Below are 287,060 nucleotides of genomic sequence, written 5' to 3'. Positions count from 1 at the left end.
CCCGTGAGTCACCTCAGGGCCTGGGCAGTTTACTTTATAGATTAGTCAACAGAAACAAACACAAATCCCTAGACATTAAAAAGCCTTTTTGGAAAAATAATTTTTAACTCCCTCCCCAAAAAAATCTGGCCACTAATTATAATTTTCTGAAGATTTTAAAAAAGTAATATTTAATTGTGGTTTCTATAAACATGAAGATAAATTGCTACATGTAAATATTGGTTCTCAACAGTTACTAATGCCCCACTGGGGGCTGTTTTTATTTTACTGAGACAGAGAAACTAAGTTGTAAAAGATTTTCTTTGTCCCTTTCGCTCATCATGGAGAGATTTGAAAAGTTTTCTTGCATTCCCCACTAAATGCTTTCTAGCTGATGACTTTTGACAGCATTATTAAGGAAATTGAAGGGGAAGATTGATTTCCAAGATGATGCATTGTAAAGTCATGAGAAATAAAACTGAAGCTTTTATTCCAGAAAGGAAAAGGCAGTAAATGCAAGGAAGACACTAAGACAGACACTGTACCACCCACCAGTTCCCCTTTTAAAGCTTCCAAGCTGACTGGAAGTCAGAGCCATAATGAGAAAATTTTAAGAGTGCTGGGGTTTGGGTTTGGATGAGCCACACAATGTGTGTGAGATCCCTGAGGCTGATCCAGACTGTGGGAGCTCCTTGGATCCAGCCCTGGGCTGCAGGATTTACAAGGGCATGCTGAGGTATCACATATTTACAGCTTCTCACTGGGGTAAAAAATGCCCTGAGAGCATCATCTCTTCCAATATTGCCCTGTTACAGCTGTGGAATATCAGTTAAGGAATGGAGGAATGAGAAAATGGAAGGAGAAGAGCCCTGACCAAACCTTCCCCAAAGCAAAGCAGCAGTGTGGGGTTGTGCAGCCGCAGTAACACCTCACAGAGCTTGACCCCCAGTGTCAAAGAAAGAAAAAGTCACTAAAAAGGGCAAATCATGATCCAAGGGTGTCACCAGGATCTGAACAGATCTCAGTTGTGTTGTTACAGCTGAAATGCCACTGCCAATGCTCTGACTACTCTGACCAGCCCCTGGAGGAAAGTGTTTCTGTACCACACAGGTACCTGAGATGCCAGGTACCCCCTGAGCATCCCCTGCTCTGTGTGAGACCACACTCTGAGCCAGCCTGAGGAACTGCCCTCACCTCAAAACAACCAAATAAACCCATCCCAATTTATGAGAAACCCCCACTGTTTTGTTTTTTCAGTGCCAAGTCAGTTCCCTGTTCGTGGCCTCAAACTACCACCAAACTGAACCAGAACCAGCAGCCAAGGCACAGGGACCTGGAGGAGAATCCCTGTGAGGGAGAAGCACCTGGGGGCTTTAGATGGGGACATTTGTGAAACCCAAATCTTCTTGAGCAGGGAAATTTGGACCCTTTGAGAGAGACACCCCACCAGGGCAGGGAGGTGCTCACCCACAGAAACCCCTCCACGGAGCCCTGACATTGTTCCCTCATATTCCATGAAGCAGGTCAAGGAAAGGGATTTTGTTGTTTCAAACTGGTGACATTTTGTGTTTGGCTCTCCCACAAAGGCCTCAGCTTTGCTGCCTTGTTTGCCTGGCCCAGAGAAGCCAAAGCACTTGGTGGGACAGAGAAACGAGCACAGGGAGGCAAAGCCCAGGGCTGGAGCTGACAGGGAACCTCCTGTTGCTCCATTCCAGGCACAGCCAGAGCCCCGAGCTGCCCTGCCCCTTCCACCAGCCCCTGGTGTGCTGAGTGCTCTCCAGACAGACACGGGGAGATGTTGTTCCCACCCAAAACAGTTTCCAGCTCCAGCTGGGCAGAACACACCCCACGTATCCAGCTCTGTGAGCTGCACTCACAGACATGTCCCAATAACAGAGCCCAGAACTGCTCCCCAGTCACTCATCCCAGGCCAGTCCTCATGGTTTCCATAGGCATGGGGGAGAGGTGGGTGTCTTGCTTGCTTTCACAACAGCACTGCACACTGATGTGCAATAAATAAAGATGAAATGGAAATAATCCAACCCATTCCTCTTTGAGCACAGTTCAAGGAAAATATTGCAGCTAGAGACCATAAGCAGACCCAATAAATTTGTTCACCTCCCACCCCATTCCCCTTTTGTTATTAGGGTGTGACTAAGGCTTTGCAGCATCAACTTTAGGTCTTAATTAGAGATTCTTGCTGTGAGCTCGAGGGATATTTTAAAATCACATTAAAAATATCATAGGGAGTTGCAGCAGGCACTCAGACAAAATGCAAACCTGGGGATTGGGATGGCTGAAACACTCATGGTCATGGTCCCAGGGTTTCCCTTTACCTTAAACCATGGATTCCTTGGGTGGTGTTGATATTGTACTGAGAGAAGGCAGAGGGGGCTTCTTATACTGCATCCAGCTGTCCTCAAATATTTATATCCAGAGGACAGCTTGACTTTCTTGAGTCAAAACTGGAGAAAGTGGGGCAGTATTAGAAGGAAGAACTTATTGCCTGGGCTGCTGCTTAAGACATCATTGTCTGACTGTGCTTTCTGCCCTGCACTCGCTTCAGACGACTGAACTTGACCTATCCACCCATCATAAATTAAATTCTTTGATCTCATCTGTAACAACACAGAGCCCTAATAACAATAGATCAAACCCTGGCAGGGACAATATGCTTATTCTTTACCAACTAAATTTTAATTAATAAACAGGGCAGGGGAAGAATCCACCTTTGCAGAACAAAAAGGGAAAGAAAAAGCATTTTGTACTTGAAAGAAAATGCTGATAAAGAGCAGAGACATCTTTCAGAGCTCTACATCCTTGTTCTGTTAATCTGAAAAACCACATCATCCCCAAACCATTAAACCCAGGATGAATTTCACATTATAAGAAATGGCCATGAAAGCAAACATCAAAAGGGGCTGGGGAGGAGGAAGCAGATCAGGTGGGAGAGCAGTGGCACCATGCCTTTTATCCCATCCTGATGCTGATCCACCTGCAGTGTGTTTGGGCTGCCTGGTGCCCGTGCCTGGGGCAGGGGAGGCTGTGGCTGAGCCAGGGCTGAGCTCCCAGGGCTGTTCAGTGTTTGCAGCACAAACAGCTCCCACTGTTCCTTCTCTGTTTGCACAGGTGGATTTATTATCCCTGGGATCATCCTGGGCTCCCCTTTACACCAAATAACTTGGGTTGGTGATGTCCAGGTGAGCTTGTGTGCCCTCAGCAGCCTGGCTCCTTCCAGGCAGCCATAAATACTTAATCCAAGTGTTCCTGTCAGCAGTGGCACTTGCTGAGGCAGGGATTTTCTGTGGCTGTGCATCTCAGGTCACTTTATACCAAAGTAGAAGCAAATCCTAAGTAAATCTTCTTTTGCTGAAGCACCCACAATGTTCCCTGTCTGTCTGGAGCCTCACAGCAGGGTGCAGCAACCCTTGGTGGGATGGTACATGGACTCTCACCTCATCCCAGCCCATGGCACTCACAAAAACAGCAGGTATTTTGAGGAGGTGCTGAAAGTGTCACAAGGGAAAAGAACATGGAGTGATCAGGCTCATTTCCTTGGGAAAGCAGGCAAAGCCCCCAGCATGGCTGGTTAAACCTGCCTGGCACAGGAAGAAGACAAGCCCAAGCCAACTCACCCCATCTCTGAGGTGTTACCACATCCCAGCCAAAAATATCCAGACCACTCACCAGAACCAAGCCCACGATGAGGGACACTTCACCAAACCTCCCTGAGCATCAAACTCCTTGAGTTTAACCTCTCCCACTGCCCCTTGTGCCTCTGGGACTTGGAAACACCACAACACCCCTGGGTTCTCCAACAGGTTTGATTTGACACCAAATTCCTGCTGAGCCAAGGTACTGGGATTTTATTGACTCTACGTGTCTGGTTGTAAACAGCTACTACCTTAAAAAAAACCCAAGCAACCCAATTTTAATCAATAATTCAACTTTAAAAGGAAACTTCCAGACAGTGAATAAATAAGCCAACTACAGACCCACAGACCCTTTTTTTCCAGCTGGTTGTCAGCATTTTTAAGCTATTTTACTAATTGGTTGTACCAAAACTCCCCACGATTTGTTTACCACTGAAATGCAGCCCCTCTGCAGTGCAAGGCTGTGGGAAAGGGAAAGAATAATCTGGGTTTCAGCTCAAATCATGGGATGAGTTTCATGTAGGAATAATCTTAATAAGCAAAGTGGAATTCAGGGTGGGCACTGGGGCAAACACTGGGGCATTTATCAAATGCCAAGTGACCCTTAATGACTGAGGGCAGGTGAGCTGGCCCTGTTTTCATGTCCAAGACAGAGGGTGTGATACCCTACAGGTCCTCCCTCTGTTACATCTGATGTGGGAACCAATGCCCAGCCAGGCCCAGGTACAGTTCTTAAATCCAAAACATATAATTTTTTTTCCATGTTTCAATGCCCACTCTGGAATAGATATTTCATTTTTACACCACAGATCATGCACAAACCAAAACCAAATTTCTTTCAGAGGAGAAGCAGAACTGAGAAAATGACCATGATGTTTCTTTAGGTGATTTTTTAGTTGCTTCCTTAGGCATTAAAAAATAAACAAATACAGTAAAGTTTTCCCACTGGAGTCTCCATGAGCACTTAGAATGAAACTCCAAATCCCCAATCCACCCCAAATCAAGTGAAGGAATAAAAATTTGTGTGGCACAAGCACATACAGATAAGTTTTGAGACACAGAAAGCACAAACCTCTGTCAGAACAGGAGTAACCCAAAAATAAAGAAACAAAATAAACAAACAAAAATATACAAGGAAAAAGCCCAGAGCATGGGCAGGACCCAACCTTTGGTTCAATCACAACTGGAAGGATAAAAAGGAGGAATCCATGGATTTTCAGACCAGGGTCACAACTCACATCCATCAATTATGGAGTTGGGCAGTTTGAGAAGCAGCTGGAGACATCTGGAAGGAGGGGGACACATTCTCCTGCCATTGTCACCACTGCTGGTGCCCAGGCCGTGTGGCCCAAGCCCATTTTGTCCCTCAGTGCAGTGACAGATGGCCCTGCCACCAGCCCTGCTCACTGCCTCGGCAGACAGTGCCTCTTTCTTGTGTGTGGTCTGAGCTGGGTCGTGCCACCAGCCAGAGCCCTCAGCTCCATTTCCAGTTCACATCACTCTAATGGGCCCTCAGCTGGCCTGAGAAATTCCCAAACATCTCTTTCTGCAAACAAGGAGTTGGGTTTCCTTTGTCTTGCAATCAGGGGAGACAAATTCTCCCCTTAACCACAGTTTAATTTATTCCTTTTGGTTGTTGTTGCCTCCACCTAGTGCAGCTGTCTAGACTGGGGTGGTGGTGGTTTGCTTTCTTATTTTCCCCCTCTTTAGTTGGGAATTTTTGGAAGCTGCCTTTGCTTCCTTCTGAAACAAGTTTATTTTTAGTGTCACTTTTTCCATTGGCAAGATGCTGTGGCTGAGGGAGCTGCTCTTGGAGGAGCTGAGCTGCCTCCAGTGTGAAAATGAAAAAATCCTGCCTGGTTGGAGGGCAGGAGCAGGAGGAACAGCCAAGGTGACATGGAGATGGTCCAAGAGGGTTCAATGGGAAGAGCACACCCATCCCCTTCCAACCCAAATCTGCTTAACCAAGGAGGGCTATGGCACCTCCTGACATCCTCTTGGACTGATCTCCTCCTTGGATGGAGCTCCATGTGCTGGATGCCAACAGGACTCACCTGCCCAAGCCATGGCACTCCCAGCTCTTCTCCTGTTGGCTTCCAAGAACAAGCAAACATTCCTCAAGGAGCCACCTGAGAGCTTTAAATCAGGGGTGACCTTGCCACAGGAACCTTCCACCAGCCCTAAACAGCTCCCAGGTAGTTTCTCAGGAAAGGGGATCACAGACACAGGAGGTTTTTTGGGTTTTGCTCGGCTGTTTCCTACCCTGCAGACTCCTGGCTGCCTTCAAGCTGTGCTGACTTTCAGATCTGTATTTATTCTGCTTTTCCTCAGAATTCCATACTCCTCCGATTTTCCCATGATTTTGCTGGTGGGTGTTTTCAGAAAGCTGGGAAAGGGATGGCAGTGTTCAGCCTTGGTCTCCTCCTCACCTGCAGAGTTTAATCCCACTGCAGTGGGATCATCTCCTTAATTACCATTAGTTTACTACCTTGCAAAGAGGAAGGGTGTAAAAATCCAATTTTTTTTTTAAAGGAAGATGTGGACTTGAAATAATTGGATAAAAATAAGACTGGACTCTTATTTTTCCAGTGCCAATTTTCAGTATTCACAGTGCCCATTCCAAAGATTTCGTGACACCAGCCCAGATTCACTGAGCTCAACACTTCCCAAAAACAGCAAGACCAAGAGGGCAGAAGGAATGAAAGTAATATATTTTAAGGCAAACCCTGCAGGCTTTTAGGGTGGGAATGAAGAGGTGGGGGAGGGCATTAAAACACACACACACAAAACCCCAGAATTAAGCAAGCGAGACCATTCCAGTTGAGCTGTTTCAGCCATTGTCTTACAACAACTTTAAACCCAATTGCTTCTTTTTAATGAGGTATTTTCTTCCTCTTAACCACCCAAATCTAATCCATGATGTTAGTCCAACTCAGAGAACTTAAAATCAGAACATTGGGGCCTTTCTTAATCCTCTTAACTTGCCAAAGGTTTTCTGATCACACACCTCTTCCTTCCTACTTAGGACTGTTTTTTTTCCACCACCCTTTGTCTTCTGCTTACAGCTGTGAAAAATTAGAATCCAGGCAGTAAAATCTCTACATAACAAATGAGCATTTAGACATGGCTTGCATGTTTCATAGAAGGAAACCAGGCATGTTTTCTTAATTATTTCATCAAATCATATCTTACCTGGGCTCAGATGCTCAGCATTTCTTGAAGGACATTCTTTAATCCAGAGTCTTTCATTGTAATGAATAATTGTCTTGAGAAGATAAACCCTGGCTCATGCTGTGGTCACTTAGCACCTTTCACAGGATGTGGTAGGTCAATAAAGCTGGGACTGGATCTCATGTGAAATCTGGGAATCTTCCTCCTACATCTCTTCCAGTCCTCCTGAATCCCAGTGTCTCAGGAGAGGATGCAGGGTTTGATCATTGCTGTGGTCTGGTCATCCCATGGTGATGTCAGGACTTCTCAGATGAAGAAGCTGGAAAAGCTGTGATCCAGCATTGATGGATTTCAGGGCTCATAACCAGAGTTGTATAAATACACCTGACATCTACCATCCCCTCAAACCTGGATCTTCCCTGATCATGGCTAAACTGGCACAGGAGGCTGGCACTGTTGGGGTCTGAAGGACACCCTGTTATGAAGGCCAGGGAGCCCCTCTGCAGTGAAAATTGCACATCAGGAGGAACTAGTCACCCTCCATGAAGCTGAATGACCAGTGAGGGCAGCAGGTGCCCTCAGTGATATTCCAAGCCCAGCCACTTCCAGATTTCCTTTCAAGCCAGAGATGTGCTGGAGCTGCTGGCTGAGCTCCTGGGGCCATTCCCTGCTGCTGGACTGCACTGAGCTCACCAGGCACGGCTGATCAGCCTTTCCCATCACATCAGGGACACATGGCAGGAGCTGCTCTTGAGATGAAGGGCCTGAGAGGGAGCTGGAAGGTGCTGAGCAATGCAGGAGCCATGAGTAATCAATTGTCCAAGGGACAGTCCCCAGCATGTCCCAGCCCAAATTAGATTTCACAACAAAAACAAGCGGAGACTTCCTTCCTGCCCCTCTCTGCATCTGAGAGAGATGGCTTTTACTGAGTGGGCCACTGAGCTAGGAGCCAAGCAAAGGGCTTGAACCAGAACACGACCTGGCACCTATCCCAAGTTCCTTTTGAGTTTGGTTTAACATTCCCCACCCATCATTTCTCATGTGCATGTGCCACATCACTTCCTGGTTCTGATTTGCCTGCTATTTGCCCCACGGGTAGGGTGTTACCCATCGAGACTCAAAAACCAGCAAGTAACCCCTCCTCCCCCTCCTCATAAACCCCACACCCATCTCTGAGGGATCCAAGCATCCCCAGCAGGAAGGAGTCCAAGAATTCTTTATGCACATAAGAATGTCCCCTTGCCACATCATAATCCTGCTTGCTACCAGTGCCACACACTGATGGTCCAGGTCAAACTCCAGATGTTAATAAACCCCAATAACAACTGCTCAGAGAAAATGGGGATAATTGGTCTCATACCTGCTATTAGGAGAAAAAAAAAAAAAAACCCAACAAAATACATGACAAAAAAAAAGTGCTATAAAAAATGCATCTTGGTTGCTTTTAACATTCTTTTCTAAAAGCTAATTTTAGCTCTATGGCTGGAGCTTAAAGGCAGCTGCACATCTGGTGTGATCTGCCAACCTCCATGGGTCTGGCCCACAGCACTCCTGTCCTCCTGTGCTGAAAGTAAAGCCTTGGCATGCAAAACCACAAAACACAGAGGGTTAATTAATGGGGGATCCAAGATGTTTCCCTGTGCTCTCTCAGCTTTGGACAGACTTGGATGTCAATGGCCTTGCTGCAGTCAGGTGCTGACTGTAAAACAACTCCTTCTGTTGCTGTTGCCTGGGTTGCTGGGTTATAAAAGCATTAATACTTGGCTTGTTGTCACAGTTTTGGTTTTTTTTCACTGTCTTTGCTACTGCTGTGAGCTTCACAAATGTGCTATACTTGGAAGAATTCATGAGCAACAGGCAGAAGATGTGGTCTGGGATGATCACAGTGCTATCTGTAGGTGCATTTCTGGGCCTTTGGATCCCCATCATTACCATATATGCCCTGCTAAAACAGTTTCCAGGCAGATGTTTATATTTTGCCATTGGGTTGGCTGGGGTTCTGAGAGGATCAGATATGGTCAAATTCTGCTGCTGGTGCAGATAATGCAAATCCCCAAAAGATAAACGAGGTGAACTGTCTGCATGGAGTCACAGGAATTACAGGCCAAGGAAGAGTTTCCCAATTAATCAGGAATCAGAGTTGTGTGGACTAAACTCCACTCTGACCTGAGAAGCTGACATTATTGATCAGTGTTATTTCCCAGGGTATTCCAGTCCTTGCTCCCTTCCATCCACAAGTGCTTCATGTTGCTGGTTTGCAGGAATGTGTTGCCTGTCAGACTTGCTGCTTCCTCACACACACTGCATTAACACACAGCACCAGTGTCTGCTGGCTGCAGAACACAGGTTAACTGCTCCTGGGTGGAAATCATCACATTGAATACCTGAAACACAGCATCCACTTCTCTCCAGCTCCTGACTTCCACAGTGTGCAGAACAATTCTGTCCAGGGGGAGTTTTCTGTGCAGTGGGAATTTCACTGGGCACTTGAAGGTGCAGTGAGCAGGTCACAGCTTTGCTGATCTTTCTCCATGTATCCATAAAATGATCTAAAATCGCCACCAGCCTTTTTTGGAGATATTTTTTGAACCTCTTCAGGATGGATAATGGGCTCTGGAGAAGTGCTCCTGCAAGTTGTTTATCTGTGTCAGTCCAGGGAGGGCAGCTGAGACTGCATTTGTGAAGCTTCACACACACCCTGGCCTCTGAGCAACATCTCATCCAGGCCTTCTCTACCTGCCACCACCTCATTTGGCTTATATCCCTCGTGGATATGGAGATATACATGTCACATGGATATTCACAATAAGCACTCAGTGGGCCAAGGCTGCCCTGCTCTGACACTTTGGCCTGATTTCCCCTACAACAAAAAACATCCCTAGGAGTCTACCTTGTGCTCTCCAATCCATTCTGATAAACTTTCCCATTATGTTCTGGGTTTCAACACACAAAGCTGTGAGTAGCAGTTATGTACAGGGAGGAAATTTATGAAATGTTAAAAACTTTACAAGGAGAGCACATCTTTCAAAAAAAGAAAATAAAGTCAGGAGCACAAACTGAGTTGTGCCAGAATCTGTTTGCTTCATGCAGAAACATGGGCTCTGCAGGGCTTTGTGCTGGTGAGAAAGGAACACTTGGAGATGAGGATGGTGCTCATCCCCTGTGCACATACTCCAGGCACCGGGACTTCCTATATTTCCTATTTTAATTTAGTGTGTGTTCATGGCCTGTTTAGGTGAAACAGGCTCACCCTAAAGAGGACAGTGAGATGCTGGCCCAGGCAATAACTTCATTTAGAAGGAGAAAGTAAGCAGCAGGAGAAGAGGCGAGCGGATGTGTGAAATCCCAAATCCAGCAGTGTTACCCCAGCATTCTTCAGGAATTGCAGTGGTCTGTATAATGTGGGTAGCTTGGAGCAGTTATGCAGTAAATATTTTTCCCCAAGTACTTTTCATGCTCGAGTTTTAGGTTTTGAGAGGGATTTTTTTATTTAAAAAAATTTTTTTTTTGAAGGAAGATCAATGACTTAATGAAAAAAGTCTGAGATGCAAGAGCGAGGCTATCGCTTCAAGAGTGCTTCCAGATTTACATAAATAACATTCCTGCTGCATAAACATCTTGGCAAAGGCAGAGCATCTAACCCCCCTCCTACTCTATTGGCCTCCACTAAATTCTGCAGAATATTAAAACCCCTTGATGGTAACGTGTTCTCGGCCAGAAACAAATCATTAGTTTGGATGAGGGCATCAAACTGCATCTGCTCTGTTCCCTGAAGTTCCAAGTGCAAGAGATTTAGGAGGGAGGGGAGAGGATTTCTTTGATAGAAGGATTTAGAAAAATGGCAATTGATAGAATTTTTAAGCAGATACAGAGATGAGGGGACACGTCTTTCCCAGAGACACATGGGAATGGTCTGGTGTAATTAAACCTGGGGATGGGCTCAAGCTGTGCAGTTTGGAGGTGGATCTGAATGCTCAGGAGCTTTTGTTCTGCCCACTACATGTGGCTGAGATGGTCCATTGATCAATTCAGAGTCAGGAAGGGGTAAATCCAGGCTCATCTCTAAGTGAAAAGAAGGGGGTAGAAAATGGAAGAGGGGAGCTGTGAAATCCTGCAGGGGACTGACTCTACCTGGGTGGAGGAGCTGCAGTGAGGGAGGGTCTCTCCATGCAGGGCCATCCCATGGGCCTGGATTTTGCCCTCATTGCCAAAACTCCCTGGAGAAGGCAGAGAAAAGGGATGGTGCAGATAAAACCATTTTTTAATCCACCTTTGAGTTTTCTTACAATGAATTATTTTGGCATCAGTTCTACACAGCCAAAAAAGCACCACAAAGCCAAAGCTACTCAAAGCAGCTCCTACCCACCAGAGCAGCAAGAGATTGATTCCACCAGAGGAACTCTCTGTTACTGGCAACATTATTGAAAATTAGGGAGAGTTGAAAGTCCTTTTTCTCTTTTCAGTCCAGTCTGTCTCTCATGCTTCCTCCCTCCAGAAAGAACCAGCTTTCTGCCTCCTCAGAGGGTCACCTTTAAGCCCACAAGAACATCCTGTGTGGATCTGCAGGGACAAATGATTTCTTGAAATACACTGGTCTTAATCAGACCTAATCTCTCATGACAGGGCAGAGCAGCCTGGACATCCATTAGATTTAGCCCAGCTACTCCAAGCAGTGCTGTTATGTCAAAATTATGCAACCTAGGCTTTGATAGGCTTTGGGGATTTTCTCTGTGGTTCGTTATGAGCCCATTGGTGCCCCTCACATTTCAATGACCACAATATGAACATTAAATGTATTTCCTTTCCCACAGCTGGATGCTGTCCCATCTGTTCTGAGACAGCCAAAGTGTCAAGTAAGCCAGGCAAGGCAGACAATTTTTCATGCAAATCTGTTGACTTTAGGATTTTTAAATATATGTCTTTTTAATAACCCACAGATTATCTCACCAAAAAAAAAAAAAAAAAAAAAAAAAAAAAAGAAGAGTAATTTGCAAGAGTTCCTCCAGCAGTCCTTGGCATTGTTAGCCAACATTGCAATGCACATATATTATCCTCAGAAGAAAACCTGGCAAAGGGACAGAGAGAAATGCCATGTCCAGTCACTCTGATGGCTTAGCCTGGGATGCTGTATCTGACAGTGCTCAGCCTGGATGCTCCAGAGGGATGCACAGAGCCCCCTCAACAACTGCACCCTCCAGCCACTCTCCAGCTGTGCAGCACAGGTGGAAAGGGAAAAAACAGATTTAAAGCACAGCACCAGCCCCAGGCAGGGGATCAGGATTTGTCACAGACTTGGCCTCCTTCCCTGGCACCTTCAGTGTCCCTGTGTCCCCTGGAGCAGGGTGGGCAGACCTGACACCTCCTCCTCCAGCCCTGCATGGCTGGGAAGCAGCAGCAGCACCCACAGAGTCAGGTCTCAGACAGATTTGCACAAAGCCAAGGAAATAACCTGCTGAATCAACCCATGTCAGAAGTGACCAGCTCAGTGTAAGCACAGAGCTCACAAGTGATTTAATTAATCCAAAATCAGCCAATGTCTCAGTGCAGGAACAGCCTCTGCTCAGCACACACTGACTCAGTGCTCATCTGAGCTCTTGGAGCAAGGCAGGGATGTGAACAAATGAAGTGATTTGTGCCCATGAAACACCCCACCAGTGACACAGGACAGCCTTTCTCACCTCTGGTTTTCAAACCACCTTTTACATCCCTTTTGCTTTTTAATGAGGTGCTTCACAATAAAACAGACTGGAGGAAGCAGCTGGCAAATCATCCTGTGATGAAAGCCAAGGATGTTAGTTGCCTTCCTGCCTTACTTCATATGACAAATTTGCAACCAGACCCCCACCTGGCAGGAGAGGATACCCAGAGGAGTAACTTCCAGCCTCTGGATTTCGTGCCTTTTTCCAAGAAAATCCTGCTCTGGTGGGCACCCAGAGCACACCTGGTCTTACCTGGGTCTGGGGAAGGACCAAACTGAGAAGAAACAGGACAACAGGAGAAACAAAACCTACTCCACATCTACACATACCTCTCATTCTTTCAAAACTTAGGTGGATCTTTGACTTACCAAGGTACAGGTCATTTCTCTATATTTAAGGTCTGATTTCCCAGGGTCCAGAATAACTCTGGGAACCTCACACAGCCAGGAGAGCAGGACACCACTGGAGTAACAGGAGGAAAAGGGAACTTGCTGCATTGAAGACCTCTAACTCTTCTAGCAGTTTCTGCTGGGGCAGCTCTGCAATTACAGAGAAGGTGTTTGTCATTTTAGCACCAAAATCACCATGGAAGAGGCAGTCATGGGCTCTGTGTGGAGCCACAAAGCATCTTGCAGACCCAAAAAAGCAGCCCATTGCCTTTTCCCAACACACATTTTACCTGGGAATGGAGAAACCCCAGGTCTCTGGATAACTTGGGAACTTTGCCACTTCCTCCAACTCCCTCCTTTACAAAAAAAAAAATTAAAAAAATCCAGCTTGTTTTCTGCAACTCTGCTTTAAAGAGCTGAGTTCCTAAACCCAGAGAGCATGATGCAGAACAGCTGACTTTATGTAAGGCTGTTATTAGAAACAGCCATTGCTGAGCTGGGATTTCATGGGATGCACCTCGTTGGGAGCCTGGGCAGATGCACCACGAGCGTGGGTCCATGCACAGAGCCTGGCTAAGAGTGAGCACTTTGCTGCCTTTCAGTGCCTGGGGCAGATCCTGACTCAGAGATTCCTCCACGTTGTTTTCCATGGGAGGAAGCAGGAGTTATTTTGCACAGGGTCTGAGCAGATGAGATGCCAGCTTCTTGCTGGTAAATACCACTTCCAACCTCACTCGCAGGCTCCAACAGATGTTTCTGCTTTTCAGAGTAATGGAAATTTTATGGACCATTTTCTCCTCCTTCTCCTGTTCCCTGGGATGGAGCAGCACATCCAAAATGCCCTGGGAAACACAGTGGTCTCCTCCTGAGACTCACTTCAGAGCAGTGTCTCCAGCAGATCAGGGAGAATCCAACCACTCAGTTGGACTAAAAATTTGCCAGCTAAAACCCAACAGTCTATGGGTTGGGTTCCTCTGGAGAACCAGACAGCATTTGCCACCAGGCAGCTGCTCAAAGGCTCCACTCTCCAACAGCTTTCACTGGAGAAGCTCAGAATCCCCCTGAAGGATGAGCTGCTGGCTCCCAAGCTGGATAGAGAGCCCAGGGGCATGAACAAAAGTGGGTTAAAAAGATTTGGGAACTGTGATATTATTTTTACATCCTTCTGTTGGTCATCATTCATTACAGCTGGAGAAACTGAGGCAGGTGAAGTCATTCACTGAGTGATTCCACGTGTACAAGGTACCAGTGTGCTCATCACAAGACAGCACTTCCCCAAAACCACAGAGTGCTGGGACAGACAGAGGCAAAGCCTTTGCCAGTGCAGACAGTGTGGGATAACAGGGTCTGATGTGCATCCTGAGAATCCACATTTCCCTTGCCTCCCTCTCGTGTCCCTGGGCTCAGCCAAGTGTGTGAGAACCCCAGCGTCCCCCCAGATTGCTCAAATAAACTCTGTGTTGCAATGCTCCTTAAGCAAAAACCAAAAAAGAAACTTGGGGAATCCCATTGACTCACAGCTGTATTAATTATTATTTTTTTTCAAGGTCCCAGGACTTAGTGAATGAGAATATTATCCCGTGGGGATTGAGAACACAATGGAAACAGGAAACTTTTAAAAAGCATTTCTGTGGAGATATTATCTCAGTGCTGTAGGACACAGGATTTACTTAATTGCAGCCAAGGAAGTTTTAGATTACGCTCTGCAATGTCTGCACGAACGTCTCAGCTATCACAGGGAAGGCTCCTTGCATGGCTGTTTCCTTTAAGATGTGTGCCTTACCCTGAACACGTTCACTGGAGGGGATTTGGTGATAATGCAAGAGGGTTTGGAGCACTTCAAAGCCTTAAATGAGATTCAGGGCATCCCAGCCCATGATAAAGAATATGAAATTGCTTTTCTAGCAGATGACATCCTGCTTTCTCTCAGTGAAACACAAGCCTCTATTCAATGCCTTGGAGAAGTTTGAGAGGTTAACAATCCTGTTTTGGGTTCTTTTTGTGTGCATAAATATGACCAAGACAGAGGCAATGCCTCCAGGCACCTCCCCAGCAAAATCCCTCTTAATTTTCCATGCCAATAGTCCCTAGAAGGATTCAAATCCATAAGAAGCCAAATCTCTCTTCACTTAAATAAACTTATAACAGTAAGTCTGCAACCCTTTTATGTGACACACATCATGATTTTCAGAGATGGTCTAACTCCCCATTATCTATGCTTGATTAGGTCCACTTAATGAAAATGGCCATCCTCTTGAGCACTTCATTTTCTGCAGGGGCTCTCAGTACTCGAGCCTTTAACAGCACTTGAACCTAATCCCACACCCCATCCCTCAAAAAAAACCACCAAAAACCACCCACAAAAAACTCAAAAAGCCAAACCAAAAAAGAGGAGAAAACTAAGTAGAACACTCAGCAGTTTTATACAGCCTCAGGTGGGATGAATTTCACCCTGAGCAGCACCTAAGAATCCAAGTTGCTCATACTGTAGGAATGCTGGGAACTGATTCCTTGCAAGTTTGTGTCCTGTGTCCCCAGTTTTCATTCCTTACCTTCCATATTCCTGCTCCTGCTGCCCTGGAGTTCTCAGACCTCGTGGCTGGGTCACTGCAGTTTCCTGAGGGCTGTGGGTGAACCATCTCCAGCATTCCTAAGCTGGTGGGCATGTGAAGGTCCAGGCACTAGTCTGGGATAACTCAAACTCTTCTGACCTTGTCTGTGATGGAAACACCACCTTTGGGTCCCCTTTGTTCACTCACCAATTCTACTGAAATCTGCTGAGGATCCAGATTGGAACCTAACCCTTCTCACATTGTTGGACTTGGTTTGGTGGGTCCAAATATCTTGAGAGAACAGATGGATAGAAAGAAACCCATTTGATATTGGGTTTATTTTAACAGAAAACTCAGATTATCTCCTCAGTCCTGCACTGGGTCTGTCATGTGCTGTTTTTTACTCCAGCCATGTGGCTCCAGGGACATCAGGTCCACAGGGTCATTCTGCAGGTGTCCTGGCAAATGGACAATATGGAAATAATAACCAGGTCTCTCCATGCCAGGGGCTTCTCCAGCAGACTAGGGAGACATCAGCATCTCCAGCAGATCTGTGCTGAAAGCTGTTCAAAGGAATCAGCAAAATCCCTTGTCAATTTGCCACAATGGAAGACCTGATCCCAGCACTGAAAGATTCCAACTCCAGCCTTCAGAAACAAGACACATTATTAATGAAACAACACCAAATTAAGCAACCCAGCTTCCTTGGATTTCTGATAATTTAGGAAGAATGCCAGGTGATCCAAACAGCAATGAGATGATGGGTTCAACAGCCTGAGCTCTGTGCACACAGAGGTGTGCAGTAAAACATTCCAGATGCATTCCATATACAATGGGCATAAACTCCCCAAATCTCCAAGGCAATCACTCCACACATCTAGACAGAGCAACAGTTTAGAATTCAACTAAAAACCCCCAAAACTTTAGTTGTACATGAGAAAAGGAAGAGATGCTTGTGTTTGCTTTGTTTTGGAGCAGAAAGCAGAGCACTTGTAGGCAGTGAGTGTTCCTGGATCCATTATTCCATCTGTTCCTCCAGATTTCCCTGCAACTGCTCCTCCTCTTTCCCAGGAACAATAAAACCCATGAGCTGCAGGCCAAGTGGCGAGTGTCCCACGATCTGCTCCAGCTACTGAGCTTGAAGCTACTGAGAGGTTTTGACAGCCACTATGAAATAATGCAACCCAATTAATTCCTTGTGCTGGCTTTCAAGGTATCAAAAGAAGAGCCATCTTTCAAGTAACACCAAGATGAGTAAAAAACTATTAATTTTTAATCCTAATTAATTCTTTCCTGATGCCGGGACAGCAAGATGAGGTATTTGCACAGCTTCTTCTGTGCCTTTGAATGCACCCTTACACCACAGTGAGACTTTGATTGTGCCATGGAGACCTTAAAGTCTGGCCAGGGTTATCTCTCTTTAGTTGCCCAAGAAGATCCTTTCAAGGAACTGGATCTTTGAGCTTCATTCCAAAATGTGGCACCTCCAGACCCCTAGTACCTGTGGTTCTGCTACTGAACAGCCATTCAAATAAATGAGAGCAGCCAGAAAAGAGAGTTTTTCTATGGCACAGCCCAGAGGTTGTCAGGTGCTGAAGATCACTTCCATCAGCACCACAGCTGGAGCCCCTTGCTCATTTTAAGCTTGTCCAAATGCTGCCTCCTGCCACCTCCTGGCCTCACATCCTCCCTCCCTCCAGCCAGCAGCAGCCCTGGCACAGTCAGACCTGGAAAACCAAGCCTAGCACCAGCCCCTCCATGACTTCACAGATTTTGGTGCTGTCATAAGTGCATGAGTGGCAACCCACAGCTGGGATGAAGAGGGGATGTGAAACCTTTCTCTTGGCAGCATCTCTGTTTCCTCCTGGACTGCTCACAAAACACCACCTGAGGGACTGAAGTCAGCATCTGTTTTCTGCAAACTCAACCTTCTGCAAAGTTATGCAAACAAGAAAAGACTTTGAGTGGGGATGTAACAAACAAGTTCATTTTTCCAAGCCTCAAAATAAACAACATTTTGCTTCTTTTTCTTCATGTTCCAAACCAAGATTCAAAGAGATCCTCTTTCATCCATCCTTGTTGCTAATGTGAGGAGATATGTCCAATGGGAAAGCACATGCAGCTTTTTAAGAATATTGTGCTTTTTAAATTTTATTTTTAAACTAAATAAGAGATTCCTGAGCATTTCTATGGTGATCTGGGCTTCCATCAACATTCCCAGCAGCTTTAGACTAGAAAGAAGACATAAAGCTATTCCCCTTCTCCACTGAACATTGCCCTAAAGCTACCTGCTTAGTTAAACCAATTCTGACAATTCCAGTGGATAAAAATCTTTTTCAGTTTCTGCACCAACATATGTTTGTTCAAGTTTGTCTTAATACCAAAAGACTTTCTAGAATACCAATCACAGAGAGATCTCCACACTTGAGTCCACAACACCACATCTATTATTAACATAAGCATCATTTAGACCTGCAATCAGAAATGGCAACAAAAAAGTGTCATGGTAGTTGTTCATCTGCAAATCATATGTATTTCTCCAAAATAAACGAAGCATACCCTGCTCTCTCTCCCTTTCAGCCTCCTGTCACAACCCCACAACCAACCTCAAGCAGAACAAGCCATAATGCAGAACAAAAACAAAATAAAATTGAAACCTGATAAGGCCACATTCTCAGGGAGAAGCCATGTGTGAGATATTTTTGCTTAATTATTTCAAGCAATGTATGGCCCCTTGGCTGTCACCAAGGCTGGCCTGTCAGGGTAATATCATGAGGAGCTATTGTGCAGAGAATCACTACATACTTCAGGTCTTTGAGACCCTGCTAATCAGCTCATGTTTCATATTATTTTACCAAATTTACACTAAAATAGAGCCCTTCCTGGTTTGCATCATCTTCTCCTCTTGTAGGTGTTAGAGGGAAGGCTGGGAGCAGAGATGTGACTCTTTGCCAGTCTGCATGCACAGACATGGCTGCTGCCACTGGCTCAGAAGCAGGTTTTCAGTCTCAGCAGCCCCACAGAAGTGCAGTGTAAAGTCAGGTTGCAGATGAACAGTGCCTGTTGATGGTGGCTAAAGCAATAACTCAGCAGGAGGGCATTCCAGCGCCCGGGCTCCAGCCGGTCACGCCTCGGTGCCTCGTGGATCTGGCTGAGAAGACAGGTGCTTTCAGCCCTAAATTATACAGGATATTGAAAAAGCACCCACTGATGATACTAGAAAGGGAGCTGTTTACTTTCCAAATAGTTCCCCTTTGAGCTGAGCTGGGGTTTAATATCTGGAGGGAATAATGACATGATTTTTCCTCCGTTACACAGAGGAGTACATAGTACACATTGTTAAGGAACCTGCTGGGTGATGTAACTCTGCTTCCATGAGAGCTCCAGCACTGCAGAAGGCAAAGGAAAGTCTGACTCAAACAGCACAACACCTTGCTGGCTAGGAAGTTTCCAAATAACTTTATAAGTGCACTAGCAATAAAAAAAAAAAAAAAAAAAAATCCTAACCCCAAGACAGAACTCATTAATGAGGTTTGATATTTCTAATTAAATAAATGAGAAAGGTGAGGATAGGGATGGTGTCCTGAGTGCTGCAATACAGGAACAAATCACTTAATAGAAAATAAAGAGAAGCTGCAGAGGGTCACAGAAATCCTACAAGAGAGAACTGAGGAACTTCAGGCAAGCACAGAAATCTGGCAGTGCTTTGAGATGGAGAAATAGAACAGCAGAATGGAGCTTCAGATGGCACCAAGAGCCATCCTAAGGGAAGGGAAAAGAAACCCAGAGCAGCACTCACTGCAAGGGCTCATTTCAGACAGTCCATTCTGGGGAGGAAAGTGCTGGCAAAGGGAAGCAGAGAATCTGCAGTGTTTACAAACACCATGTGCAGAGGTAGAGCTTGTAATGGGAGCAGAGCAGAACATCCCCTGGAGAAAGGATGGGGGTGGGAAATGAGGAAATTTGGAAACTTAACTTCCCGGAATAATGATTTTTAAATCTCTTAACAAGGCACAGATCATGACTTGTAAAAGGTGAACATAAAGGGAATATGAACAGCAGACTCATTCCTCCTGTGAAGTGCCATGGCAGTGACACAGCAGCTGCCCCGGGAGCTGCACACACTGGAAAACAAAGCCAAACACAGCTGCCCTGGGTAAAAATTGCATCCTGTGTTGTATTTTCAAACCAAACATTTAAAGAGGCCGCTGGTTTTGGAAGTACTTAGTTTCCTTTGCAACACAGTAGCAATACCAGCATTCCCAACTGATACAAACAAGAAATTAGCATCACAGAGTGGTTTGGGTTCAAAGGGTCCTCAAAACCCATCTCACTCCACCCCCTGCCATGGGCAGGGACACTTCCACTACCCCAGGCTGACCCAAGCCTTGTCCAACCTGACCTCAGACACTTCCAGAGGTGGGGCAGCCACAACTTCTCTGGGCAACCTAAAACTAAAGGTAATAAATGGATCTTGTAGTTAACCAAAGAACAGAAGAATGTCTCAGGTAACAAGTCTAAAGCTCAGCAGCAAGGGTAACCAAATCCAAGTTTCAGCAGCTGATTCTGCTCTGCCTGTGTCAGAGCATCCCTCCTGCAGGCACAGGCAAGACCCCACAAGCTCATATGCAAAGGGAATATCCTTCATTATTTTCCAGCTACTGAAAAATTCAAGATGTGCAATACCCAGTCTGTTTCCTTTCCAATATAAAGTCTAAAATTCTTCTGTGTTGAAGTGTCCAGCTACTGGTCTTACTCTTACTAGTAGGAGTTGGAATGGGGTTATGATGATTACTTTTTTCTGGAGACTTCTTCATCCCTCAAGTTGTGACTTTCGAACTACTTAAATCCCATAAATATTCCCATTAAAATGTTTATCCAAGACAAAGATTAATAAGTTGTTTCTTCACTTTGTTTTTAGGGCTTCTCTTACACAGACTCTTGTCTACCACTGTTCTATCAGCTCAAGTGGTCATCCAGAGGGGACTGGACATCCAGGCACTTACATTCCAAGCTTCACTCCTTGTTCCATGTACACGTCCTTGTCTTGTTTACGTCTCAAAAGATGAATTTCTACCCCAATGTACATTTAGTTTGTTTATGGGAAGCTGCTTCTGTCTGCATTTCCTCATAGAAGTTTAGAAGAGGTCCTGCTGTAGCTGCTGACCTGTGAGGGGTTTGAGATGAAATGAGCAAACCCATTAAACTTCAACTGAGTGGAACCAAAACACCCCACTGGAACAGCAGCAACAGTCCTTGAAGGAACAGATGGAGCCCCTGGAGTGCAGAAAATATCTCAACCTTGCAACTCCAGGGGCTGACTGCATCTGATGGAAAGAAAAACTAAAAAAAACACAGTCAGGTATATTTGTCACCAAATAGTCCTGTTTCTGCCCCTTTCCCTGAGAACTGAGCCACTCATTTCTGGCTGAAAACCCTCCTTTATCCCTGTTTCCCTCCATCTGCTTGTTCAGAGGCTGAAGTCTCTGCTCCACTCTGATTGCTCTTAATTTGTCAGCCCATTCCTTTAGAATTGGTGTGTTCTTACCAAACTGTGGGAAAAGCTCAAGCCTTGGCATTCCCCATCCTCAGTCAGTGAGGATGAGACAACTGAGGATGGTCCATATTCATAACTGGCTTACAAAAGTGAATACAAAAGAAATCATTTTACCAACAGTGCAAAATCCTTCAGGGCATTCAAAACTGGGACTGTGGAGTGTTGCAAGAAGAGGCTGCAAGGGCAGTGGTGGAGTCCCCATCCCTGGAGGGCTCTAAAAGATGTGTGGATGTGGCACTTGGGGAAATGGGTTAGTGGTGGCCTTGGCAATGCTGGGTCAATGGGTGAACTCGATGACCTCAAAGGCATTTTCCAACCTAAATTCTTGTGTGATTCTATGAAAATGACACTGTGAATTTCATCAGCCCTTGAACCATGATGGTAACACAAGGTAACTCACACAAAACCCACAGCTCACCCATGCTCTGAGCATGGCACCCAGCTCTGGAATTGCCCTTCCCTACATCTCAGGAATTTGGAATAGAACAGGAAGAGTGATAAAAACAGGCTGTATGCACAGAAAAATGTACATGAATGATAACTGGAGGTAAAGCATGAAGAAGACAAATTGAATGAAAAAGCTGAAAGGACAATTATTCCTTTTTCATTACATCAACAAATTAGGGTAAAACTAATGAAATAATCAGTCAGAAAAGGAAAGTGTGAAACTGATTGTCTGTAATGTTTCAGATCCCAGATCCTGAGGGATTTGCAAAGAGCAGAGGAAGCAATGGCAGATGCTGCAGGGAGGGCTGTGGGATGGAGATGCAACAAACCAGCAGCAGCCACCAGGAGGGATCAGATATGCTGATGCATGCCCTCATCTTAAATTCCTCTAAGCAGCTACTGTCAAAGTGAGATGTCTGTCATGATTGAAAAGCATAAGCTAAGAAAGAGCACAGCGTGTCCACGTTCCCTGTGCTTGATCCCAACCCACTGCAGGTGGTGCTTGGGACTCCCACAGCCACCCCCTCCTCCTTTCCAATGGGAAAACAAACAAACTACTGTCATTTTCTCCAGGTTCTGGGGAGATCCAGTCTCTGTGCTGTCCTGCTCAACACAAAAGGCTTTGCTGCCTCTTCTAGACCTGCTTTTGTGTATTGCCAATTTAAAAGATCAAGGAGCACTGGCATGACAGGGCTTTTTCACCAGTATTTTGCTACTTGCATGCATTTGCACTGCCTGAAACCTGCACAGACTAACTCACACAATACATCTTCTTTTGTTCCTTTCAATAATGTGTAGGAATTCAAAACAACTCTGTTGTAAAAACTATTAGCCCCATAATCAGGTGGTCTGGGTCTTGGCTTTCTACTTAATAGTATTTCAGAAAGCAACATAGACATTTCCAAAGGTGTTCTCCTGGAATTTAAGTGCTGTGTACAGAACTCTGCATATTTATATTTTCAGTGTATGATTCCAGGTCTTGTTTCCTACCTGCCACTTTTCTAGGGCAACAGAAGCATTATTTACCTTGACTTACCTCAAGGCTTTGGCCACAGCTCCTTACTCCTCCTCAGAGTGCTGCTCTGCTCCACCTCCATTCCTGCCTCCACCTTGTGTAACAAGAACATCATGTCATTTAATATTTCTGGATTCAAGAAGAAGAAAACCACATTTCCTAAGATCCCACATGACAACACAGCTAATTTAGTGATAATGAAGATGACGCACAGGAGGTTGGAGGGGGCCAGGAGGTTCCATCTGCCAGGCAACTGCTCAGACTGACAAAGAGCTGCTGGTTTGAGATGAAGCTTTGAACACTTTAGAAGGATACACTTTAGTCACACCTGCAGAACCCAAAAAATTCCATAGAAAACGAGAAGCAGAGCGTGTTGCACATAGCTGCCATCCCCAGCCAAGCTGGGATCTCGTTACCAAACACTCCAGGAATTCTCCTGTGGGCAGCTCCTCATCCTTTGGGACTGATTTCCTTTGACATTCAGAAGACACTCAGTATGGATCACAGGGCTTCACTTTCACAAAAGTAATAATTTCCCAAAACCCATAATATGGCTTGTACTCAGTCCCAACCATCTCTCTGCCCTCCCTGACCCCCATCCACCCACACTCCATGTCTCCTCCTAGGAGACAGCCTGGAAACACCAAGTCGAAACAGTCAATAAATATCAAGATAATTAGACACTCACAACAGAGATAATTAGACACTGTTGACCAACTGATCTTACAAGAATGAGAAAGGACAAGCTCCCATTTGCCAGACATGCTGAGCAGAGAGTGCTGTGAGTGTGACACACATCACAGGGTGGGTGGGAGCATTTTTTGTCTTTTAAAGAGCCTCCCAAACACAATTACCTGTGAGCAGCCCAGACAGGCAGGTCCTGTCTTAACATTCCAGCACCTGGATTTCAGCAGCTGGATGAGGCATGTACTGCCCTGGCTTATATTTATGGTTCTGAAATCTGTTACAAAGGTTTGTTTACATCGACATTGTGCGTTCTTTTTGTCTCTGTAATTAATTCTAACTTTTTTCTTGGTTTCTTTAGCAGAGGAACTCAAACCAGCTTGCCCTTCTGGGAGGACCTTCAGTAAGAGTGATCCAGGGGTGTCTGCTCATCAGCATCCTTATCCCTGTGCTGGAGCAGTTCCTGCAGCCTCCCACCCCAAGGTACCAAACCTTGTGCTGCATCTTCCTTATATTCATCACCAAAGAAATAAATGTACAAATTCCTTGTCCAGTGTTTGCTTCATTTTAAGTTTGGAATCAAACAACTGGCGAGTAAAATCCCTCCTGGTCTTGAGCTGTCTGCAATATCCAGTGAGATTCTTTTCACCTTCTAGCATTGATACTCTAAGATCTCTGTTCTTGTGTTACAACTGGACATAAACATCAAATCCGCACAAGATAACTGAAATTAGTAACCAGAAAAAATCTTCCACACTGTTCAAAATGCAAGAATTGCCTTTTCCAAAATCTCAGTCTTCCAAACCATGGAAGCTCTCTGCTGTTCCCTAATCTTCATCTCCCTCATGGAATTTTTGGGTGTTCCAGTACTTCCAATTCAGGAGTATTCCTAAAGAGTGGAAAAAAAAAAATCTTATTTACAGCTCTCCACTCTCAAATGGAAAAGGTTAAATGACTTACATTTTTCTCACATCTTGGCCATCTCTCTCAACTTCCCTCTCTCTCCTTGCCTGTGATTCTCACTGGCCTACAGAAGAGTTACCAGAAATCCTCATCTTGACTCATATCTTGCTGTTACTCATCCTTAATCACATTACACCTAGACTACTGAAATATCTGCTGAAAATATTCCAGGAATGCTCCAGCTCACTTAAGCACTCGGGGTCTGGAATAATTTGGCCAGAAATGTCTCATTTTCCAGGAAATGGATGATGTCATCCCATTATCTGTCAGCTGCACTGCACTGCCCATCATCCTGGCCCTCACAGCTCTCTGCTGATTTACTCTCCCATCCGCCCACTTCGCTCCAACAGATGCAAGAAGTTACAACAGTTCGGATCAAATTCTGCCATTTTCAAGTATTCTGCTGAAGCCATCAAAATGTACCCCTGTAGATTATCTTTGTTTTCCCTGGAGCAGAGGAAGAGTGAGAACTGACCTCCTTTGGGACTCTGGAAAGGTTGTGGTCTCCCCAGTCTCTTTGATTGATCGATGCATCCAAGAAGTTTGTGTCAAGAAGGGCTTTGCTAAGGTACAATGAACTCACTTCTGAAAATCCAGATGTGAGAAAGGCAAGAACATGGGAACAGACCAGCAACAGCAGGAAATTGGGTCCTAACTCCTTATCTCACAAGGTTATGGTTTTTTTGGGAATAACTAAGTGACTAGAGTTTACTCACTGAATTCAGGACAACTAAACCACAATATTACTCACAAGGAAGCCAGATGTTCTGGGCTTTCCTTACCTAGTAATAGCAGCAGCATCTGGATTCTTGCAAATATACAAAATGACAGGGGATAGTGGGGAAGCTTGGATTTTTTTTTTTTAATTTGTAGGGTTCTTTCTCTACAGTAGTGTGTATGTCGAAAGAAACAGATATCCTTTAATTAGGACAAGAAAGCTTTACATGCTCAGGCAACAGAAAAGATCCTGAACTATGGTTTTAGCAAAGATTAAATTAAAATACAGCAAATATCACCAGAGAAGTAAGAACAAAAGGAAGCATCACCAGACAACCACACTAGGTCAGTGGGGCTGTTGCACCAACCCTAGTGCTGTCCTTGCAGAGAGCCTACACAGGACAGAAGGAAAATCTTAGGAAAGCCCCAGGGAAGAACCAGAATGGGATAATTCATTTAAAAAACATACAGAGCAAGCACACAATGATCAAGTGCAGTGAGTTCCATCAGTCATTGCTGCAGTCCCTGACAGCCAAGCACACAGGGAACCAGCTCCAACACACGTGGCAATGGGATTACAAGAGTGCTTCCTAAAAATCCTGTTGAAGACAACTGCACAACAACTATCAATAAACACAGCATCACCATATTTCCAACTACACCTAAGGTTTGCATTAGGACAAGCTACCCAGCAGCTGTTCTTCAGGACAGCTTTCCTAAGTAATTATTTCTGGGTGTATTGTAGACCTCAGGTTTTTTTGTTTCACCCTTTTGGACCAAATTCCTTATTTATCCTCCTACTGTCCACAGCTTTTCTGGAAAGCTCTCCTGCCACTTGAAGCCAGCTGGTGTGACTGTGAGCAAAACACAATGACTCCTATTCTGGATCAGCTTTTACAGTCCCACCCTGAAGGTCTTTCTCCTTTATCTCCAACTCTTCCTTACTTCTTTTCAACATCTGGGTAGCTCTCCGGAGGCTCCAGAAATAAGCACACACTATACATCCTGTTCCCCCCCCCTCAAGACATATTGTAATGAATACAGAAAACACATGCTCCAGGATAATTTGTTATCTCATGCAGAGCCATTAGCATGAGCTTCCTTCCCTGGATGGAGTCAAGTCAAGCTCAGAGACAAGTTTTCCAGGTTGCACATGCCACATGTCTCCTTGTTCCTTCCTTCCCTCTCCTCCCACTAGGGACTATCCTTCCTGCTTATCAAGCCCCAGGAAAAAGAGCCAAACTCAGGAGGTCTCCTGAGATACTGATCTGCCTGTCCTGTAATGCAAAGCAGCTTATTAGAGTCATTGGAAAGACTCAAAAGCCATATAAAATCAACACAGATTTCACTCATTCCCAGCAGCACAACAGCACCTTGCAATTCCTGGTAATAAAAAGATAACTGCACTGGTGGGATGGAGTTTGGAAGTGCTCCAGCTTGTCTCAGCTGAGGAACAGAGGGATTTCTCAGGGCTCTCATTGCTTACACCAGACACTGCAGGCACAGGGGATGGGGGAGAAGGATGGAAATCACCTACTCTGAAAACCTCAGGGATAACTTTACAAACAGACTCATACACTGTACACAACGAAACTGAGCTCTGACACACTGGTCAACAGGCTTCCTGTCCTCTTTTTTTGCCAGAAGCTACAAAAACTGCTAATCTCTCCCAGTTCCAGCTCGAGGGGCTGCTGGCTGTCTTGTGCAGGCAGAACAGGCTCAATGCTTTCAGCTCTTGAGGTCAACAGATCAAGCCAGTGGCCAATACAGGCGACAACAAAAATTTCCAAAGCTGGACCATTCTTTTTGTGAGTTGGTTTTATTCCCAGCACAGGAAAATCCTTCCTAATACAGGGAAGCTCCTAGCAAAACCATAGTGGCTGGTAACAATTTGCTTCTTTCCTCTCTCAGACCCAAGTCCAAAGCCCACCAGTGGTGTTGGGAAACCCCACTGACTTCTCCAGGCTTCGGCACGAAGCCTCAGCACAAAGAGCTGATGGGGATGAAGTTCTGGAAGCATGGAGGTGGCTAACAGATCCCAGAACATGACAAAGCACTTGGAGCATTTGCATACAAATGCTCTTTGCTTGTTTATTGCTTCATCTGCTGCTTGTAAGTCTTTCTAACACACCCTCTAATTCTGTTATTACAAAAAAGAGTGCATGCAAATAACTGCCTGAAGTGAACTCAAGCAGAGAACAATCCATTAACCACTGTGCTTATATTCAAAAAAGTGTTAGAAACCCTCAACAAGGAACGGTGGTTTGAGGGGAAAACCCTCAGTATTCAGGCAACTGCTGCAAACACACAGCCCTGAGTTACACGAGCTGGAAGGCAGAATTCAAAATGCAAATGTTCATATTAAAACAAACTGCTAATTAAGAGCAGGCTGCATTATAGAGATTATGCATCTTTAAAGACTTCACCAGACGTGCACATTTCCAGCACACACCAGGAAGGTACAGTCCCAGGCTGAGCCCGTTCCCTTCTTGTCCTTCCTGGCCCTAAAACGGCCATTACACATCTCGGATGTTTAGTCTGGAGAGCTCGGGGTCAGCTTTCCTGGGGAGCCATGAGAAAGGGGCAGCCATGGCAGGGCCAAGTGACACGGTGCCCTGTCCCCTGCCCGGGCGAGGGCCCCGGTGGCGGCTGCCAGCAGCGACCCAGCGCCGGTTCCCAGGCCTCCGACGGGCTCTGAGGGCTACTCAGCAAAAACAGCTCCCTCAAAAAATACCACGAGTGACCCTGTCTGAGGATTATCTGCAAAATCTCCCCTGCCTCTTGTATTTTTAATGAAATTAAAGTATTTTTAATAGTAGAAATGTCAGGGTTTGGGCCAGATAAACAAGTTACAGAGAGCGAGTGCTGAGTTTCATGGATGCAGACTGGCATAAAATTAGGAAAAAAGTGCAGAAGTCACTTGTCAGATTTTAACTCTGGAGAAATAAACTCAAATGTTGATGTAAGGAAAAAGTATTTCTCAAGGCATAGCCTCATATAATTTCCATTATTTGCCTTCTTATTGCCACCTGTTATTTTGAGAACTGTTTAAATAAAAGAGACACAGAACCAGATCTATCATACATTATATTTTTTTCTCTAAATATGTTCTAAAAATGGCATTTAAAAACATACAGTTAATTCAGTGTAGAGAACTTACTGACATAACTTGACAGCCTGAATTCCAAGAGTTTTCTCCAAACTGCAGAGATCGCCCTGCTGTTGAACATTGGGTCCAACACCTCCATACTCATGCCCAGAAACAGGTGGACATCTTTTAAAGACACTTTAAGTTGGTCTTTAGAACTTGTGTTTCAAGACAATCAATCCAAAAGGAAAAAATGAAGATCTGCCACATTTTTCTGACTTGTATTAACTGGAAAGAACTGTTGGTATCAGTGACAGTTGAGCAGAATGAATTATAGAGAGTAAAGGTTGAAAAACTGAATTCAGAACAATAGCAAATCTGATGGCAACTCAAACGTTAACTTTTGACAAGGACAACCAGAGTTTCTTTTGGCATGAAGAGCCCATTGATGCAATGGCAGTTTATTCAAGCAGATGCACCTATTCTACATCCATAATGTAGCGATAAACTGCTGCTCTTGTTTTCAGCACCCTGCACATCATGCTGAGAACAGAGAATGACCATTTTGCTCCTGAAACACACATACAGGACTGAGAACAGGCATGTTTTCATGTCTGTATCTTCTGGAGACTTCTGTTTCAAAGAAAAGAAGTCTTTCTTCTGAATGCATATGATCATCATTGAACACACTGCCAAAACTGAAGGCTGAATACAAATTCTTACTTAGAAGAACATTAGGAATTTTGTAAAGGCACAGGGAAATAAGTCATTGCATTCAGCCACTTCCTTCACTCACCTCCAAACGGAAAAAATAGTAGATTTGTGCTGGCTTTTTTTTTGAGATTAGCTAACAGTAATTTTTCCTTGTATGGTAGAGATTTCTACTATTATGGCTATTGAAGACTTGGATCCCACAGCAAACCCCCAAGAATGAGTAATGGTCTCATTTTCCATCTGCAATACTGAGCAAGAGCCAAGGGCAACCCACTGACACCGAAGGACTTGGACCATGAGTTTCGGTTTTGCCTCCTGCTCTTGTCAAAGGCCACTGCTGAAAGCCTCCTAACAGGACTTCATAAAAGCGGCTTTTCAAGGTTCCATAGAAATTCAAATGAACTTATTTCCTTTGTCATGGATTTCTGAGTCATCTTTTCCAAGGGAGGGGAGAGGAAATATAATCAAAAAAGGGAATTATTCCTATTTTACAAGACGGAGCAGATCTACACTAGTCATCCTTTATCTTGTCATCTTCCTGACCACAGTATTGTGAAAAGCCCACAAGCAGAAATGGCAACAAACATCAATGAAATACTGTGCTCTTTATATCATTAAGTCCTGCCATGAGGAGGAAGGGAACCCATGGCATCTTTCAACCCTGCCTTTGTTACTCACACCACGCCTTCTGGAAGGCACAGTACAAAAATGTCATGCAAAACCAAGCCATTCCTGGTAGCTTAGCAAGAAGCATTCATTACATGGCAGAAAACTTGCATTTCAGTGCATCCTTGTTGACTGAGCAGACAAAATCTGAAAAAAACTGTCCCAAGGCCAGAGCTGTCCTGTGGTGGGGGCATGAGGCAGTCCTGCTCCCCTTTCCCAGCAACTTCTTCACTGGGATACACCATAACTGCCAAGAACTGAAAGTTGGAAGCATGGGGAGATGGGTGGAACTGGGGGAAGGTTGTACGTAGCCCTGGGTTCTACCAACATGCCAAAATGTGGTCACACCAGAGGGCGAAGCCACAACCTCCAAAATGTGCTGGTGCCCCTCTGCAACAGGTGGTGAAGCTGCTCTGCACTGAAACAGGGGTTATGGTCACAGCTTTTGAACTCTTCCCTTTAAGAACCATTTTATGGGAAACTGTGTTTATGGGAGCTGGCTATCATTACACCACATCTTGGAAAAGCACAGTGCTTTCTAGTGAAAGCTTAAGCAAATACCTAAACCCCCAAACCCCCCCTTTTTTCCAGTAACAGAAAGGAAGACCCATTTAAATTTCTAGTCTGAACATTTCCTTCACTTTCCATCTAAAAGAAGGAGCATTTAGATACAAGGGTGTCAAGTGGTATGAATCATCTTTAAAGCATTCAGTTTAATTAGACAAGGATAAGGAGGTTTAAACAAAGTCACTGAAATCTAATTCTCTGTATGAACTCCTATCATACAGCAGATGAGTGAAACCAGTAAAAGTGAAAAAGCAAGGGTTTAGCTGAGCTTATTTGTTACAGCCACTACTCTTGAACAAAGTGGTTTTTATGGCCATGAACCTCTGTGGGAGCAGAAGTCAAGGTCCCAGTGACAATCCATCATTTTGGGAAGAACCCTACAGTAACCTCACATCTGTGCGTGGCAGGAAAAAGAGGCAGCTGTGAGCAGCTACTCTGAGAATAAATCCTGCTCAAAAGCCATGACATATCCATGCTGGGGTATGTTCTGGTAAGGCAGATGAGTCAAGGGAACTTCACAGAGCATCAGCTCATCTCCTGCCCTCGGAACAGATGCCACCACCCCGACAGGGACAGACAGCTGTGGAGCCAGACTTCATTCTTCATTTACACACAAAAAGAAAAGCCCCAAAGTTTCTTAATAGTACACAAAACAGGCAGTCAAGGTTTCAATTCCAAGTAGATTTTTTTTTTTTAATGCAGAATAGTTGACTTTGCTGATTCTGTAATAGATTTGGGAAAAGGCGATGGGAGAGGACATGGATGAGGACAGGAAACTTCTAAAGAGACATGAGGCTTCAAGCTGTTCATTTTTCTCTGCATGGACAGAAAAATACAGCACCTAATTGCTACCTCAATTCAGTATCAGTCCAGATTTGTTTCAACAAGAGGGTTCCCTCCAGCACCAGCTCTGAGTATGACTCTAATGCAAGGAAGAATTTAACGCAATAAGAGCAACCACCAAGGTTTCTGCCAACAGGGGCACTTCTGCTTGGAGCATTCAATGGCCTCTTGACCCTGAAGATAAGGGGAGAAAAGAACCCAAACAAATACCCCAACTCAAAGCCCACACATTTCTTGCGTTCCTCTCTGGGTAACCAAGTGGCACTGCTTCTTTGTTACTTCACAACCAAAAGAATCCTCCAGAGAAGGGTCTACAGTGTCTTATCAGAATCAGACCAGTCTCAGGGAGGACCTGGTGGGTCTGTATCACTAAAGAGTGTGGCATAAGAGGTGACAGCAGCAAAACCAGTGTGGGGAGCAAGGGAATCTCCAAGTCTGATTTGAAAGAGGAAATCTGAATAGGAATCATTTACTTCCCCCATGACTATACAAGAAAATGATATCATCAGCAAGATGAAAGACTGTACAGAGAGACAGCAACATTCATTACTGCCCAGCTGAAATCAGGACTCAACCTGGAAACAAAAGCTTCAGCTCCTCTGCGGTTGGGTAATTAAACACAGAAGGGGCTGGAGAGAAAAGGTTTTTCATTCACCTCATACAGACCTTAAAGGTGCATTCAAACTTCTTTCCTGAAGCTGAACTTTCATCCAGCTACCAGGATAAAGTATTTGGGCTCAAGTAGGTGGAAGTCTGAACTTCCATCACCCACTGAAGAAACAGGACTTGTCCACATGGAGATCCAACACTCCTGTAATACTTTGAGCTGTTAAGAGTTAGGGTCATTTCAGTTTTGGAGGTTTAGAGCAACATTTTTGTCTGTCCAGCAGCCTCACCCGCAGCAGAAAGGTCTGGGGAGGTGAATTGTGGCACTTGTGCCAGAGGAAAGAGCTATTCCAGCTCACTGGTGAGGTACAGCTCTGACTGAGCCACGGGCAAAGACTCTTTGTAGTGCAACACACAAAGTATTACACAGTCCAGATGTAGCTCTTAACAATGACAACCAAATTCTCACTGGAGGGATAGTTTTGCATGGCATAATTCACTACAAGTGAAAACTATGCGAGCCAAGAGAAAGATATAATCTAATTATTTCTGGTTTCTCAGGGCTGAAGGTGAGAGGGAAATTTAAAAGCAAACAAAGCTGCATTGCTCAATATGGAATGCTGCAATATAAAGAAGTGAAAATTAAGGCCCTGCACAAAACATGTCAATTTTCGATAGATATGGCACTAACATATACTAATATTTCTGACAAGCCAAGAATGTCAGATTTCTAAGCACAATATGAATCACATTAGAATTAAGAACAGCTGAGCCTGCACAACAGATTATACAAGTATTTATGAAGCACAGGAAATACTCAAAGCCAGCAAGTTCAGCTGTATACCAATATAACTAATAACTGTTATGCTCCATGTATCTGGTAAAAAGCCACTTTATTGACAAGATAACTACAAATTAACAAAATACTGGATAAAATATTGAACATTTGGGCAAAATATAGGGGCCATTAAAAATGCCCTTTAAAAGGAATCTGCTCTCATTAAAAGTTTTTCTCTTATCAAGACTGAAGGAAGATCAATGAATCATGAAAGCAATTCAAGTTGAGCAAAGTTCTTGTTTGCTCAAAATGGTAGATTTCAAAAATTCTGGCAAAATGGCTTGAGGAAAAAAATAATCAGTGTAACCAAGCTCGGGAAGAAGAAAACACAAACCACAGGATTCAATTTGAGGCAAGGATGATCTGAAGCTATTTATCAGATAAGATTGAAACTGCCCCTCTCTGGACACCTTTCAAAGAACTCTTATATGGAATCATTAAAGTGTTTTCTACTATTGGCTGAAAACAACTGATGAGGTTCCTAAAACAGCCCCTTAATTTAATTTACTTGGACAAGAACAAATTAAAAGCAGAGTTACAGGATATAGGACTAATGCAGATATGTCACTGTAACATTTTTGGTGCCCTTAATCAGTTTGATTCATTAAAATACTAACTGGTTGTGATGTGAAAGAACTTTGCTAAGTGTTAGAGTCTTAAAAAAACATAAGATAAATCAGTGATCTGGAATGAAACACTGGAATGGAAGTCAATGAAAATGCAGGGTAAGATATTTTGGTTTTATGAAAAAAAGTATTGACTCTTCAGCCAAGAAAGCAAAGTCCTAAGGAATATCATAAAAACTGACATCACAAATGATTTTTTCACTTTGACACCTTTCAATCCACCTGTTGGATGGTCTTTGGAGCAAGGAAAGTCTCATTCCCCATCCTCCTCAGTGAGGTGTGGAACCCAAGTTGTGAAGAGGGAAAGTCTTTGATACCAAAGACAAGAGCTGGAAGGAGGTGGGTGCCCACAGAATCACAGACTGGGTTGGGTTGGGTTGGGAGGTTGAGAGTTCATCTCATTCCATCCCCTGCAGGGGCAGGGACTCCTTCCATCACCCCAGGCTGCTCCCAGCCCCATCCAGCCTGGCTTGGAGCACCTCCAGGACGTGGCACCCAAACACAAACACACCAGAGCTCAAGGGAGGGTGCTCAGGGAACCAGAAGAGGCCTGGGTTAATTTTCTCAGGTGGATTACAGATAAGTAGGGACAAAAAAGCCCCATGAGCTTCAGCCATTTGTTCAAGAGAGCAGGAGACATCAGGACTGGACTCCATCCAGTTGGGAACCTGCTTTGAATGACCTTCTGGGGTCAGTCTTGGAAATTGTGTAACAGTTTTGTTATTTTCTCTCTCTGTGGCACAGTTTTAACAAACCTGTAACCACAGCACTAAAAGGTGGGAATGTGAGTACAAATCCCCATCCTTAATTGCTCTGCCTGGTTCAGAGTGGGAACTTTTAATTCAAGCCTTCCACTCATCAGGAGGGTGCCTGAACCAGCAGAAAAGTGATTTTTTTCTGGCTCACTAACCATTAAATAACTCACACAAAGTTGAAAAGGAACAGACTCAAATACTCACACAGATTATTTTATATTAAGGACGTTCAAACTTCTAAGCCCAACAACCCACATACCAAACATTTCTGTAAGATCAAAAGGCACATTTTCTGCTCTCTCCCTCACACAATCCCACACACATCTAAACTTCACCCTCTTACCAAACATCCTGGGCACTTTATTTTCAGACTGACTGCTCTCTAAAAATCATTTGGTTTTGCCTCCTAGCAGCTATATTAAAAGCCATTATGAGAGGAGCAATATCCAAGAGAGCCAGGAGATGGATCTCAAGTTGGGCTGCTCGAGACAGACACAGCTTGGAAGACATTTTCAGTAACCCACATCCTGCACTTGGGTTCTCTGAGGTTTGAAAATCAAGCATTAGATGAAGCTGAGTCTAAATTTCTACTACTCCATGCAAATGCTGTAGTCAAGTAGGAACAGATGAGAACCTAAAAATGCCACTTGTATTGGCCTGTAGGTGGACAAGACATGGACAATAACATATTCCAGCATCATCTTTAATCTTATCATGGACAAGGGCAGATCTGACAGTTCCAGACTCAGAGCATCCAGAGATGCTATTCAAACTCACCACCTGGTACTGTGAATGCAGACTGCAAGCAGTCACACTCTCAGCAAAGAATGTAAGAATCTGCTGTTATGCTAATATATATAAAATTTAATCTCTAATGGCTTAAAAATTAATTATTTAAAATAAAATGAGTTTACATTTCATTGTAGATCTACTTCAATCTGCTGTTTGTCAATATATGGAATGGAACATTAAACTCAAATTTCTCACCAGCTCAGGACTAGATATCAGAGTTTAAGTAACTCTAGTAAAACAGGCAATGTTTTCAGGGGAAAAATAAAATTGTTGGCTGGTTGCTTATAAAGTTGGCTTGAACTCCAGAATCCCTCCTAGTGCTCCTTCACAAAGTGTTTCACAAAAACCTTCCAAAAATACTCTCCTCATTAGGCCATAAAAAAAGGAGCAGGACTGCAAGCTGACCATTCAAAGCAATTATTTGCTCTTTCACAGCAGATTACATGTTGAGTAACCACCACCTTCAGTGAAGTTACAATGGTCCAAGTCAGAAATTAGGACAATTTAGTAGAACACATCCATTAACTTCCAGTTACTCGACACAGAACAGATTATCTATTTGGAGTCTACTAAGACTGAAAATAAACTCTATTTTTGCAAGTCAGAATAGAAGAATTACAGCAAATTTTGTGGTCTTTAAGAAATAGATGATTTTGTGGTAGATCAGTTACTTACAGACCTACATTTTCTCCTAAAAGTATTTACTCTTGTATAACCTATTGCCCATAAGCTTCTTTTAATTCATCTTTCTCACTCCTTTTAGGACTATTTAATGGATGCTGCGGGGTCTATAAAAACATAAAGGCAAAAGTGAGGGAAATACTGACCCTGCAGCACCCATCACTCTCAAACCCACTTGTTTTAATTGTACACAACTCTACCACATGAGAAACCTGCAAGTCTGAAGAAGGCTCAGAAATGCTTCCAGACCCTTTACAAGCACCTCTGGAGATGGCCAAACATCCTTCTTGCAAACATGACAACATTCAGAACTTACCTGGGACCTCACAAACAGCAGCCAGCAGCACCAGAGAGCCCAGATGTGGAGGAAACAGCTGGAGCTCTGACTTCTTCACTAGACAGCTGGAGACATCCCAATAAAAGTCAGCAGAGCTTTCGAGCCCAGTGTTTTGCTGTTCCAGCTGCACGTTGTGGTTCCCTGGGGAATGCACTGGCTGAAGAACTCCTGGTAGCATGGTTTCATAAAGCAGTGCACATACCTGCTTTGTTTCTTATTGCCCTGGGATTCAATCACATGCTGAGCTTTACTTTGGCTAATAAGTCAAGGAGAAGAATCCTACAGCAGAGATTCAGTGTGCCAGTGATGAAGGAAAAAGCAAACTTTAGTCTATTACAATTTCCAGAACAGGATAAAACCTTGAGGTAGTGGTAGCCCCAACCAAAGCAGAGGGGAAAGACTTGAGCAAAGAGAATTTAAATGCTTCACTCCAGTCTGTCTGGGAAAAGACACAGCAGAGCCTGTTGTGTGCTCTGATAATTTTTCTTTCAAAGGTTCTAATTTTTTGTTATTCACTATGGTAAAAAAAACCCCATGTTTTGCCATATAAAATAAGTACACTTCTCTATCACCCACTCCTACCAATATATATAAAGATTGTATATTCTAAACACATCATTTGTCAACAGCTTGTAAATCAGGTTTTTCCAAGTAGTAACATTAGCCATTAATTGTTTTAAACTTCACAAGTGAACACTCATACAGGAAATATGATACATAAACAGGAACAAAGTCTTTAGCACAGCATTCAGCACAGCCCAGCCAAAGCCTGGCCAGTCTGCTAGAAACCATCAGCAGCAGCTCTAAACACAACTGCTGGTTGAACAGTGAATGTTCTCCCAGTGATGTTTGTGAAGTTTGCTACTGAGCAATGGAAACAGCATTTTTTCCCCCCTACTACCCTTTAGCAGTAATGTCTTGAAATCTAGTCTCCTTCCTCTCCAAATTTTTAGAGTCCAAAACCTTACTGCAACTTTTGGTTGTACGTTTTTCTCATGACTGAACACAAACGTTTCAGTTTCTATTTGTGTGTCAGGAATATTCATATCCACCCCCCTTTTTTATCAGTAGTAAATAGAGCCTAAAATGCAGCCTCTGTTTGGTCATTTTTGTACCTTGGTCAGTGCATGAGCTTGAGGAGAAAAGGTGAACCTGTCAGAAAAGCCTGAAGTGGCAGCGCTGGTATCTGAGCAGGGAAAACCCAACCACTCACACTTGAGGAGCAGTTTGTTCCCCCTTCCAAGGCCCAGCTCTAGGGTGAGTTTTGTTTTACTGGGAGGGCGGGCAGGCCCTGGCACAGGTATCCAGAGAAGCTGTGGCTGCCCCTGGATCCCTGGAAGTGTCCAAGGCCAGGCTGGACAGGGCTTGGAGCACCTGGGACAGGGGAAGGTGTCCCTGACCATGGCAGGGGTGGGACTGGATGAGCTTTAAGGTCCCTTCCATCCCAAAATATTCTATGAGGGTTTTGTCCATATTTACTGGTAAAAAAAATCACATTACAACTCATGAGACATCTGAACTCCCATTTGTGGGGGCATTTTGAGTCCCAAATGCATTACAGAAGCATGTACCCCAGAGAAGGGAACAGGAGCAGAAGAGACAGACAAACATGAAGAGAAAATGTGTAAAGTGGTATTATGTTATTAAAACATTACATTAGAAATAAACAGAACATAAACCAAAAATAGGTTTTAACCAGGTTTAACTTTTTTCTTTTTCTTTTTTTTTTCCTTTTTTTTTTTTTAAATTCAAATTGACCCAAAGCAAAAACTTACATTGCAAAGGAAGAACAAAATACATGATGGTATTGGTAACACAGCATTGCATGGAAGCTGCACTTGTGGACAGGTTTTTTCCTCCAAACCAGCCCATCCTTGTAAAGATGCCATATCTTTTCTTTTGCCTCTGGGTATTTATCTGAAGAGTTTGTCCAGATGTGTTCTCCTATGATTGCCAACCAGAGCCAGAAAAACGAATTTTCCACGCTATCCCAAGGAAGCCAGAGTTATTCCAAGCATGAGTGATAGTGAATTTAAAAAAAAAAAAAAAAAAAAAAAAAAGAGAAGAAAGAAAACAAACCCAAAACAAAACAAACCCACTCAACCCACTCGAGCTTTTCAAACTAACAAGTATTGTCTATAATGTAAATAGTTTAGAAATATGGTAATTAAATAATCTAAAAAACACTCTTACTCTGCTGTACATTTATAAACATAAATATTTACAAAAACTTTCTGCTTTGTTTTAAAGGATGAGGTTTGCAGTTTGTTAATGATCAGAGTCTTTTACTCATATTGATTCTTTGGTGTGTTTGCCAATTTTTTAAGGTTTATTAAAAGTGTTCAACCGTGAATTTTAAGGTAACGGAACGAGGCTACATCACAAGTCTCTATTATGCACTTCTCCTTCCACATTCTAGTCCAAATGAAAAACAAAAGTCAGTTTGTTCTTCAAAGTATTTGTGCACAATATTGAAAAAAATAAAAAAAAAAAGACCAAATTCCCCCTTATTGAAATTTGGGTAGGATTATCAATGAATAATCCCACTTTATCTGCACTTGAGCACATGGATAACCAGAGATAGTCACAGGACTATCAGTAGGTTCAGACCCACATGTGCTGTGGTGCTTTGCAAGAATTAAGGTGAGAAACCAGCTACAAGAGATGGCTTAGCATTGCAAAAAAGGGTGAGGGCTTCCCTCCACCCTGGGGAGAGGAGAGGATGAAAATTAATTTAAAAGAAAGGCTTTTTACTGGCCTGAAACATATGTGTGTTCCCTTTTAGATGTCAGTTACTTAAAAGAAATAACCAAAAAACAAACCTCAAACAATAAATAATGGAATTACACATTTCTTCATTAAATAGCATTCTTGTTACCAACAAAGTCTTTCATAATTTTCTTCAGTCACAGCAACAGACAGAACAAATAATTTGCCTTAATATAGATTGCAACTAAAATATACTCTAGATTACCTTAGAAAATATTACTGTAAAAATCCATTGGGGAAGGACATTGGTTTAGACCAACTTACAAGTGTAGTGAACAATACTAAGTCTGTTCTGTTTGTTGTTTTTTTAAAGAAAACAGTTTTAAACTCCTGATTTCATGTCAGAAAACGGAAGATTTGAGTTAAAACCTGCCAGTTTGCCCTGTCTCAGCACTGGAGAGCTCAAAGATTGGAATGGCTGATCTTCCCTCCACAGAGGCCAAGAGGTTTGAGCCATGCACTCCAGCTCACAGCTCTTCCCTGCTCCACAGATACAACCAGGAGGAAGCACCACAAGCTCTACAAGCCAGTGCAGGGTGTTAGGCTGGACTTGCTCACTCACACAGCAGAGATGTGAACTCCTGGTCACTGCTCCAGCAGCTGGGCTTGAACCAGTACAAGCTGGAGATAAAAAGGTTCGACAGCCCATTGCCAACCCTGGGAGCCATGAATCTCCAAAATCCCTCATTGTCTGCAGACCTGATGCAATGCCAGCCACAATAGGGACAGCTAATCCTCCTTCCTTGCCATGGTTCCATGCATCCATTAGCAGTGATAAGGTTCATTCTCAGGGAGCTGCAGTCCAGGGTTATCAAATATTAAAAGGAACTAGCAGAGTTAAATAATATGAGTTTACCTGCCTTACCTTGCTTTTCCTATTTTTAACATTAAGTATTTTGAAAGTGACAGTGTGAAACTAAAAGCCATCATCATTCCTTTCATCTCCCACTTCGGTTGGTGCAATTGCTACAAAAGCACTCCTACTATCAGAGGGGCTCTTCTGGAGCCAGACAGATGCCAAAATAAAAGCAGAGAACACTGGCAAGAACCTTATGCTGAGTCTGTAATGCCTTGAAAATAAAGAGGGAAACAACTGCACATTTTGGCCCAATCTTTTGATCAAGAAATTAATTTTTTCCTACGATCAGAAACAAAACTCTGCAACAGATCTTTTAATACCTGGTTTGAAAGACACATTCAGTAGCCAGATTTCAGCACTCCTCTCAGTTTCTGCTTTCAGATTAATTGCAAAATTTGAACTCTCAATGTCAGTGGGGCTTGTCTTCTTAGTTAATAACTTATGTGCACTTCCCACTCTCTAACCTGAAACAAACTGAATTTCAGAGCAGTCAAAACAATCCCCACCCCCAACACTGCTTTTAAAACCAAAAGGTTTGGCCAATTTACCCTTTTTTTTTTTTTGGACACAATTTGGCTGAGAACCCGTAGATAAAATCTCAACTGAAAGTGAAATAAAGCAGGTTATACATTCATGAAATTCAGGGAGTAATAATGAACAGGAACTGCTGCATCATTTCTGTAATGTCATACCAACACTACAGTGAGGCAGCTGCTCCTGCTCTCACAAATAATGCACTGAGCCTAAATGAGGAATAGTGGGGGAATCACACATCAAGGGAAAATACATCAGAGAGATTATTGCACAGGAGGCACTGCATGAGCAACAGAATACATTGGCTTCAAAAAAATCTAAATTTGTTTCCCCTTAAGTTAATGTAAAAAATACAGAGGCCATGCCTCTCTGTAGTGTACTGTCACTGGTAAAAACAGACTTACAAACAGCCCATTCAACAGGGAATGTTGGGAAAGAGGGCCTGAATTCTCTGGGCATCCCAACTGCAGTAATTAGGAAAAGAAAAATGCCAAAAAACCAAAAAACAAGCCAATGTATAGACCCATATACCCTCAAATTGAGCAGGGTAACTGCATTTTTTTCCTCAATTTCCAAATTATATTCATACAGTACCCAAGGACATGTCAATTATCCCCTCTTCCCTCTGTCCTGCAAAAACACACACATGGCAGAGACAGAGGTCCCAACAAACAGGGTTCTGGAGGTCTATCTGTATCCTTTTGCAGGACTGGTGCCTTGATTTCCAGACTTTTATGTTCTTGCATCATTGCTCAGCATGCCAACTCAAACCAAGCACTTCCCTCGAGGGGCTGCCTTCCATCTCCACAGCAAGTCTGCACACATAATGTGAAAACAAACAGAAAACCAACAGCAATTTTTAAAATGCAATATTGTATAGAAAGCTTGGACCTTGTAAACTTGGACCAAGAAACCAAAAATTAAGACCTTCTAGCATGTGGTATAAAAAACCCAAGGAAGTGTATACCTGCCTTCTGACTTCACAGAAAAATCAGAATTTGCATAGGATATACTTTGTGCAAGGCAACAAGCCTCTTCAGTATCTGGAATAGAACTAAACTTGCTCACAGTTCCTCTCTTCATGGATATCAGATATCATCAAATTTGTGTTTTAAGTAGTCTTTCATGACCTTGGCAATGGGTAGTTCATCAAGCAGTTTGAGGTTTTGAAGGCCTATACACTGTCGGATTTTAATTCGGCATAGATCTTGCAAGTTTCTGGGCTGTCCTGAAAAGACAAAAGGAACACATAAAAGTAAAATGATCACATTTTAAATGTATTTTAAGACATCATTTACTCTGCAAAATGACAGGGGCTTGCTGTTTCCTAAGAGGGAGAGGGAAAATTACAAGAGAAGCACAAGTTAATACCTTTTTAATGAACTCAATGAAATCAAGGGATGAATCCTAAAAACATTTTTATGTGCACATAATTGTACTGATGCCAGTGTAAAGTGATTTCACCCATGTGAGGATTCCCACCAGGTGGCAACATATGCTTATGCATTATAGAACAGCAGAACTCCTCCATTTAACTTTTTGTGGATTTTTTTTTCTATCCTTGGGGGGAAAACCCCTCAGTCTTGCTTTTCTTTCAAACAATGAGATAGAAACTTCTAAGTTCAGCTGTAACAGGACTAGGAGGTATCCTTAGAGAGTGAGGATTTATAAAAGTTATTTCAGGATAGCTGTGGCAGAGTTAAAGATTGGGGTTTTCTTTGCCTTCTCATGAAAAGATAAAGCCTTCAGGCTTTAGATGCAGCCAAATCCTCATCCAACAGAAAGAGATGAAAATGTGAATTAACCACTGTCCACAGAGGAAAAGCTTTACTGATGTCACACTGTCCTAGGCTGTCCTTTCTCCCAAATTCGCCCTAAACCAGGACAAATACAAACTTCAGCATTCCTGTCCAGAATTTTCCAAATTAATCAATTCTCTTTCAAGCTCATTCTTACCAGAAAACTACTCAAAATCAAACACCTTGAGAAAAGTTGAGGTTTGGTCCCTCTATCCAAAATAATCTCAAAAAATTTAATCAAGTCTTGTATCTGAATGCACCCAGCAATGGATCCCAAGGAAGAAAGAAAGAGAAAAAGAGCAGAACAGACATTGAGAAATCCTGCCCCAATAAACCCTTCTACCTTTCAGCACTGCTGCCTTTGGGCCTTCCTAGCCCAGAGATTGCACACAGATCTATGTCTTTAATAGCTGTGAATAGCTTGCCCTTTGTAAATCTGTCTAGTGTTTTTTGAACCCATTCATACTTTCAGTATCCAAAACATCCTGTGGCAACAAATTTCACAATATAATTAGGCGTTGGCTGGAAAACTGCAAAGTAATTTTATTTATTTTAGATCTGCTTCCTGATGGCTTTGTTGCATGCCTGCCATTCTTTGAGTTACAAGGAAAATAATGAATAATTGTTCCCACGCCAGTCATGGTTTTACATACCTTTATATAAACCTCCATCCTCCACTCCTGCTTGGTACCTCTTCCCAAAGCTGAAAACTGCAGCTAACACCCCCACCATGGGAACCACTCCAAACCTCTGAACAATATGCCTGCCTTTGTGCTTTTTCCTCATTCTGCTACAGCTTCTTTGGAGTTATTCCAGTAACACATCAAAGCTGTGCTAATCAATATTTTGATCATCAACTTAACTGTGTAAGCCTCTTTTTCTTAATTTTTTTTCCCTTCAAGCCAAGACTTGGTTATGGGACCTGATGAATGTAAAATTCAAAGTACTCAGCACCTTGAACAATGTAGGTGCTTCTGTTGGTATCTATAGAAATGGGCTGACAGACAGGTAGGGATTTTTAGACACTGGGATTTATCTTAAGCACTAAAATTATCCAGGGCAAGCCAGCAGAAGTAATGCATGAAAATAGTCTCAGTCTGCTTTTAAAGAAATTAGGTTTGAAATTTAAAAAACGTGAAAATTTTGAGTTTCCTTTATGTAAGTTGAAAATACTTTTATTATACTTATCACCACCTAAATGTCAATTTATTTTTAGTTAAATCCTTCATCCATTACTTAGAACACAGACCAATGGTTACTTTATCCACCAGTGGTTTCTTCTTGGCAAATTTTTTTCCACCTGAGGGAAAGAATTTAGGCAACTCAGACAACAGCAGAATGCTCAAACTTCAGGGAAAGGAAAGTTATTTTGGTAAGAAACCAAGCAATCTTAATGGTGATAAAGAAATAGTTCTGACGCTTTAAAACAGGGTTCAGAAAGCAAAAGTTCACTGCAAACAGCAGCATTAGAAATGATAAAGGACTAGAGGACTTTGTGTATTTTCTGTAGCAGAGTACACAATAAATCAGCTATGAGACACTGATTTCTGGTTTCAGAAATAAATGCCTTTTAATTAACATCCTACGTGGGTTTTGAGAACATAAAAGAACAGACAACTTAAAATACCCAGAAGAAATTGGTCATCAGTTAATTCAAAAAGACCTGATTATCAAATGTATGACATTTTCCCCTGATAAGCCTAAAAAATATTTCCTGGGAATGTGTTAACAATGGACATTTCCAGTGTTAAGCACCAGTTGCTACATCTAGTGGCTGCTGGTGTCTTAGGTCACGCCTTGCAAATTCCAGGGTTATTAATGCATTTGTGATTTATTAGAAACGGTGTCTGGAACACTTACTCATTCTTGGTTGCATCTGAATGAAAAAGAAAAAAAAAATAAAGGATTACAGCCCGATGTCAGTGAACCTTAGTTTGGCAAATGAAAAATGTTATTAGTAACTTGGCAAAGTAAGACAAGTTAAATGATGAATTAAGTTCTCTTTAAAAACGATTAGGAAGTTGCAACTTTGGTTATATCCTGCAGCACAAGTTTGGGAAGTTATTTAGGCAAATAAGCTGGAAAGGAAGAGAATTAAAAGAGAAAGAAACAAAAATCCCCACAAACATGAAAGCTACGATTGGCCTAATTACCACTATCATGCAAAACAGGCACATAAAACTACTGATCACCTTAAAAACATCCAGCACATCCCTGAAGGGCCACCTTGCTGCTGTTATTCTGGATTTGCTCATGTGTTCACCAAATCATTGCATGCTGCAATTTATTTTGCAAGCTTTAAAGCAGTAATTAATTAAATTAGAAGTATTAATTGCAGGAGAAAGAAACACAGTTCATCTTTTCCCTTTTAGAGCTTGTACTCTGTGCTGGAAGGGAAAGCAGAAATCCCCAAACCTGACAGAAAAGCTTCTTCCAAACAGAAAAATGTAAGGCATGACCTTAAAACATCAAAAGGAATTGTTTTTTGGTTTTTTTTCCTAATCTAGACGCAGCAGACTTCAGTACGTATAAAATTTAAGCCTTTTCCTAAATCAGTTCTTCAGCTGCTAACAAAGTTTCTGAGCTTTCTCCCACTTCAATAAAATTCTTTTACTCGAATAATGAAATGGGCCTTTTAAATTATTATTAAAATATCAGCTTTTGCTGGTAAAGCAAAGGGAAAAAAACATGTTTTAACAGCAACAAATTATAACAATTAATCTAAACTTCCATTCAAAACTCAATTCCTTTCCTTTTGCAGTTTCAAGATTTTTCTGGTATGGTATCTGAGAGTTTGCTGTTGTATCCCACAGGCAGACAAAATTTCCATTTAGGATTTTCTACCTGGCCAAAGAATTGTGTCACTGTAAAAACTGCTCTGCATTTATACCTGTGCCTTCCCTCTGCAGACAGTGCTCCCCAAGAAATAAAACACTAACTCACCCAGTAAGTCTATATTTAAGGACTATCAAGGCATATTTGTGATGCCTCTGACAACTCTCTTTTTTGAGGACTTTAATCCAGTACTACAAAGCTGGAAAAAGAGGAATCCCTACCCATTTCCTCCACTGCAGATGGAGAGCAAAAAAATTCATGTAAAAATACAATGCAACAATCATGAATTGACCTTTGTGTTACCCAAGAGAAAACTCGGGAATAACTGAAATTAATACATTGTAGGCTGCAAGAAGATCCTCTCTGATGTATTGTTCTAACTACTAAAAGAAAAATACTTTTAAAGCAAACAATCAGTGCCATTGGTTTCAAGTGGATAGGCTGATTCTGAAGAAATTAAAAAATGAAAAATAACATCAGTGACATACTTCAGAAGCCGCCCACAGTTTTCTCTACAATATTAATGCATCTCTCTAAAAAACCTTAGAGTGGTATTTCTCAAACTGAGCCTCTGCCCCTCCTGGGAATTCTGAAAGGCTGAAAACAGTAGCGAGTAACCATTTGGTAATTTCTTTTTAGCTACAAAGGGAACTTAAAAATAAAAATCTTCTGAAACATTTTACAAAATAGGTTGAAACCAGGCTGATGTATGCTGGCAACAGCTCAGCTCCTCTAGAATATCAGGAAAAGTATTTATTTCTGCAGCAAGCCCTTACACCCATCCCTTATTTCACAACGGTGAGGGAATGCAGCTACTGGCAGCAATTGAACTGAGTTCTGAATTTGTTGGCTTTTTTGAAGGGGGGAAATGAAAAAGATAATTTAAGTTATCAACTGGAAACTCACACCCAGAAAACACACCGGGGAGGATGCAGAAAAATGGGATCACAGGGAAAGGCTGGGATCACCTAGGGAGTGACAGAGGCTGAGCCAAGGGGAACTCGGCTGCTCAGTGCAGTAGGTGTAAAGTTAAGGAAATGCACTGCTTGTACTCTGTATAAAACAACTGCAGAAGAACTGGAGATTATTGCAATAATTGCCAGCATTCAAAACACCAGAAAAAGCTAACATCAAAAATCTATAGGTCTAAAATATTAATATCAGACAGGCAGGGATGAGTGTAGAACTCAGAGTGTGCATTGAGAGCGTGAACAAATTCCTCCAGCTCCACAGGACATGGAGAGCTTTTTAACTGGGTATCATACAAGCTATTTTAAAAGTTCTAATTTAATTTTGTGTTCAGTACATCTCTGCTAGAATGTCTGAGCCTGACATATGTTTTCATTGGTCTCTGAAAAATAATTCCCCACAATGAGTTTTAGATGTCTATTAAATTTCAGTCTATCTGGCACAGAAATTCTGTACTATTTTGGACTGAAAAATCCTATATGAAAAAGCAAATATCAGTAAGGCTCAATGTTATACTTAACAGGTGTATTTGGCAATGACATTAAGATTTGAATATCCTTGCAAAGGTATATTTTTTTTAAAAATTGTGATATCTCTGTAAATTCAGTCCCACTGAAATTGCTATGGAAATGCAGCTAAGAATTTCAACACCATAATGTTTATCTATTTTTAGGAGACAGTAAGTAAAGTGCTCTGAAAATCAAGACAGGCTTAAGATGCATTGTTTTGCTAGTTGAAAATTATTTTTGCAGAGTAGAGCATAGGTGTACAAATGGCTGTACCTTAAGTGCCACATACAGAAATAGCCTTCAGTATTTTTTTATGAAGGCCTCTTAAAAAATTCCTCCAAAGTAAATAACTTATATGCCTACACAATATGATTCAACTACTTAATATAGTCAACTGTAGAGCAGAAAATTAAAAAATAATCCCCTTATCCCAGTTCCCTGTGTAACTGGATGACAAAGCAGACCTCAATCATCACTGCAAGATTTCCAGCAGCACCCAAGGAAACAAGTAAAAGCTGAGATTCCAGTAAAGATCTGCTGTTATTACAAACACAAAAACACCATTTCCTTTGCAATTATCCATTAAATAAAATAAGTAGAAATCTACTTAATTCACTATGACACGTCTGTATTTATAAAAGTTAAAACTATGCAGAGAGAAAGTTTTAAAAATCTTCTTCCAATTAAAAAATAAAATTCTAGTGAAAAGTTATCTTGATTTAGCCAAGGGATAGAGACAAAGGATGTACAGGATTAAGGATTTCCTTAACAGAACTTCTGTCTCAGTTATTCTGTATATTTACAGCGCTGTATAAATTTAAGCACAAAATTACACTCTCCAGCCAAAGCCAAAGAACTGCCCTTTGAAAAATCAGAAAAGGAATGCAGCTGAAACATTTGCAGTTAAATTCACTGGGTGATCTTTAGATGCTGCTCCAGAACTGAACTGGGTTCTTTGGTACCTGTTTCCACACCAGCCACATCACACTGCTCTGGCCAGACCATTTCCTGAGCTCTGCCTCGACACAGACCAGCAGCTCCTCACAGCCTCTCCTGCTCCTGAGCTGAACACAAATTCAATTAAAGGGGGGCTATGGGGAGGGGGAAGTTTCCAGGCTTTTGTAAAATTCCCTTATTTAAAGATCCTAATTGAAATTCCTAATATCTTGAGGTTTATTTAAGCCCTTACATATTTTTCTAACACTTGCATTTTTTCTACCTCCCACATTCATTTTCTAAGTTCTAATATTCTCAAATCCCATTCAATTTCAAAATAAATAATTTCATCCAGGACTGTGATTGCACACTAATTTTATAAATATGCACACTACCAATAATAGTCTCAATGTATCTCTGTCTCTCTATATACTTAAATTTCTCTACTTTGATTTGCATTAGTGCATTCCAGGCTTATCACATTAACACTCCTGAAGAGGCAGGTTCAGACCATGTGAAAATGGAAACATTTACACTGCTCTAAACCAACTCTTTATCAAATGATCTTAGGTGGCTGCCAATAAATGCTTTTTGGAATAGGAAAGTGTAATACAGATAAGGAGAAGGAAGGTGATTACTAAAATCATTGAGCAGTTTTCATCCTCATTTTTTTTTTCTGAGGGAGACTTTGCTTATTTTTGTATTGTAAAAAAGAGAGAGGAGAAAAAGAAAAACACACAAGTCTGAACACCAAGTCAACAGCAGACTCATGGTCAAAAACTCTGTTGTTCCTAACTTCCAGCTTTGTGCTTAAATACTGAAACACAACTATAGAATAACTTCCTCTTGGAATTATTCTAGGAGCAAAGGAATCTCTACCTGTAACCAGGAAGAATATCAGACCTTCAGGGTCAACCCCCAAAATCCAATATCTTCTTGTAGACTCTCAGGGCCAATACTGAGTATTTCTGAGAGCTTGATTTCTTGCCTGTTATTCCCAACCGGGGACCTGGGCTAAAGGCTGCCATTATTACCGATTACAATACCTACCAAAACAAAAAGAAATTCACAAATGATGTTTTCTGAGAAACTGAAACTGTACAAATACGTTTTCCAAATATAAAAAAACCAGCTACTCACAGCTTACATGTAGACTACTAAATAGTATCCCATTTATATGCAGCATGCAACTGCTTTCACTTGAAGACACAGATCAGTTTGATAACTTTGGTATTTAATATCTATTAATCTTTAGCCTTAAAAATGTTAATCTACTGTAAAAATATAAACTATTTCCTGTTTTACTAGCAAATATACTCTTCAAAACTTCAGATGCAGATATAGAACTTACAGCTATAGATTTCTATATAAATCACTTAGTATAAGATTCAAATAAACTGAAATTCCCATTAAGCCCCACAAACAAGGCACTGCTGCCAACCTCAGAAGAGTTTCAGGAAGAATTCCAATAGAAAAACTGTCAAAAAAGTTTGTAAATTTTTTTTATCTAGAAAATACATATTGCAGTAGACTCATAAACAAGATTCTTTCCCAAAGTACTAAAATATGAGATCTCAACAATTCCCTGTACAATCAGACTTAACTGGGAGCTCCACTACCAAAATGCCAGCTTGCTCTTTATCCATCTCATCTCTTATACAGCATCTTATTAAAGTAATTATTCATGAAAAGCAGGGAAGACAGTGTTTGGATATTTACAAAAAGGGCAGCAGAGTTTGTTTACAGTGGTTTGTAAACATATATTGATAATTATTTTGCTCAGAAGCAGAGAGCTGTTTTTGTCAGCACTGCTTTCCCAGTTCTCCCTCCAACAGCACAGAACTGGGACAGCTCCAACACAAATTAAAGCCACTTTTTTTGTAGCAGAATTTACTTCTCACTTAACATTAAACCCTTAAGGTATGGAATCTGCAAGCTGAAAGTTACAGTACCTGTTTCCTTTGGTCTTTAGACACTGAGGAAACACGGGAGCAGCCTAAGCTTTCATGCTTACTGATACATCCTGAGACTGAAACACTGCAAGTCTGGATATTATATCATCTCCTAAAATCCCTGACACTGCAACTATATAGTGAGAGGCTTCCAAAAAGGAAACCAGAAAGAAATGTGTTTAAATGAGAAGAGGCAGGCAAATTAAACCAAAATTGCTTAATTGCTTGTATATCTTATTACCAACTTCCACCTTTCCTGAAATTCCCTTTCAATTTCAGATATGAACAAAAACAACACCACAAATCATTATAGGAAAAAAAAAGGAAATTCCAAATGCTTATTTGTGTCAGCTACTGACAACAGATCTCAGCTGATTCACTTCCAGCCCACACCGACTTTCAGTTTCTTTACAGAATATATAGGTTATCTAATTCTCATTAAAAAATTACCACATTCAAAAAATAAAAGGAGCTGTAGGGGACAAAAAAAGGACATCTGAAACACCAGATCTTCTGTAGTGCAGAGATCATTCTAGATGGATGATAATTTGCCAGGCCATCTTAACATATTTGCATTGGCAAACGCTGCCAAATGCTTATCAGCAATTCCTATATGCTTTAGGAAATATTATGACTATGAAACATTAGTACAGCATTCCATGCTGAGAGAGGAAAACTTTCAGTAGATCTAGTGCACCAAAAACTGGGAATCAAAAGCGATCCGGAAATTCGGAGCCCAATACTTTTTCTAAATATCAGAAGTCACGATGAATTAAAATCTCTCGTATTTCAAAGACATCAACAAAATCAAATCAAAGCTACACAGCACATGAAATCCCTTCAAGTTGCAGGAATGAACTGTGGCATTTTTTTGTCTGGTTTAAGGGAGGGAAGGAGGGAATGTGGGAGAACACAAAGCAGCCAAAGCTCTCTTCTGCCCTAGTTGTAGCGCAGATGAAAAAGCCATCAACTGCCGAGGATTTGTGTGGCAATAAAAAAGCAAAACAAAAGACACTAAAAAACCCCTAAACAAACAACAAAACCTAACTCAAAAGTCTTACGTGCTAAGGCCAGAAATAAAACAAGATTTTACAGTTCACTCTTTCAAAATGAATGCTTCCCATAGATATTTAAACAAAACTAATTTAAATGAAGTACACTTAACATTAGCTCCTTTGACAAGTAAGAGTTTCCCAGTATCACAATCCCTTCACCTTCCCAGAAATTTTCTACTGCATTTAAATAGCATAAAGGGGCAGAGAGGAAGCTTTTTTTTTCCTGGGGACTAAATTCAAAGAAGGCTTTTAGAGGACATTGTGTCCTGTGATTAACTTCTCTTACATACATACTTGTCACTTCTTGTAAGAAATCCAGACAGGGTCGGCTACTTCCAGAAATACTTATTGAAACAGCCAGTGGGGTCTGTCCTTCATAGTTCCTTGTGTTAGTGTCTGCTCCGTAATTATACAACATTTGTGCACAAAGCACATCATCTCTAAGAGCAGACAAGTGCAAAGGTGTCTGTCCATCTTCCAAGCGCCCCAAGTTTGTATCGGCCCCTCTCTGGAGGAACATTCGGCAGTACGAGTGATTGCTTTTGATCACAGCGTATCGCAACAGGAAACCGTTCTGAATGTCGATGTTGGCATTGTGGTCCAGGAGGATTTTCACACAGCTTGACCTCTCCCGGATAATGGCCAGCTGGAGTGGTGTAGTACCTTTATCACTGAGCGGATCAACCTCAGCCTTGAACTCCAGCAGGAGCCTGACAAAGGAGTCCCTGCCGTAGTGAGCAGCGACGTGCAGGGGAGTCCAGCCGTCGTTGCTCTTGGCGTTAATAATGTCACTCCTGTAGTCGGATTCCAGCATCAGGCGCGCGATCCTCGCCCGGCCGTGCATGGCTGCGTAATGCAGGGCAGTGAAGCCTCCAATTAAGTCCTTGACTGTGGGATCAGCTGAAGGTAAAATAAAATTTAAAAATAATTAGAAGGCGTTATGGTAATCCAGTGCTGGAGAAAAGAAAATTTAATAAAATAAATTCAAACGGTAATTGCTAGTCTTTCCGGGCATAGCATGACAGGATTTTTTGTACTTCAGACTAATTCTTGCTTTCATGAACATGCTATTTTTAAGACAAAGTTAGAAAAAAGTTTTTTTTGTAACTCGTTCTTAAATACAATTTTTTCTCATACATATGTTTCCATTTGACAAATACTTTTCCACATCTTCCTAGCACTCTCAGGAATTAATTACTAATTACTCAAATTTTTCTGTCCATCCAGTTTTCCCCCAGCTCTACAATATTACATTTCTTTCTCAATGTTCAACTTTTTATTTTCCCTTGTGTTGCTTCTTGGTCTTAAAAAGAAGCATGTGTAGAAACATCTGCTGTCCCAAATTGCGGATGTTTTGTGGTCTGGCAGCATTGTATTGTTTTTAGGGTGTAATGCTGTATTAGGTAAAATGTTTCTCTGTGGTCTGCAGGATTTCCAAAGCATGTAGGATATATGTTATTTTAGATTATCTTGATAAAGTCTCTTTTTATAGAGGATGAAACTGTTTAGAACCTGTTCTGAATTTATAGTTTCACAAGAGTTCAAGAATGTAAAAACCCACTTCTGAAAGGAGTCAGATAAACTGTTAGTGCAGAGTACAGGTAATTACAGATTTATTTCCTCTTCACACAGCACAAACAGTCAGACTGATTTATTAATTTAAAAATTAAAATAATCCAATCAATTTACCTAATTTCCTCAGGACACCCAAACTTGTTATACAAGTGACTAATTAATTACCCAAGGCAAGGTGCCATTTCTCAGCTAGAGAACAAGCCAGGCTTTGAAGTTTCTCCTTCCACCATCCATGGGTGCTGCTGTTGGACACTAAAAGCACAAACTACACTGTGGAAATCTGAACACTTTCCCAATCTCAGTTAGATACCATCTGTACCAGAAGATCTGCTCCAAGTTCAAAACAAAAGATTAATTGCAGGCTACCCTAGACTGAACACACCTGAACACACAAAGGTGCAAACACAAAACAGGAATAAGCTTCCCAACCCACTGTGATCCTATCCAGATAACATCAAGCAGATATTATACCAAAATGAAAAGACTGGAAGGAAGGAGTAGAGAGTACAGCTGCAAAGATGATCCAGCAACTTTAAGGGTATTTCTAAATTGAAAGAGAAGATGGAGAGGAAGCAAACTAACAAAAAAAAAAAAAAAACCCAAAAAAAAAAAGAATTCAGCCTGGCTACACAGAGAAATAAGTTGTGAGAACTGCCTCTAGTGCACAGAACAGGAATAAACATAGAAATAGGGGATATGTTAAGGAAAGTTTAGTTCCTTGCTAATGACAGCTTTCCTAATCTCCCATGAAAAGCAGAAGTCTCAGTGCTCTGAAAAGTCACACTAACCTGAACTAAAGGAATGAATGCAGTACCCAGAGCTCAGCAGGAAAATGCAGCCAGTGACTGAATGGGTGTTCTTAACTTGCACTGTGATCATGTCCAAAATGCAGCAAAGAATCAGCACAACCCACACAAAGATAATATTTCAAAGTGATGCTGCTCCCAAGGTATCTTTATTCACAATAGCTCAGACTACTCTACATTGACTTCTGAGTGGTGATAAATAAAGTGGGTAACAGGCATGAGAACAAGCAGAGGGATGGTACAATCTGAGGGGCAGAACTGGGGACAAAGAGGGACATGATGGAAAGGAGACAGCAGCAGGCAGAGTTGTCTTCCACCAAAAACTATTTTTAAAAGAAATAATGTTTCAGTTGTACCTTTTCTCTCCCACATTGCATAAGGCATTCAAGACATCATTTCTACCCCCAGATGAGGTGCAGGTCATTGCCAAAGCCTGTTTAATCAGTGCCATTTCCAAATTCAAGCAGATATGGCCCAACTATTATATCTGCACCTATATGCACTTTTATACTTGTTGTTGTAATCCAAACCAAACAATTTTCTTGCAACACAAGGATGCCTTTTACCTACAGTTTTAAGTACCTTTCCACACCTTCTTTACTCCCAAAATGTCATTGCTTTGGACCACTAAAGTGAACCCAAAAATTACTAAGTCATGTAAGAGAAGTTTCTTAAGAAGGGTAGGAAAAAAAGCCTCAGAGCTGGGCTACCAAGCAACACAAACAACCAACCTTTCCATAACAAACCCCTTAGAAAAACCTCGTGAAAATATACTGTAATTCCCATTAAGATTATGGATTTCTAGTGAGCCAACAGTCCGCCTCTGGATTAGAGAAACAATTTTAACAGGATCAAAAGGTCTGCTGCTATTCCATCAATGTCCTGCTGCCACCTCCTGGAAAACTCCCGAATTTCACAGGAATTTAGCAGAGGCTGGACCTGCATGAAATTGCAAACCAATTCCATCCACTCAGTCCCTGTCTCAGTAAAAGTGACACCCCAAAGCTGATGCTGCCTAAAGAACTTGTGCTGCTATGGGGCTACTGCCTGATTTTTCTAAAATTTTCAGTATCATGTAAAGCAACTCTCTTTCCCTGGAACATGAGCAAGGTAAAACTGAATTGGGAATGACTCTCAGATAACCTTTTAGAATCTGCAGAGGGGTAAAAACTACCTGGAAGTTTTAGCTAGAAAAGGATCAAACCAGCACTTGCCAGTAGTTCTCTATCTCATCTCCATCCTGACTGTCAAACATTTCTTTCATTCCAAGCTTCCCACTCATATGGGGAGAGCAGATTATAGAAACATGAACAACTGCATTTGGTCATTTCCAATGTTCTTAAATATAAGGCAAAATATAATGGCAGAAACTTTGAAGAGCTTATCAAGGGTACCAATTACTGCAATCAAGCTCACTCCAGACAGAAAATCTGTAGCATTGAATGATACTGAGATTATTTTATTTCATGTGAAAGTTGGGCACATAAACTAGATATTAGTTATTTAAAGTCCACTGTTAATAAAACTCTTTCTAATACTGCAATCTAGAGGATATAAAGATTGATAGATAAAAGACTCATATTTCAGAGTTTCAATTTACAGCTCAGTGGGACAGTTTTCCTTTTTCTTTGACACCTTCCTTAGGTCACTCTATCACAGTAATTTGGAAGCCAAGAAAGCAATGCTTAAGCAATACTTCTGGCTTCATGGAGTACTTCTATTATTTCAAGCTTATTTCCCTCAGCTAGGGCTTAATTCTGACCACAAGGTTTAGAAGCATGGCTACATGCAGCTTCTGTTTTGAATTTGCTAAGATAACATTGATACAGAGATGTCCAGGAAAGCATTACTGTTCAGAGACAGAAACACTTTAGGAGCTTGGGGGGGGTGAGCATTTGGCATTCTCTAGATCCTCCCAGATTCTGCTTGACCTTACTAAAATTTAGATACCTTGAAGCCAAGACTAAAAATAAATTATAGGGCTGCTTGGCTACTTTCTCTTACTATTTCATACCTAGGAGCTTTAGTGAATTATTTCTTCATTTTAATATGAATAACCAGAAAGTGCTCAGTCAAAGGTACCACCAAGGGACAGCTAACTGGACACTTTCAAGATTTTAGCTTGTTGTAACATTAACAGCAGTGGTTGGAAATTAATAAAACATATTTCTTGTCCAGTGTAGGATTGTCTGTCTCTGTATGTCATATTAAAAATTTACAAAGTACACTAAAGGGAAAACAGGCTTGTTTTACTAGATTACTAAAAGCTACACTTTCTGTTTTGGGGTTGCTTTGTGACTCCAGATTGTTTTTATGGGTGGGAAGAGATGGCTTCATAGAATATTCACTTTAATAAAATGAGGCAAATACATTAATAAAGTAAAATTCACTATTTCTCATGAAACTAAGTTTCTCCATGGCTATGATGAACTTTCTGCATTTCACCATTTGCTAAATAATATTTGTTATCTGACTTATCCCCTCTGTATCTAGCTGGTATTTCTGATGGCTTCATCCTTTAGTCTGGACTGCTTTTTCTGCATTTTCCCCATCTACCTGTGTCTCCTTCCTCAGCAGATAATAAAAAGCTTCCTGCTGTTCCACCACCTCCACTCAAACAGCCAATCTGCATGCACAACACTGTCCTCTGGCTCTTTTCTTTGCTGGTGAGCAATGATGGAAGAGAAAAAGCAAAAGCAGGAGGCGGACAGGTCATGACTCCCATAAGAATCTACTTTTTATTTCCAGGTCAGTGACCAGATTCCCTCTCAGCCTTTATTAGCCCAACTCACCCTCCATCCCACTAGCAGGCTATGCTGGGAGTGCTGGGAGCCTTGCAGCATCTCAGATCTGAGGCACGGCACTCTACCCTCAGCAACAGCCCACTGTGCTTTTCCCACTCCTATTTTCCCCATGAAAATATTCCCAGCTCTGCTCAGCTCCATCACCCTCCAGACAGGCACAACCACCACCAGCCACCCCTTCCTTCCCACCTCAGCTCCCTCTTTTCCCCAGAACTCGAAAGGCTCCCTCTCACTGCCAATTTATTACCAATATATAGTTCAATACTCTCTATTTTACAACAGAAAAGGACTTCTTCCTTCACCCCAGTATCTTTTTTTTGTTCCACAGGGATTAAACACCAGCAGCAAAACAATCCACTCCAGAGGGAGAAAAGTAGAGACCACGTGAGCAAAGGTAGACACAAACCTCTGCCTAATGAGGGTGGCATGATTAACTCAGCTTGTGAGAGTCAACTCACTTGCTGCTGCTTAATAACTCATTTGTGACATTATTATGTGATAAATGCTCATTATTTTTGTGCCTCTGTTTTGAGGGTAAACGAGGCAAGGCAGCAGGCAGTGCCAATTTTGGGGAGCGAGGCTCAGCTGCAGGGAAGCTGCTGTGGATGACTAAACCTCACACTATTTGTTACTCAACTTTCTCATCCTAGTGATTCAACTCCAAGCTGCCTCAGGACAAAGGTGTTTCATTACTGGCAGTTTTCATGAGGCATCACATTCAGCTGCTACTTTGTATGGGAAAGAGTAACAACAAAAATAAAAACAAACCGCTGCATCAGCAGCTCTGTATTATAAAAACCTATAAAATAAAAATACATAGGAATACAGAAGGGATTGGGGTTTTTTTATCATCTTTAAACTTACAGATAAAAAGCTAAAAGCAATGCATGTGACTTAAAGCCTTAAACTTTTGAAGGTTTGAGATTATCTGCATAAATTACTTTTAAAAAGTGGAATTTAAAGTTATATACTATATAGAAATAAATTTTTTCCCCTTCCAAGAAGGCCACGAGGGTTTGCCCTTTCTATGTGGTTACAATCTGTAGTAGGTGCATCCACAGAGTCCAGTTGCTCAGGCTGTATCTCACCACTGCTCTTAAGGAACACATCACTGATTGTGCCATCATCACAGCCTGTTAATGCCACTCCACTTCCAGGATGATCCATAAGCTGACAAACCCAGTGACAGACACAAGGGGTCCATATGGCTCAGATACACAAAGCATCAGAGAGATCATTTCAGTTTCCTTGGGACTGAACACCTCATCATTCATTTGGTAAGAACAGCGCTAGAATAGAGGATGCTGTTCTTCAAGAGCACTGATCAGAACGTGGAGAACATCTACTGATTTCCTCTCCAGCACCACTTTAAAAGATTAGGATGATCCCTTTCTAAAGCTTCAGGTGGCCTTGGAAGATGATAAAGCAATGAGAAATTCTGACTGTACCACCTGAGGCATAATAATCATCACCCACATGAGTACCACTTAAATCAACAAAACTCACTCAGCTCTTGAAATAAAGTTTCATCGTGGCTGGATGCAGGAGAGCTGTAAACTCATCTGGATTAGCTGACACTGAAGTCCTTGCACAAAGAGGACTGTTTTCATAAAGTTTAGCAGATTCTGTTAAAGCCTATATTAAATTTAGTCTTTAATGCAATTGGTTAAGTTGCTTTAGAATTCTGAAACAAGCTTCCCAAGGATTTAAATTCAGGGATCTGCCTTCCTCTAATAATACCCCCTAACAGAGAAGAGAACCCTGTAGTGAGTGCATTTCATTTTATAATGAGTCCTTATAATGCCCTATTTTCATAATGCTTATTCATTCCTTAAACAATTCCTAGGCAATGCTGGGAGGAAATATAAACCTAATATGCTGGGAGGAAATATAAACCTAAGCTATGATGTCATTGACAGAGTATGCATCAGAAATAAACAGATATTAAGAACAAAAGAATAAAAAATAAAAATTACAAAAGATAACCAGAAGTTATCTAACCAATTTGTATCTAACCAATGCTGGAAAGCCCTGCAGTGCAAACTGGGACAGAAAGGTGTCAGATGATGTCCTGGGTTGGCTAAATGATGTTTTTATCCCCTGGGTTTGCTATATGATGCTTTTATCCCCAATTGTCTGTTCTGTTTATGCTGAATAATAAGTTTTGCACCTTTAAGACTTGTTCCAGAGAGTGGAGGGGGGGAGGGAAGCATACAGTTTGTTTGCAGACACTGCACTCACTCCTCCACATCACTACTCCTAAACTGTTGTCGTCTGCAGATAGACAGACAGCAAAACAGAACTCTCCTTTATTTTAATTAGTTTGAACTAGCTAAAGCAAAAAAGTTCCCTAAACTATAGATATTTTTCCTTTTTCTTTAAACCTACTCTAAACTAAACAGCCAAAAAACACCAACAACTCACAGCTATAGCCCACCAAGCCAGGCCTGAGCCACAACATTTCCAACGCCAAAAAAAACTAATAAAAGACTAAGTAAGCCAAACTGCAACCCCAAAAAGAGACTTTTCTGAGATGAAAAAAGAGTTTTCATCTCTTTTAAAACAACAAGAAGTTTTATTATTTATATTATTTTTCCTTATTTATTTTTTTCCAATTTTCTCCAGAAAAAAGTTTTTTCCCAAACCGATGAAGAAAAGAACCAATTAAATCTACTGTTCAAAAAAAAAAAAAACCTTTAAAAGTTGTCTCCCAAATTTACCCTAAACCAAAAAAAAAAAAAAAAAGAGATGAGTATAAAGCTTTTTCTCTGTGGGGAACTCCCAAATTTACCCTAAACCAAACAAACTGAGCCTAAAGCAAATTTCCCCTAAACCAAAACAAATCCAGATGAGTATAAAGGTTTTTCTCTGTGGGGAACTCACCTCCATGTTCCAGAAAGACACGGACACATCTCTCCTTGCCCCTTGCTGCAGAGAAGTGGAGCAAGGTCCAGCCGTTGGCGTCGCGGCCGTTGGGGGAATAGCCCTGCTCCAGCATCTTGCGCACGGTGTGGACATCGCCGGCGGCCACGGCAGCCTGGATCTGCAGCTCTTCCTGCAGCTCAGGGTTCCTCCTGCAGTGGTGGTGTAACATCCTAGCTGAGTCTGGCCTTTACAGGAGCCTCATGAGCTCACACGAGTCACCTTCAGTCAATGGGAAGCAGGAATAAATTAGGATTGGGATCAGCAATGGGGGATGTAGGAAAGAAAGCATCGCGTTCCGTTAATCCTAAGACTTCTCTCTGTATGCTGGGAAAAGTGATGTTACACGGAGGATAAACCCCAAATGATCTCACTCTTATTAGCAAAATCATAGTACATGGTGACATCACTGAACAGCAAAAGAAAAGGACACTTGCACATTATAAATAGTAAATGTTTTCTTCAGAAGTGACAGCATCAAACAGCAGCTCACAGTTAAAGCAACCACGCAATGAGCAAAATGACAAATCTCCAGAAGCCACCATTCATTTCACAATCACACTGTGGTTAATATCACTACCTCCAGAGACACTGGTTAAATGGATTATTCAAACTATGGAATGGATGATCCAAACAGTTGCAGGGAACACCACTGCACTGCTACAGTAACTGAACTGTGATACTCTTTCTTTTTCTAGAAATGCACCCCTTGTAAGCTTCAGTGAAAATATCTTACCAATAGAATCCTGTGACCTACTGCATGTGAGTATTAGTAACACTAATGATCAAATTGAAAACTTTAATTATCTTTTTTCCTTTTTCACCCTTTTTTTTTTTTTTAATTAGAGTTTACTGTTTGTATTCTGGCTTGAGCACTTCTTAATTAGTACACACAGGCTGCAAAAAACTTCTACGTTCCAAAAATCAAATACGAGGATAACATTTTATGAGATCTGAAAATATATTTAAGTGCATTTACTACAGTCCTGTCAAACACCATGAGAACATATATCAGAATAATTCCATTTATAATTACCTTGATACAGTACATGAGAGCTGGGCCAAAAGGGTATCTAAAATAGCCACTATAAAAGAGCCTAGAAAGAAGCACCTTGGGAAAGAGAGAAATACTGTGTACTCCATGCTCTGTTTGGAAAGTACCACCTGCAGTTCTACTTGGGGGCAAGAAAATGAACAGGTGTTTAGGGATTGTTCCCCAGCACACAAAGTTAAGTGATTGCATTTTCACATACATTGTGCATTATATCCCATAGTCCTAAAATAGAAAGGAGTATTAGAAGAAAGAGTAAAAGCAGGGTATGAGAAAGGCAATGCTGAGCAACAGGAGCCTCAGAAAATACTCAAACGTGGATGGATATCAACACAGACCTAGAAGATTAAAAACAGAAATGTATTTAAACTCCTGCAAAGTTAATCAACATTAAAATACAAAGAAAAGTTCTAATGATGAAAATTAACTTCAAGCAAAACTTAAAATTTACAGGAATTTTTTGGTTTATTAGGATGTCAACACACATCATCACCTAAACCTTCTTTTAGGTATCAAAAAGACTTCCAGATCCTCATGATCCACAGGTCATTCAAAAGAAATTGCAATCACCTCCCCACATCCCACTGGACACTTGTTTTCCTGTGATGCAGGTATGCCCACAGACAAGAGAAAAGTGAAAGCATCAATCACTGCCAACTTTGCAGACAAAGGCACAGTGTGTGTTTGCTCTTCTACAACCTCCTCATGCCTATGGTAGGGAAGTTATTTATCTGCTTTTTGGAGAGATATAAACTTATAATTAACAGGTGCTCCAGTGACCCCACTTACCCTGCGAATATGGAAATTACACACAGCAAATGCCTGTCTTTGACATTTATAAATGCTTCAGCTTACCATGTATGGCAACAATCACTACTTCAGCATAGGGTTATTAAAGAAGACTTTTTAGCTCCATATGTTATACATGGCTTAGAAACTGGCTTTGTTTTGTTTTAGAGTGTGAACTTCATTATCTGAGACTGGGAGGAAAGGGGATTTACAAAGCAGCAACTGCCAACTCAGTAGGTCAGCTTTTGCAGCATATTCCAAAAATCAAACTTGGTTAATCTGATGACAATGGAAGTATTTCTATTGACTCTAATAAGCCTTTGCTAAGCTCTTTTCTAAACTCCAATTAGCACTTCAGAACATGCTCACCTATAAGACAGGGAGCTTGACTTCACTCTGCATCACACCACTAACAGCACTGGTAATGAAATTCCAGCTGCAAGAGCAAGATCTTCTTTGGATTTGCAGATGAAAACTGACAGTAGAATCTAACTGATGATGATGAGTCATGCAAAACCCTTAAAAAATTCTAATTCAGACCATGTCTCTTCTAGCCCTAGTTTCTGAATACCTACAAAAACAAGATATGAAAACTTTATTTTCAAACTGAGAATACCTGATCAAAACTTAATGTAAACAAACTTCATGATGCCATTTTTACAGTCCTTTCTTGTAAAGGACCAATACTTGCAAGCCCTCAAGTGATCCTGAAGGTTAAGGTCAGGCTAGTTGCTCAAAATGCTACAGAAAGAGATGGGATGACTGAAGAGATGAAATGAGATTTCTCATTTGAAGGGCCAGCAGTATTCCTTCCCCCTGCAACTCTCTGTGAAGACAGTTGGTTGAGGAAAAGCAGAGCTCTCTCTCTCACACTTCTCAGCTGGTGGGTATATTTGTAATGCAGCATTATAAAAAATTGGCATTGGCTCCATATGTTGCATGTGACTAGCAGAGCTTATTCAAATGAGCTGGTACTAAAGTACATAAGTACTAAAACATACAAAGCAGAAGACAAAGTCAGGCAGCTCCTTTTATCACTTACACAGTTTCTGTAAATATCCACTCTTCCATCTCACCCCTATGGCAAGCAATGAAATTCAAATGACAAGAATACTTAACCATAACATTAAAGGTTTCAGGATAGTTTTAGGTACACACCAGCTTTGAAAACATTTTTACTTCTGCTCCATAGATCATTTAAAACTCCTGTTTGCAAAGCCCCATTTAAGACATCAATCTTTGGAGAAGAGAAGGAGGACTACTGGAAGTAGTCCTTTGGCATTTAATATTTAATGTTTTGCAACTGTAATCAATCTCATTCAAGACTCAGCATGCATTTGGGTTGTTACATATTGGCTTTCTGCATGCAAGTAAAAAAACAAAAGGAAGCACAGGGGGGAAAAATATACCTATATATTCTTGGTTATAATGATTTTATAGTGCCATGAAAATGGAGGACAGCAACAGTTACTTAATTGATTTTGCAAGTACAACAGGATAAACTCAATGTGGCCCTGAATTACCTTATAAGAGGTTGTTACTCTTTGATGGATGTCCCACTCTTCATTGTCTTCACTGTTCATAATCTTCTGTGCCCATGTGTGTCAAACAACCTGCTAGCCCTTCAAAAAAATGGTATTTCTTGTTAGTTGTAAAGAATAAAAGCCAGAGGTTTACTTACTTTTACTTTGCTTGTGTGTGAGAATGCTACATTTTCATGCAGCTATGTCAGGAAACACCCAAAGTGTGTCTCCTATCATTATCAAAGAATCCTCCAGAGGCTGGGGAGGACAGAGTTTGCTTCTGCCACATGAGGAAAAGGCTACAGGGAATATTTTATGGAAGACAAGAGAAATGAGGGATGTGCTTCCTCTCTGGAGTATACCTTGAAGAAATGGTCTACACCCTTCTCTAATAATTATGTGTATCTGCCCCTCCTGTATGGAACAAGAATGGATACAAAGGTTACAGTAGGTATTTCTGCCTCACTGCTCAACACCTCCCTGTGGGAGTCAGATGCCAGGAAAAACATTCAGGATCCATTTAGTTCTTCCCAAACTACTTTTGCGGGTTTTTTATTTGTTTGTGGGGTTTTTATTGTTGTTTTTGTACAGGGTTTGGTTTTTGGTTTTTTAAATCTCCATCCCATCTGTGTTTCCCTAAGTAAAGAATAAAACCTGAGCACACAGACCATTGAGCTGTGTCCTTCAGGTGGATTTGCAGAGCCACCAGGCTGTCTCCTGTCCCTCATGTGACAGCTCAAGCTGATACATGCTGTGTTTCACAAGCAGGTAAAGCCATCTCCACAGTACAAGAAAACCACCAGCTCAAAAATCTTCACCTTTTCTTCATATAGAACAACCAGCCTTTTAGAATCAAGGTTTACCAAAATCCAGTTACAACCCCTGTGCAGATTCCTCCTTCAGAGGAGCCCCTCCTTATCCCCCCCGTCACCTGCACTTAATGGGATCAGCCCCAGACCATTCCTCCTGTACTCATCACTGTTATTTCACTAATTCCTTCTACACCTTTATCTGACCTTTCATTTCCTTTGGCTGCAAACTTTTAGTGAAAGGCTCCCTTATCTCATCTGAGCACTGCAATCATGCAATAAACAATAAAACCATTAAATACTTAATTGTACAGCTGATCACACAAACCCAACTGTGACTCGTTTCTTCTGCAAACGAGTTGCACCAGAGCAGTTCCCTCAACTGTGCAGCTCTCTCTTAGATTAAGTTGAAATTTCTGCCACTTAATGCAACATAAAATCATCCTTTGCAATGATAGCTCAAAGAGGAGGATGAAAAAAAGCCCTTTTTATCCCTCTTATGCACATTTTCCAAGAGCTTTGCTTGGCAAGATAAAACATACAAGGTCTTCAGATATGCTTACAGCCCTGCACAGAGCTGCACTGCCATGACCTAATTTGATCACATTTCTAGCCTTGTTTTTTTGCATAGATGATCAGTCGTTCACCTTTTTTTTTTAATTTTTGCATGATTTTCACTTTAAAACCCACACATTTTTTATTAGCTGATGCAAATTAGAATTGCACTGACTTCACAGACTACAGACAAGGTAACAGATTGCTCCACTAAAAAAGTAACAAGCTTTTTTCCCCCCAAAGGAAAATTAGCTGCATATGGCAAGAGTAAGATCTGCAACTTTAATAAAAATAAGTCATATTTAGTAAGAGTAAAGCTCCCTCACTCAATGACTTAACAAAGTTTGATTAAAACACTAATAATTATAGTAGAGGCAGCACTAAATAAAAATAATAAGACAAACATCCTCATTATCTATTGATAATGTCTCATGTTGTCAAAGAGATCTTAGACTTTGCCACATCAATGTGTCACTTCTTTAAAGTCACTGCAAACATCATGTGGAAAATTAATTCCAACATATGTATACACTTACTTTAAAGAAAGTTAAAGGTTGGTACAAAAAGCAAGACCTCAAAATTCAGTATTTTGCTCATTCACATGGCCTGACAGAAAGAGCTGATCCCTAAACTCTGAGATTACACACCCAAGAGCAGAATAAGGACCATAAGTTCCTGATGTCAGCCTAACTGTCCAACAAGGGAAGTGTACCATTACACATGACATTTAGTATCTGGCATGGACCTCATCAGTGTAGGTCTGAGTTGTCTGTGGTTGAAGTATTCTGAGACATTTAAATCAAATAAACAACAGAAAAAAGGAAAGCCCTGTGGAATAAGGATAATCACATCAGCCTTCATTAGTCTCACAACTCACTTCTCCTACCCATTTCAAAGCTTGAACAAGCTAAATGTGTTCTCACTCACATGGCATTTTAAAAATGGTCACTATATTTTTGACAAACTAAATACAACCATCATTTCAGCTGTCACTCACGCTCCTATTCCAGGAGCTCTTCAGACAAGAGTAGGGCAAACAATTGTGTTGTCATTTGCATTCTCACATCACAATCGTGAAGTTTGCAAGTAACATGTGAAATATCAAAATTTCACAGAGCCTTATAATCCCAAATACATTTTCTGCTGGAAGTTCCATGCTACAGCCCAGAGATGAAGAGAGATATCCCTATGGTTGAGATAAAAATCACCAAGCAATACATGGGAGCTGCTGGCCCTGAAAGCAATGAGTTAACAGTGCATGAATCCAAAAAAGCAATGAGTTAACAGTGCGTGAATCCAAAACATCACAGAGGAACTGCTGCTTCAAAGGGAAGAAGCCTTCACTCCTCACAAGGTGTCATTAAAAGTTACACATTTCTCGTGAGAGCTCCTGTGAGGCCAGCTCATAGCTCGGACATACTAAATTTAAAATAACCAAAAAAGTTAACTTACAAGTGCCACACCAACTTCAGATGTTCCTAGAACTAGAGGTGGTGTTGTTACACACTAATAAGCAGCTGCTGTGTAGTTACATTCTGCAGGTGGGTGAAACTGAAGCACAGGGGTGTCATTTTACTACAATTATCCATCTCACTGAGAGGTTGTGAGGTCTAACTTGGGGCCTGATGGAGAATCAGAGATCACCCAGCTCAAGCAACTTCAGGTCTGCAAACCTGAGGGAAACTTCACCTTCAGCAAGCACAGCAACCACTCAGCATCCTCAGCACCCCTTCCCATACACTGGCACCCTTAAGCTCAAGCAGAGCCCTGAGAATAAAATCCTGCAACTCCTTCTGAAGGCAGGACCTCCATGCTGCTGCTAAAGCCAGGCCTTCCAGCTCCTTTTTCAGTAGAGAATGCTGCATCAGGTTCACACAGCCAGAGCCTCCTCCCTCAAGATGTGCACTGACAAACTGCAGGGAGCTTGTGCTCTGCAGCATGCTTGGAGATCCTCGTGTACCAAGCAAAAAATACCAATTCCCCTCCAACTTCCAGCAGTGATACCACTAAGTTTTAAACAGCAGGAGTCAGATGGAAGCTTAGCCTTATGAGTAATTAATTTGTAGCAAGTGTTAATTGCTAAGATCTATGTATTTTCACGTGATTTACTACCATTAGAGCACCCAAACACCAACACTGCAAGGAATGACAGAAGCAGGAACCAATGGTGAGTTCAAACCACATTAAAGGAGTCACTTCAGCCCTCATTCTCACAGCACAGCTGATAAAGCAACTGAGTGCTGTCTACAGAGTTTGGGCATTCAACAATCTCCAGAAATACATTTGATATATATTACTATTTAATACAGCCTAAAAGAATCCAAGTGGACAAAATTTTTTGGATGTCTTTAGTGGACACAGCAAGATTTTCACTGTGATAATATCATTCTGTAACCACTGCTGGAACAAAACAAAACCATCCCTCAGACAGCACATTTCCTTTAAGGGTTGAGAATTCCCAATGAGGAAAAACAAACTCAAAATGAGGATATAGCCTGAAGACTAAAGCTTTCTCTAAAGGGCTGCTGTACTTGCAACATGCTGCATTTCTTCCAGGGATCAAGAGCAGGACTTCAGCAATTCAGTGATCTCTGTGCCTTGTTTCAGCCATGTGCAAATTTCTGCCAGAAGTTAATTCCCTGATTCCTGTGAACTCAATTCCAGTCTCTGCATCTGAATCAAACTTTGCTGCACTGGCATTTCACACTAGGAAGGAAATTCACAAATCAAATGAAAACTTAGGTCTCCTGTTGTGAATAAATCCCAAAGATCCCATGAATTGTTGGCACCACGAGGTGTTCTGTCAGAGCAGCTACAGCCCTGATGTGAGAGGCACTGGGTGGGTTGGGAAAAGGGAGTTAAAATAAACTAAATTCAGATGAAACAGCTGTGCAATAACTGCACTGGTAAGTTTGTACTGATGCACATCTGCCTCACCTATTAGCAGGAAAATCCCTCCTGGAATCATACTGGGCATGTCCACATGTTCTGCCATTACTCCTGAGTTATCAAAATAACATGGAAAATTTCTTCCCTGCACTTCCAAAGCATGCCTCAGGAATTGCTGCACTTGTGTTACAGAGGGATTTTCTATTTAATCTTCAACACAGAGCAACCACTTTTTGTCTTAATCTAAAGACATCTGTATTGGAAAAATGATCCAGCCTTGACCAAGGCTGTTGGCAACAAACACTGCTGCTTCTCCTGCAGGCTAATGCTCAAAAACAACTGATTGCCAACAATGAACAACGTTTTGGTACAGCCAGTGACATCTCTGAAAACACGACACAGACCACAGGGACCTCCAGGGAGGGCATTCTAGCCAAAAAACCAAGCTCACCTACATTTGAAACAGATTAAAATGGCTTCAAGACAGACCCTGCCTTAGGAGAAGGCACAGAGTCTCCATCCTTTGGAGCACACTGACAGCAGGATGCAGAAAAAGTCTGACTGACATCATTCACCCCCCACTCTCTCTCCTAGGATCCATTTCTTCATCTCACCACGTAGAACACGCAATTCTCCCTACGAACAGCTCTCCCCCTGAAACAGAACCTCCCTCCTACCAGCAGCACTGGTTTTCAGGACTCCTTTCATTTTTTCCCCTTAAGCACCCAACAGCATCATCTTCTTCTGTGATCTCAGACCAAAAAGTAAGTACTTGTAAGCAGACATCATCCAATTAAATTAATTTCAATTTTTGCAGCTCCGTTACAACACACGCACAATAAAGTGACCCACACAGGAGTGAGGCATGACTAAAGCAATGTACTGCAGTTACCAGGACCTAGCCCAATAAAGATTTTAGAATTGAAACAAAAACAGAAGCAGTGCTGAACCCATAAATTTATGGAAAGACTTAAAGAAAAGATCCTTTTAACAACTTAGAGCAAAGTATTTTTAAGTGACACCCCTGAGATGAAGACACAAAACCCCCATTAAGTAGCAATTCATAATCAAAACAACATTTGCAGAATAATTTTGGAAAATTATAAAGCGTTACAAGAGGAACTGTACTTCAAATGGGATTCAGAGCTTACAAACTTTAAAAAAAGGTCAACAGAAAGTAGGTTTTAAAAGAACAAAGAAATCTAATGCTACCTATTCAAATCCATAAAAACACAAGAGGCCCCAATCCCAGCCAAACCATGTGTCGAGGATGACTCTGAGAGTCTAAATGAATCATCACCTTTCTGGGGGCTTTTTGAGTGCTGTTTTCTCTCTTCTGTGTTATTTTGTTCTTTGGAGTCACTATTTTTAATTCTCCTTTAAGGCAGCTTAAACCTAAAAAAAAAAATAAAATAAAAGTAGAACTGAGCCACACAATGACATAAAAGAGAGCGATGAAGAACACAATTGGTTAATACAAAAGCAATAGCTGAGCAAAATAGGAAGAGCCTTCACAAATTTGGAAGGAAAGGGGTTATTCATCAAAATCGGGATCTCTCCTGGAAAAGGAGGACACTCTCCCAGGATACTGAGGAGTTGAAGGGATAATAACGGCAGGACCGCTGCCCTGTCAAGGCAGCTCCTCCAGGGAATGGAAGTAAAGATAAGTGCTAAAGAATGGGACAGGAAGTAACCCAGAAAGCTGAGCTGCTGGGAAACCAAACCTCTCCCTCGCAGGAGTTCACGCTCCAGGAGCCGTCAGCGGCGCGCACACACACACACACACACACACACACACAAAAAGCCGGCCAAGCCCCGGCGCACAGCCCCAAGGCCCGGCGGCCGCCGAGGCACCGGGGGCGCCGCCGGGGGCTGGGGACGTGGACCCCCCTCCTTGGGCAGCCCCGGGGGCGGCCCGGAGCCGGTCGGGGGAGCGGGCAGGGGCGGCGGGGGGCTGCGCAGCCCTTCCCGGAGGGAGCGGCGGGGGCTCCCCTCACGGCCCCGCACCCGCCGGAGGGGCTGCCCGGTGTGGGCGAGGGGAGGCCACGGGGTCGCGCCCCCCCCTCCCCGCGCCGCGAGGGACCCCGGGGCAGCCGGGGTTACCTGCGTGACCCGCGTGCCAGAGCGGGGCGGGCCGGGGGCCCCGGGCGCGGCCGCCCCCCGCGCTGGCGGCGGCGGCGGGCGGGGGGTCGGGGGGGCCGAGCCGAGCGGGGACACTTCGCTCCGGGCCGCCCCCCTCGGCTCGCGGCGGGGTCGGCGGGCGGGGACTGACCCGCGCCGCGGCCAATCCGCGCCCGCCGCGCCGGCCCCGCCCCCGCCCGCGCGCCGCCGCCGCGCCGCCATTGGCCGCCGGGCTGACGGCGGGCCCGCCCCCGCCCGCGCGCCGCCGCCGCGCCCCATTGGCCGCCGGGCTGACGCGGCCCCGCCCCGCGGCCCCGCCCCGCTGCCGTAAAGCCGCGGAGGAGTGGGGGGGGTGGCTTTGCGACAGGGGCCGGCGGCGGCGGTTCCGGCGCTGTGACGGAGCGGAGTTTGGGCCTCGCGGTCCGCCGGGGGCGGGTGAGTGGCGAGAGTTGCCTGGCAGCGGGCGCCGGGCAGCGGGGCGGGGACGGGCCCGGGCCCGGGCGCTCCGCGGCTCGGGGTGACTAAGCGGGGCCGCGGGTGTGCGGACCGGAGGGGCGAGAGGCGCGGCCTGGAGCGAAAGAGGCGGGTCCGCATCGGGAGGGGCGGGGTGATGCGTTATGGGCGTGGTTTGATTGTGCGGGGGCGGGGCCTTGGGGAGCGATGCGGTGGCGGGAGGGGCTGAGGGACGGAACGGGCTCAGGCGCTGAGGGGGGGCCCGGGAGGGGCTGAGGGAGAAGCGGGCGGGTGAAGGAAAGGTCGCCGGGTGGTTGCGGGGCCGGGGGTCTCTGCGCTGTGCGGATGCCGAGCTGGTGGCTGGGCGGGAGGCCTCGGCCGCCCTCAGCCCGGCAGGCCGGGGCTGTGAGGGCTCGGAAGGAGCGGCCGCTCCGTGCTCGCTCTGTCACCCCGAGTGTCGCGGTTCCGATGAGCTCCCAGCGCTGCCGGGGCCGGTGAGGGGGGTCCGGGTCCGGGTCCGCTCCTGCCGGCGCGGTCTGAGGGCGCCTGGCAGAACTGCAACCAAAGCGTCCGGCGTGCTGAGGTGTCACAGTGAACAGGGATTGCGCTGCTCAGGTTGTTTGCAAAGTCTGGAAGGAAATGACACGAATTTAGAGGCGTTCACAGTATTTCAGCACTGAGCAGAAGCTTATTTATTGCGAGATGAGCCTACGAAATCATTGCGGGTACAAGGAGTCCAAAGTGTATTTTATTCCTTAAACGCTATGATTATAAACCGATCCAGCGGCTTCAGATTCATACCCAAAAGTCATGGGCTGAGGTTTCATTTAGCTTTACCAGATTCAATTTTATAATGAAACTAGGATGGGGTTTTGGATAGTTTTTTCTAGAAAAAAGGGCCTTTAAGGTCATCCCATTCCACCCCGGCCCTGGCAGGGACGTGTTCGAGTATCCCAGGTTGCTCCAAGCCCTGTCCAGCCTGGCCTTGGGCACTGCCCGGATCCAGGGGCAGCCACAGCTGCTCTGGGCACCTGTGCCCAGGCCTGCCCACCCTCACAGGGAACAATTCCTTCCTAATTTGACTGAACTAACATTGTTGATAGCACGTTTTCTTTTTTTTTTTTTTTTTTTTGTTTATTTTAACTAACACAAATGGCTTATATCGACACACAGGAACTCAGGGATATAAGTGAAGAGGCATAAGTTTCTTCCCTCATTCTGTTTGCAGCTCCACTTGACTTTGGTTTTGATTTTAAAGCATTATTAATGATGAAAGTAACATACAAACCCCCTTTTTTTGTTTGTTTCTTATGTTCTGGGTAGTTTTCCTTTCTGTCTTTTATGTGATTAGTCTATATATAAGGTTTTTAGAACTGTTCCTGTTTATGCAGGAGTCTGGCTCTGTGAGGCATTGCCTTAATTGGTTTTTAGATGCTGTCGTGAGTAACTCAGATAAATAATACAAATCAGGGTTGGAGTTTGTCACTGCTTTTCTTTGCTCTTCAGCTTTGAGCTTTTCACTCTCGTGCTGTGTCTGAAACAAATTTAGTCCTTGTCTGATATTTTCTCCCTCTTTGAAGTAAATGCCTTCAAAATAAGCCCCCTCACTTTTCATTTCCTTCAATGGCTTACGTTTGTGCGCTGTTGTCATGTGTGAGTGAGACATATCTTGGAGATGCTTTTGTAAAGTTTGCAGATTAATGGTGGGACACAAATGTGCTCTGGGAGGATGCAGGAGGGCACAGCCAGCACCATGTGGTGCAGGTGGAATCCCACAGTGGGTGTCCTAGAAAAGTTCTGACTCCCTTCTGCCTTAACCACCCTGCTGGATCGTGTGGATTTGTGCATGAGATCTCTTCATCTACCACACGAGGTGATAATTCCAGCTGATCTCCAAAACAGGAGTAAATGTGCTGAGATGATTTTACTTTATTAGGTATTCATTTAGGAAGAAATAAAGCTCAAGGATGGGAACAATAGCTATATAAAATATTCAGAGTGATTTCTGAGGAAATTTTATGATGTTTCAGGTCATAAATTTCCACCTCAAGTAGAATTCTGAAAAGATTCTGCAAATGAAGGGGGAATTTATTGCCTGAAATACCAGATTTATTCTTAACATCCAGCAAAATGTGGAGTATGGGAGAGGATGGGGGAAGGGTTCTTGCTTTTATCAGGTGAGGAACATGCTGTAACATTTTGGAGTTTCCAGGTCAGCCCTTGCTGAATGTGTCTTTAAAAATATCACACCAGAGGGAATTGTAGATTAGTCCTGCAGGCAACTTCATGCTCTCACATTTTAGTTTCTTTTCTGAAGGAAATGCTTCCTGATGGTGGGAGAAGTGATGAGTCAGGATAGCACATCTTGGGCTACCTCTAATCCTTGGTGCCTTTGGGAAGCCATTTTGTCAATCCATGCTTCAGTTGCAAAGAAAAAATCAGGTTGTAAAAATGAAGGTGTAATTTTCAATGTTTGATATTGCTTTAAAAACTTGTCAAGATTATAAGCTAGAACAGAAATGCCTCATATACTGACTTTTACAATTTCATTCTTTTCTAATACTCTGCTAAAAAGAACTGGTAATTTAAAATATTTGGTCTGATGGCAAATGCAGGTAAAACTTAGAATTTCTTACTGATTGGAAGACTAAACTGTTTTCTTCTTTTGGTAAGAAAGAGGAATTGCAGTATTTAATAAAAGCCAACTACAGGTGGATGGCTGCAGGATTCTGCCTGGTTGATTATGCCAGACTTAGAGATGGGGACCAAAAAAGTGTGAAAAGTATGAAAATTCCTATAATCAACTTTAGTTCCACTCCTAACTTCACCATAGATGAGTTTGTTGGTTTTAATTAAAAGAGATCTGGTTAGAGAGCATGTTAAAACTGCTCTAAGAAGATAAATATTACAGATGAGCATCACTCTTAATGTAGGTGAAAAAGAAACCCTGATATTTTTAAGGATTTGTTGTTTGGGTTTTTTTTCCTGAGAAGATGGGGTATCTGTTTGGCCATTTACATACTGGACAGAAAATTGTGGGGGCTCAGGTGCTCACATTTCAGAGATTTGAATTCTTAGTAGTGCTTAATTTTAAGCTGTAGCAAATCTTCCAGTGCTGTAATTGAAGGATGTCTACCACTGACAGGAAGAATAAAGACTTTTTTTTTTACCTTTCCTGAATATGTTTAAATGTTTTTATTGGTTCTTAATAAATTTTGCACTCTGTTTTTAAATTATTCTTTAATTTTCAGCTTCTTAGTCGCTGTGCCCTGGAGGTCAGCCCACCTTGAGCCTGTGTGCAGCAGAAGTCAAGACCTGTCCTCCCTTTGGCTTCCATTTTTTTGAGAGCTGTTTCCAGTTCCAGCCTCAGTGGAGCAATGAATATTGCCAGTTCAGAGGAAAATTTGCAGCTGAAATTTGATGCCTGTTTTTAGAGACATCTGTCACAAAAGAGTTTAGGTTCTAGTAGTTTTAGCAATGTAGTCCAAGTGCTCATATCTTTGAAAGTAGCCCCTAATAACAATCATCTTTGGGTTTGTTAATTCCAGCAAATGAACTTTGGTGTTGGTAATATAATACTGGAGCTGTGAACTTCTTCCCAGCATGGGAAGTCTTCATTTTAATGTCTCACTGAGACAGTTTTGTGCAGCTGAATTTGCATTTTCAAAACAAGTTTCATAATGGTAGCATTAACTCTGAAAATATGTTGTTCCTTTTTATTTTGCAGTTACTTGCAAAGTAACAGCAGAATGTTTTATTTATAGGTGACTTAGAAGAGAAATGCCCAGTGTGCTCCTGTTTCTGTGACTGGATTAAAGTGACCTGGAAGCTGATTTGCAGTGAGCAATCAGTGAAGCCACACAGGATTTTGTGGAATATTGCATGATCTCATCATGAAGATCTCTCTCCTGCAGCAGATGTATAAGGATGTCCTGGCAGGCATTCCCCTAGCAAGGGAAAGCCATCATTATTCCTCTTTAATTAATCTGTGTGTGGAGCAGCCACCAGAAGGAGATGGATCCTGTCATCAGCAGCATCTGCCATCTTCTGCTGGTGGCACTGGGAGCCATCAGGACTCTGATATGTCAGATGTTGTCCCTGCAACAGATGATTTATCCAGGAGCTTTGCAAACATGAGCTCCTCGTTCTGCCCACGGGAGGTGATGCTGCTCCAGCTCACCCTGATCAAAATGATGGTGGCCAAAGCAGAGTCCCAGGAGATTGAGCTCCACACGAGACAGAAGTACTGTGAAATCTTTGTTCTTCTTCTGAAGGAGGCAAAAATTGACTCAAAATTGGTAACTGCTGAAAGATTTATTTAGGAAAGGAGGAAAAATAAAAAGGGATATGCCTTAGATATTTTTTCTTTTTTACCTGTCTCCAGATTCACCTGCTGGGTTCTGATGATCGGCTGTTATCTCACATGGCCTCACAAAGTTTGGCATCTCTTGTGTATTTCCAGCTGAAGGAAGAGGTGAGTGTGGCATCACTTCACAGCTCAAAAAATGGCTTGGTGAACCTGTGCCTGCAGGTTGTTCCATTTCACTCTACAGCCAGGTTTTTCTAGTGTTTGTATTTTCTGAGAAACTTTGTCAACGGTGTTGGAAGAAGCCTGGAGTATAGAAGGCCAGGAGATATCTGGTGTGTAACAGAGGCATAGAGTGTCTTTATATATAAAAAAATCTATAAAAATCTGGAATTTTATGAAACTCATTTAAGGTAAAATGGATGTAGATGATAAGAATCTCTTTAAAGTTGCAACACAGATATTAAAAAAGCCATGATCTAGACTATCAGTATTTTTACAGTTCCTTGGTATCTGCTGGGTGATGCAGTAGATAAAACTAAATAATAACCTCTTGGAAGTTAATAAAATGCCTTGGTGTATGCTCTTGTTTGAATAACCCAATTACTTGAGGGTTTTTTTTAATTTGCTGTATATTTATTGAATATGTATTGCAGTCTCCATAGTAGCATCCTGAGCACAGATTTATTTCATAATTATGTTTGTAATATTTCTCGCCAAGTTGTCTGGGAATTAGGAGTTCAGATCTGGTCTGTCTACAGAATTATCTGATTTTGGGTAGGTCACACGACATGAGGAGGTTTGGTTTTCCCTTTTTGGAACATACAGATAATTTCTATTGCATGCATTTGTTGCTTCATGTTTGTAATTAAAGACCTAATTAGTGGCCCAGGACAGACATTGTTTCTACCTGTTTTGTCTGTGCCGACATTTCAACCTTTTTAACATACAATTTGAAATCACTGTGTTATGATTTCATGTCATTTGCATAACAACTGAGAGCATCCGTGATTGTGTTTGGAATTGTTTTCCTTAGGACGCTGTGAACGTGCCGTGGCTGCGCTTCAGCCTGGCCGCGCTGCTGGGGCTCCCCGGGAGCGCGGGGGTGCCCGCTTGCCTGTGGACCCTGGCGGCGATTCTCAAGGAGACGCGGAAGGACGCGCCCGCAGCCCGAGCAGGTACCGGCGGTGCCGCCAGGGGGAGCCGCTCACCCGGCGTTCCTCGGGAATGCTTCGGCTCCAGGACACCTCTGCCCTCCCTTATACAGGGGGTGACAGAGTGCTGTTCAAATGCAGTGGTTTGAACATGTTTATATTCTAAAAGTAGTCACAACACCGGTTAATTTCTTATTTACTGACTTATCTCTTACACCTCAGGTCAATAATATGCCTCTTGTTGCCATAGGTGCTCTGAAGAAGCTGTTGGCTCCTCTTGATGCAGTGCTTGAAGGATTTTATAATGCCATCCTGCTCCATCATTTTGACAGTCACCACTACACTTCACCTTATTCTGAAGCTGCAAACAATCTGATCAGTTTTATAGATCTGCTTGAAGCACTTTTGGTTTCCAGAACTGAACTGGAATTACCATTCAGGTGCCAGAGAATTTTATTTTTGAAAGTCTCTTATGTCCTCACTGTTATTAGCTCATCGATTCCTTATGTAATCAAGAAGAAATTCATTTTGCTCCTTAAAAAATGTGTCCTTTGCAAGTCTAGAGAAGATGCTAAAGGTGGATCACAGTTCTTACAAACCCCATCTTTGTGTGAGGATATGCTTGCACTGAGTAATGTTGTTCTGCAGGTTGTGAATTTGACTTGGCTTAATCAGATCCCACTCAGTGGGAAGTCCAGCTACTTTGGAAGCAGTGAAACTGCTCCTGGACATGATTCTCAAGGTGCTTCTGACCAAACTGTCCTCAGAGCCTTAAGTCTGGTTGTGCTTAAAGCACTGGAATTCAAGATTCACAACGCTGCAACAGAAGCAGAAATCAAAGGTAACAGTCCATTTAAATTTTGTTCATTAAGCAGCAAGAGTTTGAGCTTTCAGATTTTGTAGTCACAGCTCATTAAGACTGTAAATAGATTTCAGCTGAATTAGTGGTGGTGGGAGGGAGGAAGGAGAAGACCCACCCAAGAAACTGCTGTTGCTGTGTCCTGCCTAATTAGTTGTCTCCTTGCATTTTATCAAATCCTTAGCCCTGCAATATGTTGGGCTTGAAACAGCTGCATTTGGGATTGAAATTTTTACCTGTTAAGAACATTAAGCCAGCTTGAGAACACCAGGCTTGTCCAGGCTTCAGCTGGACAAGAAGAGTCCCTAGCACAAGCATCTGCTCAGTTCAGGGTGGGGAACTGAAAGGAGCTGCAGGTAACACTCTTCTCTTTTCTAAGGTGGAGGTAGAACTTTAAGCACCATTATGTATTTTATTGAAGGTACAAGGCATTACTGTCAGCCAAGTAATGTCATGAGGCAAAACCAGCTGGGGTATACTAGGTAATAAAGGTAAATAAAAATAAGGAAGCGCCAAAGTAAGGCACAGGGGAATTGTGGGACACAGAATCACAGAATGGCTTGGGTTAGAAGGGGCTTTAAAGATCATCCAGTTCCAACCCCTGCATGGGCAGGGACACTTTCCATTAGACCAGCTTGCTCCAGGCCCTGCCCAGTCTGGTCTGGACACTTCAGGAATGGAGCAGCCACATCTTCTCTGGTCTGTGCTAAGTCCTCACCAGCCTCTCAGAGAAGAATTTCCTCCTAGTATCCAATCTAACCCTGCCCTCTGGCAGTGGGAAGCCATTCCCCCTAGTCCCTCCTTCCAGGCCCTTGTCCAACATCCTTCTCCAGCTCTTTTGGAGCATCTGTAGGCCCTGGAGAGGGCTCTAAGGTCTCCCTGGAGCCTTCTCTTCTCCAGGTGAGCACCCCCAGCTCTGCCAGCCTGGCCCAGAGCATCTCTGTGGCCTCCTCTGGACTGGCTCCAGCAGCTCCACATCCTCCCCATGTAAATGGTTGTGTTGTTTTTCACCCTGGCTGGCACATCTGGCCCTTCCAGTTACCAGGTGTGAGCATTCCTCCCCCAGCTGCTGCCTTGGGCTGGCTGGCTGCAGTGAGGGGCTGGGCTGGGCAGGAGAAGGGCAGAGCTGCTGCTGTGCCAGGGCTGGGCTGGGCCAGCAATAATTGTTTACTGATGATGTGGCCAAAAGTAATTTCTGTTTCTTTTTAAACAAGGGTGAAATTTTACAGCACTTTAAATACATTGAGGCATTTTAGTAGAAGTTCTAGACATAAATATTATTTCACTTTTTATATTTCTATATTAGGCAGCAAGCCTGAAATCAATTTTAATTCATCCGTGTGAAAGAGCTACACCTTCCATAAGACAGCTTGTGAAACTTTTTCCAGATTTTTGGAAGATGTTATATTTGTGATGTCAGTTGCATTCTTAAAGATTTTTAAGTATTTGTAAAGAATATTTTACTTGTGATCCACCTTCTGAAAAATGTATGGAGACTGAGACTGTGAAAAAGCAAGTGAAAAGAAAAAATGTAGGCTATATCCATTTTAGATGTCTCTGTGAAAATTCTTTCTCATTCTCCTTTCTTTTCCAGATTCATGACATAAAAATGAGTTTTTTAATTAGATTCAAACACCCCAACTGTCAAGAGGAATTTCAATCTGAAAAGAATGGTACTTCCTTATTTTACTGAAATTACAGGAAGTGTTTAAAACAAGCACCTAAATGCTTTAATATGCTAATTTCCCTTCCGGGAAGCTGCTTGATCTTCTTGTCATTAACATGGATTAAAGTGGCTTAACTTTAATTAATTTCAATTTTGAGAATCATTTCCAGGTTTATAGGGAAGAGTTTCAGTCTGAAGAGTAACTATTAATAACAAAGATAATTTGATGTCCCTGTTATTTGCTGGGAGGAAAAACAAATCTTAAAGTCAAATATTAAGGAAAATCACGTAGTGATGCAGTAAATAAAATTGATTTCAATGTAGCAGGAAAACTTTGTTTTCTAAACATTGAGTGTGTGCTGTGTTACATCAAAAACTTCTCTGTAGTATCTCATTAGTATTGAAAGTGTAAGTTTTGTGACTTAAGGGAAAGAGTCTCTGTTTAATGAATACAAAGTGATTTTTATGAGTAAGCTACTGCACTAAAACAGCAAGAACTAATCTATAAAATTTGATGCTGTGATAAATCAGTTGAGCTAAGGAAAGAACTGCATTCATGAACTGTTATGCACTGTTAATTTAAAAAATAAAGAGTGTGTGTTGTTTGGCAATAAAAATGTATAGCCAAGTTCATGAATAATTTTGTTTTCCAGGAGACTTTGAGAGCTCCATGTCCCAGCTGCTGATGTTCTGGAGGAGTCATGGAAAGCCTTCCCCACACTCTCACCCAGCTGGGCATCACTGTGAATGGCTCTCCTTGGTTTTCATGGAGCAGGATGATGACATGTGGGAAGCTGCTAAAGCTTTATTGCTCATCTATTTAAAACTTGATAGGTCAGTCTATCTTTTTATTTCTGACAGAACTGTGAAGAATTGTGCTTCAGTGAGGTTACTGGGACATTCCCATTGGTTGCTTTTGTTGGAAGCAAAATTATTTTTTAATAATTTAACCCCACCCCCCCCCCAAAACCTCAGGATGATGTAATAATGTGTGATGTAAGAGCTGATAATTTAAGTATTTTTTGGATGGAGATGGGAGTTGTGAAAGTTTCCTACTAAAAAATTCATCATATCCTGTAATTCAGGATAATTGACTTCATGTCTAAAATAGTGGTTACAGATAAAAAGCAAGATTGCTTCCTTACAACACTGAAGGTTTGACAAGAATGGGATATTAGACTTAAACTTCAATAATTCAGGTACTTCTGGCTGAGTTTATAAGGATTGGCCCTATGGGAATTCCAGTTACTTGATATAAATGGTTCTTGCTAACAGCTGAGAAGTGTTCTTCATGGATTTGTCCTGGATGTACAATGCTTCATTGTTGTTTAAATTACCATACAAGATATTATGCTGATTTATACAAGGCTCCCAAGCTTCAGGTGGGAAGATAATGCAAGTAACACCTTAGACACACACAATTCTCAGACACTTAACTACAAGTAGGCTCCTCTTCCAGTGTGTGTAACATTCTGAAAGTTAGCCTGAATTCAGGTTAACAAAAATATTCAAATAAGATTTTCATATTGATATTAAAGTACAGTTGATGTGTTGTAATTACCTTTGTTTACTGCAGAAGGTTTCCTGAGTGCTCTTTAGGCCTGCTTTAAATGCTTTGGCTTCCTGAGCTTTCCCATCTCCTGGTCCCAGCTGCCTTCATTCTTTCTCACTCTGATACAAAGACTTCTCTATTTGTTCTTAATTTTCACAAAATTAAAGAAAATAGTAAGAATTCATCTGGATATTGCTGCTTTTTTAAAAAAATTATCTTCCACTAAATTATTTCCTGGCTTACTTTTCAGGTGTGATGTTCCTGGTAACCTAAGCCACAAAGAGGAGGAATCCTGGCAGTTCCTTGTGCATGCAGGTGGATATAACCCACACTGTATATTTTTATATTTTCTGGAAAAGATTGCATTTGATTCCACAGTACTTCTAGATTTTCTGATTTCATCAGAAACTTGCTTTCTGGAGTACTTGGTCAGGTACTTGAAGCTCCTTGGGATGGAGTGGCCTCACTTTGTAGAGGTCTGTAACCATTTCGATACCAGGCCCAGCACTTTGCACGCAGTTGGTTCTGTCAAGCAGAGCTGCGTGACTGGGGCGAGTTTGCAAAGTGCTGTTTGTTCAGCAGAGCCACGGAGTGCGATGGCTTCGGCTCCCCACAATTGCCCGGTGTTTACAGCTCGGCACGGTGATAATGAGGCTGCAGAGTGGAGCCAGTCTGACTCACTGACCAGCGCTGATAGCGCGTCCCTGCTCGGTTCTCTTCAAAGCCTGGTTAATTATGACAGCTCAGAGGACTCGGAGGTGGAATCCGATGGAAAAGAGTGTTTGGTAAACACAAAGCAATTGCATTCAAACAATGAGGGTGAGGCGAGGAGGAGGGAAACAAGTTGCAGCTGCAGAGATGATGACCGGAATTCACGCACCTCTGAAGTGTCGCCTCCGAAACTGAAGGGATCCTCTGCCTCATCCTGTTGGACTCGTATGGCATCTCCAGATAACATTGCTCCCCTAAGAGTAATGCTTTACAAATCAACAAAGTGTCTGGAAGAGCTGCAGGAGGCTATTTCTAGGTTGCAGAGGAGAAGTCTTTTCCCATATAATCCATCTGCGTTGTTGAAACTGCTGAGCCAGGTTGAGAAGATGAATAAATCCATGAATCCACAATAATCCAAAGTGTTCTTGTGGGGTTTTTTTAAACAAGTTCACCGGGGAATATTTCCATGAGATTAATGACTTGTTGCCTCATGCCTCTTGCACCAGTCAGTGCGTTTAACCTCAGGCAGGGTGAACATGGATTTGGTTGGAACCCTAAAATCTGGGATTGCATCCAGTGATATGATCCATGACCTGAGGGGCCTAAGCTCATTCATGGTGTGTATGTCAATGTACAGTAAATAAGGATTAGTTGTTGGATTTTCAACTTTTTGTAATAAATAACTCATGTGAAAGCATTTCAAAAATATATGCTAAAGTATTGTCAATTATACTCAATGTCATTCTATTTTTAGTTCATTGCCAGATTAGTAGTGGTTCATGGACTCAGGGCAAAGTTAATGCAACACTTGACTGCTTAGAAGTTGGGCTAAATAAAATAATATGGCTGGGGGCAGTTTACTGTTCATCCTGTGTGTTCTGCATTGGTGCATTGCTCAAAGTGGACCTTCAGATGTCTATATTCCTTTAATTAAAAGAAAAAGTAGATGTGAAATTAAAGCATATATTGTCTATGGAAAATTTTAGTTGAGCATTATAACTTTAGGCTTAGGTGATGCAGAAGTGACGTTCCAACAGAATTTTTTGCATCCATCATGCATATCTTATAAATATAGGATGTATATTTAATAAATCAGAAAGAGAATTAGAAAATAAGTGACTCCAGTGCAGTGAGGAGGATATTGAAGATGTTAAATTATTATACTTATATCTTTTATTAGATGTAATTTGAATAACCAGAAGAGTGAGTGTCTGAGAGTTTGCCTGGGGGAGCAAGTTCAGAGCAGGATCCAAGGCAGTTGCACTTAGCAGGAAAGCACCTGATGCTGCTTCATTTACCCTGCAGCTTGTAGTGATCTGCCAGGGGTTAGGCACTGGGAAAGTACTGACAGCAGGAGCACTGGGAAAACCTCAGACCTCTTCAGAACTGTGGGAGGCAGCTTTCCTCTTAGGATCTGCTCTTGAAGGTAAGTGCTCTGTTCTGACTGAGAACAGGTGCTCTTTTCCATTTGAATAGAAATTTAGTATTAAATTAAAATAGATACTGAGCTGAGATGAGCAGTCTCTGGAGAAGGTTGCTGACCTTCAAATCTCTGTGGCCATCTTCTAGATTAGTCTTTAGCCCTGACAATCTGCAACTGGGAGGGGAAGAAAACTGGATGTATTTCATGGGATCCTTGAGCTGGCAGTTCCAGTGCTCTCCAGTGCCCCTGGAATGGTATGAGTGCACAGACAGGGAGGTTTGGACCTGTCTTACCCCTCCAGGGTGACAGCAGTATTTTAGGTAGGAAGGAGTGATCCTCTTCACTGGCATGAAGGAGATGTGAATATTCTGGGTGTTTGCTGTACCGGGGTTTCTTCCTGAGATCAAGGCAGAGGGGTTGTTGTGCAGAGGGGTGGGTGGGAATGTGAAGGAATGGAAACCTTTCCATTCATGCCTGCAGTTGCAGTAGTTGAGAGCTAACCCCAGAGTTGTCCAGGGCAGCAACATGCCTGGCCTCTCTTTGTTTGAGCCCAGTTGTGCTGTAGCTGCTGAGTTGCTCATTTCTGTCAGGACTAAAATCCCTCTGGGCGTGTTCAGAGCTGCAGCTCCAGACAACTTGGGAACTTTTTCAGTTCAAACACAGGAAGTGCCATGGGCAAGGTGGTTGAGCAAGAGTTTCTCAAGTTCACAATTTTCAAAGTAGGTAGGTGCTTATATTTCAGTGAAATCCTTTCCACTATCCTCACTCCTTTTCTAATCTAGACTTTGCTGACTAGTTTATTTTAATTGGGTAATTCTGTTGTTTACACTGAACATAAGATTCAGTGTAGAAGATTGTTCAGCATTTCTTGATCTACACTTTGCCAGTTGGAAGCATCTAAATTGCAGCAATATCTCTGACACTGATATGATAAGCTGAGTGGGAAAGGTAGAGTGGTGTATGATAATTTTGGATAAATCCTAGGCTTATTTGTCAGTGATTACTACAACTGTATAAGCTTTTATAAAGAGTTTAGACATGTCAGGACAGTGTGTAGAGTGTAGCAAGAAATGTAGGTGTCCATAACCTGATTTTTTTAAATACAGCAAATCCAGTTGCAGTCCAATTGTATTTAATTCTTACAGGCTTGAGGCTGATTGTGTGCCCACCTGATTATTAGAAGTATTAGAAGTTATGTTTCCCTTCTCAGAAAGCCATTGTTTTAATTTTTAGAATGTTTTAGTTGTAAAAGTGGGTGAACATAGTTTGTATCTGGTAATTAGATACCTTAATGTGTTGATATTTTACCATTTATGACCTGGGATGGAGTTAAATTAAGGAGTTGGGGTTTTCTTATTGGACACAAATTGAGGGTGAACCATGAAGGTGGATTGGACTTCTTTGGCTGTATTGAGAAAACCAACCACAAAAAAAGTACCTTGCTAAAGAATTTGTGTTTTAATAAATTGATGAGTGTAGAAAGTGGTTTGGTTAGGTTTTGGTTGGGGTTTTTCAATGATATAAATTTTTAGGCACAGCTGTTATTTCATGTCCTAGAACAAATTAATTCAGCTGCAGAACCTGTTACCAGTGTTAAGTTAGAGCTTGGGAATTGGGTCAATGTGCCTTACCTTTGGGTATTGATAGCTGTCAACTTTTCTTGTATTATTTCAAAGCCAGACAGAACAATCAGATGACCTGTGTGGACACAGTTTTCTATCTGAGGACTCCTCCTGAAATGTTCACAGTTTGCCATTAATGCAGTTTGGTGGAGTTTACCTTCAACATCAATAGAATCAGTTAAGCTTTAATGAGGTAAGCAGTTAGCACTAGAAGTTGCTTGCTTACAGGATGTGCTTTTTAAAAAGAGTATTTTTTAATTTAATGTTTGTAGAGCTTGATTGAAGCTATAACTGAATCCAGGTGGTTCCACAGTTGTGGCTCTTCAAACTGGATTTTCTCCAATATTTTTATGGCTGCTTTTCATTCTGCTTTTAAGACTCGTAGTGCAGGTTTTAATCCTGTAATACAAGAACAAAAACCAACCTTGGGAACCTCTATGCCTGCAGTACCCTTGGAAAGCTGGGAATAGGGAGCCTTGGTTGTTCCCTGGTTTATCACTGTAGGATAAGTTTGTTTGTACTTCTTCCAGAGTCAGTCTGGGATGGTTTCTGAAGTCAGTATCAGAGATTTATCACAGTGTCAGTAGGAGTGAATATATTGTGGTCATAACAATCTTACTTCAGCGTGTTTTCCCTTAGAGTTATCCTAATGAGTTTGTAAATTCTTGGTGTGTTTTGTTCAACCCTTCTGGGCTGCCTGGTTCACTCTGAAGCCCTGTTGGAAGCCAGTGATGTGTCAAAATGGATGGCAGCAGTTTTTTACTGTCTCTGCCCCCACAGCAGGCATGGACCTGGAGTTCATTGAGAAACATCTCAGGGATTTAAGCTTTAAGTTATTATCTTCTTAACTGTTGTGTAAATGAGTTTATTGCTGATAACTGACAGAGATGTCCTTTAATGCACCAGCTGGCTTGGTGCTGGCTTACATCATGAATGGAAGGAACAAAATATATTTTATGGTAAAAATTTTCATGGAGAATTACAATATCCGTAGTTATTTCTGATTCCTACTATCCCTGTACTGCAAAACATGAATTTTGCCAGTCAGCAGTGTCCTTTTAGGGGGGAGATTTGGAAAAAACGTGAATTGCTGGAAAAAATAGCACACACAACCTCAACAGTGCACACTGCGGAATGTTGGCTTCCTTAAAGTTTGTAGGGAAGGTTTGCAGGCCCTTATTGTGAAATTGTCAGGAATTGTAGCTTCTAATTGGAGTTATCCAAGTATCTACCCCATCTCATCCTAGTTCTTGAGAGTTAAAAATTAATATTTTCTGTGGAACTTCTAAAATGTTCCAAATGCCCTTAGCATTTGAGAAAGTAATAGCCACATATTAATACATGAATAATAATTTGGAGTCTATTTTGCAAAGGAATGTATATTGATTAAGTTAAAAAAACAAGTTATAAAATCCTATGTCCATATTTCTTTCCTTGCTGGAAAGAAAAAAACTTTATCCTCAAGTGTCACCTTCCAGGGTTTGTCACATCTTGGAGTAACTTTGTCACTACAGATCTTTCATGGTTCTTTCATGCAGGGATTTAACTGAAACAGAAATTAATGCTTTCTGGGCATTTACCTCTAGTACTTGGCTTCCTTGATAATATTTATTTTCTTCAAGAAATTTGTGCCTTTCTGCTGACACCATTGCAGCTACTGTGAAAGTTAGGCAAAGACACATTAAGCAGCAAATACCAAACTCAACCAAATTTTTTAAAAAGTTATCTCTTCAATAAGGAGAATCCAGTACTTGGTCACCTTCAACAGAGCATTGGTTCTTTTAAAGGAGGGTTTCTTCACCTCAGCTAAAATCACTGACCAGTGTGATGCCACTATTTTCTGCACAATTATTTACATTTATTTTCTGTAATTGTCACTTAGAGCTGATGCATAAGTGGGAATTGCTGAGTGTGAAGCATCAAAGGAATTGTCTTTGTTTCACCAAGCAAATGCTCATATTTTATGTTTTCTGTGGGTCAATAAAGATTGATGCTCCAGGAGTCTCCCAGCAACGTAATCAAACAATGTTGCAGGATTGTCTTATGTGCAAGTGTTACAAATTGTTGAGCTTTATTTTCATACTGTTGTTAAACCAGTGCTTCCAGCTCCAAGGATTAATTTTTTTTTTTGAATCCTATGATATTCCTATGTTGTTGGAGATGGATTAAGAAACTCTGAGTTGATTGGATTAATTTTTAAATCTCTTATTGCTGCAGCCAGAAGATTGAGTGAATTCTTCTCCTAGATGTTCAGATAGTGGCAGCACAGGAGTGTTGGGTGAATTGGCAGTGCTGTAGGTGGAGAGGAAAACGTGACTTTTGCCTTTGCAAATGTACTGGAACAAACGTGCTGGCAGTTCCTTATATAGATAAGCAGTTAGATTTGACTTTTCTGGTGTTTCTGGTTAACAGAAAAGGGACTTGGACAAGTATGGACAAGTTGATGCTAAATCAAGGGAAAGGAAAAAAAAGCCTTCTCACCAAGATAATTTAAAGACCAAACAATTAGGATTTTGCATAAAGAATGTCACAACCAAACTGTGAGAAGATGAACTCTTCAGCAAATCACATCCCTGTGCCCCTGCATAGGAGAGGATTCTTAATTCCTGTCCAGGAGGCTTATTGATACAGGGTGTGTTCAGCATTTAAATGGAATACAGCCAGGGGTTGTAAGAGCATAATTGTGGTGTTCCTGGCCTTGGTGGTTGAGTGTGTGAGAGAAGTTGGTTGGAAGGCAGTGCCCCCCAGGTAAGGTCTTTTCCTGGAGCCCTTTTTCCTAAGGCATGTCCAAAGCCTATGGCAGGGTGGATCAGCAGCAGTGAGTTCCTTCCCTGCACTGACTTTGTCCTTCCATTATTGCTCCTGATATCCTCTCTTCACCCACTTCATCCAAGTCATCTTCCTCCTTATTGCTAAAGCCCAGATTCTCAAAGTAATGCATTTTCTTTCTGGCTAAAATTCATCAAGTTCTGAAACAATAATTTCAAAAGATTTAATTGATTTGAAGATTTCAGCCTGTGTGTTCAAATTTTCCTAATTTGTACCTGCAATGGCATTTGTGGATGATAAATATCTATTGCATTAATGGTTGCATTCAAGATCAGGTATCTAGTCTTTATTTATGACAGATGGCATTACTAATTAATTACTAATGAGCCTCTCCTTAGTGAACCTTTCCCTGTAAGGATCTGGATGATGAATCAGGTCACACTAGGAGGAAACATCGTGAGGAAAAAGCTTTCTGAGAGATTTTTGAGAGTTTTTCATTCCTTTTGTGTAAGGGAAGGGTGGCATATTAGAAGGTGTGAATTCCTGTGGAAAGAAGGATTTTGTCTTTTCAACTACAGATTACAAGGTTTTGAATTAGGATATTGTGACACATGACTTGGAATGATTAATTTTCAGGCTGCTGTTGATTCAGGCACCGGACGTACAGGAATGTCAAGGCTTTTTAGTTTAATCTTGAAGGAATTCATGATGGCAAGGAGATGGGTTTCACTGGTGGCAAAGAGAGAATTCAGAGTGCAAATGATTATTAGATCAAATTCATTCTTACTTTTCCTCCATGTGTACATATGGTTGAGATTTGTTTAACACTCTACCATTGAGAGAATCAAAAATGTTAGCAAAAATGGTTAGGTACTAACAGACAGTATATCTAAAACATTTATTTTTGGCTCCCCACATTAATTGCAGGATTTTTTATTTTTTTATATTAAGGGAAACAAAAGAAACCCTTAGGGGTTTTGGGGATTGTTCTGGTGTTTGTTCTTCCCTGTTGTGTGTGGCAGGTGCCACCACACACAACAGCTCTGATTTTAGGAGCTTAAGATTTAATAGTCTCAAATTTGCCAGGAGGGTTTTCTCTAGTGAGAAAGTTTACTAATACTATAAACTCTCTTATGTAACTGCTTGGAACCTCAGCAGAAAGCTCACACCCATTGTGTGGATTCGCTGTAATTTATTACATGAATTCAGCTGACTGGAAAAGAGGGACATTTTGTGACATTTTCTGAAAGAAGCAAATTTTTCTTACTTTGTTGTAATACTTCTTTTTTTCTGAGAACTTATACATAATTCCCAGTGATATGTAAAATAATTGAGTCAAATACATGTCTCCATTATCTAGCTATATTTAGTTATATTATTATATTTAGTTATATTAAAATGTCCAGTGAATTAGTAGATATTGTGCTGCAAGTAAGAAATAGTAGCACTTAAACTTTAAAATTTCTATTTTCTCAGTGAGACGTGCAGACTAAGGTATATTTTTGGTTTGATTTTATTTTTTAGCATTCAAATTTAAGACTCCTGCAGGATATGCCCTGTAGAGGTGCAGGGATAATTGTAAGGTCAGTGGGCACTTTAATCAAGGGGGTATGATTAGCTTGTTATTTACCACAGAATATCTTTAATCTTGTAATAGTATCCTATATAGGTGGTGCCAGCCTAACAAATGCTGCTCAAAAAGGGTGTTAAAACATGTGTTCCTTTTTATTTTTGTAGCAGTCCCATGTTTGCTCCAGTCAACCAAATTTTTTTTTTTTTTGCAATTTGTTGTAACAGTGAAGAAATTGTGGTTTTAAGCATAAGAAAGATGTTGGTGCCAATTACCTCTTCCATTTCTGGCCCAGCATTGGTCAAGTGATGCATGAATCAGCTTGCTCTAGGCTTTCCTAATTGGCAGAGAGTTCCTAAATCTTCTGCTTGGTTCACAGCAGTGGTTCATTCAGATGTGGGAAAGTTTGGAGATCATTTAAAGCAGCAGCCAAGCCATAATCTTTTCTGAAATACCCTTTCATGTTTAATGTTTCTCTGGTGCATCAGGTTATTGAATAGTGCTCCCAGTTTCATGGAAGGACCAAAGACTTGTAATAGCTGCAAGATAGAATACCTAAAGAAATGCTGTCTGAAGAAACCCATGTTTTTCTCACAAGGAATAATAAATGAAGAGGTTCCAAATATTGCCTGGGTCCCATCTTCTTTCGTGGCAGGCTTGGGGGTTCAGATGGGAGTTTCAGTATGCTCCAGAGGAGCTGTGGGAAGGAAGGCCTGCAGGAGGGAACCTCTCCACTGTTGTTCCCACAGAGCCTTCTGTGGTTTGAGAACTCTTGGAGCCCCACAGCACTGATGGCTGGGGGCCTTACCAGTTACTGCTCTGTTTCTTCATTCTTGTGCTCTCCCACAGCCATCTGCTCCTGCCTTCCTTCTGACAGAGAGAGGGCTGGCTGAGATGGAGCTTTGGCTCAACTCTGGCAAGTCTGGTCCCATTTCCTGGGCTGCTGTTTGCTGACTGCAAGCAGGAAGAAAAGGCTAATAAAAGGTTCTTGGCTCCTGGCTTCTCTGTGAGGTTCTCTTCACCACATTAATGTGTCCACCAGAATGCCAATACTTCTGAAGGTTGTTGTTATTTGAAACTGGGGAGAGCTGCTGAGGAATGACTTTCAGCTTGTTTCCTTAGTCATGGAATTAAAAAAGAAATTAAACAGTCAGGTTAAGTAAAACTGCCATGTTTCTATGGTATCTCTAACCAACACACATTCAGTGTGTGCTTTCTTCTGCTTTAGGAATTTCAGAAATTCCATTTTTGATCTTCTGAGGAACTGGAACACTTGTTGTAGAACATTCAGTTGATTGAGGCTGGAAGTACTGCTGAGAGTGCTCAATAGCAGCAGAAACCTTTCTCTAACTTTATTCAAAACCCTCCACTTCATCTAAAAGCTGTCAGAGTGCAGTGATGTTTTTGGTGCTCCCTTTTCTGCACCTTCAGCAGGCTCAGCATCCTCCCGTGCGTGTGGGGAGCAATTTACAGCCAGCCAAATTCTCATCGTGCAACAGAGGCCACGTGACTTCAAACATTTCTTCATCTGCTGTGTTGAAAGGAGCAGGGAAGGCAGTGGCACTGCTGCTGCTGCCGAGTTTCACGGGGTGATGTGGATGACATCAGGATTGCCTTCAGTCAGAAATCTTGAAGTGCAGCTTTGCTGGGTGGGTCTCAGAAGAATTTGAAAGGGTTCTGGAGATAGGGCGTGTTTACCTCGGTCAGAGTAGTGAGTGTGATGCCTCTTCCCTGCTAACGTGCTCATAGTCTCTGACTGCAACATCAGGAAGGTAAGAGTTCCTTTTTCTGCCCTTTTTTCCTGGCCTGGTACCTTTTGTTGGGGTTTTTTCCCCTCTCCTCGCATCACCCTGTGTTCTGAATTGTCAGCATGTGCTTGGTCTCTAATGTTGTTCAATAAGGGAAGAGTAGAGTAACTCCCATGAGTAGTCTTCAGATAAAGAGTGGAATTACATTAATGAGATTTTATACTTTGCCACTAAGTATTCCAACCTATGAGAACTGCTTCCTAGTGTAGGAAAAAAGAAAAAAGATAATACAGGTTACACTAGTAGCTTTCCTTTCTACTTCTTGTACCATTATCCTGTTAAGTGCCTGTAACAGCACTTCTTTGTGAACTGGGAGGAAATTCTTAACAGGAATAAATGTTAACTAAGGATATCAGTGTGATTATATAAGAGAAAAAAACCCTTGATTTTGAGTAGTTTGTAAAAGCTGCTTCTAAATTTTTATGTAAAATGCTAAGGAAAAAAAAACTCCTTTAAGAAACTCAGTTAACAGAGGTTTGGGATTTTTTTTGTAAAACTTCTCTTTTGAAGCTCTGAAGAAGCTTGTGCTATAAATAACACATCTAAACTGGCTGCTAGAGAGGGTTATTTCATAGTAACACCACAACATTCAGATGGAAGAACCCCAATCACATTGTTGCAGTGTATCTCTACTTTTCACTACCTTCCCAGCTCAGCCCTTCAGCTGGCTGCCACGGCTGATGGAGAGGCTGTGCTGTGGCTGAAAATTTCCCTTGCATTTGTTAGGACATGAAAAGGATGGCAAAGTGGCTGAAATAATGAAAGACCAGTTTGGTTCTGGCTCCTCCTCCGGGTGTCTTGGTGGGTGGGGAATGTCTGGGCTGGATGATATCCCTGCTCAGGAGGGATAACAGGGGGAGCTGGGAACCCCAGGAACGGGGATGCACAGCAGCCTTGGCTCAGCTCTGGAGATCACAGATGGCTGAGTGGGAGCCCCTGGTGCACACCATGGCTGAAGGTTCTCTGGCAAACAGAATTCTACAGGGTGCAAAGGCACCAGTCCTGTCCCTTCCCTGCCTTCCAAGGGCCAATTTAAAACCTTGAGTCATTCACTCAGGGTGGAAAAGCCAGGAGTCTCTCCACCCTCAGGTCTCCTCTCTGGTTCTCCTCTCTATTCTGCTGCTTCCACGTGCTCTGTGCTCCCACTGCTTGTCCTGACCTCTGTGTCCCCTGTGCTGCTCAATTCTTCCCTGCCCTTAACTCTCACCTGAAATAAGTGACACAACTCTGGTAAAATCTCCATTATGTAGCTTAGCATTTTAAGTTAGACTTCAAGTTTGTATTTCAAACAAAGCTTTGGTAAGCTGCAAAAAAAAAAATCTTTTTTGCGTCTTTCCCCAGTAGTAAAAATTTGAAGTCTCATAATTTGAAAGCTTTTTCTTTACATTCTGATAAGTGTTACTAAGTTCTCAAAGCAACATGTGTTGTTCCTTTAGGATTGTTCAAACTTTCTGTGAATTAATCATCTATCAAGAACCTCTAGCTTGGATAGGGTTAGGGTTTTTTCCCAACAACTACTTTTTATCTCAAAATTGTTGCAGTTACTTGAGTTATTTCACAGCTCTTTATTCCACTCTGTTCATCTTATGGATTTCTAAAGCTTAAAAGTGGACATAGTTTGCACTGTAACTGTACAGTGAGAGAACTGTATTTCACTTTCCTCAGCAGCCTGCCATCACTTAAAACCATTTTAGCTGCTCAAAAATGATTTACCTTTAAGTAGAGAGGGAGCATGGTGACTTTCACCCAGAAAACGAATTATTTCAAAGAAGTCAGGTTCACTTTTTTGTGGTTTTGTTTTCCTACCAGAGAACAGGGAAAAATAAAAATTCACTTGCCACCTTAATTGAGATATATTCCAAGTGCTATTTTTGCCTGCTCAGTATAGTACCCAAGTTACAAGGTAATGTGAAAGAACAGTAAAAAGTAAAATGCTGCAATTGCCCTGTAATGAGGCACTTAAAGTGTTTACAGTTGAGATTTGTACAAGCCAGGGAGTAAATGTGAAGTTAAAGGTCTCACAGCAATCTTAATTCAGCTGTTTGAATTCAGTATTTTGGGGTTTCATTGTAAGAAACTGAGTCCAGCAGCTTTATTCTGTGCTGCCCCTGCTGCTGTGTGGGCTGGGAGAGGTGTCAGCCAGCCCTGCCTCAGGCTGTGCAGAATTCAGCTGGAATCCTGTTTTCCCACTGGCACAAATGAGGTAAGACAGGATGCAAAGAGGTGGCAGCATCAATCCAACATCCTGCCTTCAGTCCCTTGCTCCACAAAGCACAGGTCAGTGTGCAGGACCCAGCTCTGTTCAGCTGTTTCATGCTGGTAGATGCACTTGGATTCTTCACACATTGTCAAAAAGAAAAACCCAGTCTGTTTGTGGTAGAACACTACAAACTTTCAGATCTGCAGCTGAAACCTGTGTGTAAACTCCTGGAAATATTGCAGAGTCTTAAGCAAAACCAAAGCCTGTGATATGGTGGATCTGATCTTTATTTGCTCTTTTAAACCACTTTTATTTCATGTTGAGGATGAACAGCTTTGCTATCTGTTTTGATATCTGAGGCTTGATGTTTCCCAACAGTCACTGCACCAGCTTTGCCAGCTCTGCCAAATTATAAGGGGAATAGGAGAATTATGTTCTTCTTGCTGATTTCAGTCTTTCCCTGTTACCTCTGGAGCCTCACTGAGGAGACTAAGGGGATGCTTAGGAGAATTAAGGTCACATTCACTTGCATGTTTGTGTTGTTGATCCACTGGGTTTTGCAATTTATTCAGTAAATAAGGATAGGAAATCCTCCTAATACATCCTGCAAACCTGGATATCTCCTTCTCTTAGTCCTGGCTTTGGAAACACAGTTTTCAAGCAAGAGTTTTTGAACAGACAGTACAATCAGAGCTTTGGCTCAGTTTCTTTTTATTAATTCCTCAGACTGCGGCAGGCAGAAATTCCACTTCAAAGCAGCTCCTGAATTTGTTTTGCAAAATGCAGCCACACAGCTTTTGTCAACCCCAGATTTGCCCTTTTTTTTTTTTTTGCTTAATATCATTAAAAATATGAGGGCTTTTTTATTGAATATATCCAGGATCCAAGAGACAGCACTTTGAAAGAAACTTCACATTAGTACTTGCCAACTGTGTGGGCTTTCCTTTAATTATAAAGGATGCAGCTCCTGAAGTAATCATTCCTGATTTTCCTGTTTTGCACTAGCCCATTAAAACTAGATTAAGCTACAGAGGTGATCCTTCCATAACAGGGAGATGATTTGATTTCTTTACTGGGAGTATTTAATCCCTGCAATGCAGAGGAACTTGAGTTTTTTAAAATATCTTTATTTTTGACTGACTTTTTGCCTCTTCCAGAGCAAGGATTCCAGTTTTTTCAAGGAAGGTGCTTCTGGCAGTGCTGCTCTATGGACAGGGATCTGGTGAAGGCAGAGGTTTTTCACCCTAGGCTGGGCAGAATGAGTCACTCACTGCTGCATTTCTCACTGCTGCTTGCTGGGTGCTGCCACAGGCTGTGAGGAGAAGCTCTGAGCTCAGCACTCAGCAATAGGAGGTTTAGGCTGAGTAGGATTTTAAATTTTTAGTTAGAGCTGCTCCCAAACCAGGCCAAGCTTGACCTTTGCATCTGCTGCCCATTCTTTAAAAGCAGCGTTTGCAGGGGAGAGAACTCGTGACAGTTTGTGCAAGTAAAAACCATCTACATCTGAAATCTAGCATTTCCAGCCTGATCCCAGCACTGGGGCTGGTGGCCACAGGTGTCCCCTTGTCCTGCTCAGGTCAGTGTTTGTAAGGAATTCCTCACCTCCCAGGTGCTCCAGGAGCCTGAAGGGAGGCATGAAAGCAGCCCAGATATTTCACTGCTGCTGTTAGGAAGATGGAAACCTTCATGGTTTCCCAGGGAATGGCCTGATTTGCTGCAGTGAAAACATCCAGTTTAAAGGTAATGAAACTTAAGAACAGGCTGCAGACAGATTTGGAATCTCATCATTGCTTTTGTCAGAATCACTTGGGCAGTGTTCCTCAGGGATGGTCTAACCCCCATGGGCCAGTCCTGGTACAAATAAAGGGGTTACAGAAGGAAGAGTTCCAGAAAATCTACCTTTTGATGAATCTGTTTAGTGATTGTGAGGAAAGATTTCCCCTGAAATATGTGAACTCTGGATCAGACCTCAAATCCCAGAATTCCCTAATACTTTAAGATTATGCATGTACTTATGAGCTTAGTTTAATAGTTCTATATTAACTAGTTTAAGAGGTAATCATATGGTGAGGCATCCATGTGTAGAAGAAAACCATCAATTAGAGAGATCCCAAGAATCCTATAAGAAAATATTCACTGCTGGGCTTTTGTAAGGTTTCAGTGTTTTGGGGTGCATGTTCAGCCCCAGCCCATCTCACCACAAGGCAACTGTGAGTGCTCCTTCCACTGGGCCATAACAGACTGGCCTCTTTTATTACAGTTTGGGATAGCTTGCAGTGCACAGTCTAGCTAAAAAATATAGATACATTAGGAAGCAGAACTGTGTAACAAGGATTTCCCTTGGTCTTCTACTGTCTGCAAGCCTTTCTGTCTGACCCAAAATGTCATGTTTCAAAGCCCTGCTTCATTAGGGTGGCGCCTGCAAGCTGCTGTTTAGGGTCTGTTAGCAGCCCCAGCATAAATCCCCACTTCCAGGAGTTTATAATTCAGCAGTAAAACATTGCTCTAGGCTGGAACTTGGCATATAAAGTCTCTCAGGAACAATTGTGATTTCTCCCTCCTTTATTTTTGCATTTACTTATACACACACACATGATTCATTCAGGAGATTTTTACTGTCCCCTTCCTGCATTTAAAAAGATTAAATGACTGGGTTATTAATAGTTCAATTCTGACTACTGTGCTGGGCCAGTCCATGGATCTGCAGTTTGCCAGCTCTATTTGATGGATGCAGGTCTCTGTTCCACAAACCTGCTCCAAGCTTAGTGCAAACAGCCCAGTGTGGACCAGCAGTGGTTTTTTGGCTGTTAATTAACATGGGCTCCAGTGTTAATTAAAGCTGTGTCCAGGTCTGGGATGCTCTGGGCATGGTGTCCTGAGCCTGCTGCAGGCACAACTAAAACCCTGTGTTCCCTGGAAGAACATGGCAAGGGCTGAAACCATGAAACCATGCCTGACCTTGGCATGGTTTGATCTCAACTCAAGATATTGCTGATATCTTCTGATAAGATAAAGATTTGGCTGAAATCATCCTCCCAGCTCAACTGTTTCCTCGTCAAGGCTATGTTTCAATGATATCAGTTATTTCCTCAAGTTTTTCCTGGTTTACAGAAAATTTTAGCATGGTAAAAGTAATTCAAGTTTACTATTCCTAGAAATCGTGGAAAAATTGTGTTTCAGCCTTATGGAAAATACTGTAGTAACTTCTATTTTTCTTCAACATTAGGATATTTTTATAGGCTATATAACATGCTTGTACTGTAAAGTCCATACAAATAAATAAGAGAGAATAGCAATTTCTAAATATATAATGTAAACTGCAAAAGTTAAAAAGGAGGTTTTACAAGAATGAAATGCTTTAGTCCAAGTGATTTTTTTTTTTCCTTCCAGAACTTATTTTAGACATTTGTTCCTGATCTAGGTTTTGGTCACAGTTAAATCATATAATTTCCCACAATTCCCAGAAAAAGCTTGCTGTGCACTGCATTTTTTCCCCCCACTTGTTCTGTGCACAGGTGTTTGCAAATTCAGGATATATTTCCATTAGCATATTAGACAGCAGTAATTCATCAGTGCAGTGCCCTCATTACTATGGAATTGAGGCACTCCCTGGACCTTCTCATCTTTTTTCCACTCTTCCTCCCACTTATATTTAATTTATAAAGGCAGCCCCAGGAAGATCAGTTCTCATTAGTATGAATATGATAGATAATACATGAGTGTTGCAGGAGATTTGACCAGGTGCTAAGCAGGGCAGTGTGAGTGGCTGGAAGGAGGCAGCAGGTTCCTCCCTGTGCAGGTTTCAAAGGCCCTGTATTGCTTTATAGCAGGTCAAAATTTGGCTTTATTATTTTATCTTCTGCTGGGTTATAATCCCACCTCTTTGCTCTAAACCAAGAGGGTTTTAATTTCCTGTATGTTTTTTTTTCCCCTTGAGAACACTGACTTTACTGGCTTCACACAAAAAGGCTCAATATGGGTTTTTTCCATGCATTTTCTCTTTAATACGTGAGGAATAAATGAAATTCTCTATTTACTCAGCATGGCATACATCCTAAAGACACTCAACAGCTGGTTCTGGTGGGAGAATATCTGGATGCCCATCAACTGCACATGGGCAGATTTTGTGGACCGTGAGGGACTTGTGTTTCCCAAACCCCATCAGCTGTACGCCACAATCCCGTACGCTTTTGTGCTGCTCATCATCCGCTTCTTCAGTGAGAGGTAAGAAACTGAAATGCAATTCACCCTCATTCATGCTGAAAATGAGATATCTGTAGAGCAATGTAATGTTTTATAAAGGAGGATTAGTTGGTGGTTTGCTGGGAAGATCTAGTACAGATAACACAGCAGGTGAAAAATGGGAAGATATTTTCATTATTAGGTATGTGTGGCTGTGGTCCAATCCAGAAGAGAAATATTTCTATCTAGCTTTTCTAGAACAGCATTTGGATACTTCTGGTGATCTTTTTTCCATTCTAAACCATTTGGGCTTCCTTTTCCTCTTTCAGTGGAAGGCTAGAGAGATTTGTCCTCTCAACCAAACCTCTCATTTGGTCCTGCACCAGAACGTTCATGTGATGTTGATAGACCCCAGGTGTCTCTCTTTGGCCAAGCTAAGCAGACTGGAGGGATCTCAAAGCTTCATGTGAACATTTTATGCAGATCTAGTAAAGCTGGTTGCTTTTTTTTCCCCTCTCTTTGGCACCAAAAAGTGAATTGCTTCTGCAGCTGGAATCTTGGGGGACAGGCAGATATTGGCTCCACAGAAAAAAGCTACAATCATATTAAAATTTGCCATGTTTTGACTTACTTATTTATACCTTTTTTGCTTTACTTTCTTTTCTTTTTCCTCTAAAGGATGTGATTAGTAGGTTTTTATAATTATTTCAGGACAGAATGAGGAAATTTGGAATGTCGTAAGTTGGACAGACTTAAACCAGAAGCAGATAAGATCATTCATGCTGGAAATGAAAAGTAATTTGGATCATATGTTCATAACCATTGCCAGTGTGTCTCACTGCAGTGCTGAGGGTAATTAGCCCACACATCTGGCTGCAGTGGGTCTGGGGAAAGCTGACCACTGCTCTGAGCAATGAGGAATCCATGGCTGATACAGCAGGAGGGAGGGGCTGCTCCTGAACACCCTGCCCAAGCAGGAAGGTGAAATCTTTGGAGCACTTTGCAGTGATTTGGGGTGGAAAAGGGAGGGAAAGAGACTCTATCAGAATCAGGGAATGGCTGTGTGCCACAGGCTGGATCCAGCATTGATCTGTGCTGGTGGCCCAGTGAAGAAGGTGCCAAGTGACTTTGCCACTGGAGGAACTTGCCCAGCATCAGTCCCTGAGCTCACATGGGACAGCATCTGGTCTCCTCTCACTCAGCCCCAACACTCCTCTGATGACCATGAAAGTCAGGATGTTTCCTTGAGTTTAACAGCATTTCATGGCCACAAACTGCATTCCTTGGGTCTTATTTATTGTATAACAGCTGATAAATTGTGGTTCCCTCTTGGGATTAGCTAGGGGAGGTCCCTTTTTCTCAGTGCACTGGCACCTTCTATGGTGGATTAAATTGCATCCAATTTGTTTTCTTTGTATCCTGGCATGAGAACAGCCAAGGTCCTGTAACAGTGTTGTGTTTCTAAAGCTTTTCCTGCTGTGTCTTTTCAGATATGTTGCTATACCTTTAGCAAAAGCCTTGGGTATAAAGAATGTAAGACGTGTGAAGCCACAGCCTAATCCTGTGCTAGAGAGTTATTTCCGGGAGTGCTCAAGACAACCATCCCAAGTAAGGATTCTCATTCTTCCAAACTCATTTTACTTTTGGAAAATCCCACTCTTACTGTTTCAATCAGCTCTCAGCAATGACATCATGGGATGAGTTCCAGCTGATTGACAGATGACTTAATTTATTTGGGTTTTTGTTGCTGTTCTGCTGACAAGGGTATATGGCATCCGAAACAGAAAATACATTTAAGATGTTTAATTTTCTGGCATGCTGTTCTAGGCTAGATTGTTAATAATATTTCCAGTGAAGATTAGTGCTCCATCTTTAACTCATTCTGCCTGGAGAAAGCTTCAGCTGATGTCTGTTGTTGGAAAGCAGGATTGTATTTAGTGCAGGAATGCTGGCACGGAAGCCTTTTGATCCGTTATGTTACTGCATACTTAATCCTGGCTTATGTGAGAAAGAAAAGCAATCCTTCTATTACCCTGCTGTTTGTTTTTAAAATTGAACAAGGAAAAAAGACTAGCCAATGCTTGACACCTCCAAAAATGAGGCCATTGATTTTTTTATGGGAGGCAGGTACTTTGCTGTGAGTGCTGCCTCAGGAAGTTCCCTTACCTGACTACAGTTCCCAAACAATTGCAGTTTTCCTACACTGGTTTTGAAAAGAAATATTTGCTTTCTAGTAATGAGGGATTTTGATAATTATTGATAGTGGAACTTGGCATTCTATCCCTAACTCTGCTATTCTTTTATTGTGTCTTTTGCCTGATAACATCAGGAATAAATGCATGGGTGTTCACACACGAGCTCCTCTCTCTCTGGGCAAGTATCCCAATCTCAGTTTCATTCCTTCCTTCTGCTTGAGTACAGCTGGACATTTGATTTCTGGAAGGAAGCACAGCATTTTTAGAGTCCTCAGAGCATGGGAAAGATTTAAGATGCCTCCTTCAGGTGTCCAGCCTGGGGACCAGTGTGCCTGGGAAAGGCTGGCTGGCAGCTGAGGGCACGTGGGCTCTGCTGTATGGACACAGAGTCGCTATTCCTGTGTGGCAGGTGGAGAGCTGGGAGCCAGCAGGGTGGGCTGGACACGGTGGCTGTTTGCACTCCAGCCCTCCCTGGCAGCTCAGGTGCCTTTTCTCACATTCCAGAGGTTTCCCTGAGGGTAGGAGACTTCCTGGACTGGCCTCACCTTGGTGGAGGCAGCTGCTGCCACCCACTATTTGCATACTTCCCTTGGGAGCAAAGAACTTCCCCAGGGATGAGCCAAACACTCTCCTTGCTCCTGAGGCAGCCCTGGGAGGTCAAACCACACTTCTGCACTTGGGGATGGAGGAGAGGGAGGAAGGCCACAGGCTGCTGCATGTGGGGCACTGAGCTCCCCAAAGTGCAGGAGTGTCACTGCCTTGTGCTGGGCACGTGCTGGCCTGGCCACCTTGGGAGCTCAGGGGATGCAGAGACCCCAGTGTGGCACCCCCATGGCCATGGGCAGTTCTAAGCCCTGCTCCACCCCCAGTTTAGTTCTGCTGTTGGAGAGGGGCACTCTGCACCTTGCTCAGGAGGATAGATTGACTTTGGATTTGAGAGCAGAGCTCAGGTCACTTTAATTCCAGGCCACTTTTAATCTGTGGGACTCATAGATAAACAAATTTTAATATTTATGATTAGGTAAGATATTAGGTGCCGTGTCCATGTCTGTTCAATTATGGCACTTCCCCCTCCAGCCTAAGCTCTCATCTAACAGTAAAAGTTCTATCTCTGAAACTCTCAGGAGTGACCAGAAAGACAATAGCAGAGTTTGTGAATCTGTTCATTTCGTGCCTGCATTATTTACATGAATAAAAATCCAGGGTTTCTGTGGGCATTACTCAAAAATACCCTCCATGCATATTTAATATTGGTACTATTTTTAAATTAAGACCTTGCAACAGTGGGAAGCTCCTCTGTGAAGTACAAAATAAACTAAAATGACATCTCCTGTTAACACTGCTCCATTTCTTGCAGTCAGAGATCAAAGGCCTTGCCAAGAAGTGCAACTGCACCGTCCACTTGGTGGAGAAATGGTTCAGGAGGCGGCGAAACCTGGAGATCCCAACCGTGCTCCGGAAATTCCAGGAGGCTTTGTAAGGATACACAATGCCTTTGGTTATCACTGCTGTCCTCTTCTGGAAGAAAATGATTGAGGTTCCTCCTTTCCAGAAGGCTGGGTCTGCCTGACGGGGGTTTTGGTTTCTGAATGCACAAAGTTGAAATTTTTTAGTAGCAGTTCTCCAAATGATGGTTAAAAGTTTAGGTGAACTGTTTCTCCTGGGGGGAAAAAAAAAAAAAAAACCCTTAAAATATTTTACAGGTTTTTTCCTTGTGGAATAATGGATTTGTAGGCTCCTGGTACAACATGTAAGATGAAAACAGGCAGAGAATATGAAAATATTTTCCTGTCTGCCAGTAATCATAGGGGAACAACAATGCTTACCCTGGGGTAAGTTTGTACCCATGCTGTCATTTTGGGATGCTGTCATGTGTACCAAAGTCAGTTTCAGAGCAGGAATTGTGGCATCCAGACTGAAGGACAGGTGCCACAGCTTGATCATGGGATACTGTGTGAAACAGGAACTCAGAGTCCCTGCTGAGAGTGGGCCAGTGAGCAGCTTTGAGTGACAGTAATGAATATGTAAGAAGTTTCAAAACCTCCTGCATATGATTTTTCACTTATGTGTGAGAACTTCCTCATACCTAAACACTTTAAGTGTGATCTAAAATCTCACACAAATTGCAAATCCCCAAATGGGCACAGCTCATCCCTTTTGGGTACTGACATGAGCTGTACCAGTGTAAAGCACTTTCAAATGCTCTGTGTATTTGGCTTTGCATTAGCCTAATTACATTTGCAAAACTTCACCTGATTAGAATATTGAACCTCTGTAACTGTAGATCAGCTTAAGGCATGAGGGTTAAAAGTACAGCACAGAGCTTAAAGTTGAGTACTTTATCAAGATTATTTCCAGTGTTAATCAATGTGATGATGATTTAGTGGTGTCCTCAGTCAGACATAAATCCAGATGATAGACAGAGGTGTGTCTCTTTGAAGTCTGAGCTGAGTAAAGTCTCCTGCCATGGTTTATGTCTGCTGTTGTTTTGGGGATCAGTTAGTTTGGTTCCAGAAGTGACAATAAGATTTCCTGCTCTTGCTAAAAGACCTGCCTGCCATGTGTGCCAGTCTCTAGTAACATACAGCTAAAGACTGAAATTCCAACTTGCTTGGCAGCTTGAGTGAGAATGAAGCAAACAGGTTTCTCTTGTGCAATTTTGTGAACCTTGCTCTGCTCTTTGTCAGTGAATTTAATTGAATATAATTCTCTAGGCAAAAAAAAAGAGGAACAGAGTTATTCCACTCTAATAGTCAGTGTTATGAGCGTTATGAAATTTTTTGAAAGCTGGCAATCTCCAAGATCTTTTTTCTGAATGACAAGGAAAATCTGATGAGCCAGATCTAAACCATACTTATGCTATTAGTGCTCCCAGTTAAGCAACCCTGGGGTTTGGAAAGCCCTTTGCATGAAACTTCACTTCCTTGTAAGATTTACCAGCCTTTAACTTCCCCTACCAAGTTCTTTTTTGTTACATTCACTTCAAGAGAAAAGATTCCTGAAGTTAAACCAGAAAATCCTCTTGCACAGCTCTTGTTCAGTGCTCTCTCTGGTGGCCAGGATCAGAGTTTAAGAGGCACTTGAGTAAAATTTGGCGAATTTGGATGAGTTTTACTTCGTGTTTTATTCACCAAATTCATAAAGAAGCTGGGCTCAGTGCAAAATGAGGCAGTGCTCTGGCAGCCTTGCACACAGAATGAGTTCATCTGAAGTGCTGTTTATGGCCAAATGCATTCAATATATAAAATATATAATAGGGCTGGGGACTAATGGCACAGTCTTGTAGGTGCTCTGTGCTTTGAATCCTATTCAGAAAACCCCACTTGCACTTTACAACCAACACAGAATCAGTTCTGCCATATCCACTGGCCACTCACACCTTGTTTGGAATGGGAGGCATGAGGGTACAAGCAACTGCTGTGTAAGGTCTGTCCTGTGCCAGTGTTGTGTTTTCCAGCACCTCTTGGTTAACTCTGAGTCAGGTATTCCGTGTGGACTCCACTCTGCAATTTCCACCATGTACCTCTGTGCTTCTCCTGTTCATGCAGTGCTTGTTGTGTAGTGTTATTTTCAAATCATCTGAGGGAAGATAGTTTAAAGTTGAGAAGAAAAACAGTTGTTTATCACATGTGTATCAAGTGGCAATTTTATAATTATTTTCCTGACTTCTTTCTCAGGTGTGAGACAATTTATTTTGTCTCACCTCCAACATTCCACATCCTCATTTTTGTTTGTTGTTTTTCTTATAAAACACTGTCTCAGCCTTTGAAAAATCTCATTCTTTCTCCTGGAATATCAGCTTCCAGGGGATGTGGGGCTCAGAAAGTAAGGGCTGCTTTTACCACACAGGTTCTCCTCCTCTTCTCTCATTTGGCACTTCATTAAAGCTTGCCAAAGACCCCAATGTCATTTTCTACATCTCTCAATCCACTGGTACAGTGTTCTTGTGATGCTTTCTCCTTTTTGAGTTGTCTGGGAGTTGCTTGCTTCTCTCCTGTGGAATACTCTGGTTCTAGAAGTTCTCGGCAGCTCTGGGGCCCTGTGCCCGTCCCTGTGTCACAGCCTTCCTTTGCTGTGAAGTCCTGCACTGTTTCCTACTGGACTTGCAGAGCTGCTCAGGGGAAAGGTCAGGCTTGACCTGCCCAGGGGAAGAGTGGAAAGGAAGGAGTTTTCCATCACCTGTCGAGGTGGGAGTGGGAATGCTTGGGCTGAGGCTGCAGCCACACCCAGTGCTAGGGACAATGCCTCCCACACAGGCTCCAGAGTCATCAGCACTCCGACAGCAGCCTGCTCTGCCACCCAAAAGCAGCAGCACACTTCACTGAGATGCTCAAGAGCTTTTTCCCTTTGCTGACTTAGCAAGCTGATGGTGCAAAGCTGGAAGGTTTATCTGCCTTGCTGGATATCCATTTAATCTACAAAAAGCTTAGTTCAGGCTAAATTCTGGCACACCTAGTCAAAGATGAGGTTATAGTTAATTGAGACCTTGTAGCAAAATTTAGACTAACCCAGTAGATTCTAATAATTCATAAGGCTCCCCTGTTGTCAGCAATTGGTGTTGAGAGAGATGAAGTGAATGAACCCAGGAAAAGGTTTGTGTTCTCAAACATTAATTTTTAGGGGATTTATTACACTTTTTGTGGTCATTCTCTTGATCAGTTCAAGCCTGGCTGGAAAATTACTGCTATCATGACAATTCAAATATCTGTATCATGATAATGTAAAAGAATTTCCTTATATAGCAGTGAATCAAACCTTAAATATTTAAGTGTTAATAATTCAAATACAGTTAATATGTGTCTATCCTTAACATTGGGTGTGAGGCCACATTTATGTGAAGATTGTCTGTGATGTACAATGATCTGTAGTAACTGTGGCTCAGGACAATATCTTTACAAAATATAATGGTTTGTTCCTATTTTTTCATTTCAATTTTGCAGCTGGCGATTTTCATTCTATCTGACATCCTCCATTGTTGGATTTATATTTCTGTATGATGTAAGTTAACTTTTTGAAAGATTGATACTTTATTTAAACAAAATAATTTCTAGATTTTCTTGAATCGCATTGAAAGACTGTGAATTCAATGCCTCTGTGGGATCAGATCTTTGCTGTATGTAATCTGGATGATGGGCTGCATTATGCACTGAGATTTAATTTTTAAGTTAAACTTTAGACCTTCTATGACAAAGGAATTTATGAGTAATCAGTATTTTTAAGGCAAGCTTGAAGAAGTCACGCAGATGGTTTTACAACATGCCTTGTTAACACCTACAAATGCATCACATGGCCATGTTTTCCTCAGAGGACACCATAAACTTTTTTTGGCAGCACTTTTGGTGGTCACAGCTATTTACTGAGGTGTTGCTGCTGAGTCAGAAGTTGGGAATAGCAGAGATTGGTGCTTGCAGCTCGGTGAGCCCTGCCTGGGGTGTCATTAGTGCTTCCCCAGGCAGCGGAACAGATCCCGGCGTGTCTCTGCTCATCTGGCCCTTGTCCCCAAACACTGCTTCTCATCCTCATCCCCTGCTCTGTGTGACTGGTAAACACAGCACATCTAATCACTGTGGCAACATATCTTGAGTAATTGCAGTAATAAAACACACACCCACTGCTTGGATGATGAAATTGTGAACTGGAACGTTTCAGGTGTCCTGAAGAGAAGCCAAAAAGCTGGGAACAATATAATAAATCTGAGCTGCAAGTTCCCTTTAGAAATTGGTGGAGAACAGTTATCAAGATTACAGCTTCTTAGCCTGCTCCACTTAGAGAAAGTTTAAGTAGTGAAGATTTTGAGTTAAGGTGATAATTGTTGCTGAGCTGAGCAGTGTCTGACTGAGGTGTCTTCCCCAGAAACCCTGGTTTTACGACATCTGGCAGACGTGGGTTGGTTATCCGTTTCAGGTGAGCTTTTTGGCACCGGGCCAGAGGCCTCCAGGCATTCCAGGTATTTCCCCATTGGAAGGGATAATTCACAGCGGCCTTTTCCCTCCACACGGGCACCACCCACAGAGGTGTGGCACCAAATCCTGCCCTTTTCGGGAAGTGCTGCCGACTGCTGCAGGACTTCCCTGGGACCTGCCTGTGCTGCAAGTTCCCCCTGCAGCCCCCACCCCGGGACACCAGTTACTCACTGCAGATGTTATCAGTGTTCCCGGATTGGGTGCAGAACCCCTGCCCTGCTCCAGGCCCCACGGTGCTTCAAGGCACTCTTATTGAAATAGCTCTGCCCCATCCCGCTGCCTTCCTATTCCTGTCCTAGGCAGGGGCCAGGAATACAAATAATCCTGCCTCCAGCTGAGCTTTCCCAGCTCCTGCTACACACCTGGGAAATGTACTGACCCAAGGGAGCAGCCCAGCTCTGCTCTTCCCTGGGCAGATCCATAGGATTTTAGCATAAATAATTGACATTTCAGTCTATTATGTTAATTGTTCACCAAAACCGAGGGGGTTTATTTGCAGTTGTTTGTAATTAAATGCAGAAGGATTCTGCTTGTAGTTCTGTGACAGAAACATGGAGAAAAAGCATGCTAAAATCCAGAGGTGGGGGAGGAACTGTGGGAATTGAGAGTTTGGGCTGAGCAAAGGTTAACGTACTTGGCTCTCAGAACATCCTTCTTAATGAAGCCCAGGACAGGAATTTAATTTAGCTTAATTTTTTAAGCAAGAGTCACCAGAGGAGCCGAAGTCAGGAAAGGAAAAAAGAAGTAATCTTACTTGACATTTACTTTTTCCTGTTCTCGGAGTTAACTGTGTTTCTCCTCATCACAGACCTTGCTGCCATCCCAGTACTGGTACTACATGGCCGAGATCGGCTTTTACTGGTCTCTGATATTTACCCTGGGCATTGACATCAAGCGGAAGGCAAGTGCTTGTGCCTGTCGGTGCTTGGTGAGCAGGGAGGGAGCAGCAGCGCCTGGAGCGGCTTTGGCGCAGCCACGGGAGGGCAGCATCAGCCCGCACAGCCCGGGGGCTGCCCGGCCAGGGACCCCCAGGGGCTGCCATTCACCTCCATTTCCCTCTGTCCCCCCCAGGATTTCATGGCTCACGTCGTTCATCACCTGGCAGCCATCGGGCTGATGAGCGGCTCTTGGTGCGGCAATTACGTGCGGCTTGGAACTCTGGTGATGTTCGTGCACGACACTGCCGATTTCTGGCTCGAGGTAACCCTGCTGTCCAGCTGTCTGGAATTTTTTTTTTAATTATTTTTTTTTTTCTGCTTTGAGTTTTTTGGTTTTGGTGTCAGCGACATTTTAATCTTTCTGCCACGAGTTTCATATGATCCCTTCCTATCCCCGCAGAGACACAGCTTGGCAGATTTGTAACTTGTAAGATAAAAAAGAGCTTCTAGATAATTTAAGCTGATACTTTGTTACACAATACTTTATGAGCAAGAAGCAGAAGAGAATTTCCTCAGAACAGGGACTGGAAATAAAGCTGCCTCCCTGGGTTATTCGTGTTTCACTGATAAAATTAGACCAGGTTGTCACTGAGGTTGGAAAAGACCTCTGGCATCAAGTCTAACCTGTATCAGGTATGTTCTGGCAGAAGAAAAGTTTCTTCTCCTGGACTCAAGGGAAAGTCCCTTCCCTGCACAAAATATCAGTGGCAGTGTTTAAGAGGTGTCCTACTCTGCAGAGAGCACTGTGATCAGAGTGGCTTCTGGGCTTTTTGGAAGACACACACAGTGTTTCTTCACTAGAATTACCCTGAGTTTGTAACACCAGGTTTGAGGGCACAGTTTCATCACCTCCTTTGGTGGCAGTGCCAGTGTAAGCAGTCCTTGTGGGCTGTTGTGTGCCACTGTCCATTTCTGTTCCTGATTATCTTATTGTATCAGAACAACTAATTGTGGGGTTGTGCACTTGGGATTGGTCCAGATTAAACAGGTTTTCTTGCTGGTTTACTTTTAATCCTGAATTGCTCCTAGGTCCAATTAACTCTGTGGCCTTACAAAGAGTTGAGTTGACAACTGGTAGGGCAGCACTTGGATGGAAACTGGAGTTGAGTACCAGAACAATTTAATTCAGCCCTGCCACTCAAAAGGAGGAGGAAAAGAAGTTAATCAAGCTGCTGTTTAAAACTTAAGCTTGGCACTTAAGCTTTGCTCCCACTTTGCCCAGGGTGGTTCCTAATGGAGCAGGGGGAGCTGGACAGTTCATTTAGGGGAGAAGCAGCACTTAGAGCCCTTATTAGTGGGATAGAGACCAGCACTGAGATCTCCTGCTCTCAAAAAGGAGAAGCCAGGAGCTGAATCAGGCCCTGAGCAGGGTCAGTAACAGGCATGTCCCAAACACCTGCATTTAAGGGGTCTCCTGAATGTGCAGGTGTGGCAGCAGCTTCTCTTGGAATTCAGTCTGTTTGGAATCTGGTGGAAAAATGAGGAATTATCTCTGTTCTAAAGAGCACTTTGTGTTTCTGTGACACTTTATATTCTGGTCTGAGTGCTGTTCTTTAGGCCTTTGATGCAGAGTCCTTTCCTTTGAGATAAAAAGAGAAATATAAACAAAGAATCTGGTCTGATGGTGCTTTATTAGGTATCAGTAAAATGATTGCTTTACATGTCAAACTGGGAAGAAATACTCTTCCTGCCTAGGTGGAAGATGAGTCTTTATTTATAAAACACAGAATTTATTTCAGAGAATATTTATAATATGTTTGGGGATTTTTATCCACTGCAGGCAGCCAAAATGTTTAATTATGCTCGCTGGGAGAAAACTTGCAACATACTGTTCATCATCTTCTCTATTGCATTCTTCATCACCAGGATGATCCTGTTCCCCTTCTGGTAAGCAAGATTTAATCCAGTCCCAGGCTTTTACTTCACTCTCACTCCCCCTGGAAGTTTAGTGTTGGTTGTGATGGAAAAAGGAAAGGAATGGACTGGACTTGAAAATTCTGCTAGTGAGAAAATTGACAAAAACTGCCTTTTTCTTTAAAAATTATTATGTAAAAATAATTTTAAATGAGCCTCTTTAACATAAATATTTATTTATGTGTTATGTAACTTGCTTTGTAAATAGCAGTTAAATGCTACTAGCCCCTGCATTTTCAAGGGGACTGAGCTCCTTAACTAAGAGAAATCCTTTTCCCTTTCATTCCACCCTTTCTGCTGTAGTTGCAAAGTCAGAGTACATGACTGTAGTTCATTTTTTAGAGTCTTCTTTCTGCTACCCAGTCCTTGGGTAGTGCCTCACCTCACCCACATGAGGATCCCTCAGAGAAGTTTAGGTGAACCAATTAATTTATGAAGTCAGCACAAATAAATCTTAACTTGCTAAATACTTGCATGCCTTTGGAGTGCTATGATTTAATCTGCTTTGGAGTATCCACATGGGTGCTTAACATGTTTATCTTTTAAAAAGTGTTTAATGTGTTTCACATTCACAGCTCTAATTTGCCCCTCCCTGCACATGGACAAACCCTTAGAGACTCAGACTGGTTAAATTAATAGTTCTGAACATTGATCAACATAAGGCTTTAATTTCCTGTAGTATTTTCTTTCAGAAATGCTGATGTCTTTTACTTTATTGTTGTTTTTTTAATTAACTGTACAAGTGATCTGCAATCATTTTGCTTCACTGAGTTTCTTGTTCTTCAGTTCTTGAGCTTGGAAGCGAAACACAATGAGATTAAAGGGACTCAAAGAGCCCCAAATAATACAGAAGTAGTGAAGTCTGAAGATGGACAAAACATATGTTAATTAACAAAAAGCCCTGTTGCAAAGCCTCTAGGATTTTCTCTGGAGTGTGGATTTCAGATTAGAGAGAATTTGCACTAAAAAAGGCATAGGCAGGCTCTGAGTTGCACAGTATCTAGACCACACAGAGATGGAGATCTGAAAAACAGGAACTTTTTCTAACCTCACTTAGAGTACTTCCATGCCAGACTCAAATTTCTCATCTTCTGAAGTCTGTATTTCAACAGAGATGCACAATCTAGTTAAGGCAGGGCTTGTTAATTAATCTACCATCTTTGCAGAGCTTTTTAATATTAATCAGCTTGGAATATGAGATTAGAAATAAGTGTAAATAGCATAAGGAAGAGATCTCGCACCATAACAATAATCTTTGTTTTTTAGGATTCTTCGTGCCACACTATATCTGCCTACCTACTACTCCACCACTCCTGTCATAGCATATTTTTTATTCAATGGGATGCTATTAACCCTCCAAGGCTTGCATTTATATTGGGGTTACTTAATTTTCAAGATTTTGAAAAGGTTCGTTTTCCTAAAGGTAAGAAATCTTTTTCTTCAGAAAGATATGTGAAATATCAAACAGATGCCAATACCTCCAGTAGATTTACTTGGAATTTTATTGTTATCCTGAGTTTTCAAGTCAGAATGTCTGATAGGGATCTGCAGAGCAGGGAGATGTTTAAATATGCTTTGCACCTCTCATTGTCACACCCAATGTCTTGGTTGGAATACAAAGACTTCAGCTAGAACGAGGTATTTTGCCTGTATCTGATGTTTTGTACCAATAGTAAATGAGAAATGAGCTGTCCCAGAACTAAAATGGTCCAGAACTCCTCAGGAATTCCTGTGTTCTGAGTGAAAGCAATCTTTTGTCACTGGGCTTTGTAGGAACTTACCAAAAAAGAAGTGAGTGAGTGATAAGAGCTTTGACTACAATTTTTCTGCAGTATTTAAATTTCTTCAGATTTGCCTAAATCTGAGGTCACCTAAACTTGAGCACTGGTTTTGGATCACAAAAACCAAATGAAGCATATCTGCTTCATTTATATTATATTATGACTCAATGAAATAGTGTCATATTCAGCTGGAGCAGAGGAACAGTGCAAGTCTGGTCTGCCTAATCTGCTTTTACCTTGTAGAGAAAACTCACATGGGAAAAATCTCTGGATAAAATTGCCATTTGTGTCTTGTTTGATTGCCTGAAGTAGTGACATTTTCACAAGGTCTCGTGCTATGAAATGTGCGGGGTAGATAAAATATTTATCAAAAAGCATTTAAGGGAAGGCCTCTGGAGGATGTCTCTAAGATTTGGCACAAGTATTGACAGATAGATTTTTCTAGTTAAGATGAAATTTTAGTTGTGCTGTTGGAAAATGGTATTTTTTCTGAGGCTCAAGAAACAAAAACTTAATTAAACTGTGTCCTTTTATCTGAAGCAGTTCAGGCTGTGAAGCATCTTTAGGAAATAGAAATATTCCTTTCTCCCTATGTTTAATTGTTGAGTGCTAACAGGAGCCATCCTGTAATTATTGGATTTTTGGATTCCATCAAATCTTACACAAACACACAGCTGGGTATCATAGAGAGACCCAACATCTGCCCTAGAAGTTACAAACTCAGCCCCTGTAAGACAGCAAACAGCAGCACAGAAGGGACAAATCTGTGGAGGAAATGGTTTGTGTTGCTGTGCCTCTAAAACAAGCTTTTATGTTCCTTAGACACCGAGAATTTTGTATTTCTTGTGTCTCATTTACCTCTGCTTGACTAATTACTACATTAGTTCTGGCCTAGGTGTAAAGTGCTTTACTTCTTGCTTTCTTTTGTGATTTTGGCCTTGTCTCTGTACTGTTCTTGCTCCCTGTGCACAACCCCTCTTCAGAATGGAGAGGCATCCCTGTTCCTCCCAGCTGAGGAAGAGGAAGGCTGGGCAGAGCTCTCCATCCACACTGGCTGAGGTTCAGAGTGCCAGAAGGTGTCAGATGCAGTGGTGAGCAGGACATTGCCAGGCCAGCTATATAAGGCCACCCTGCCCTGCCTGCTCTGTGCCTTTGTAAGGGGCAGACATGTTTTATTTTGAGATAAGAGCTTTGCTGTGTTCATCACTGCTAAAAAATGGGAAAGCACCAAGCCTGCATCCCTACCGCGGATTTTTGATTCCTTATACAGCTCTCTGAGAAGATGGTTTCCAAATAACATTTTTACAGTGGTAGCAGCAGCAGCCTGGGCCCTTTTCAGTCTGGATGACTTCAGCTGGCTTGCATGTGCAGCCTGTTTTCCATAGCAGTGGCAAACTTGGCTGTGAAAGCAGCCAGTGCCTCCAGAGCTGGAAAGGCAACGTTGAAAAGAATGGTGTTGGCAAGGAGGGTTTTTCTACCAACATCTTTGTTACAGACAGGCTGCACACAAATAGCTGCTGCTATTTTAGGGAAATACCAGTAGACCATCATTCTGGTGTTAGTAGGGGTTTGTTTCTCTGCCCAAGACTAGCTGTTTTCTGAATGAAAACTTAGCAATTTCTGATATTTTTCTTGAAGCAACAGTTAGCTACTTCAGATGGAAAAATGAAGTCATGGTGTAACTGGGAATAGAGGCCTCTGTTGTTTAACTGAAGGAAGCTCTGAGCATGGAAGGGTGTAAGGAAGTTTTTCAGTGCCCTCTTGTCCCTCAGTCCTGGAGTTTTGGGGTCACTGCACCCTCGAGAGTTGGTGGCTTCTTCTATGCTTTCCTCTTGCCCATGAGGAGAAGATTTTTATTGAGAGTGGCTGGTCAGAAGCTCTTCATCTCAGCTGTCACCTCCCCCTGCACTGACAGAGGGGACAGTTGCCCTCAGCCCTCTGGGATGACTGCTCAGCCAACTGACTTGCTTCAGCAAAAAAGAGCTTGGACTAAAAGTCTTGTGTTTTTCCTCCTCCCAAATACTGCAGCGAGACATGGCTGAAAATGAGGGAAAAGGAAAGAAGGGAGATGATCTTCTGCCATCCCTCTGTGTCCTGTTTCCCCAGCCATGGGACTCTGCCCAGGGTCTGGTGGCACAGAGCAGCACTGGTGGCCTCCAGGCTCGGGGGACTTGTGCCACCTTTCCCTTGGTGCCCTGGGAATGCCCCAAAAATGGGGAGCTCTCCATCCACAAGCTCAGTTGTAATCAGCTACTTCACATTAGGAAGCTTCTAATTTTCCATAGGGGTAAACTTGAGGGTTCAGAATTTTTTTTTTCTTTATTTTTTCCCTCTGGAAAATAGAAATGTTCCCTAAACGTCCTTTCTCACGTGACATTTGTGACCTTGTGTATGAGTAAGGCCTGTAAGCAAAGCCCTTGGAGGTCAGACCTGTAGCCATGAACCAGTTCTGCTTTGGGAGGAAGGAGGACATTCTTCAGTGTAATTTCTTTTCAAGTTAGGTCAGGCAATTGCAATGTTAGCTGCTGGCTGCCATCTTGATGTCCAAGGCCTTTTGTTGCTAGGAAACTCCGTGTGTTTCTGTAATATTGTTCAATTACATGGTTAAATTACCCACTTGTATCAAGTTTCAAGCACCACTGAAACATGTCTAGTCATCATGTCTGCACATATGAGAATATTTTAGGAAAATTGAAAAAGCATATAGAGAAGTATGTACATATGCACTGATATAAAACATCTTGCCAGGAAAATCCCGTGGAGATTAAACATTTTATTTCCAAGGTCAGAAAAAGGGAGTGAATGACAGCAGCTTATAGCCACATTATTATGGCAAATTAAGATGTAAAATATATGTTAAACCCATTACACATTGAGTTAAGGTTTTGAGACTATGGTGCTTTAAATCTTGAAAAATGTGTAAGTTGTAGGAAATGGGCATGATGTCCACATGTCTCAGATACTTCAGGGCTGATGCAAAGTCCATCAGTGGAGGGTAATGGCAGGTTTCTAACAGACTGTAATGTGTCCAGGAATAGGTTTTCCTGCTCTTGTAATTGTTTTGCCACCATCAGACCACCTTCAGGGAAGGCAGTGAGCTGCTCACTAATGGCTGCTGTTATTTGGGAGTCCTCAGCAGCACTTTCCTTGGATTCACTGTGCTTCTTTCCTCTTCCTGAAGCAGAAAACACCCTGCACTGCAGTAGATCAGGATTTTGGACTTGTCACTCTTTAAAAACCTGTCCATGTTCAATATTCCTTTGGCCTTTTGTGCTTGGTAAGCTTTTTAAAGACTGCTTGAGTGTATCTTTGTCCATGGTTTGTTCAGTCCTTATTTGGCCCAAATTCCCAAGGCAACAGTGAGAGTTAGTGTTCAAAGAATGACTAAAAACAGAGTAGGGGAAACTGAAAATGATAGGAAAATACTATTTTGGGTTGAAATGAGAGCTGTGAAGTGCTTGTTATGATACTTCTGCTGTTCCCAGCCATCATTTTTCTACTGCAGCATTTTTCCTCTTACTTTTTTTATGCTTGATCTGCTGGCATCAAACAAATGGAAATTTAATGAGAATTAGCACATTCAGTGAGAAGTAATTTCCTTTAGAAAATTGCCATACTACAGGAGTTAAACAGAGGACAGGCTTTATTTCCTAACCTAGTGGCACATAAGATTTTGTTTTCTTGTGTGTTTTGTCAGGCCTGTGCTGCCCAGTGACTGTTGGGGTGCTGGTAAAACAGACCTGGAGAGGCACTTGCCTTAATTCCATGTGGCTGTTTTGAAAGGAGCAATACATTCTAGAGGATAATGATAATCTAGTGAGTTACATTTTCATGACTGGAACTGGGAAGTTGTGGAAAAGCTTTTCCTGAATATTTTGTTGTTCCCTTCCCTGGGAAGTGCCAGTTCTGCTCTGGAGTTTGAGCTCTCTCAGTGGAGGGTTGGCACAAACATAAGACAGTTTGAACTAGATTAGCAGGGGTTGCTTTTTCTCCATTTTAAAGGAAAACAGGTTGCAGAGAAGTTGGATTTGTTGGTTCTCAACAGATGAATATTTATAGCAGATTTTCTCATGAGGATGGCTTACTGGGGGAACAAAATAGGCTAAATGAAAGCTTTCCCTCTTAGACATGAAAACCAGTCAATCTGGGAGCCTTCCCAGTTGGTTGAAATGATTGCCCTGGGGCCATGAGCTGTTTAATAGCCTGGAGATGGGAGTTAGCCAGCCAGGTCAGCAGCGTGGAGGCTCGTGCCCCAGTAAGGGGAAATTACTTCCTGCTATGACTTTCTTTCATCTGCATATTTCCCATTCTGCTGCAGCAATCTAGTTAAACCCAAAGCCTGGCTGCAAGTCTCACTTGATGGTGCCAAATTGATCCAAGGGAGGAGGGTGGGAGGCAGGCAGAAGGAGCATGGAGGTGTTTGGGGTTTGCTGGATGGTATTTACAGTGGTAGGCAAAGAGCAGAGGAGCCCTGGAGTCAAGGCTGCCCCAGACATGGGTATTGTCAAAGTGCAGCCCAACAGAGCCTGTGAAAGAGGAAAAGCCACCAGCTCTTCTCCACTGTGCCAATCCAAGATCACTCTTTGGTCTCTGGGGCCTGAACCAGTTTTGCTGGCACTGGGAGTTAAAAGGCAGATTTCTGTTTAGAGCTTTACATTTACTCCAGATTCTGAACAGGGTCAGCAGCTGAGCAGTGACTTCCAGAGGTGTGTTCTATAGGCTTAGTGGACTGTGTGTTACACCACACACTAAAGTATACTTCTCAGCTTTCAATACAGCAGCAATGTTCTTTGCTGGATTTTTAAAATTATTTTTTATAAACTCTGCTTATATGCCCATAATTCCATTATATTTTTCACTTGAACATTATATAAAAATCAGGTAAAGCTTCAAAAACCTGGGTTAAAGGCTGTTCTGATGATTGTGGAGGGATGAACTAATGAGAAACCACAGGAAATAAATTGTGGGCATTTGGGTGTGATAGATGGGCGGTGAAGGTATGCTGGGGTGGGGGCACTGGGGCAGAGTACCCTTGCACAGCCCTGCTGTGCACACACAGGACTGTGCAGGAGCAGCCCCAGTGCCCAGGCCAGGCTCCAGCAAACTGGGGGTGTGGATGCTCCCTTTGCCTGTGTCACGTTGGCTGAGCCATAAGCAGCTCTGGTGTGCTGCAATAAAATCCTGCTCCTTCCAAAGCTGCTGAGCTGCACTCCAGTAGGAGCTGTGGATGACCAGTGCCTCTAAGAATAGCAAGCCAAGCCTCCCTGCAGTCCTGAGGCTTCCTGGCCTGGCCATGCCCGAGGGTTGATGCAGGGCCAGGCTCTCAGCTGGTAGGAATGAGCTCGATGGGGTTGTGTCACTTTTCACCAGCCATGGATCTGGCCAAACAAGCACCCCCGCCCCTCTCTGCGTGTTCCCTGGCACAAGGCAGCTCCACTTGCAGTAAATCCCCCATCCAAGTGGTTCTTTTGATGTGCAAGTTCCTAATTCAGAGGGAAGACAAATGTTGGTAAAGTTTTTGCTCTAAAATTAATTGCTTTACCTTGCTGTTCACAGAAGGGCATTTACTGACGGATTTTCTGGCTTCTCATTTTAACTGCTTGTATCTTTTAATTTTCTAGCAGGATCTTTATGAAATGTTCCATTTCTTGCTAGTTTTATATATACACCTATATAAAAATAATATATGTGTAATAGTGTGCATATGTATTTATTTTTTCAATTGCCAAAAATCAATTCACAGAGTGAACCCTAAGCCTTTACAGAACTTTTGATGCCTTCATTTACTATTTTTAATATATTCTGCAGAGATTTGAATTGTGAATGTGTTATGAGGTGAATAATTCTTATATTTTCAGAGGGAGTTACTGAACTGCAATCTGGTGAATCGATTTTAAAAAAGATGGAAATAAAGCTAGTTAATTATAGGATAATATCAATTGAGAAAATTGTTCTGTCTTATATTTAAAGAAAATGTTTCCCTAGGAGGACCTAGGAGTGCTCCAAAATAATAATTCCATGGCAAAGAAGGGAGGAAATCCTTTCAAGGGGCAGTTTGTCCTCTGTAACACAATTGCAGTGAGTGTTGATCAGGCACAGGACACTGCAGGTTCCCCTCTGCAGGAAGCCCATGGGAGTCTGAGCAGGCAGGGATGGGTGTGCAGCAGCTCCAGGCTGGGATTTGTCTTGTGTAACTTAGGCCTGGCCATTTCCAGGGTCCCTCTGTAACCAGTGGAGGAAGAGTGGGGTCCCCATCTCTGTATATTTGGCTCAATAAGGAAACTGCATCAACTTTGTTCACTGGGTGCCACTGAAAGTGTTCCATACCCAGCCTTGATACCAGAGTGGTTACAAGGACTGGGTGGATTTTAAGTATTGCAATATCAATATAGGAAAAAAGCATTACTTGTTAGGTATGCCACTGATAATGAGGTTGATGTTTAAGTATGGATATAAAGTTTAGATGCGTCACAACAGGAGTGGAATGGTCTCTGAGGATGTAGAGAAATGTCCCTGCTGGACAGAAGTCCTGTCACACACCTGTGTGTTGTGGCCTCAGTTCACAGTGCTACAAGGCTTCTGCAGGGATACTCCTTAGCAGCTGTGTTGTTTCAAAACATTATTGAGTGCAGTATCATACCTCACTGAGAACAGCACGAGTGTCTGATCAGCTGTTTTGCAGCCAAAACAGCATTTCTAAGGAGTAAAAGTGCATGTTCTGATAAAAGTTCATACCACTGAACTCCTTGGCTTAAAGCAAGTTCTGTCCTAGGGTAAAAAAAAGTTCACTACAGAGAACAGCATCAAATGCCTATTATACTGTTCTTTGTTTCTTTGCCAACTGTGGATTTAAAACTGGAATAATTCAGAAAGCAGTGGGACATTATGAGTCACCCGGTGCCTCCTGGGCCTTTGACATTATCGCAAAGCCCCGCAGGCCGCGTGCGAGGTTCACTCAGTGCATTTCAATAACTCAGCCAGCAGACTCTGAGCAGCACAGAGCCTGATTAGCTGCAAACAATGCCTTGGTTCTTCAGAGCACTCAGGGCACTCAGCCCCAGCTCCAGGTGTGCTGTGCTCAGGGACACCACCAGCCAGGTTTTCGTGGGGTTAAATTTATCCTGTCAGTCAAAATCAGGGACATGTTCAAGTAGCAACATCTAGTTTTATAAAGTTATTCTTTCTAATAATTGTGGAATTAGTGGAACTTTTAATTTTTTACAAGTCTTCTTTGAGTTCCCTCTGAAAACTGTCAGTGGAAAGCTTGAGGAATGGATATAACATAGAAGAGATTAAATAAGAGGACTTTTTGCCACAAGATGTCCAATACAATTAACTTAGAAAGTCTGCATCTTCATTTTAAAACTGCAGAAAGCAGAGTCCAACTGTGCATCTTCCATGGAAGATAAACATTATTTATGTTGCCTAGTGTGTATGAGCTGAAAAGGGAAATATGTTTTCCAATAAAATCTTCCAGGCTGGAAATACAGAAGAGTTTGCTTGCATCCAAATGTATATTGCTTAGTCTCAATAGGAAAGTAAAGACTTATTAAGTCATATGTCAGCTGAGTTGAATTATTGATGTTGAATTCAACATGTTGAACTCAGAGATTCATCAACTTTATAGTATTATTTGTTAGAAAAGTACCCCTTTCTATCTATTTGGACTGACTTTTTATAATCTCTCTTGTTTATTATCTCTTTTATTTGAGGCAGTGGTTGCTGACCTGACTAATAGCTTTCATCTTTGTACTTCAAGCTGTTTCCATATGTGCAGGTGCTGTGGAATTTACTGTCTTTACATTGAAAAATCAAGATCTAGTCAATGTGTTTGTGGATGTTTAAATGAAAATATTTTTAAGGTAGATTTAAGGCATAAGGTTCTCATTTTAATAGAAGATACATTTAAGAGTCAGAAAATTCCAACTAAATGTTAAGAATAAGTATTTGAAAGTCAAGAAATCAGAATTTCACCAGATTAGAAAACAAAATTCTGCAATCAGCTCTGAATTATTTTGACACATCAGTACTTGGTAGGAGAAATCCAGTTAATTTTGTGGGTGTAATCTATGCTTAGCCCAAAAAATTAATTGGTGCTAGTCTTGTCCAGTTTTAGCCAAATTGAAATCTTCTGATGCTGCTGAGAAGCCTGGAGTCAGTGTTGATCCCACCAGGTGAGTTAGGCCTAGACCATCTCCCACCACTCATATGGACACAGTTGGAATCATGGAATGGTTTGGGTTGGAAAGGACCTTAAAGCTCATCCCAGCCTACCCCTGCCATGGGCAGGGACACCTCCCACTGTCCCAGGCTGCTCCAAGCCTGTCCTGGCTTTGGGCACTTCCAGAGATCCCTCCCCAGCTGCTCTGGGCACCTGTCCAGACCTCCCCATCCTCACAGGAACTGACATTTGCCAGCAAGGGCCATTCCCCTTCTGAGAAAGCAGAGGCACGTTGCTAAGGTTTCCTCTCTGTTTGTAGGATCATCAATCCACGTTGCTATAATTTATTTTTGCCTTCTAATGCTGCCTGGCACTGTCTTTGCCTCTGCTCTTACACTTTGCACTTGAAGTACCCTGCTGTGGCAGATATGGAGCCCTGGCTGCAGTGTGACAAACTTTGCTCAGAGGGCCCTTTACTGTTCATCTAGTGCTGATGGCTTCAATGACACATGTTCTAACAGCAGTGAGATGCTAGAAGCCAAAGCTACCTTAACAAATCCGGTTCATTTAACTAAAAGAGGCAGACTGAGCAGCAGGTGGAAGGGTTAAACAAAAGGAAAAAAAAAGATTATAAAAGTTTGTAGCTTTGGCTTCACTACAAATGGCTCTCTTGCAGACTTTAAAGCATTAGTGTTGCTTCTCATAAACCTTGAAACCATTCATCCATTTAGAAAGATTAAATTGGTTAGTCATCCAGAACAGAAAATGTACACATCCATTTTGTCTGTTACCCAAAACCAGCTGAAGTATAAGAAATGCAGTTGATGCCATTAAACTGAAGCATTGAGTTTTAATGATGGCCTCAGCTGTGGTATTTACAGTTTGCCAGCTCTTGTGTTCCTGATAGTGTATTCATCTGCTGCTGCTCAGGGACAGTCAGAGAGAGCCTTTGAGCTGGAAAACATGAGTAAAATATATGATGTGAGGGGCTCAGAGAAAACATCTTGGTATTAAAGCAGAGAAAATCCTACAAATGTTACAACTTTTGTTATTATTAGAAGGTCAAAGTTAAGAGGCACAAACTTCACTTAGGATATCCTAATATATTTATAATGGTCTGTTAAACAGTTTGCAAAGACAGGTTTGTTTGGATTTCCAGTTACAGATGAAGCTATTGCTATTTCAAGTTCTGTCACTTAAACAAGCCAGACAAAAATGGCCAGACTCTCCTAAAGCAGGAATTTGTAGAGGCACTTGGTCAGGAAGCAAGTTTATTTTTACAAAATCTAATAAAAATTAGATTTAATTTAGCAGCATTTTTTCTTGATTAATATCAGAATTTCAGAAGTAACACTCTTTCCCAGAATTAAGAAAATTTGCAGTGATTACTTCAAAATATGAAAAAAATTAATTCTGCTGCTTTGAAATCTGTAAGATGTTCTCTCAAAGGCAGGGATTTGCAGTGAGCTGGAAAAAAACATGACATGTTTTTTAATTACTACATATAGTGCCTTTAATCAGAGCATCCAGCTTGACAGCATTAAAACTGGGAAGGCAACTCTATCTGAGTTTCCAGTTCCATGCTGGAAATGCCAGCTCATTCCTATAGGAAACAGGAATCAATATCACAAACTGGCCATCATTCAAAGCAGAGCAGTTTGCCAGCTGTTCTAAAGCACATGCCTGAGCACCAGCAACTTGTGTGCAGCACAAGGAGGGACTCCAAATGAAATACCACAAACTTCCCTGACATTATTCCCAGGGAGTCCCAAAGTGCTGCTCCTGTCACTGCCCACAGTGCAGCCTCAGGGAGATGAGAGCATTTCCAGGGTGTGCAGTGGATTTGCATCAGACACCGCTTAGGATTAGTTTGCTTTTCTTTCTGAAATATTTCTGGTGGCAGAAAAGCAACAATCTTCCCCCCACCCCCTCAGCATTTGTCTTTTACTGCAGATACAAATGGCAAAAATACCAGGAGGGAGTGAGGTGATCTGAAAGAGCCAGAACCTCATAAATTGTGTGGGAAAGGCTGTCTTGCCTTTTCTCTAACTGATGGCATGCCAAGTTTATTTTACAGTATTTACAGTAAGATTTGTTTGTTTTGATACCCTTTGTAAGTTGTTAGGGAAAAAGCAAAAGAAAATCTCCAGGAAGTTTATAGTTTGTGATGAGCCAGAGCTCAGGCTTTAATTTGCTTTCTAGCCCTATACTTTTACTAGGAGTGTAATATATGAAGGGATATGAGATTGCAATTGGATGAGTTATTACTGGGCTGCTATTTATTTTCTCTGTATGAATTTGGTGCTTCAGAAAGACCTCAGAGCAGCACGCTAAGGAAGTGGAATTGTTGGTTCATTCCAAGAGCAGATACAGGAGGGGCAGGAACAGCCCTGGTTTCTCCTCTCTGTGTCACTGCTCTGACCTTGGCACATCACAGGGAGCACAAGCAGCCTCTGCCTGTGTAGCTGAGGTGCAGATGGATGGCATGAGAGCAGATTTCTCCATGCTGGAGTGGCCCCTGTGTGGCTGTGCAGGCAGGGGATTGTCTGTGCTGAATTCCTGCCAGCTCCAGCACAGGCTCAGGTGGCAGAGCTCTGTCATGAGGAGAAGCCCCAGCATCCTGCAGTACAAAGAGACACAAAAAGTGGTGCCTGTTCTCAGGAATTAGGAAGAAGTGTTTTCTGGATGTACAACATCTCTCACTAGAGCATCCTGCCCTGAGTCTGTGGAGCAGGTCACCCACTGGTGTGGAAAGTCCTCCAGGCAGGTGCTGCTCTTGTGAGCTTGTTGCACTGAAGGGAAAATAGGGGTGTTTGGGTTTAATGCTGTAGCCTCAATTGTTTGAAACAAACTTCTGAACACATTTTGGAGCCTTGGGTTATGGCAGGAGTTGAGAAATAAGAAACTAATGATGTGGGTTTTTATGTGCCATGACAAACAGCACAGCATGGTCTCACCTCTCCCTGAAACACAGGGTAGGTGTGATGACTTTTCTCTCTGTGGTGGAAACATTCACTATTTCCATTTTTGACTGTCTGGCATGAAGCATGACTGCCAAATGCTAGGAACTGTCCCTATGGAGCTGGGGAGGGATTTTCCTGAGGGCCTTGCTGACCCCTTCCATCCCTGCTCCTGGAGCTGCCATTCTCCCCTGGGCACTTCCCTCAGCAGGGTGATGAACCCAAGATGCACAACAGCTGTACAGACACAGCCTCCCCCATGCCAGTGTTGATGTGCTGTGTATGCCACTGAGCAGGAAAGAGCATTTTAGGGTCAGCAAGTGTCTTTGAGCAAAGCTGGTGCCAGGAGATGCTGGCACAACTCATCACTGTTTAGTTTACACCTGTCAGAAGCAGGCAGCCTCTCAGCTCCGGTGTTTGGGTGAGTGTATTCATCATATTTAGCTTTTAAACAATATTCTTTTCATCTTGCCTGCACTTCACAGCTGTAAATTAATCCCACAGCACCCAGGGATTGATAGCCACACTTTACAGGGAAAAGCAGAAATGAACAAGAAGTGGTCAAGTGGCTGGGCTGAGGTCATGGAAGCAGTTTTGTCTAAAGAACATTTGGTTTTGCAAAATGAAAGTGCTGCTAATTGATCTCCCCTTGGATGTCAGCCTCCATTTTGGGGGCAGGGTGTGTTTCTGGGGGGCAGTAAAATGTGTTCACAGTGCTTTCTTCTCCCTAGGACTTGAAAGATGATCGGAGTGATGAAGAGGAGGAAGATTCTCTTACAGACACTGAAGAGGAGTCCACAAAGAGTGGCACCAAGAACAGCAGTGGGTCAAGCAAACACCTCCTGAGCAGCAGTCACCACTAGCCCTGTCCTGCCTCACCTCCTGCAGCGATTCCTGCTCTGGTTTCAGCCCAACCTACAGGACAGGATTTAAGTCAAAAGGCTTGTGAGAGACTGTGATTGATTTATTGTTGGCTACTGGGCCTGGAAAAAAGCCCAGTTTGGAGGGGAGGGAGAAATTGCATAACAAAATGTGTTAATGACCCACTTTCAGAATCGTTGTGGAGTGTGTGGAAAGATGTTTGGACACGCTGACTGACAGTGCTCCACAAGGGCAAAGCTCAAGAGAGTCAAGTAATTTAGTGTCCCGTTGATTCTAATGTTGTTTTGCAATCTGATATAAGATATATTTCATCAAACAATTTAAATCACAGATGTTTTGTGGTAGGTAGGTAGTGTGAGCTCCATTAGGAACCAGAATTACTCAATGTGGGAAAAATTTGATAGTGCTGTACAGTGACTGGCATTTTATCTGTACTTTTCAGTTTAAACCCTCATCAAAATGGGTATTTTTCTGACTTATATTTCATTTCCTGGAGGCCAGGGGAAGTGAACATGGAGGAATTCAAATTACTTGTCTGTGAAGGGTTGGCTTCAGTGTAGAAATATAGTCTTTCTCTGAAGTGATAGATAGCTGAAATATTGTGTCAAGGAAGTCACTGTTAAAACAGCAAAACTCAGCCCCAATTCTCCATTGAGCTCCAGGCTTCTCAAATGTCTTTCAGTCATTTTGGCCCAGTGTTAGAACAGAAGGTGCAGAGGGAAGAGAAGAGGGGAAATGGGAATTGGGAAAAACACCCTCTGCTCCTCACTCATCTTCAGACCAGAAAGTTAAAGCCAAATCTCATCCATTCCCTTATTGTGACCTTGTCTCACAGCTTTGGATGCTGCCTTCTCTGGAGTGAGACCACCAAGCTCTGATTTGTGGTTCTGGAGTGTTCACTGCAGGTACCTGGGCACTGGGGAGCACAGGACTGGCACAGGATGTCACACTGTCACTGCTGGGGGTTCTTTGATATCAGGATCTGTATTTCCATCTCTGCTCTTTTATAAAATGGGGAATCACATCAGCTAGACCCAAATTTGGATGTGTGGGACTTCAGCCACAGGGTGTTTATGCTGTAACCCGTGGGTAACAGCTCCTCTTACCCAAAGTGCCTCTATCCTAAATCTGCACTTCTGTTCTAACACAAGTGGGGCTGCAGCAGCATTTTCAGTCCTGGGGCTCTCCATGAAGAGCACAGGCCTTGTAAACAGGGTGGTGCCAGTCCCATTTCCCTCTGCATTAGCTCACAGGGTCATAAAGGATTTGTGTCATAAGTTTGGGAGGTGAGAGGCTCTGCATGTGGTTCTACAGTAGCTGAGATCATCTGGGGAGCTAAATCCAGTAGTTTGATGGAGGCCAGGGGAGCACTCCCAGAGCAGCCTCAGGCAGAGCGCTCAGGTCAGAGCGGCTCCGTTCCCTTCCTGCAGGAATTGGTGACCTACAGGAAGTGTTACAGGACTGACTTGTTTTCCCAAGGTTTCCTTGGCAAGTGGGATGTCATTCAGTGACTGAAGCATTGAAAGAATGGGAAATGTTTGGGATCTCAGATATGAAGAAAGAAGTCTGTTTCATGCAGTTACAAGAAGCTGTAGGAAGGCTTTGGTACAGAGGCTTTTTTTACAGTGTCTACATTTTTCCTTGTATTTTGACCATTTTGGACCCAAATGTGCATGTTTTACCACAAAGGGAATTACACTGAAGAAGAGGCATGGGCTACAGCTTCTGAGAAGGAAGGGAGATGTGTGGTGGTGGAAAAGGACCCCTGTCCTGGTGCTTGTGGTTCACTTGGGCTGAGTGGGCAGAACCCTGTGAGCAGCCTTTGGCCACCAGTGCCCTTCCTGCACGGATGAGGAGAACACCTTAAATACTGCAGGGGGGGATTATGGGGAGTTCAGGCACTGATGGCAACATGCAAAGCAACTGCAGAGTTTGGCAGGGGCACAGTTGTTATCGGGGCCCGTTTATTGCCTGAGTGAAAAACACTTTCCTAACAAAACGTGGAAATCCAGCGTCTTGGAGGATTTACACTTCCTTGGGAGAGACAACGGCGCTTTCTTCGAGATCTAACGGGCTTTGGGAGGTGGCCAGGGTATTATCATTTGATTTTGGTGCCAGAAGCTTTCCTCCTATGACTAGGAAAGGAATTTAGGAAAGGAAACACAAAGGATGATGTTGTCACAGGAATGAGCCTCTGAACAACTACTGATTTTTAAACTGGAATTTATAGTCTCCTTGAGGCCAAAACTTTGCCTTTCCTACTCAGGACAAGTCTCCCACTGAAGCCAATTAACTCTATTGGAGTCTTGCCTAGGAAAAATTTTGGACTGCAGTCATCCAACCTAATTGCAAGAACTGTTGTTCTAAGTTGATGTGAAACTGGGATCTTAGAGGAAGAACAAAAGGTAGATAAATACACTCAGGTATAAAACTTTGAGGGAAATTTTGGGTGAGTACAGAAGAATATGGAAGTAACTTCTTATCCTGAAGGTGAAGTCTGGGCACAGTAAGCAACTAAGTAAGATTGCAGGAGGAGGGGTGGAAGGCAGGCAGGCCATGGAGGGCCCTTTCCAGGGATTACTGTCATGGACAACCAAGGGGATTAGACCGAAAAATTCTGAATGTAAATCACTAGATCCTGGTAATAAATACCCACAGCACAGAAAGAAGTGGGAATGGGCTGTCAGAGTGTCCTCTGTTAGCATCAGATTGGTCGTTCCTGGAGTTATGTGCATTTAATTTCCCCCTTTCTACTGATGGAAACTCAGAAAGAAAAAGCTGAGATCATGGGGGCACAATTTCTGCTAAAGAAATTTATGTCATGGTGCTTCAAGATTTTCAGTCTATTCAATGCAATGAAGATTCAACATTTTTATAATCTTGTTGTACAAAGAGTCTCAAAGTGCAGGTGCAGAACAACTGTGGGTGTGTGTGGGAGCACAGGTAGACTCTGACATTTTCTTTTTACCATTTCACACACTGTGTCCTGGTTCAATGAGTTGACACTGTGCATCTGGTTTTGCTGTGTCACTTTGACTGTGCCACATATTTCTGATAGAGCTCTAGACGGCAAATCAAATCTTAGTCCATAAGATGCAGGGGAAACTCTTCTGTTTAATTTCTCTGGATTTAGTTCATATATTCCTGTCCATGCTTCCTCCATACTTGTGTCAGATTTGTCAGTCTGCTCTGGATTGGGTTTACAGATCTCCTTTAACCACAGAACTCATTTTGACTGTTCATGTTATTTGGTATAATTATCACTTTTTTGTTCTTAATGGCACTGACTTTGGTAAATTGAAATACACACTACAAATAAATATTTTTTAAAAGACGTGCCTAGGTAAGGATTTCCTTGTTTTCTCTGCCTTGCAGTGTCCTCCTCTCTGCTTGCCATTCCCTCCAAGATTTTCAAAGGGAGCGTCATTCATTCAGGAAATAACTCCTTACTCTTCCAAGTTTTTCTGTTGCCTGGAAAAAGCTGGGTGGCCCACAATCTTCACAAGACCTAACAGCAATGTCTGTAAATGAACTTGTGGTTTTCTGAACAATTAACAAGTGGAGAGGAAGCAAAATTAATGGGGGCATCACTCATCCTTTGTATTTTTCAAGGTTTAAGCTTTGATTAAAGTACTTGTGAGTGCTCCTGAGTACACCAGGAATGTTACACCTGCTTGTACCTCCACCCAGCTGGGTTTTGAGGTGCACAGTAGGGTTGCCTAGGAAGCTGTGTGTGTTCCAGCAGGTTGTTGTGGCATTATCAGTGGCTCATCACCAGCACCTGTGAGACAGCTCAGCCGTGGATCTTCAGCTGGCAAAAGCAGAAAAGCTCTACAGAAAACAAGGGGGTTGTGCCCATTTGTATCAACTGAAAAACTGCTCCATATTTCCTCTTTCCATTTCTGCCTCCCTGCTTGGGAAGATTGCAGAGGTTCTCACCATCTCCTCCCATGGGCAATCAAACAGAAGGGAAGGTGTTTCAGCCCAAATAATGAACTCTAGCAGAACCCTTTGGTTTTATTAGCTGATTTTTTTAAGCTTATGAGTAAGAATAAAGTAGACGGAAAACAAACCGAGCAGGGCTGTGTGAGTTTTGGCTACAAACAACTTGCAAACTGTGAAGAATAAAAAAAAAAAAAAGTTGCTGAATTTGGAAGAAAAACACCATCTCCACAGGCACTTCCCCCAGCTGTGGGTTTGAAGAGCAGCAATCACCAGGAATGACAGTCCATGCTGAGCCCACGGATGCAGCCCAGGTGTGAGAGCTCCAGAGCAGGCCCAGGGCTGCCCCTGAGCTGGGAACCTTTGGTGAGGATCCACACATGAGCCATGAATGTACCTGGGAGCTGATTTCACCCCAAATCACTGGAAATTATTGTTCCTGGTTCCCTGGCAGTTTGATAGGCTCCCTCCAAGGAAAAGGAGGTGATCAAAGCAGTGTGACCTCCACCCAGGCTGGCTACAGAGAGCTTCAAGAGGGGCTCTGAGAGGTCACTGGACTGGAGAACCCTCTCTGGGGCTACCTGAAGTTTCTACTGTAACAGAAGACAAGGCTGAAAGCACAAGCCTGAGCTTTAACACACAAATCTGCAAACACAAAGTCATAACAACCCACACAGGATAATGTTGTTGATGTTCCAATAGTCTCAAGATTTATGAAAATAGCTTCTATTTACTCAGCTGGAGTGAGCCCTATTCTTCTGAGTTTTGTTACCCTATAAAGCATTCAGAGGAGACCCCATAATCATTTCAAAGTCAGAAACATTAAGTGGAATAACAAGTATAAACCCTCTCCACAGTGACTTTGAAGTGCAAGAAGCATGGCCTTGTAGCCATGGAGCTCTGTTTTGAGCTGGGTGGGAAGAAACAGGTCCCAGGCAGTTGTTTCAGGTGGTGAAAAGTCCATATTTTTCCTACCACAAAAGAAGCCGGTCTAAAAGAAGGTAAATTGAGCAGGGAAATAAGTGATTAAATTTCCACTGAAATTCACAGGAGTTTTTCTCATGATACTGGTGAGAATTAGGCACAGATCTCATGTGAGCAATAACAAGGACAGCACAGCACTGCATTCTCTTGCCATCAGGCACAGCCCCAGGGCAAAATCCTCCCTGGAAAATTAATATTTCTGTTTGCAGGACCCTCACCTGAGCACAGCTCTGCCTCTTCCCAAGCTGGGCACGTATCTTCTCAAAGACATTCCTGGCAAAGCAGTCCTCTCTTTTTCAAGGCAGAATCCTCACTTCCAGCGAGCACTCTGCATCCTGTCCCCTGCCTGCTCAGGATCTGAGCAATGCCTGGGTTCCCTTGCCCACAATCCAAGGCCAAATTTACCAGGAAGAGGTGAAATAGCTGCTGTGGTTGTCACAAGTGCCTCAGCACGTGGGTGCAGCTGGAGAGAGAAGGGGGCAGAGGGAAAAGCAGGAGCAGAAATGGCTGGGACAACACAGCAATGGCTTAAACACAGAACTGACATCACCAAGAATCATAAAGCAGAGCAGGATCAATCTTAGGAGGAACAAGTCCCAAGAGAAGGAGGAGGAAAAAGACAGTAGTTGTGTATGCAGCATTCCGAGCAGCAGCAGAGCCAGCATTGCCTGGACTCAGGGATGAACTTTGCAGCCAGGACAGCTCCTTCTCCCCGGGCACCAGCAGCTTCACACAGCCCAGCCAGAGTTCCCAGGGCCGAGCAAAGCAGGAGGATCTGGGAAAAGCTCCTTCACAAAGTTCCCAGTATGTGAGTGAGGGGACTGGGCTGGGGCTGGGCCGGGGCAGCCATGGGTAGAGCCCAGCAGACCTGCAGCTGTGGCAATGACCCCAACCTTCACCTCCAGTGCTGGGTGAGCCTGACTCCCCCGTGGACCCCAGAGCTGGTTCTGTGCTTTTCCTGGCTGGCTGGAAATCCCAGGAGTCCCAGAAGAGCTCCTGGAAGATTTCTGTGTTTGCTTTCTACAACAAAGAGCAGGAGAAAGCTGCTAAAAGGCCTTCCTGCTGCATCTCTGGGTAAGTGTCTCAGTTGTCATGGGCTGTAGACAGAACAGGAGAAATCCTAGGATTTCATAAGAATCTGTGAGAATCTGTGAGAAGCAGGAGCTAAATCTTATCAGGTTGTGCTAAATCTTATCAGGCTGTGCAAATCCTACCTAGTTCCTTTGCTGATTTAAAGGAGGAATTATTCAGCAACCAAAGAATGTCTCATACATTTCCCCAGTGCAAGGGCAGCGAGGTCAGGTAGTGATTGTGTGTTTGCAGCTTTTTTTATCCCTTTGGGTCCTGCAGGGGTGAGCAGAGAACAGGACCCTGTAGCGATGTCCCCTTGGGCCCAAGGGCAGGACTGTTCTGTAACCCCGCCTGTTCTGCGGGGCGTGCGGAGCGTTCAGTGAACTGGGGAATGCTTCCCTCCGGCTCTGGTGCCCTTGGAGAGGTGAGAGCGCCCCGTGCCAGCCCGTGCCAGCCCGTGCCAGCCCGTGCCGGTGACCGGGTCATTGCTGCGCGGCCCCACGAGGTGGCAATAGCAGGACACGGCTCCCGTCGGGACGCGGCTCCGGGAGCGCTGCTGTCCGTCTGTTTGCCCCCGAAAACAGATTCCCTTGAATATCGCCTTGAATATGCAAACTTCACACAGCTGGTATTTGCACTTGATCGGTCCCTGACAGTGAAACAGGTGTCGGGTAAAAAGCTGCTAAATTTTGCTGAGATTGAGTGTTTGGTGCCAGCCCAGAGTCCCCCTGTGCTGGTGTCCCAAGGGCTGGCATCTGCTGGGTGTCACTGCTGGCCCTTTCCCTGTACTGCAGCAGTGTCCTGCTTTCTCTCCTGGTGCCAGAGCTGTACCTGGTGTATCTGGGGTAGAGAAGAAAGGATGTTAAATCTGCTCTGACACTGCTTTACTACCTGTCATTTATCATACTGTCTCTTTAACCTACATATTTTTCAGCCACCGGGTTTGTGGCTGGTGGTAAGTGAAGCCCTGTTCTCATCTAGGTCCTTAATGTCTGTAATGCAAATAAGGAGGATAAATCTCGCAGAATAATGAGGGTTACACTGCCATTCTGATGGTGCCATTCCACCTCAGGAGACAGGCTCTCCAGCACAAGCATGAGGTGCAAACTCCTACACTCCCCACGGGTATCAGCAGGAAAAAAGGACCTGTTGGTCAAACAAAGTGTTTTAATCCCATTTGGCACAACCCTCGTGGTCAGGCTGTGCTCAGCTATGAGAGCTGGGATCTGGTTTGCTTTGATAGCAGGATGAAAACTTTCCATGAGCTCTCTCCATAGCTGTAGGTGGACAGGAGGTGTTTGGATGCTGGGTGACCATCTCTGGTTCCCAGCTGACCCCAGCTCATCCCTGGGATTCACTCAGAGCCAGGAGTCAGCTGGGTTTGACTTGCCTGTCCCTGCAGGTTGGAGCTTTGGGGTTGCCTGCAGGCTCTCTCCATGCAGGGCTTCCCTGGGCTGGTGCAGCACAGTTCCCTCCATCCCAGCTCACGGAAGGGGCTGGTGGATGCTCCCTGCCAGGAGGCTGACTGACACACACCTCCCCTCCTTTCCTCTGTGTGCCCAGCCCAGAAGTCCTGACAGCTGGCAGGTTAAACAGAGTGACACTGATGCTTGGCTGTTATGAACAAACACTTGCAGCCAAGCCAAAGCCAATTGCCAGCTCTGTTGGGAGAGATGATCCAGCAGCAGAGGAACATCTCAACTCTGTTCCTGGTTCACTGTATGACCTTGCAGAAAAATGACAATATTGGCCCCAAATGGACTGGGATGAGGTATTGGTGGCTGTTGCTGATTAGGAGCAGGATGTCTTTCAGACTCCAGGCGTGTTGCACCCTCCAGACCTCGCACTGACCCTCATGTTAGTGACTCTGAGCACTGTGCTGACGTGGGCACTGGGGTTTCCTCTCTGGCTGTGGAGGAAAAGGCAGCCCTTGCCATCCCTTAGAGCAGTGTGAGGGGAACAGCACCTGCCAAAGTGCACAGGGCTACAGATGTGGCCCTGCAGTGGTCACAGCACATCCTGCCCACCCTGCTCTTTTATCCCCTGAGGACAAACGTGCTTTCACTGCTTTCAGTGAGCTCCACAGCCTGGAGATGCAAACTTGCACCCGGTCCAGGCTTCGGTAGCATCCATGCAGATGGATGAAGTGCCCTGTGCATCCCCTTGGCATCACCTCTTCCAAGCCCTGCACCACCTTCTTGGCTTACAGAACTCCCCCTCTGGCTCCCTGTGTCCTGCTGCAAGGAGCAGGCAGAGAAGGAGAAGCCTTATATGAAATTTTCAGTTTGGGGGAATGATCCTCATCCAAGGCAGGTGTTGGACACAAAGGGAGATGATTGAGAGGAGATGGAAAACACCAGATGTGGGATATTGCCAGTGCCAAGGAGGTGGCACCTGCATGAGGGGTTTGCCATTGTCAGCACCAAGCATTCAGAGCTTCTGCCTCCACACACACACACACAAAAAGAATCAATAGCATCATTTTTGAGAAAGGATTATCTTAAACAATCCCATGGTTAGGAACTTTTTTAGTTTGCTCCTGGGCAAAAACCCTCCAGGCTTCTCCAAGCTCACTTTCCCAGCCTGTCAGGAGGTCAAACATTGAGTTAAATGAGAAATCAATCTCATGATTGCAGGAGCCAAGGTCCAGAGAGGAAAAAACCCAAACAAACCATAAATCATAACAAAAGAAAATGCCAGCTATTCCCAGGTTCCTGATAACATCATCAGAGGTGGCAACACTGGACTCCATAAAAAGCCTGGCTGAACTTTAGGGTCAAGCAGGGCAGCTCTTTGCTTTGTCCGTTTGTCCCCGCATGCCTGGGGAGTGACGCGTGGCTGACCCGGCCGATGGTATCAGTGCACAGCCTGCCATCCCAGCCTGACCCGCACCACTCCTGTCTGTCTGTCTGTCTGTCTGAAAACCCCAGCATGGCCTGCCTGGAGGTGCTGGAGCACTTTCATTTCTGATTTCTCTACACAAAGTGCTGCCTGCCCCAAGGGAGCGGATTCTCCCAGCACCCTGCAGTTGTGTTGCTCCGCTGGGAGTATGTTCTTGTGTATTCCTGGCTTTTCTCACCTGCTGTGGTGAGTTATTTTCAGTCCTGATCCCTGCAGTTGTTGTGTGCAGTTATTTTCTGGTCCTGATCCCTGCAAATCTGCACCAAAGTTACCCTGGAAGGTTTTGTACAGACAGCAGTGGCACCAGGGTGGGAATGGAGCCAGATGTGAAGCAACCTGGAATTTCAGGAGTCCATTCCTCAGCCCCTATCCCACAGGAATATTTTTCTTCTCATTTCTCAGTATTCTGTGGAGCAGGGTGTTTGTCCCCACTGCATCTGGGTGAAGCTGGGAGCCCCCTGGAGATAGGCAGGGGGAAAGTGTTTGCAGGGAAGATCTTCAGGGAAAGCCTCATGTGATGCACTCACTGTGAGACAGACTCAGCTCAGCCAAAGCAAACTCCCTGTGACAAAAGGGACCCTTGTCAGCCTGTGGATAAAGTCCCCTGCCAGGAGAAAGACAAGGGCAGCTCTCCTGCCATGGTCTCAGCTGAATTGGAGCAGGCTGTGCACTCCCCTGAGGACACAGGTGCTGGTGGCTCAGCTCTGTCCCTGGACACCTCCAGGGTCACTGTCACTTTTCTTTCTGCTCTGCTATTCCCAGGAGCTCATGAGCAGACTGTCCATTTCGAGCCCGACTTGAGAGAGGTGTCCCAGAGGGAGATTTTCTCTTGCAGGCTTGGGAGAATTCAGGCTGCTGTAAGGAGAGACCCCCTAAATGCCTCTGCTGAGGCTGCATGAACAGTACTGGATGCTGGTGATCCACTTAGAATCGTTTAGGCTGAAAAAGACCTTAAAGATGGTTGAGACCACCTGTAAGAAGTGAGTCCAGCATGAAGCAGCACAGCCTGAAACACCCTCCACCAAAGAGCTTTAATTGAACCTCTGGCTCAGTGTGTAAAGCCAGTCTGTAAGAAAACCACTGTTGGCACCTCTGAAACTACTTGTGCTTATTTGGCTGATGATTTGAAGTTACAAAAGAACTTTTGTTGGTCCTTACTTGTCACTAAACTGTCTCTGGCCTCTTTGGGGGGTCATTTGCACAGGTAACAGCAGCACCTGCCAGGTTTGTGCCCAAGCAGCCTGGCCAAGCCCCTGGAGAGGAGGAAATTGCCGATTCCCAAAGGCTGCAGAGAGGGGAGGAGCTGCGGGGAGAGCAGCAAAAGCATCGGAGTGTCCCGGCAGGAGAGCAGCACCTGTGGGGTCGGGGAGAGGACCAGGACAGGAAGGGTTTGGAGAAGGGAGAAGCTGAGCAGCGGCCAAGTTAACCCTTCCCATGCTGGCATTTTCCAGGCGGCGAGCCAAGTGGCTGCTGGGGAAGATGGATATAACACATGTCTGCAGTCTCCAAAGGGTTATTAACTCTGCAATTATGGCCATGAAACTTGGCTTCCTCCATGTACATTTAAAATGGAAGGAAAAAAACCTACCCCAACACCAGTTTCAGAGGGGGAAAGGGCTTGTTTCCTAGGAACTGCAGGGCCAAATCCATCTCTGTGATGGTGAGAGGAGAAACCCCCCTCCCCACAGGCTGGGAGCAGGGGAGCAATGCAACCACCCAACAGCACCACACTCCTGCCCACACACACCTTATCCTTATCAATAGCAATTTCAAGGCATTTCTGAAAAGTCTGTGGTGTTCAATTAATGTGTGTCACTGGAACGTTGGGATTTGGATTCAAGAAAACCATCAGTGCTGCTCCTAAGACAGATTCCTCTTCTGTTGTGTGGGTAATCTGTGGGGCTTGTACCTCGCTCCTGGCTCCAGCCCTTGGCAACGCCAAGGCCTGCCTGGGATGTTGCCCCTGTCCTGGGGTTTGCAGCCTCTTGGGCTCCTGTCCAAATGCTCTGGAAGCCTGGGATGCTCCATTGGGATTATCCCTACTCCAGTGTAGTCTGTGCCAGCCAGCCCAGCCACTGAGCAAGTCCTTCCATGCAGCAAGTTACAGACTTCTCTTTATTGGTGCCTCTCTTCCCCCACACTATTAAATTTATTCTTTCTCTGTATTGTTATTATTTTTCTGGCAGAGGACTTTGGAAGGTGGGAGAAAGGATCTACTAAAAAGTGAAACAAATCTGAGCCCCCTTGTCAAACCCTTGCGAGGCACCAGCTCCAGTCCCTCAGCAAATGAAGTCAGGGGGTGGTCTGGGTCTAAACGTGGCTGTGGAGGGCTCAGGCCAGGTTTGGCAGCTCACAAATCAAATTGCCTCGTGGCTCCTGGGAGCAGAAGATTGCCACAGAATGGGGGAGCTCTGCCCCACTCTGTGCCAGCCAGGGCCTGGCCTTGGAGAGAGGCACTGGAATCGTTGGTTCACAGCAGGGCAGGAGGGAAATTCAGGCTCTGAGGTTTTGTTTTCTGTGTTATGTTACACTATTGACACAGAGCAAGGCAGCCCCAAACTGAGATTTTGTCTCACTTGAATGGGTCCAGGCCAGTCCCTTTGCTTTGGTAAATTCTTATTAGGAGCAGAGAGAGCCCTGAAAGAGAGAGTGGGAAACACAGAGCTATTAAAACTCATCTGATCTCATGTTAATAAAGAGTTTGAGCCATGGATCTTGGCTTACTCTGATTTTCCTGCTGGGAGCTGCTTGCAGGTCCCCAGTTTTGCTCTTGCTGCTGACCACAGATAACATCCTCCAAGTGCCATCCCACAGGAGGAACAAGGGGTATTCCTGAGGCCACAGCAGGAGGTGGGACATGCTCCTGTGTCCGTGAGGTGCTGCAGAGGCCCTGTGCAGGGCAGGGCTTTCTGAGGTGCTACACCAGCCCATGGTGGGTGTCCCTTGGTGCCTGGAAAAGCACAGCCAACAGGGTGAAGAGCTGGCAGCAGCTCCAAGGTTCTGACTCTCAAACAGCCTCTCTCCTTGTACAGGAGCAGCTCACCAAGAAAATGTGGCTCTTGCTGCCTGTTCAATGCCTGGAAGAAGGAGAATGGTGTTAACGCGCTCATGTCTCACCAGTCCTGTTCCCAGCTCCAAACACCCTTTTCTCAGCACTCCCCCAGTGCCTGCCCTCCCTGGGATGAGCATCCAAACCTAATTCCACTTGTTTGGGACTCAGAGCCACTCCTGCTGTCAGTACGGCTCTGGACAATTCTGGTGGAAGTGCTGCAGGGAGATCTGCCAGAGTCATTCACACTTTTTTATGGGTCTTCCTTTGAATTCCTCTACAATTTCAGCAACAAAGTTGCAGATTTTTGCAAAGTTTAAACTCTAGGACGCTGCTCTGCCGGGCCACCACAATTTAAATCTGCTAACAGGTTGGGTCTTGACTGCTTTCCGTGACTCAACCATGCCAGGAGCACGGGATCCCATCCAAAGCCCACCACGCACAGCGGAAACCTTTCTGCTCTTGGAAATCACCCTACAGCTTCCAACAGCCCCTGTCCAAATTAACTCTTCCTGATCCCCGCACAGCTGAGGACATGCAGGATGTGGCCCAGCCAAGTGGAAGGAGCTCAGTGAAAATGGGAATTGGTAGCAAAAATCAATTTTTATATATCTTTATGCACTTGTTTCTTATTTTCATCCATGCAATGAGTGCTTCAGGAGTATGTGGCGTCCTTGCCCAAAATCTTTGTATGTCCATATACTGTGGTCTGGGATGACCCTGCTTGAGCAGGGAGCTTTGACCAGATGTTCCTCTGTGGTGCCTTCCAACCTAACCCATTCTATGATATCGCCAACCTAATTTTTTTCCTGATCTTCCAAGCCCTGGCACCGGCCCTGTGGTTGGCGCTGGGAAAGGAATGTGACTGTCAAGCGAGCTGCCGTAACCGTGTCTAAATTCAATTAATGCTGAGGAAGGGGAGAGGAAGGAAACACGACGGGGCTGCCCAGGGACGGGATACCGCCCAGGGACGGGATACCGCCCGCCAGACGCCCTGACCCGGCCGGGATGTTCCCGGCGCCCCCGCGGCTCCCTCAGGGCCCGGCGCGGGGCAGGAGAGGGCGCCCCCTACCGGCCGGCCGTTCCCCCCTCGCGGCGCGCAGCCAATGGGGGAGCGGGGGGCGTGTCTCGGCGGCCGCCGCCGCCAATGGGCGCGCGGAGCCGCGGCGGGGGGCGTGGCCGGGCGCGCGCCGCGGCGATCCCCAGTGCCGAGGGCGGGCAGGGCGCACTCGGGCCCCGCTCCCGTCGCTGCGCTGCGCGCTCGGCCCCGCCGCCGCACTACCATGTTTGACGGCTGCCTCCTGCCCCTCGTCGTGCCCTGTCTGCTGCTCTGCGGACTGGACGCCGGCACAGGTAGCGCTCCCAGCCGCCCCGGCTCCCCTTCCCCGGCGGCGCTGACAGGGTCCGGTCCCGGGCGGCAGCGTGCGGGCGCGGAGCGCTGGGCACGCACCGCATCCCCTGCGTGGCCGCGGTCCCAGCCCGCGGGATGAATTGCTCCAGGCTTTTGTATTTTCTTTTCCTGTCCTCCCGCTGCTGCTGTAGCGTTCCATGTGGAAAGCTGCTGACTGTCCTTGGCTGCTGCTGCGGCTCGCTCTGCTTTTCCCCTTCTCCCTGCAGATTTTTATTGGGGTTGGTGAAATGCGATGCTTGTGTCTGAGCTATATATCTATATTTTTTATATTTTTTTAATGATACAAGTAGCTTTAGCGTTTGCTCTATTCCTCTCTTCCTGCACGCTTCTGTCTCTAATATATGTGTATATAGAGAGAAATAAATCGCCGTGCTCCGCTGGCTCCATTGTCTGCGCAGCCCGTTCCCGGTTTCCAGCGGGGCTGTCTGCGCTGAAACCCGAGCGCGGGGCTGTCCCGGGGAGCGGGGGGTGCCGCAGTCCCCGGCCGCCCCGTCGGGCCGCGGCTCCGGGGTGCGAGCGCCTGAGCCTCTCTCCTTCTCGCCTGCAGCTGGCGGAGCGGAGCTGGAAGTGGTGATCCCGGAGCGAGTGCCGCTGGAGAAGATCCACCTGCTGCCGCCCGGAGGGGATCGCGGCGGCCCCCGGCGCCGGCGGGCAGCGGCGGAGCAGGACGAGGAGGAGGAGGCTGTGCTGCTCCGCCTGCCCGCCGCCGGCGCCGAGCTGTACCTGCACCTCCGCCGCGACCTACGCTTCCTGGCCCGGGGCTTCGCGGTGGAGCAGCGGCGCGGGGAGGCGCGGCGGCCCCCGCGGGAGCGGCTCTGCTTCTACTCGGGACACGCTCTGAACCGCAGCGACTCCTTCGCCTCCCTCAGCACCTGCGCCGGGCTGGTACTGCCATCCCACCCTTCTTCCCCACCTCAGGGCTGGTGCTGCCATCCCACCCCGCTCTCCCCTCAGGGCCGGTGCTGCCATCCCACCCCGCTCCTTCCCTCAGGGCCCGCTCCTCCCCTCAGGGCCGGTGCTGCCATCCCGGCCCGCTCTCCCCTCAGGACCGGTGCTGCCATCCCACCCTTGTTCCCTTCCTCAGGGCTGGTGCTGCCATCCCGGCCTGCTCCCTTCCTCAGGCCGGGTCCTGCCAGCCCCATGAGGCGGGATGCCTGCCCTCAGGGAGGTGACTCTCCTGTCCCCTCGCCTCACTGTCCCCTCAGCTCCCGGGCCCTGCCAAGCACTGCCGCTGTCCCATGGTGGGTGTTCTGCCCACCCTGGCTCTCCCTGTGGAGTTGCCTCAGCCATCCCTGAGGGGCTCAGGCCCTGCAGTTCCATTGTGGGTGGGTGGCAGAACCCAAGGGTGCTGTAGAGGAGCCTCCTGATGGAAGAGAACATCTTGTGTCACTGTCCCCAGGCATGGGGCAGGTGGCTGTGTCCCGCTGGGGTGATTTGGTGCCATCCTGGCTTGATGCTGTGGCAGCTCTGCAGCTGGCTCTTCCCCGGCTCCTGCTCTCAGTGTTGAGATGTTCACTGTGGTCAGGGAGCAGCCAGTGCCCCAGCATGGTCACAGGAACGTCCCACTCAGGGGGGCTTTTCCCACCACAAGTGTCAGCATTTCTCTGGCTGTAGTTTCAGGTGGCTCTGCAGGGCCTGGCTCTCCTCTGAGCATCCCAGTAGGAGCAGGTGATCTTGTGTGGGACAGAAAGTTTCTCTGTGTTTGAGACAGATGCGTAAGACATTGAGTAGTTTGCAATTATTGTTGATAACTTTTAAAGTACTTCAGGAAGTCAGCGGGGCATTAGGCAGTGATTCCCAGCAGATGGTCCTGGAAGGTGTGCCTGTCAGAACAGACCTGATGGTGGAGATTTATCCTTAAACCGTAGTGAGGAGCAGTTCATGCTCTGCCCTCGGGGCTCCAGCCTTCGTTCCGGAGCCATTTGAGGGCGCTGTGCCTCAGGATTAAAAAAAACCCCAGCAAACAGAGATGCTGAGGTCTGAGTGGCACTGGAAGTGGAGCTGAGTTCCACCGAGAGCAGCTTAAAACTAATATCTCTAGTTCAAGCCTTAAATCACTAACAGCTCTATGCTTTTGCCACCAGGCGTGTTTTGTTAATCCTGCTGGGCTTCCAAAGCTGGAAAGCACAAACAAACAGAGGAGAAACCTTTAAAAAAAGAGGAATGTAGTTGTAGGCACAGTATTAACTGCCTGAGATCAGGGAATGGAGGAGGGGGTGATAAAGCTTGGCAAAATTCCCAGCAGGAAAGCTGAAAAAGAGACAAGACTAGTTAGTCTTAGCTCACTACTCAGCAAAAGTGAACAGCAATATTGCAGTACCTGTTTGGATCATGGCAATTCTAAGCAATGGCTAAATTGACATAACTGGGCTGGATCAGCCTGGGATCAGTGTGAAAGCTGCTGGTTTGTGCCAAAGCCCCTTGTGTTAGTGGCAGTCCTGGTAAAGCTCTGCTTGCCTTTGCCTTGGACCTGGTCCTGGCAGTGCTCAGAGTGCTGTGGGCAGATGTGTTGAGAGAGAGCTGTTTCTGCATGTTGGGATATTCCTTTCCTGTTAGAGGAATCCATTCATCCTCTTCATCCAGATAATCACCAGGCATGGGAAAGGGCTAGAAGCAGGTGCATGGTACATTGGAATGAGTTAAGGTTAAAACACCCTTGTAAGCTCAAAACTAGAGAACAGAAAACTCCAGTGTCTTGAGGATTAGCCTGAACTTAAGATGGATGAAACTAAACTTAAGATGAACCTCATTAATTATTGAAATGGTTTCATTGAAATAATCCATACCCTCATGTAGATGAACTTTATTTTAGCTGAGTGGACCATTTTGGTTTCTTAAGTCTGTCTTCAAACATGAAACATCTCACATTTTAGGCTGTTTTCAGTGTTTACACAGTGGCCACACTAAACCAGCATACCTGTAGTGAAAGCTGTCTAATGTAGTGGTAAGATGTTTTCTGGGATCAGAGGAATCAAAAGTTTGCCCCAAATTGTCTAGGAAGCCTTTAATGTGCTATGAGTTGAGAGCAGGTGACTCTAGAGCCTAAAATTTTTTGCCTTCTAATCTGGCAATTTTAAAATACTAAGACCATCACTTAAAAAAAAAAATATTTTCCCATTGCTTCCTTGAGCCCTGTTTGCTGCAGGAAGAATAAGACTTTGCCCTCAGCAGCAGCTTCACAGGTGGGACATGGGCCAGACCTGCTGGGCCAGAGGAAAGACCTGGGCAGTGGAAACCTTGCAGCCTGTTTGTGCTGGCATTTGTCTTGTGAGCAGTGCTAGTGCTGCAGTGGGGGTTTCCTGAAAATTCCAGCAGGGGAATGCTCATTGGACTCTGACTGGGTGATCAGGACATCTCCTTCAGAAAAGCTGCTTGCCAAGAGGTAGAGTGGGCAGTAATGCTGTGTCCTGATCTCCAGCTGGCTCAGGCCTTGCTGTAATCACATTCTCAGCCATGCCATAAATCATAGCAAAAGTGATAGAAAATGATCAGGGCAAGTGGAGTTCTAGTAAAAACAAAATCCCTGACACAGTGGCACGAAAACTGAGCTGCAGCCAGGCTGAGCAATTGCTTCCTGGTGATGGGATCAGATTCCCAGTGTGGCATCTGAAGGTTGGGCCCTGGTTTTCAAGCTCTGCTGGCAGATGCTGCTGTTAAGCTGTGTGTGGCTGCTGCAGCTCTGCTTTGGGAAGGGTGGCTGAGCTCTGTGACCTCTGTGAGCTCAGAGTGAGGTAAAAGCTGCTCTACCCACATTGAAATACAGCTCAAGTGCTGGTGTGAGGATGCTCCAGTGCTCCTGTTCCTCGTGACAAGCTGGGAATGGAGCCTAGAGAGGCACAGGGTTCCTGGAAAGTGCTGCTGCCTTCCCCTTGGCAGCCCCGGCCTCTGGGGAGTGCAGCTGTGCCAGCACTTGGACTCTGGCCACAGCTCAGGGCTGCCCTGCCCTGCCCTGCTGCTGGGCACTCCCAGGCAGCTCTGCAGCCCTGGGACCATCACTGCAGCACAGCAGGCAGTGCAGGAACTTTGTGTTTTGGAAAGTTCCAGCTTTGTAAGGCCACAGTTGAGTCACTGTCACGTGCTGAAGTGCTGGACTGCAGCATCAGCCCCTTAGAGCAGGTGTAGGCTTTTCATACCTGTACCTGTGTTTTGGAAACAGTTACAGTTTTGAGAGGGTCATGAGTCCATGTCAAAATAAGCATTATAATTAGAAATTAAAAGAAACTCTTGAAAACTGTTCAGCAGCCAAAAGGTGACAATCACTGGGATGCATTTAAAGGCAGAGGTTTGATTCTAAATAACTTCCATTTTAAAACCCAGAGTCTTTGATCTTGGGTTCAGGATTGCTCTTTGTCTTGTCTCTATATAAGGTGGCATGTCCTTCTCAGTAGAATTTAGAGAATAGTTTGTGCCTCCTGTGTCTTGTCTCTAAATAAGGTGGCATGTCCTTCTCAGTTGAATTTAGAGAATAGTTTGTGCCTCCCTCCAGTTCAGGCTAGTTCATGGAGTTCTGCTGGAGAAGAGGAACAAGGATGCAGCAGAGGCTGCAGTGTGTCAGGGTTAGGCCAGTCTGGGTGTCAGGGGTGGGTGAGTGATGAAGATAAACACTTCCCTGGTGGCCCATCCTGTGCCACAGGTACCTTAGGCTGGTGGATTGCCAGTTTCACTGCAGAGGGAGCTGGTGCCTGGTTCAGAGCAGGGGCTGCAGCTCAGGAGCTCCATCCTGGCCAGGGAGGTGTTTTCTGTGTGCACCAGGGCGGTGCTGCCCTGCAGGTGACTCGGGAGCCTCTGCTGCCGTGGGAAGCAGGGCAGAGCAGGCGTGTGGGGATTAAAGATGATACAATTTCCCCCGAGGAAACCTTCAGCTCCACTGAACTCTCCTGTCTGGGAGAGGAGCTGTCTGGCATTCATCCATAGCTGGGCCACAAGCTGAAAAGTTAAACCTCTTAAATTACTGTGCTGGGTTTCCTTGTGCTGGGATTTTCTTTCCTCTTCCACAGTGGACAAGAGGGAGAAGATGTTGGGGTTTCCTTGTCTAGCAGAGTTGGAGGCCAGGGCAGATATTCCTGGGTATGTTCTGCTCTCAGAACTGAGTGTAAACCTGAAATGACTCTGGAACAAGACTTAATTTAAAGCTCTTCTTTTCAATTTGCTTGAATTGCACTTTTAAATAATAACCAAGCAAAGCTGAAACATGGTTAATAAGGGCGGGACTAAAACCCACATGAAGTTTATTAAACTGTATTTGTGGGTTGTTTTGTTCTTCACTTTAAACATTAACTTCCTTTTAACTCTGAGGAAATGGTTAAACAACAATTTGCAGCGTAACAGTTGAGAAATTGAGAAGGGGATGGAATTTGTCAGATGTTTAAATCTGTTCTCTTTTCAGCATGTTCTATGTATGTAACTAATGAACACTTAGGAGCAAGAGAAAAATCTGTTAAAGATTCAGCATTTCACAGATCTCCTTCAAAGATGTTGTGAAAATAAAAAGGGCTGGAAAAACAGTGTAACTGTTGGAGAGTATTAACATGTGGGAAGGTCGGGAACCATGTGCAGAGAGCACTGAGGATTTGGATCCCTGTTCTGAGCAAGCCCTGGAGCTGCAGCAGCTCCAGCAGCACTGCCAGGGCACAGGGACAGAGCCAAGGAGGCAGGATGGGGTCACACAAAGGCTGTGCCACTGCCATTCCAGTGTCACTCTGTGAGGACCTTCCTCCTTTCCCTGCTGCATTTAGCCCAAGAAAAGCTCCACTGTAGCAGAGGAGTGGTACAAGAGTAGATGACAGTGAGCAGGTTGCTTGAGTGACCCCTGTGTGTGTAAAACCCTGGATAAGAGCACATGGGAATGTTCTGGTGGTGAGCAATGTTGAGCTGATTTCTAAAATAAGGATGTGAACTATCCCCAATGTGAAAGATCTTGCCACTGTTAGGCACAGTGGTGAGTGGGGCTGTAGGGGGAAGTGTGGATTATTGTTTGTTTTAATCAGCTTGTCAGTTTGCCTGCCTTTGGGGGGCTGAAATCATTCCAGCCTTTCCTGTTAGCAGAGCTGCAGGGCTCTGTCAGCTGCATGGTCTGGCCACACCAACTGTAAAATTAATGCAGATGGTGGTGAACTCCTGCACTCCTCTGAATTTTTGGGTTCCTGTGTCTCAGCTCCTCCAGGATGGTGGGGCTGGGCAGCTGCTTTTCCCAAAATTCAGCTATCCCAGGATCTGGCACAGCAGCAGGTCCTGGACTCCCACAGGGAGAGAAGGATGGGAGGGAGTATCCCAGCTCTTGATGTGCATCTCCCCAGGCAAATGGGAATTGGCAGGTCCAAAGCATTTCAGTTAATTGGAGTGATTTCCTGGGATGTGGGAAAAGTAGCTCCAAGGGTTACCTGGTATTCTGTACTTTTACTTCCTTACTTCTTTTTACTTCCTTGTCTTCAAAAGCCCTCTGCAGTCCCTCAACTCAGACAAGACAAGGAAAGCCCAGAGCCTCTGGCCAGGGCTGATGTCTGATCTCTCATGCTGGGATTAGCACAAGGCAGGATCTGCAGGATTTGAGGGATGCAAATGAGGAATGCATTTCTTATGGAAAAAGCAAAATAATGACCTGACTATTTAAGTTGCAGGGTCCAAAAGATCTCCTTGGGCCAGCAGGTTTGGGGACTCTGCAGAACCCAACTGGCAAATCTGGGGGAATTTTTAGCATTTTTAACTCCCTAGAGATGCTTTACAGGCCTCATCCTGCAAACCCTTCCTGCTTGAAACTCTATTTGCCTGTTCAGATTGAGCTTGAGATGCTTCCCAACGTATTCCAGGGTGAAGACTCATGGCTCTTTCTCTCCATAGGTTTCACAATTCCACAGCAAATGTGAAACATAAGTCTTTTCCAATGGTTTAAATTATTTTCACTCCTGATGCCAGAAAATTGGGATAATGTGGGGTGGTGATGAAACTGACTTCTTCTTACACACTTTTGGCACCAGCTGAAATGGTTGGCAGTCTGTCAGGAGCTCTGGTGTGGCTTTTAGTACCATGGCACCAGATTTATAACCCTTCTTCTAAATAATTAAAACCTATATTAAAAAAGGGGGTTGGGGCTACCTCCCAGCTGGAAGATTGGAACAAGGAGGGGAAATAGTGGAGAACATCATAAAGGAGGCTGAAAGAACAAGTCACCAGAGCTTTTGCTGTCTCTGGAGCAACTCTGACAAAGCCCAACTTGTGACTGAAGTGAAAAGGCAGCCCTTTGGACACTCCAGGCAGAGGGGGTCTTGTAAACTGCTGAGCATTCTGTAGGGCCTAGCAATAATGTTGGGTTTTCTCTGTATGCAGGAAGGGCCAAGGCATTTTATCCTTAAGCAATTCTCTGTCCCAAGAGCAAGGTCTCTTTTGGAAGGCCCCAGAGAGGAGTCTCCTGTCACCTCAGAGACAGGGCACTGATTGTCTCTGCTGTGCTTTGCAGCCATGCCCAGTGCAGACACCAACTTTTACAGTTTTCTCTTTGTCCAAGCTCCCTTTGGAAATCAGTGACCCCTCCTGAGACCCCCTGAATGCTGTTCAGTTCTCGTGGCTGTCAGAGGAGGAGAGCTCTCATTTCTGCTGCAGAAATTCCTCTTGCTGGAAATACTGGGCCAAAGGGATTTCCTGGGTGTACGTGAGGACGGGATTTGGCAGGGAGGTGTGGAAATGTGCAATATACAGTATGGATGTAATGTATATTATAAATCATACTAGTACAGTCAGCTGTTGAGCATACAGCATTTGGATGTACGTGCAGAGCATTTCTTTGGAGAGTTGCCTGGCTGGCACAGAGTGTGGGGAGGGGGGACCAGGAAAGCCTGGCCTCTGTTTTTGTGTGCAGGATGGGTGTTGGAGCTCTCTGGAAGCACCTTTACCTCTCAGGTGCACAGTCCTGGCAGAGCAGATGAGCCCTTCTGTTGTCAACAGAAGTTAAATCAGACCTCAAGACTTCTCTCAAGGGGGAGGTACAGGGCAGAGCAGTGTTTTGAGCCTTTTAATTGCAATATAAATAATCACTGGATTAGTGCAATGAAAAATAAGAACTCCTCACTGCAAATACCCACTTTGTGCAACATGTTACAGCCTTGGTGTTGATTACTAAACCTGGAGGCTTTGTTAAGTTTTGAGGTGATAACTTTGCTTTCACTCTGTTCTTTTCATGCCAGAAAAGGAGTGGAAAAAGCATAAAAGAACCTTAAAAGCTCTGGGTTGTGAGCAGAGGAGGGCTCTCCTGGGGCAGGAGCTGGCTTCCAAAGGTGTTCTTGCCAGCCCTGCTGTAAGGTCTGGACTTGGTGCAAGGAAGGCAGGGATTTAGTGCTCTGACCTGGACCCTATGGAGTTATTTAGGCAGGGTCTTTGCCTTCCTAGTGTCACTTATTCCAGGAATGGTGGAAAATCCTGAAACTGGGGCAGTACAACAGTCCCTTCCTGACTTCACCTCTGAAACCCAACCCATGGCCTGCAGGGAGAGCAGAGCTGACTGTGTGGCCCCTAATGTAGTCAGGAAGAGGTGTTTGGTCCCAAAAATGCTGTGTGGCTCTGCAAGTCACACTTGCATCAGCTCACTCAGTGTTCCTTGTGAGGGTGGTGCCCACAGGGTGCAGGCAGTGTCACCTCTGTGCTCTGAGACAGTAAATGCCATTCAATAGCAGGGCAGTCCTGGCAGCTGGAGAGGTGATTTTGAAGGGATTTCTGTTAACAGGATTTATTTGTCCTCATGTGAGCTGAGCATCTTGTAAAACACACATATTTGTGGCACTGTGTCTGGAGGGGGAGGAGGAAGGGAAAGCAAAAGTGTTGACAGGAATCCCCACCTTTCCTTTGTTCAGTGCATTGTTCCTAGTGCTCAGTAATATAAAAAGTAAACAAGAGAAGCAGATGAAGTTCTTTATTCTGTATTACACAGGCTGAACACAACCATCATCCTGTTGTTTCCTCACACTGCAAATGTGAGGAAATGATGGGATTATGGCTGTGAAATGACCTGGGTGAAATTTCCTGGGTTTCAGACCAGGCTGGATAGACAAGGCTTGGGCACCAAACTGATGGGGGTTTTTTTTTGTTCTGTTTTGTGCACAGGTTGGCTACATCCAGCTTGGGTCAGAGCAGCTGCTGATCCAACCTGTGAATGCATCTGAGAGCTCCTTCAGTGGGAAGGAACATTTCATCAGGCGGAGACGATCCCCCAAGCCTGGCCACCCCTCCAGGCCCCAGGGCCCTGAGGAGCACTGCAAGGTTGTGGCAGGTGAGCTTGGAGTGGCTCCAGAGAGCAGCCATGGCAATTCTGCTTGGATTTTGTGATTCTATTGGGTGGGCAGCTGGGGCTGGGGAGGCATGGCAAGTGTGGGTGAATCCTGTTTCTGCTTCAGGCTGGAGTCACATCACAGCCATGAGGTTATCAGGGCATGTGCTGTAACACTGGACATGTGAGATGATAAATTCTGCTCTAATCTTGCAGTGTGACCACTGCTCAGGGAGGGATTCACTGGGGTTTTAGCAAAGGTTCAGGATTTTTAACTGAAGTCAGTGTTGATGGGGACTCTTCCATCTCGCCTTTCTTCTGGAGTTGTGCTGAGCAGGCAGGGATAGAATGGTGATCCTCACGTTTCAGAGGGTGGAAAACATCATTTCACCTGCTTTGATATAATTGAATCACAAGTATCATCCGTGGAGTCCAACTCCAGGGATCCAGCTCATAATGGGATAAAGGGATATCTGGAGATGGAAGAGATGCACAGTTTGTCTTTCAGAGGAATCTGCTTTCTTTTTCAGCTTCTCATGCCATCATTCTTACTTCTGTGTAGGAGAGCACACAATCCATATCAGGGTCAACTGAGCAGACTTTGTATTCTTTTATGGCTTTAAATTGCTTTTGTAAGAGCTTGTGTGCATTTGGAGCTACTAGATGTAGTTCAGAAGGTGATTTTTTTAAACTAGGAGCTTGATTTTGCCTTTTCTCTCTGGTGTTTGATTCATCAAACCTAAACTCTATCTGATAAAACAGCTGTTATACCATATATTATAATGTGCTATCATTTTTCAGGAGAAAATGGCCAACTCTGTTCATTGATCATATCCTGTCTTCTCCCACTTTCAAAGCCACACAGGCAAATTGCCAGCTGATATAAACTATTTTTTTGCTTCTTCAGAGTAATTAAATTTTATCATTTCTGGAATTCTCTCTGGGTGTGTTGCAGAGGGGGTATTTTTTATGCACTCTGTGACATCTCTTCATTAGGTTGCAGTGTCCCTGTATTTTCTGCTCCTTTCATTCCTCTTCTGCCTTCTCCTGAGTGGGTTCCATAAATGGAGCAGTGGGTTCTGCTGCTGGGGAGCAGGGCTGGGGGGATTTTCTGGGCACAAGAATGAGGATCACTGGTGTGGGAAGAGCTGAGTGCTCAGGGACAAGGGCTGCTGCTGGATGTGGAAGGTTGTGGCAGCAACAGGAGGCACAAAAATCTTCCTTGTGGGAGCAGCAGTGGAAGGGGCCTGAAGGAGCTCACTGGAACAGCCAGGAGCCTGAAGTTTGCTTGTAAGGCTTTGTATCTCAGTTTTTGTATTTAACCACACCTATGCACCAGGAAAACAACCTGTGCCTGCTTCTGCACTGGGTGCTGGTAAATCCTGCAGCCAGGACCTTTATTTTCTCCTGTGTGGAGCTGAGCTCTTAATAGTTCAGCAGGTTTATCATTCTCAGGGGTTCAGACTAAGCCAATCTGCCCTCTGATTCTCTGAGAATGAAATCTTGGATCTGGTTGCAGTTACAGATCCCTTATGTCTCTTTTCAGAGAAAACATCAGAATTCAGCACTGCTCTGATTTCCCAGCCAAGTTCTGTAGGTGCTGCAGCCCTGTGGTCACAGAAAATGCATTTCAGAATTCTTACACTGTAAAATGAGACAGCCATTAGTTAAAATCTGAATTGAACCAGGATCAGTCCAGGAAATGAGCCTCACCCTTTGGCCACTGAACCTTTTGACCTGTTTTCTAGGGGCAGGATGCTCCCTGTCCTTGGCAGAACTGGAATTCCCTCCCTGAGAAGAGGAACTGAAGGAAGGAAACTGGGGAGACACTGGGTAATAATTACATGGCATCACAAAGGGAAAGAGGAGCTGAGTGAGCATGAAGGTACTGAAAGAAGACACTGATAAAAGAGCATTTCCAGTGGCACCTCCTGCTTCCTGAGGGCCTCTGGGGAGCCCCTGCTACACTGGAACAGAATTCCCATCCCTTGGGTGCTGTCTCCTGCTGTGCTAGAAGGGAGCCAAGCCTTGCTTGGCAGTAGCCCTGATCTAAAATAATGCAATTGCTCATGGATTTCCCCCTTAAAGGCCGACCCCTGGATCTTTGTCATTGTTGAGGGACAGAAATGTAACTCATGGCTGTTAATAGGCTTAGCACATTAATGACCTAATTGCCTCCTGTCTGCTTTGGATTAACTTTTGTGCATAAGGAGTTTAGAAATGAAAAAATTAATCCTGTCTGACACACAAAAAGTCCATTTCTAATAAAACTGTGTGGAAGTGACCATCTAGGAGTGTGCTTCCAGAGTTTGTCCTGGGAAAAGGTCTCTTTACAGTGAATCTCACCAATGTGGACTGGCCAGATTTGTACTAGAGGTTGTTTTCCAGTGGCTTAAAATTTGGCTCACCCAGGCTAAAACTTGGCAGGAAAGGTTGGAGGTTGTAAATACATGGGGATATTTCTATGCCAGACATTTAGGTACAAACCTTGTATTGTAGAATGACATAGACAGAAAAAGACAGGTCTGTGTAAATACAGTATAAAATGAGTGTTTTTCAAGGGCACAGAACTGCCATGCTTGGGCATTTTTCAGTCCTTTACTGCTGTTCTTGTATTTTCTGAATACACAAGAATCACCTCTGTATGTATTTTCTTCTTCAAATTCTGTAATTCAGAGGTAGCTGGCATAATCTGGGGTTATTTGGGAATCAAAGCACAAAACATAAGCTGAATTTTTAATGCTAACTATTGATCATGCCATAAAAATTTAAACAGGGCTAAATTGCTCAATGGCAAATTTCCTGTGATATATGAACTTAATAACTTGTAAAACAAAGGTGCTTGGTGATGTAATGTGTGAGCATTTGGAGGAGGAGCAGGAAAGCACTTTAGGAAGGCAAAATGAACAAAATTAGGAAGTGCTGCTGGGGGCACAGAGAGCACAGCTTTCCAAGGGCTGTGTTCCACCCAGACATGTGGTGCCCTCCCTGCAGACCCCAGCACTGGGAGGGGGAAAGTGGCTTGGGGCCAGGTAAAGCCATCAGGCTGGTTTGATAAGGGGTGGGTAAAATCTCTAAAACAACTCCCTTAGTCTGAGTGGTGTTACATGTCCTGCAGCACTCAAAATTATTTTTAGGTCTGCAGGAGAACTTTGTGGGAGCCAAATTTCTCCTGGAATAATCTGTATAAGAGGATTAATCTGGCTGTAGTCAAGAATGGGAAAGTACTTAAGGTTTTGCATGACTGGATCCTTGAGATTTGAACCTGAAAGTGTCTACTAATGGGTTAAAAAAATCCCAGAGCTGATGTTTTAATTCCTTTGTTTGAATTCCAAAGTGCTCCAGCAGCAAAGGAGGGATCCCATCACCATGGGCCAGGTGCTGTTGTTAGTCATATGATATGTGAATATGTTTTATTTTTATCACCTGTCATCCAGCAAGAGAGAGAGAGTTCAAGTCACAATGCACATTTCTGCTCAGGCATGAACATGAGCCCCTGTGAGGCAAACACAAAACCTATTAAAAGGTTTCCAGGTGCACATGCAGTGAGGGGGAAGGAAGGGAAGGTTGGGTTTCACTTGCTCTGAGCAGGGAGTGGTGAGGAACAGGGGAAACAGCTCCACAGCAGTGATGGGAAACACCTCTCATCTCTGGACACTGGGCAGCATCTGCACACAGCTCCTGTCACACCCTGCTCTCACTTTAAACACCAGCTCTGACAACCTGCTTGTCAAAGGTCCTGGATGAGTGGTTTTGCTATGGAGAGAGTGGAGTCAAAGGGAGTTTTGTTTGCAGGCTTTAATAGATACAAGTAAGTTTCCCTGCAGAAGAGCCAGGCAGGAGAGAAAGATCTCTTTTTAAGGCATCATACATGATTTTTGCAGTGCCCAACCTCTGAGATAGAGCTTCTTTCATTGTCCTCTCTCTGTGAGCTTGGGACATATAATAAATGTTTCCATGTGACAATATCCACCACAGCCTCAGCTGCAGTAAATGGGTTATTTTTCTGAACTATCATGGAACAACAGTAGTTTATTTACTGAGATTTGCATGTTTTCTTTGCCATCAGAGTCTATGAATAGGAAAACAACACAGTTTTTCTTACTTTTGAGAAGGTACCAGTGTTCAAGACAGAATCAAAGCATGTTGTGAAAGCATAGGAATCTCCTCTAACCATGTCATAAAGCTTTCTGTTTCTTCAGGAAAAGTAAGTTCTGTTACAACTTCTCCAAAGGTCTCCAGTGATGTATTAAAGTCTCCTTACATAGGAAGGATTTGATATAAAATACAGTCCAGGAGCACGAGAGAGAGCAGCTTGTCTTTGGACAGAAGGTTGTTATTTCATGTTTATGATATAGACCTCATAAATTACTCTTAAATGTGGGTTTGCTTTAAACCCTTTTGTCAGTTTAAATGAACCAGTTTTCCTTTCATGCAAATGTGCTGCACATACAGTGAAATAACAGGAAGATCAATATTTTAATTCACAAAATAACAACGTGTTGCTTCTCTGCACAGTTACTTTGCAACCTGTTTTAACAATTTATCAAAGCTGGTAATAATTTAAGTAAGTGCTGGTGTACAGGTATCAAATGTAGGGAATGCTTTCCCTGAGCAGGTATAAATCTTAAACACATGTTACTGCTAGGTTGCATTTCCCCATCTTTAATCATTGTCTCCTAGCTGTGTTTTCTCTGCAGGTTTGACTTGGCCTGAAAGAGCAGTTGTTATGGCCAAAAACATGTGCACTAAAAATAGAGAGATGTAATGCAACCTGTATTAGTCCATATTAGGAAGCAGCTGTTGGAGAATTAAAGCAGATTTCAACAATGGGCTCCACAGAAGATGTAATGTGATTAAGTGTTTGCAAGCACAGGAGGATTCCCTGTATCAGGAACTCAGCACTGTGCCCATGGGAGTTTGTCTCACTTCTGTGGATAAATCCCTTGGTTTTTCCAGGTCCCTTCTCTTCCTGACGGGGAGTCTGGGTTTTCCCTGCAAGCCTGTGATTGTTTCCTCATGGCTGGTAAACAGCAGCCTCCTGCAGCAGTCTGGCACTCAGAAGTGTCCTTTTCCATCACTTGTGGCAGGTGAGGCTTTACTGCAGGTCTGTTCTGGATGATTCCCTCAGTGTGGATCATGAGGAGTGAGAGGGACTCTAGGTTCTCCTCCCTCTGCTGTCAAGGTGAAAAAGAGACACAAAAAGTAAATGTAAATGTACATAGTGGATGGATTTCTTCCCTTTCCAGAGCAGCTGTGCTGCTCCTTTGCTTGGCTCCTGATAAAGCTGAGTGCTGGTTTCCATTGAAATCCAGCCTGGCAGGTGGTGATGAGCTCCATTGTCAGTGTCCACTGTCCTTGTCTCAGGACATTCATGGATATTCCATGGTCATATATTCATGATTATATTTCATTCTGGCTAGAAAAGCAGAGTTGGTTCCTGGACTAAGGTGGATTACTCATCTTTTAGGTGTCTTTGCTTCTTCCATGTTGTCACTGTCCATAGCTCAAGCCATGCTCACTGTGCTGCTCCTACTCCACTAAATTGTTTTATTTCTGTGCCATGAGTCCTTGTTTGTGCCACCAGGAAAGTGTCCTTTCCATGGCAGATGGGTGTGCACAATCCAGGAGGTGGGACTGACTCTGAATCCTGGTGACAAATGGAATCCTTGAGCAGAGATCACAGTGCTTATCCTGACCTGCCATTAAAACAAAGCCCTGATGAATTGTGTTGATGACTGAAGAAGAATAAGGTTTTAACTGATGTGTCCAAGCCACAGACTAAGTTGGATAGCAATCCTTGCAGCAAAATCTGTGGTGTTTTGAGATGCAGCTCAGAGTTCATGACTTCTGTCTAAAGTTCTTGTTTGCTGCTTTGCCAGAGAAATAGTCATGAACTTGTGATTTGGTATGAAAGTGACTGTTTGGGAGAAAAAAAATAAACAAAAAAACCCCAAAGCAAAACAAGGCCATTTTTGGAAGGTGAATTAGGGAATAATGGATCATTCTGCTCTGCAATAATTTTTGCTAGCAGTTGATGCCTGATTTTGCCATTCCAGTTAGAGAGAAATTAGAGATGCGGTTTTGCAGGACAGAGCATTAAAAATGAGAGGACAGCTCTCAGTCTGTAATCAGCTGTTCTTTCAATAAGCAACCATTTGTAATTCCTGAACTTCAGGCAATCCTCTGGCATCAGCTGGCTGTGGTAAATCTGAAATTCCAAGGTTTAGGTGGAGATATAACAGGCCAGGGTACAGAGATAATTCTTGTGCTGCATCCTGGCAGAGGCAAAGGGGCTCCCTGTCTGTGATTAATCACCTTTTGAGAGGTGCTTCTCTCCTGCTGCTGCTACCAGGGACATTTTGTGGCATCCTGTCCCTCTGATAATTCAACAGTGACAGAGGGTTTTAGGTTGAGTAGTAAGAATACACCTCAAGGACTTCTTTTCTGTAATTTCTAGGCTTGGTTTGTGTGCAGGATCTCCCTTTTCTTTCTGTTTTGCTTTGGAGAGGTGATGATTTTTACTTTTAGGTGAAGCTAATAAAACCTGCCTAATGTGAGTAGCAGTCAGAGGTTCTCTGGAAATTCCTGGGGCTTAGGGAGAATTAATTTTAGCTGTTTGCCCCACTTGGATGCCCTCTCTTCTTTTTTATGCTGCTGAAATAACAGGACATGGTATAACAGAGCTTGCCCTCCATCAAGGGTATGGGGAGATGTTAAAGGGGTCATGGGAGGAGGGAAGGGAGCAAAGGGCTCCTGAGGAAGAGCTGGAGAGGGTTTTTAAGGCTGCAATAGAAAAGAGCTTCTAAGGAGAAATCTGGCCTTGCAGAAAGGATTCTGCAGTTTAACTTTCATTTGTGGCTTTTGTTGAACAGCATCCAGAAACCGTCAGTGGGTTTGACAAGAATGAGGTAGCTAAAATTACAAAGGGAAAGATTAGGCAGGAAAAATAGTGGAAGGCTGTAGGAGAAGATGTTGCTTTTAGATGAGTGTGGGAAATACAGTTGGAAGGGAGGTAGGAGGAACAGGAAAGGACTCTGCACTTATAGCAAGAATCTGCCAAAAGCCAGACAGTGCTAGACAGTGCTTTTGGTGTGTAATAGGAAAAGGTCATTTGGGGCGGTTGCTCTGGAATTGCACATCTGTTGAGTTGCCATAAAAAGCACTGAACGTCAGGAGTTTTCTACAGAGGCCTCAGAAGAGCCTTGTTGTGCTTCTGATCACAGTGGGGACTCTGCTGCTTCCCATTCTGAGGGAGACTTCAAAGCCTGCAGGACGTGGTGTGATCATGTGGCTTGGAAGGTGGTGAGCCAGGCAAGGGTAAATGAAAGTCACCTAATGAACTTGTGCAGTGTCACAGCCATTTTTTGCTGAGGATCTGGGGCTGTTTCACCCTTCTCCCTTCACCTCACAGTCCTGAATTTTGTGGATTTTTTGGTCCAATAGACTGCATAACACACTCTCAGAGTGGCTGGCCAAAGAGTAATGTCCCCTGTGCCCAGTCACCTGCAGCATGTACGTGCTGTGTTGTAGATTGACTGTTTCAGCTCATATTTCATACTAAATTCTCTGACCTCTTAAGCAGGGAACACCTGACTCCTAAAATCATGTGCTGTGTGCTCCCTGCAATGTAAACTCCTCTGACAGCTCCTGCCCATGGTTTATGGCCTCTTATGCCTTCACACTAACACTTGACATCTGCACCACAAAATTTGTAACATCAGTTTGTTCAAATAAAGAATCCACCAAGCATTTAATCCTTGGTTTAATGGCTGATGTTTATTTTAGTTTGGGGTTTCATGCACTCATGGAGGGATTCTCTGCCCATGGTCCATAAATCTTGCAGGGCAGGAATGAGACTTCTCTGTGCTGGCTTGTTTCTGAAGTGAGGCTCTAGAGATGGGGTATTTTTATTTTTTGGATACCTCCATAAAACTGACTCACTTTCAGGTATGAGCTGCAAGTGCACTTAATGAGGATTTTTCCTGCTGGTTTTGGATCTTTCTCTTCATCAAACATCTGTGATACAGGACATGCATTTCCTTTCTCTTTGTTGTGGTTCAGCCATGCAAATGCCTTCTTTTCTCCATGTGCTTGATTATTCTGGAAAATTATTTGCATTTGTGGTAGGCAGGAGGATGCAAAGAGAGATCACTGTGAAAGTGGACAGAAATGACAAAACAATTTACCCTATGGAGGAGCTACAAACTTGAACAACCTCTCTTTTTTTAAGTAGCTGGTGCTGCTGTGCCTGTTGTGGAGGGTGCAGCAGTGACCTCCTGAGCTCTTTGTGGGCTCCCTCGAGTCCTGTTGTCTGTTTTAGGTGCAGTGTGAAGGGGAGGTAAGAGCAGGAGCCTGGATTCTCCTGTCAGGTGACTCTGGCTGTGTTTCCAGGCAGCCTGTGGGGTGCTGGTTTTCCACACACATCCTCCAATCCCAAGCACTGGTGGAAAGCAGCCAGCCCACAGGGGGAAGGGGGCCCAGAGGCTGTGTGTGAAGCAAGGCTGCCCAGCCCTCTGCCAGGAGCCCCTTTGGCTGCTGCTCTCCAGGAGTCACAGCTTGCAGAGTTTTGTTCTGCTGCAGAGGTGCCAATTCCTTCACCTGCCCCTGGAGGAGAGACCACACTGGCAAATGACCATGGCATGGCCTCTTCTCCCCAGAGTGAGCTCCAGTCCAGCAGAGTCAGTTCCTCCTCTGACACAATGTCTTCTTTCTCACCAAAAAGAGATTTTTAAGGGAAAAACCAGAGAAATCTAATATTTTTGTTCCACTTAAACTTTTTTACACAGCTCATTCAATGCCAGGCCAAGACTTAGCTGAATCAAGGCTTAGCCCCTCCGTAAGAACTTCTCTACAGGTATGAGATTTGTACCACCTGGAAACATTTATTAGGGGATTGCCAGGACAAGAATTTGATGGGGAAATGCTGCTGTTTTCAGGAAGGTTCTGACTGATAGCAGTAAGACCCAAAATGTCAGTGTTTTTACTGAAATAATTCACCTTTTCTTTTTTCTTTGATTTCTCTTTGGTATTTAAATGATAATGTTGACTGCCTGTAGCTAAAGATGTGCTGCTGTGCAGAGGGAGGGATGGGAAATGAATAGAATGAAAGAAATAAAGTAACACACGAACATGTGAGCTGTTCCACAGGAGTTAGAAATCATCTCCATCTCATAGCTGGCAAATCAAAGGTGCATTCAGCTCTCCTTCTTTCTTGCTTTTTCTTGTATTTCAATATTTTACATTTTATTTATTTTATTTTTATTATAGAGATCCTCTGCTCTGGGGCAGCTTTGCCATGCAGCCTATGTGAAAACAAGCCTTGAAACTTGGTTATTTTCATCTTTGCTGCTGGCATGCAGCTTCCATAATTTATGATCAGCCCCCATTTTCTTTTTTTTTTTTCTTGTCCATAGACTCCTGTCTGTCTCTTTCAACCCAGGGGGATATTTCCAAACTCTCTTAAAAAAAATCAAATTTCATGGTTGTTTTCTCAGTTTAAAATATGTACCAAGTGTTGACAGTTGATGCCTTGGGCAGAAAAGCACGTGCAGAATTGTACTGGATGACTGAAGAAAGCCAGGAATGAGGAGATGGGATGGACGTGGTGAAATGTGCATATTGACAAGAAAATGCATGAATGGGTGAAGGCAGGGAGTCCATTTCAGGTGGGCTTTGGGGGGCTTGCAGCTGATGGGGTTTGTCACCCTGAATGCAGGAGGGTCAGTCAGGAAAAGCTGATGATCTGGGAAAGAAGGGAAATTCAAGCTGAATTATGTCAGGGAGCTGGTAAACAGGCTGTGGAAAATCAGGATCAGTGAACACCAGCTCAGCTCTGGCTGCTGCTTTGCTCAGAGAGGGTCTCAGGGTAAATCTAGAGAAAATTAAAAAGTGATTCTCTGCTCTGGGGAACACATGTTGTGTGACATAAGAGGGATTTGTTTGACCTTCCATTAGGCTCTGTCCCATGTCAGTTTTGCACTGAATGTTGTGTTTGTGCTGTTTCAGGACTTATGTGTTCTGTTCCCTTTTCCACAGGAAAAAATCAATAGTAATAGCAGTGTCAGTATCACAGGTGGAACAGTAAGCAGAGATCATTTCAGTGAATCTTAGAAGTCTGTTTCTTATTGCAAGAATAAATTTCTTTTAATTACTTCATTTGCTTCTTTCTTTTTGCAGTTTAAAACATGAACACAATTTTGTGGCTGCAGTGAAGTGAGCAGGTTTGAATTCATATCTGAACTTAATTTCTCCTTTGGTCATGCCTCATCTGCTTTGAACATCTGCCTGTGAAACACAGTTCACCTTTCAGCTCAGAAGAAGACAAATTATTAATGCATCAGTCCTTTAGTTGGTAGGAAGGAAGGTTTAACTTATCTGTAACATTTTTATTTGAGTTAGTTAATTTTTTCTTTTTCCTGAACTTATGTTTTTTCACATCCTCTGCTGTTCTCACACCCAGGGGCACACACGTACCTGCAATGCAACCTCTTCTTTAACCAGCCAAGAACACTTCAATTTAAAGGTTGTTACAACCTGAATACACACCAGGGTGTTTGGTGAAAAGGCTGGGAGTGTTTTGTTATGATCTGCCAGCCTTAAAAGGCACTTTGACCTTTCAGAAAAGAAGAGGCAGAAGAAGGTGAAGGCCACGAACGACTGGCGGGAGCGGAGGAATGCGATCCGCCTCACCAGCGAGTACACGGTGGAGACCCTGGTGGTGGCAGATGCTGACATGGTGCAGTACCACGGAGCTGAGGCTGCCCAAAGGTTCATCCTCACTGTTATGAATATGGTAAGTAGGCATTTTACTCTCCAAAGAGGAAACAAGAGTAAGCAGGACATATCCAGGGTCGGATAAAGCTGACTTGGCAGCAGAAATCAACAACTGGTTTGACCTTCGGGTATGAGAAAAGGTTTTGGTTTTCTTGTGTTATGTGCCTCTTCTCCACTTGTGTTATTCCTGGTATTTGCCACAATAAAACCCCATTTTTCAAAACTGAAAATGTAAGTTTTCACTTAGGAAATAGTGGTTCAGGAGTGCTGTTTTCTGCCAGGCTTTTTGTGCTGCTGTGGTTTACCTTGGAGGAGGGTCTTGTCTGACATGTTTCTTGGGTTCCTAAAGCTTCCTCTGCCACACCTGTTTCACAAGAGGTATGGCTCATTGTTCTAGGCAGTTAAAGCCAGCAGTCATACTGATTTCCAGCAGAAGACCTGGCTTTAAGTCCAAAATGATTTTTATCTCTGATTTTTACACAATGAAAATGGCTGCTTCCCTTGATGTAGAAAATGTGGCAAACTCATGACCAAACTGCTGGCTGATCCCATTCTTTTCACCCAGAGCTGCATGAAGTGGTGCTGATCATACCTATGAGTTGTTGGTGGAGTTGGGCTTGAAAATCATTCTAGAAATCCTAGGGATATATTTTGGAGTGAGGGGAATCTTTGGAAATTGCAGGCTCTTGGGAAGTGTGGATGTTAATTTGTGAGCTGTCCCTGTAGAGAGGCCTTCTGGCTCAGCTGATAAGGGAACACAAAGCCTCCCACAGGGAATGCTCACTCAGCTGTTGGCAGTGCCACTAAGGAGGTAATGGCTAAATTGGATGTAGACATGGAAAACTCTGCTCAGAGGCTGCAGGGGTCCCTGCAGAGGCATTTGCACAAGAAAGTCTTGGAGGAAGCTCGTGTTCCTTTGCCCATGCTATTGTAATATCCAGGAACAGCTCATTCTCCTCACTGTGCCTCTGCTGGTGTTTATGAGCAGCAAATTGGCTTGGGAAAAAATAACAGTCCTGAACAGTAATTGCCTGGTCATGCTTCCAGTGAAGAGATGGATGCTCAGCATAAACCAGCTATGGAACAACAGCTTTTTAAGAGGTCTTGTGTTCCTTCATCAAGCACTGGGGTGAGGGAGCCCTCCTGGAGGCTGACTGAGTAGGGAGTTTGGTTAGTCTTTTCCATTAATGAGCTGCTTTTCTATGTCCCTTCCTCTCCCTTTTATTTGGCTTCCCAGTTGTCACTTGATTAGGCTCCACTGTGGCTCTGCAGTTACTTTTGATGACCCTCATGCCAGCAGGTCAATGATTTCACTGTGGCCATTGGGGATGTCTGTGTTGTGCAGCTTTTTCAGCCTGTGAAGATGGTTAGGGATGAGCAGACTGATGGACCAAGTCCTAAATAAAAGGTGGCTGTGGGTCTTTGAATGATGTCTGTCCAGGCTGAGGTGCTGCAGAACATCTCAGCAACATCAGCTTGCCAGGTGTGAATAAATCTGTGTGGGGAGGTGCTCAGAGATGGGCTGGCTTCTCTAAACCCATTTATTAAACAAATACTGAAGGTTAGTTTCCTGTGGATTAGGCTGATGGGCTTTTAAGCTGGGTTCTGATGCTGTAGGGTGAGCTCACCCCTTTATTGGACACCAGAGAGAGCACATGGAGAGGACTCTTGGATGAGGAACACGTTCGTGTGACATCTCCTCAGGTGCAAGGTCCAGCTGAAATGCTTCCCACTGTTAAGTCATTGCTCCTGGGGGCTCACTGCTGGGAGGTTTTTCTGATGTCTGATAGGATTTGAAGTCATGTTTCAGCTCTTCAGCCTTCACAGGGGCAATGGGAGGGTCTCTCCCTCAGCCACCTACATTCCCACGCTCTGAGGAACATTTTTCAGGTTTGAAGGAAGGCTTGAGAGTGACTGCAAGACCAAAAGATAGAGAGGAATAAGGATAGGCAAACACAGAGATGGCATCACTGCATAAATCTTTTATTCTGTGGTGATAAAACCAGGTGGAATTCAGGGAATCAAAGGGCATTTTTATGTTACATTTGTGTAATGAAAGCTGACCTTCATCCCAGGAAAAGAAGCTGAAGGACAATTCAGAAAAATGTATTTCAGAGAGATAATCATGAGGTTTGGGGAGGCCTTAAGCCAAGCTCTTGGCTGCTTGGATCTTTGTTTCTGTCAGCCTTGGGTGTCTGTTAGCTGGGGGACAGGATTTGCCCCATGATATTAGGCAGTGCTTATTCAGCTATACTGCAGGATGGCAGGCTGCCTCTAAAAGAAACCAGAATGTTAATTTTGGCTTGGGTGCTTGCATTTAAGCAAATAGAACATTACTGGTCAGGGGTATATTAACTTAACTCCTCTCTGTAAGCCATTACGTTTACTGTCAAACCACAAAACAAGCATTAAGAGGTCTTATTAATGCATTTTATATTTATAGACATTTTAAATAAAGTGATCTGCCTTAAAGTATTTAATATCTATTTATGTTACAAGAATTTCTGAAGGAGGAAAAAGTCAGCATTACAAAATATGGGTTTATTGCTCCCTTGGTAAATGAGAATCTTAGAGGAAAAAACCCCACCACCCTCTTCTAGAATAACAGCTTAAAAGCACAGCAAACCCATTTTGGAACCCAGAAATAACAGGTAGCACTTCATGTAGCAAATGCTGTGTTTTTAATGTTATTCTGTAGTTCCATGCCCCTGAACAGAGAGTGGATTCACATTAAAAGTACTTGTTTTTTGTGAATGTCACTGTAGAGGAGCAAGCTCTTCCATTTACTAAACTAATGCTTGAAATTATAAGACAGGTTTTTCCAAGATCATGGAAGAATTTCCCTCTAAGGTGCTCTGTAATGTATGAGTAGGAGCAAGCAGGGCTCCAGGGATTTGAGTTGGCTTTTTTCAAGTCACCACTGCTAAAAAGAAATCTTTTCTTGTTTTCTGGCAAGGTGTTTGATTCAGCACTATTTTCCAAACAGGTGCTGAAGTTGTTGTCAAATGCCACCATGCACAGCTGCAGCCTTAGCAAGGCAGTGAGGAATGGAAGAACATGGACAGGGAGCAATACCAGCAGAGCTGTGGGGATGCAAAACCACCTACTTAGATATAGGTGCTGATCTCTTTTTCTAGGTTAAACTCCCTTGTTACTGAGCTTTCTTGCAGTGTTTGCATTCCAGTTCTTGTCTCACCTTTGGCTTGAGAGCATCTCCTGTTCATGTCCTCCTTCTGTAGTGACCAGTGTTCAGAACTTCCTCTGAATTCCATTCCCAAGTGCCTTTGTGGTAAATCCAGCTTTAAAACATGCTTATTTTGCTCACCCATTCTGCTGGTCTGCATCTGGCAGCTAATTTCTCAGTGCATTTCATCCATGTGGAGCTGTGAGGGTGGATGTTCTGTTCTTGCAGGAGTTCTGTGCTTTTGTTTGCTCTTGTGGTTGCTTTTCATCTGAAAGAAGTGACCAGTAAATGAAAAAGGAGATTCTAGAAACTGCACTGGTCTCTGCTGTGTCTGGTTTTCATGGTTTAGGTTTTCAGCTTTCTGGTTCTGGAGATAACTGGTTCAAGTGGTGATAAATGGGGATGAGAGCCTTTGGAAAGTCCAGTCCATGGCTGTTGTGTGGCTGAGGATGAGGAGTGGCTGTTTCCAGGCAGGCCCTGAGCAGGGAGTTGTGGATGTTGGCTCCTTGCAGAGTGCAGAGCTGACTTTGCAAACCCAGTCCCACCCAGACTGACCCTCAGAGCATTTGGAGACAGAGACATCTGAATTTCTGAATTTCCAAGACCACAACACAGTCGTTTAACAGCTGCTTTCTATGGGTTTGAAAACCTAAAAAAAAAAAGGGTTGGTTTGGGTTTGGTTTTTTTTGTCCCCTAAGTGTATTTTTTTGGGTTTTGCAATAAATTACAACTGTGGCTTGGTTTGGAGCTTGCCTTTTTCCCTGAGAGTGCAGTGTGGAGGGAGATTTTCTGCAGTGTGTGTCAGTTCTCCTGCAGCTGTTGCTAAGCCATGAGATTACTGTGGAAGCTCTTTGCAGCAGCAAGCAGGAACTTGAAGTTAGTGATCTTTTGGATGTCATTAAGAGGGAAAATTCTTATGTTGTTCTTTAGGAATGATACTGTTTTACTCTCTGAAGCCTGAGTTTTACGCTCCACAGATTGTTTTTCATTTTGGATTTCCCCTGTGAGGGTTTTTTTATGTTAAAAAAGCAGATAAAATCATTTTTATCATGCTTGCATTGATGGATTTATATGTCTGTGCTCTTGGGGGCTGGCACATAAAGGCTCCAGAGCTGCCACTGATAATGAGCTCCCTTACCTTGGTCTGGAATTTTCATGATGAGAACAGGGACATAAGGGGAGGTAAGGGAAAAGGATCTGAGTGTTTCATCACTGTCTGCAGATTTCTCTTTTTGCTCCAGCAGCCCCAGGAGAAGGAGTTATGTCAACTGTATCTTATAAAGAGCTATGAATATGTTCTTTTTCATAATGTTTAAAGGAGTAATTTGAAAGCTTGGCTTTAGGTGGGTGTTAGAAATCCTATAGCACTTTTCAAAACAAGAGAAAGACAACCTCAGTAACCTGACTAAGGCTTCTGCTGTCCAAACCTCATCCAGCAGCCAAGGCAATGGGAAAGCTCCTGCTTGAGTGCAGTGCTCAGGGAAGAAAAAAGGGAAAAAAAGTCAATTTACCCTCAGGGTTGCTGTTCTAAACTCCAAAACATCTGAAAGACACACGTCTCCCTCCCACCGTCCACCTGCAGAGGAAGCTCTTGAGAATTAAAAAAAAAAAATTAAATGATGTAGTTTAGTTCCTCTCTGAGCCCAATTCCTTATGTCTGTGTTTGCTTTGTGCGTGCTGGGGCAGGCCTGCACAGCTTATGCCAGAACTGCATTTGTTCTGCCCCTTCCATGTCAGAGCTGAAGGGAGAAGGAAAGGCAGGAGGAATGCAAACAGAGGAGGATGGTCCAGCCTTGAAGCTTTCCTGTTTTCTTTAGGGCATTCTGCACAGTAAAGCTCTGTCAGAGAAATGCAAGTGAAGGGGGAGATGCCAGAGACAGGCTTTATTCTCTTCTTGTTCTACTGTACTTCCCCTTCCATTTTTTCTGCCTGTTGTTATGGTTCCTTACCGTATCTTCTGTTTCCAGAGCTCACCCTACTTCTGATGACTCCACACAGAGAAGTCAGTACAGAAGTGTAGAAGCTCCCCTGCAGCAGGGCACCCACAACACTTCAGTCACATTGACCACTTTTGCCATCTGTTCCTTTCATCCCAGTGATCCAGAACCTCCATTTCTTTTCCATCCAAGCCGTTTTCTGCCACTTGTGGTGATGTTCTAAACAAGTAAACTCTGCATTCTCCATGGCAGAGTTTCATGCTGACACTTCTGTTCCCAGCTGCCTTAATTTATTAAAAGGTCCTAAACCACCCAAATATTTTTACTTCTCCCCTGTTGGAAGCAGTCACAGCAGCCTGAAGGGTGTGATGCAATTGCAGGCTTGAGGAAGGGTGGCCCTTGGTGTTGGGAGGGGGCAGGGAGGTGGCTGTGAGTCAGTCTCTCTGTCCGTGCAGCAGGAAATCTTGAGAACATCTGCAGTGGGAAATCCCATTCCTCATGGCCTGGTACCAGTCATCCCACCACCCAACCTGGCACGTGCTGCAAGTGGACACTTGGATGTAATGTGGAACAGCTCAGACACACAGAGTCTCTGGGGTTTGGTTTTCTTGTTGGCTGGGTGAGAAAGGCAGAAGGTTGTTGCTGCCATGATGGAATTCCATTCTTAGCAGGAAAGACCTATGTATTTGAATTGTTTTATTTTAAATTCAGCTGGATCCTGTGATGATGCTTCCTCTGGGCACAACCTACCTGGCACAGCCTGCTTTAAATCCAGCTGGGAACAACCTGAGCTGTGTCAGGCTCATATTTTTTTATCAAGTTATTTAAAAGTCTGTTTGCCTTCTCCATGGGGTTACTTGTAGCCCTAAAGCTCATGATCTGAGAGAAGTTTCCCTCTGAAAGGACAGTGCTGAGTGGGGCTGAGACCCAGAGCTGCCCCATGCATGGATGCTCCCAGCCCTCCCCACAGGGCACAGCAGAACCTGGCAGGAGAGCTGGGGAGGCCTCTGTGAAAATGTCTTCAAAAGAGGAGGAAAAAGCTGAATGGTGGAAAAAAGTGGGGGAAAAACCCAGGTGAGAACAGGAGGATGAGGAGCTCCAGGTGCTGGAGCAGAGGTGCCCTCCAGCCTGTGGGGAGACCATGGTGGGGCAGGTGGCTGTGCCCAGCACTGTGACCTGAGGAGAGGAGCCTGTGCTGGAGCAAGATCTCCTGATGGGAACTGCAGCCCACGGAGAGGATCCATCCTGCAACAGGGCAAAAGTGTGAGGAGGGAGCAGCAGAGAGAGCTGTTCCAGAGGAGAGTTCCCATTCCCCATCCACCTGCCTGGCTCTGGGTGAGGGGGAAGGAGTCAGGAATGCAGGAGTAAAGATGATGTATGGGGAAGGTGTTGTTTTAATTTATCTTTTTTTTTCTCTGTATACAAATTATTTTAATCAATGAATTAAATTTTCTCCAAGTGAAGTGTGTGTTGCCTGTAACTGTTAAGTGATCTCCCTCTCAGAGGGAAAGGTTAATGTTCCTTCTAGGCAATGCCATCAGCCTGGGGCTCCTTTGGCCTTCATTTAAGAAAATAAGCAAACAAGGCTTGAATAAACAAGCAAAGTGGAGCCTCTTGCACTCCCAGGGACTTTTTTTTTGGTTTAGTGTCCAATTGCTGCTGATATCACTGGTGGATGGGAATAGAAGTTCAGTCAGAGTTATCTTTGGGATAGAGAGCACAATAGGAAAAGAGGAAGGGCTGGCAGCTTTCAAGATGCCATCCTGAACTGTCCAGCAGCTGGTGCTTGGTGGGCAAGTTTTGCCAGGGCAAACAGCCTTTGGAATCAGTGGTGTTTGGATGTGTCTGTGCTGGCTCTGGAGGCAGCTTGGCTGCTCTGATGGGAAGCCAAGCACCAGCACCCAGCAGGCTCAGTGGTAAGGACCTGTTTGCTGGAATTATTCTCATGTCATGAGTGGGAACTTCATGGGATGGCCAGAGCTAGTGGGGAGCTGGGAAACCAAAGATCCATCCATCCATCCATCCATCCATCCATCCATCCATCCATCCATCCATCCATCCATCCATCCATCCATCCATCCATCCATCCATCCATCCCTCCATCCATCCCAGGGAGTGTTTGTCAGCCTCTGTAGTGGTACAGCAGGTCTCCACTTACACAGGGGTCATCTGTCAGAGGCCTTCTCTGCAAATGTCAAGTTTGTCCCTGCCAGGTCTGTAGAGAGAGGCCTGAAGTGCTCTCCCAGCACATCTCCAGGCTGAGCAAATAGTGCCAGCCCTTGTGTGCACTTGTACCCCAGCCCCAGGGTAGAGAAATGGCTCCTTGTGCTCAGCTGAAGGTCACTGGGTCAAACACTGAGTAGCTCTGTCTTGCAATCTGTGCCTAAATGGTAGGAAACATTTATGTGTGTGCTTAAATCCAACCACAAACACTGGAGAGCTTCTTCCACTGAGCACATTCCTGGGCATTTGCACAAATAGGAAAAATACCAAGCGTTGAAATCATGATGTGCAAGATGTGCTCGTGTCTGAGGTTTGCTGTAGGGAGTTTCTGAGCCTGGGTGATGCTTGTAGCCAAAGGAGCAGTGAGCAAGGAATATTGCTTACCTGGGGCCAAACCTGCCTCTCATTTGTCAGGAGTCTCACTTCACTGGTCTTGATTTTGGTTTTTTTGACCAAGTAGGGGATACAATATTCACCCAAGGCCTTTTATGTGGCCTTTTACACCTTTTGAAATAAACCCTTCCCTTACCTTTTTGATAGTGTCTAGTTAAAACATTTGTACACTGAGAAATGGGTGGAATAAAATCCTGGGATCAATTAAGATCTTATGTTCTAACCTATAAAAATGAGGTGAAGTATCTGAGCTGGAATGCAAAATCTGGAGAAAGTAGTAAGGTAGTTTCCGGTGCTATTTTTGTATTTCCTGAGGCTTGTGTCATTATGTGCTGCCTTATTACTATTCTCTTATATAAGATATGAAAATAACAGAGGGAAATTGCTTTTCCATTCTATTTCCTGAAGTCTAAAACACACCATTATTTCATCTTGCATTCAGATATCTCTGATATTTAAATGCTGAAGATCCATGGTAGTTGAATGCTTCATAACGTATGTCCATGCTCCTGAGACTTTATCTTTAGAGCTCCTTTGGAATATTTTTCTCCTTTTCACAGCAACTCTTAAATATTCTTTATTTTATTGAGTGTAGTAGCACAATCCATGTAGGGGGAGTTTTTGTGTAAATTTTTAAAAGGAGAAATGTCTAACTTTAGTCACAATTAGTTTCTTCTACTATTACTAGGTCTTGATATTTCTACTAACAAGCTTTGGATGTTTTTTTTTTTTTTTTTTGCTTTTTGACAGGTGTACAACATGTTCCAGCATCAAAGCCTGGGAATTAAAGTCAACATTCGAGTGACCAAGCTAGTCCTGCTCCACAGTCGCCCTGTGAGTCCCAGCCCCTTTCTCTCCTGCTCCTGGAACTGCTCTGTGCTGTCCCACAGGCTGGGAGGGGGATGTGGGGCCTCAGCATCACAAACTGTGAGGAGTTGCCTGTTCCACTTCACCAGGCAGCATTAAAGGTGGGAAGTACAGGGGCTGTGGGAGTGAAAGGAACCAGAATCCTTTTATTTATCCTTCCTGGTAAGGCTGTCTGCTTGTAGCTGCAAACCAGTATGAAGTTAGGTGTTACAGAGAGGTCTGATGCTTTATCTAAAGACTGGGGATAATAATTTCTACTTTTATATATATATATATATATATATATTTTATTTTTTTTCCCCAAAGGCAAAGTTGTCCATCGGGCATCATGGAGAGAGATCTCTGGAGAGCTTCTGTCAGTGGCAAAATGAAGAATATGGTGGGGCAAAATACCTTGGTAACAACCAGGTTCCTGGTGCCAGGGATGACACCCCTCCTGTGGATGCTGCTGTTTTTGTGACCAGGTATGGGAAGGTCTGCTTTTTGTTACAGCCAGTAATGCCCATGGTCAGTGATGGGGTTAGCTGTCAGGCAGAAATGTAAGAGAAAGATGACATTTTTGCTGCTCAGGTGAAAGTGCTCTGTGTTGGTTTTGTGCATTCTTAACAAGGTTGTACAAAAGCATCTCTCCCTTTGAGCCAAGGTGTCACAGTCAGGGTCAGGATGTGGCTGTAGCACAGGGGGGCTTTTTCCTCACCCCAGCTGGTAGGAGTGGAAAAACCAGGGAGGTTTTGGAGCTCTCCTTCCTAGGAGAAGGAAGGTGTGGAACTGAACACAGCTGAGCTCAGGTGCTCTGTGTGCAGTTAGGGGTGAATCAGCTGAGCAGAGAGTGTGGCAGCAGTGGGCAGGGAGTTATCTCCTAAAGAAAGAGGGAGAGAAATACCATAAACTAAATAATTTTTTTCTCTCTTTACCTGAAGAAATAACCACTTTAACAACTCTCCTGTATCACAACTGAGGTAGAGGAGGGATGTCATTCTGATTGGTTTGTGTATTTGAAAACTCATGCATTTATTTCAGATGTGAAATGATCTTTACAGAAATATTTGATCAAAATTCTTTGCACTTTGTAATTCTGAACTTACTGATGTGTCAAACACATCAGATGAAGCAAGAAAAAGGGTGTAGTAGGGACAACAGTCTTTTTTCCTCTAACTATCTGAGCTCAACTTCACAATACAATGCATGTCCCATGTTCCTCACAGTTACTACAAATTCTGAACAGCACATTCATGGTGTTTTAAGTTTTTTGCATCCTTTAAGATGTAAAAATATTAATTTTTACAGAAGTGATCTCTGAATAATGAAAGTGAGCACAAAATTATGGTGTAATGGTGCTAGAAAAACACTACTTCCTACCTCGTTGTCCCCCAGTTTGAGACAGGAAATATCTGTATTGCAGTTCAATATTACTCACCTCTTTCACTTCTTTTCTCTGCCAACAATTTAAGTAGAAATACATGTTTTTGTATAAACTGCCATCCTGATTGCAATAATCTCCAGTGTTAGATTTGTGTTAATAGCCCCACTGCAAACTGTCCATGGGATTCTGGTGAGTGTTCAGTGCAAGAGCTGGTGAGCAGGGCATGAGGCCAGCAAAGTTCCTGAGCAATCTCCTCCCCAGACGTGTGTGCAGCTCCCCCAAACCCTGCTCCCTCCTCTGTATTCACTGCAGTGCACCAGGCACTTGTGCAGATATTTAACAGTTTAGACAGGGGGAATAGTTCCTTTGAAGTCAACTGGCTGCACATCCTGGTTGTAGTTAAGCATGTGCTCCACTGGATCAGGGCCTAAATAAATAACTAACATTTTTGTTAACCTCATCTGGGTATCCAGTTGTCCTGCATGACAAGTGAGGCAGAGGGGATCTCTTCTGATGGGCTCTGAGCACAGGGTGGGGGGAATGAGCGAGCATTTCATCTCTGCTGCTCTCAAAACTGAATGCATAATGTCAGGCTAAATGAGCTGGACTCAGGCTTCTGAGGAAGAACTGTAAAAGAATTGGTAGGAGGAATTGTTCAGTGGATTTGCAGGGTTTGGCAGTGGGAATAGCTGGGAAAGTTCAGGTTTGGTTGGGTTAGAAACCAGATTCAGCTTTGGTGAGAAGGTTCAGGCCAGGGAGCACATGGCTGTGCACAGCAGCAGCATTTTTGGCTGCAGTGTGCACTTGAAGTCTTTCCACCCTTCTTGCTTGTCCTGTCATCCTTAACCCATCCTGCTTCTGCTGCATGGAGGATGCTGCATTGCTTGGAGGGCTTCTGGGCCAGCAGCCCCATGCCTGTGTCAGGGAAATGCATTTTTCTCCTCTTGGCTTTGGAAATGTGTGTGTGTGTGTCCCTGGACCCTCCCCAGACTGTACAGATGGACCAGTGGTAGAGGAGGGGAGCAGCAGCATGTCCAGCACGAGCAATTGCGCCAGGAAAAGCAGAAGCTGAATTTTCAGCAGCTGCAGCTGCTTTAAGGACTAGAAACAGATTCTTTGGGGTCAAGCTGAAGAAATCCCTGTGGTTCCAGTCTGGCTGGGTTCATTTGAAACACCAAGGCACTCTTGCCTTTTGAAACTTCACCTCTAAGTGATGTTTCCCATACCCTCGTTTGTATGCAAAAGTAGATTATGTAGGTGGCAAATATTCCTCTTGTGGGATTTAAGGTATCCACCTGAGTTCCAGGTAAGGGACACACTGTGCCTGTGGAATAAGATGCATTGTCCAGCTCAGTAACTAAGTGAAACAGTGGGAATAATCTGCCACAGCTGAATATAGTGTTGTGGTCTCTATAACCATCACAATTTTCTCATTCAGATTCTGGTTTTGAACTTGCAGAAATTCAAGTCTCTAGCATCTTTGGATAGTGTACTTCATATTTTACCAGGCAGCTGACAAGAATAACTTCTGTCTGCAGAATCTGTGTCTTAGTGATTTTACAAGCATGTCTCATTTGAAACACATTCCCTCTCTTGATCCCTCTGTCTTTTGCATTCCTGGGAAATCTTCAGGCACACTGATGTTATCCCAGCTCCTGGCTGGAGGTGTTTGGGTCAGCTATTAGACTGTAGGTGATGTGATAGCAGAGCAAAGAGTGTCCCAGCACTGACAGCAACAGAATTCAGAGCTGTCTTTAAGCAAAGACTTGTTTTCTCCTGACACAGTGGTGTAGTTGTTCCATTTACAGCCTGGTCCTCCCTTCCACACTTCTCCAGCTCTTTGCCTTCCCATTAAATGGGCAAATGGAGGAATTCACTGTGCATGGAGGAAACTGGGCACATAGTGCTGCTGAATGTACCTATGGATGTGGAAAGTTTATTTTGGCAGGTTCTGCACTGTACCAGTTTCCTGTGTCCTTTAACTTTATGACCCTGCAGGGTTAGACTGGTCGAAAGATGTCCTTTGAAGGATGCTGGGAATGGCCACTTAACAGAATGCTTCTTATTCCTGTTGCACAGTTCAGCTTCTGTCCTTCTTTCTCACAGGAAGGACTTGAATTGCAGAGTTCAGCTTAGCACAGTTAGGTATTTTTTTCCAGTTGGTGGGAGCCAGATGGAAGAGTGACTGTAGGAGGAGTTCTGAGCTCTTTTGGCTGTTTTTATTGAACAAAAGAACTAAATTGTTGTCATTTTTTGTTGTACTCTGCTAGTGGAAACCTCTGCTGGGTACCACCCATGATAATGACTGAGAATTTCACAGGTCCCAGGATGAGAACTTGTGTCCTGCTTGATTCAGTCAATGGCTAAAAGTGAAGAGTAAAACTGGTTCACAGCTAGAGCTGTGATTTCAATGTTGATTATCCAAGACCTCGTGTGATAAGGTCAGATGTTGGACTTGAGCTGCAGCTCCTGCAGTAAGAGTTTTATTTCAACACAGCTCTGTAAAAAATTCTGCTAACAGGACTGTGTCTCTGTGGTAAGAGACCTTTGCACGTGCAATAATTATTAAAATACCTTTCCTGCATTGTTGAGTGTCATTATAGTATCAGTCATGTCAAGCTCTCACTTCAGAATTACCCATGCAGCTGAGCTCAAAAATGTGCCAGAGAGACACCTGTGACTGAAACCTTTTTAAAAGCAGATCAGTGTCAGGTGGCAGGATGGAGCCATTTAAATCACAGGTGTGACTGAGCCACAGGTGAGACAGATCACTCTCAGCACCTTTCCATGCAGTGTTCTCCCTCTGGCTGCCAGGGAAGGACTGTAGGAGTTTCAGCAAGGGCTTTGTGATGAGGTGTGCCCTTGCCTTTGGAAGCAGACTGAGACACACCAAGCTGGTTTGTGACTAAAGGTCTGGATGTGCTTTTCTGTTTGGCCACGCAGTTTTGGGATAAAATATTTGCAATGATCCAGATGGTTTAAGTCCTGGTGTATCTGAACAGAAGATGGAGTCTCTTGGTCTTGTGTTTATCACAGTTTTAAGGATGGGCTGAGCAGGTTTTTTACTTGATTTGCCAGCGATGTCCAATTCTGCTGCTGGTGTTGCTTCAACCCTTTCCCTGACCAAACAGCCCCACAGCACTCTCTTCACACACAATGGTTGTTCTACCTCTGTAGGAGAGTCTGCAAGGTGTGCTGGATCATTTACTGACCCCTTATTTGCTGGCATGGTGGTAATTCCTCTGTGGAGCTGCCAGAAAGTGCCAGACACCTTTTGGTGTGGGACAGTGCGAGCAGCAGAAATTCTGTGCGTTATTTGCAGGGCTGGACAGGCTCTGGAGGGAGAGACAGGCTTTTCTAGCTGTGGCCTCCTGCCATCCACTAATAGTTCAGCTATCTGTTGTCACAAGAAAAGCATCTGTTTGATTTAGCAGTTTATATAACATAATAAGTCCTTAAATAAACCTCTGTCAAGCTGCCTCTGGGAAGCCGAGCAGGCGCGCTGGTGCCAGCTCCGTCAGGAGACTGTCATTCGTCTTCCTTGGGAAGGCTGCAATGCCAAGGTGTTGAGACACAGGCTGCAGTGAAAAATGAAAGCTGGGGCTGGTGTGTGGTCGTAGCTTCCGATTTTTGGTTGGTTCCTGTCTGATTTTTTTAACACTTTGATGGTTGTTTTGGTTTTTCTGCACTGAAGCATGGTTGGTTTTCAGTATGTGCTGAACGAGAGCTGGGAATGGCTGTTTGTGCTCTCCTTCCAAGCCCTTGACAGCTTGATTTGTGGCTTTCAAAGGAGTTTGGTGTGGAGGGTCTGGATTCATCAGCCACAGTCCTGGGCCTTAAATCCCCTTTCCTATAAACCCTAGTTTCATAACTTTCTTCAAGGAAAGAGCGCTTTTAATATTTATCTATTTTTATATTTCTTCTAAGTATTTTCTTTTTCTAAGTATTTATCTTTCTCAAAGTGTTTTTGATCTTTCTCCTGCCAAACTCTTACATTGCAAACCCCAAGGGGACTCAGGCATTTCAAATGGCACACTCCAAATGTACCAATGGGATTCTCTTGCCTCCTCCCAGGGTGGGGAAAGCCAAGGTGATGGAGACTACAGTTCCTCAGCTTCCCTTGGCTTAAAGAACTTCTGAAATGTTTTAGCACACGTGATGTTTCTCTGCAACTCCTCTTCATTGTGGATTGCACTGCAAAGCAGCCCTGGTGAAGAGAGCTCCTAAAAGTTTAGGCCTAAGTGCTTCTTGAAATGCATTCAAAATGTTAATTTAGTTATAAAATACTTCTCCCCACACACACACACTTGTTTTTCTGTCATGAGGAACCTCGTGTACTAAATCTCACATGAAATGTCAGTGCTTTGATGGTGAGCTTCAAGGCTTTTATTCTGTTTAATACAGCTCCATGGATCCCTGGCTGATTTGTGGGTGCCACTGGCATCTGTAGTATCTTCTCCTGCCTTGATGAGATGTGGGGAACAAATGGAGTCTCTTGAACCTCTCCGTGTTGGATTTGAACCATAACATGGCAAATCTGAGTGTAATAAGTTTAGCTGAAGCCAATTTACCCATTACCAGGAAAATCCTGAAATTCTCCTTCTTTTGTGTCAACATCTGTCTTTATCTGTTTAGTCCTGCTTTTTTCATGTTCTTTTCTATTCTAGTGAAGAATTGAGAATTTCTGGGTACATATTATTAGTTCTGTGCCTTCACACATCTCCTACTCCCCCTGTCTTTTAGGGTGCATCACAGGGTGTCTGCTCCTTATTGTTACAATTCTCTTGTGGAAGGAGCTTCAGTTTTAATCCAGTTGTGGAATAAATCAGACATCACAGACTGAGGCAGGGCTGGTTTAGGTGCTGATCTTAAGTCTGATGATGGGGCTGATTCACATAATTCTCTGTAATCTCAGTAGCAGTCAGGGCTGCTATCTGTTGTCATCATGTACACTGCACAGCAGCCTTACAAAATCCCAGACCTCAACACCCATGATATGTGAGTCATGCACCACTGCTTCTCCCTGCTCTGGAGGCACAGGATACATTTCACTTCTGTTCTGTTTTCCTTTCTAGGACAGATTTCTGCGTGCACAAAGACGAGCCTTGTGACACTGTGGGTAAGTGCAAGAGGCAGGGGAGGGGATTTTGATAGGCACCTCTGTGCTAAGAGGGGTGTTCTGGGCAATATTTCACCCCTTGGTTTGCTGTCATGTTGGTTTTGCTGTTCTGTGTACCTCTGTGATGCAGATATGGATTAGTATGAGCTATAAATAAGCCATTAAATTTTAACCCCTCCTAAGCTCCAGAGGTCTGTGTGTTCAGGAGTTATTCTTGAGTATTTCTGCTTCTTTGGAGTGGATGCAGAAGAAACTGCCTCTTGGTGTGTCTGTATAATGTTCCTTTCAATTCTCTCACCTCAAACAAGAATTTCCTAGCTAAGGAGTGTATTTCCCATTGTAAGAACCTGTGTGACATTCCCAGATCAAGCTGGCACTCAGACACTGGAGAAGAATACCTCATTGTGGGAAAGCCAAGTTAAATCTTCTTTTCAGCCTCCTGCTCCTCCTACTTCCTAACTGCCTTTACTTGTGTCCAAAGCCTGCATACACAGGGTCCTTACATCCCACACATTAAATACCTGGTTTATTTATTTCACTCAGATAGCAGTAACCTTCACAGTGTTCTCCTGGTTTGTTTTTTTTAATCCCCACAGTGGCAGCAGTGTTTGGAGGCACAGCTCAACATCCTCTCTGTGATGATAGCATGAACTTTTTTAAACTTGCCTCAAAGTCAGGTGGCCTCTCATCCTCCATTCTGAGTAAACTTGGGATGGATCCTAATTTTCTGCTGTTCTTACACCCCAGTGTTCAGGGAGACACTTGCAGGGATTGTGGGCAGTGGGTGATGCAGGGCAGGGAGGGAAGTGCCTTCAGCAGGAGCCCTGTGGAAGGCTCATCTTGGAATGCAGCTCCTTCCCTCTCTGGTGGGGGGATCAGGTGAAAGGAGGAGATACAGAGCTGGAGGATACATGCCCATGAGCAAGGACTGGCCTCTGTGTCCCAGCTTTTTCCATTTGGAATCCCTCACAGTGTGTTTATTCTGTGTCCAATGGAAAACACACTTCCACTGAGGAAGGTTTTTACACTGTGTGCCTGCACCTGGAGGTGCCTGTGGTAAGATACAATAAAGAAGTTAAAAAAAAAAAGAGAGAGAAGCTGATGGAAGACACATGCTGACTAAAGTCAGAGCTCTTTCCATACTTAAAGAGAGTATTGTTGAAGATCTCTATTCAGGGAATTATATTACCAGAGACAGCATGACTAAGGAAATATTTTTATGACTTCTTTTCTGTTCTTACAATACCCAAGTTATTTCTTGTGCTGCTGCTTGCTGCACACTGTGGCTGCAGTGGAGAAAGTAGTAGATCACAGCAATGAAGATTAAACTCACTTGTTACTCTTTCCAGCACAGTTTTCCAAGATATTTAGAGAGTGAATATTCCTGGGACAAAACCAGTCTGGCCTCTTTGCTCTCTTCAGTCCTGCTTTTCCTACCTTCTCCTCTGGCAGTTTATGTGGCAGCAAAGCATTTATATCTTCACTTATGCATTTTCTGTGCCCCATTTGGCTTTGGCCTTGTTGTGCCATTTGCATTTTTTCATGGCTGAGGAAGAATAAATTAATCAATGTTCTTTTGTGACATGCAGCTGGTTTGAGAAAGTGGTAGTGTTGGGAGTACTGAATTTTAACCATGCAAGAGATTCTCTGGTTGTCCTCCTTTGTCAGGATTGGGTAAAGCAGGTGTCAGTTGTAGATAAATAGGTTTTTAATAGCCAGGCTTCCATGCCATGTGCACACACCTGGGTGACATCAGCAGCAGTGTAACATGGCTTTGGCTTGGGCTTAATAGGACTGCAACAATTGTACAGGTGGATGCCCATTGATCCTCCATTCTGGCTTAGGAAGGTTTATCTTGGTGTTTCAACCATCTCTGCTGTTGCCAGATTCCTGTTTATCACTCCAGCTCCCAGATACCCCTCCCAAATCAGCAGGGCTGCCTGTGGGACCAAGAAATGAGTCCAGGAGTGACATCAGGATTGATCTTAGTGGTTATGCTGAGGTTGCTGCACTCCCCAAAGTCCTCAAAACAGCAGCTTGCTTTCATTTCTTGCTTTACACTGAACAGAAGAAGAACATCTCAGCAGATTCGTGTGTGTTTTTACACCTGCTTATGGCTGAGGGTGGCCCTTGCAATGCCAATGCTGCCATCCTGTAAATGCAATGAGTGCTCCTAAACCAGGAGACTGCTGCTCTATATAAGGCAGAGAATCTGGACTCTTAGACTCCTGATTTCTATTCCCAGCTCTGGCACAGACTCATTTTGTGACATTTGGCAAGTCACTTGCATTCTGAATGCTTCTGTCTACCTCTGTGAAATGAGGATTTTGAGTGCAAAGCTACAGGAGATTGCATGGCTGAGGGTGGTCTCCTGTAAAGAGTGTGGGGTTCTTGGGGATGTGATGTAGTACAATTCTAGAATCTAATGTTGCTTAGTCATGTTCAAGAGACTCTAAGGAATCTGTTGGATTATATATCCTGAAATAAGAGGACTCAGAGTGCTGTAGGTAATGTTATTTTCAGTGACAATGCCTTGATTTTCTTTACATTGTGAGACATAAGAACTTACCCTGGTGGAAGCCTTGAGGCCCAGCTGTTGTTGGGAAGTGGGATTATGAAGTTTAAATGGCTCATAAGAGGTGTTCATTTGTGCTCTGGAAGATCCATATTGAAAAACCTGTCTGGAATCTTTGCCTGCCATGCAGACCCAGCAAGAAAGCAGCAGCAGGAGGTTTGTATTTGTGTTCTGGCAGGGCCCCTCACTGAAACCAGTTGCTCTGGGGACTTGGTTCAAATTTTCTTGGCCCAGCTGCCAGGGTAGTGTGGAGGGTTACATAATGGCAGAAACAAGCTCAAAAATGGGGAAAATGTGTAGGTGTGTCTTGGGGTGATACCCCAATGGAACAGAACCATGTTTGTGTGAGAAATTATTTGTTAATGCTCATTGCCCTACTTGGTTGGGTAAGGTAGGCCTGGGAACGGGTGGATTCCAGAGGAGGTGGACAGAAGGAAAACAATATTCCTGTGTGGAACTGTGGTGTTTCAACAGCCTCTGCTGTGGGATCCACTCCTCAGTTTGACAGGAAGGTTCTCTTTGTGTGCCACAGCCTTGTCACACACCAGTCACAATTCCTGAGTCTGCTTCGGGCTCATCCCTCACCCAGAGCTGCCGTTTCCTGCAGAACAATCTCTGTTCCAGCAGAGCTGCTCCCAGCCAGCCAAACTGCCAGTTTAATGTCTTGCTATTAATATCAGGCTGCAGCTTGGAGCCTTGCACACTGTCAGAATCCAACCTTTCTGTGACATAAGCAGATTGAGAATGCCCCTTTCGTTCAATATTTCCACTGCCAGTGCCAAATAAGCAGCTTTACGGTTAGTTAGGAATGATCCTGCATATTTCAAGGCAAAGCTTGGCCTTCATTCCTCAGTGTACATGTTACCCCAGATCCAGGCTGAAGCTTCCCTGTATTCAGCTAATACTAAAATTGGGGGCAGTGTGGAATTGGGAAATGGAAAATGAGAATGTGTCTTAAATATCCTTAAATTGCCCTGGTTAAAAATGACTTTGCCTCTGCTGCAGTCACATGGGCTCCTCTGTGGCCTGATGTTGGGGAAAAGAAAGCAGAGTAAGTGTGTGTACTGCAGAGGGGCAGGCTGAGCTGAAGGAATAGCTGCCTGGAGAAAACCAAGCACAGAGTGGAGGTGATTGAGAAACACAGTTTTCCAGACTCTTTCCACAAGTGAATCAGTGTTTGGAGAAAAACATTCCCATCTCCTGGCTGTTTATTGCAGTAAAGTATTTCAAAATATGCCCAGGTTTGGCAAAAGAGGATCTGTGGTCTGTGTCTCCAAGTAGGATTTTTATTCCATGTAAAACACCTGAATAAGGGACTGCACATTTTTATCTTTCCTTGGCCATTTGCCACCTCTGGCTGGCCTGTCCACAGCAGGAGACAATTCTGGTCATCCTGCCTGTACTGTTCATTTAAATCTTCCTCCCTGGGTTGTGTTGATTGCAGTGCTTTGCCAGTGTCACAACAAAGAATTCATCCCCAAGGAAAGGGAAAAGACTAGCTGGTTTGCTCTGAGTGGAAAAGGAATTCTCACATTAAAAACATTTTCCATAGTGGTTGATGTTGAATGTTTCTGTATATTCCAGGGCGGGTTTTTATTTGATGCCAGAATAAATAGAAATACCTGCTGCTTAAAACAATTCATTAGAGCAGCAGTGCCTGGCTTTAGCAAAAGCCTTGCTGGGACTGTCCTTCAGACCAAACCCAAACCCAGCTTAATGCATTAAAATGAGCACACTGGAGGTTAAAATGCCTCTTAAAAAAACACTGTCAACTTGATTTGGTGTTTGGGAAAGAAAGGGACCTCAGAGCACTGCAAATTTCTGTCAGTTGTGGCTCTGCAGGGCAGTGGAGTCAGGCTGCTGCTTTAGGAAACCATGGGGAGCTGTGGTCAGTGCAGTGGGAGAGTTTTTCCCTTGCCTTTTGGTTGCTAGGGAGTAAATGCTGGGCTGCACAGCCCAGACAGTGCTGAACTGTGCTATTGGGCATATTCATCACTACCCACCCTACCCACCACAGCCTTCCAGTTTCTCTTCACCAGCCAGCAATCCCTCCTCCTCCAAATTCCCACTAAAAATTCATGTGCCAAGCAAGTGTAATATGAGATTGCATAAATCTCAACAGAGCCCTGGGATAAGCACAGCCACTCAGGTACCTGGGAATTCCTGCTGCTGTAACCCTTGCTCTGCCTCACTCAGTGTCCTGTCTGTGCTTTTCCTTTCCTTGTTTTGGGACGTGGCTTCAGCCAGGCTGCCTCGCTGTGCACTAAACCCAGAGGAGAATCCTGCTCACACCAGCCTCAGAGTCCTGGTGGTGGCTTCATTGGGGTCAGGATCCTGCTCCTGGTCTTAGGTGTTGCCTGAGACATGCAACCCTCCTGATACCATCTTACATTCTGCTGTTGTTGTTAAGAAAAGTAGAGCATTTGAATTTTATTTGCCTTTGGGTTTGTTTTGCAGCTCAGTAGTCTTGTTTAAGTTTGTCTTTATTCATTCCATGTACTGAGGGCACTGGTGGATTCTTGATCTCCTTGGCTGAAAAAGTTACTGTCCTTAGCTGGGAGCTCATATTGTCCTGCTGCAATGAGTTTTTGTAGAAAATATGATCACTCTTCTCTTTGGGAGTTTACCAATCTGTGAGTGCTATCGACTCACAGTTATGTCAGCTTTTAACATTTTCTCTCTGTTTCATGTCTTAGGTGAAGGAAATAACTTATGTAATTAAAATAAATGCAAGTGTTTAGTGGGGAGAGGATTAGTTACAGGTTTTCTGTACATTTCCCATTTTTCCCTCTTCCATGTATTTCCAGTTCCCAGCTCAGAGGTCTCGCAGACCCTCAGCTGCTCTCATGATTAACTCCCTTCCCTTTCCTTTCCCCTGTTTCTCTTTGGGGTTAGTTCAGGGCTCATAGGAGCTCTTGTCAGTTCTGTTCCTTTGTGTTGCTTTTGTTCAGCTGGGCCTGGGCAGGCAGAGCTGCTGTTCCCAGGGGCCCTGCAGGGTCTGGTTTCCATCACTCAGACCTCGGGACGTGCCCACCGAGGTCACGGAATTTCCCTACATTTACTCCACTTCAGTCTTCATAAACCTCCAGCAGTTCCTCATTAGTTCTCCTCAATACATCATTTTCCTTTTGCAGCCCCCAAAATGTGTTTCAGGCCCTTTTATTTTCCCATTATTTATCTGTCTGTCGTGCCCACCCATCCCAGCAGATAAAGCAGTGGCCTCACAGTGTGGTGTGTGTTTGAAGCTTGTTCTCAGGGAGCTGGAACTAAACACTGTCAGCAGGGAGGAAAAACACACTTCCTGCTCTGTACCTGGCCTTTCATCTCCTCCCTCAAACTGCTATTGGGAATTAATGCTCATTGATGTTTAAGCTGGTTTCTGAAATATGTTCACTCATTGTCAGTCTGAAATATGTTCACAGTCATTGTCAGATGTAGGGCAACATGTCCAAAATCTTCCCATCAACTTCCCACCCTGTTTTAGTTTGTTAGCTTGTCTCCGCTCATCCTAAATCTTGCTTTTCTTGTTGATTGCTCCCTCCTGACCTTCTGACTTTGACAGAGCTTTTGTCTTTTTTGTGCCTCTCCCCAAAGCTGGAGCTGGATGTTTAGGCTGATTTTAGCTTGAAAGCTTTGCCTTCTCCCATGGTTTTATTAATGGTTCATGGGGATGTGTTTTGATAAATGCAAGTGAGCAACTGTGGAAAGGACCTATAGTGCTTTACCAGGCTACATATTATTGAGTAAATATTCTCCAGGCCATCACATCTCAGCATTATACAGGGTGGTGCTGATTCCTGTTTGAATGAAATGCATCTTGATAGAATTATCATAGAATTTTAGAATGATTTGGGACCATCAAAGCCCAGCTCGTTCCAACCCTCTGCCATGAGACATTTTCCACTACACCAGGTTGTTCCAGTCCCATCCAGCCTGGCTTTTTTCACAAAATTCAGTGGCTACCAGAACTATGGTCCTTTCCCCTCAGGAATCCAGGACTCCAGCCCAAATCCCAGCCTGGTGTCTCACTGGTGGGTAACTAAGCTGCTGTCTGCTGCCTTTATTGAAAGGAGTAAGCCACGAGGGAAAATATTTGCCATGACTTTGTTGATATTTTTTCTGATACTCTGACTTTATTCTTTGATTTCAACTCCATCTCATAAATCACTTTATGTGCTAAATCATTGTGCAGCTTGACTGGTGCAGGTGCAAACACGTCCTGCATTCCACTCCAGGGCCATTTCTGTCTGTGTGAAATTATATAGACGTGTACACAAAGCACCTGGGAATTTTGGTCTCATAGCTTAAAGGGCAGATAGCTGCATGTGATGTTCCTCTCCCCATCTCCTTCCCCCTCACCCTCTTGCTATGTCTGGGGCTTTGACATGCAATCACTCTGGGGGAAAAGGCTTGTTAGGACTGTTTGAACTAATTCCCAGTGAATTTACAGGATAGTGTCCTTCAGTAGCTATTCAGTACACTTTCATGGTGGCATGGAGAAAAAACAATCAGAAGTGTAATATTTTAATATTTTATTTTGTGTGACAGGCAGGTCTTAGGGTTTTGGTTCTCCTGAATATATTAGGCCAGAACTTCTAAATTACAGTTTTATTTCCTAGACATCTTTGTGCCTCAATTGTTTCCTAAATTAGAGATGATTTGTGGGACACTGCTTGAGAACCAAGGCTTTGCTTATGGCTAAGCAGCATTTAATGATGCTTTAAAGAAATCTCTGCTGTTTATCTCGGAAAGGGGTCATTGTGTTTGCAAACAGAGAAGCAGGAGCCTAAATAATGTCCAGCTAAGCCCACTGTGCCAAACAACTGTCAGGAAAAGCTCTGGAACTGCTCCTGGCTACTGTGTGTGCGAGGCTGAGAAGCCTTTGAGGCAGACACGAGCAGAACAAGCTCATTATATTTGGTCTGTGGACAGACCATTCGTGTCTTTTGGAGTTTGTAGTATTTCTGCTCTTGTCTCTTGCCTCATCCATGTAAATGGAGATTTGCCATGCTCTCTGCACTACTTCACTCTGCAGCTCCATCACTTCCCCTTGCTGAGGGTTTGTTTCTCTGGGGGATTCTCACCAGAATGATCATAAAACAAATAAAATCATCAATTCTGCTTTCATAGCTCACCCTGCTTCTTACTTCCCCTTTTGTAATAAAAGGTTGTGGAAAGATAAATAGTATTTCTTTTCCACAGTGTCAGACCTGCTGTCAGTGCTCTATAAATAACCCCTCTGGGCTGGGAATGCCAACCCCGGGCTCTCTGCAGCAGAAAGCAGAATTTTCTGCTATGACACGCTTCAGGCCAGGTGGACAGGGGAAAATGAGACTCATAAAAACCATTTCTCCCTGGTTCTCATCCAAGAACATAGAATGATTTTGCACATCCCCATTTCCAGCCCGGCGCCGTACCCGTTAATTCCTGGTGCCTCCCTGACAGACCGTGAAACAACACATTCAGGGCTTTTTGCACTGTATTTTATTGGGGAAAAAAAAAGAATGTATTGAGAGGAGAAGGAAATGAATTTGTAAACAGGGCCTTTCCTCAGTAAAATCCAAAGCTCTGTACCAAAGAGATCAGAGCTGTGATCCCCTTGGTGCAAGGCTACCACAGGCAGCTCCACTTCCTTGGACCCCAGCCAGTTCTTCAGGTCAGTGAAATAGTGGTTAAGCCCTTCAACAGGCCAGAGGTTTGTGTTCCTCCTTTCCACTGCCTGGGTCCTTATTTTCCCCTGTGTTTACACATTCCTGGTCAGTTTGCTGCAGACTGCAGCACTTCCAGAAAGCTGACGCGTTTATAATCGAGAAACCTCGGAGGTTTTTCTTCTCCTGTCAGACATAGATGGCTTTTATCCAGTTGACTGCTTTACAGTGCCTTTATCCTTTGCTGGCTTGAAAACATTTCAGATAGTTCCTATTGTTTTATAGACCCTGTAGCTAGAAAACCAAGCTTGTGTAAAAACATCTGTACATAGCTGTGCAATAGGCTGCAGACATGCAGGGTAATAAGGCATGATTGCATTCATTGTAGCATTTGCTCCACTGGATAATCAAATAGAAGCATTCCAGTTGCACACAGGATATGTAAGAGTAAAGGAAGGAAATGAAGGACAGTTGCCTACTGCACTTTTACATTTCTTTTGTTTTGCAGCTGCCAAGGTGAAAGGCAATTTTGAGAGTGAGTTTTAAATAACGTAGAGATGAGATTTTACTGGTGATAACCAAGAAAAGCACAGTGGGAAGTGTGCATAAAACTTTCCCTCCCCTTCCCCAAGAAGGGATTTTGATCTGTACTCATTTTTTTTTTCATTTGAATTGTTTTTTTCCCAGCTTTGGTTGATCATCTGGTAACATGACCTGGTATTATACCTAACCCATTTTGCAGGGTGTCTGGTCCTGGCAGGATTTTGCTACACCAAGTGCACTGAGTAGACTGAAAGTCACTTTAAATCCTTGGAATGTTGTTGGGTTTTATTTAACAATTCTCCCCTGCCTCAGCACAAGCTCCAAGCTTTTCAGCTGGGATTGCGCTCCACATAATGCAAATAGGAATTGGGTATCTAACAGTACTCTGCAGCACTGAAAATCTTCCCTGTGTTTACAGACACTGAAAATGTTCCCTGTGTTTACCAGTGTGCTGAAAATTCAGTGGGGAGTGTGCACCAGCCAGCTGTGATCCACTACAAGCTCATTCCATGGCTGGAAATATTAATGGCAGGTGCTGTGGGGAAGGTGATGAAATTTTGAGCTGACCCAAGAATGCACAGACACATTCTGGAAATAAATTACTGTCTCTAAATGCATGGCAGAATACTTTGAATTTTACACATACAGATTTGATCAGATATTCCTTGTAGAAAATACTGGGGTTTTTTTATCAAGTCCTTGACAGTTTAGATAGGAAGGTGACTGCAGATAGTGAAATTTTAGCCAAGTTATCACTGACAGGTGTATATACATATATGTGTGTATTTGTGTCTCTTGAACAGAAGTGGATTTCCTTGGAATTTTATTGGTTCTGCTATGCAGGTTTACTAATTTCAGGTTCAGAATCCTGTAATGTGCAAGGGTTTTGCCTGGATTAGGTTGACAAGTCTTTTTACCTTTTAGATCAGCTGATAGAAATACATTGAACTTATCAGAATTATAATACTAAAACCCACAGACTCAACCCATCAAATATCTTTGTCCTCCTGTACTCTTTCAGCATGATTTGTAGAATGTGACGGATTTCTGTGTTTGCTTAGCTTGGAATTAGCCTTGTATTCCTGCTTTGGTTGGTGGTGATGAGCAGTCAGCAGGTTGAAGGCATTTGTTGGTTTTGTGTGCTTGTGTCATACATTTTTGTGGGGCTGTTTGCACTAAGGCTCTGCCTGGCCATGGCTGGCTGCTGGGTACACATGAGTGTTCTGCTGAGGATCTGCTTGTTGGTTTTGCTAATATCATCCATCAAGCTCCAGCATGTACAGCAATATTTGTGCTGTAGCAGACAAACAGTGTAAACACTGCAGTTATTTATAAGAAAACTGGCCAGTGAGTTAGGAAACTCTGTGTGGATGTTTTTATGTATTGAAAACGAATCTATCAGTCTAATCAGACTTTGTTGTTCTTGAAATGACAGGAAAATAGGAGGCTGAAATTACATTTCTATTTATAATGTATATTTTGTATTTCTGTTTAAGAAACCTGTATGCTCCTGTTTCTTTTGTGTGCTCCAGTTTGTTTGCTTTTCTGGCTCTGTCAGTCAGAGAGCAAATGTTGTCTCCAGCTTGGTCTGGTCTGGGTGCAAGAGTGGATGAAACTCCTGCTATAGCTCTCTTGACCTGTGTCCTGGCTCCTGGGGAGGTGCTGGTGCTCCTTCTAATCCCTTTGAGGGCTCTTCCAAGTGTCTGTTCACTTCAGAGGGGCAGCATTGCTCACTGCAGCTGCTCTGCCCTGCCAGATGGTTTCCCTGTGATTCCTGCCTGACCTGTACCACATTCAGCAGCATCTGAACAGAGGTGCTTTCCTGTGGGAATCCTGGGATCCTGCAGAAGTGTTGCTTAAGGGCTGCTGAAGTTCTAAACTTTGTAGTTTCCTTTCAGCAATGTCTGTTACCTCACCAGAGTTCAATAATTATGTTTCAGTTTTATGTTCTTCCTCCTGGTATCTGATTCCTTTTTCCATGATGTTCTCTGATTTGCCCCAGATTTCTTTCTATGGGTTTTCTGTCTCACTTGGATCTTCCATTTCCCTTCTCCCTCTGGGGAGCCGAGGGAGGGCCAGAGGTTCCTGGCACAGCCCTCCTGTGCTGGCATTCCCTGGGATGTCTCTCTGCACCTGAGGAGCTGTGCAGGGTGTGATGCTCCTGGCTCAGAGCACAGGGCTGGATTCTGAGAGCGTTTGGCCCTTTCCATGATGAACCATGTGCTGCACACCCAGCCCAGAATTCTCAGTCAGGGACATGGGGCTTTGGCTCAGAACTGGAAGTGTCACCCAGGCAGGTATTGAGGAGCTCTTGCATTTCCTGGGGTATTTTATTTAGAAATACGTGGGACTAGAAGAGACACTTCTGTCCCTGCTGGGAGAACTTCAGCACAAAGCCCTGGAGCAGTGACATGAGCACAAAATGTCCCTGGCTCCTGCAGGATCCTGTGACAATTTTCTTTAATGCTGTCACCGTCAGCCTCCTGGGCTGTCACTTCTGAACTGAGTCCATGAAGGCCCCAGGACTGGGACTGTGCCTTGACTTGTGCCTGTGAGGCACCAGGGGCTCTCTGGCTGCTGTCAGTCATTGCAGGGAGCCCAGTGGTAGTCATCCAAAGTTGTGTTTTCTTTCACTGGAGCTCAAGTTTGAACATGAGAGATTTCTTTTTATGAAGTGTGAGAAAAGCTCAGGCTGGTCTTTTTCAGAGTGAGAATTTCTCTGTAGCTGGTGGCTTTAAAAGTGGCATTTCATTTCTGAGCAATCTAGAGAAAGGGGTACTTTAAAAACTAGATTCAGGACATATTAAAAATATCTCCAGCCATGTTACCTCTGAAATTAGCCATTGCTTCTCTTCAGTCAGGCTGATGCTGTGATGTGTTATGTCTGCATAAACCACCCTGAGGGTCATTCCCTTCCTGGGCAGTGGGTGCCAGGATGGGCAGCTCTGTTTGGGAACCCAGAGGAGAGGCCCTTCGGGTTAGCAGTAACCCAAATATTTTACCCTGTTTTGGTGGGTGTGTCTGTGCCCTGTGTGTGCTTTGTGCTGTCTCCCCCTGTGATGGTTGTTCCATAATATTTTTATAACCCATTGGCCAATTGGAATTAAACTTGGGGATATGGAGCTCAGAAATATTAGGCCTTCAGAAGTTTTCTGAAAATTAGGAAGCTAAGCAGAGGAAGGAGTCATCTCCCTCTGATGCTGCCTGGGAAGGAAAGATTGTAGCATCCACATTTACATCAGGAGCCCCAAGTGGAAGTGGTAATCCCTAGGAAATCAAGCCATTAATTTTGCAATAAGTTTAGGGATTTTTTTATTTATTCTCACCTCCCTTTCCTTGGTGCTGTTGTGCTCTACCAGAACAAATGTGATGCCTGTTGGTGGTGTGTGAGGAGAGGAGCAGAGCCATGGCACTCACTGCCTGCTGCCGTGGAAGGATCATTTTCACTCCTCAGCCCTGGCAGCAGAGGTATCAGCCAGGGCTGCTGAGGGCAGGTGCTGGGGAGCAGCTTTGCAACCCAAGCTCTGACTTAACAGAGTAACTCAACCCCATTTCCCTTATCAGGCACAGCACTAGGGTTTGTCAGGCTGTGAGGTTAAATCAGCACTCAGCAAAGAATTAACACAGAAGGGCTGAATCAAGAATTTCTAAATGAGTTTATCAGTGCTGGCTGGCAGCTCACCAGTGTGAAGCCAGGAGCTTCAGCAGTCCTGGGAGCTGCAGATGAGAAATATCACAGGAGCAGTTTGGGAAAGGGTCTGTTTGGGGTTGGATCACTGTACATCATCCCATTTGCTGCCTTCCCTGCAGCTCACCTGATGCTGCCAGGAGAACAGCTTGGACATGCATACAGCACCTAAAAATAAAATACACTTAAATATGAACGTGTTTCAGAAGTACAGATTCATTCAGGTTCTGAGAGTAACAATTGCTGAGTCATTCTGTAAGAACATGGGAACAATTTAATGGGGAGCTGTGGAACAATGCCATGCAGCACAGGTGTTCAGCCATCTCCAGAACACTCAGCAGGCTGGGCTGACACTCTCCAGACACTGAAATATTGTTCATTAATGTTGTTTAACCATTGCAGGACTGATCCTTGCTCATGAGCCCACCCCTGACCAGCACCACAGCAGGGTGAGATAGGCATGGCTCAGGAAAGCTCTTGGAACTGTTAAAAGAATCTTTTAATTTGATTTGCAAAGCTTCATGAGTTTCTTAGTGTTTGTAACTACAGGAAGGGGAAAAACTGGAGCTGAATTCTGGACCCTGACTGTTTGCTCTTAAAGCAGATGCTGTTTGGTACAGAGACTCCAAATATTTTTTCTGAATAATTGCCAAGTCTGACCAGTCTCTTCATTCTGGAAGGGAGATAGTGAAGAATTTAAAGGCTCCAGAATCCCTGCTGCTGAATTCCATTCCTTTTAAAGACTGTTAGCAGTCTCATTAAAAGCTTTGATTTGATATTTTTCTTCCTTCTCTCTGAATTCAGGCCCTCTGTTGAAGCAGGTGGCTCAGATGAGTTGCAGGGACAAACTGACAAGTCCAAAAGTGGAATTGACAGAACTTATCTGAAAAAAGGAAGATGAAAATAGCCCCAGGCTGGTTTGAGAACCCTACACAGTTTGCAGAGCTGCAGCTATGGCAGGCAGTGCCAGGGTTGCTTTTCCATGCCTTGGGGGATGGAAGCCTGCAGGTGGGAATCCATCCTGAGGACAGGTGTTGGCAGACTGACACAGGCATGTAGCAGAGTGCTGGGAATGGAAGAGTTATGTTTTTCTCTTTTTTCTGGTGAGTTATTTCCTGAAAGATGCAGCTTAGGGAACAACTGATGCAATTCTTGAGTTCAGGCCTCTTCCACCAGACAGCACAGATGAAAATGAAAATACTGAAATACTGACTCTGATAACATCTGGGAAAGGGAAGGATGAGATTAATAAAGGCTGTTTAGAGCAAGAGCAGGTGGAGCTCTCTCCTTTTGTCAAGCTATCCAGCAGGTGAGAGATGTGGAGTCATTTTTATCCTGTGTCTCTGTGCTGCAGCCACTGCAGTGAAAGACATTTACTCCCAGAGCTCCACAAACCCTGCAGCCAGTGCTGAGTCCTGCTGCTGCCCTGATGGGCTGCCTGCCTGTTTCACATTGTCATGCTGATGTTTCCATTCAGGTGGGAGGGGAAGGTCCTGCTTAACTCTCCAGCAGCTGTGGGAAGGACTGGCAGGTTCCTCCCCTGAACACCATGGTCCAACACAAGATATTCAAATCCAAATGCCTTTGAGCCCCAGGCAGAGGTGACTTTGGAGGGCCAGGATCCAAATCCTGATTTGCAGCTTGGTTTCCCTGTTGTTGGTGATGTTTTCTTTGAGTTCTCAGTCTCTGTTTGTGTAGCCTTTCAAAAGCATCAGATCTCTGCTGCCTTCTGCCAGATCTGATGCTTTTCTGGTGTGAGGTATCCCTGAACAACATTGTCCCCTGTGCCTCTCTCATTTTCTCTCACTATCTTGTATCTCTCTGATTTCCATCTCTTGTTCCTATACCAGTTCCAGCAGCTGTCCCTCCTTTATGCTCAGTGCCAGGTTTTGCCCACACCTCCCTGCCTGAACAAGTCCCTGTCCTCAGACTTGTTCAGTAATTCCTCAGTGAACCCATGATGCCAGAGACTTCTGACCCAGGGCTGGAGATCCATTTTTCTCCAGCAGTGAGTACACACAGACATTCTCAGGGAGCTCATCTTCCTTTCTGATCTTATCTGCTGCCCTCCTTGACCCCTGCCTCCCTCAGAAGTGACTCCCTGCTGCCTACGAGATCAAAGTCATGTTTCCTGAAGCCTTCTGGAAAACCCATATTATCTCCACTTGCTACTTTTCTGTCCCTGTCTCTTCTCATTCCCTTATCACTTCCCATTTCTCTTCCTGCCCTCTTCACTAAATATGAATTATGCCAGGCTGCTGTATTCTTCCCACCACGGTGTGTTAACTCAGTCCAATCCCCAGCTGGAATCCCTCTCTCAGATCCACCTGGTCAGCTCTTCCTCTGCCTTTCCTCTCAGCAGCTGCCCTAATATATCTTGGAGTGATCCAGCCCATGTAATCCCTGTGTGTGTGTGAGCATGGAGGCTTTCAGCACCAGGCTCTGATGTCTGTAGGCAGATGGTGAATTAGCTGCCTGCATTTGGGAATCAGCATTCAGGAATGGTGGTGTGATTTGGACTAAATGTCCCAAACTCCATATTTAACTGGAGAAACAGGATTGCAGGAAGGAGCTGTATTTGAGATCTGCATTCAGCAGCAGCCCAGGCTCTGGGGAGTGTTGGGGAGAAGCTCTCTGGAATGTGGCTGTTAGCATATCAAAGTAGAGTAAACATGGAGATGATACCCTGCTTCCTCTGCCCCAGTTAATTAAGGCACTCCTCATGTCTCCGTGGAAGGGAGGATTTATTAATGTGCTGTCATCCAGGGGAGTGATGGTTGCTGAAAGGGAGGAGCCATTAATGGCACGGGGGATGTCACGCTGAACAAAGAGCAGATGTCAGAGGCACAGGGAATTTCTTTTATCTCCTGCTTTGCTGAGGTCTCAGATCCTAGTGTTTTATCATAAAAGCTTAGAAAAGTAGGGCTGGAAAGAACTTCAGGTGGGCTTTTAGTGCATTCCCTTGCTGCAAGGCAAGATCAGTGGCACCTGTGTCCCTGATGGATATCTGCTCCGTGGGGCTGAGCAGGGTGCTTGTTTCCAGCTTTCTCTGAACCCAGTGAACACCACACCTCTCCTCAGCTCTGGTCAGTGTGGTGAATATTTGTGTTTGATCCTGGTGAATGGCACTGGAAAGGAATGTGGTTTCAGAGATGCCTGTGCCAAACCTCTGAGTGTTTCCAAAGGTTGTCTGCTCTTATAAAGCAGCATGAATAATGATGTTTTTGTAGGCATTGGTTAAAGGGATCTACTTGGCCAAAAAATGTGTTAGCGCATCTCTCAGCTGTCTTATCTCACTGCATTTGGTGTCTGAAACAGCTTTTGCTGGTGTGGTTGAGGACAGATATTCCTGAAGCTGGGAGAAGTCTCAGACTCTAGAGCTCTTCTACTGTCTGGGCAGCCCCTGTGCCTAAATCAGTGAATTAGCAGAGTGCAAATCCAATGCAAACAACATTGGAAGAAAGCTCTTGCTATGTTGGGGAATGTCTGTGTGTGGGCAGGTTGGTAAAGGGGCAGATAAATGATTCATCCATTAAACTTGTAAAACCTCAGGAGGGTTCCCAAGAAACAGAAAAGCCCTGCAGAAAGACTGAGAGGTGAAGCTGAGGGTTGGCCGTGCTGGGGAGGGGATTCCACAGGCTCCATTAATTGCTGTCCTGCAGGGTAATTAAACAGAGAAAAGGAAGATAGCAAAAGCACTCCTCTGAGCTCTGATGATTAAATCTTGCTGCCTCTGCAGGTTTACAGACATGAAGAGGTCTGGCCTCACAAAGGTATTTTTATCAGGAAGGTGCTGAGGAGGGCAGCTGGTTTAGGTGTCAGGTAATTTGTTTGGAAATAGGCAGTGCACTCCTGCCTAGGCTCCAGTGTGGGATGAAAGAATTGACTGAGTTCTGTGGAGCTGCAGTGGTGCCATGGCTAAAATTTGGGTGTTTCTGCCTGAATCACAGTCCTTCCACAAAGAGTGAGGCACTTGGTTGAATCTGGCTTGTTCAGCCAGAGCCCTGGTCTTGTGAAATGTTATCCAGGGCCACTCATCAGACCCTTGGGTGTTGTGTCAATATTCAATGCCAAGGATCTCTAGTTATTCCTAAGAAACTGAAAACTGTTCTCTAGTTATTCCTAAGAAACTGAAAACTATCTCCTGCCAGAGGTATTGAGCATTTCACTCATTTGTGCTGTGAGGACCTTGTGTTCTTGTGAGGACTTTATCCTTGTGAGCTCCTGAAACATCAGCTGGCACTGTGAATATCAGGGAGAGATTTGATCTGTTAGTCCTTCAGGCTGAGTGTAATGAAAATCAGGAGATTCAGAAAGTACCTACACTTTGTGTTCCAGCTGTTTATGTTTCTTGCTGGGCTTTTGGAATTCTGACAGCAGTTGTGTACACTGGAAATGACAGTGTTTTCAGAGGAAGAAGTTATTTTATTGGGTACTACAGGACAGCTGTCTGAGTTCTGGGAAAGTTGTGCTGCATCTCTGCAGGTCGTGGTGAATAGAGTTTTTATAGGGGTCATGGTGACATTCAGAGCAGGCTATATAAGAGGATTCTGTGCTGATGCACATTTGCAACAAGTTGCCCAGGCACAGAAAGTCAGGATCTGGTGGGTATTCTCAGGAGTCCTGGTAACTTCCATCAGCTGATCCATGACATCAGAAGCTCTTCCTCTATAAATAATTGAGTTCAAAATACTGTGACTTGCACTGGTGTGATTATGAGCTTGTTTTCCTACTGACTGTAGCTGTGTCTCTTGCACTGGATGGTTGCACTGTAATTTCTAGAGTTGTGGTTCATGATGAGTGTATTATTTCCTGTGTGGTTTTTGTTAAATGCAGTAACAATGAAAATTATTGCTGAAGGAAACAGTTTCCATACATGAATATTAAACTCTAATGGAAACCATGTTGTTACTGCAAGATTAACAGAAATGGGCATCTTGGAGGACTATCCAGCATTAAGCCAAATTAATCTGTGCCACTAAGATTGCATGTCCAGCTTTGGATTAGGACATTCTCATAAATGAAGGAACAGCTCACCCTGTTCACTCCTCTGGATGATCCCTGTAAACCAGACTTGGCCTGCAGGCTCAGTGGTGACAGCCTCAGCCTGTCTGTGTTGTATGTGCTGGAGAGGGCCCTTCCATGGATACAGTTCTTTTTCACCTGGATACTGCTGGCTCTTGAGACCTGTGTTTATTCAGCTGTAGAACAGTGTTAGTACCTATCTTGGAGGCAGTTTAGTGGGTTTCTTCTTTAATGTTTCTTAAATTTTGGAACATTTTCTATGTAGGCTTTATAGAAAGGGAGAAGTATTTTTCATTTTAAGTATCACAAGCACTGAAAGATTTCCTTGGTGACTGACTTGATGTGTAAATACAGGCAGGGCATCTCTGTCAAATATATCATTGCCATTGAGTGGAAAGGCAGAGCATGAATCACTTCAGGGTTTCCTGATTTTACTCCTGTAGGATGTTAAGAGAGGCTACAGGAATGTAATTGATGGCAATGTGTGAGCTGCACAAATTGAAAATCATGGGAGGATGAGAAAAACATCAGCTCCACACCAAACTAGTAATGATGGGGAATGGGAGCTTTGCTGTGAGCATGTGGATGTGCAGGGAGTCTCTGTCTGTGCCAAGCAGACTTCAGGACTGGGAGTTTGGCTCCCTTCCCAACAGCAAACACATTGAGCAGGAGGAGAGCCAGCCAAGTTTTAATCAAGTAAAAGTTCTGTATCCAGAGGTGTTTGGCAAAAGAAGAGATTAAAGTATTAGGAGTGCAATGAAAACAAGACATTAGAGAGTTGAAAGCTGGAGTACCTGGACAAACCACTTGCTGAGTGAATACTCCAGAGCCATCAGGGGGGAGCCCCAGGTGTTTGGAGTAGGACAAAATGGGAACCCACACACCAGGACTTGTCTTCTCCCAGCTTTGGCCATGCAAGTGTGTAATGTCCTCATGCCTCGCTGGGCTGGGGAGAGATGGGATCATTCCCCTTGGAGATGCTGCTGGTGCAGGGCTCAGAGCTGGCAGCAAGGCCAACAGCTGCAAACTGTTTATGTATGACAAGTTTTTGGATAAATGTGAGTTTACACAGTTGCCTGTGTCCCAGGCTTTGCTGTGGAAGTGCAGATAGCTCTGTGTGTCCAAGCCCAAGCACAGAAGTTATGGGCTGTAATTGTGTAATTTCTCAGGAGAGAAAGGAAAAAACCCTTGTGCTTGGTGATAGTAAAAATAGTAATTGGCTTTCCTTTCCCTCTTCCACTGATGCTCCTGCTTGACCTCTTTTATATATTAAAAATAGATTTGTGGTAATTGCTGGGAGCATATCTGAAAGATAAGGACATTTTCCCCCAAAGAAAGTCACTATCTGTATATTTGCAGAGGCACATGAGAAGTGTGGGGCTTTCTTAAAAAATAAAAGACAAAAATCCCAGTTCAGCTTCCTTCCTTATTTTTTGTTTTCACACGCACACACCTGTCTCACAGACAGGGCCAGAAGCAAAATTACCAAATAAAAGCATTTCCTCTTATATTATTCCCAGCCTGGTAGAACCATGGCATGCCAGGATTTTCACAAACATGTCAGAATTTGTGAAGTTTTTATTCCAGTTCTGCAGACTTGAAAGGCTCAGATAAAAATCTGGAAATTTAAGAGGCAAACAACAGTTTCCATTCATCCCAATGAAGACATAAATCATGTTAATGCAGCTACCAAGGCATTGTGCTACTATTGTTGTTGGTTAAAGGTGTGTTTTTCTCTGCATATCAGTTATGTGGATCATTGTACTGGCTTACAAAAAAGTTGCATTTATGTTAATGGTTCAGCTAGATTTACTAAAGATCTGGAGTATGTTTGCAGATCAATAATTTATTTGCTGTTGATATTCTGATGAGAGGAATTCATGCTAAAATGTAAGGGTCCAAAGGAAAATTATAGTCTTAGGAAATAGTTTGATAGAAAAAATAGATTTCAAAAACGTTTTTAAAGCAAGCTTTTTCAGGCTTAAAATGTGATACCAATTTGTTATAACTGGCTTGCTGTTCCAGAATGACTCTTATTAATAAGAACTCAGCAGTTCATGAGCTGGACTTCTTACTGAGTTCATTCCATGTACTCCAAAGGTTTCTGCTCTTCCAGGATTATGAGTTTCTCTGCCCAGTCCATTTCTGTAATAATAAACTAATTTTAAATGGCTACATTATTTAATTGATCATTGCAGATATTATAAAATGGCCACACAGGATTCACATTAAGCACTGAAAATAGCTTATAAAAATAGATGACTAAGAGTCTGTAACTGAGCCACAGTCACTACTTCTTTGACCACTGGTGGATGTACAAGTCCTTAATCATTACTTTTCCACCTTTGAATAATGAGGGTTTTAGCACAGAGCAAAAGCCAAAATAATAATGTGGATATGCATTGCCAGGTTCAGCGGGGATTAGAGCCTCTAAATAAAGACTTCAGAAGAATTACTATTTGGTATAATTTATTTGACATTTTAATTGGTATTTAACATATTTAAATATATTGGCAGAATTCTAGACTGTTCTGCTACACCACACCTCTCAAAAATAGGAATGTTGCCCCCTTCTATCTCCATGATGGCAAACACAGACCCAGCCTCATTTTATAAAATCTCTCAGAAGGAATTTAGCATGAATAATTTCAAGCAACACTGACTTGTCTGATTGACCCCTGAGCCTGAAATGCAATTGTTGCTTCTCAGTTAAAACCTCATATGTCAGACACAACTGAGAGATATTGGCACAGGTGAGTGGAAGATAGAGGTGGAATAATCAGGTTTATAGAAGAAATAAAACGCTTTTGGTAAAAGTCCCGCTCTGTCATTTCTGCCTGAAACTGCTGAAAGGGAACCAAAATATCTCTCCCTATTCAATAAAGGTGTCTTTCAGCTGATTCAAATACTTGATTTTGTCTTCCCTTTAGCCAAAAAGGGGCACATTCATTGGGCTACCAGGTGTGTGGACTGAGCTTGCAATCTCAAAAATCTTTCCCAAAGAAGTCTGTTCCTTCCTGAGCAATTCCTTGATGTCCTTTGGACTATTCTGCATGTAAGAAGCAAGTCAGTCCAAGAAGAGTGCTGAAATCCAGCCTTTTAGGCCCTTGATTTAAAAGGTTAAATCTTGATCTCATTTTTTTGTTTGTGGTATGAATCTGCCCTTTCACAGTCAGCATTTTTTGAGTAAGCAAGTGTTAGTGCCTGATTTCTGCCTTCACTCTTCTCTGCAAGTGCTGAAGTAAAAGGCTGTTGGCCATCCCTTCATTCCATCCAGAACACTCCTGGCAACTAATATCCACATCCTTGTTGTTGTCAAACCTCATAAAAACAGAGCTGGACTTCTTCCAGGTCTAAAGTTTTACATTTGCACCCTGATAAACACAGCTTTGTCAGCTCTGAGAGGAAAAGAAAAAAAGGGAAACCAGGGAGATCCTGGCTCCATTGCATGGTCATGGTCTGCAGCTCCCTCCAGGCACCTCTCCATGGAACCAGCTCTGCAGTGAGGAAGTAGATTCCTTGAGTGCTGATAAATACAAATAAAAGCAGATATATGCACTGGGGCACCCTGAGGTGCCAGCACAGCATTCCCAGGTGCAGTGGCACTTGCAGCAGGGCCCACTCTGGCTGCAGGAAGGGCAGATGAGGACTATTGGTTTTCCACAGCAGAGGTTCCATGCCATAACTTTTGAATTCCTTTTTGGCCTCAGCCTCAAACCATTCGTGGTGCCCACACAAACAGGAGAATACTGTGCATGGATCAAATCCTAAATTCCACTCAGTAATAGGAGACTTGTGCCACCTACATTGGCTTTGTGACTCACCAGCAGTGCTTTGCCAGCTCTCCTGGCTCTGACACTCTCGCTTGCTTCTGAGCGTGGAAAGAAGGGAAAATGTAAGATCTTTTCAGAGTCTCTGCTTTATTGTTTTATTCCTGCTGCCTGACTTCATTCTGAAAATCAGAACTCCATTTAAATGCTTGTTCAGGCTCCTTCACTGCATCTTCTAATGCTGTAGTAGAGGGTATTAGTAGACATGTTTAGATGAATTTTTGGGTCAGTGAAATTATCTTTGAAACAGTTAAATATATTTTCCAACAAAAACAGTGGAGGTGAGTGTGTTTTACTTATTTCCTGTCTGACAAAACTCTGGACTGATTCTTCACTAGGGTGAGGAAGAAACTGCTCAGATGATCTTGTATGGAAACTACTCTAATGTTTTTCATTCTGGTTGCATTTTTGGTCACTTTGCTTGTTACTGCTGTATGGTTTAAATGAATGAGCTGTTTCACTGGTTCTGATGGGAACATTCTCTGTGTTTCTGTTGCAGGAATTGCTTACCTAGGAGGTGTCTGCAGTGCCAAGAGAAAATGTGTTCTTGCTGAAGACAACGGTCTCAATCTGGCATTCACAATTGCACATGAACTTGGGCACAAGTAAGAACTTGTCTTCTGTTTCCTTCTTTTCTTTTGCCACTGCAGGGTACTTTTATTTAAAGCCAGACAAGTGCAATTACTAGAGTGGTGTGTTTGTTATGGTTTCATAAATGTAGCACATTGATACATAACCTAATTTTCAGGAGGCTTATGTAAATACCCATTTTAGTACACAGAAATCTTTCTAGCTGTTCTTCCTCTGTTTTCAGCTCTCTGTTCTGATTCTGGGAAGCACAAAGAGGCCTCAATCTCTTAAATGATTGACAGTAATAGAGACAATTTCTGATTTCCTTTATTGTGTAGAGTAGGTCCACAAAATCAACATGAGCTTCTAAATCTTTGAACTTGCTAAGTTTTCTCTGAAGTTCAGGTGTCTCTGTCAAGGACTTTAATAGTTAAATAGTTTGGTAATGGTTTCATCTCTGCATGTGAAGTGATCTGCTTTGACTGAAATGGTAAACATCAGTATTTTGGAAATGCCCTTAAGCAGAATTATTTGATCAACAGAAAGAATTCCTATAACTTGATTTATCAGCTCAATCACACTTAAGTAAGACACTTTGAACACACTGGAAAAAGCAGGAAAGAACGTGACAAGTCCTAGTCAGGCAGCAATTTGAAGAATGAGATTACTGGGTACTTTCTGCAGGTGACTTTGGAGCCTCTTTAAAGCTGCCTATAAATATCCCATGGGCAGAAGAAAACAGAATTGACTGGAAGAGTCAGCTGCATGCTCTTAGTGCAGAGAACGAGTTAACCAAGGGTCAGCTCCACATTCCCTGCTCTCCAGGCCCAGTGTCACTGCACTTACTCACAACACTGATGAGCTTTTTCCCCTTTCCATTGACATCACTCTGGTTGTGGTGTCACAGTTGGGAACAAAGTTATACACGGGGCAGGACTGTGCCTGGGGGGGTTTTCAAGCACTCCTTCCTTCAGCCTCTCTGGATGTAAGGTGGGAAATCCCAGCTTTGTTCCTGCAGTGAGAAGTTGTGCCTGAGGTTTTTCTTCACCCTTCCTGCAGCTCATGTGTCTGGTGTATCTTCCTTTCTGCAGTAAGAAGTATTTCACAGCTAACTCAGAGCCAATGGAGCGTGTTCAGGTTCTGGCCAATCTCATTCCATGACAAATAATTACTTTATGGCAATGTATTTCAAAGTTGCATGGAGGATATTTAGGTTACTACCAAAAATGAATCTCCTGTTCACCCTCCAGTGACACCAAAGGCAACTGAGCCAAACCGAGGGTGGTTTCAGCAGAAATGAAGGACATTTGGTTTTGGTTTTATTTAGATTGCATGCCAAGATGTTAAACTGAGCCTAAACTTAATAACAAATTAACCTGTGGGTAATGCTAAGGGAAATTCAGCACTCATCTTTGGATGGGCCAAGAGCAAGAGGGAAAAATACTTGAGCTGCAGAAAATCCAGCTGTGTGAAAGAGTGAGACTGGTCTGCCCTGGTGTTTGCCAAGTTTCTCAGCAGAGCTGACAAGCTTCCTTCTAATAATGCCTTGCAAAAAAATCCCCATCATAAATAGGGGATGTAATGCTTTCAGATACAGCTCTCCATCTGTGCAGAAAATTGCCAACTCCATTTTCTTTTCTGAGGGCAGTTTTGGTGGTAAGACCACAATGTCTCTTTCCTCTGCTGGTTTTCTTTCTTTGCCTTCATCTTGGAGAACTATTTCAGGAGTACTGGAGGGGAGTGGGGGCTGCAAGGGCCAGTTTGGGGAGCCAAGGCTTGGGGGTAATGTGGCTCTGGGAGGGCACAGGAGCCAGGAGGGCTCCACCTGAAGGTTGTAGAAGCTGTTGGGAGGATTTTGCTGCCACAGGTGTTTGGGGACATGTTCCAGGTTATCTCACTCCACAAGGAGCTGCAATTCTCTGTTGCCCTCTCTGCCTTGCCACCAGCAGCCTAATCAACCCCCAAATCAAAACAGAGCAGGGAAATGCCATGTCTGTCACCCCCCAACCTGAACAACAAAATCATCCCTCTGTGCTGTCACCCACCAGGGGCCTGGCTGTTCATTTCAACCTCTGACCAGTTGTCTGGTGTCTTCTGCAGGCCAACAGCAATCCTTTCATTAACCTTACAAGGTGTCAGGCCTTATTCTTCTGGTGTTGACCTGCAATAGGATGCTCTGAGCAGTCCTGTTTCACCACATCTTGTGCAAATAGAAGAATTCTTTGCAGACTTTAGTTTTTGAGTGAAATGTAAGGAAACCTATTGCAGACATGAACACAAAGAAGCTGACATGAGCTTTGAAAATGAAAACCAAGGAAAACTAGGTGTAAGTTTCTTAATTTAAAATAAAATCCAATCAAAACTTACATCCATATTGGCAAAAATATAAATTTTGGAGAGCCATAATTTTGAGCTTTATTGAAGTCTGATTTCCTTATGAGTGTAGAAAAGCTGAGATTTATTATTCTTTCCTTAAGACTAACAAATGTCTGTGGAGATCACAAGCCCAATTTGGCATTCACAGATAGTTTCTGATGTGGACTTTGGAAAAAGTGAATGGATTACTAATTGATGTGTCAGATTCCTAATCTGCCACTAATGTCATTTGGACTGACTGCAAAAAACACTATTCCGGACAGCTGCACTGTGAAAACATGGAGACACCATTAAATAGGTCCATTAGGATGAAATAGGTCCTATGGAAGTTGAAGGATGGAAGTTCATATTTAGGTTTAACATGTGGAGTTGTTGCTCGATGATGGGGTGAGGGATGTGACTTTTGTATTTAAATCTCCAAGTTTGTTCTGGTAGTTTTGGTCCATGGACACAAATGGAACATCCATCTGTATTTAGATACAATTTTTTCTACAAAGGATCCAGGAGCAGAGTCTTGCTGTTACACAAAGGTGACAGGCAGGGAGCCCAGTGAATGTGTATTGAGCCTGCAAATCATAAACTTCTTCCCACACAAGACAGGACCCCCACAAGCCTTGTTCCTTCAGTCAGCTGGGTCAGCAGTGATGTCTTCTAAAACAGCACACTTGAGTGTAACCAGCGTTTGTTGGATTTTATCCAGGGTTTGCTGGATGGGGTCCTGACCTACACCTGACCCAGAGATCACAGTGGTCACTGAAGTCTTAAAATGTACCAGTCTGAGATCTTCATATTATAAACATAATATGAACACTGAGCATTTCTTACTCTCATCTTTCCTCAGAATTGCAGGGCAAGTCCATCAGTAAAAGCCTAAAAGTGCCCTGCTTTTGTCACCAGAGTCCTGACTGGCGCCTCCCTGCTCCTCCACGTCCATGAGCTGCACCAGCATGAGCCTGGTCTGAGATTCACACCCTAAAGACCACCCTGAACAACCGGCTTGGAGGAAAATAGTGCCACTTCCCCCCCTCCTACTTCACTCTTTGCCTACAGCAGTGACTTTGTTACCATTTTTAAGTCCTTCTCCAAAGAAAAAGTCAAACAAGTTTTTGGAAACAAAAGCTGGGATTCATGCGTGTATCCGTGCAGCCAGGGGGTTTTCAGGACAACAATGCCAGCTTTGTTGCCATTGCTGTTTCTTTCACCAGCCTCAGCTTTCCTGTTGTGGGATGGGGGCAGGCTTGGGTGAGGAGGGAAGATTCCCATTGAGGAGCCACAGGAACCTGGCACTGCCTGCATGGGGAGAGGATGGCCCGAGGTGGTGTGGCTGGGAGCCACGCTGGGGCAGATGCCCTTAGGAAAGGGGATTAAAATCAACTGACAATAAGCAAGGAGCTGCCTCCTGCCAACAGCCTGAAACCACACAGTTCAAACTTGAAGCTGAAACAGATGAGGACAAAAACCAGTCCAAAGGTAAAAGCCCATAATGCACAAACCAAACAGCTCAGGGCTTGGAATCAGACAAAGAGAAGGGTTTGGAACCAGCAGGTTTCTCTCCAGTGTGCTTATTTGCTTTAGATGTTAGTATTGATAGCTGTAGCTTGAGTAAAATTACTTCAGAGTGTGTAATTCTTTGCTGCCTTTGTGTTGTCTCAAGCATGGTGGTGTTGCAGGTGAGGGAGAAGCACTCTGGCTGTTGCCTCTGTGGGCTGTATTTGTGCTGATGGACTTGTGAATAACATTGGCCTCCCTGGCCAGTGTAGCTCTGCACCCAGCAGAGATTGATGCAGATGTGCCAGAATATGAAAACACTGTGGGCTGAGGAGTGTCCCTGAGCAGATCTCAGAGGTGCACAGTGATGCCCTGTAACAATTTACACCAGCAAAGCCAGTCCCTGTGGTGCAGCTAGTCAGGATGCCTGAGAACCAAGCAGGAAATTGTCCCCCTTCTCCCCTGCCCCACAATTTATAAAAAATTGGTCATAATGCATTTTAAAAATGAGACGTTTCAAGTGGAAGCTGAGGACCACCCCAGTAAATGTGAGAGATCTGTGCAGACAGGTGATGCTGCAGAGTGCACACTGTGCTGATAGAAACCTTCTGGATCAGCCTGTGCTGCCATTCCAGTCAGAGCAGTGCCAGCAGCACTGGAGCCAGACAGCCAAATCATGGTGCTGGGGCAAAGGCAGTGCTTCTGGAAGCCATGGAGAAATGGAGGGACCTCTGCTAAAAATTCTCTCCTTTTATCCTGGGGTTATGACATTTAGGTGCAGGATGTGGGAGTTGAGAAGCTGTTTTGAAAGAAAAAATGCCAACAACCCTCTGTGTTTTTCAGAGCAGCTCAGCACAGTCTAACCCTTGAGCTCAGGGTTCTACTAGTGGAGGCAGCTGAGTGTAGTTTCTGTCCTGGCTGATTTTAAACATTAACCCTGTCTTTTAAAAAAGTCTCTCACCTGGGCTTCTTTTTCTTTTCTGTGTTTCTCTGAGTTAGTCTCACATTTATCAGGCAGGTTCTGCCTGACCTGAATTTCTGTGGAACATTTTTCTTTGTTGCTGTTGCAGAAGTACACTGATGTGTCCCCAGTTATTTCATACCTCCCAAAAGGCATGAAAACCAATGTTACTTAAATTGTAGAATCAAACATGCAGAAGCACCAAAGTCTCAGTTTCAGGGTTATCCAGACAACTTCAGTTATAATTCTGCTCCCTCTGTACTGCAAATGAGGTCAAACTTCTCTTCACAGGGTAGGATTTCAGCATGTAGTTAAAGCCTTTACTTAAACACATACCCACAGGCATCTTATTCACTCCTGGGAATTATTATTTTACTAGAGAGAGCTCTTGCAAAGAGGTGCCCATGCTGTGTGTCTGTAGGGTAGCACCCAGTTGTGCTCAGGGATGCAGCCTGTGGCTGCCAGGATCTGTCCAGTGGCTGGACAAACCCCTGCAGTGGCACTGCTGGCAGTCTGGGTGCAGATCCTGTGTTGGGGAGCTGTGGTTCCCTTGGTGCCTTCATAAAGCCTGTGTGGCCCTTCTGACCATGCTGTGTGTCAGAACCCACATCTCTGCATTTGGGGTGGTGGAAAATCAGGGTCAGTTGGATCCCAAGGAGCTCTGGAGCCAGAGACAATCCCATGCAGACTTTATTCTTGCAAGCTCAGGTATTACTGACTCTGCTGCACCAGAACTTCCTGAGTAGCTGGGGAGTTGCATTCAGGCAGTGCCTGCCCCAGCTCTGTTCTCCTGGGGCCAGAATCCCCTCTTGAAATCTCCCAGGAGGATGTGGCTGTTCCAGTATCCTGTAGTCTCAGGAGTACTGGGAGGGTCTGGCTGCTGTGTAGACATACCCTGGGGCTGGCCAGAAATGCTGGCAGCAGTCTGTACCCACCCTGGAGTTGCTAATTTTATTTTCTACCATTTGTGTTGTAAATCTGTTGAGGAATGTCTCTCTCTCCCCGTTCCCAGGCTCCCTTTTTGAGCTCCCCTCCTCCCAGGTTTCATTCTTCTTCCACAGATAATTGCAAGCACATTTTCACAGTTAAGTTGCCCTTCTCTGTACAACTCCAAAGGACATAATGGAACACTGCCTATTACATCCTGTGTGCTGTACACCAGAGTGGTATGATCTAAGCAAAGCAGTTCTTTAATAACAGCTTCTGGTTCACAGAAAGAATAGGTATATCCTAACTATTTCAGGAGATGCTTCTTCCACTTCTGGGAACACGCTGAGGGGTCTGTTTTAGATAAAACAAATTATTATGATGTACCTTAGTAGCTTGATAATAACTTTCTGAAAACCATGTCCTTAGTCAAAAGGAAGCAGAGATCAAAGACAGGTTTAAACATATTTAAAAAACAATCAGTGGAGACTTCTGCCAGTGTGGATGATTTGACCTGGGGAGGAGGCAGTGGTGGAGCAGCACTGAACAGAAAGTGTGTTGGCCCACTGTAAGGCAGTACAGGACACCTGAGCAAGTCCCAGAAGCAGCAGATCCCTGTGGTATTGACCTTGTCCGGGCAGGTTGTTTTTGCAATGGCAGTGGGATCACACAGAGAAAAATTTAAAAAAATATAAGAAAATTAAGTACAAAAATCACACAGAGAAATAGAATATTGGGGAGGAGAAATTGAGAGGTTTGGTAGTATTGTGCTCTGGATAGACTTCCGTTTGTGTATGTTTTTTTTTGGTTTATGTAAAGATGCAAGATATTTCCAGGTGCATTTACTTAACTTACTAATCCAGGCACAGTGGCAGGGTACCTTCCCTCTATCATGATTATCTGTTTCACCTTTGTACCATCCAAATTTGATAGTTTATTTACAGTACTGGAATGTAATAACATTGGAACTGGGCGTGGGAATCTCCACGTCCCGTCGCTTTCTGCACTCTTGTGGCAAACATTAGTTCTGGGCAAGGGTTTCTTGCTGCTTTGTGGAAGATCTCTGTGTAATCCCTAGGGAAGCAACATTCCCTTGCAGTCCCTCTAATTTCTTTGTTTTTGAGCATCTTGTACAGCTTTACTTAACATAACAAAACTGCAGCAAACAGGCCAACCGACAGCCATTTAGAAACACAATTTTGGTTTAATCAATAGCTTTGTAGCTTTGCCAGCTCTGCCTTTCTTTTGAAGGCTTACTCTGCTGAGTAAGCCAGGCCTGTGTTAAGTAGCTGGGCCGTAATGATTTGGCAAACCTTGCATCTGCTTCCTGCCACGAGGGTTCTGGTTTCATACTCCACTGGCTTTGCTGGCAGCAGCCTGGTGCACCCAGTGACCCAAAACATGGGGACAGCACAAGTCCCCATTGTGCAGCCTCCCACTGCACACCAGCACAGGAAATATTAGGTTTGTAAGTGCCATTTACCAAATAATAATTTGTTTTTATACAAGGGCAGTGATCTAGATGAAATATTTACTTTTCCACTAGCAGTTGGGTTCCAATAGCCTGTAACCCGTGCTGTCTGCCTGGCCTGCTGAGTTCAACAGGTTCCAGGTGAAAATGACTTCCCGAGCTGGGGAAGGTGATAAATCCCAGCCTGTCACTTGGAAAAGCCTTTGGTAGTAAGTCAGCAGCAGCAGCAATGCCAGTGGAAATGTTGTTGCCTCTAAAAATGTGGTTCCCTTTAGCTGCTACGTCAGTGGAAGGCTGTGCTGGGGTGGAACAGGGTTGGCTGCCTCTTGGCCAACAGTTGTGTTGGGAAATAAAATTCAGCAAAAAAGAGTTTACTGGAGAAATGAAGTAAACAGGCCTGCTTTGTTCTCAGTGATCCCTTTCCATTTGCAAAATCCTCCCTACATCAGATGCCAGGCCTGTTTCCATTGCTGGATCCAGCCCAGCTGGGAGTTTGTTGTCTACATCTTTATTTGAACCCCAGTTTCCATAAAAAAGAGGAGAATAGCCCACAGTTTTCTGCTTTTGTTTTTGCTTAGGTAAAGCAAATCAAAGCCAGAGGAATCTGATCATAATGATTTGCTCTCAGTTGCTTGAAAAGTTTCCCTCCTGCTGAGCTCTAATTAGCTCAGGGCCTTAAAAATGAGTATTTTTCACTGTACCTTCTTTCTGTGCTCCAAAGCCCAGTGGGACACTCATCTTCTACACCACATCTTATCCACATTTGGGACAGTTTGATCCCTCAGAAGTTTCTCATGTCCACCCTGTGGTAGCTGTTTCTCACCTGTCAGTGACAGTCCAAATCCTGCCTGGCTCTTCCTGTTCCCTGCTGGGCTCCTTTCCTCCCACCCTGCTGTTTGCCAGCATCACTCTGGAGACAGATAATGAAGTGGCAGATTTCTAATCTGGCTTTTAAATATTCATTTTAATTGCACAGTAAAACTAGGCTGCAGGATAAAGAAATGCTCCCTAGAAACAGTTTGTGCTGCTTGGTCCAGGTAGTTTCTGTACTTAGGGAAAGTGTCTTTCCTTCTCAGGAAAAACACAGCTTCCTTTCTTCCTCCTGAAAACACAACCAGCAGCACTTTTCAATGGGTAAATTCTTTCCTGTCTGGTTCCTCCTTTATCTCAAGTAAAGCTGCTTGCTGTGTAACGTGGGGTAGATTTAGTCCAAGAACACAGAACTCTTCCCTACTACCCATCATGAGTCACCATGGTCAGAAATGGTCAAATTTTGATAAAAGTGCAGATTATCTGCATTTAGTAGCTTTAAAGAAATGCTGCAATCTGGATTTTCCCACAGGAGCATTATAATAACAACTTTGCCCTCAGCTTTCCTGCCTTGTGTGCACAAGCATCACTTCATTTAAAGTATCACCTCCACTGTGTATTTATTTTATCTCTTTCTCCATTATTTCACTGTTATTGACACATTTCCAGTACTAATTCAGATATGATCCTGAGGGCTTTCTCCAATCAAAGAAAAAGCCAACTTGTTTGCTTAGGAAAATGTATTCATATTTTCTTTTTAAATGTTAGGTACCACCTTCCATACCTGCACTCCTTCTGAGCTGTTTATGGTGTGTGTTGAAGTAACTTCACCAGGTTTGCCAAATGTGTGATTACAGGAGCCCCTCTGAGCACAATGAACAGAACAATGTGAGAAAAGCTCATACACATTTGCAGAAAGCTGTCACCAGTTAAATGACACACACCCTGCACCTCTTATCAGCTAGGACCCTCTGAAACAGTATCTTCTCATAAAAATAACAGACTTTTTTCTTTCTCTGTAAGTTGTCTTCACATTAACATGTTCAAGCCAAAGTTACTCAAAGCAAGAGTGTCTTTTCAAGTCACTTTTTACTTTCCTCATGTTGTTTCCTTAGACAATATGGAAGCGAACTTGACTTGATTGACTGAGGTTTGTAGGCAGCCAGGCACACCCACTACCCAAAGAATTTCACTGCAGTATTGGTCTGAACATCTCATTGCCAAATTGCTTTGATACCAAGCCATAATTTGCAGCATTCCTGTTGGATATCGAGTCTCTCCCTGCTGATAAAAGGAGTGAAACTGAGATAACTTGCTGAACTTCTGCAATCATTTACAAACTGCCAAGGCCAGGTCGTTCTGCTATTATAAATTATGTTACCAGCTGAACCATTATGAAAAATCCCAGGAGTTTAGGGAGCTGGTGTATGGGAGTGCCACTATTGGAAACAAAATTTTAGAATTGGATTATTTGTTTCCTGTGTAGCTTTTTTCCTAAAAAAAAGTTCTGGTGGGTTTTTCCTCATTTTTGGAAGAAAAAGAGCCCAGAGGTTTGTTACTGTCCACTGCAGTCACCTGTTGTATTGGTGGATCAGTGCAGGAGGGTCACATAAGGATGGATTTCTTCTTGCACTGAATCTGCAAGCCCACAGTGATTGACATTGTGGACCAAGAGAGAGGATGAAAAATATTTCTGTGAAAAGGACTTCTGCTGCTCTGAGAGCCATCAAACACATAGCCACTGCCCTGTCTGGGGACTGCAAAACACTGATGCTGGTAGGATTTATATATTGCATTTACTTCACACCTTGTTGCCTTTTGATGTTGGCCATCTCCTCCTTCCCACCTCCAGGGATGGAGAATTCATCAGCATTCCTGACTCCTACGGTGCATTCCCCAGGCTGTCCCACTTCCCCAGCCCTGCCTGGGGGTGGCTTCCTGATGGGGCAGAGCGTGGGACATCTGGGCTACTCGTGTTGCACGTATTTGGCAAATATTCCACACCATCTCTGCCCTCTCCTTGCTTCTCTTTGAAGGGTGTCTTGTGTTGCAGCTCTGCATTCAGGTTTGGCACTCGGTCATTTGCTGCAGTTGACTCGAGGCTTTCAGTGGTTTCACAGGAGTTTTGGAAAAGTGATTGCACACAGAGCCTCCCCTGGGGTTTCTGACACTCTGAGTGACAGGGCTGTCAGTGCTCACTGAGCTTTTGTCTCTCTTCCCTCGTGGGTGGGAAATCCCACCCAGCTATCCCAGGGTTTGGTCTTTTTTCCACCCTACAATTTATTTTCCCTTTTCATCTTCTGAGGAAATGCATGTCACATTTTCGGGAGGACTCGTTCTCACCCACTTCAGGCAGTGCTGAAAGCAAGCAGCTTGTTACCCTTCAGCTTGTTCCTTCTGCTGTGCCCCGGGGTGCTTTCCAAAAACAAGGAGCTACAGATGGAGCACAGCAGCCTCTGTGCAGTGAGCAGTCCTTCTCTGCCCACCACTGCTTCATTCATAGTCTTTGTGCTCCTTCTGCAACACTTCTCTGTGTTCTGAAACCAGATTGAAGCTAGTGAGAAAGAAAGAATTTTGTATGTCCAAGAAGTGGATTTAATCACTTGGAGGGCAAGGAAACAGCTTAGTGCAAACATTTTTGTGGAGGCATCCTCAGATAAATTTATTCTTACTTTAGGGTCACAGCTCAGCTGTGATCATGACAAACAGCCAGTGTGAGACAAGTGATTCCCACAGAGAGTCACTGATCCATGTTGTACAGTGAGTGCTTTTGGATATATTTATATTCAGCTCCTCAACAGGGATTGACTGAAGGAATTATAGCAACCCTTGACTCCTACTGGTGCTGTTGTGTCAGAAATCTGCTGTGTGTTGTTGACAGGTATGAAAGAATGTGTGAGGGTGTAGAAATGCTCAGCGTGTGGTTGGATGCCTGCATGGAGATGGGATAGTACTTTAAGGAAGGAGGAAAGATTCATGTAAGATGCTAAATGGATCTTGTAAAGGAGAGACCATTGACATCAGAAGGCAGAAGGGTATTTTCCTGAGGTAATGCTAACTCTGCAATGCTGAGTTTCTGCCAAATTTATTTTTATATATATTGATCAACTTTAGCATTTTGTTGGACTTTGTATTTAGTGGAGCCCTCTTTTTTTTGCCCCTGTTCCCTCAGAACCTGCCAGCTCTTAGAAGAAACTGTGAGGCTTTTTTCAGGAAAAGGTTGATATGCAGTGGCCACATCCTAGAAAGGAGGGAGGCCCTTGGAATGGTGGATGTTCAGTTGCTTTGCAGCTGGATTCCTTCATCTCAGCAAAGGTGCTGGAGTGCATCAGGCAGTGCCTGTCCTGCTGTGAGACACCCACTGTGAAACAGCAAGGGCTGGTCAGAGAGAATCCCATGAGCAAATGTCTGCTGGAGAAAGGAGTCAATGTGAGCATGGGGTGTTGATGGGGAGAGGATCCTAAGATAATTCACCCTGTTCTTCATGGCCTTGGTCAGGCTTCAGTCAAACCATGTAAAGGTCTGGTGTTTATACCAGTGAGCTTTTGAGTGCAAGGCCACAGTGGGTGTGCCTGCTATTCACTCGTGTGCTTTCTGTCCCTGCCATGTCACTCTCATGTATTTTCTGTCCCTGCCATGTCACTCTCATGTGCTCTCTGTCCCTTGCAGCACAAGCTTGTACTTTGCTGCCTTCCAGATTCCAAGGCAAAAGAGTTAATTCTTTTTAAATGAAAACCATATCATGAAGGGCTGGATCTGTCATGCAGCTGAATAAACCACAGCTTTCCACACTGTTATTCACCATAGGCGTTCGTGTGTTCTCACTCGCTGTTGTTGACTTCTTGGCTGCTTGATGAGTAGATAACCATATAAAATATCTGGTTACTTCATTATTGGAGAGTGACATAAACTTGGTTATGAAAACAAGAGTCCAGTAGTCATGGCTCCCTTTAAATGTTGACTTTCCTGATTAAAAAAGCCCCAAAAGTACAGCACCTATCCTGAACACCCCTGTGCTAGATAACACTGTGTACACAATGACCAGCCTCAGTTACTTCAAATGCTTTAAGTAGGATCATCTCCCTCTCTTCATCACTGCTCCCCAAAGTGTTCCTGACAGTTTCTGGAATAGTCAAAGCATATTTAAGAAACAGTGTTTACATGTTTGAAAAGGAGAGGGTGAAAAAACCTGCTTTCCATTAAGCCAATGGCCTCAGTGGCCTCTGGTTTTATAAGAAGGTTGCATAAGATGTTTCCTTGCCTCCTCCCTCAGTGAGAGCCCAGCTCACCCCAGCATTTTCACAGGATTTGTTTGTTTGTCCAAGCCTCCCTTGGCCCCATCTGACATCTCTGGCTATCTCTCCTTCTCTTAGAGGCATCACCTTCCTGGGTCACCTTCTGAAAGTTACTGTCCTCACTTTGCCCTGCAGCTCCTATTACAATTCCAGCTCAAATGAGCACCCCTGCTTCACTCCTTCCTCTGTTAAGCCTTTATTCTCAACTGGATGGAAACCTCCTAACTTGCAAGATGATCAGCATTTTATATTGAAATGTTCAACATGTTGAACCAGTTCAGAAGTAGGCATCTTTCCAGTGATGCAGCTTCAATTTCAAATGTTAATAAAAATTCCTAACATTGAACTCAATCTGGGAGTGGACAGCTCACAGGCTGGATGATGTGGGGTGCTGTCTCCCACTCCTGGTTCAAACCCAGCCCAAAGCAGGAGCTGTTAAGAGCTGTTGGTGTGCACCCTCTGCTTAGATTTGAGTTTCATGGCCATGTTTAATGTTCTCAGCTGCCAACCCACACCCTGTGTAACCTCCTTCCATGTCAGCATCTTCCTTTGTGCTTGACATTGGATGCACTGCAGAGATTCCCTTTTCAAACCTTCACTGAGACCTGATAGGAGGTGGGAAGGAAATTTTGTCCTTCATATGGAAAAACAGATGGCATTTGTGCATGTCTAAATAGCTGTGGGGCACTGTCATCCTGCCCACTCTGACATGCCAGAGCAGGTAAATTACAGCTCCCCCTCTCCCTTCCCTCTCCCACTCTGTGAGGATGTTGTTCAGTCTCCCCTCCTTTTGCATTTATTGTTCTGCAGTGGACTTTAGAATGAAATCTAGTGCTTAGTCCTGGCTCTGCATTTAATGCTGGATTACTTGTGGGTGAGTCATGACAAGCTGGGTCACAGGGAAGGACTTCTCTCATATTCTCTTCTGAGAAGGTCAGTGGTGACATGCAAGGCTGGTACTGCCTAGCCCATAGCAATGTTCCCTTGCAGAAACAAAGCCTTTAGGAGAACATCTGCAGGGTAAGGCATATAACAGGTAGAGAAAACATGCTGCCCAGCAATCAAGTGTCAGCCAAACATGTAAAAACCTTAGTGGTCCCACTGAACTTTTCACTCAGAGCATGAGATATCTCTGCCTTCTCCTGTCCCCCCTGTATTTGGGATACAGCTGTCATGGGCTCTTTGCTCAATTCTCTGAGGCCATGTTGCTCTGCAGGGCTGGCCCCAAGGAGCTCTTCCTATTTAATGTGTTGCTGAACTTACACAGTTACAGCTCTTTGTGAGTTGGCTCTTTGGAAAGGCTCCTTTGGATTTCTGTCTGTGGGAGTGAGAGACAGCCTGCTGTCCTCATTTCCTTCTTGGCAGCTGGACATCCTCCCTGCCCTTTGGAGAACTGAGGTAAGTGCAGTTGTGTGGAGAGCAATCAATTGTTTGTCATGCATGTTTAATAAACAGCTGGGGTGACAGCCGGGACACCTTGGGTAGCCTTGATAGCCATGAGTTTCTAAAGTGATCCAGTGTTTGACTCACGCTGAGTTATTTGCAGGCAAATGGAATGGTTTGACTTTCAGAGAGAGGTGATGGAGGTGACATTTTCATATCTGTGTGTCTTTTTTTCAGGATTCCCTTCTTCATATTTCTTTTTTTCAGTTGCTACCCTTTTTCTGAAGGAAAGTGCTGCTGCTTCTGCTGGTATTTTCTATCAAACTTGCCTCTTGTCCCAGCTTCATGTCTCTCCCTGCTAAGGGAGAGTGATGGTAACAGTCCTGGGGATTTGTCCAGTAGTCTCTTACCAGCCAGCGCTGCAGCTGTTGAACAGATTTTTCAAGCATCTCCTAAATCAGTTTCTCCCAGCCCTTGGCATTATCCTCTTACTCAGATTTGGGTTTTCTATTGAGGGTCATAGTGGCTCTGGTGAGGATTTGTGTACGTGACCTCAAGAACATTGAGGTGCAGCAGTGCATTGGATGCAGTAGGAGGCTTTCCACAGGCTTTGGTGCACTTTGGCTCAGGCTTGTGAAGAAAAACAGGAAACACTGGAAAACACACCAAGGGTAAACAGAGCAGTTTAGTTACATTAGCTGTCTAGAGGAGAAACTCCACAAATGACCCAAACAAACAAAGCAAGTGCATTGGTTCAGCATTGCTATGGGAAAACACAGGACTGATAATTGAGTTTAGCTTAAAAGAATTACACAAGAAATTGGCCAGCTCAGGCCCAGAGTGTAATTCTGGCATCCTGACCCAGTTCTGATTGCTGCACAGGCTTCAGGGAGGCCAGAGCTCCCAGAGACTGCATGCTATTTTTTATTCATAGCAGTGCTACTTTAAAGCCTTGCTCTCCAAAAACACTGCATCAAAGAGATCTGTTGTTGCTGCCTCCCTGTGACTCCTGATCAGATTTGCCTTGCTGTGATTCTGTTAACAGTCAGGGCTCACACTGGTCAGTCAGCTTGTGTCTGGCCTCACACATGATGAGCCACAGTAAATGTGCTGCAGGACTCCTCCAGCGAGGCCGTGGTGTCTTTGACTGGTGAGCAATGCATTATTTATATTAGGAAAGAAGCTGGAGTGTGAAACCAGAGTCCCAGGGTGCCTACTCTGAGTAAACATTGAATGGAAGGAGTTGAAGAGCTGACAGAATGAGCTGTCCTTGCTTGCCTTTGTGGACTCTCATTGTCTTCAGGAGGAGAATGTGGTGAACTGAAAGGCTGAAGTTTCCCGTGGGGTTGGGATGGAGCAGTGACTGTGATGGTAACAGCACAAAGGGAAACTGAGTCCTGCTCATCCATAATGGCTCTGCTGGCTTTGTAAAGGGTAACAGGCAGCATTCTGATAAAATGGATGTTTATGTCTCAGGGTGCACACAGGGCAGTGGGTTTGCAGGGCATTGCAGTGTCATTTTGACATTGCTACTTCTAATCTAAGAGCTTTTCTTATCAACTCTTTGTTCAAGATCAGTTCATGTAAGAATAGAACTTCCCAAGGCACAATATTTCAAGAGACTGATTACCTGCTTCTAATTCCACGTGAATTCTGAATAGCAGGTAAGATTAGATGGTCACAAATGAAATGTAAACTATTCATTCAGTTTGCACTGGTGTTTAGTACAAGCACACACTGCTCTGTCCCATTTTTTTCTGTTTAAAGGAGGGGGACTGTTCATTAGTGAAAAGAATCAGCATAGCATTGCATTTACTTCTTGTTTAGGAAAACCTGGTCCCTTTGATGTAGCTGGAGACCCTTGAACTTCAGAAGAGAATGTGTTAGCATGCAAGGGTATGCCTTAGTCCTGCAGGTCATTTAATCATTTTCTCAAGTGAGTCATTGTAAGGTAAAATAGATGCTGAGAAAAGTTCTGCATTGCCAATTAAAACAGGCTCCAAAGGTGTTGCTGGTTTCATTCTACCAGAAACTCATCACTGAGAGGCCGGGAGGGGTTGCCTGTGTACCTTGAGGCCAGATCCCAAACTAATATAAACTGGCAAAGCTCTTTTGCCTTATACCAATAAAGGTATTCCTTTCAGGCTCAATTCCTTTATGCTTGTGACTTTTAAAAGACTTTCTGTTAGAAAAACAGGAATGATTCAGAAATGGGTAGATTTCCACACATGTAAGAATTGAATGAATTTCAGAAGAAGCCTGTAAATAACTTGAGGTGTGAGTTCTGATTCGTTCTTTATAGAGGACAAATTTTATCTACCTCAAATCCCCTGTGAAATAAAGCTGAGTGAACACTGGCAGCCTCAGCATTTGTCCTAGGCAAGACATCTTCCATGAGATCAGGTTTAAGATAAAGTTAAGGGCAGGAATGTACTAATTAGTAAGTGCTACTCTTGTTTTTTGCCAACAAAACCTCATTTTCAACAGATTTGACAAAAAATAATTGAAGCTAATCAGAAAGCTAAAGCATTTCTTATATTTACAACTCCAGACTAAACACTAGACTTTTCTGGAAGGGATAAAATCAGGGATCCTAATGCACTTGCAAAGTCAGGAAGATGATTTGTTTTCAGCCTTTTGAGATGGAACACCTGATGTGGCAACCAGGGAGCCATTCAGGAAGCTTCCAGAACAGGAGAACTGCCAGATCCCATCCCACAGAAACAGAGTATAAACCAAAAAGGACCCAGCTTTGAGTGTCAGCACTGTGGCAGTCACAAGGCAGACAAGCTGCAAGAAACCTTGGAAACCTGCCTGGTCTCCCTTGGAAGAGTTATCAGGATTGCTGCATGCCCACAAGCCTTCACACTGGCATTTTGGGGCAAACTTTGTTCTGGAAGGCTCCTGACAAGCTCACATCCCTTGCTTCATGGTGCTGAGCCCTTCCTTTCCTGACTTTTAGGAACAGAATCTTTAGATGGGCTTATTTGCATTGGAGAAATACTGCTGGAACTTTCATCCTAGCATGTGAGGAGTTTTCTCTGTGTAGAAACAACATGGGTAAAATATTTGGAGTGAAACCCAGGCTGCATTGAAGTCAATAGCAAAACTCCCATTCACTTCAGTGGAGCAGGAATTTCACTCTTTACTGTTTTGAAGTTAGAGTTACTAATAGACTGTTAGATTATTCCTGCGTGCATCTAACAAAATGTGCTTCATGTTAATGTTTCTGCAGTGTTCAAAAACCACAAAGGTTTAAAAACAAGAATTACTGTGAACTTCTGAGTCTAAAAATTACATTGAATGTAGTTTTGCTAGGAATAATAATAATAATGTCCCTGGAGATAAACCTAAAATAATAGACTCCACCATATAATCTTCACTGTAAGCTAAAAATAGCAGAGATGGTGGTTCAATCTAAGCCATAATTATCAAAGTGCTGAAGTGGGTTTTGGTTCACTGCTACTAGAAATGGATGTCGTGTTTGGGCTCTGAACAGTCAAGTCCCACAACTGGGGAGGAGCAAAGCCAAGAGCACAGTCAGAAAGCAAACAGGAGCCTCAGATTTGTAGGGAAATAGCATGGATTAAGCAGTGAATATTTAAAGGGACTGCTCCTGGCTTGCTCCAGCCAGCCAGCTGGAGACCCACTGAGTTCTGTATTTTCAGCCCCAAATTGGTGATGTTTTGCTAGAAGGTGACACTGGCCATAGAAGGCACCTTTCTTCTGAAAGTCATTTTCCATTTCACTTTGAATTGAAGGAGGACTGTTACTGTTTCAAAGAGTTACTACTCTGTATAATTCTGGATAAGGGTTTTAATGTTCATTTTGGAGCAGGATGGAAAATCCTTAACTCACTTTCACTGCCAGGCAGGTTGTTGTGATGGGCTGAGTGTTGGACTGAGTGTAGCAGGTGACCTTGGTCACACCTTTTTCCTTGTTCACAAAGTTTGACCTGCAGCAGAACAGTCTCACCTTCCTGTAGTGGCAGCAGGGCTTTATTCTGAACCTGAACCTGCTGTAGCAGCCCAATGGTGAAAACTCCCCTGATGACAGAAGGGTCCTGAGGGAGAAGTTGGATGGAGGTTGAAGTAACACATTTCTGTTTCTGAGTGCTTTTGGAAATCCTCACTGAATGTGTTTGAATTCCTCTATGTGTTTATACAACACAATCTGCTGTTTGTTTAGACGGTTTGTTTTGCTGAGTAGATCCCATTCTGTCCTTGCTGAGATGGGCATGGGGCAGTCCTGGTGCTTGTTTGGACAGTGCTTGCAGAAATGGGGCTTGGCTTTGCCTCAGGCTCCAGGCTAAACAGTGCTGTGACAGAGTCAGAGCCTAATTTAGGTTGGTAGGGCCTGGAGATCATCTGATCCAGCCCACCACTCAAAAAAGGATCAGCCTCAAAGTGAGATGATTGTACAATACCACTAATTTAGAAAAATGTTTTTCCTAACAGTATATTCCAAATTCACACTGATGCAGGAACAAAGTAGGGTCATCTCTAGATCATTCTCTCAGTGTAATTGTAGGGATCCTATCCACTAGATTTGGCAATGCAATCCAAAATTTTCATTAAATATTCCAGCAAATACCCTCCAAGGTCAGTGCTCATAAACCCTAGGAGGAAAGTCCATAAGAAACACATTTAAAAGTTTCAAACACACAAATACCAAACACTTTGTGAAATTAAGGCAATGGATAAAATAGAGAACCTCTCGTTCATTTATTGAACGGGTGCCCAGGGCAGTGCATGGCTGATTGTGTGTGGTATGGGCAGCCTGTTGTCCAGCTGGTAATCCCTGAGAGTGTCATTGCTGAGGGCAGTGGGAATGAGAAACCCACATCATACCTTGACAAGTTTTTTCTCTTGTCTTGTTCTAATCCAACAGCATGGGGATGAGCCACGATGATGATCATCAGCCCTGTGCTGGGAGGTCTCACATCATGTCTGGAGAATGGGTGAAGGGCAGGAACCCAAGTGACCTTTCCTGGTCTTCCTGCAGCCGAGACGACCTCGAAAACTTCCTAAAGTAAGGATTGTGCTGAGTGTCAAAAATCCTACCGGGCAAGAATCCACTCTGTTGCTTTAAAGTGAAAGTATTAACAATGTTCCTTTTAAAAAAGTGTAGGTGTGTCATTGGGGTATGCAAATTTGAACCTGTCGCCTTTGCAATAGCACCTTGAAACTGAGGACTGAAGAGAGGCAGATGAATTATGTGCAGTTGTCAATGTACTGATAACATCTTTTAAAAAATCCCATATCACCTTTTTTTTTACAGAAAATGCCCTTCAATTTTGCAATGACAGAAATCTGTGTGTAGGTGGCTTGCAGGAATCTCTGCTTAAAGATGCTGCAGCTTTATGCTGTGGCTTTTACTCTCTTGTTATTAAATAACTTTTATTTTATTGAAACTTGACTTTGCCTGGAGGTTATTCTGATGTGTTTTCTCACTCCTCAATGAATGTTGGTCTAAAACAGTTCACTATAAACTTCTTTCCCACTGCATCCATGTTTCAGCTCATCATATTCAGTTCTTCCGGAAGGATTTCTGTCCTGCTGCTTGTTAAATCTCATGAACTACAGGAAGCACTGGAATTATCTGAACTCTGCAGATCTAATCTTAAATTTACAGTACAGCTCTCTGACAAACAGTGCCTGGCACAATGCTTTGTGCTAGGAGTGGGTTCAGCATGGAAAATTTTCCACTCTGGGGGTTAGAGGTGGGAAAGAAAGGAAAATAATGAAAGAAAATGGGATATTTAATGCCACATTAAAGGCATGAATTAGAAAAAGAAGTTACATCTGAACTCATCTGGTTGCAGCTGGTCCCTGATATGACAGTGATATTGCAATTTGTAAAAGATTGCTGTGAAGGCAAAGAGAAAAATCTTTTTGTGCCTGTGATGGATAAGAAAAAATGTCACAATTCAGCTGTGGGGATTGAGGTGAGACATGATGGCAGACTTTGTAGCTGGCATTTTAAGGTGAATGAAGCTTTGGGCTGGATTGCCTGAGGGCTGAATTGAGTCTCCTTCAGATTTCTAGAAAAGGTTTAGACAAAAGTTTAACCCAGAATGTTGTGAATGTTGGTTTAGACAAAAGTTTAACCCAGAGTGTTGTGAATGTTATCTCTCCTGCCTTGAGGCCTGGGGCCGCAGGTGACTTCCCAAGGCCCTTCATATCCATAGCTCTCAACGATTCACAAGACTTCCAGGGAAAACCCCACAGTTTCACACTGTTAAAGAGAGGACAGGGCTCCTGTGTAGCAGTGACCTAACACTGCCGTTCAGGGGGCTTTCCCTGAGGACATTTTTCCTCGCTGCCCTGCCAGGTCCAAGGTGAGCACCTGCCTGCTGCTGACGGACCCCCGCAGCCAGTACTCGGTGCGGCTCCCTCACAAGCTGCCCGGCATGCACTACAGCGCCGACGAGCAGTGCCAGATCCTTTTTGGCACCAACGCCACCTTCTGTAAGGATATGGAGGTAAGAGCTCGTGGGTTGGAGCTGGAAACAAGGTGGGAAGTGGAAATAAAGCTGCTAAGCCCTGGGGAGGAGAAAAGGAGTCTGTATTTCCCTCAGGTTCAGCGCTGCTGGTGGAAAATCAAACGGCCTCGAGCTCTGTCAGCTGCTCCTGCTTAGGCCTCATCCTTCTTTCCCCTTGGTAATCTCCCAGAGCAGACTCAGAAAAACTGGTGTTTGCACGTTGTTCCCTTTTGAGATTGTTTTGCTGAAATGCTCTGTAGAGATTGTTTTCCTGGAAGTTCAGCTGAGGTGAAAGTCTCTCCTCACAAGAGTGTTTGGCGACTTCCACAGAGTCAGCTTAGATGGCTGGCTGGGTGTTCACAGACCTCACCTTCAGACACTGCAGTGTTCTGAGGAGCTGATTCTTAACTGTGCTGAGGAAATATTGATGTCTGCTTGTTTCATGAAGCCTTACCAAATTCTGTGCAGAATCCTGTGTGTTTTCTAAGCAGCATGATGTTTAATCAGGATGTGGGTGCAGTGTGGGGTATCTTGGGGCTGGTTGGCAAAATGGGAACATTGACTGTTGCTGTCTCTAGGAGCAGGTTGGGCTTGAGATGAGGCTCTTGGACTCATCTCTGGAATTTAGACAGCCAAGTTTTTCATAAGGTATTACACATAATCAGATCTTTTAATTCTGAGCAGATCTTATCCCCTGCTTTAGACAGGGAGTGGGGTAGTGCCTGCTTCCAGCATGGCCTTGGAGATATCCAAAAAAAAGTCCTGAAGCTGTGTGGGGTCACCAGCACCAGCTGGCAGCATCTCCTCCTGTGCAGACAGGCAAGAAGCAGACAGGTTTCTTGCTTTTAATAACTGGCCATTTGTATTTTTCAATTGTCCCTCATTCCCACTCTGAACAAGCTTGAGATCTTAAATCAGTGTTAAGAAAGAAAACAATAATCAGAGATAACTGGGGTTTTTAAGTGCCAAATTGCTAACACTGTGGAACACGTGCAAGTCCTGGGAAAATGCTCTTAGTTTCACATTAGCTGTTTTATTTATTTTGGACTTGGAAACTAGCTAATATAAAACAAAGGAAAAGAATCTGGACAGGTTGTATTTCCCAGCTCCATCAAGAAAATGCAGACCACCAGGACTACTGTACTGGAAGCAAAGTGTTAGAATATAGGTCTGTAAAGAAAACCTCAGATCTACCCAGCATGACTCAAGTTCTTCCACTTGTGTGGGTGTCACCCAGCTGGGCTGCTCTTGGAAGGGATTTTTGCTATTTCCCTTGTTGTGATAAAAAACCCATTTTGTTTCTGGATATTCCAGTGCCTGATGACAATGTCAGCCCGCTGGTAGGTGGTCAGCATTTCTCACACAGGAGTTGCATGTCCAGTCTGGAATTGCTTCAGGGACTTGTTGTTTGCCAGAATAATGTGCCAAGAGGCACCATTCTCTGTGAGATACAGACAGCAGGTGTTTGTGTCTCCCAAGATTTTTCACCAGTCTAATTATTTGACACTTTAGAACACAATGAAAAATGTGCTCTTTTTCTCCATCTCTCTCCCAAAAGAGAAGCATATTTTGTGAGGACATTAGTGCTTCCTAATGAAAAGCCTGGTAGAACTGCAGCAGATTCAAACTAATTTGCAGTCCCTTATTTAGAATTATTTCTGTTGCAGATGTGCATTAAGAATTAGCATTCACCCTGTGAAGCTCTGGATCAGTTATGTCACATGCCATTAGTTTAAGCTTGTGTTTACATCCTGTTATGCTACTCTGAATTGGTGTTTGATAGCAAGGAAAGGAAATTCTTTAGAGGAAATGATCACTTTTGATTTTTAAAGCTCTGAAGTTTGTGTTCATTTCACCTTTGTGTTCCTCAGGCCTCATCTGCAGAATACTTGTATCATAAGTCTCAAAGCTGTCTACAAAAATATGAACCAAAAAAAAAATTGGCACTGGTCACTGGCATTAGCTGTAGAAATTATTGGCAAATACAGCTGTCTCCTCTTTTAGCCAATGGTAATGTGGTATTTTTAATTCAATAAAGTATTAAAAAAATCCAAATGTAAAAGCAATAAACATTTGACAGTAAATATTTGTTACGAAAAGGAAATAAGCTTCAGGAAATGAGCCTGCTCAATCTTTTTATGATTACATGTGTCTGCTGCCTATTTTCTTATATAATAAGAGAGTTACATTACAATATTTCTTTGGAGATAGTTGAGCTGCATAATTATATCAGGCAAACTAGAGGCCCTATATTCAAAAATGCCATGCAATTTGGTTAGGGCAAACTTGAGAGGTTAGGTAACTCCAAAATTTCAACATTTTTGAGAAACACAGAAATTTCTGTGCAGTAAGCTCTCTCCTTTAACAGCATCAAAGCCCTGTTTTTTGAGGGAATGTGATCTTTGCTTTCACAGGGAGTCAGGTCCCTCAATGCTTGGCAGTGGCTGGGCCTCCCACACCAGTCCAACTAGATAGTTAATCCAGGAGTATTCACCCAGTTTTGAGATTGAATCCCCAAAATTCTTCTTCCATTTTGTTTTAAGGATAACTCAGATGCCTTAGAGCAAAACTGTAGCTCTCTGTTTGCCAAACCAGCTATCCTGCAGCTATTCTGCTCCAAATTTACAGAAGAGAAATTAAAACATATGAGCAAGGCTCAGCTTTACATACACCAAACCTCTACATTCCTTTCTCCTTTCCTTCTGCATTTTAATGTACTAAAAAATGAGTTTGTGATAGATGATCCACAGTCTGTTGTAACCTGTGACCTCCAAGATGTATAATTCAGGATCTGTAACCTCAATGTTGGGTAGGGTTTTTAGTGCCTGTCACCTCTTTAAGGGGCTGTGAATCAGGCTGTGTTAGCCTGGGCTCCTGCTGGGCCAGGGAACAAGTGTGCAGGGCCAGGGAACAAGTGTGCAGGGCCAGGGAACAAGTGTGCCAGGCCAGGGAACAAGTGTGCAAGGCCAGGGAACAAGTGTGCAGGGCCAGGCTGGACAGGCTTGGAGCACCCTGGGGTAGAGCAAGGTGTCCCTGCCCATGGCAGGGAGGTGGAACTGGGTGAACTTTAAGGTTCCTTCCAACCCAAACCATTCTATGGTTCTATGATTAATGAATCTCTCAAGAGCCTTCAGTAGATCCCCCTTCATATCCAAGTTACAGAGTTCTCCTGGAGTACACAAAGGGATCAAAGTGTTCTCTGTTCATCTGTCCCATTGCAAATGTCAGGCATTGTCTGATCCCTGCAAGTGCTTATCTAGCAGGCTGTACAAGTGTCTGCCTGGCTCCAGCTGGGAAGCTGCACAGTGCTGGGAAATGAGCTCCTTAGTGAGCTTTGGCCCACCTGAGAGGTTACACAGTGCCCTTTATTTTGAGGCAGACAAGTTGCTTTTAGAGAAGTGAAGGTGCCATTCTCCAGCTCATCATGGTAATTGCAGGAGAAGCTGGTCAGAAATGCACCTGTGACACTGCACAGGCCTTATCAGTGCCCCCCAAACACACGGAGATCCCGGGGGGCTCTGGCTGCTCGGTGCTGCTGGGAGCCCCGCGCTGGCACGCAGCAGTTGTGCAAATTACAGGCAATTGCACCTGGCTGGCCTCTGGCCTTGAGCTCCACACTGGGCCGTGAATCAGCTATTGTGAATCGGTTTGACCCCTCCAGGGAGGGAGCAGAGAGCTCCAGCCCCAGCCAGGCAGTGATGCCTCAGCAGGAGTTAACCCTTTGCTGCCCCTGTGCTTTTTCCAAGAGGAATAGCACGAGTGGTTTCTTCTCAGTCTTTCAGGGAGCAGAAATTCATCAAAACTAATTTCTCCCCCAGAAATTAATCAAAACACATCTGAAACTCCCATGGAAACATTCTGCGTGTTTAATCTTTATTTTTCAGGCTGGCACACCTACCAACAGAGGCTTTTGCACTGAAATCATGTTTAGGGGGGGAAAATGTGATCTCTATCTCATGTATCCATTTGGCTTTTTGTTTTTTAAGCCTTTTGGCTTATTTATTATTAACACATTTTTGTGGGTTTTTATGTAACTGTTATCATCCACATTGTTTTGAGTCAAAACTGGGCTGAGGCTGGAGTGGCACTTGCAAGGAGATTAGCTTTGCTACCAAGAGATTTTTTTTCTGACAAGGGACACTGTCAACTCAGATGTAGCTGGGAATGTGAATTTTGACATAGCACTGTTTTTAGAAATACTAAACCAGCTAGAACTGGCTCCACTGTTTTTCTTAGGTTCAGGTTGTTTTTTAACAAATTTAGGTATTTTCCAACATCTACAAGCTACAGAACAAGGGGGCAAAGTTGATTGCAAGCCAAAGGAGACAAAGTAGACTGCTTGGCTAATGTGGAAAAAGAGAGGAGCCAAAAACAAAGTAAAGAAAAAGTAGCAATTGTAATGGTCAAGTGGTTTTAATGTTCTCCTTGAGTTTACATATTTGCTGTGTGGTGGTGAGTATAATTCAGCAATTGTAGGTCTCTCTGTGGTCTTGGTCTTGCAAAGAGGCTGCTGGAGTGGCCTTTTGGGCTCTGCATGGGAATCAATGGGGCTCTGTTTGCCTTTTCTCTGCAGGGCCATTTGTGAGATGCAGACCATGATAGTGAGCCCTATTATTTAGTAATGTATAGAATATTTACAAGAACGTGGTAATTAGATTGAAAGCTGGTTTATGCTGAAAATAATAGGTTGCATTGTCATTTTCTGTATAACCAGGGACTTTGTCTACATAGTAATACTAATAAATCTGGAAGAGGATGGGTTGGGTTTTTTTTGAGGCTTGCAGGATAGAAGCCTGGCAATTCTAAAATAAAATTAGCTGATTTTTCTTTTTTTTTTTTTTTTTTTTTTTTTTTTTGAGAAATAAAGGTAGCAATTAACTTAATTGCTATTCTATAGTTTATAGTTTTCCTCATGTAGATTGTCAGAATTCAGACTATTTTCACATTGCCTGTTTCTATGAAGCTGAAATGTCTTATTTCACTACTTCTGTATGTTGCAAAAATACCTTTTTCTCTTTATTTTCAGTGGAAATACTTTTTGTTTAAGAGAGGGAGAGAACGAGAGAGAAGCAGAGTTCCTGCCTGGGCAGCACAGCCCAGTTTACAATTATTGGAATGCTTCAGAAATTTTTGTACGTGTTTCAGTTTGGAAGATGGTCAAAACACATTCTGGTGCAGTGGTTTAAAGAAAAATAAAAAGAGAGAAGGGAACCAAAATAAAATTATAAAAATACAATGTGGAAATTTCAGAATATAAACATAATAAACTCTTAACAATAGTAGAGAGAGCCTATTAAGAATTAAACACTTGAGCTTGGCAAGTTTTCATTTCTTATTAAGACAAGGGGAGGGAGAAAGAATCAGTGTAGCCTTGTGATGTGGCATCTACAGCTAAAGTCTAAACTTTACAAAATTAGCCAGAATAGGACTGAGTATCAGCCTGAAAATCGTGTATAACAAGCTTGAAGGGCATTCAGACTTCTCCCACTGGCTGCTGGGAGCTTCCCATCTGCAAAACACTTCAAGAGAAACTCCTTAGTTTTCACAACCACATCTGAATGGTGTGTGTACAAATCTATATTTATTTTTTGTCCCTACCTTCTCTTTTCCCATGGCCAAGAAATACAATCCATGATTTCATTCTTTTAATTTTCCTATTTTTTGTTTTTAGTGGACAATTCTGCCTGTTGTTCAAAACAAATCAATATTTTTTAAATCTGACACTCGGGTGTTAAGGCCTGAGGAGCAGACTGGGAACTGCTGAGTGAACATTGCTCCCAAGAACAGCTCTTTTGGACATTGGTAACAAGTCACAGTACAAAATTCCAGTCATTTCATTCAAAGACTCTGCTCCAGTGCTTTATTCCATGGGCCTCTACTTCTAGGTTTGACCATATAAACACACTTCTATGATTTTTCCAGCTGATTTGACACATTTGTTTTGTGTTCTCTCATTTAAGATGCTAAACCTGAGCTCAGCAAAGCTGAAGAGCTCACCCAGTCAGAGTTGTGTGTTGGTAGGGAAGTACATCAGACTTGTCCTTTCCTCCTTGGATTTTTCCATGTCTGTGAATCCCTGGAGCTGGTGATGTGAGTGCCCTAAAGGCACTGGAGAGATTTGTATTCAGCATAATGTTTTGCCATAAAATTAGCTTGTGGTCTTATGAATGCTCTCTTTCCAATCTCTTTCTTTTGACTAATAATTTAATTCCAGGTAGATGAAAAAAATTAAATAAAACTGGTGCTTTGCAAAGAAATATTTTAGACTGTGAAGGTTTTTAGTTTTCCTTGAGAGCACCAGAGACAGCTGAAAGCAGAGACAGTGTTTTCCTGTTTCATTGTTTGCTTCCCAAAAAATAACCCCAGAAAGTGTTTCTATTCCTTTGTGCCTTCCTTGCAGTCTGGGAGTCTTCCCCTGCTTGTCTGGCACTATCTTGGAATGTCAGCTCTAGACACAGGTCAGCAGTTTGGCCACTGAGACATGGATCTGAGTTTCACAATTATCTTGTCTGGGTTAACGTGGCTCCTTTCCAAAAGTGCCTTCCAGTTCTACAGGATTTGAGTTTGGAACGCTTCTCATCTCATTTTCAGCAGCAAGAAGCTCCATCAAACAGTGCTGCTCACCTCCCTTGTGATTGCTGTGGGGTTTTAGGCACCCAAAATTAAAGACAGTGATGGTGTAGAAGTTGGGGACATTGTTTTTGTCACTTTATGTAAAGAGTTGCTGCTCAGAAGCATCCTGTGAGGCTTTGAGAACATTTGCACTTGCTTTGGACAGGAAAAAAAAGAGTAAATTGTGTGTTTATTTTACCTAATAGATGTTAATTAGAATCCCATTCATAAGCACATTTTCTCTCCTGGTTAGCAATGTGCTGGCAAAATAAGAGAGTTCTGATACTTCATGGAAAGCCAGCCTAGTTAGAAGCAAGCCTGTGTGTTAGGAGGTCTCTTGCTCCTCTGCCTTAAGGATATTTACTTTTCCTAAGTCCTTATTCATAGTCCCCTCATTTTGACAGAAAAATTGGTTTCTGGTGGTTTAATTCTGCTGCTAGAAAGAAGAGGCTCCTCTTTCCAGTGGGCAGCAGAAACAAATTCATCTCCAGGAGAAATAAGTGTTTCTTTCCTTGGATGCAGACAAGGTAAAGGAGTGAATGTACAGGGAATGAACAAGCTTCTGTAGAGTTGTTCCATGGTGGGAAGGACATCTTTATTCATTGGATTCTCTTTATACTTTGGAGCTTTGGAAGGTCCCCTTGCAAGTAATAATCTGAGGGTTTGAGTTGAGGGAGTCTTGTGATCCCATGTGAGGTGGTGGGGCAGGATCACACAGGTTTTGGCAGCAGTGCTGATGCAATAGCCACCCCAGGAGGAGCTCCAGACTCGCTGGCTGGAGTGACTTTGCCATTCCTCATTTCCAGCTGCAGCATTGAGCTAAGGAACCTCAAACAGATCCCTGCACTGAGCCATGCCTGAGCTCTGCAGGCTGGGAGTCTGTGTGGGGATGGAGTCCCAGGGAAGGGAGCACCATCCTGGGAAAGTGTGAGAAACTGGGAAGGGTGGGAAGGGCCAGAGCCAGAGCCTGGCTTCAGCTGGAGCAGGCAGTGACACAGGAGCCTGTGGCTGTGACACTGAGCAGAGAGCTCTGGGCAGCTCTGCTTCAGCTCATCTCCCAGCAGACTTTCAGCAAGACATTTAATCCCTTTCTGTTCCTCATCTTTCCACCTAGAACAGAGTGATAAAACTTCCTTTATCCCCAAGCTCCCAGGAGTCTGTTTAGATGGTGAGATCTTTGGGGGAGAGAAAACACCTGGCACAGTGAGGCCCCTTTGTCAGATGGATGCCATTGTAATCCCTGTAATCGGAAGCGCCGCTCACCTGCCCAGCACATCTCTCCCAGCTTGGGAGTTTCCAGAGCCTGACCTCTCCCAGGACTGCTTCCTCACAGCTGTGCAGACAAGCTTTCCTAGCTCCCAGGAGTTTCTGAATGCCTAAAATTTGTACTTTCATAGCAATTTCATTTATTTCAGTTTCTAATTTTTATTTTGCTATATAAATTCCTTAACAGTTCAGTTAAAAAAGCATTTCTTTCTTTTTTTAAAAATAATTTCAAATTTTTATTGAAACACTACTTCTCAACAACCATCTCGCTTTTTAAAAAATTATTTTTGTCTTGGAAATATTTCAAACTGGGAGCTGATCCAAAGATGACCTTTCCCCACAGACAGTTTCAACAAATCAATATTTTTCCAGTGCGAAATATCTGTCATTGGAAAATCTTCCCTGGCACTTCTTGAACGCTGTAGGGAATGCTCTGCAGGCAGGGACCTGCCATCTGAAAGCTGGCTGCTGAATGCAGAATTAGCACTAATGCAGTTCTTTTGATGACTTCTTCTGTATCAGTATAAGCTCTGAGCTGCCACTCACATACAACAACTTCCTTTCAAGTCCTGCCATTTCTCACTTGGATATTTCCCCACAAAGCTGGCTGTTTAACCATTAAAAAGTCACTGACTGCTTTGCTGTTTAATGGGGAGTTTTGTTTGGGTTCCTATTGTGGCTGAGGAGGATACACGATCTCTTTTGAACAGAGCTATTAACATGATAAAGCATCTTGGGAACATCCAATCCCAAAGCTGATGTTTCATCTTTGCTGGGATATCTCAACACTGTTAAATGCAGGGGACTGGGCTAACGAGGGCCTGGGCTTTGAGTGGTGTGGCACCAGAACACAGAGCTCAGCACCATTACCAGATTTTTCTGTAACTGTTTCCTGAAATATGCTTTGCAGTTAGGATTCTGAATCAAACACAGGGATGCTATAAAAATCCAATGTCTTCCATACCTCGAAGGTGGGACATTTCAGAAAGGTTGGTGTTGCTGAGAGAGGTATTTCCTTTATTTATTTCCCTACAATTATGTGTGTGTATACATGAATATGTGGGCATAGACACACACATAGATATGCACACACCACACCCACATGTATGTGAATATTTGCACCCTCTATATCCCTACTCTGAGCTGTTTTGCAGGTGCAAACACATTTTTGAGGTGATCTCTGCCCATTTCCTCCCCATGCCATGGCTCATACTTGGGTGTGTGACCTGGCTTTATCACCTTCCACGTTCTTGTGGGCTATGGAGGGATTCTGGTTACCAACCAAAATTGTAAAAAAAAGCTGTTTCATTTTTATGACTTTGTTTCGACCACCACCCAGTCTGTCTTCCCAGTTTTACATCCAAGAGCAGAAATTAACCCTAATTTACATGCAGTTATGATCCAGGGACCTGAAGCTGAACAAACACTGGTCTTGTGTAATGCACAGATATTTAGCAATGGTGCTCATATATGTCTAGAACAACTTCTTCTGGGATGTAGTGAATTCCATCACATCTTCAGCCAGGATGCTCCTCTGACAGAGAGCAGAAGCAGAGGGTTTCCTTCTGGGGGCAAAATTTCTGTCTGGGTCGTTCAAGAGATTTGGCTGGAGTGTTTCTCCTCACATTCTGCTCTGAAGCTTTGTGGTTATATGCAAGAGAGGGGTTGAAGACTGGAAAAGTGGAAATACTTGCTGTCTGCATCTTTTCATTTCCAAACTTCCCTTCATTTTACTTTCAAACATTGTCCCCAGCCACAGTTTGGAAGGAGGTTTTGCTGGTAGTGCCTTCACACTGTGGTTTATTGCCTAGATTTGTGTTCTTTCTGTAATGCTTATGGATGGTTAATTGATGAACTTCTTGATTTTAGTCCTCTCCAGAAGGCAGGGGGTGGAGAATCTGGGAGTTATGAGGTAGAACAATGAATTTCTCAGTAAGCTCTGAAATCTCTGCCTTGTCAATGCTTCTGCCTCTCTATACCTGTCGATAAAACTGTGTGTGATGTCTTCATGGCTAATTGGTGCTTAAGTGCTTTCAGAGCTGTGGGTAAACCACTAATTAGTCACAGTCATTTAGTCAAAATTACCAAAGACCGATATTTTCCCATATGCTCTATTTGTTCAGAGAAAATCTCTTGAAAATTCATTGATTTAGGTTTCCCTGGAGTATTTGCTGTTGTTTGGTTGTTTGTTTGACAATGACTTTCTGCATTGTGGTTAATACAGATGCTGAATTGTGCTGTCTGCTCCCAGTTTTTGTGAATGTTCTTTGGGTTTAAATAGTGAAAAATTCTCTTTCCAGAAAGAAATGTGGAAATGGAGCAGGATGCAGATACTGCTGTGATAACTGTTTTGTTTCAGTATGTTCTACATCGTCACTAGGCCTGGGATTTATCTCATCTGCACCCTCTCTTGTACAGATCTATTTTATAGAGACATGATGTGTTTTATAGAGACATACCAACATGCCTGTACACAAAACACCCATGCACCCACAGTCTCTTACATTACATTGGGGAAGAACCATGAGGCTGAGGCGTGTTGACTCAACTGTGTAATGAGGTGCAATAAATCTTGACAAGACCAGCTGGCACTAGAGTCAGGTTTCTCATCTTTTTACCATTACATTGAAATGTGAACAATAGTGGAAAGAAATGTAATTCTTCTTTGTTGTTCTTCTGGTACTCAGCTATGTAGCACTGTATTGGAATCATCCCCTTCCATGGAATGCAAAGCATGGTGGCTGCTGTGGAAAATGTTACCGATGCAAAGGTGCCTTTTCCTGGTGCTTTTTCTTAAATTCTGAAGATGCTTTGATCTGGCAGGTCACAGTTGTGGTCAGCCCTGAGATCCCTGCAGCACAGCACACACTGGCTGAGCAGAGCAGCAGCACTGGGCAATGTTCCCTAGAATATTCCCAGTCTTTGACCCTGCCTGTCACCAAGCTCCTCCTTTGCTGTACCATGACATCCTTTCCTCTTGCTCATTCCACCTTCTCCCCAGGGGCATTGCTGGCTGATTATTGCTACCACCAGCTGCAGTTACTTCAGTATATTTTTTTTTTAAAGTAGGAGTAATTAAGTATCTTGGACATCTAAGCATTTGGCATGGTTCCAAAGCACCCAACGTGGCCTCCCATATAGGATTCCTTTCTAATGGACCAGATTTATTCTTGTGAAAAGAAATCTGTTCAAATAGCACACTTTTTGTTTGGGGTAGGTTTTGTTCCTGTCAGTGGCATCCATCAATCTCTTTCATGTTTCCGGCCTCACCACTTAATGCAAATCAACCCTTAAAAAATAATTGCTCCCAAACCAATGCCTCTGGATTCACTTGAGAAAGACTGCCTGAGCTTTGAAGTGTATCTCATAATGATGGCTGGCATTTCCAAAAGTAATAACTGCACCTCCTTTCTTTGTGATTCCAGCATTTGATGTGTGCTGGGCTCTGGTGCCTGGTGGAAGGAGACACATCCTGTAAGACAAAGTTGGATCCCCCTCTGGATGGCACCGAGTGTGGCGCAGACAAGGTAATCAGGATGCTCAGCAGCTGTCACTTCTTGTTTCCCAGCACTGGGAAAAGTGTTTCCAGGATGTTCAGTATTTACCATAAACCCATTGCTGGTCATGTTCTGGGTTGTATTTGAGGTAGAAAGTGTGCAGAGCATTTAGTCTGACATTTGGGGAGGTGCAGAAGATGGGGAAAGAAAAAGAGGCTGCTTTATAGTTTCTACAAGTAGCTCAAATTCAGTGATGTTCTGTTCTTTTTGAGGTATAATTGGCTGTATTTGTTTATATATGTGTTTTTTGGAACTTGACTGGTTTGGTAACTCTCAGCCCCTTATTTACTGGTTTTGGACTCTAATTTATTTTTTTTAATCTATGGTATAGTTGTGAAGGTAAGAAAGGGTAAAATTAAGAAGCTGGCTGCTGAAATCAAGGATAAAGATAAACAATGACAAGAAAAACTGGGTCCTGGAAGCCATGACAAGGAAACTGAAAAAAAAAAAAGTTTTTATGCTCATGTTTTTCTAACTGGAGGAGTCCTGATGACTCTTTCATAAGGTTTCTTAGCTGTGCTCACTGTGTCACATCCTGGACAGGCCAAGTTGCTGCTTGGTCAGGAGCCAGCACAACCTATTAGAATCAGAGGGGTTTGGGGCTTTAGCCAAGTTAAGTCCAAAATACTTCAATCATTTTGTACATACTGGGAGCAGTGCTGATGCAGGCATTGCTTTGGGGTATAATTTCTTGGACTCAGTTGCTGTGAATCGTGGGGCTTTAAGTCTTAGTACTTAGATAATTATCTGCTTTATAAAGTAAAGGGCTCAATTCTGTGATTGTTTTTTTAATGACAGAACCCCCTTCAGGGGCTTGCTGAGAGTGACACTTAAACTTTTACATTTCACCTCCTCCCTTCCTCCTTCCCCTACTGCCATCTCACCAAAGCCTCGAATCCCTAGAAACTTAAATGTGGACTTGTCGCAATCCCTCAGTCACCTGTGCAAGGTGAGGGCTCCCTCCCGGGCTGTGCTAACGTGGTGTCCTTGCAGTGGTGCCGAGCTGGGGAGTGTGTCAGTAAAACCCCCATCCCTGAGCACGTGGACGGCGACTGGAGCGTGTGGAGCCCCTGGAGCATGTGCAGCCGGACGTGCGGAACGGGCGTGCGCTTCAGGCAGCGGAAATGTGACAACCCCCCGTGAGTGCTCACACCATCCTGCCTCCTTCTGCCATGCTGGCAGCCTTCTCCCTCCTGGGCAACCCTTGCTGCAGGAGCACAGGGGAGAAATGGGCAGCAGAGCTGGGCAGAAGCCCTGAGAAATTTCTCATTCACAAGCTGTGATGACCAGGTTGGAATCCTGGAGTGACTTGAAGTGGTTTTGTGGAAGTGGCTTGAAGGGTCACCTTTGGAAGTTTCCCATTGCAGCGATTCAAAGGTGGATACAGTTGAAGTAGATACGTGTAGTTTGGCAGAAAAACTGATGCTGTGTTTCCCCTCCAGCACCACAGTGAATGAGGAGAGGCTGATCTGGATCTACCAACCAAAGTGAGCCAATGTGCCTTAGAGATCAGTGCTTGCTCTGGGCTTGGGGAGCAGGGCAGTGGCTGACAATGATCAGGGTGTTCCTGAGCTGTGTTGGCAAAGCCCCTTGAGATGCTCTGTAGGTCAGGATGTGCTGCATAAGAGCAAGAAGGTTTTCATGCATGCAGAGAGCCGTGGGTGCTGTTTAGCTCCTGCACAGTGACTACAAACAAGTCTGTACTCTCTGCATGGTCTTGGATTTTTTCTGACTCAGGATGAAATGTAGGAGTTGTCCTTCATCCCCCAGGTCAGTTGAGGCCCATCTGGAAGTCTCTTCATTGTTTTGGGTCTTGAAGAGATTACAATGGTGCCATTTAACTGGCCACCAAATTGTGTTTATTATACACAATAGGAACAGCCCAAGTGCAATATCTCTGACTTTATTCAGATTTTATGTTTTCTTCTACACACAAAGTACCCAAAGCTTTTCTTTTTAAATTGGGGCTGAAATTCTGCGTAGCAACACAGTCACTTCAAAGACATGCCTAGATGATGGATAGGCTCACAATTGCTGCTGTTGACCTGTAATCATGTGAAAAGGATATTTTTGTTTATTGCTCTCCTTATCCGAGTTGCAGTTGCATGTCTATAATATCCAGGTTTGATTTTTACCAGCTCATTTTCCTGAAAAGGGGACTGAGCTGGTTTCTTTGCTGTCAGCTACAGTGCTGACCAAACCTAAATCCATTCATCATCGTTCATTAAATTACAGGAAATGCTCCTTCCAACACTGCACACTGATTTTAAAATTCTCTCACTCATATACATTCTTGGCTGGAGATACACACGTGATCTTCTTTAGCTTCAAATTCCTGGCCTCAGCCCACTTCTGCAGCTGGTTTATTCACTGTCCAGAAATACTGGCTAAGGGATTTATCTTTTATTTTGTATATATTTGGTCTTGGGATTTTTTTTTACAGGAATCTCTGCTCCTGCCAGCTGACTCTTGAGCCTGTGGGACTATCAGTATTTTTAAACCAGTTACTTCACTGTTTGATTTGGTTTTTCCTCTCTGTAATTTCTTTGAACATTTACATGCATTGCCTCCCCTTGGTTGTAAGGAATGTGTCATAAGCCAGTTTGCACATGCAGACTTTTGGGTTATACTGCCTTGTGTTCCTGTCTAGGCTTTGGACTGAGGAGAAAACCTTGGCTTAAACAGAACATCTCTTCTCCAGTCCCCTCTTGTCATGTAAAAGGGTCACAGCAGCATAAATGGACTTAGAGTTCTTCAGTTCCCTTACTTGGTGGATTCTCTTGCCATAAATACAGTGAAGGGTGGCTGCCTACCAGAATATCTCACACAGTCACTGTTTCAGACATGTGCCAGGAGGGGCTTGGATTGCACTGTTTATTGGAAATCCCAGATTTGAGCTCATAAGTGCAAGGCTTGGGACCTGGAATTCCAGATTCCATGCTTACCTGTGGTTTTTTGTTTGTGTTTTGTTTTATTTTGCAAAGAAAACACAGGCTATTGCTGAGAGTTTGAGTTTTCCTTCTTCTCTGGGGATTCATAAATAAAAACAGCTAAGTTTTGCAGGTGCTTAATTCTGATGTTGCATTAGTGGCCCTTCCTGTATGTTTAAAAAACAAATGTGTGGAATGGATTTCATGGATGGAGGTTATCTGCAGCACAGGTTTGTTTTTAAATACCATATCTACAGTGCAGGTTATAGCTCCTTCTGTGGCACTTGAATTGCAAGGAGATCACGTGCTGATGGGATGTTTGCTGTGTCTCCATCCTCAGGAGTGTTTGAGGCAGGGGGCAGAGGAAGGGTGGGAGGGGGAAGATGGAACATTCCAGGTGTCTGGTGCTGACCCTGCTTTCGTTCCCCACTGCAGCCCGGGGCCGGGTGGGAAGAACTGCCGGGGAGCCAGCGTGGAGCACACGGTGTGTGAGAACCTGCCCTGCCCCAAAGGGGTGCCCAGCTTCAGGGACCAGCAGTGCCAGGCCCACGACAGGTACACCAACAAGAAGAAAAGCCTCCTGACAGCTGTCATCGTGGATGGTGAGTTTTTTTCATCTCCCTCTGTAATTCCTCACTGTTCTTTTGCTGCAGTTTCTCATCTGCAGGGCTCCATTGTTGGTGAGAAGGCTGCAATAGGCCCCCTTTAGCTACAGCTGAAAGACTAATTACAATTAATTGTTCTTGATGCTGCCCTGCTGTTCCTTTAGCCTCCTTAATAGAACACAGAGAGTTGTCAATGCTTTACTCATCTTTTTAAAATGCTGGGAGAGAAGTGCCTTAACTTGATTCCCAGTCTGAAATTCCCAGACTGGGAATCAGAGAGCTGGGAATTTAAATGTGGAAAAGTTCCAGTTAGTTTGGAACTGGAAAGAAAGGTGGATTCCCTGTGCCATATTTTAATTTATGACACTTTGGGGCATCTCAGCATATGTGGTGAGTGACTTGATCATTCTTATCACACTGATGAGTGTTCCCTGTAACAAACATCTTCCCTTTACAGATACACAAAACTGTATTGACTGATTGGTTTTCTGTGCTGTTAAAGCCCAGTCTCATCAATGTAACCCTTTAAATAGTGATACTTTAAACTGGGGAAGTGACAGGCCTAAACTGAAAGCCTCATGTTCCTTCAAAGATGAGATATCCAAATGTACTCATGTAGAGAATGCATCACCATTGCCTCAGACACTTTTTTGTGCTGTTCCCAAGGGCAGTTGTCATATTTCTTTTCCCAGATAAGCCATGTGAGCTCTTCTGCTCCCCACTGGGCAAGGATTCTCCTGTGCTGGTGGCAGACAGAGTCCTGGATGGAACTCCCTGTGGGCCCTATGAGACAGACCTCTGTGTACATGGCAAGTGCCAGGTGGAGTAACCTTCTCTTGTTCTATTTGTGGTGTGAGGTTCAGCCTGGGGCAGCACTGTGCTGGGGGCTGGGAGGCTGTCCCTGAGGGCTTTATAGGGCTCACTACAAGTGCTCCATGGCTCTGTTATTGGTCTGAGCACTGCACTGAATGCCCAAGGTATGATATTATTCCTGAACAGCTGGCAATGCTCAAAAATCACATTTGCTTGTGTGCATGACTTGGGTGGGAAGGGACTTCTGTGAGGGGAGCAGATTGGAGGAGAAGTCTGGCCTGCTTAACTGCTCTTTTTGGCTATTAGCGGAGTCACTGATAAAAGCACTGAAGCTGCAAATCAGCTTACCAATTGCCACTAGCCTGTTACCAGCATTATCTTGCAGAATCATGATGCTTTTGGGTCCACCTGGTTCCTTCTTAGAAATACTGAGGAAGCCTTTCAGTACCAGTGGCTCCTTGGCTCCTGCAGCTACATGAGCCAGAGTCTTCAGATTGAATTCTCTTTTCCTTAGAGTGGTGGCCCATAAAGATTGCAGTGATTATTTCTCTCTAACCAAATAACACACACACCCAAAATGAGCTGTGGGAAGTAATAAAACTTCATGGTTTGCTGAGAGAGTTTGTAACACATTAAATGCTAAGGAGGGCAGCTCTTAGAGCTGGTGCTTCAGGTTCCTCAAAAATTCAGTAGAGGTGTGTAGATCCATATAAGATGGAGATTTAATGTTTGCACAGGGGAAGGAAGATGAGAAAATGTGTATTTAAAGATCATAAAAGACAGGAAGTTGTTTGGAGTGGGTGCTCCTGATGATGGGTTCAGGTCATTTGTCAGTTTGACAGGGCAGACCCTCCATGAGTTTCCTCTCTCCTGATCATGGAGCACATGTTCAAAGTGTGCTGCACACACCACAGTGGTGGGAAAGACAGTTCACATGGCTACAGCAGCTTTGCCAGGGCTGGATTCTTCCTGGCAATTTTTCCCTTTAAGTTTCTCCTCATCCAGATGTGTATCCTGTGGTAAGAGTTGCTCTTCCTGTTATTAACCAGCCCTCTGTATCCACCAGAACAGCTTTTTAGCATCACCTTTTATTTCCACTAACTTCACAGGTTTGCCCTGGGAGCACAGGGCACACCAAATTTAGCATTATTTCTGGTTTCTGTGAGTGGTTAAGAAATGCCAATTTTTATTGCTTTGAGCCTTCCAGGCAGGGAGATAAATGAACACAATACCCACCTGGGTGTGAGAGAGGCTTTGGGGACATAAAGCAGCTTTACTCATAACAATGCAAAGAGAGAAGTGAAAAATCTTTGGATTGAATTTTGCACTGCTGCAGGAGACACTTCCCACTGTTTCTTGACAAATGATGCTGAAGAGGCACTTTTAATTCACTCTTTCTAATTTATTCCAATGAAGAATATAAATAGCAGCAGTCTGGGGAGCCAGTATTAGTTTGATTCTTTATAATACAAAGTGCTTTGAACATAGAGCCAGGTTCATGGTACATCCCAAGTTACTTAATTTTTCTCAGTTTTTGGCAATATCTGAAAAAAGCTAAAACAAAAACCCATTAATAACCTTTTATAGTCAGGCCAGCTGTGCACCTCCAGCTGTGTGCCATTGACCATTACTCTGGGCTGGCCAGTTTTATTGCTCCAAACCTTCAGAACTGCCACAAATGGTAAATCAGACATCATGGCAAGGCACCTTTTTTTCATCCAGGGAGGATCAGTAGCCAGCTCCCTCCAAATGAATTCCTTTATGAGCACAGAGCACTGGAGGTGCATCACGAAAAGCAAATTGCACTCTGAGTCGGGGGCAACTGCCTCTAACTGTGCAGAGAGGTGATGACAGCTGCAGAACATTCAGTCCATTTGCATCTGGCTGAGAAAAAATGTGAAATGATCAGTTCAAGCCGAGCAGATTTGAAAGCCCTGTGAACTCATTTATAATGCTCCTCTGCCATATATGCAGTGCAGAGCTGAGAATTGCCATATGTGCCTGTGTACCCCATTTGCCACAGATACTTGTCTAACTAGCTGCCTATTAAACCAATTTAATTGCCATATTCATTTAATTACTCCTCTCCTTGTTTCTTTACCCAGCACAGACAAAGCCTGGCAATAAGCATTGCAGGGGGCCTGGAGAACAGAATAAGTGCTGAAATCAGAGGGTGGTATTACTGTTATTTATTTCCTTATGTAATCCTTCTAGTTAGAGGCTCTCAAAGGCAGGAATGACACATTGTCAGTGCAACAGACAAATTAGCAGTAACCATTGCCTGTGAACATCTAGCCCAGGAAATGTAATAGATCTTCTCCCTTCACTAGATGCTCCTAAATGCAGCTCGTGGATCGTTCTTGGGTGATGAATGAATGTAGAGAAAAAACTGTTGCAAGGAGAGGAGGGTTTTGAGAAGGAAAGCAGGAACAGATTCTCTGAAGCCTCAAAGTGCCCCAAATACATTTAGGCACTAAGGGATTTTTCCTTCAGTTGTACTTTGTGAAGTTACTACAGTTTCTCTTTAAAGCTGAACCCCAATCTAAAAGGTGTCAATGAAGCCTTTGCTGTCAGCCTCACTATCCCTGAAACAAAATCATCAAAAGCAGCAGCATCTCTGCATTTATCCCTTACACCTGAGGGCAGCTGGAGTGAGTAAACTTGGTTATTACTTTGATCATGCATAGAAGCACCAAAGAGCAAAGTCAGCCCTAAATTTAGCATGGAGGTTCCTAAATCACCTAGACTTTTTCTAGCCTTACTCCTTGTTTTTAAGATGAATCATAAGGTCTTAATTTATTTTTTCCTTGTTTATTTGAGTTGGTTTTGAGGCTGAACATTTCAAATGCACAATTTCTTACCATCCTCTGAGCAAACTGGATCCCCTGTTCAAAGCATATGTAGGTCTTTGACCTTTCATCCCCAAAATGCACATGGTCTTCTAGCAAGGAGAATTTATTTTCCCCAGAGATTTTTCAGAGACAGAAAATCTGTAGCAGGCTGGAGAACAAGAGCAGCCTGATGTGTTGGAAGAGGAGGAGGAGGGTGAGTGCTCATTCAAGTTTTGCAGCAATTTGCTTTCCCTGTCATGGGCACTGCAGCCATGGGGAAGGTGGGGTTGGGCACTGCAACCTGCACCTCACACTGGCTTCATCTCCTCCCATTTCCCTTCAAGTGACAAATGGCTTTCAGGGAGAGGATTCCCTGAGGGTTTTGCTCTTCCCTGGGCCTGTGGGGTGTGTGTTTGATATGAGAACAGGGCACTTTCTAACCCCTTACAGTGTTTTGCTCTGTGCTGCTGAGGTTAATTCAAAACTACTGGCAGAAGTGGAGCTAAAAAAAGTGTCAGATGTCACAGAGCAGAGGGGTGAGGAGAAGACAAGCTGCTCAGCTGACTGGTGTGATGCACATGACCTTGTGCTGGCTTTTCTCAAAGGAGGATTAGTCTGAGCCTCATGACAGCATGAGAACTTTCCAGTGGGGACTACAGATTGTGCTTCAGGATGTAATTTAAGGTCTCTGTGAAAAGAGAGACCTCCTGTATAGCAAGAACTGGGCTAGAGATCAAGGGCAGTCTTTGCTGTGATTTAACAATTTAAGAGGTGAAGATGTTTTGGCTCTATCTGCAGTTTTCTCATGAATGTTTTGTCATATCACACCTCCTTTCAACTGGCTGGTGAATCCACAGTGTGTTTAATGAGGATAAGCCACATATTAGGCTGTCCTGGCACAACAGAATTGTTACAGAACTATTTTCTTCTGAAAGTGATTGTCACACTCTATGAAAGGGGAGCACAAATTGGAAAATGGACAGATTTTCGAAAATAGCTTCTGTAAACTGGACAGGCAGAGTGTCAGGAGAGTGCCACAGGTGGCGGAGGAGAAATTGAAGTTGTCTACTGGACCTGCTTCTGGCAAACAGTTTTTTACATACTTAGTACCCACTTTTTGCATTTGATTGATGCCTGGAGTTCTGGCTTTGTCTCCTCACTTGAGTATTTTCCATGTATTATTCATATTCCTGCATTACAAACTGTGGTACAAGATGTTCCAGACTGGGTAGCTTGTCTCCATACAACAACTTGGCTTAGCACTGAACTTTGATAAATTATTTAGTGCATGTGCACAAAATCCAGAAGGATTGTCTGAACTACAGAAACCTGTTGTATAATTGCCTTTTTGTTTTTTTTCATGTGTGGATCTGTAGCAATGTAATCTGAGGTTTAAAAGAGTATCAGGGATTTTGGTGAGTAAGGCATAGTGGCAAAAGCAAGTCTTTTTCGATATCCTACTAGTTTGTGGTGTACTTTGCAGTGGGATATGAAAAATAAAAATCCCATGCTGTTTCCCCAGTTTTTCTTCCATGTTATCCCATGGAAAGCATATAATAGAACAGAAGCAAAGGAGTTCCTGGGATGGGAAAGAACTTTGCATTATTTGCATGTTCTCTCACGAACACAGAGGTTTTGACACATAGCCTTCAATATCTAAGTGTGAAAAATCATAAATTATTGTGTCTAACACCCCCATGAGCTGCTGAGGGATCTAAGCACAAAGTCAATGGCAGATCACATTGCAGATCTAATGCAGATGAGATAATACAGATTTAAAATAGGATGTGTCTAACTCCTGATCCTGCAGAGCTGCTCTGATTCAGACAAAATCTGAAGGCTTGGGAAATGACAGGAAGATGTTTGCTGAACTAACTTCTACAGGGACTCCAACCCTTAGCACAAAACTTGTTGTGGAACAGAAATTGGAGTAACTCAGAGAGGAACTGTTTGATCAGGGACCCAGACTCACCTCACCCAGCCCTGACAGCCCCCACAACCCTCCACAGGGGCAGAGGTGTTTAAAACAATGCAATAAGGATTCTCTTCCCCTCAGATCTGAATGTCACTTGCTCACATCTGCACATTCCTGTTTCATGTGGTCCATCCCTGGAGGTATCAATGGCATTGGATATTATGGACAGAAGGAATTGGCAGTGTAGATGAATCTGTCATAACCAGCCTGCTCTGTACATGATTAATTTGTAAAGTGGCACATGTTGCATCAATATTTATATTTGATCCATTGAGACAGCCAGTTAGTTCAGCATATGGGAAGCATTACAGTTTTGTGAGCCTACAATGTCATTTCTTGCACAGAGTGGGTGTATATAACAAAAATAATTGTGTTTATGTAGCAAAACATACCCTCACAAGCTGTATCAATTGAGCTCTTTCACAGCCATTGAAAATACAAATAAAAATATCATTAAAAAATACCCAAGCAATACAGAGAATAGTTCACACAGAAGAATCCAAGTGATATGTATTCAAAAGAGAAGAGTTTTCCTATGCTGGAGCCAGCTATGACTGAAGCTGGAAATACCACCCAACAAGCAGTACTTTCAGATGTTTAATTATAAAAATGAGAAGAAGGAGGAGGGAGGGAAGGAAGGGTGGATGGAGATATTAGCTTAAAGAGAATTAATTTCAGGCCTTTGGCTCAGCAAACGTGCAGTTACCTGCCAATTTAAAGGTTGGTGGCTAGTTCCAAAAAGTGGTGCCAGAGCAGGAGACTGCCTGGGTGAAATAGCCCTAAGAAACCTGTGGATACATTTCTGACTGTCCATGCTGAGGACTTGAAACCCTAAAAGACTTATTTTCATGTTTCTTGCCAGCAGTCCCATGTTTTAAAGCTGCTTCCCTTCTTACCAGTCCATTGAAGACTGATGGAACTGAAAGTATCCAGCAATTGCTGGATGGGCTGGTCCATGGGCTCAGTCTGCTCATCTGCAGGATAACTCTTGGGTCAGAAAACATGGGATGTTATTGTTATTTACAGGGTCTTTCTTCCTTCAGAATGTGAAGCTTCCCTTTTCTGCTTCTAAATTTAATGAATCCCCTTACCTTGATTGAGGGAGCACCACAAAGCAAGTGAGAGATGGCAAAGATCAAACAACTCCCTTCAATTATTTAGGTTTAAGGAATACTTTCTGCACTGTGGAAACTTGACTTTTGAGCAGTGAAACTTGGGATTTTCCCTTTGCATATGGTTGATTAAGGCTTCACATTGTGGAAAGCTTTCTGCAGGCTGAGGACAGCTCTGTAGTTAAAGGATGGGCAGTATAATACACAGAGCATGTTGTCAGTGGGAAACTGCTGATGTACACTCTGCACAGTTTCTCCAGCCAGTGCTGGAGTCTCAGGAGCTCTCACACCTTGGAGAATCTCTCAATTAACACCCCAAGGACTGCTGGCAGATGCTTTGCACCCACAAAGGTGACAGCCACTGTGTTCTGCCCTCCCAGTCCTGTCTCTTCCCCTTTGATTTACTATCCACTTGTTTTAAGAGTGGCCATGGTGGTGGTTTTAAGAGTATTTTCCATGTGGGGAGTTCTCAAAGGATCAGAGTGACCAAGGTGGTCACTGCAATGTGTTTCTAAATGAATTTGCAGCTTTTGGAATCCACTGTCAAATCTTACCCAAAGCTGTTTCATTATGTACTGTTATTAAATGTACTCTTATTAAATGCACTTTCAGTTTGGAAGTGATTGGAAGGCTTGGGGAGAGGGAAACGGGCTCTAATGTTTATGTAGACAACACTAAAGTGCTTCCAAGGTATTTTTCCCCCATAAAGTAGCAAGAATGCACCAATTTTCATCTTGAAGCCAAAGAAAAATGTGTTTTATTCTCTTAGAGATATTCTTTTGTAAGAAGCCATTTCCTGGCCCAAATGTGATGGAGGCCTTAAGTCTCGTGATGGGGGCATTGAGGGAAAAGTTTGTCCTGTGAATGGGAGCAATGGTGCCATTGGTACCATTGAAGAGGAGGGTGCAAGGGCCATTCCCAGTTCCTTCACTCACAGGGAACAGGGTGAAAATGAAAGGTAAAAACCAGCAAAGATATTGGGAATTACATTTGTGGATTCAGTGGGTTCTCTCCATGCCTCTCAAGGGCCTCTCAAGTGGAAGGGTGTCAGTGAGCAAGTAAAGGTGTGAGGAGATGGCTTGTCTTGCACCCCAGTCTCAGATGAGGGGGTCCCAGCTTCCCAAGCTTTGCTGGCTCCCACTGGTTTCCATTATCTGGGAAACTCCAGCGTGAATACAAAGCATGTGATTGCCAACTCCCCATTCTTTCCCTGCCTCTGTTAGAGTCCTACAGACTCCTCATGTAGCTCTGGGAATAAGTGTGGTTCAACACTCATTATGTTCCCTTTATTCATCTGTGTGCTCACATAGTGCTAATAACAATGCAGCACAATAAAAGATAGCGCCAGAGCCTTAAATTAAACCCAGCCTTTCCAGTATCTCAGCAGGGTGGCAGGCAGGCGTTCATTTCCAGCTGCCTTTCAGCAACCCCATTAATAAATCATCCTGATTTTCCTGGAAGGAGAACTGCTGGGACATCCTTCTGTTCTGGGGGCAGAATCACGTTCAATATCCCAAAATTATTTGTTGGACATGGGTGTGAAGTTCAGGCTTGAGAATTGCAACTGCCAGAAACTCCAGGATCTTCTTCCTCCTTCTTTTAACTCCCATTTATGCATTTATACAGTTTTTTCCTGCTGTTCCTGTGCACCAATGTAGGTGCTGTGCCAGTTAATGAGCAGCATTTCCCTGGTATGTGTTTAGGATGATCACCCTCTCTCAGCATGTCTGTCCCTAATGATCTACCCAGACAAGCTCTGCATCAGCACACGGTGGAACACTGGCAATCTTTGATCCCTGAAATACATCTGGACTGAGGCAGTGGCCAGGGTCTTCTGAAACAAGGGGAATGTTGGAATTCTGATCCAAATTGCATTGCTTACGCACAGCCAGGCTCAGATAAACAGCCCGAGTTCTCTTAATATTTCCCTGCTTACCCTATTTTTCAAAATGTTTGTTGTTTTGATTGTTCCTTAAGATATCTCTCCAACTTTCCTCTGGCTTCATCACAGGAAGGCAAAGAAGGGAGAGACCCAATAGCCTCATTCAAATAAGTCTTACTAGTGACAGTCCTGCTACTCATTTGCCAAGAAACTGTTTATCTATGCAGAATAAATCTTAAACTCACTTTTAATAGTGCAGTCTCTACTAATAACTTGCATAATGACAAGGCTTTTTTCAGTAGAAATTTATGTTTTAAGAGTGAATTGCTGATCAGTTTGAGGGTCTTACATGGATAGAATACAAGATTCATTTACATAGATTAATGACAGTGTTGTCAGCCTCAAGATCTACAAGAGTGGAATGTTCACCATCATAACCCATGAATGCTTTGTGAATAAGGAAGATCATGGTGATAATTCCCATAGCTACATGCAGAATATTGTGACTCTTCCCTTGTGTGGAAGCAGAACTGTAGGTTTTATTAGAAAAAAGAAATAGATATGTATAGAAAATTATGAAAACACCCTTTATAATGAAGCTTTAGGTGAAACTGTTAGATTTTATAATTTATTTTTCAGTTGAATGTTGATTCTTAGTACAGTGCAAGCATGTGGAAAATTTCATAATTGCATAGGCAATCTTGTGGTAGAAATTGGCCTGATATGGAACTAACCTGCTGCCACTGAACTACTCTTTCATTTCAGCTATCTTGAGCCATCTGATTAATGAGGTCTTTTTTCAGGTATTTCAAAAGTTCAATTAAGATTGAATGTTTTCTCCCCATTCAGGTTTTCAGTCTATGTCAATCTTAGTGTTGACCTCATTGTTTAGAGATGCTCTAACCTTGAAAACAAAGTAATGGGTGTCTCTGGTTGTTGTCATTAGAAAATTGGCTGTGATGGGATCATTGGCTCAGCTGCCAAAGAGGATCGCTGTGGGATCTGCAGTGGAGATGGGAAAACCTGCAAGGTGGTGAAAGGAGACTTCAACCACACCAAGGGCATGGGTGAGTAACACTCTGGGGTTCTTCTGCCTGCTGCAGGAGAGTTGGGGCAGCAGTAACAGCTCTTCCTCTTGGATAGCACTGGGGTCACCTAGCAAAAACAGCTCTAGGAAGCTCCTAAGGAACACAAACCCCAGCTCACTTCAGGTGTGATATCCCATCTGCTTCTTACTCGTTCACCCAGATACCAGCCACTGCCTCTGCCTGAAATTCAGACTGAAGTTGTGTTTCTCATTCTGAGTGCTACTGATGCTGGTGATTTTAAATAGGAGACAAAATCACAGAATCTTTCCCAGTGGGAGGGAAGTTGGATTTCAGCACCATCTTTGAGGTCTCAGAATGATGCATGTTGCATGTTGTAGATGATTCATGTTATAATCAGAATATCTCAGCTAAAGGAAAGAGTAGTGCACTCCCCTCTGAATATTTTTACTGATTCCCTGCCAGCAAAAATATCCAGTATAGGATATAAGACTTTTCCCTTTCTTGTTAAACATTAATGTATGTACAGCTTGGTGTTTGAATTAGTCTTTGTTCCAGGGTTTCTGTACTACACTTCTGAGAACCCTGTTATCACACATCCTTATTAGCCAAAGGGAGGGAAAGCCATGTCCAGACTTGGAAACTGCTCCAGGAGGAAAAAATTGTCCAGAAAAAAAATTATTTCCCATTCAGTGAATACACAACTGGCATTTCTGTATGGAGAAATACATTCAATGTGCTGCTCCAGGGCTGAGTTCCACAAAGCACATGAAAATCCCCTCTAAGCACACACTTCTGTCCAGTTTAGCAGCTAAAGCAGCACCAGTGCTTAGCAGCTCCCTTTAGTCCAGGACTCAGCTCTGAAGTCTGAGGCTCTAATTTTGTTCACTGACTTCTTCCTCTGCACCCTCCTCCTCCTCACCTGTGGGGCCAGCTGGAATCTGTCACCTCCTGTGAGATGCAGGTAGGATTTCCCACCTGCACCACATCTCTCTGGAGTCCATCTGCGTGCTTGGCCAACCTGTTGAATGGTTTCCTGCATTAATGCTTTTGACTCTTTTGTCCCATTTTCCACCCACTTACAGCAAGCCTTTTGCATTTGATGCAAGTGGTGGGAAAAGTTCCTCATTTCCACTGAAAAAATCCCAGCTATTCTCCATTTCTGTAGCAGGTTATACAGCTTTCATGGATTTCTTACATACTGCTGAAGAGTAGCTATCTTTTTTCCAAGGAGTCTACAAAACATCTTGTGCAGATAAATACAGAATACAGAATTTCTGGGTCACTGCCAGGAGGTTGCACCCATTTCCAGCTACACAGACTGCTTGAGGTGGTGACTTTACAAGGCTGCAGGAGCAGAGCAGCTTCAGCCTTAACTGGCTGCCAGGACTCTGCAGGAGGTTTTCACCCCCAGTGCCCTGGAACCTAATCAGAAAGAATTCCTGATGACTCATGAGCAGTGTTCAAGCATTCAGATTCTCTGCTGATCATCTCAGACACACAAACCTGTCAAAGTGTTGCTTTGTCAGTGCCATGTTTCCACCTTTAGCCATCTCACATAATCTAGAAGATAATTGTTTTTACCAGTATAACCTCATAACCATTTATTAGGTGTTTTGTTTTATTTTTATTTAATTTGGAAAGTTAATTACATTTTATGCGTGCTTCCATCCATTTCTGTTCACATGCTGTTTTGCAGAATCAGGTCCTCAGGTGAACCCACTGAATTTCATGCAGTAAGCAAAGCTCCAGGTCTGGGTGTCACAAGTGAATGTGGCATTACTCAAGGGAAAAAAAGGCTTTTTATTTTAAATTGACAGTCATGCAAAAATGTGCAAAAATTTGATGAAAGCTGGGGCCAAGAAAGATCCACAATATTCTGGTGATAACAAGTTCAAGATTTGGGTGTGTAAACGATTGCACAGTTCAGTGGCAAATCCTCATGACCTGGCTGCATTCCAAGTCATGGCCAAGACCCCGAGTCCAGTGTGCTGAGTTATTATTTCAAAAGAGAATAGACATCAAACATCAAGACATTGATTCTTCTGGAGTGGTATCTGTTTGGGGAATGGCAGCTGCAGCCTTGAGCCTTGGCTCTGCCTGTGGGACTCCTCTGGTTGCAGGATTGGTCCCTCTGTGTCCTGTGATTGCCAATGATGTTGTGGAGCCCTGTGAACTGAACTAAACCCCTGCCAACTCCTTTCTGTTTCTTAGTAACCAATAGTCATTGTAAGAAGGTTTCCACATGTGTGATGGCAAAGGCAAAGGCTGTTCCCAAGTGTTTCTCGTGTAAGATACTTGAATGCTGTTTGCAGTGTCAGTGGGTGTCGGTGAAATCCTTTGGTGTTGGTCCTTTATCTTCGTTTTGTCGGATTAGATGGGGAAATTTGCTATCAAAAGCCATGGATAAGCTTCAAGTCCTTTTACTGTTTCACTTGCCTTGTCAGAGATACAATACAGATCCTTTCCTTTTAGGGAACCTATCTGTGGAAAGGAAGCCAAATTTTCAGGCACCAAGCCAAAAGAACGAGATCTATTTCTTTTTCCCCCAACTTAAATATCACAGAGGTTCTGCCACCCTGGTGGGAAAGATGGTGGAACACTCAAAGTGCCTTGTAGAAGATCCAGCAGTTCAGCTCTTAGCACCTGTGATCCAGGGTGATCCAATTGGAAATGGACCCCATTTTTCTGCTGCAGAGGAGGTCAAAAGCCTTAATTTATGATGCTAAACATCACATACACTTGTGTGCAGCTGGCTGTCTTCAGCAGGCCAGCTGAATGCACTGTTTAGACTGAGGTTTCCTTTCGACTGGCAGCATGCCTTGTACCTATTTCTATAAAATAATTTGTCAAAACCAAACACAGAGTTGTTCTGAAGTCCACCTCTGTCACTCTGCCACTGTACAGGGGACCTAGAAATGAAGGACAGCTCTTGGACTCCTGTCTGTTGAGGAGCTGATTTATCACTGACAGCTTCTCCAAGGTTGTGCCTGTAATGCTCAGAGACCTGGGTCTGTCTATCCTGATATTTCTCAACCACATCAAGATTTTCATTTATTATTGTAATTCAAAAGGATTTATGGTTATAATTCAAAAGAATGACCACAGATGTTTGGATTTTCTTTTTTAATGGCAGAATCTAATAAGGTGAGATATGCCAGTTGTTGTAACTGTCATTTTGGGAAATTTGCGAGGATTTTTTCTTTTTAAGATGGTAGAAATGTAGAGGTTTTATTGCATATGCTGTTTGTCCTACACTTACTGAAAGAATTTTGAACAGTAGTGCTGTCGTGCTGGCTGGGAGCATCTTTAGCCAACACAAAAATATCTTTTTTTTATCAATAGGGTGCACATGTAAATTGCAAGAAAATAGAACTCTACCTAATCTTTAACTCAGAGATCACTTATGGGGGTTTCATCAGAACATGCAAGTTAGAAATCCCAGTTACCAACTTTGCAGCAATAGCAGAAGGCTTTGAAATTTATCCATGGCTCTTCAGAGAAATGATTTTCTTACAACCGAGCTATCCCATGGCTGGAAGTGGACAGGTGCCAATGCAGGATTTGTTCTCAAACTAAAAGCAAAGGAGAATTATCACAGCTGTTCAGAAAACAGACACATAATTTGTACTCCACTGCAACAAGTAGCAAATCTGCAAGGTGGGAAGGAGGTGGAGTCTGGGATGCTCAGCTGGTGCCAATCCCTGAAGTGCCATGGAAGCTTTGCTGGCCTTGGCTGACAGGTAGGCAGGACAGCCTGATCTCCTTGGCTTCTACCCTGAGATGTTTGTTCAAAGCACTTTTGGGAGGTTTGATAATGAGCTGGGCACTGTTGACCTTCTCACACCTGATTTTGGTGTGTACAGGGATAAGATAAGAAGGTGCAGTGCCAGGGGTTGGTACTTTCAGCCATGGGATCGTTTGTCCTTCACCTCTGAGTCCATCTTTCACTGCAGTGTGAACCAGAACAGTTTTGCAGTAGATCAGTGGCATTCTGAAGTTCACACTAAACTTTCTGTTCTTTCTGGGAGTAATAACAATGGCTAACAATGGATTTTTCTGTGTGGGCTGCTTTCCTCTTGCAAATCTCTCCAGCATTTAAATGAAGATACAGTAGCCACTGTTCATATATTAATCTCCTTGATGACAAAGCCACCTCTTTGTTCTGGTGTCTCTCCTAATACGAGTTATACCATAAAACTTGTATCTAGGATTTGCTTCAATCACAGTCTTACATTCCTGAGACACTGATGTAATGCAGATTATCCAGAAAGATTGGTGTGTGCCAAAGTAACTGTTCCCAAGGTGGAGTATACTGCATACAGCACCATAAATTATCAAATAATGAAGTTCTCCTGTTGTATTTTTTCAAAGCTTCATCTTAACACGCTGATTTATGGGTGAAATTACTAAAAATACTGCCTGATAGTTGCCAAAGCTCATCAGTCTTTAACCAGTTCCTCATTTAAAGATGAACTTTAAGCCCAACCTTGCAAACCCTGGCCTTGCAGACAATTATCCTTAGACCTAACACAGCTTTGAGAGTCCTTGACTGGGGGCCAACTCTGAGACTTTTTTTGGTCATTCTAGCTGACACTTGATAATCTTTCTGGCAACCTGCAGTTACAATTTGCTTAATAAAATGTGCCTGGAAAACACTGGAGGTGTTTCCTGGTGCAGTTATCTCAAAGATCAGGAATCTGTGACCACAAGCCTCCCACCAGCTTTGAGGACCAGAGTAGAATGGTGGAGATGATCCAAGTTTGTACCTGTGGCAAATTTGCATGGGTGATATCCAGTCTGTTTGCAGCAGAATTCGATCACTAACTCACCCAGCATTGCTGGAGGCAATGAATGAGTGTCCAGGTGCTCTTGGTGGGACATGCCCAAGGTTCTGCTTCACCTCTGAGAGGACAGGTCAGATCCAAACCCCTGCAAAGCATTTGGCAGTTCTCTGACAGGAGAGTGAAGGTCAGCAGTCAGGTTTGTGGCACAGTGAGATAACACAGTGTGTTTCTTTTTATTCAGGAGCCGTGAGTGCAGCCCCCCAAAGCCATCAATCAGGATTAGAAATTACACAAGGAGAAAAAAATCTGGTGTGAGACCAAACCAAACAGTCTCCAGAACTAATGCTCTATTAATAGCTCACACTTGACTATTGTAAAATGTAACATAAAAATCACCTTTCCACGTGGTGTTTCTGTCATGGCACAGTGATGAAATTAGTGTATTTAATGGCTTGAGCTGAGCCTCCAGAGTTTGCTCACCTCTAAAGCAGTGTGACACACTCCTGGCTGCTGCTGGGACAGATCCAGAGTTCACTGAACTTAGTGACTGTCTTCCACTAAATTCAGAGTAACTTTGTCTCCAACCCCTGCATGATTTAGCATTTGTATCTGGTTTAAAAACTAAATAAGTAAATAGTCCCCTAGTAGGTACATTAAATTAGCTGAAACTTGGGCATGTTCCAAACTGGCTTCCTAACAGGGATGCTCGGGGTGTGTCAGGAGCTGTTTCCTTGTGACAGACTCTCACTGCTCACACTTTTGCTGTGTGTTCATGTCTTGAGTAGCTGTTGGTTGGGTTTACATGCAGCTGCATGGGATGCAGTGGGGATGTTTGATATCTGACTGTACTGACTGTGATTTGGTGTCTCAGCTGAAGAAAAACCAACTCCTGGCAATGTCTAGGATGAAGCTCAACATCTGTTTGCTCTGATTTCATAACAGATTTCCGTATTGCCTTTGTAAAATTGACCCTGGAAGTAATGATTTTTCCTGGTGAAACCCAGGCTGGAACAGCAGCTGGGAGAGCCTCTGCTCTGGCTTCTGTGCACAGGCAAGGTCTGAGCTCTGCTGTCCCTCTCTCTGGTTTTCCTGCAAGGGATGAGTGACCATTTCTGAAATATCCTGAGTAAGGGAGAAGTAATTGAGGAGGAACAAGTGCAAAGAGAACTGAGTTGAAGGGTGAGATGAAAGTGTCACTCAGATACAACAAATCAGGGAAAGAGAGAGCCTGTCTGGCCCAAGTCAGCTGCCCACCTTCTGCACCTGATGAAACCCAAGAGCTCAAGCCTTACTCATGAAATGAGTAGTCAGGAAATGAATCCACCATCTGAGACCCCAAATCTGTCTCACTCCATGTCACAATGGAAGGAGAATCACTTAGTCCTGAGGTGCAAGAGATTGTCACCATACCCCTTGGAGTCCTCCCTGTATCAGCACAGCAAAGGCAGGGCTGCACTTTCATCCCTAAAATAGCTCCCTGAACACTGCTAAGTGCTAAAGGAATCACTGCTCCCTGTGCCAGCACTTCTCCAACCCATTGCTCTAGACAGCCACAATTCCCATAAAGGCATCACTGACACACAACAGCTTCACAGAGCCCTTTAAAGCAAGAAAAGTGGATGAGGGAATATACAGGATAAGCTGCTTAACATCTAAAAGAAAGAGGACAGCAATAAGCCCAAAAAGGTGCCAAGTGATACACTGCAAAGTAAACTGGGTGGCCAATTAGAAGGAATCAAGTCATGGTTGTGATGAGATTAGTGTCATCTACAGAGACTTGATTCAAAGTCCATTGAAGCCAGTGGAAAAACTCTGCCTGGCTCTTTGAAATGGGCCCTGGTGTTCCTCTGCTTTATTATTTAAAGGCACCGCTTCCACCCCATGGAGCAAGTCTGTAACTCCACATGTCTCCATAGTGGGGGAAAAGAGGCTGCATTTCCTTGTAGCTCCTGCTTATTCATACTGTATTCTGTGAGTAAAAAGTGATCTTTGAAAAAGTGTTTAGAGATGGCCAGTGGTCCTGGAGAAACTCCCAGCTCTGTTATTGCGTTAAATCTGAGCTGTTGAATTCTCAGCAGCCTACTGCAAGGAGATTCATTATTTCCTCCAGATTTTTTGTACAGAGCTGAAATGTAAATGAAAACAAACTTTTCCCCAGATTTGTCCCACTAACTCCCTCTGTTCAGTTTTAGTATCATCAAAAAGTTTTGTGGAAGTGAGTCCTTTTTGACACCACAGCCTGGACAGGGAAGACAAAGCAGGAACAACTTTTGGAAACATCATCTCACATGTCTGTTCTGTGCAGTGTTGCTCCTGACAGTCACACTTTGCAGTGTCCTCGTGCATCCCTGTCAGTACTGCAGGAAAACCAGGGTGATTCAAAGGGTGCAGATCTAATTAGAGCTAATTAACAAGCCTGTAGTCACAGCTAAGCAGCACTTATGCATTTCTGCTGACATATTAGTCATGACCACGCCTGTGACAGCAGTGAGAAGTGGCTGCCAGCACAGGGATCTCATCTGGAGTGTTTCTCACTCAGTCCTGAGCCTGGAGTTGAGTTTTTCTCAGGGAGATATGGGATGGCTGCTCCTGGCCCTGCCCTGCTTTCATTTACCCCTTTTTTGTTGCTCTAGGTTACATCGAAGCCGCTGTGATCCCTGCGGGTGCCCGGCGCATCAGAGTGGTTGAGGACAAACCTGCTCACAGCTTTCTGGGTAAAAAGAAAAAAGTACAAATGTTTTAATTAAAATCCAGCTCTGTTTTCTTTTAAAAATGACCCTTCTCTAAGCGACCTGTAAGGTTTGTTGCTGCCAGGGAAGGGCTGGTGATTTGAGTCTTGCTGCAGTCTCTGCTTTTGTGGCTTGGTTTCATGATGTTTGTGATGTGATAGTGTGTGACACTTAACAGTCCCTGTGCAACCTGGAAGGACCAGAGAGTACTTTTATATACAGACAGAAGAGTTCCTGAGCAGAACTTGGCAGTGGCTTGCACAGGGCTGCCAGGAGCACACAGCACTTCAGGAGGGAGTGGGGAAGAGAACAGTGTGTTTAGAGAAGGGAATGGCAGAGGTACTGATAGGAAGGCGCCCAGCTCAGTCTGAAGCAGAGGCAGGACAGGGCAGCTGATATCCCTCAGTAACCTGCTGCCATTTCCTACAGCAGCACTGAACCCAAGACCTGATCCTGCATTCTGAGATGGGCTTGGCTGCAGCCTCTAGTCCACTTGCCTCTATTTTATCAGGCAAAAAAATTTGTTTAATCCTCTTGTGGTTTCTACTTCTGCATTCCTTTAGAGGGGAACAGGCATCCTCTCCTCCTTTTCCTATTGGGAAAAAATGGTTTAGACATGGCTGATGGGTAAGATTGGCATGTGAGGTTGTTGTAGGGCAGAGTCTGTCAATGAATTTTTTGTTCAGTTACTCATTGCATAAATTAAAGGTCAGAATGGCATTTGTAAAGTGCAGCCAGTCAGTTACACTGAGGATCTGTTAGTCTGATCTTCTGCCTCTTCTCTCCAATGTTTGAGGCATTTCCATCTCTGTCATTACTGTGCAATAGATAAAGGGTTTTATCCCCCTCTGCTTCTAGGGAGTCCAAGATACAGAAATGCTAATGTCCCATTAGCCCTGAATTTACACAGGAAGCCTGTGGCAGAGCAGAGGCTTCAAAGAAAATTGGCCAAAATCCAAAAAAACCCCAACATTGTCCCAGAGCTGCATGGCCATGGACTTGCTTCCAGAGAGGAAGGAACTCTGAGAGGATTGCAGAACTTGTCACTCTCTCATTTGTGGAAGAGGAAACTGAGGTGTTGCAACTTGCTCATGGCTATGCAGGGAGTCAGAACAAAGCTCAGACCTTGGTCTCTGATTTCCACATCTTTTGCTTGTAATTCTTCATCTCCAGCCAAAAGGAGATGTTCATATCCAGCTCTGGAATATCGGATGCTGCTGAAAATGTTTGCATAGTGGCTGTGTCAGGGTTTCAGCTCTAGTGCTATTGATTTTCTGTCTTGAGATGTTGCTGCAGTTGGTAATATCACTGGGAAAGATGCTTTTGTTCTCTTTCATTCCAGATTCGGGGGGGAAAAGGAGTGCAGATTATGTCATTCAGCTGCCCTTTGATTAAAACCATTGGCATTTGAGCCACTTCTTGGTAGGAAGGAATATCACCACTGCTCCTGTTTCCATAATGCTTTAGCCAGAGGATCCCGCCTACACATGAGATGTTTGACATAGCAAAGCCTGGTGGAATAATGGGAGCCAGTGTTTCTTTGGGTTTTGCAAGTGCTCTGCCTTCTGGAAACCAGGCTTTTTGTTTGTCTTGGTGGGGTTTGCACAGGATATTTGGGCTTTGGCAGATAGCAGAGCACCGAGAGTCTTACATGAGTTAGAAACTGCCCTTCCTTGAGACAACATAACCCTGACTAAAGCAGATGGTTCCCCACTGGGTGGTGAAGATTAGGATTGTGTATTTTTGAGAGCAGGAGCTGGCCCTGTTTGCATCACATAAAGATAGATAAAAATCTGGCTCTTTTAAAACTTTTAGTGCTTTCAGCTCTTTGGTTCATGGTCAGGAGCCAGGAGAACCTCTCTAAGCTTTCCAAGGTTTTCTCTTTCAAGGAACACTCAACACAAAGAAAAGATACCCAATGCCTTGCTGAACTGAGATGAAGAATAGCAGCAGGAGGGTTCCGTAGGGCAATAAAGATGACCAAGAAAGAAACCTCAATCACTCTTAAATTCAGGTCTGAGTGTGGAAGGATTTTCTATTTCAATAGCACTGACAAAGCTGAGTCCAATCAGGTCTTATTTCTACTCAGAACCAGGTACAACATTCTGGAAGGAAGCCCAGCATAATTTGGAATCATTATTCCATGTGCTGGGAGCAGTGCCTGAAGAATTTCCCTCCACCTACAGGCAACCCACGCTGGCTGCCTTGGCTGGCTGTAACTCTCAAAAACCACCTTGAACAGGAAATGCCTGGGCAGTTTGTGTCCACAGGCTGGGAAGCAAGCTGGAGAGACCCAAGGTGGAAATAAAGATCTGAGTGGATGCCAGGTTTAGAAGTTGATTGGTCAGTTCTTGCCTTCCAGCCAACAAGAAAAACAGAAGTTACAGGTTGTTGCTGGGGTTCCTATTCCTCCTCCTCTTCTACTGTACGAGTTTGAGTTTAGTTCTGTCACCTCTGGGGCAGGGCACACAGCCAGTGGTTGTGTGTGACAAAAGCCATTGGAGTTCCCTGTGTCTGAGACATGGAAGGTTTTGTAGCTGCAGCAGTGATCTTGCTGATGGAGTAATGGAGGCAAACAGCAATGAAAACACTTTGGCCCAAGTGCTCTGCTCAGTCCCCAGTGCAATTCCTGCAATCCTTGAGGAGCACCTTTGGGAACAGGTCTGTTTCCAAATTCTCCATCTCCTCAGCCACTAAGGGCTGCAGTGCCTGCAATCAAAATCAAACCCTGCCCAGAAAAGAGGTTCAAAAGATGAAACGTTGGTTTTCATCCGCAAATTATCTCCCTTTGATGGTGAGCTGGAACCAAAGCATGACTTAAGTCACTCAAGCTCTTCGACAGTTTGGAGCACATGCCAGACTATCTTTCCTAGTCAGCCATGCTGCTTGGAGATAGTTTTATCTCACCCACAACTTTGATCTGCCTGGAAGCCACTAGGTCTTGGCAGAGGAAAGCAATCCTGCTTCAGAATTGTGTCTGCAGCTTGCAGAAGGTACTTTGTAAACTGAGGAACAAAGCAGAAAGAGAAGTGAGCCACAGGGAGAGACACATTACTGCAGCATGCAAATGCCAGGACAGCATCTTACCCCTGGGCTGTGTGCCAGGGGAAACTTTCCTCAGAAAAAATACTCTCCCACTTCAGTTCCCCTTCACCCTGATTTTGGAGTCTCTGCTGGCACTCTGAGAGCTGTCAGGAAGGTTGTGTGCAGCAGGACAGATATCCACCTTTTTCCAGGATTCCCAATGTTCCCAGTGTAGATGCAGAGAACCTTGTGACCTCCACATGCTCCAGATTCCCCCCGAGTTCAGACATCACAAATAAAATAAATAAATAAATTTTTATATATATATATATATATATATGTCCTAAACACACCCAGGAGGGTTTGCTGGCTATGGAGGCTTGATCCAAAGGGATGACAATAGGAGACTTCCCACTGACTTCCAAAGGCTTTAAACAGCTTCTCTTTCCTTCTTGCAACACACTCAGTTAAGTGAGGACAAAGTTCTTTATTGGAAGAAGATAAAATAGGCATGAGATGCTAGAGGTTAAAACAACATCTTGTTAAAGGCTTAGCCAAAAGACACAGTTAACCTTGAACTAAGGAAGCCCAGTAACACGTGGGATATTCTGTCTGTCTGCTGTCAGGGCAGATTTGATCACAGTGAATGGATCTCCACAAAGGGGCCTGGCACTTTCTGCTGCAGCAGGGTCTGCCAATTTTCTCTTCCCTCAGTGCATCACACCAACATCTGGATAACTCTGCTTCCGTTCTAACACAGAAAACACATCAATCCCTAAATCAGCTTCCACTGATGAGTCAACAGTAATGTGATGCTCTTATGGCTGGAGTTGTCTTTGAGTGTTTGAAGGACATCAGTGATCCTGATGCAAAAGTTAGGCTAGAAGAAAGTACACACAAGTCCAAGTATCTTTTCTTCTCAATATTCATCTTTCTTCTGAAGTTGAGCTTTCCATGTTGACCTTAGTGAGGCACAGAGGCGCAGGATGGGTGAGACCCTCCTCACCTGACCTCATACATACATCCAGCACTTGGACTCTGAAAAGAGGGTGGCCAAGTTCACATTTTGCCCACTGACCTGCCCCTGCTTTGTGACTTAACTTTTCTGTACAGCTCTGACAGCTGAATGTTAATTTTTTTAATGTTGGGTTATGGGGCACACACAAAAACAGCATCAGTTGTGTATTGCATTTGCAGTATGCACTGTATCAACAAAGATTGGATTGCTCTTTTTCTCAAGGAGAGTTTAGGAAAATGTGGTCTCAAAATCTGGAAACTGAAAGAAAATTCTGCTTGGAAATTAAATTGCAGATTTGTCTTATTGCATTTAAAAGGAGAGTCTAGAAATAAACGATCTTAATTTTATGTTAATTCTTCAAAATACCATCATCAACTGAAGTACAGAATATATCCAAGTTAGAAACATCACAATGGGCCATGTAAAAGTGGGAGAGGTTTTATTCCTTTAAACTCACATCCATTGCAAGGTTTCTGCATCTTGTGCTTGAGGCACCTTGAGACAAAGGCTCAGTAGTCTGTATTGTATTTACAAATTTGCTTGCATTTCATTCCGTGGTGTTTGGTTCATTGCAGCTTTAAAAGATTCCAGTAAGAGATCCATTAACAGCGACTGGAAAATTGAGCTTCCTGGTGAGTTTCAGATCGCAGGCACCACTGTCCGGTACGTGCGAAGGGGGCTGTGGGAGAAAATCTCTGCCAAAGGACCAACTAAAATACCACTGCACTTGATGGTAACTTTATATCCTTTGTTTGTGTTTCTTAAGTGATGCAACAGAAAGGGTTTATATCCTAGCTGAAAGTTAAATTTTGATTGTTTGCTTCCTCACCACAGTGTTCTTTTGCAGCATTGCAGGGGCTGGAGAAGCCCAGCTCTCACTCAGAAAGTGATGCTCCATCCTGGGAGAACAGGCAGTGTTCATTGAGCTCATGTCCAGTGCAGGAAATCCCTGTAATGTGTCACAAGTCCATTCTAGAGGATGTAGGTTCCCAAGGACCTGAATTATTTCTTGGACATACCTGATCACACACATAAAAGCATATTTGCTGAAATGTCTTTTCATATTATGCCAGAATGTATTCTGTGTTTAAATACTCTGTTCTCTTACAGAAGAGGTGCAGATCTAGCATGCACAGATGGTATATGTGAATTTGAATCTAAGTAATGACTTAATTACACACAAATGTTCTTTGTTTTCTCTGTATTGTTTTTTCATTTGTACGTAGTTTAAGGTGTTTTTTGACATTTTTTCTTAATGTTCAGCATAGCCCCTCTGTTAACCCAGCTTGGTATTTTATGAACAGCCATGTGGCTGGACATGAATGAGAAGTCCACAGGGGTGAGAAGAGCTGGACTGTGGTCCCAGAGCTGTCACTGGTGGGTGACAGGGTGACCCATGGGCCAGTCCCTTAATGCTGGTGTAACCTTAACATTTGTATTTTTGAGACAGCTGTAATAATTCCTGTCTCATATATCTGTTCCTGTTTAAAAGTCTGCAGAAAGCTTTACAGGTTCTGTAGCAAGGTTTGCATAGAAAGTATATTTGTTTCTTTCATTGTTTCCTGTAACTTTTTATTCTATTCCATTTTTTTCTGTGCTGTTTCTTCTCCTTGTGACTTTTTTCCGTGTTTATTCTCTGAAGGCTGTCTGTAAGCACTGCTAAAAATCAGCATTCTCTCCCTTCCCTCACCTGATTTTTTTGGCTGCTGGTGTTCATTGTGCAACACTTCCTGACCCAGTTTGAAAAGCTCCAAAGATGCCTGAACTTTTCACACACACAAAAAGCTGACAGTAATATCCACTTTGTCAATACCTTCTTGGTGTCAAAATCTGCTGCACAGGGACATGAGGGGTTTTGTCTTTGCTTTCTCAGACAGATGAGTGAGTTTACAGGCTCACAGACCAGTGTCAAGCTGGATCAAAGAGGTTACAGCTGGAGTAGTCAGAGGTGCAGGGTTGAGCTCATCAGCACCTTCCTGGCTCACCTGTGTAGTCCAGGGTGTGCCCACTCAAAGAAAGTGTATTACACCCTCTTCACCATCAGAAACATCAGCTTCTTCTGGACTTTGGCCTTAACACAAGCCTTCCCTCCTGAAACCAGGACTCTGACAAAGTACTTTGTACTGCTAAGATCTTGCCAAGCTCATGTGAGAAACAGGAGTTGCACAGGTACCGTTTGGGAGGATGCTGTGCAGGGTTCCTTTGGCAGCTCCTGGAACCTTCCAGGGCATTACTTGGTTGAGGTCCACTGCAGTAAAATCTGTATTTTGGCATTTTGTGTACCTCAACATCAGCAGAGCTTTGATTTTAAAGAAATGCTCAGTTCCCCTTCATTAAGGAGTAAGTAGCTAACATAGGAGTGATTTTGAGCTTCTTCATGAGCTTCTCCAGATACAGACAGGCCCTTTCAGCAGACATAAGCAGAGGAAATGTTCCTTCTTCACCTTTTTCACAGAAATTATTAAAAATGAGGAATGTAAAAATTACCAGACCATTAAAAAACATGTGGTTTTAAATCACTGCCAGTGGTAAACAAAGCACACATGAAGTCTTTGCTTCGAATCAGATACAAATCTTTTCCCTGATACAGGGTGGTGGGTTTCATTCTTTCAACACAGGAAAGGCAGGATGGTTACCAGTTCCCTCTAAATAGAAAACTGTTGTTCAAACAGTGGTGGAATACACTGGACTGACAAAGAGCCAGAAGCTTCAGTCAATCCATTGTGACCTGCATTTGAAACCAATTATACACACATACACACACCCCCCAATTATATATGGCTACGAAATTGCATGAAATTGGTTTCATATGGGCCTTTAGATTCACTGGTCTCGCACCATATTGAGATAATAAGGATTTCTTTTTAGGAGTTGCTTTTTAATACTTGAGGCATTTCTCCAAGTGCATTGCTCTGTGTGTATTTCTTGGAGAAACTGGTGTTTGTGTAAGTAGGCCTGTGCTGGTCCCCCTTGTGCAACAGAGGACAACCCAACTCTCCCAGAGCAGAAGGGGGCTTTAGACAAGGCTGACTGATCAGTTCTCTAGAGCAGGAGTTTGTATCTCCTGCACTTCAGGAAAGCTGGGCTCAAGCTCTCTGCCTCTGCCTGCCTGGTGTTTGAATTGTGTTTAGAAAAACCAACATTGTTCTTTGAAATTGTAATGATGGCTGGCTGGTTTCAACCCTGGTATTCAGTCCTGGAAGTGAGGCTCCCTCTGTAGCTGAAGCAAAATCATTTCCTTGTTCCCCACATCCTCTGGGAGGGGCTCATCTGCCCAGGGTTCTGCCCTGTGCAGAGCAGCTCAAGGGTGCTGAGTTTGTGGAGCCCCCTCAGTGTTCACAGCACAGGCTGCCAGGACCCCTTCTTTCAGCACATTTGTGTGGTTAAATGAGCTCCTGACAGCTTTAGTGAGATTATTGGTTAAGTAGGAATGATTGTGCAAATCTGAAGGGGAAACAATTATTGTTGGGGGATAATAGCATTTGCAAATTTGTCTTTTTTCAAACAGGCAGCTGCTTGCTCCACTTATGAGAGCCTTTATTTGGTAAGGCATTGCTCTTTTTTCAGTAGGTGACAAAAGCCAGCACAATTCACCTGCCTAATGCTGCTCAGATCATGGGATAATAAGTATAAGTAGGTTTAAAGCCACAGCATGAACATTACAGTAGTACTTCTAGGCATTTGTTAGTACTGTGGTAACTCAGATTCCATGGATCCTGTTCTCCATGGGATATCTTCCAATCAGTTCTGATTCAAGCCAGGGAAAGTGAGAGCCAAATGAAGTCCAACATGTAAATCAAAACAGGACCAGTACTCTCATCTGCCCATGGTGACAACATAAACATTTTTCTCTGTTCCTTTGTTAACAGACAGGGAATTCTGGAGTAATAACACCAGAGACATCACAAGTGATTCCATAGGAAATAGCCTGCTGTTGGAAACAGGTTTCACCTTCCTCTAGCAATATGCAGGGATGAAAATATACATTGCCAGAAGCTGTGTGATACGGCTTTTTCTTATTTCTGTTTTCTGAGACATAAAACCCTGCTGCTACAGCTTGTCAGCTGGAATAGTCATGCTTGCCTTGAGTGCCACATTCACCAGGAGACAAGGGACTTTTTGTGCTGCAGTTGTTTTTCAGAAGCATCACCTTGTTCTTTCAGATGTTTAACTCTAGATGCTCTTTAAAATGGTTGGTATATGAAAAGTGCTGATTTAATGCTTCCTGTTGTCTTTCTCTTTGAATAGCCAGTGTCCTGCTGATCACATACAAGGCTGGAAGTTATGCCTTGAATTCCAGGTTTAGACATCCCTGTGCTGCTTTAAATATTCACAAATCATAAGCAGTTCTTGCTTCTGCAGTTGCCCTGTTTTAGCAGTACCATTGTAATCTAAGTTTTCTAGATAAAGATTTGGTTGCCTTTCACAAGGTATTTATACTTTAGGGATTTTTTCCTGAGCCAGCATTTCCAGCAGTGCTATCTCAGCCTGTTGGCTCTCCCAGCACAGTGTGTTGCAACAGCCTCTCTTTTCTGCTGAACCAGGTGCTGTTATTCCACGACCAGAATTATGGAATTCATTATGAATACACCATCCCTGTAAACTATACTGCTGAAAACAGAAGTGAGCCAGAAAAGCAACAGGACTCCTTGTACATCTGGACACACAGTGGATGGGAAGGATGCAGTGTGCAGTGTGGAGGAGGTAGGGACACCAGGAAGCTTGGTGGGAATTCCTGAGTGCTGTTTGCAGCCTCCAGCCACAGGAGAGGTGGAAATTGGCCATGAAAATGGACTTTGCTGTAATGAATTCAGTGAAAGCTCGTTCTCACCGGCTCTCCCTGCTCTGATCCCCATCCCCACAGTTAATTTCCAGCCAGCCTTTTGGCAGGGACACTGCTCTGTCACTGCAGGCTGGAGCTGCACCTGGATTCTGTGTGCAGCCCCAGCCTCCAGCCCCCAGCACATTCCTGGAGCAGCATCTCACAGGTGTCCAGGCACGCTCAGGGAAAGGCCCTTCCCTCCCCAGGGATGGAGCAGGGCAGTGCTGCTGGGGCAGCTCCTGGGGATCTGCATCAGGTGCTCCCACCCAGGAGCACCTGGCAAAGCTCCTTCCCAGAGCATCCCTGGATGTGCCCAGACAGATCTGCTGCAGCCCTGGGAGCTGGTGCTGTGAGAGCAGAGGCTGCTTTGTCAGACACTGTCCATTGCATGTGCAGTGCTGGAAGGAGGAGGTTGTTCCCTGAGGAAAACAGATCATTTCCAAGCGTTCTGGGCAGTCTGTCTGCACCAGCAGCCTCAGTTATTTATGATGTGACATGACAGGAGGAAAGAGCTCATCTTCACATTTACAGGTCACTGCCCTCAGTGCACTGAAATTACTGATTTTTTTCTGTAAATAGGACTCACTTTAGAATAGACACTCTTTCATTAAAATAATAATTTTGAAGCCATTAAACCCTCACATGAGGGAAAAGGAAATTTATTTGTGGCTCTTCTGATTTTTGTTGTAAGCCTGTTACAAATTTGAATCAAATCAGTGTCTTCCAGCATGGCTCCCACCAGCACTAGCTTGATAATTGGTCTTTTATTTTAGTTGTCCAATGCTTTTGCTACTTATCCAAGCTGAGAAGGGACTTTCTCCTTTCCATACAGATGTTTGCATATTTTTTATTAACAGAACATGATTTATTTTTTATTTTCAGCTGCAGATGGTGAATAAACTCAATCTGACACAGTCTCAGGGTTAGAAAACAAACCTGAGAAACCAAAATTAGCAGTGAGGCAAAGTCACACAGAGCAGGAGTATCACTTTCCTTGTCACATCTGGTCACTGTCATGCTCCCTGTGGCACAGCTTTCCTGATGTCACTCCGTGGAAGGCTGAGCCCTGAGGGCCACACTGGATGAGGGAAACTCCTGGTGCACAGTTTGTGTGAGAAATGCTGGCTCCTCCAGAGATGCCTCCTGCCACAAGGATTTTAAAGCAGTATATCTGGAGGAGCAGGAGATGAGAAACAATTTGTTTTGGTGGCTTTATTTTCTCTTTGTGAAATATGAACGAGCTCAGTTAATGACTCTTGAACCTCGGTCAGTCCTTTTCATGCTGACTTCCTGGCCCGGAGCAGCAGGAGGCAGCTGTCCTGTCATTATCAGTCACATTAGCAGGGAGTGGGAGGTTGTGTGACTTCAGCACATCTGCCCGGGGTGATGACAGGGCACAGCTACCTGTGGAGGAGGAACCAGAAACGAAAACAAATTGTTTTAAAGCTCCTTTCCACGTTAAACACTAGTAGGAGAAAGCCCAGGCTGGATGCTCATGTGAAACAGTCAATTGCATGATTATTGGGGAAAGATTTGTAGCTTTTCTGGAAAAAAACCAACCCAAAACATGCCAGTACAAAGGTCAGGCAGAAGTGGAGAATAAGATTTCTTGCAGAGGTGATAGAGTACATCTGGTAGAGGGAGCAGGGAGCTCCAAGCTTTTGAGTTTTGGAGTTTTGATGAGTGGAGGTGGTTTTGTTCAGAGTTCTTTTTGATTTGGCTTCCAGGTGAGAGGAGAACCATCGTGTCCTGCACTCGGATCATTAACAAGACCATGACACTGGTGAATGACAGTGACTGCCAGCGAGTGACCCGCCCCGAGCCCCAGGTCAGGAAATGTAACACACACCCCTGCCAGTCACGGTAAGGAGTTAAAAACACTAAAACCATTATCCTTTTCCGTCAGAAACTGCCCCTTTCCAAAGCCTCCGTCTGGTGAACACAGTGCAAACGTCTCAAAGTATTGGGACACGTTGTTAGCCACAGTAAGCAGCTGTAATATTCATTTCCTTTTGTTGAGCAGGTCAGATTTTCATTACCTCAGACAAAGCCCATTTAATTTGTGGTCAGTAAGGCCAGATTCCATGCAGGCTGCCTTCATACATTGTTTGGGGATGGTTTTCTTTTCCCCTTGGTTGCCTCCTGGGAGACAGAATTTACAGTATAAAGTTAGACAAGAGTAGAGTGACTGCATATCTAACCTTTCTTTTTTTGAATCAGCACAGAATGGGGTCTGATTAACTGTCAAACAGTACTACAAAAACCCTGAAGCCAATAAATTAAATTATGATGAAACACATTTTAGATGTTTTTCTCAGTAAGGGTGCTTTTCTCCTCACTACTTATTAGAGATCTCTAAAAATAATAAAAGCTTTTTTTTTTTTAATTTGGCAAGCACTTTCAGCTGAAATTATTTTGATCTGTGTTATATTAAAAAAGACATTTCTGGCCAAAATGACAAAAGAGAAGAAGGTAAATTAATTTGTTCAGTGTGTTTCCTGACAAAAAAACGTTCACTCTTGTTCTGCAGTGATGTTTAGCATTGTAGTGTAGAAACTCCAATTTTGATAGTAGTTAGAATAACACCAGGATCAGGGGTTTGATCCATGTGTAGGCCATTCACTTCAGAGGTGGGCTCAATGATCTTTGTGGGTTCCTTCCAACTCAGAATATTCTGTGATAAAATCAATTTCAGATAAAGCTAAACAATACCTAAAAAAGCATTCAAACCAACCTGCTGGCTGCTGCATCTTGGATAATCAGACAAGCCAGGGAAATGCACCTACAAAGCTAATCCTGCTGGCAGAGGCAATGGGGGGAACAGCAAGCAGCACACTTCCTTCTAATTAGAGCTGCACTGTGATTAAAGTGCCCTGGAGCAGGGAAATGCAGTGTCAGGTCATCCATCAATAAGGCTGGTTCAGGTTTCAGTTTCTGTCTGCACTGCCTGTTATTGCTGCTGGACAATATTGGCTGTACAGCTTGCAGTACTGAAAGGTATAATGAGATACCCTGGTGTGTAAGGAGAGCCAAAATCCCCATGGCTTCAAGGAAACAACTGTTTCCTTCAAGAAGGAAGTCCAGTGAGGCTGGGATTTCTGTCATGTCACTCTCTCAGAAAGAAACAAAAAGCATCTGCTTGTGTTGCTGCCCTGGCATGAAGTATTTCTCCCAGATCTTTTGGAAAGCTGTCAGGAGTAGGCTGGAGTGAGCCCAGGCAGGTATAGGAGGGGTTCCAGGTGGTAGAGATGAACAAAAGCAACTTTAGAAGTTCTGGAAGTTGTGGGCAGGTTCTGCCTCTACCAGCTGAGAGCAAGGATGGGAAGTTCTGGCTGTGTCACAGCCCTGAGACCCACAGTGTGCTCTGAGGGAGGTCTCTTTGGTGCCCTCCCACCATGGCACTGCTGCCTGTCAGGGCAGTGACAGTGGGTGAGGTGAAATCACACAAAACCTCCTCAGAAAGGATTATTCTGCTCCTGTATCCCGCCTGTGTTCCTCTGGGGAATTTGGTCCAGCCCTTAATGTTATTCCAAGGTCTCTCTTCTCCTGTGTGGAGCCAGCAGGCAGTTTATGGGCACAGCTCACACAGCTCTGCCCAGCTGCAGTCAGCTCTGGCACAGGGACACTCTTGTTGGTCTATTTTTTTCAGAGCAATGACAGCAGACACTGTCAATGTGCTTAGAAGCTGGAAAGGCCACAGAATCCTTGCTGATGATCTGATAGACCACACTCCCTCACTCCCTCCGTGTAGAGTACACTTTCACACTTAACATGCTTTTAACTGGAAACATTTTCAGAAGCACATTCTCTGTGCCTCTGTAGAATTTAAATTTCCACTTGCGTTTGCCCACCCAGACATTAGAAAAGCATGCTTAGCATATTCTCTGACCAAGAACATCTTAAAGAAACCATTCTCTTTCACCATGTCAATGCTTTTTTTATGAGCCCTGAATTTGTTTTAGGGTTTCAAGTAAAATTATTGTAGCATCTTGTTACAATAAGGTCCTTTCCCATTTCCACTCAGACCTAAGCCCTTCACCTGAGTTCAGAAGAAGGAACAATGCTCTCCTTTCTCTGGTAAACCAGCTCTGTTTTGTGCATTCTGAATTGCATTTGCACTTTCACTCCAAATTTAGGAGAATCACCTTTCAGAGTATTTATCTGTAGAGGGGGGTCTTTTGGCCAGCACAGGACTGGGTCAGAGGACACTCAGTCTCTGTTTCACTTTGGGATGGGCTGTGTGACTTTAGTTCACTATCCCACACTGTCCCTTTGTTTCCTCTCTCAATCCATGTATAAGCTGGATTGCAAACTCTTTGGGTTGGGGTGAGATCATATTGTTTAAGTGGAGGAAGAGGCTGTTGCTGTTGAGATTGTAATAAAAATAAAATAAACAGTTACCCACATTTATAAAGTGATCAGGAGGAAAAAAGGATATGTTATTAATAACAGTGTCTTTCTTCCAGCACGATCCCAAAGTGCTTTGTAAATTATATATCCCTTTGAACTTCAGCCACCTCTCAGGAGAGCCAAATAATGTAGGGCAGGGGACAGTACTTTCATGAGGCCAAGGAGAAGATTGGAATTCTCCAACTGCAACCCAGCATCTGAGGAAAACAAAGCAGGATTTAAAACTTGATTGGATACACTGACATGTTTTAAAATTACACGTCAGAGAAGAGAATTTTCTTAAGGGTTTTGTTGAAACTGGCAAAAATAAAAGAATCTTTCATTCTTTATTATTGTTACTCTTTCACCTTTTAAAAAAATGCCTCTTTTTCTTCTTATTTTATTTTTTATGTTCCTTGACCCTCTTTTTCCATTAAATTCTTTACAGCTTCCTTTCCTGTCCCAACTGCACCCTATTAGCACCTCTTTATTCTAATCCTTTGCCTAGCTCTTTAGGTATTTTTTACAAAACCCTGCTGTAACCAGATGGAATCTGGATTCCTGCATGCGGCGTGGATGGGTCGCTTCCAGCACGCCCAGCACCAACCCAAATACAGCGGCAGGGCCAGCCCTGGGGCTGGCACCACACTCACAAATCACAGATCCCATCAGCTGTTTTCACTGAAAACACAGCTCGGCCACTGGCCACACACTTCTGCCTGCATGGCTGGGGCTGTGGCTATGAAACTGCTCCCCTCCAAGGCAGGAAAAGCACCAAAACCACATGAAATTCCCCAACTGTTGGACTTGTAATGGACTGTGTGCAAACGCTGGTAATTTTTCTCCTCTTTGCTGTAAGAGATTTTGGGAGAGGTTAAGTTCTTTCAGGGGTCTGCTGAATATTTGGTGTTCTTACATGGATGCTGAACAGCAGCATATGCCAGAAATGCCTGGCTGCATCTACAGAAAACCACAGGAGACCCTGAGCACTCATTTTCACTGTTTAGGACTTGAAAATATCTCCTGAGCCCCAGGGTTAGTTTTCTGCTACTACCAGCAGCATATCTTAGACTGCTTTCTATGAGCTGAGCTTTTCCCACAGGCTCCTTCCTGCACTGGAAGGCTCTCCTTTGACATTGCTGTTCACGTGGGTCAGAACCTTTTATTTCCAGCCTAAGTTACTCACTGTCATTTTTTCAGCCTTTTTTTTGTACATCAGCTCTGTTCCTTTTCTTACAGAGTATTTTCCCTCCCTTCCTTTCAGCCTTAGGCTATTTGCCACAGGACACAACAAACCATTGTATCTCCTCCTTCAATCATTTTTCTGGGCTAAATCCATGACTTTAACTTCTTATTGCTTTTTTCATGGCTGCATCATATTTGTGGCTTACAGTCATTCGAGATGTTTTCCTCCTCATTTATTTCATTGTATGAACCCTACTTCAACACAGAAATGCTTGTTATTGGTCCCTGAGCCCTCAGCCTTGCACTGTGTGCTGTTTATTTCCATCCTAGTTTGTTATTGCAGTACTGAAGGTTATTCACTTCTTCCTGTTTGACATCCTAATCCTCTGAGGCATTGACACTGCTTCTAGGCTTTGTATTGTCAGCATTTTCTTCAATTTTCCAGCAGTTTTCTTCTTTTTTGTGCCAAGGTCATTAATGAGCATACTAAATTAGATCAAATGCAAGACAGACCTTTCAGGAAGCCCACTAGTAACTGATCTAAATTCCTTTCATACCTGATCCTCCTTTGCAGCACTAAAGGTAGATGGGAGGCCAGCTCTCACCTCTCTATGAATTACACAATTATATCTGTGTTTCTCAGCATGTCACCAGTAAGATTTCCCATGCAGCAAAAGGAGTTCTTCACCAAACAGATTAAATCTACCACATTTCCTTTGTCTGGAAAACCAGAGAAATGCAGCCAAGGAGTTTTGCCTGGAGGAAGCCTATCTTGCATCCTTTTACCACTGTGTCCTTGATTATTGTTGCCCTCCAAATCATCTCTAAAAGCTGACACACTGCTGAGGTCAGCTCTGTGGTTACATGGGTCACTTCCTTCTTTCTTTCTTCTCTTTTCCTTTCATTTTTCCATCCGTGAGCTGGAATCCAGCACCAGGCTCCCCAAGGGTTCACACACCACATCAGTGCCCACTGGGGGAAAATAAAGCCAGTTTAAGAGTCAGTCAAGGCCCCAGTTGGCTCAGCACCTCAAAAACATGTCCAAAGGCTGGGGAGTGCCAAAATAATGGTGTCTCAGTGTGTGATGGTTGATAGTGCCCATTGCTTTGCCTCCTGGTCTGATTTAGGCTTAGGGTGTATGCATGTGCTGCCTGAGAGTCCATTCTGCCCTCTAGACTTCACCATATCCCTGTGAGAGTGCTCTGTTTAACAGCCCAGGAATACAGGAATCAGAATAATACAGAAATCAGTCTGTCTCCCTGACTCTGGGCTGTTTGCACCCCATTTCTGTGTGTTCTCCTCACAGGTAGATGGGGGGCAAAACAGTCTCAGATTTATTTTGTGAGGTGGTTGTCTTGCAAATACTAGAATTTGGGGGGAACAATATGATGGAAAACTCTTTGAGAATGTCAGCAAATTCCTCACAGGTCTGTACAGAAATGGCACGAAACTGCAGGGATGGGGATGTTTGTTAACTGAAGGGACTGAGCTGGATATTTGATGGCTCCAGATGGGTCAGTCCTTTCATTAATGCAGTTTATCATCCATAAGGTTCAATGCCAGCAGGTTCAAACCCTTGTCTGTGCCTTGTGCTGAGAAACATCTTTGATGTGCATTGGATTTGGTTACACGAAAAAAAAAGAAAAGAAGGAACAGCCGTGGGGAGGGTTTCATTTTAGCCTGGAAATCTGGCATCAATAGTAATGTTAGCACCCTCTGATCCAAGGAGGCACCACGTAAGAGTTCATTTTGAAGTACTTCCCAAAGCTGGAGTTGGGATCTCCAGAATCAGCTTGAGCTTAATGAACTTGCCAGGACTGTGCTGGAGGGGCTGGAGCAGGGAATGCTGCGCTCTGGTGGCAGCTCCTCGGGGCACTGCCTGCAGCAGGGCTCCGTGGGCATTGCAGCAGCAAAAACCAAAATGCTGCACACCAGAAAACCTGAGAGATTCCACCTTTGTGAGGGGTGGCTGATGTCTTGCTGTGGGCACATCTGGGGCCCAGGTCAGCTGATGCTGATCCCCATCCACCAAAAGGAGACAAAAACTTCTGTGCTCCAGGTTGTAGGCAGGTCATCAAGTGCCAGTCAGTAGCTAATTAACCACTGAAAGACAATTTGCTTGTATCTTCCAACAAATCCAACAGCTCAACTCAGTGGAGCAATTCTGGCAGAGAAGGCTGGGGAACAGACAGTGTAGAATGAAAAGTGCTCTTTGGCTACTGCTAAATGCACTTACATCAAACACTCCAAGCTGATTTGCTGGAGCAGGAGTTAATTTGGCATTATTTTCCACAAGGAGTCATGAGACAGGTCCCTTAGCTTTGGTGTAAACACCCAGGCTGGCTTCCATCACTTCTTTCCCAGTGCAATGTTTGACTCACTAACCTTGTGGTTGACCATTGCCTTGTTTTAAAATGTTGCATGATCTGTGCTGCTTTGTTTTGAAGCTCTTCAGGCCAAGTGCTGTTCTAACCCACAGAAAAGGATTAGCAGGATAATATAACAAAATATTTAATTGTGAAATCCACTCCTCCTGCTGCCTGCTGTAATGATCTTCACAGTTTGCATTGTGTGCTGGGAGCTGAGGAGGCACTGCCTTCCTGGAAAGGCAGGGAGTGGAGCTGGAAACCAGTTGCCCCATTAAAGCTACCCCTACCATGGAGGTGGGTAGGGAAAACTCACTGCAGAGGAGCTCTGAGAGTGCTGAAATTCTGTCCCTTGGTGCCACCTCCTCACACTGACCCCACACTGAGTCCTCCAAAACTGAGAGATCTGCTCATGTGGGGGAGGAGGAGAGGGAACAATGGCTTCCATCTGAAAAAAGAACTTCCCAAGGTGTATGTAAATTATAAAACATTGTTCCATGGCCAATCTTATTGGTGGGAAATTGAAAAAGAAAAAAAAAAAGAGCTGTCAAAATGATAATCACTAAAGAAAAAAAGAAACCTGTGTGAGTGAAAGTTGGCAAGTCTGTTAGCAGAATGACTACTGTACTGGAAAATTACTGAGCACTGTTTATAAAGGCAATCAGACAGGAATGTTAGTCTTGGAGTCCTACTTTCAACATCAGCAGCTGTATTATTCTACTAGATTCCTTGTACTTTTCTCCAAAAAAAAAAAAAAAAAAGCCTTTTAGTGACTGGGTGTGGCACAACCTGTTCCCAAAAGACAAGATTCACCTGATTGTTTTGAGCCCAGTGCAGCAGAGAGGTGGTGGAGAGCCTCAGGAGTGTGTGGGGAGAGGACAGTCCAATAGCAGAGTGTGTGTGTGTTTCATGGAAAACACAATTCCATTTGTAAAGAAACTTTTCTTCTACACAGCCGAGCATGAGCTTGGTTTGACAGCTGTAAGCAAAGTATATCTGTCAGTTCCACATGACTGATTCTCAGAAATCTTTTCCAATTCTTCTTGCTAAAATTATCCAATGTAAAAACCCAGCCCTGCTGAAAGCTGGTCTGACTTTTGCCTAAATCAGTAGAGCCACAGTTTCCTCCAGGTGCCTCAGAAAACTGAGTGACTTCAATGTGATTTTGTGTCACAAACTGGTGCTAAATACAACCAGTGCTAACTGGGCATGGACTTATCCTCACCTGTGCATTAAACCAAAAGGTTTTCAGTAAAATCTGTTAGAAATAGAACCCTCACATTACAGGGTTTAGGTCTGTTTCTGTCACCTGGCTTTTTCAGACATATTTTGTAGGAAGTTTCCTCTGATGCTTTACTCAGCAGTAGCAAAGGCTCTAAACTGTAGGTAAGAGCCAGCTCTAAAAAAACAGGTCCTTCATCCATTTTGTCTTCCTAACTTTTTTCCCCCAAATCTTTAGCTCCAAGCTCTCATTTGCAGACATTCATCTCCCCTGGGTTTATGTACATTGTGCTGCAGGCTTTTTTTTTTTTTTTCTAGAAAATGTGGGAGTCTTAGGCAAGCAGGTAGAGTAGATAATTCAAGGTTAAAAACTAATCCAGACCATAGAAAGATCAAATGATGAACTGAATCTCCAAAAGATATTTCAAGTTTGCTCCAGGGGCCTGCCAGATGAGTGTTGCCAAAGCAGATTAGAAGAACTCCCAATTCCTCAGAAGAGATACTGAGAGGTCAGAGGTTGAGGAAGACTCAGAAGACAAAGATTTAGAGCAGCCCTCTCAGATTGCATGTCCTGCCCATCCCAGCTTTTTGAAGCTTTTGAAAATCACACCCTTCTGGGCATATTTTAGCTGGAAAGACAGCCACTGACTGGGGTAAAATCTCTGCTTAAAAGCTCATCACTTTCTTCCTGATTCTAACCACCAGCAGGGATCACTTAGCTCTGGAATCTTCTGCAGAGGTAAGATTACAAAAAATAATAATACCAGGAATGAAGGCATCCCCGTGGCTGTGAAAAGATGAGTGTGTTTGTCACGTAAATCAGTGTTTGTTGGCAAAGTGAGAGGCTCTCCTGGGACCCCAGCTGGAGCACTCCCTGCTCCCACAGAAGATAGGTTATAACCTGGGAGGGAAAGACCAAGCTGAAAGGAACTCTGGTGTCAAACAATCCCTAAGATCAGTTTACAGGCTTAAAGTGTAACTGGAAGCCAAATTCTGTATATGATATACACAGGGCTTAGTGTACAGCAGTTAATTGGCTTAGTTAATAATGCAGAGCCAGCCTGGGGTTTGGAGTTAGAACACTGGAGTTATTTTTGACATTGTCATAAGAAAAATGCCTCCTTTTTTTAAAGAAAATCACCCTCTAAGTAGGTCTTGTTGTTAAACAAACTCAGGTGTGTTCAGAAGGTGTAATGACAGTGTAGAGACAAAAATCTACCTGTGCTGTAATTTAATAGTTACCATAATGTGATACTATTTGTACATCACATTTTTCTCCCCTGTCTGTATATTACTTGCAGATAGTAATTCTGCTAATATCTTGCTGCAAATTCCTTCCAAAAATTTGAAACTGGCAGGAATTTTCATCTTTAATCACTTTATCTATAAATCCTTTGTCTTTCCACATTGGTTGTGAACATTGTTGAAATATAGTTGCAGTGTTCCTGTGTGTTACAGGCACTAAAACAATATTTTCAGCTGCCTGTGAAGGAGAATTTGAGGGAACTGTGGGGGTTCAGGGCACTGCCAGGATTGTGTGTAGCACTCACCTTTACTTGCTTGCCAGATTGCTTTTACAAGCCATTGATTCAAGCAAAGATTTCACTGAGAGGATGAAGTTCAGTGGTCAAAGTGATCATCCCCTTGGTGCTTTTGAAAATAACCTACTTTACATATTAGTATTATTCAGACATTTAATCTCACTTGTCTCCTGGATGTGAAAGTAAAACCACCACTTGAAAATAGCCTTTAATTTCTGAGTATTTTGACTGTCACAGGCAGGGCAGAGTGGGCTGTGAGGTTTCAGAGATCCCTTACAGCATTCCCCCACCTGATCTGTAACCACAGGGTTGGGATCAGGAGTGGATGTAGAGAATGGTGGCTCAAGCTGGAGATTGTTTTCACCACAGACACATCTTTGTATTGGTACCCTGGGTTTCAGCTCGTTCCCTGTGTAATCTTTCTTCTCATGATGATGGTGATAATTGTTTTTTCTGTGCTAATGTTCTAGTTGCTCTCTGTCATGTCCAGCAAACAGGGTAGAAACCAGGTGATTTCTCCCCACCACAAGAGCAACAAACAAAAAATATTAGAAAGGAATTTTCTTCCTAAAAGAAAGCCATAACCTTTCTTCTTAAGGCATCTTGGAAATAGTTGGCATGCTGTGTGCTGCCCATCCTAAGTGCAAGCTCACAGACAGCCTCTGCCAAGAATGTATTTTTATCTTTCTCCTTTGCTTTCAGCCCCTTTCCCTTTTTCTTCTGCCAGTAGCTGTAGATCACAGTGAGAGCACAGTGCTGAAGTGAATATTAGCTGAGTGGAGCCTGGGCAGAGCCCTTTGCCAGCCTTGTGACTCACACTCAGCTCATAAAGCACAGTCATTCCTGCCCTCCAGGCCTTTGTCAGGAGGTTCCTTCCCCCAGGTGGATAATTCCCTCACGTTTCTCCAACAGGGCAGAGCCCAGCTGATACCAAGGAGGCCTGGCTATTCACTTTCATGAACGCTGATTTCTGCACTTCAGGGCTATTTTTGTCAGGCTTTCAGCCCTGGTATTCAATTTCCCAGCTGACATTTTCCCATTCCATAGGAGAAATACCAAGCCCTTGGCCACAGAGATGCACCAAAACTGCAGTCTGGAGAAACAGGTTTGGTGTCTCATCAGCTGTTTTAGCCAACAGAAATTCACAGATGTGTCAGTCAACTGCTTTAATGCACAGGAACATTTGAGCAGGGCCCTGTTCCACAAAAGACAGGTGGCCAGTCTGCACAGTCCTGCTCAAACCAAATGGCTTCTGCCTGCACTGTCAGCACAGTCATCAGTGCTGTCACACCACTCATGGCATTCACAAATGAATTCATGACAGTTGCAGCAGGTGAAGATGTTCCTACAAATGGTGCTGAGCTGATTTTCTCTCCTTCAGGGAAGGGTAATAGTTTTTTAATTCATTTCAGGCAAGTAACATACAACAACTTCAGAAGAAATGTGGTAAATAAGTTGTTCTACCTGGGTTACAGGAGTCTCCCGCAGAATGAGATAGTATTTCTCAGCAGACCTTTTTGAGAAGTCTTGTTTGGGCCCCCTAGCCCAGGACTGGGTGACAGGTAAAAGATTCATGGTGTAAGGATACAGATCTGGATGACAGTCCTAAATAAAAGGCTAGAAGGTCAATTGCCTGGTGAGAAAGGCATGAGAGCCTTCTGGTGCTCAGTGGCTGCACAGTTATTGCTCCAGTCCCTCACTCCATGCAGGAATGCCTGTAATTACAGAGAACATGCTCTCACTGACTGATTGCAGGAAGCTGAAGATCGATGCTGCTTTTCTTTTAGAAAAAAATGTCATTCCCTCCATCCCTCCTCTTTCAGATCCTTCTTAGACACTTTATTCACTGCTTGTAGCCCCACTGTGGCACTTCCAGCCCTTGCTGGAGTCAGTGGAGCTGGAAGACAGAGCAGGGAGGATTCCTCCTTTCCCTTGCAAGGAATGGTTTTGCAGGACAGTCTGCAGACAAGTCTGTCTCTATCTGAGAGAAAAAAACCAGCCCCACTGCAGAGAGTGGGGTTAAAGGGAATGATGCAGAGTTTGGGGTTTTGCCTGACATGGAGTCAAGAGGGAATATTCCCTTGCATACTGACACTGCTGCTTTACACACTTCAGCTCCCAGAGGGGATCAGTGAGCTCAGGGTGACAGCAGCACAGCACCGTCAAAGCACCCACAAACCTAGGAAGAGCTGCCCACTTCTCACTGGCTTTAAGTGAAGCATAATGTTTTATTCCAACAGTTTGCTAACCTGTATCCTCTGGCTCCTTCCCAGGTGGGTGACTGGCCACTGGAGTCCCTGCTCTGCCACGTGTGAGAAGGGAGTGCAGCACCGGGAGGTCACTTGTGTCTATCAGCTGCAGAACGGCACCTACGTCAACACCAGGGACCTCTACTGCCTGGGCAGCAAACCTGCCACGGTGCAGAGCTGTGAGGGCAGGGACTGCCTGTCCATCTGGGAAGCATCAGAGTGGTCAAAGGTAGGACCTTCACTGAAGAGGAGCCAGACTGCTCAGAGCTCTGGATACACTGGCCTTAATGCATGGTTCTCATGGTCAGCATCCCCACAGCACTGGAGTGCTGGGCAGGACTCTCATCTGCTGAGATGAGCAGTGAGGAACTCAGGTTTGGTTTCCAGACCAGATGAGTTAGTAAGGCAGGGTTTAGATATGCTCTAGTGACTTATCTTGCCATCTGAAAACTCTGACCAAGAAGGGAAAATGTTTCACTGACCTGAGGCCAGAAGTGCAGTAACCCAGGGCTTCTGGCTCCATTTAAATGTGGTGTGAAGAAATACCAGGCTTATCAGGCATTTGCATGTTACAGAGAATGGACAATCTTTGGGCCCTATCCAGACTTCTTTTGTATAATTCCAGGAAGAAGAAAAAGCTGATTATATTTTGTATAAAAGATGCATCTCAGAGTAGCTGCAGAGTTAAGACATTTTTCCCAAGGCCTATGAATGCATTTCTGATGTAAATAATGGGAGCTCTAGATAGTTACCCTGTGTTTTGTTTAGCAGCAGAGTAATCTGGGAGTGTGCCTGCAGTTCATGACCAGGACTCAGCTAGTACAGGGCAGCTTTGTCTGTACCTGTGAGTAGCAGTCCTTACAGGATGCCCATGTTCACTTTGATTTTGTATTTGCTGGGCTTACCTGAGTGATGAGCTCTTTTCACTCTGGCTCCAGGGTTGCAGCCCTACCAGCCTCATTCCAGCCTGGCTGTCCAGCAACAGCCCTTCCTGTGGGAAGGATTCCTCATTATTCCCCTCCATTTGGAACAGGGAGCTCCTGTTTAAAACATTGTCAAAGAGCTTTTGCTAGATACTATTGTTAGAAATGTGCTTAAAGTCACAGAAGCTCAGGACAGAAGGGATCCTGAGGAGCAGTGTCTCCTCACAAACACAATGGGATTTCATTGTGCACCTCCTGGACAGGAAATCTTAGTTTGGCAAGAGAGGTGATGGTTAAGTGAGAGCAGTGTTCCCTTTCTGTGGGGTGCTGGATCCTTCACTGGTGCATGAGATTCTTTTGTTACAGAAGATGTGCACAAACACACCAAGGTTTTAGTAAGTTGTCTCATAGGCCTTTTGTGTGCTCCCCTTTCAGAGGATGCCCTCTCTATTTCTTATAGCTAAACCAGCTGAACTGTTTATAGCTGAGATTAGGGTGCAATTCCTACCTGGTTTACATGTGGATTTTTTCTTTGAGTCTTTTGTTAACAATCCCAGGTACTTCCCTTTTATGGAATAGAGAATGTCAAGTTACAGATCAGTGGAAATCTTCCATATCCATGACCATGTAACTCCTTTACAAACACACAGCATTTTTAGATAATTTTTTCAATAGATGGTTCACTTCTCCTTTAATACATTTATTTACTTTTGTTGGGTCTGTAACTGTGCACTTGTGATTTTAAATTTGTTATTCTGACCCATTTCTGCTGTTATGAAGCTCAGTTGACTCCAGGACACATTTGATACTCTGCCAATGTGAACTCTTCTCACACCTAGGACTTTCTTCAGTGGTAATCACTTTATTCCTTAGCATTTTAATCTGATGTTGAGGAATAAATAAATATCACTGATATTGTATCATTTTATAAATCTATTTTCTGATCTGTTTTTTTTTTAACTTCTTGCTCATGCAACACAGTTGACTGCGCTGATGTCTGGTCCCTGGTCAAAAATGTGTGTTTTCACAGCAAATTCCAATACAATCTTCATCATGGAAAAAATTAAGTTCCCCTTGTATTGCCAAACACTTGAGATTGTTTTGGACAAAGTACTGCTCGACCCATTTTTAATGATAAAAATAGAGACTGTCAGGAGAAGGTGAATGTTTCTACTGTTAGAGAAATAGTGGAAAAAAATACGGACTTCCTTCAGATAAAGGAGTTGTGTCTTAACTGCAAAGTTGTGTTGCTCCTTTGCAAAGCTTCATGGGATCTGACAAAGTAATTTGTTAATAAAATAAGACTTAGTGATCTTGAGTGAACACACAGAACTGTGTCTATTAATTTGTGGACTCTGTAAAATCTATGTATTAAGAAATTCTTCATGAAAACAGATGACTTGAGGAAAGGAAAAAAACCTCTTAAAGAGGGTGATTTATATGTGACCACCAAAGATCTGTTGGAAACCTTCTTGCTCATGCTGTTTTGTCTAGGAAAGTATATGCAGTATTAATCTGTGAATGACTTAAAAGCTGTGGGAAGAACAAACAGTTGGTGTTTTTCCCAGACTTGCTTGTAAAACCCACCTAGAGATTTCTCCTACTGTGAAAAATACTCCCACTTCAGCTTGATTTACTTCGAGTAAATTGGACCGTTCCAAAGATTTTTATATATTGAGCTTTGTAGTTTGAGATGAACGAGTGCAACCCTGAGGAGTCCACCCTGGGGCCTGAGGAAAATGATACATAATTTGGGAAAGTCTACCCAACTTGGGGCAAATTCATGGCTTTAAGGTACCATTTAGGGAGTTCCAGCCTGGGATCTCTGGCAAGCCTTGCTCTCTGAGCAGTCCAGCAAAGCATTTTGTGGAATTCTGCAAAGCTGGGAAGAATTCACCCCCCTGTCTTAGCAGAACTCTAGATTGTGCTCCTTACAAAGATGTTACATCCGTGAGGGGTCACGCCGTGAGCAGCACACGGTAAATTAAGTGGAAGGTTTCCCAGATTCTCAAGAAGTCACTTTGTAGTGCTGTGAAGTATTTAAAGGCATGTCTGTTTGCTTGCCAGCTCATAAACGCTTGTCATTCATGTCCTTAACAAGGCCAGCAGGTCAGAACTGCCTGGATTGTGTTTTTAAGACAGTTAGACAGGCATGCTGAGATTTGTCCATTTGATGTAATTTATATCAAGCTGACGCTTGTTTCCAGCATAGACCCCCTGGATGGAGAAGCTTCTTGGAACACGTTCAAAAGACCTCACAGAATATCTCATATCTGCACTATTTATTCAGTGTCAAATCAACTGTCTTTTCCCTGCTGGCCCCCTGAAGGGGAGAACTTGACATGCCAGGGGAGGTTAGTTTTTATCTCAGCTGGTACATAGATCATTTCTCCACCCACCTGTCCCCAGCGGCTCTGCAAGACAATTTCTCACTCTTAACCACTGCAGTGGCATGAGAATGAGGAGCAGGCAGACTGGCTGTGCTCAGGGGTGGTGACAAGGACTCAGGTGGCTGTGACAGCAGGTGCTCTGTTACCAAACTGGTTATTGAAAACAGAAATTTGGGTCCAGTTCATGCCAGTGTCCTTTCCCCACCTTGTACAGCCAAGAAAAATCAAGACAAATTCTTCACTAAACAAGAATTTCCAGCCATTGGCAAAGATAGCAAGTGAGTGACCAGATATCCCTGCTCTGTAGAAGCTAATCCCATGGAGCCCAGGCACAAAAACATTGTGGGTAATTTGTGCTCACTCAGTAAATGTTTGTTAGAGTTTTTCAGAATAAAGATAGTGATGGCAAATCAAAATGTGAACGTGATGTGTGTGTTTCACATGAGAAGGTGTGAGAATTGTGACTTTGCCATGATATACACAAACTGTACTAGAGAAACGTGTTTATAACAGTGGTCTCATGCTGCTGTGATTGAAAATTACATTTAACACCACCATTTATCACTCTTGATGCATCCCATGATACATCAAGGGATTGGCAGTTCTGTGTAGTGAATCTCAGTGTGTCCTTCAGTATGAACCAGGAGCTCTTCAACACAAGGTTTAGTGGCACCAATTGTAGCAAAAAGCCAGCTGACATTTTTCAAAGAAGGTTGATTTTCAGAATTGCCATTTTTCATAAGTAAAATGCTTCACAAGCAGTCATCATGCTTTTCAAATTACTCATATATGAGTGGCTTAGATTATTGTAATAAAACCTTATGGGTTATCATTTTCCTCAGTGTTCATAACCCCAGCTTTTCCTCTGAGCTGTGTTACCAACATAAAAGCCATCATTTCTAAGCACCATGTAACAAAAACCCAAACCCCTGGTTTTTTGCAGTGCTCAGCAGACTGTGGCAGGGGAATTCAGAAAAGAACAGTGACGTGCACAAACTCCCAAGGGAAATGTGATGCAGCCACCAGGCCGAGAGACGAGGAGCAGTGCGAGGATCACACCGGCTGCTACGAGTGGAAAACAGGAGACTGGTCCAAGGTAACAGCAAACACCTCGTGCTGTTTTCTTTCTGAGAGCAAAGATGTTCAGGGTGCTGAGCTCCTGTCTGCTGTCTGCATTAATTTGCAGTTTAAATATTTAGGAAGCAAAAGTTTAACTGGTTTTCAGGGCAGCCTGGGATCTACAGACATTGTCCAGTCCTAGACTCATTCCAGCCACCTGAAATGAAAGAGAGGCTTCAGATTAAAGGCAGAGATAAAACCTCAGTCCCTTCCTCAGGGCTGGAGCTTACCTTCACCTAGGCCTGTCTGAACATTGTTTCTCCAGTGACATCAGTGGAATTAATTCCTGAATGCAGTGGATTAAACCAGAGCAGAGTCTGCTCTGTATTTGTATTCTGATCTTAAAGTAATATGAGGTTTTGCTTGGGAAGGAGGCCTGGCAGTGTGAGAAACTCAACCCTTGCCAGTGTTGTTCAGAAAGCATCCTTTACATTACTGACTCCGTGTTTGCATAAAGGGCTACAAATTCCCAGCAATATCATATTCCAGTTTGGTTTTATCTTATCTTTCTAACTGTGCTGTTCTTTAAACAGAAAACCTACTTTCTGTTCTGGAATGTACGGCATGTGCAGAAACCACTGGGATACAGTAGTTCACTTTGCTTTCCAAAAACCCAAACTCCAGCAAGCAAAATCCAATGAAGCAGAGGCCCAGGATGGGCAAATTGGCTTATCTGTGATTGCTTTTTTTTTTAGGAATTACAGCTATGTATATACTCTGTCATAGATACATGAATTTAGTGGTGTCAGTGCTGGAGAATGCAGGAAGAACCTGCCACATACAGAGTGTCTGCATTTATGCTGAGCCAGGAATTTATGTCACAAGATGTTTACAGTATTGAACATTATTTTATTCATAACCTGGCACTCAGAGTCCATGCAAGCTGGCCAAAACAAACAGTCCCCATGTGTTAACAGGTGAAATAACATTATTTATTTATTTATTTATTTGTGGAACACTAAAACATTTTGGCATGCAAACAGACCCGGGTTCTCTAGATAGGGAGGAATATGAAATAATTGTGTATTCACCAATTACGTGGATTGAAAGCTCAGTGTTGTGTGAACAGTTCCAATCTGATAAAGATGTTGGCTCACTGCTGGGAGGGCTGCAGCCTTACATGGGTCACAGTAAACAGTTGTTTGATGGGTTTAGTGTCTGCATGTGAGCAGGGCAGGATCAGTGCAAAATCACTTGTTGTTTGTGATTCTTAACTCAGGATCAGGATCATCCCTGTGCAGGAGGGCACAAAAGCTTGTGTGCTGCATATGTGGCTGCTTCTGTCTGCAGGGAGCTTGTGCCAGTGCTCTGCTTCCCAGGAATTTCACCCTGTGTGAGTGCAGCAGGATGTTCTTGGACTTAGATTTGGTTTGTAATGAGCATTTAAAATTCTAGACATATTGGTTAATTCTGACCGGACACTTAGGTCACTCAATTAGATTCTTATTCTCTGAGTAGAGGGGTAGAGATTACAGAAAAGGGTAGGTAAAATTCTTAGAAGAAAATGTATTGTTCCAGAAACCCAGATAGCTGAAATGTTTAAGATGGAATTAAATTCTTCACAAATCTTGAGTGAAGGATTTTCATCATGAGGATCCAGAAGCTTTAATACAGGGCTTGGACTTAGGAGGGGTGCCTTTACAGCTATCAACAACTCTGGCTTAAAACAGTTCCTCCTTTAAGGAGAAACACAAAGTCTGTAGCCATTAGCTTATAGTGAACTCTTTAAAATTCATCCTTCCAGGGCAAAATTCCACTGTAAAGCATTTGTTCCCAGCCCTGTAAAAGTCACTGTGAGAGAGCTTTGCTGACTAAGATGGAAACTTTTTCTGTTAATACAAATTGATCTCAGAACAAGCAACAACTTTGTGCAATTAATGTGTTGTGCATTTGTTGCTTATTGCTGAGAACCATCAGGGAAGCACGATTTAACTAACAGTGGTAATTATCAGAGATTAAAATAATGGGCCTTGATGCTTTGTGTGCAAACAGCTTGCCTGGTGACTTGGCCACTGATCCTTAATTTCCCAAACCAAGATCCTCTTTGAAGATGCTGGGAAGTCGTGTAAGAGAGAGGAAAAACCTCATTTAAAAAGTCAAGTCCAGATACAACTTGTAAATAGAGCAGGCTGTTTGGGTGGTATGACAGTGTTAGTTTTGTGTTAGTAGTGGCAGTATTTGTAGAACACACAGACTCTGTGCATGAGGAGATGGATCAGCTCCCCCAGGAGCTCCCAGCAGCAGTAAAACCTCCACACCTACCCCAGACAAATTGTGATTTTAAGTCCTCAGCTCTCATGTAGAAGAGGTGAGGACTGGAGACGAGGCCATGCTGATCTGAGACCTGCACCCACCAGCCAAACCTCATCCACTGCCTTAGCAACAGCTCTGCAGCCATTGTCCATGGCTGAAAGAGAGGGATTTTATCCCATTTTCTGTCAGGTTTATTTGCAGCTGGTCCTTGCTGTGTCCTGTAGCTTTTGGAAAGCATTTGGAGGTAATTGTCATGTTTGTATATTCTTAATATATTTGCAGCATGTTTCAAGTGTTACACAAGAAACTGATATATCTCGTTCACTTTGCAAACACATCAGGCCAAGTTTGTAAAGTTATTTAAAATGGCTCTGAGTTTGCCTTTGTTAGCCCAGTGCTTGAGATACAAACTGCACTGGAATTCTGAAGACAGAGTTACCACTGCTACTAAACTTGCAGCTTCTCTACACTGCTGCCACTTCTCTTTTAAACCCATTACCTTAAAGGGATATAAGCATTATTTTTAGCATTTAACTCAGCATGAGTGATACAATACTTCTGGCCCCAGAGTCTTCAAACCTAATAGAAATATGATTTGCACAATGCAAGACCCACTGAAGGTGTTAAACTGAAATAATTATTCTATTTTTGCCTGGATTCTTCAGAATTGCAATTCGTTATATCATCCTTTTTTGTACATGATGCAATATAGAAAAAGGAGTCCAAGCCATCTCCCATTCAGTCATTTCTTCCAAGAGGAAATTCCACATCCAGTTTGCATTCAGTTAAAGAAACAAACATCTCATACACTCGTTCTGCTTTGAAATAGTTCCTCCTTGTTTGAAATCTGAGCTGTTAAATGTTCTAGCACTGCAAGCGTTTTTACATTTTTGTTGTAGTTGTGCTGGTCAGAGGAACAAACACAGGTTGCTCAGTTTCCCAACACTTGCTCAGACTCCCAGACTGCTGAAAATGTGCCTCTTGATGCTTTAGCAAGACAGTAGCCCATTCTTTCATGGTGAATTATATTTTTGCTGACAAACTTTACATCGAGGATTACATTCCTGCAAGAACAGAGTGTGTCTTTATGTGTGTGTCTCTCTGGGGAGCTGAGCAGGACACACAGCCCAGCCCCACACCATTCCCTGCCCCAGGCTGTGCTGGAAGGGGCTCTGCAGGACATGGGCCTGGCATTGGAGTCACTGGAAACATGTCCCAGATGATGCAGGGAGCTGGAGGTGTTGGTGAGTTGTGGTGGTGACACAGAACTTGTGCTTGGAGCTGAGCAGCACCAGGGGCTGCTTTTTAGCCACCCAAGGCTCTCATCCTCAGCTCTCTCCCCTTCTGCTCCAGCAGTGATGTGGCAGGAAAAGATGGCCCAGGGGAGAACTTAGTGCTCTCCACAACCACCTCAGAGCAGGCTGTGTTGAGGTGAGGGTCAGGCTCTTCTGCCAGACAACCAGGGATAGCACAAGGGAGGTTCAAGTTGGATGTTAAGAAAATGTGCATCACTGAAAGAGTGGTTAAGCATTGGAACAGGCTCTCCAGGGAAGTGGTGGAGTCACCATCCCTGGAAGTGCTCAAAACCCAAGCAGATGTGGCACTCAGTGCTGGGGTTTAGTGGGCAAGGTGGTGTTTGGTGAAAGGTTGGACTTGACCTAGGAGGTCTTTCCCAACCTTAGTAATTCTTTAGTTCTGTACAGTCCAAGGCTACATTTTTTGAGTTCCTTTCCTTCAGTTGTCCTTTGAACTCTTCTAAGATAAAATTGAGGAGGCAAGGTTATATAGCAGGAGCAATTCTCCACAGAATTTTTATGGATTTTTATTTCCAGTTTTACTTAATTATTTCTGTATTTCACGTGTCTCAAATTCTGTCCTGACTGAAGTTCTGTATTTGGAGCCAATAGCACAGAATGTTTCAGGGCTCCCAGTTTCATTTTTTTGACTATTCTTCATTTCTCTGGTGTTGTATCAAGAAAGGTGGAATTACAAGCCAGACACACAAGCTCCATCATTAGCTCTGACTTTCACAAGGGGCATTTTCAGCTCTGTGGGTGGAAGTTTTATATTTAAACTTCTGTCCCTCAGGCAACAATTTAGCTCATTAACCTATTATATTACCTAGCCCAATGAAAAGATTTTTAGAAGAAGAAAGACACATAGAGGCCTTGTAGCATGTTGGCTTTGCCATATTTTTTTCTTTGCAGTTACAGTAGGTGCTCTGTAAATACTAAGGCCTGTATTAATCTCAGATAACCCAGTGTAAATCCAGGGTAACTGTCTTTCATTCTTCCCTACAACCCACTGGCCACAGGCCAAGGATCTCACTCAGCACATTGGGTCACATATCAGTCTCTCTTACCTGAGGGTAAACCCAGATTAATTCAGGCACTTGAGTTTATGCAGGTTTATGCCACTGCCCAGCAGAGCAGGATCTGGCCTGGTGGGCTGTGCACAATCTTTGGGTCTTGGGTAGGAACCATCACAGATTTGTGCTCTTAGGAGAAAGCAAATTTATGGCACATCAAGCTGAGCTTCAACTAGCAAAGAAAGTAGAGGAAAAATCTATTTCTACCACTTCACATCTTGTATAACCACCTGGCACAACTTCCACTGGATTCAGAGAGATTGAACACTCCAGAAATGGAAAGCCCCAGTAAGGATCAGCTTGGCAAAGTGTAATGTTAAACAATTCTTGTTGCCAAATAGTGTCAATAGTGATAAAGCACATCTGAAAAATCACCCAGAGCCACCTGCCCTCCCTGGGCATCAAGAGTTGCCAATTCCTTCACAGAACTTGCTGAGCCTGTGAAATGCTGGACATGGGTTCTCATCCCAGGAGGACATTAACAGTAGGGAGAGAAAAAAAGAATCTAATTTCCTGGAAGAAAAATACTGGCTTTGTGCCAGACATTGAGGTGCTTCACACTGAAGATCAGCAGTCATTCATCACAGTGGGTGGTAACAAGGATTTGTAATTGCAAATTAATTGTTTTGGCAGGATTACAAGAGGTCTTATTCTCTGAGAGATAAACCCCCAGCCTTGCAGTGCACCATAAAACATGTTGGGTTTTGGGGCTTTTTTTCCAAAAATACAATCTCCCTGTGCCAGGAAGGCATATTTTCCAAGCTCCAAATGATTGGGAACATCAACAAAATCCTCTATGTGCCTCACTTTTAATGATTAATTCATATTACATAATAAGAAGAGTAAATCAATGACAGCTGTGGTTTGAGAGGTGTATTCAAAGCTGTTATAAATATAGAAGCAAAACTGTCCTTTGTTCTAACATTCATTACAAATTCATGGCTTGACCTGACATCGGTTTATGATAAGCTATGGACAACTTGGTTATTCTTCATAAAGGTCAGAACTAAGTTAATCTTCTTCTACCTTGGAGAAAATAACTTTTCTTGTTGGATTGAGAGAAAACTCTGCAGGAGGGATGGTAGCTTAAAACTGCAGTGGCACGTCAGAGCTGACAGACCCATCCCTGCCACTGAACAATTTTGTGATTTATGGCTGCTCACGTCCTTCAGCAGCACTGGAAGGTTGTCCACAGGCCTCACTGATGCACATCAGTTGTTCTCCAGAAGCTGATGGAGCTGGGTGGGACAGCAGAGGATCCAACAAGCTTTAGTAGTCACATTCCCTGCTTCTGTGGTCCTGGACATGGCCAGGAGCCAGAGCATCTGTCCTAGAGCTAAGTCCTGTCCCATGGACTGCTCTGAGTTGTGGTTCCCTGTGGTTTGTGGCTCTGGCACACGATCACTGATGTGCAAACCAGGGCCTTTCTTGCCAACAGCTAGATCTCAAAGCAGCCCTCCCTACAGGAGATGACATCAAATGGCCCAAAATTGGTTTTACCAGCAAGGAACAGTCTTGGGTTTGAGCAGGGCTTCAGTAAGATGAATGCCACCCTTCTGCTCTGTGATTGTCTGTCCCCACGTCTGTGGAATGTCTTCAGCTGTGGGCAGAGCTGGAAATGTTGCATCATGGCACTAAAACAAGGTTGAGCCTGTGCCTGGGCTTGGGCTAAGAGCCAGCCCCAGTGGATGCAGCTCTAGCTGGGAACTGGATATGGAAAAGGAAGAGATGCTGACTGCAGAGCTGGCCATGTCCTTCCCCTGGGCACTGCAGGCTCCAGGAACCAGGTCCTGTTTGTGCCTTCCAAGCTGCTCCTTGTTTGCACAACAAACTGCACAGCTCATCTCCACTGGAGTTTCTGGGAACATCCCTGGTACAAATTATTGTGAAGGTTCTGTAGTAAAGGAGAATGAGCTGCAAGAAGATCAGATTGATGTGAACACTGAAAAAGATCAATGTTTTGTTTGAAGTGGAGCACGCTCTGCCTCAGTGTTTTTGTCTCATATTCCAACACAGCCTCCAGTGATCCTATTAACTGGAAGAGTAACTTCTCTTCTTTGATATTTTATTTAAAAGCCTGGTCCATTAAGTGCATTTTTTTGATGGAGAGTTAAAGCCTTCCACCAAGACCAGTGGATTGGAAATGAAATTCCATTGTGATTTTTTTTACTCTTGTTTTTTAAAGTGAAAAAGGAGAAAGGGTGAAAGACATGCCTGTTCAAGTATTGACATTAATTTTCTCTGAGTTTGTCTGAGATGTTACAGTGTCTAGGATCATGTTTTTGAAAATATGAGTAGTAATTCACCATTTAAATTCTGTAATACCAGTCTGAGGAGGATTTTCCCCTTGAATACCTACAGCAAAGTATGTACCGCTGGCAGGGACTGCTGTAATTTCCCAGACCTTTCCATACCCTTTTGAGATTTACAATGACTGCCAAGGCATTAAGGGGACAATCTCCCAGAACACCTTTAAGGAGCAATGAGCACCAGTGTGACTGCCTGCAAAGAGATGAAACAGTGTTATCCAGTGTCACACATGTCAGAGCTGGGTAGCTCCATGTCCAGAAAATGCTCAGGTGGGACTGAATGAGAGATGAGCAGCCTCTTGCTGAAATTTAAAAAACCCAAGGAGTCCTTAGTTTAATTACTTTCTTTAATAGATTGCACTGGGGGAGCATTGATCATTAACTGATGAATAACTAATAGTAACTAATAATGCATTCAGTGGGGCTTCAGTTCCCAGGATGTCCTCTCAGGATAACACCTGGGGTGGGGATAGAGCTCATGTGAGCCCTGAGAGCCTGGCTCAGCACAAGCAGCTCACAGTGCTGTAGGAACAGGGGGGATTCTCCAGCCTGACCCAAGTTCTGTGATCCCATGGATGTCCATTACTACTGGGGCTATTTAAAATTACCTTGATTATGCCTTTTGCATTAGGTGTTTTTCACCAGCAGGTCCTTGCATTTGTCCTGCTGGAATAAGCTCTGGAGTATTTCCACTTTCTGCCAGAGGTCCAGCCATGGCACAAGTGCAGTAGGTGACCTGCTAGAATATGGGCCCAGTGGGCAGGACTGTGTCACCTCACAGCTCTGCTTGAGCCTGTGCTTCAAATCCAGTTTGAAACCTTGTGAGAAGTAAATTCTGTCTGATTGGAATATTGGATTAAATGGCATTTTCTCATCAGCACCCACCTGGGCTCCACTGCACAAGTACTTTAGGGGCACTGTCACTACCCAGAATATTCATGTGTTCAGCCTTTAATCTCTGAACTCTCTGTACACAATGGAGCTTTTCAGAATAGCAAAGCCAAGCTTAATTATGCAGTGAGACATGCTGGATGTGCTGGTCAGGTCTTGTTCCTTGGGGTCGTGCAGTTTGAAAGTACAGCTGTAGGCAGTTTGCAAAAATTGCTTCTCTTTTCCTGCTAAGATACTGTCACATCAGCCACGAGCATTTGCTGCCATAATTTATTGTTTCTTCCCATACTGAGTCAGAAGGGTATGCATTTTTTTCTTCTTGGCTAAATTAAACAAATCAGTCATTTCACAAAAGTTTCCAAATGAAAGATTGTTGTAAGCAAGACCAGATATGTTCTTTTACAGATCTGGGGTTCAAACAGAAGAAAAAAAAAAAAAGAAAGAAAAGAACAAGGAAGCTTGAAAAACAGCTTACAGTTTGCTTTGGGCTAATTAGATCTTATCAGTGAAAAGACAGATATTTCTTTCTTTAGCATGATGCCATGGTGAAAGTTGACCTGGTGTTTATGAAAGCATATTGCATGCTGCTTTTCAGCTAGAGCTGTGGGGTTTAAAGGAGTGATCCTCATAAAAAGCCTGATGTGAAGGTGTGTGGAGCACTGGCTCTCAGAGCACACATGTGTGTGCTATTAAGGTCCCGGGAAGGGAGCAATTACAGGACCTTTGTCATTCATCTCAGATGCTATGTTAGAATGTTTTTAATAGGAACTTCTCTTGCTTTCTTTCTGACTTTCATAGAGGCAAGGAATAAGACCCCCGAGGGGAAAAACACTCTACCCTAACGCCTTGAATGCTTGAACTCTGAAGTCAGTAAAGCATGACTCTATCTCTCAATATTGGAGCTTTAGCCATGGTGTTATCCTTGGCTCCAGCAACTTCCAGCAAACTGGGGGCAAACCAGTATCTTTAAACATCAGATGCCTGCAGACTGATGAATAAAGAGAACACCCCATCTTGCCTGCAGCTGACTTGTGACAGTCATCTAGAACTGGATCTCCTTCTGACAGATCAGCCCTCTCTGTGCTGCAGTGTGCTCAGGATTGGCTGGAGGGATGCTGTGACCTCCTGCTTCTGCTGGGAAAAGTTTCTTACAAAAAATATTTTTACGTCTATCCCTTGGAGGTTAGAAAAGTGACATTTCTGAAGGTGTGCTGGTCTGAAATGTATCCCAGCATCCCAGGAGCCCTCAGCAATAATCCATTATCCCATTCAGTCCTGAACCTGTGTCTGTGCTGGTAAATCTGTACCTTTTGTGTCCCCATTAAGCCTCAACAAAGGGATTCTTTGGACTGTCTGTTGTGCTGCCCCACAGCAGCCCTGCCCTGGCTTAAGTCATTCTCATTCCTCTCTCTTTCTCTGCCATCTTTTGTAGACCAGACGTTGATGAAGGCCCTGACAGATCTCAGCACTTTCTGTAAATTCATTCTATTTTAATACCTAATATTCTCCTGAGGCATTTGCTTTCAAAGCAATTAGACATCTGTCAGCACCTTTGCTAGATTTCAAGCTTTCATATCAGTATCCTAAGGTGGAAATAGCATTCCAGTTGAAAAATCATAGCTTGCTCCTAAGGTTAGAGTTTTTCAGTGAGTAAATCTTCTTTAAGCTGTTGAATGCAGCTGCTGCCTTGACAATTTGTGAGTTTATTTCCTTCTGGATATCCCCACTGGCTTGCATGTTACTGCCAAGGAATGTGAATGCAGGCATTTTTGTCTTGCTTTGCCTTCCTAAGCAGTGTTTGAACTGGGAGTTACAGGGGCTCTCATTAGCTTCACTTTTTGTAGCTGTTCATTAACCACTTCAATTTTACAGTGCTGAGCAACCCTTTGATCTTTGCATGGGGTGAATTTCCAGTTTACTGTGCTTGTGTTGTCAGTTTAGGGCAGTATGGTTAAATTCTGTGCATTTTGCACGTGCGTTTTGGTGATGGTGGCACCACTGGCAGGGCCTGGTGGAAGGGAAAATCCACTTCTTCCTTTGGCACCAGCATCTCTGCTCAACCCCTTGTCCCAGCCCCAGCTTCCCAGAGGAGGGACATTGCTGGGGGTCTTCTCTGCTGGATCCAGCCCTGAAAATTGTTCTGTGGATTTGGTTCCTTGCTCCACAAACATTTGGGAATAGAGAGTCCATAGCAGTGCATTTAGCTGTCCAGAGAAGGAAAGAAGGTATTTATGAGAATTTGCTGTGCAGTTGGAGTTTGATTTTTATGCCTCTTTTAATGATGTCCTCTTCCAATAGTGCAGCATGAGTAACAATTCCCCCTTTGTATGTATTTTGTTTCTATTCCTATTTCCTATTGAAATTCCTAGGAAAGAAACTATCCAAGTACCGAGCTGAAAATTTCGTCTTAAAATAAGCCAGATGTCCAACCTTCCTTTAGCTGCCAAGCCCTAAAGAGTTCAAGAAAGATGTTAAAATCTGTCTTCCTGGCTGTGAAAAACTAATTGCATAGCATAGGTGATGATCCCAGTCTCCCAGGAGAAGGAATAAAACTGCTTCAGGCAAAAGCTCTGCTGTTATTTGTCTGAGGATTGGAGCTGGCAGTGTCTGTGGAAAAAAGTTTCACTGCTTGCCCTCCTTGCTGCTTAACAAATGCAGAGACAGGAACACAGATAAAGGTGGGTGAGTGTTTGTGTGTTGGTATCTGAAAAGCTCATTCACCTTATAAAAAAATGCTGGTTTTGTCCTCTTTTCCCTTCTTTCTCCCTGTGTCCCCCCTGTTAAGAGCACAGGGAGTGCTTAAAAGCCAGAGAGGTTTCAGGCTCACTGTTGCAATCATGTGAAGGAAGCCCATGGCCTGAGTTATTTAATGCCTGTGTGATAACAGCAATTCTGTTTGCAAAATGGATGTACAATTCCCCTCCCAAAGCAAGGAGTTTGGGGAGGATTAAGATTAGTAAACCACTGTGAAGACTAAAAGTGCCACTGAATCCTGAGGATTAAAGGTTCCATTTGACTGCTGAAGTGGAAGGGCCTAATAGTTGCATTTATCAGGATGAAAATAGTTCACTTTAAATCCAGCCTGACTGGCTTCCAGGCTGGTGGAAGTCACTGAGGGCACTCAGTGCTGGGAAAGAGCTGAGGGACACACAAAACTAATGTAATGTCCAGACCTCACTGCATAAATTCAGATTGTGAAGGGGATTTACATCAGAGATTTTAATTCCTGATTTTTGGAATAGCTCACTGTAGGGCAGGAGAAGGGTTCATTCAGCATAATCCTAAATGCTATAACCATTGCTGAGGTAGTATTTTATAGTGGTCATTTTTTTATGCAAATTCAACACCTGAAAAATCTAAGTGTAAAAATATCTGTCATAAAACGGTGTGCTGAACCTAAATTGAAATAAGAACATTGTAAAGGAGAAAACCCAAACAGCAAGGGTTTCTTGTGGTACTTCCAGACCAAAATGACCACAGCTTTGCTGTACTCACCCCCCTTGGATGTGGAGGTGGAGCCCTGTGTGCATCCACACGTTCTGCCCTTGGTCTCACAAGCATCCACACTGCACACACAGGATTTGTGCCTGAACTTCAGTCCAACCTCAGTGATGCCCAACTCCTGAACCTCTCCAGTGTTTGGCATCTCTCTTTTGAGAATTGCCTCTCTGAGGTGATGGTGGTTTTCAGGGAGAAAGCTCCAATGCCCTGACTTTGGTGAGGAACAGCAGAGGACAGAAAACATGACCTTTTTTAACATCATTCTGTGATACCTCCTGGGCTTTCCCTCACCTCCTCCTCTCCCCCATCGTTTGCTTGTGTGTGGCTTTAGCAGAAACAGGAATCTTACCCAAGTCTTGCAAGCCATTGTTTCTTTATGTTAAATACAAGGTTCTTTTATTGACTCCAGCTGCTGCACCTCCCTGTGCTCACTGTGTTTGCTTTATTAAAATTGAACAGCGTGCAAGTAGGACATTGTAAATCACAAGTGACTGGGCCAGAGGAAGAGGGAGGGAGAGGGAGGGACTCTGACTGTATGACAACAAAGAGAGCACATGAACAGGCTGGGCCTCCTGGCTAATAGCAGCCAAAACTCATGAGTACAATTTGCAATTGCTCCCAGGAGGACAGGCAAGGGCCAGACAGTTAGCAGGGATAGATGGGAGTGAAACTGGAATACCTGATGTGTTGTCTCCAGAACAGAGCTTCTCAGGGCTCTGGGCACACAGGAGCTGCCAGCCTCTGCTGGAGTCCTGGGGTTTATCTGATGTCAGTGCCTGCCTGTGGAGGAAGCCTTGTTAGACCATCCAAGTCCTGGAGAAGGCTTTTAAACCAAAAACCACCGGGTCCCTCACAGAGAGGGAGGTGGAAGCTGCTGGTCCATAATTCAGCATTACACATTTTTCAGCTTTGCCTCTTCATGACTGGTGGGAGGAATTGCATTTTTGTCTGCTTGAGCCCCATGGGCATCCACAGAGAACAGTCAGAATAGGTAGAAAGACAACAGGTTCCTTCCCGGTGCCAGGAGAGCTCCTCTGCTCACAGAAGGTGCAGAACCATCACAGACAGCGCGGCAGCCACACAGAGTGTCCCTGGCTGCCACGGTGCCCCAGCTGTGAGCCCTCAGCAGCACAGGAGCAGTGACTCTGCTGTGCTGTGCTGTGCCGTGTGAGCTCAGCGTGCTCTCTCCTGCAGTGCTCCTCCACGTGCGGCAAGGGGCTGCAGTCGCGGGTGGTGCAGTGCATGCACAAGGTGACCGGGCGCCACGGCAGCGAGTGCCCCGCGCTGGCCAAGCCCGCAGCCTACAGGCAGTGCCACCAGGAGGTCTGCAACGACAGGATCAACGTCAACACCATCACCTCGCCCAGGCTCGGTGAGTCAGGGCCCTGGGGGGAAGGTGCCGGCTGCCCAGGGGCTGCAGTGATGGTTGGGGACAGAAACGGGGAGAGGGTCAGCCAGACTGCAGGTCCTGTCTGAGCCCTGCCTCAGGCTGTGCCTGGATGGAGTGCTTGGCATGGCAGAGAATGAAGCTGAGAGCAGCAGGAGCACGTTTTTGATTGATTGGATTGATTGATTGATTGATTGATTGATTGATCACAGGTGGGGGAGCTGGCAGGTGCATTGCTCTCCATCACAAACCCTTCCACACGCTGCCTGTGCTGCAGTGAGTGTGAAGTAGGATCATTTATTCATGGTGCCCCAAGAAAATACAAAACCCTGATAGGTGGTTTGATGGATTCATTTGCCCAGAGGGGCAAGAGAGCATCCAGCCTCTTCCTGACCCTGTGCTTTTCTGTCACTGTCCTCTTCCTCACCCTCCCTGCATTCCTTGTGTCCCTGGCTGGGATGGAAATTTGGTGATAACCATCTGTCTCTTGAAACGCCTAAGACATGCCACTAATTAAGAATGCCTCTGTTAATACAAATTTGTGGGGATCTCATGATTTTCCACATTGGTTTATAAGGGGACAAAAATATAAATATACTAAATATATATTTTTCTGAACTTCAGCCCTGTGTGTCCCCCTGCAGCTCCATGAACCAAGTTGGTTTCTTTACATTTCACACATCATCACCAGTAAGATGAAGCTAAATTGAGGCATCAGCTACACTGACCCAGCCTCATGGGTGCCTCCTGTCCCCTTTTGGTAGAAGAGTTGTAAACAAGAAGAGGTTACCAGAAAGAGCAGCCTCCTCTCTCACATCTGAGCTGATCTTACAGGCTAAGAAACCTCCAACACACATGAAAACACAGAGCTGCTAAATAAAAAAGAACCATTTTCTAATAATGCTGTCCAGTATTAAATAACACTTTAACTAGGACTGGACTTCAAGCTTCTGAACTGAAATTTGTTCCCCAAAAGTTTAACAGATGTTTTAAGAGAAAATAGGGAGTTTCATTCTTGCAAATGCACTCATGCTGAGGGGTTTCTGTCCTCTCTTGGTATGAGAATACTTCCCAGATATTTTAGCACTAAGAGCATAGTGGAAGGAAAACATTTCATTTGAGAAGTAAGCCCTTGATACACTGATGAGATAAGAATTCCATCCTAATTCACGTTTTAGGACGAAGCAATAAAATGCTCATGTGTTTAGAAGACTGAGCAGGCTCAAGTCCCTGCTGAAAATAATCTGCAAGCAATTTGGGATGCTTTTGTTTCTAAACCAGGCTTGGAATCACCAGAGCCAGAAACAATGATATTTGATATTAGTGGAAAGACATATCATTGAGTGTTTTGCTCTTTTTGCTTATAAACAATTCTAATTGGATTATCTTTAAACAGAATTTTCTCTTTTCTGCAATGGAAGCAAACAAAAAAAAAAGTCAGAAAAAAAATCCCAGTAGTCTACAGACCCCATGCTGCCTTGCCCCTACTTCAGAATGGTTTTTTGTCTTGGATAACATTTCCAAAAATATCTCAGTGTGGAGTTCACTTCACCTGGCTTTTATGTCCGTGTCCACTGTCTCTCATTGAGGACACATTCAGAGGGATTTATCCTGTCACTTCTTTCCTGTCTTCCTTCACAACCTATGAGGGACCTTGGAACCTCTGAAACATTAGTCCTGGCCTTGTTTGTGGCTTAGTTTCTCTTATGTGAACTCTCCCATCTCAGGTTCATAAGCTCTGTCTCAGGTGTTCTTGCCAGGTGTGTGATTTATTCATCTCCATCCCCTTGTGTGGCGTTCACGGCCTTAAATCTGGGCTGCATCTTTGGGTGTTTTGTTCATCCAGGCCTGTTTGCCTCTGAGACAAAACAGGGGCAACAGGAGGAGGTTTTCACTCCCCATTCATGTCCAGGGAAGGAAGGAAGCACTTCCAGAGCCTGAGATTTTGGCAGAGAGAACCTCACCTGCTCTCCAGCGCCGGCAGCGAGCGTGGCCCTCCCTCCCCTCGGCTGCAGGGCTTTGGTCACACCTGCAGTGCTGTTCCCTGGCTAACCTGGCAGTTTCTCCTTTCTTGTCTCCTCCCAAGCTGCCCTCACCTACAAGTGCACGGGGGACCAGTGGACAGTGTACTGCAGGGTGATCCGGGAGAAGAACCTGTGCCAGGACATGCGGTGGTACCAGCGCTGCTGCCAGACCTGCAGAGACTTTTATGCAAACAAGATGCAGCAGAAGAGTTAATGAAGCTGTGCCTCTCCTTAGAGTCTTCCAGCTGTTTGTATGGAAATCACAGACTAGTAGGTCTGAGTACTGGAACTTCATGAGTTGCTACAGCATGGTGGATCCCAAAGCACACCTAATGAGACTTGAAACTAATCCTATAGACTGGATACCAAAGTCATCTGCTCATCCACCTTAAAAAAACACACAGAAAGGGTCATCTCAAGGAGCCAATCATTTCTGAATATTTTGACATCCTCACATTTTTCCTTAATGCTTTTTTAATATATTAAATCACCAGCCACTGGATGGCTTGCTACCATTAAAGAAAAGGACAGGAGTTGCAAAGTGATTACATTGGATAAGGTTATGGGTACCTCCATGGAGGGAGGCCTCTGGCAAAATAATTCAGCAAAGGTAGAGACATTACTTAATCTTTTAATCTTGGCTTTTATCTGTTGTTTTCAATTCCCAGCAGTTATCCCACTGCAGAGTGGGCTTGGAGGACATGCATCAATGAAAGGCTTAGTTTAAAGAGAGGATTTTCTGTAAAAGCTCGTGAAAACTGATAGCAGAGGATGGACATCTCTGAATTTCCTACAGAAAACTCAGTATAATTATATCCAACATTCCAAGTCATATTTTTAGAGCCACTAATAGGGAGTGCTTTTCCTTCTAATTTTAAAAAACAATCCTCTCTGTCTTTTCCCCAGAATAATAGAGTTCCTTTTATGAAACCTAATTTTTCTCAGAGCTTAATGAAATGAAAGCTTATTAACAGCCGTAGATAGTTACTTTTAAACAAGAACCATTTACATGAGATGGGAGAAGCCAGAAATCATTTCATCCAGTAGAGCTCACTGAGGGATTGCTTGGCCTGAGCTCTCTCCAATTTTTAGAAGTCAATCAGATAATGAGACTGTTGGTTCTTATAAGAGGACTGTGAAACTGGATAGGGTTGGAACAGAAACCGAATTTGGAAGTCTTTGTGAAAAGGATGTAGTAGGGAGCAGAACAGGTGTTTTCTATCTCTGGGCTCTTTTACACAGCTGAGGTTATGTAGCTTTTGGAGTAATCAGAAGTAGCCAGGGATGTAAGACATTCAAAGTGTAACCTGGAGCTTGTGGGAGGCCAAGGGCTCAGACTTCCACTGCTGTCTTTGAATGCTCCCTGTGTCACTTGTGTGGTGCTGTCAGGTTTGGTGCTATAGGTTTGGTGCTGTCAGAGCACTTACAGGTGCTGCACACACAATAATCTCTGCCATGTCTCTGCACTTTAAACCAGGCTCCTCTCTGTGATGTGAGACTTGAAACAGGAGCTCTGCCCAGGGCAGGCCTTGTCCCCTCCCTTGTCACACACACCAGTGTCTCCCCATCACATCTTGCTCCAACAAGCATCATTCCCTTGCCAGGGCCCAAGGCCCTGGTGGAGTTTCAGCCCCCTCCTGGTGACAGGAGCAGCCCTTTGGATAATTACAGCTTTGTGAGTACAGAGCTCTGGAACTGCGTGGGACTGTTTGACTCCTGGGAGCTGAGCACAGAGCCAAGCCCAGCTGCTCCCCCAGCCCCTGGGCCAGGCTGCCTGGCAGCTCTCACCTGGCCCCAGGTTGTCTTTGTTGCTGTTGTCTCTTTTTGTCAATGCAAGGAAGGACAAAGACTCTGAGTACCTATCATGTCTTTAAAGCAATTTTTGCTTAGTACCATTCTTTCCATATCCAGGACCTCACTGGAATAACCTATTAGCATTTTATTAAGGGCTAAATTTTTCAAGCACAGGGAGATAATGGTCATCAACAGACTAACCCTGTGTGGGCTTCACATTTACATCTGTGCTTGTGAGTGTGCAGATGAGTGTGTGTGCACCAGGGCTGGCCTGATGCACAAGGACACATTTGCACACCTCTTTTCTTCAAGTGCCTGTCTCAAACAGATCTGCTTTCCAATGCCTCAGATGATTTTCTCTATCAGGGAAATGATTCCAGCTTGGTTTTTGTTATACTGGATTTTTTTTTTTTTTTTTTTTTTTTTGCAATTTATAATCAGGATTAGACCTCCTTTTTCTGTTATTCCCACCCCGTTGCCCAGCCCAGAGATTGTGTAAGCACTTGGCAAATAATCAAGGGAAAATTGCTGGAGGGGGTGACAGGGGGAAGATTTAGACAAAACCAGGTGATACTCAATTAGGCAAATTAACAGGTAGAAGAACTGCTAATGAGAAAGTTCCAAGAGATCAGACAGAGCCCAGAGGACCTGGTTTATGTTCTTAACCCACAGTGGTGTTTCCCCTTTAGCCTGCAGTGACACTGGGACTGTCCTTGCTGCCTCCCTGCCCCACAGCCACCCCTGACACCCCTCACTCCGTTTGGAATTTGCTGTTTTCTTCTCATGGGCAACATTTTCTCTGTTACCTTGGCAGAATTGTGTGAATTATCATTGCTGGGAATCAAAGGTGCTTCTCCACAGCAGGAACATTTTCCTTCTGGTGCTGATCTGTGACCCTCTCTAGGCAAAAGGTAGGACATAGGAGATGAAGGATTTTAGGGTTTGTGTTTTTCAGTAATAATTCACTACAGGCCACTGGCCAGAGCAGGGAGCTAGGCTGGTTAGATCTCTGGCCTGACCCAGAACCATTTGGGTTCTGCACCCAAAGGACACTTGGGTCCAAGTTCGGGGTCCAACCTAAGGAAACAGGAGTTTACAAGGATTTTTTTCAACTGTATGAGCACTGAGAAAAAACCACCTCACTTGCTCTCACAGCTCACAGATTAGCATGCATCAGCCTTTTATTTTTTATATCAACCCCCCAACATTATGAAGAACTGATGGCACAACACAGCTCCATTTTATTCAATTCTCTTACTTCATATGGTGACAACTATCACATCACAGCCAGAAAAACAATAAGAAAAAAAAGTTAATTCTGTTCAATATTCCTGCACTTCTGGTTTTTATCACTGTATAGGAGCTTCACAATGAAGTCACAGCTATGCTCTGCCCTCAGTTCCCACATTCTGGTGAAAAGAAAAGCTGTTTGTTTCACTGTGTCTACAACAATACTTTTCTTAGTTGTTCATAAGAGATTTTTTGATCTTTTGATTACAGTGGTGGTATTTCCATATTGTAAACAATACTCTGTACTGTTACTAAAGTACTGTACATTTCTAGTTGCACAATTGTGTTATTGAGTGTAGATTCTCACTATCTCATGTATGGTGCTATTTTTTGTCGGTGGAAAAGAATCTTAGCAGTTGATTATTGCTTGATATTTTATTATAATACAGGGATATATTCTCCATGGCAATAATATCATTTAAGTTTTCTCATTACAGAGTGAAATGTATATATTTTTCCATTAGCTAATTTGCATATGTACTGTATCCATGGTAATTTTCTTCTTGGTGCTGGTTATAAATAGAAAAAGATAAAAAACAGTCAAACTGAATGGAACCAGTTGTAAATGAAAGCCAAAAAAAAAAAAAAAAAAAAAGAAAAAAGTATCATTCCATTTTGAACAAATTGAATATGTGGAATAATAAATTTATTTTTTCCATAACAACTTTAATAAGGTTTCTGAACTTGAAGCAAAAATACAAAGCAAACCCAAAGCATGGAAATGAAGAGAAAGGAGTGAAGCTGTAAGTGGTACATTATGCATCTGTGTAATACTGAACTGAGACTGGGATTTGGATAAATCCAAGCCAACTGTTTAATTGCTGTGGTCGGTGTAAAAGCTCATTTGGCAGTAAAATTCTGACACCTCAGAGTTCTCAGTGTGCTAAAAACCAAGAAGTGATGGGTCTTGTCCTGGTCAGGTTGCAAAATAAAGCACGGGGATGTTAACACCTGAATGATGCCTTGCCAGGTCTGTGGTCAGTGACACAAGAGTAAGAAAATTCCTGTGTGGGAAGAGCTTGCCAGGCTGTGTTTGGGATATCTGTGTGTGCCTGGGCAGGCTGTGGGGAGGGGGAGCTTCTGCCTGGGGAGAGGGATGTTCTGAGGGTGCTTTTGGGGAAGGTTGTTCTTGCTGTGCCTGAGCTGGGAGGGAGCAGCAGCTCCACAGGCACCCCCTGACAATGAGCAGTGCTGAGCATGTGGAAATTTATACTGGAGCAAAACAATCCCATCCATTGGGAAGGTACTGCATAACCTAGCTGCACTCTCCCCTAGTGTGAAATAAACAGAATTACTTCAGTGCCACGTGTTTTGGATGTCTTTGTTGTAGGCACTGGCCAGAATGTTTGTGCTGTTAGCTGCCCCCAGCAGGGTGAAGGTTGTTTCTGCAGTCAGATACACCTGTAGGATCCTCTCCCAGCCTGCCTTACAGAGATGCCATCATCTGTATCCCACTTCAGCTCAATTCTTGTTAAAAGGGCACTTGGAGGTGGGAGCAGCATCTTTCTAAAGCAGCCTTAAAACCCAGGAACATGGTGGAGTGGTGGACTTGGCACTGCTGGGTTGGACTTGGTGATCTTAAAGGTCTTTTCCCACCCAAAAAATTCTATGATTTTATAACAAACCAAAGCAGAGTTGGTGTGAGAGCCCTCCTCCCACAATGATTTCCAGAAATGGAGTTTATACTTTAATAGCAGAGCTCATTTCCTGATCTCACATGGCATTCATGGCACAGCACTGATGGGCTTCTGAGGCAGCCTTGGGAGATCAGCCCAGTGCCAGCCTGCACAGGACCCTTCACAGCAGCACTGCAGAGCCTCCATCCAAGTGTGCTG

General features: G+C 43.7%; 5 protein-coding genes across 8 annotated transcripts; 4 read left to right on the top strand and 1 right to left on the bottom strand.

Moving 5' to 3' along the window:
* Window positions 1-36,960: 36,960 nt before the first annotated feature.
* On the bottom strand, window positions 36,961-67,442 carry ASB7 (ankyrin repeat and SOCS box containing 7). 2 transcript variants are annotated; one of them, XR_010029660.1, is made up of 7 exons: window positions 67,383-67,442; window positions 66,580-66,674; window positions 61,027-61,125; window positions 57,625-57,885; window positions 49,851-50,456; window positions 47,429-47,595; window positions 40,631-40,729 (listed from the first exon to the last, which is right to left on the bottom strand). XR_010029660.1 is itself a non-coding variant. In XM_063169931.1 (6 exons), the coding sequence occupies exons 4-6, from the start codon at window positions 57,833-57,835 to the stop codon at window positions 40,590-40,592; spliced, it is 957 nt and encodes a 318-aa protein (XP_063026001.1). In that variant the 5' UTR covers window positions 57,836-57,885; window positions 61,027-61,125; window positions 66,580-66,674; window positions 67,383-67,440; the 3' UTR covers window positions 36,961-40,589. The 2 variants fall into 2 exon arrangements, 1 of the variants encoding a protein (XP_063026001.1); XM_063169931.1 differs by lacking the exon at window positions 47,429-47,595 and having other exon boundaries at window positions 36,961-40,729; window positions 67,383-67,440.
* Window positions 67,443-68,180: 738 nt separating this feature from the next.
* Window positions 68,181-76,629, top strand: LOC134425355 (protein Lines homolog 1-like). The gene is made up of 7 exons (XM_063169927.1): window positions 68,181-69,726; window positions 71,618-72,151; window positions 72,238-72,327; window positions 73,196-73,337; window positions 73,564-74,154; window positions 75,767-75,845; window positions 76,492-76,629. The coding sequence occupies exons 2-6, from the start codon at window positions 71,747-71,749 to the stop codon at window positions 75,772-75,774; spliced, it is 1,236 nt and encodes a 411-aa protein (XP_063025997.1). The 5' UTR covers window positions 68,181-69,726; window positions 71,618-71,746; the 3' UTR covers window positions 75,775-75,845; window positions 76,492-76,629.
* On the top strand, window positions 76,133-78,828 carry LOC134425482 (protein Lines homolog 1-like). Its single transcript, XM_063170147.1, has 2 exons — window positions 76,133-76,137; window positions 77,641-78,828. Exons 1-2 carry the CDS (start codon window positions 76,133-76,135, stop codon window positions 78,512-78,514), a joined length of 879 nt encoding a protein of 292 aa, XP_063026217.1. The 3' UTR covers window positions 78,515-78,828.
* A 119-nt stretch (window positions 78,829-78,947) lies between these two features.
* Window positions 78,948-121,801, top strand: CERS3 (ceramide synthase 3). Of its 3 annotated transcripts, none has more exons than XM_063169929.1 (12): window positions 78,948-79,527; window positions 81,205-81,339; window positions 93,535-93,717; window positions 95,166-95,283; window positions 97,228-97,346; window positions 100,811-100,868; window positions 101,724-101,774; window positions 102,642-102,734; window positions 102,905-103,033; window positions 104,552-104,658; window positions 105,952-106,108; window positions 118,319-121,801. In XM_063169929.1, exons 2-12 carry the CDS (start codon window positions 81,335-81,337, stop codon window positions 118,448-118,450), a joined length of 1,152 nt encoding a protein of 383 aa, XP_063025999.1. In that variant the 5' UTR covers window positions 78,948-79,527; window positions 81,205-81,334; the 3' UTR covers window positions 118,451-121,801. The 3 variants fall into 3 exon arrangements, with proteins under 3 accessions (XP_063025999.1, XP_063025998.1, XP_063026000.1); XM_063169928.1 differs by having other exon boundaries at window positions 81,201-81,339; XM_063169930.1 differs by lacking the exons at window positions 78,948-79,527; window positions 81,205-81,339 and adding an exon at window positions 87,075-87,257.
* Window positions 121,802-131,522: 9,721 nt separating this feature from the next.
* Window positions 131,523-286,524, top strand: ADAMTS17 (ADAM metallopeptidase with thrombospondin type 1 motif 17). The gene is made up of 24 exons (XM_063170146.1): window positions 131,523-131,769; window positions 132,375-132,712; window positions 140,918-141,083; window positions 151,703-151,875; window positions 160,344-160,427; window positions 160,767-160,924; window positions 166,899-166,942; window positions 188,751-188,856; window positions 207,423-207,563; window positions 208,866-209,016; window positions 220,320-220,421; window positions 221,445-221,590; window positions 223,817-223,983; window positions 224,679-224,806; window positions 233,546-233,666; window positions 235,860-235,934; window positions 241,066-241,146; window positions 245,779-245,936; window positions 249,748-249,907; window positions 251,753-251,888; window positions 263,001-263,205; window positions 267,233-267,385; window positions 279,925-280,102; window positions 282,204-286,524. The coding sequence occupies exons 1-24, from the start codon at window positions 131,523-131,525 to the stop codon at window positions 282,353-282,355; spliced, it is 3,570 nt and encodes a 1,189-aa protein (XP_063026216.1). The 3' UTR covers window positions 282,356-286,524.
* Window positions 286,525-287,060: the final 536 nt, after the last annotated feature.

Source organism: Melospiza melodia, chromosome 15 (assembly GCF_035770615.1).
Source record: "Melospiza melodia melodia isolate bMelMel2 chromosome 15, bMelMel2.pri, whole genome shotgun sequence".
Taxonomy (NCBI): Eukaryota; Metazoa; Chordata; class Aves; order Passeriformes; family Passerellidae; genus Melospiza; species Melospiza melodia.
The sequence above is the reverse complement of the archived record's forward strand: the minus strand, read 5'-3'. Positions and strand labels throughout refer to the sequence as shown.

What these genes read in the sequence shown, in the direction of transcription:
- LOC134425355 (XM_063169927.1), top strand. Translation starts at nt 71,747, where the DNA reads ATGAAGATCTCTCTCCTGCAGCAGATGTATAAGGATGTCCTGGCAGGC. An exon ending in CAAAAATTGACTCAAAATTG is followed by an intron (nt 72,152 to 72,237) that starts GTAACTGCTGAA and finishes ACCTGTCTCCAG; the next exon opens with ATTCACCTGCTGGGTTCTGA. An exon ending in CGCGCCCGCAGCCCGAGCAG is followed by an intron (nt 73,338 to 73,563) that starts GTACCGGCGGTG and finishes TTGTTGCCATAG; the next exon opens with GTGCTCTGAAGAAGCTGTTG.
- CERS3 (XM_063169929.1), top strand. An exon ending in GCTCAAGACAACCATCCCAA is followed by an intron (nt 95,284 to 97,227) that starts GTAAGGATTCTC and finishes CATTTCTTGCAG; the next exon opens with TCAGAGATCAAAGGCCTTGC. An exon ending in CTGCCGATTTCTGGCTCGAG is followed by an intron (nt 103,034 to 104,551) that starts GTAACCCTGCTG and finishes TATCCACTGCAG; the next exon opens with GCAGCCAAAATGTTTAATTA.
- ASB7 (XM_063169931.1), bottom strand. Translation starts at nt 57,835, where the DNA reads ATGTTACACCACCACTGCAGGAGGAACCCTGAGCTGCAGGAAGAGCTG. An exon ending in TGTCTTTCTGGAACATGGAG is followed by an intron (nt 50,457 to 57,624) that starts GTGAGTTCCCCA and finishes TTTTACCTTCAG; the next exon opens with CTGATCCCACAGTCAAGGAC. An exon ending in TTTCTTACAAGAAGTGACAA is followed by an intron (nt 40,730 to 49,850) that starts GTATGTATGTAA and finishes TTGTCTTTTCAG; the next exon opens with GACAGCCCAGAAACTTGCAA.
- ADAMTS17 (XM_063170146.1), top strand. Translation starts at nt 131,523, where the DNA reads ATGGGGGAGCGGGGGGCGTGTCTCGGCGGCCGCCGCCGCCAATGGGCG. An exon ending in TCAGCACCTGCGCCGGGCTG is followed by an intron (nt 132,713 to 140,917) that starts GTACTGCCATCC and finishes TTTTGTGCACAG; the next exon opens with GTTGGCTACATCCAGCTTGG. An exon ending in GCACTGCAAGGTTGTGGCAG is followed by an intron (nt 141,084 to 151,702) that starts GTGAGCTTGGAG and finishes TTGACCTTTCAG; the next exon opens with AAAAGAAGAGGCAGAAGAAG.